The 288358-nt window shown below is 38.7% G+C and overlaps 3 protein-coding genes across 9 annotated transcripts; all 3 read right to left on the bottom strand.

Annotated features, from left to right (window-relative positions):
* Window positions 1-97248: 97248 nt before the first annotated feature.
* CTXN3 (cortexin 3) lies at window positions 97249-97586 on the bottom strand. The gene has a single exon (XM_005240372.3). The coding sequence runs from the start codon at window positions 97540-97542 to the stop codon at window positions 97249-97251; it is 294 nt and encodes a 97-aa protein (XP_005240429.1). The 5' UTR covers window positions 97543-97586.
* Window positions 97587-136444: 38858 nt separating this feature from the next.
* On the bottom strand, window positions 136445-167260 carry PRRC1 (proline rich coiled-coil 1). 6 transcript variants are annotated; one of them, XM_055791014.1, is made up of 10 exons: window positions 162280-164316; window positions 161762-162237; window positions 159990-160106; window positions 155812-156198; window positions 154376-154533; window positions 150395-150497; window positions 145672-145835; window positions 144422-144525; window positions 141725-141827; window positions 136445-138119 (listed from the first exon to the last, which is right to left on the bottom strand). In XM_055791014.1, the coding sequence occupies exons 3-10, from the start codon at window positions 160084-160086 to the stop codon at window positions 137910-137912; spliced, it is 1326 nt and encodes a 441-aa protein (XP_055646989.1). In that variant the 5' UTR covers window positions 160087-160106; window positions 161762-162237; window positions 162280-164316; the 3' UTR covers window positions 136445-137909. The 6 variants fall into 6 exon arrangements, with proteins under 6 accessions (XP_055646989.1, XP_055646991.1, XP_055646990.1 ...); XM_055791016.1 differs by lacking the exons at window positions 161762-162237; window positions 162280-164316 and adding an exon at window positions 167108-167260; XM_055791015.1 differs by lacking the exons at window positions 161762-162237; window positions 162280-164316 and adding an exon at window positions 166996-167123.
* A 3701-nt stretch (window positions 167261-170961) lies between these two features.
* MEGF10 (multiple EGF like domains 10) lies at window positions 170962-280890 on the bottom strand. Of its 2 annotated transcripts, none has more exons than XM_055791541.1 (25): window positions 280787-280890; window positions 255157-255288; window positions 252272-252373; window positions 250774-250874; window positions 242057-242149; window positions 227691-227937; window positions 226955-227075; window positions 224928-225064; window positions 221285-221497; window positions 215189-215363; window positions 214224-214344; window positions 211750-211913; window positions 208343-208445; window positions 198450-198596; window positions 195531-195665; window positions 195034-195162; window positions 191945-192073; window positions 190044-190172; window positions 187350-187478; window positions 186640-186876; window positions 185156-185283; window positions 184863-184986; window positions 179057-179101; window positions 176384-176590; window positions 170962-175436 (listed from the first exon to the last, which is right to left on the bottom strand). In XM_055791541.1, exons 2-25 carry the CDS (start codon window positions 255270-255272, stop codon window positions 175276-175278), a joined length of 3393 nt encoding a protein of 1130 aa, XP_055647516.1. In that variant the 5' UTR covers window positions 255273-255288; window positions 280787-280890; the 3' UTR covers window positions 170962-175275. The 2 variants fall into 2 exon arrangements, with proteins under 2 accessions (XP_055647516.1, XP_005240427.2); XM_005240370.3 differs by lacking the exon at window positions 280787-280890 and adding an exon at window positions 275889-275955.
* Between the last annotated feature and the right edge of the window lie 7468 nt (window positions 280891-288358).

The raw sequence follows: 288358 nt of genomic DNA, 5'->3' as shown, positions 1-288358 counted from the left end.
CCTGCTCTATAAACTTTCCCATTGACTGCCACGTTGGTCAGAACCGTTTTCCTCAGTGCTTCTGAGCTCAGTAAACAACCTAGTCATAACTCCAGCAAATGTTACTGCTTCTCAAGGCCAAGGCTAAGGTAACCTTAAAAAAAATGCAACCCAGGGTTCTTGGAGCAAATATTAATAAAATATCAGGAGGAAGTCTGCGTTCTGTTTTCTGATAAGCTAATGTTTTCCATCAAAAATGTACTTGTTACCTTTTTCCCCATCTGTTCCTAAAGTTTAGGAAGAAAAGCGCCTGCTTTAGAAAATTATCACCATTAAAGAAAACATTCAAGCACCTGTTTAAATGCTACTAAAATCAATAGGAAATAGATACATGTCTTCCTAAGTCACACTTCATAATGACTGTCTTACAGGCAAAAATTTGCCCTTCCCTGGGGCTTGTCTTTGTTCAAAAACCAATTAACATATGGCAGACCTAAACGCCCCTAGGGCTCTTGTCTCAGGCCTGCTCAAACTACACCAAGGTTCTTCTTCTCACCTTTTTACTCATATCTCCTTTATATTTGGATCGGGTGAGGCCTCATCAATTTTTTTCAGGCAGGAAAACACATTTAACCCTTTCACAGCGTTGTCAGTGCCTCAAAATTGGGTGACTGGCTCAGCTAATCACTGACAGCTTTTGCCATCCAAAATAAGCACTGAATTTCAGATATGAACTGAAAACTTACAATTAGGGTAATATGACCACCTCTTCTTTAGTGTCTGTACTTCACAACTTCGTTTAAGTTGGTCCTAAACCCTATAGTGAGCCCAGCGCTTGGGAGATAAGATTTCTGAGTTCATGTTGTTTCATTACAGTCCACAAATATAAGTTTAAAGCTCAGACTGCTTACGCTGTGATTCTTTTTAGGTCATTGTCCTACCAAAACAGAAGCCTATGTTGAGGCTTCTTTAGTTAGATGTCTGTTTAATTAAAACAAACCCAATGCAATTCACATGTTTATTTCATTGTCTATTTTAGTGCTGAGATATTGAAACTTGGATAGACAATTCTTTCGGTCTATTTGGACTGAAAAAACCCATAATTTTTCTCATAATCAGCTTATTTCTTCTATAAAAGAAACTTGTTTTTTTCATGTAATAAAGGAAATAATTTGGGTTGACTATCTCTGGCAATCTTATAGGGGTTTTATGCATTGTTGCTGGTATGTACCAGATACCAGAGATTAATATGCATGATTCTGTCAGCTTTCCCCTTATTATTTGGTATGGTTATAACAGGCCAAGAACCACATCGTTGTAAACAGGTACAACTTTAACTACTTCAGTTACGACCTAGTTTAGCTTAAAAGAGTTATGACTATCAGTCTATTCTTCACCAAACTGAGCAGGGAGATGCCCAGACACCTAAATCACATGCAAAGTCCTACAGTTCTTCTATTTAAATCAGTAAAAATGTTAAGATTTTCACGTGGCACTTGTAGATCTAAAATGTCCTAGCACAAAAATTCTTGATTCCCTGCTTAGATGATAAACAGAATTGAGGAATTTCTACCAATTTCCTCTTGTTCCAATTTTACACTCAAGATTATCTCCTTTCCTCTTTCTTTCCAATAGAATGCTTCATTACCTTGCAATAATAAGTTTTATTACAATTTATTATAGTGCAAGTTAAAGCAGGCTTTAATACTATTTTCCTTTTTTTATCTTCTCTGAAAGAGAACTCAGTTTCAAGTGATGGTATAATCTACCTAGTGAAGATAAACCTTTTTTCTGATTATATATTTACATTGTTCAGAATATCTTCTAGGTTTGAATAGAATATGCAAAGGAATAGCAGATCTTTGGAAATGAAAGCCAACCTGAACATGAACTATTTCAAAGGATACAGCTAATTTAAAACTCAAATAAGAGAATGGTAACTTCATTTCCTATTCTTTTTGGGAAAATGGAAACAGACATGAAAAAACTGTCTTTCCTGCTTCAGCTGAACAAAGGAAATCCTGGAAATCTTACAGGTTGCTATCTTTATCAAGTTTCTAACTCAGCTCTCAAATGTTTGAACGTTTTTCAACTAAGACTCCAAATTTCTGCAATACCTACCCAAATTATGGACTTTAGACCTCTGCGAAGCAGCTACATTCTAGTTCCTTTTCAGCATCAAAAAATAAAGACAATAAATACAATTAATCATAATTTTGGATTTCTTGAATAGAGTATTTCAAAGCCCCAGGTTACTTCCCTGGAGCTTACAGTAGTAAGCACTTGGACACTTTTTGGATTTTTGAAACTTTTTTTCACTAATAAATATGGAGAGGGTTTTTTTGGTTTTGTTTTGTTTTTTTTTCTTCAAATCAAATAAATTTTTGAAAGGAGGAGGCTTTGTCTTCTGTCTTCGAGATTCAGAACCATATTTCCAGCTGAAGAAAACAGCTCTCTTCCCTACTACTTATCCCACCTTCTGTTGGGAGCCAATAGCCAAGCCTTGGAGTTCAGCACTTTTACCTTTCTTCAGGGCTTGAGAATTACTGCTTTGCAGGACTAGATCAGATGACTCAAAAGCTGCCATTAGTCCCTCTGTCCCTCTGTAAAAGCATCACTATAAATTAAGCAAAAAGAATTGCTGCCCTGTGCAAAAAAAATACTCTAATGAAGATTCACCATTTTTTTACCATGGTAACAGTTCTTTTCCAGATCACATTTTACTGTGCTACCATACTATCCAGCTCCTTGATTGATAAGAGTGCAGTTTAATTCAGGAGTAGGAGGCAACTGGCTAAATTGGCAGCATTTCAGACACATTCCCTAAGGTCTTAGTCCCTAACTCTTTTTCTGTGCCAGGAGTGTCTGTAAGACAGTTATCACAGCTGGGGCAGATGGAGTTTGATACAACCCACGCGTTTCCTCTGGGAGAGTGCTTACAAAAATAGGAAAAACAAGAACAAGCAATCAAGTTTCCTTTACAAAAAAAAAAAAAAAAAAAAAAAAAAAAAAAAAGCAAACAAACAACAAAAAGCAGACCTATAACTTTTATTCTACTTTAAGAGAATCTAAAGAAGAGCAAGCTCAAGAATCTTGTGTGTCATTGTCCCCTCTCTTGTTCTCCAAGTTCAATTGCAGTTGAGTGGATAGTATTGTAACAGCATAACTATTACTTTGGAGATTTTTGAGCTAGTGTGGAGAATTTCTGCCTTAAAACAGCTATAAGACAAAACAGATTGCCTCAGCAAAAAGCAAATTGTTGGGGGTGGGGGGTGGGGCAGGGGAGAGGAGGAGGAGGAGGGTGGGATGTTGCAGCGGAGAAGGTCACAGCACCATCCAGCAGTCTAGTTCAGGGGCTGAGGGAACCATTCTGTTTGCCTATATTAGTAGTCTATTCAAAACCCCCACCATTCTGAGCTGAACAGTCTGTCTCCACAAACGTGAATTTTCTGTCCAGAAAAATATCTACATAATATATCAAAAAACTAAGAGCTGAGGATTTTCTTCCTGAACTTGTTAAAAGTACACCCTGTACTTGAGAGGAAGCCATTTCTAACACCATTCAATTCTTTAGAAGTCCCAAGAAAAAATTCAGCAAACAAAAATTGGACTGAGTATCTTCAAGGGGATATAATGCCACTTCTGGGTTTTATTTTGGCTATATAACATACTAAAATCTGTCATTCAGAAGGGAAACCTATATTGCCCTTCAGAACCAGTCACTGAACAGAAATTAAATAGCAGAGGTAGGAGAAATACAAATATTCTAAAATTCAAGGACTACATCAGTGTGGCTAAAGAGCAGTTCTTGAATACTACACGCAGGAAAGAACTCAAGACTGCAGTTTCAAATCTGGAGAAAGGCTTGTGTGCCTACAAGTTTGACTATTTTTTCTAACTGTACTAACTAGCTGATCTAATAAAAGATACTACCTTACCTAGAAATTTTGCTCTGCCTCATATTTTTACAGCATCATGGCTGAAATAGCTGTATTACTAAATAGATGTTATTCAAACCAAATGTTTCATTTGTGTCAAAAAAGAGTTCTCTTTCCTCTCTAATGAAGAAAAATCCATTAGTGCAAACTAACACCACAAACATGCATTTGCAATAAACACATCTGTATTTGAGGGTAAACATAAATCTCCTGCCTTGATTTCTTCCTTTTTTTTCCTCCAGTCTCTGTGGCTACATTAAAGTTACATGAAAAACCCCTTGTAGGGACCTTCTGAAATTCTCCTGATTCTGTCCAAGCAGCAGTGCTGAGAAGAGGAAAAGTGCCTGTGGATTACTGATACTGTTCTTGTCAGATTTGCCAATCTTCTGCAGATCCAAATAGTAAAAAAATGACAGGCTGCCCAACATAGCTAATGCTTTACTGATGCTAGAGCAGTACTGCAAAAATTGAAGGAAAACCACAATGAATGCAGATTCTAAATCATGAAGATTTCATAGGTTTTTACATTATCTAAGAACAAACTGTAATGAAGGCAGAAGAAATGGTAGGTATAAACAGACAAGGAGGCACTCAGCTGTCTCCTTGTCACAGCTGAGGTCACAAGCTCAAAAAAAGTGGCAGGAGCAGCAGGTGCTTCTGAAAATCTTCCTGGCGCATTGCCACTGTCACATGTTTGCTGGATCATGCTGTATGAATCAATAAAACAGCTCTCCCAGTTCATAAGGGACGCAAGTGTTCTGTTGAAATAACCTGTACCAGCCAGAAATGGTTTTCTTTTGAGACTTGGAGGACTTGACCTAAGACACAGAGGAGATAGCTGCAATATTCCCAGTGATTTCATGAGCTGGATAAACTGTGGGAAAGAAGTGCACAGAGGAAATGTCACCCAATCGCCTGCCTGGGAATCTGCTCTCCCAGGCACTATGATTGTCACTGACCTTCACAAGGGCAAGCAACAAACTGAGTTTTCATACATCTATTTTCAGTTGATCTGTTTTCCGTCAATTTACTTCTCTGGAGGGCAAACCTCTTGTGAAACAATAAAAGCAAAACATGGGAGAGACGCTCAGAGCAGAAAGGGATTAGCGAAAGAATCACATATATGAAAAACTGTATTCACGTAACTGTAAAAAAAGTAGGTCTGCGTTCTGAAGCTAGTTGGGAAAGTAGACAGCTACAAATGACTCTCAGCTGTAAGCTTGCAGGCTACCAATGAACAAACGTGACAGAGAAGTTGTCTGCCTGTTTTTTCTCCCTATCTGTGCAATCAGATCATAATGAAATTGCTATAAGAGGAGAACTGCTAAGAAGACAGGTTCCATATAAAGAGCAAATCACCTGGGAAAAGTCAGAACCTAAATAATGGGGATGCAGATTCTGCTGCCTGGGGCACAGTTTCTTGTGTTGCCATATCAAGAGCCAGTTGGGTTCTGCTTTTGCCGGGTGAATCTATGTATAAATTGGAGTTCATAGTTCATTGGAATCACTTTCTGTTGTCACTGTAGTTGGATGCTTTACTTTAAGTTCTCTCCTAATAGAATGGGGCAATATTAATTAATATAAAATTATTATATACAATAATAGTTTTCAGGGAAGAAAAAAAAAAGAAGGCAGAACCAATATAATGTTAGCTCTCAAAAAAAAAAAAGGATTTGTGTTTCTGGTAGAGAAAGAGCCCTGTCTATGGTTTGTAAGTATCAGTGAAAATTTGAGATTCTTTTTAAATGTGTGTATTACATTGTCAAAATATTATATATATTTTTATTTTGTATATATAAATTCTCAGACTGCACCCTACAGTATAGTAGCTAATAAAGTATAGCACCAAGTTACTGGCAGACATTTACAAAGATTTTCTTGACTCTGATAATTCCAATACTGAATGAAGAATTTAGATTTTTAATCAATGTCTTTCATGCCATTTTACCAGGCAACCCAGGTAAAGAATCTAAAATAATAATCAGTTTCCCGCATAAATGTCTGTATATAGAAAGTGGCCCCTGTTGGCAAAAAAGGTGAATTAATCTGTTGTAGAGTTATTCTGTACAGCATGCTGTTACAGCACATTATTTTTTGCCACATGAATATACAGAAATCCTGCTGACACCTATAGCTTTTTGTGAAGGTAATGACAACACATATTTTCAGTCAAATAGTTAATATAATACTCAGAAAAAACACCTCTTTGCATCGTAAAAGATAAACAGATAAGCAGGAATAAATTCAATTATTAATGTCTGTTTACAGACTCATTGATAACATCTGTTCTGCAAAAATATGTTTACCTATACTAAACAATATTTCAGTCTAATCAGGTTTTATTCCAGCCTTTCTAGCTGTTTATTCCCTAGTTCAGATGTTGGTCATCTTTTAGTGACATCATACTGAGATGCTGCCAAAACAACTGCCATGTCATATAAACAGAACTTCAGTCACAAAAATGGCAAAAAGGACAATAAGTTTCTAAATACCAAAAGTTTCAAGAAAATTTCCAACAATGTATCTCCAACGATTGACATTAGGTTATTATAAAATTTCATATTTTAAAAATCTCTCTGAAGTAAATTTGGTGGTTTTCCCATTACCATGTGCTGGACAAGTTCTGCTCTCAGCTGCATCAAGATAATCCTCTTGAAGTCAATGTCATTGCAGCACTGTAAAGCTAGGATGAGATTAGTGTGGGCTGCCTTAGTATTTTTGACTGAGTATGACAGACCTTCTTTGCTTTGCTTTGTTCCTTTTCTTTTTAAAAACTCATCTTCAAATTTTTTTAAGCTTATTTTGCCCCAGGATTTATTTCAATTTGAACAGTCTGAGCTGATAAAAAAAAAAAAAAAAAAAAAAAAAAGCAAACAAACAGAGCTTGTCTCCTTTTGAAAGTTATTCAGGCACCAGGGGCTAGGTCTTGATTAATGCTCTCTTTTGAAATCATTGTTATCTAAGCTCTTATACAATTTGTTTTGGAATTTTCCTTGTTTTCAAAGGTAGTGTTGAAAGCTTAATGAAGTTAACACAAAGAACTACTGTAATGAGGTAAGATTGTGTCCATACCAACAAAAGGGGTAAAAATGAATTATTTCATATGCTTCCAGTGATCACCAGTGTCAAAGGAATATATGAACATAGAAAGATTGATTCAGTTGCCTAAACACAGGCATCTAGTGACATTTGAGATGCCCTAGGATTTCCCACATGGCATTCATATGCAAATCCAAAAAGTCATGAGTCTTCCTTATTTTCTTGGGGTATCATATCTGACAGGCCTGTGTAAACTCTCCAGTGTCTGAAATTAAACCAGAGAGTTTTGCTAAGGCAATTGAATCAAGCCCTAAGTATCTGTGTAGTCTGTCACTTAGTCATTGCCACAAAAAAATTAGCTTTACACTTTGTTGATAAAGGACACACCTATTAAATGCTTTAAACATATTTTGGAAAATCTGCTCAATAGGAGTTTTACATAGTCTGTAAAGCATGAAAGTAAGAATAGTGGAGTCCCAGCACTTTTATGCCACATGCTTTGTTCTCTTGGCTGGCAAATTATAGTGCATTCTCATGCGGACAAACACAACCATGGTGTGGAACCTCAGTGAACCACGTAAAAGCCAGAAGTCCAAATCATCTGCTGCATAATTAGATTCAGCCCCTGTGATATTTGCAAAGTTGCTCCTGTTTCATGTCATGGTGAATGGGTTGGTAGTGAATTAATCTGGGTTTTAATGCAATTGCTGAATGTAGGTATTACAGGCTTTGGTTCCATCAACATGTGCAAGATTAGAGCACAGCCATATCATAAAGTGCTTCCCAACCGTGTGTAGTGTAGAATGTTTATAAATTGAAGTGAAATATTCTGAACAATTCATTTAATACTGTGAAATATATTTTTTTGTTCTACATGTATCATCTAATGCTTACTTTACTCTTGCTATAGCATTTGTTGTGAATATTAGGAATGCATTTTGCCCTACTCTTTCAGAATGAAAGGGTTTCCAAGTGATCTGTTTCCTTTGATTTTGTAAGAAAGCCTCTTTTGAGACAATCTTTGCAATACATCAACAAAACAGTGTCTCTTCTTTAGCTGTCACTAATAGAAAGGCTTCAACCATTTAATATGGATAGCAGATCTGTTAATGTTCAGCAAACTTTGTCACCTTGTCCAAGCCACTGTGACAAGCACAGTTTCTTTTTAGCTTATTTTCTGGTTATGGTTGCCTTGTGCATAGCCATCTTCCTCTCACTTCAGCTGCTGACACCCTCCATATTACCTTGCAAGTGCTGGCATACTCCTCATTGCTTTGTGCACCAGCTAGCCTATCCTTGAAGGCACTCCACCTCCAAGTCGGCCATTCCATTCCTGTCTTTTGGCTGCAAAGATGACCAGCTCTCAGAGCTCCAGTTCTACTTTGGCAACCTTTTGTCATTGTGTCCTGATGTACAATGATGTCTTCCACTACCAAGAATTATTAGTGACATTCAACATGGCTTTTAGTGGGGTCCTTTATGGACAGTTCATAATCTAAATGTAAGCTCCTTTCTATAGTTGGTTTATTTTATTCTTAATGTTACTTAAAATTAGATCTTTCTGTGCTACTGTTACTACGATTATATTGGTCTGTAGGGGTTTGCTTTCCATCATAGAGCCTTTAGTTTCTTTAGCTACAGAATAGTAAGGTCAGTTTCCTGCTTGAGTTGTGCCAGTGAAACTATGTTCTTACTTTTTTGGCACATTGCAGTTTCTTTAAAAAGTAAGAAAGACATGAACTGAACACTAAAGTGACAAGATGGAAAAGCACACACATCCATGTTTATAGGGCATCAGGTGAGATACAACACTGATCTTCAGAGATGAAGAAAGCCTTGGACAAAATCTGCACAGTTTCAAGGCCTGCCAGATATCTTACATATACCTTATAAATAAATATATTTTTATATATGTAGTAAAAGCACTGCTATTTTAAAATTTTTCATTGTAATTCACATTCATCCTGCTATATTAATGAGATTGACATCACTAATTTTTATTCCATAGACCTTTGTTCCTTCTGGTAATTATTAACAAAATTCTTAAGAATAAGGTCTTGAATGGTTTTCAGTGGTGATTCACCTTTTGTCAAAGATGTGTTTTTGTCATACGTGGAAACAAACTGGTTGCTTTGAATGATGTAAAACTGGCTTCTGAACTATGAAATTGATTCTTTATATCAAATTGCTGCATTCTGAAAATAAAAATCTTTCTAAAAGGACTTTTGGTATATATATATAACATTGTCTAGTCATGTACATCAACAACAAATGTATTCAACAGAAACATGGTGGCTTTAGCACCTCTCAACAGCATGAGTTTTTCTAGGAAAAAGTCCATAATATTAATACTACAGCAGTAAGATTTCATTTAAACGCTATAGGTCAGCAAATGTAGAAGTGAATGTTTCCTACTACTTGGAAATATACCGAGACAGTCTTTAATTACAGGATTGCATGCGGATGCAAGCCATTCTATGTTTTTAACATGGACATGTACATAACCTCTCCAGTAGGGTGCTCCACTTCATATTTGCCCAAATGAACAATTCACAACTCACCAAAACTGTTATTCATGAGTGAAAAACAATTTCAATCCATCATCACTTCTGACAAATCAGAAACAAGTTTTGTAAAACCTCCATGAATTCTCACTGAATCTAAGTCTCACTGTTATGATGCACATAGTTAGGCAATATTGATGACTCTTACCACTAGTGCCCCAGCAATAATCAGAACAGAACAGAAGCCAAAAAGTTACTGTCTAAATTTGGAAAAGCACACTGGCTTCATGCCCAGAATAAAACACTCCCAATTTCTGCTTTTACTTGTATGTATGGAATCACCAGATAATCAGGAAATCCGTAGGTGGAAAATGGGAAATGTTCTTCATCTGAATTGAAGGGGAATTCCACTGTGGAAAAATCATATCAGTTATCAACAGGACTACATAGAGTATGTAAAAATAACATTTTTTAAAAATAGATTTAAACTGGGAAAGTTTAAATAAAGGGCAGAAACACGACAAGCAGGTGATTCTTAGCTGTCAGTTAAATTTGAACTTAATATGGTAGTATGGTAGAATTTTTAGCTGCTTTATAAATCCCATATAATACAGCCTCAGGCAGCAATATCAGAGAACATTACACCTGGAGAGGAATGCTGAATTCCAGTCAAGGACTGGACTTGTCTCATTTTGCTCATCAAATACAAATTCCTGGTCTTCCTTCTTCACATACCTTTAACGCTGTTTTAAATTTTGCTGCTGTTTCCTTCAGTCCCCTGTAGACTTTGTATACTGATTAGTTTTCCTCTAAAATGTCATTTGGGGGCTTCTATCCCAGGCGTGCATTTATAGCACCTTTTCCTCCCCTGCCCCTGAGTCTTCTGGCTGGTCGTCTGTCTTGAATTATTTTGTATTATACTTGGGATGATTCCGGCCCCAGACCTGCATGGCTGGCAATTCCTTATTTTTTTTTCACTGCAGGCTCACTGATAGCAGGCAAGCAAAGAAAACCAATAATTCTATACAAGCCAATTCCTCTATGTGATTTATGATTTCTGATTTCTTTTATCAAACACCTAGGTCTCTATGTAGGTACCATAATCGAGTTAAGAGTATAGCCTTTAAAATTCAGAATTATCCTTTTCTATTATTAGTCATCAAAACAAGCTTAAATCCTGTGCACCTTTTTGGTAGAATATCTTGCAGAAATAGATGCTTGAAGAAGCAAATTCTATCACATTTTCTCCAAATCATTCTACGAATGGGGCAGATGTTATTTTTTTATAGAAAATTGCTCCTGTTCTATTCCCAGAAACAGTGGGTCTACTACAGAAATCTTCCTGATCCTTCAAGTTTGGGAGTCTCGGTTAGAGAGCTGCTCTGTAACAGCCTAGCTCCAAGAAGCAGGCTTAGTGCATAAGTATAAATGAGATTTCCTGATCTAGAAAGTACTACAGAAGAAGTAATTTTTAGAACTTGTAATGCCTTGGAGCAACCTAGAAAATAAAAAAGACCCTGGAGTTGGTGGTATTTTACATGGGTTCAAGGAAATTCAATTGGAGTGTCCAGTTGATGGATGATCTGAAATGCAGAAATATGACTACAACTTCTCTATGATTAACAGTACACAAAGTAGTAAAAAACAGGGACACAGCCATGCAGAATTTCTATTTGATGAATGGCCTATCAGACCTGCATTTAAAGTTAGTAAAATAAACTCTTGTGCTCATCAAAAAGCTGAAGTAGAATGTAGCACAAATACTGCAGACGTAAAATTCATGTTCAGTTCTTTTTTTTTGACTCTTCCTGTAAACACAGGAGGAATATAGCCAGTAGTTCTAAACATTATGTTGCTAGGTGCGCTTAAAATTAATTATCTATGTTACTGTGGTCCAAACTAGAGTTAGTAATAAGCGGACTCTATTTAATGAACAGCTTGAAAGCTATTCTCCCTGGCATCGCCTGGGGAGGTAAATGAAGAAAATGTGTAGTTTCACAGCTTCGCCTTTAAAAAGGGGGCTGTTATTTCACAAAAAACCCTAAAAGGAGGTTGTTAGTGAATAATGGAATAAAATACAACAAAATCCTAAACATTGTAATTATAATACACAATAAAATATTTTAGATATAATTCATATACCAAACATATATTATGATAAATACCAGTTTCTTTTTGACTAGCTAAATTATATTTTCATATGACGCTCTTTGCTACGTAAGTGAAGTACTTTATGGTCAGTACTTATTAATCAACTCTTCTTGTTACTGGCTGTTGACAAAACCAATTCTGAACAAAGCTGAGCCTATTTATCATAATGAATTGCACATATAGAATATGTAAGCTGGAAAAAAAATAGACAACGATTGGGTCTTGAGAAATACCTAATGTATCTTTCATTAGTTACAAAATGTCTGGTGTTACAGGCCTTCTTTCAGTACTCAGTTTCCAGGCAGTCATGCTTTGATACAGGAATATATGTGTTTAAATTCTGTACAACAATTCACAACTGTTCTTTTTGTGTTTTGGTTTTGGGTTGTTTGGTTTTTTTTGGTTTTTTTTTTTAAGGAATGAATAGGAAATAATCTTATCAGGAGAAAAATGTGGTATTCTAAATTAAATTTTGTCCAGTATATAATTTCTAAATTAAAGGCCCTTTCTAGAATCTGAGCTTGCTGAATGAAATTGAAATTCCTGTAAGTGTAGCTATGCTAATATCATCACTAGAACTGACAAGAATCTCAAATTCATTCAGCCCATGTGAAATTTATGTAAAGGAATGCATCAAAGGATATTTAAAATTATGATGCACTTGAGTTAACATTTGCAAGACAATCACATCTTGACAGCTTTTATTGTATCTATTTACAATTACTTCTGTATGAACTTCTTAAAATTTTCGTTGGCTGATTATAAAATGGCTGTGCTAAGATCCATATTAGTCTCTAGGAAAAGTATTAAACCAAATGGGCCTAGAATTTGAAAGAAAAATGCCATAGGAAATGTTATTTCTGCAAAGTTACATCTAATTGATCTCAATTTTACAATCCAGCTCTATTTTGCTGGAAGATCTGCAAAATCTTATTGTTAAAAATGTGTTAAATACAATGAAGAAAAGCTGCCTGGGATAGTCGGAATTAAATCAAATGCTAAAAATTATTAGATACTTAAAATGGTACCCTCACCTTTAATAGTGACTAGTGCAGAGTGATTCTTTGTTTATTTGTTTATTTATTTATTTTTACAGGTGACTAGTGAATTAGCTGAATTTGCTTATTAGGGCTCCTTCTACCATTTTCAGCGGAAAATCTTCCTTCACTCTTTTAAGCTTTAAATAACTGTCATACATGTCATAAAATGCAATTTTGCATTTAATAACATAGGAATGCATTCCTTTTAACATGATGACCTCTGAATGTAATTTATTTATAAAAATACTTTGTCATGCAAGCTTAATATATCTCACAGGCTGAAGTGAGACTCAGGTGGCTTTTCAGCTTAGCAGTGCTCATAGCTAGCTCAGTCATCTCCAGAAATAAGGGATGGCCTCCTTTCAACAGGGCTCATACAATGCAGCCTGGTCAGGGATTCACTAACCCACCCTGAGATGAGTTACGTGTAGCAGTTATGTCACAAAACAGCACTACATTATACTGTATTAAAGGTAAACTATATTCTTGAAATGCCAATGCTATGCTACAACCTGGCACTTCAGCCCTTTCCGAAGTTGTGTGATTGGATTATCCCTGTTCCTTTCCTCTTCCCATACACTGGGCCACAATTCTGAATGTTACATGTCTCATGTCAGAAAAAAAAGAAATTTATCTGCATGCACTTATTTTGAAAAATCTTAACAAGGACACATTAAAAATCAAGTATCTTAGCTCAGCAAGTGCTCTGCTTATGGGTTGCCAATGTTGGAAGAAAAGCCTCCCACCTGTACTCACATTATTTAATAAAATCAAAGATTCAGAATATATTCATAGCACATTTCATATTTCAAAAATGCAATAATTAAATTAGTGTTGACTAAACTCTGGACTGTTTTGGACAGAAGACTATGAAGAAGCAGCATTGCTACGTATTCACTATGTAAACTACAGGGATATAGTAGTGTCAATAATTTGCTTAGCTATTTCATTCTACAGTTGCAACAAGGTGTACTAGCCATAGTTCTTTCATTTGTTTCCCAAACTGCTTGAACATGTGGAACTCAAAAGGAACACTAGTCTAGAAAAGCAACATATAATACTATGTTGTTCAAACTGATGAAATGCCTTCATCTATACTTCTAAATGAAACTTACTTCTGTAAATGTGTACCATTTCAATCTGAAAAACTTCTCACATCAAATTCTAAAATCTGTCTTTTACCTATTACTATTGTACAACACACCAAAGCACTCAGAACAATAGCTAGAATTGTAAACTCTTGTTATTCAGCAACGTCTTATGCAATTCACCTTTATAACTTCCTGCCACTTGCATTTAACCTTTGATTTCACCACTGGAATATTTTCTGTAATAGTAGCCAAAGCAAACATCACAAGTACAGTTGAGTCCTTTCCCATATCAGCTTAAGTTTCATTCACAGAAACACACAAGGGTTTTGTTTTCTCTTTTTTTTTTTTTTTTTTTAAATAAAGTTTGCTTCCACTTGGCTATCAAGACCTGTCATAGGTATTATATTAAGCATGCCAAAAAGATGAAGCCTTAGCTAAGAACAGTATTATTTCTTTCACCTGTTTTGTGGATTAAACCCTCAAAACTAATCATATTCTTAAATATTCAAAGCCAGTTTCTGACAAATTAAGTCTTTTTGTGGGTTATTCTCAAAGGGCCAGCACTGTTTCAGACTCGAAATAAGAAAATTAGGCCAAACCCCAATCCCTACATTTTTAGCCTGATGACCCACAACCAATAAGGGGGCTTTCCCTCATTTGTTAAAAGGGGGTCTTAGAGTACTACAAATTTTAAAGTTAGGTTGGTCTATTTTTGAAAATTACAGGAATCAAATATGTAAATGTCCTTTTTAATATTTTAAAGTCTAATTTAAAATGTTGATGTTCTTCAGCTATATGAGGTTTTACCCAAATATAAGCTGTCATCCAAAGGAAGATGCAATTTACTGGAAACTGGGTGCATCAAATCCTTATTTAGTGGTATAAGTTTCTGTGGTAAATCAACATCAAACCAGATTATAGGTAGCAAAAGCCTACTTGTAGAGAGTGTGCATATGAGAGAGAATTGGGAGCTCTTTCATTGTGCAAACTACAGAATTACTGTGAGGTCATTTTGTATTTCTACCTGAGAAGAAATTTTCTTGGCTTCCTTTGTTCTTTTTACATTCAAAGAGGTTTGCTATGACAAGGAAATCCTATAGAATAGTTCACAATTATTTCATTAGAACTTGTCCCTGTGCTATTCAAGAAATTTCCCAACTAAGTCTTGTTCACTCTTCCACCTCACTCTTTATGTAACTTCTGTGCCAGAGGTATTGTTTAGATGCACTAGAAAAATTACGGTAGAATGTAAAGATTTCCAGAACACTGGAGTTGTACACTGACTTTGTAGGACTTTTTGTGAGGAAAAAAAAAAAACAAAGAAACAAAAAAAGAATAGCTATTGCTGTTAACACTGTGAAGATGATTCAGAACGCGTATTTCAATTAATATCTAATTAACATAGGATATTAATTACTGTGTTGTTTAAGTGAGGTAGACTTTATATAAGAGTGTCGGATGAAAAAGAAATAACATAAGCAGAAAAGTCATATGTGTTAAAACTGTCACATTAAAAACAAGTATCTGTTCAATGTTTTCCTCTTCACTGAGAATTATATTACATGCTAGAAATTCTACTTGCCTTTTACATAGTAAGTAAAAATTTAAAGTGAAACATATGGGAACGGTGTGGGAAATATCTAGTCCATTCAAATTCCTGCTTTGACTGCTTTGTTTTAATTTTTTCATTGTTCGTTTTAAAGTGTTTTAGAGTAGTTAAGAAATTATTCAAAGAAGCTTGAATTCAAAATGCCTGCTGTTAATCTAAATTGAAAAAGGTTAAAAAAAAATATAATTTTACCTCAACGGTAATGCTATTAGTTTTCAGGTAAAACCCAAACCTAAAACCTAAACCATGTACCCTGCTTTCTATTTGTCTTGTCCTTGTAAGTTATCTGATGAGTTTGGTTAGTTTCTAATGTAAGTAAGGTACGCAAAAGTGAGCAAGAATGAAGAACAGCACTGTATATTTACATACGCAATTTGATTCAAGAGTATGTTTGAGTATACTGTATTTTTGTAACTATTTTATTAGGTAAGAATTTAGCACAATAGGAAACATAACTATAGCTCAAAAATGCAAACATTTTTATTGATAGTCCCATTTGTTTTCCAAAGTCAGTGTTCCATTCAGAAAAAGTCTTTTCTGAGACTTCTGAAGGTATACTTAACAAAAGCAAAAAAGACCCTCTGATAAGCAGGGGGAAGAAAGATACAATTTCTTTTTAATCCATCCCGAGGAGTGTAAAAAGATAACATCATGTCTAGCAGCTCTTGAGCCCTTTCTTCTCTTTTCCACCATTACTCTCTATCTGTGGCACCTGCTGACTCAGTCAGCCTTCAGAATCACTGCCAGCATAACAGTGTACAAAACAATAAAGAAAAATACACGGGAACACTGGCTTGGCTGCTGGCTGCCCAACACATTAAATACAAAAAGAGCAGCAATTTTGTGTTCACCCTGCAAAAGCCCATCTCACTAAAAGAAGACATTTCTTTTTCTCTCACAGGCACACATTTTTGGCTCAAACATCAACCATGCAAAATAAAATGGTATACATATGTCAAAGTTGAAGTTTTTATGATACACAAAAAATGTGAAAGATTCTTTCCCATCCCCCTTTTCTGAGAGGGCAAATCTGTTAATTTTCTCTTCCATAACAGTGCTATGAAGTCATGACTTTACTTTCCTACAAAATCAGAAGCTTGTTGGAGGAACTGCCATTCAGTACAGTAATTACAGCAGAAGAGCTATCTGTTTAGAAATTTCTTTGCGTACAACACTATCAAGTTTTGAAGCATGACAGGAAGCTGCCAGGCCTTGATACAGTAGAAAAAGTAAACAGGACTGGACTGAAGACTCATTTTGGAAGTTTCAGAACTACCAAAAAAGTAGGCTGAGTAGCAGCATTACAGAGGCAAGCAGCTATGAAGTGGAGTAGGAATTAGCTGAATGCACAGATGGAAAGACCCAGTTTAGACAAGTAATATTCAGTGCTTTGAAACCTGTTCCAGTCATGACACCCACATGGGAAACTCAATACTTAGAGAGACCCTCTGTACTGGGGGAAACTGTGAGAGAGTCCTCATCAAGTATGGAGCTCTAGTTTCAGCCCATTATAATATTGCCTTTCTTCCATCTCTTCAGTAAAAACCAAACCAAACCAAACCAAACCAAACCAAACCAAACCAAACCAAACCAAACCAAACCAAACAAAACAAAACAAAACAAAACAAAACCAAACAAAACCAGGAAAATGTAGTATTTCTGAAGCAAAAAAACTCCTACAGCATGAACATTGAACCATGTGTGATATTCCATGAGGCGAAAACACAGCAGCTATGACACATGGTTTGGGGACACTGTAACAGCTGTCTTCACTTTTGCATTGAAGACAAATAACCCAGAAATGTGTCCATGTGTTCAGACCTGCATAAGCCCGTCAAAAGGGGACTAGTGATAGAAATGTGTGTTCCTTTAAGTTCTTAAGTATGGCCAAATCTTGAAATCAGCAGTTTATTAATCCAAACTGCTTTTGCTTGATTAGTGCATGTATGATTTTAGACAGATTTGTAACCACGTGAAATGAATGAGAGCACGCTTAAACATGTGTCATGGCTTAACCCCAGCGGGCAACTAAGCACCACACAGCTGTTCACTCACTCCCCTCTCTGTGGGATGGCGGAGAGAATTGGAAAGGTGAAAAAGAAAACTCATGGGTTGAGCTAAAAACAGTTTAATAATTAAAAAAGAAATAATAATAACAATTACAATAGTAATAATAAATTGTAAGGAAAAGGGGCGTGGGTGGGTTGTGATGACCCAAAACCAAAAAGAGAGAAAAATAAACCCCAAGAAAGACAAGTAACACAGATCAAAGCAGTCGCTCACCACCAACAGACTGATGCCTAGGCAGTCCCCGAGCAGCAGCTCCCCCACCAACCTCCCCCCAGGTTTCATTGCTGAGCATGACATCATATGGTATGGCATATCCCCTTGGCCAGTTGGGGTCAGCTGTCCCGGCTGTGTCCCCTCCCAGGTTCCTGTGCACCCCCAGCCCGCTCGCTGGTGGGGTGGGGCGAGGGGCAGAAAAGGCCCTGACTCTGTGTAAGCGCTGCTCAGCAGTGACTGAACATCCCTGTGTTAGCAGCACGTTTCCAGCACAAATCCAAAACATAGCCCCATACCAGCTTCTATGAAGAAAATTAACTCTGCCCCAGGCAAAACCAGCACAATATGTATACATAGTTGAATCAAGGTGAAAGAAAAAACACAAGTTTAGTTCCAGTCATCAGCACAACCTTCTTTCATTATACAAAATGAGCTGTTTCAACTTGACTAATTGCTTCTTTACTCTGAATTGTAAAGGACTGGTCTGTAAAGTGTCCATTCCAAGAACTTATTGCCAGTTCAGCAGAGTCTAGGTTGGATGATCCTTTGAGTACTTTGACAGACCATTGACTCAGACCAAGGGTCTTTCCTATACAATGTTGGAAGGCCTTTCAGCAGGCATCTTGCTTAAAGCTGGAACACAGTGTGGACTAAGACATTTGTGTTGCAATGGTTAGGGGTCTCTTTGGCCAGTGGCACTTATAAGTATGTGTTTTCTCAGAAATTAATCTCATTTTCCCACTTTACTGATACAATACAAAAAGCTGTTTGCACAGGAAGTTATTAGGTTAATTTAATGCAGTCTTAGAACAGCTGTTTTGTTTGCAGAAGTAAAGAAGGAGAGAGAATGAAGAAGCAAACTGAAGGGTGAACCATGCAGCATATTGAACTTGGCATCAGCTTTAGATGTTTCCCCATGGAGAAAATATACACTTTTGGAGAAACCAATTTGTCTGGGCAACCATTAAGCACTAATTGGGTGGGAATGTAACTGATAGCAAAATTTGTACAAAACCAGGTAATATCTAATATGGAAATACTCAATACCTTTTGCAAATAGTCGTACAGTTAACATTTCTTCTTTTTCTGACAATTTATCTACTGTGCTGCAATGTTAACTAATTTGGGACACTTCTACAACTCTTTACATATAGGAAAATTCCTACTGATTCATTATGGAAATATGTATGCCCCAAAAGGTAGTGAATGAGAATCAAGACCTCCATAGTGTAGCACTGAGCTGCTCTTTTCTTTTGTGATTTAAACAGAGTCTACAAATAGCAAAGAACACTTATTACCACCTTAGCAAAATTTTTTGGATGTTACTTTAAAGTATCTAATATGCAAGTCAATCATTCCAGGTCCTAACTGTGGCATCATGACAAGTTTCACTTTTAAAGCCTGTCATGCTGATGAGAGGGTTAGTGTTTCTTTCTGAGAGATAGGTAGCCCTTCATCAGTAGCCTCATAATGGCTTGGGTAGCATTCTGTGTACTACTTGAGGGGTATGAATGTAGCACAAGTTACCTGAAACCCTCTTAGAGGGGTCATCATGTCAAAAACTCCAACTGTTAAGATAGAAGGACAAGTATGCATGAGGTATGTACAGTCTGGGGCTTGAGGGTTGAATCTGTTAGACAACAAAGAACCATTGAACCTCTTTGCTGAACAAAATATTACCAAATAATTGAGTGAATGTTAAAGAGTCAGGGGAAATAAGCAGAACCAATTTACCTACGGTTTAATCTATAATTATTGCTTGTTGTTTATATATATTTTGTAGCAGTAAGAAGGAAAGGAAATTACTATAAATTTATCTCTTCTGTACATAACAAACTGTGACCAACCTCAGAGTTGTGGGGTTTTTGTTTCCCTTTTTCACTCAAACTGCCCCATACTCACAGCCATTGCTAGAACACCACATTTACCACAAAGTATATGAAGACCCTCTATGAGTATACAAAGGCACAATTAAATTAATGTATAGGTTAAAAACATCTAGTGCCTTTTCAGCTGAAAAGAGAAACTAACCTGAAAAGGTCAGGTCATTGACAAAGATTGTTGCATATTTGTGTACATTCCTGTTCTAATGAAAGATTTGATCTACTTCTGCTTGTCTGGGTCCAGCATGGGAAGTAACAAGTCAGGCAGTGTTGATGATACCTTGCAGTCAAACAAGTTCTTCTAGCCCCACCTAATTCTTTTGCAGCGATTACATTTTCAGGAGCAGAAGGGTTATATATCAATTGTCTTTGTAACCCTTTGCCATCTACATGCTCTTCTAAAATTGGTTAAGGCTCAAAGAATGAAAGTCTAGTCCCTCATCAGAATGATAAATACAAACTAAACTACTGTGCTGAATTCACATCTAAGGTAGCCTGCCTGTGACACTCAGACTTTACTGTTAATATGGCTAATTAAAAACTGTCATTTCATTTGGCTTTGTTTTGATGTGATAGGTCTTAATATACAGTATGATACAGAGTAGTGGGAGGACTACAATGTTCTATTGTGGCAAAGAACCATCTTATAATGGTCTGGGATTAGCAGGAAAACATAAAGCATTATTAATCTTATTTAACAAACCCCTTAAGCATGTAAGTATGGAACAACTTCCTCAAACCTTCCATAAGGGCACTACTGTCTCCACATTTAATTCCACTTTAATCAGACTGTGTTACAGTGAATTGAGCAGAGGGTACAGAAACTACCATTGTACCCATTTCCTTCACAATGTTTTTGCACATTCCTTTAATAGTGACTATTCCCATAAGTTTGAATCTTTTCCATCATACTAAGCACTGCTGCAGATAAGGACACGTAACAATTTGTGACATGGAATAAGTCTGATGTCACAACACAAGACAAGAAGGGCTTTGATCTGATATATTTCTGATTTCTTTGAGACTAAATAACTTCTTGTTTCTAACAGGAGCAGAAGAAAACAGAAAGACATTCAAACGCAAGAGTGCTGGTAGCTTATTGGTTACTTTTCTGGAATGGATGGGTGATGAACTTTCCTTCTTCCTTTAAATTAGCAGATCAGAAGTAATTACCACAACACAATCCAGTAAAGCACTTTAGCATGTGTAGTACTTTAAGAATGTAAATAATTTAATTTGATGGAACTTGCATTCTTCAGATGACATAAATGCGTAAGCACTTTGATGGAGTAAAGAAGATGTTGGTTCTTTGTTGTGTTGACAAAAAAAGTTATGATTGTCTCAAACAGTAAAAATGCTAACCTCGCACTTTAGTCAACAATGGAAAAGTCATGGCAGTCTTGTACTTAAACTACATACCAGAAGATAATTTATAAGTTGAATAGACATACTTGTGCTTCCAGTAGAAGGTTTCAATCTAAGTAATATTTAATATAACACTATTAAAAAACCCTGCTCAAGATCCCATACATTTTTAACTGTGATACAAAGTCATGTTCAAAGTCTACTTAATCCTTGTTTGTTGGGAATAGAAAACAAAAAATCTTTAGCAAACAATTCCCAAAGTTATGGTCCTCTATGCTGAAAAGGGATAATAAAAAAAATCCAGTATATAATATTCATACAATAGAACTTACAGAAGAAAGTTGGCCTAACCAGGCCTATCAAGAAAAAATGGGAGCATAAAAGGGGAGAAGAATCCTGGTGTCCAGGATTCAATAACTGGGCAAATTTAAAAAAAGAAAATAGTCACTGCTAATGATCTCTTCCTGGTGGCAAATCATCTCCCAGTGAAATCCGCAGAAGAGTCTTAATGATTTCAAAGGATCAAGATCTTTCCTAAAATCTTACAGATTTTTTACATGTGCTGTTACACTACTTCATCAATTCAGGCTGGCTTCTATGGTTTTGTTGCTGTTAATTTGTTCCAGACATTCTGTCAATACTGTTGAGTATCTGCCAAGGAGAAGCTTTACAGGAAAAGCAATGCTGGGGTCAGACTTAGGAAGAAAGAATGAAGGTCAGATATCATAGCAACACTGCAAGAACCTGACTGAGAGGTAGGATCATGCAGCAAAGCACCCTTGCTACCACCAGGAAGCAGTTGCCCACACACACACTATGCATATTAACTAACTCAAATGACATATTAGCTCTGACTTTTCTTGCTACAATTTGGAATAATTACTTGCACCCACAAAGTTAACTTTGAGAACTCAGAATCCCCTTATGTTTAGTGATACAAATATAAATATTTTTTAGCTGCCCTTACAGTTAGTAATTAACTGTGGTTGGCTTGATTTCATTATTATTTTGGGGGGGTGGGGGTGGGTATAAAAAAGGATCAAGCAGGCTATTCAAAAGTAATAACCTGTAAAGGTCACAAGTACTTCACCATGCTGTTCTGCAGTCTTCTCCCTATCACATGCCACTTAGTTCAGGCTTTTCATTGCAAAGTCTGGCTTGCCCCTGCCATAGGTGAAGTTCCCAAATTTACATACATAAATATATATCCTATATGCAGTCCCAGAGAAGTAGACTTAATAGTGCAGGCATCGCTATATCTGCAGAGACTAATTTTGTTTCAAATTATGTGGCAACTATAGGTGTCCAACTGTTCTCTTCCACCATCTTCCTTCCTTACACTGACAGAATCAAACAGTGGTTAAAACTGTTGCTTGATAAAGATTTCCTACTATTCACTTTGTTCACTGTTTGCTCAGCTGTGGTGCTGGTTAACGATAACAATAGTCATTGTAATCTGTGGTTCAGTGAGAGGCTATGGGAATAAAGTTTTCATTCCATTGATACTGTCAGAGATCCTGCCCTTTTGGCTTTCCACTGTCAAATAAAAATCTCATATCCAGGTAAAGTGGCATTGCAGACCGGGCTAACTGGTCTCACTGGCTGTATAATACAGTACTAAGACTCTGCTTTCACTCAGCCAAATATGCAGTAATGATGCAGGACAGATCATTCTGAGCAACGGATTTTCAGTGACTTCCCACAGTTTCCCTCTCTTCAACAAAGCAAAACTTCTCTGACCAGTATTTGCAAAAGAATTGTAAAAGAATCATCTTAGTAAAGCATGGGCATCTATACCGTATGTTGCAGACATCATAGTGATGTAAATGCATTACAGAAAACGATATAATCTGATAACTCACGTTTGGCTTTTGTGTAATTTACAGCTATGCAAAATTTTCCAGAGCGGTAGCTGTCTGGAGTAACTCTGAAGCCTTCAAATTTTCATAGTTCAGTGCCTCAAGCACCCGCTCCCTAGTAGACATATTATTGCAGTGCTTAAGATGCATTTGCAATACTGTGTCAAATGATGAAGGGCTGAGGGCTGGGGAAAGCTGTGTGCTACACAGCCCCTCCAGACTGTTAACAAAAGTGTTGTTTTAAATTAAATGTCAGCAGTGTTACAAGTATGCGTAATATGAGTGTTTTACAATAGCATGCCTCTACCTTCAAGGAACACAGAAATGGCTTGGCAACACCCTGACAGCCAAACCAGACTCTTTGGAATTTCCTTGTTACAGCATCGTAGCTCTTCATATTTAACAAGTAATGGGGTACAGTTCCACATCTGAAAATAGAATTTCTTAAGTAAACCCTAGCATAAAAGGGGATGTGTGAGACACAAGGGTAGTACACATCCAAAACCTGAAACCAGAAAGCCTAATGCTAAATTGTATCCCATACTTCTTTCTCCTACAAGCTTACTACAAGCTGAAACTTTGCTTTTCCTCCCAAAGAGGTACTTCTATGGCAGGAATACTGCTACATGAGCAATCTTCTGTAAAAAGTTTGTGGAGGTAAGGCTGTAGTTTTTGGCCCAACATAGTTAGTCCAGTTCCAACATTTGAAGTGGATATTGTGTTGTATATAATGTTGAAATTGCCTAGCTACATCAAGGTAAAAGTGGCAATGCTTTATCTCTAGAAAAATTACAGTGGATTTTAGTAATTTATATAAAATATGTCATCATAAGAACATTTGCTAAAAATATGCTGATCAATTACATAGGCTTCCCTTCTAGTAGAAGCATGTATATTTTGGAGGCAAGACAGGATTTATATATTTTGATAGTATTTGCATGTATTGTCAGTCCAACAGAAAGTGGCCTGGTGCACTATAAATGTCTATTTGTCTCATACACTTAATGACCAGTGGCAATAGAAAAGTATTAATTATATGCAGCACTCCACATGCTTAATCAAATCATCTCATGAGCACTTCTGCATGACTGTTTTTTTATGGCAAGACAGGGTATTAGCACTGTACTAATTAAACCAGATGACTTCAATGATTTAAAAAAACCCTCAAACTTGCCTGGAGAAATGAGCAAAGAACCAGAAATAAACACTAATTTACTAATTGCACAATAGTCTGCCATACAAACCTTACCAAGCAATAGCAAATGTAAGGCTCACTTCAGTTCTGCATAACAGCCCTTTGCAGACACCATTTAAGAGAAAATGGGTGCCTCGGTCTCTCCCAGCATGGCCTAATGATAAAAAAAGATAGAAGGTAAGAAAGAGCTGCACTGTAGACCAAAGCAATTTGAAAAAAAAAAATAATTAAGAGCTTTTCAGTAAGGAAGATAATTGTCTGGATCTTTTACCAAGGAATATGCCAGTATTTTTCTTTGTGTTTTTCATGCTTAACAATATAGCTGCTTCATGCCTGACAGGAAATGATGGATGGAAGGATAATCCCACACATATAAACTTCATTGCAGGATGCATTCATTCCCTATCTTGTCAGATTTGTGTTTTGGAGGTAATTTGTTTGCTTTACTTTTGTTCTAAATGTGTTTAAAGTGAAGTAAGAAAAGCATAAAGTGGTTATTGAGTTTTCTCTCCCTCAAGTATGGCTTTTGAGAGTAAAGCAACAGCTCTGACTGCCACCTTCTGAGTGCTCCTGATGAGAGCAGGCTGATAATTAAAGCAGTTTGAAAACCCAGTTTGAATATCCACATTGGTCTTTATTCTTCTTATTACCATCATAGCACATTGAAGCAACAGTTTTTAACCTTGGTGATGGCTATGGTACTAGAAAAATCTAGAACCAATATCACTTACTACTCTCTACTTGAATTACAGAAGTAAAATTTACAAATTTCATCTGTACAAAAAGTCTTTTTCAGGGTGGCTGGTCCAACCTAAATTAGTTTTTATCTGAGAAAAGCTTGTATTTGCATTCTTTACATACAATCCTGCATTCAGCACCCTCCAAACTTATACTAAGACACACAACATAATGCAAAAGCCAGCCTTCTAACTGGCACAGTTTCAATGGCCCTCTGTTCTAAGAGAAGCATTCCCCTTCTTCCCATGTAGTCCACTGCACAATATTTACTTCCTGCTGGGCAGGTTTCCTTTGGCTGCCACTGAATCCAGTTTATAAATTAATGTTCAAAATTTCAGGCCATTTCCTGACTTTCTGAGGAACTTCTCCTTGGATACTGGTGAGATAGGCAATTCTGTCCATCAGGGCTTCCAGCATTAGGTGTTAAAAACCTTGTCTGCTCCATAAAGTTACAAGATCAGCAGTGGGTTACTTGCACTAGCCACACCCTTTAAAAAAGAGCAAAGGTTCTTTCAAACTTTTTTTAGAAGTGCATAAATACTGTATATGCAAAGCATTACAGTGTGAAAACAAATCTAAAATCTATTGTACATAAATGTGCTAAAAGAAACAAAAGGATGTGGTTTTCATTTTTGAAATAAAAACAAATGGCAATGATTTCAGATACTGCTACATGAATTAGGGACTAAAAGTCCCCTTCCTTGCCACCAATCCAGAAGAAATACAAAGCAGCACAGGAGAGAAACTTAACCTTCATAGAAGAGGGGTTGAGTACAGCAGGTTGCTAAAAGCCTGAGATCTGCATTTTATTAGCATATAAATTTTCACATGCATTGCTAATAAATTTAATGCATGCAAAACAGATTGTTATTTATAGAGTCATGAAACAGTATCCAGGTCTCTAGAGATCATACAGAAAAGTGAGAAGGACTTCTGGATGCAGAGACTTGTTTCTCTGAAAGTTGATTCTGGAAGCCTAAGCTTAACACCTGACAGGATGGAAATGATGGAGCAGCAGCAACAGTGGAGTTTAGGGCTTTTTGAAACAGATAAAAGTCATGTTTGCTAATCTGGAAGTTTGCTGAAACAAAAATGCTTTGTTTTAGTTTGACATTCTGTCTCTGCATGAGTTTCTACATTGCTTCCGACAAAAATTAGTTTGAATGCTATATTTTCATATTCTTCTCTTTTATGGGCAATATCCGTGATCTGCCTTTTCTATAATGTGGCACACAATGATAGTTAAGCCAAAAAGGCATTGCAGTGTACCACGAGAGCAATAGCCACACAGAAAATCCATTTGGGGAATTTTTCAGAAGACAGTTTTGATACCATTCTGCTCCAGACCAGCACAACTCTGGGAATCCTATTACAGTTCTTATTGAACATTCAGTGAAAACTGTGAAGTTCATTTCCTTGTAAGACAGAAATGGAATTTGCCTTCAGGACCTCAAAGGAATTTCAGATGTGACAAAAGATCATACAGGCACAATCTACAAGCATATCAAAATGTCATTCTTCTCAGTCAGAACATCTTTCTGTCTCTGAAGTGAGAAATTTTGTGAAAAATGTCTTACCTTTACATCTCAGAATGGAATACTTTCATTAATCTTCTGGATGAATACCCAATGGAAATGAAAGGAGGTAGCTACCTGCCTTTCAGGAGGAAAACAGACGACCATTACAGTTTATATTAAAAATTCCTGCCGTGAAGACTTAAATGCCTTTCATTTAGGGTTTTCTATATGATAGAATTAAAAAAACGTGTGCTACAATTATATTATACAACGTATTCAATGGCTTGGCCTTATCAACCCATAAGTTTAGTTTAAAATTTCTGCAATATTTGTTGATTTCATTGAAGTAGTCATGCATGTTACAGAATAGTTCAGTGTGTGTACAACGGTACAGAAAGAGAAACTAAATATGGAATATAACGGAAATAAAAATTCATTATTTTTAGCTGGTGTGCTGCCATATAGTCAGTCAGTTTGCCCTCTGTCTTGATACTAAATTTTAGCTAACAAAAACATTGTAACTGTAGATTACAAAAGAATTTAATTTTCCAATTCTAACTTCCTGTATATTAAAAAAAATTAATAGCTAGACTTTTATTGCAATTATGATAATATGATAACTACAGATATGCATCATTCTACACCCTAAGACAAAAAATGCAAACTCAAAATTATTATCAAAATGCAGAGGCTAAGATATAAGGTGTTCAAATGGCAGAATAAGTGCTAGATTTTTATATTTGGGTGCCTCAAATGAAGAAACTAAAATCTACTGCTCAGCACCAAAACATATGCTGTAATTTTAAGTGTCATATATTTGAGGCTGCCATTTGGTTTAAGGGGTTTGTTTTTATCTTTTACTAGCAAGATCCAAAGTTACACTCTTAAAAATTTTTAAGGACTCAGTGAACTTTGATTCTGTGAAATTAAGTGTGAAAATTCTCCCATCTTTTTGAAGGAGGGAACAATAAGTTTGAAGTATTTCTAGTTTTCTACCTAGGGATTGCCAAATACAGGTGAAGGCTAGGGCAGTGAAAAATAAAACAGTATACCCTGTTAAGGCAGAAAATCTTTAGAGAATATAGATGAGATAAAAACATGTGGGAAAAAAGTCCCAGGCCTTTCATACAGTGCCATTGCACTGTGTACACAACACACAATCTTTGAACACTTATACAGTAAGGAAAGCCGTAAGTGTTTATGGTCACGATTAAACTTCAAAGTGTGTTTTGTACCAAACACTTTAATGCCTGAGATCGTTTGAAATATGCCAGTCTTTTATAGACAGAGTTGATTCCCCGAGTCATTATACTGATAGCATGACAGGTTGTGGTGGCTAGATAAGGCTTCAGCTTTTGTAGAACTTCCTTTGCAATTCAGGGGCATTACAAGGAGTATTTAAACCAAGAAGAAATGTCAGTTTTGGACCAAATGCAACTTTCACTACATTTGGTACCCGCTCAGTCTGCAATGACATTGTCATGTAAATTGCTCAGTGCTGAGAGGCTTCCTGTACCTTCCCCTGCTGAGAGCTCATGACAACAGAGAAGTATCCCACAATAAAGTGGTAAAGAGTTACAGATAGTTCATACTCTGATGAAGAAAAGGAGTATGTCCTGATGACATGGGACACTGTTCAGCACATTAATAAATAATCTGAGTAAACCAGTGATACTGAAGTGACAAAGTTTTTTCTTCAAACTATGGTTATTCAGGACAGTAAAAATAAGCTATAAGGAAGTAGAGAAGGAAAAAGGTGACTGGGCAATAAAATAGCAGAGGAAATTTGATGTAGAATAAAAGCAAAGTGAGTAATGGGAAAAAAATAATCCTAAATTTACATGTACAGTAAGTGACTGCAAGTTGAGTAATAACAGTCAGGATTGGGATTTTAAGTTCATGATAGTTTATCTGTTTCTGTGAAAACATTATGTCAGTTCTTGGTAATAGAACAACAAAGCAAGGGACAGGACAGAAAATCTCACTGTTTTAACAAATATAATGCAGTACCTAATGTTTGAATATTGTGTGCATTTTTTATGATTTTAAGATGTTACTCACCTGAAAAGGATGAACCAAATTAGTATTAGAGCCAAAGCTTATGGAGAAATGGGCAAAAGAATGACCAAAGGTATGCAATAGTTTTCTGATGTAGATACCTCAGCTTGGAAAACAAATGACTGAGGAGGCATACAATTAAGGACTACAAATCCATGCATTAAACATAAAAAGCAAATAAAGGATAATTATTTACTGTCTTTCATAATACAAGAGTGAATATATATTAAATACGATTATTAAATACTTCATTAAAAAGAAGCAGGTGGATTTTTTAGATAGCATACAGTTAAGCTGTGGAATTTATTGCCACAGGATATTGTACATCTCCCTCTAAAAAAATTAGTCTATAAGAGATTAGACAAATTGACAGGAAATATCTATCAAGGACTATTAAATGGAAAGATAGCACCTTTTATGGTGCATCTGAACCAATGACACCTGAACTGGCTATGGCTGCTAGCTTGGAAATAAAGAGAAGTGTGTACAAAATGCCTTTATACTGTTGTGACTACTGAGCACAGAACATGGGGTAGATGAACCTGTGATAGGCTAGAGTGCAGCCATCTTTTGTCCTACCAGAGTGATGACAATCCCCTGGAGGATACAGTGACTTCCATACAGCTTTGCAATGTGGCAGACCACAAATGTCCAAGCTCAGCGAGAGATCAGCTAAATTAACAGAGCAATGAAAACATAGCCCCTGAGAATTTGATGAAAGCTTCATCTGAGAGCTCTCTCTAGACCAGCTATAAAGTAACTGCTTACACATACAAGGTCAGCTGAGAACTTTAATAACAAGACAACAGTGTTATAAAGTGCATGTTATATAACACTGTTGTTTGATTTTTTTTTTAATTTATTATAGATAGCCAAAAGATAATGTCAACAGAATGGATGATGGTTCCAGAGGCTAACTAAATGCTATTATTGTCCTATAATGCCATGAAACAATGCTATACTGCTTTTAAGAAAACTGCCACTGCTATCCTCCGGCAACATGAAAGCAAAAGCTTTCCTAATCTGTTTTGAAATGTCACAAAAAACTCACTATAATTTGAGCCAAACCAGTGACTTTTAATCCCAGAGACAACTCTGGTATGTTTTTTAAGGGTGACATTACCATAGCACTAAAGACATTAGCCATAACTTTTTAAGTTTCTACTATGTCTAAGTGAGCAAGTAATTTGGTGCAACAGGAGTTCAGCTGTAACTCAAAGGTGTTGCTGCTGAGACCTCCCACATCAACATGTGGTCAAGCTCCCCAAACTTTAGACTAAATTTACTCTACCCCTCTGAACTTAACATTCACATTGCACACATAGCCCAAAGCTGCACAAAGTTCCACAGCTGTTGCTTTGCATCTGTATGTCTCAGTTAGAGGCTGGGGTGCATCTTGAGCACAGCTTACAGTTTAGGTCCCTCTGAAAAGAATCCAGGGATTATGCGTATTAGAGCCACTCATGAAACAGACCTATGTGTAGTGTAGATGGGTACATCTAGGGGATTCTCTTTATTGCTGCTCCACTGTTTACACTATGGCCCCAAACCTAAATTCTAATTCTGATAGTCATTCTTCTGCTATCAGCGTTGCTGCTGGCAGCAATCAAGGTACAGTCTGTAATACAGAATATTTTTTAACTGCTCATTAAAATCAGTTAAGAAATTGTACTGGTTAAGAATCACAGAACTGTAGATGTTGGAACTTGTCCAGGACTGTATCTAGATGGTTACTGAATATCTCTAAGGATGGAAACTCCACAACATCGCTGGGCAACCTATTCCAGTCTTTGGTCACCCTCAGAGTAAAAAAGTGTTTCCAAATGTTCAAATGGAACCTTCTGTGTTTCACTTGGTGCCCATTGCCTCTGGTCCTGTCACTGGGCACCACTGGAATGAACCTGGCTCTGTCTTCTTTGCACCCTAACTTCAGTTATTTATATACATTAATAGGAATACCCCGAGTCTTCTCTTCTCCAGGCTAAACAGCCACAGATTGCTTAGCCTTTCCTCATATGTGAGTTACTCCTGTCCTTTAATTACCCTTGTGACCCTTTTTTGGACTCTCCTCAATATGTCCATGTCTCTCTTGTACTGGGGATCCCAGAACTCGATGCAGCACTCCAGGTGTGGCCTCACCAGAGCTGAATAAAGGGGAAGGATCAGCTCCCTTAACCTGAGGGCAGTACTTTGTTTAATGCAACTAAGGATACCGTTCTTCTTTGCAGCAGGGGCACATTGCTTGCCCATGTTCAATCTGGTGTCCACCAGGACTCCAGACCCTTTTCTGTCAAGCTGCTTTCCAGTTGGGCCCCCCCAGCATATGTTGGTGCATGGGATGTTCTCCAGGTGCAGGACTTTGCACTTCTCTTTGTTGACATTCATGAGCTTTCTGTCAGCTGATTTCTCCATCCTGTCAAGGCCCTTCTGGGTGGCAGCGTGACCTTCAGACACATCAACCACTTCTCTTACTTTGATGTGATATATAAACTTGCTGAGGATACACTCTTCCCCATCATCCAGCTTGTTAAGGAGGATGCCAAGCAGGCCTGGACCCAGTATTGACCCCTGGGGTATACTGCTAGTTACTGGCCTACAACGAGACTTTGTGCTGCTGACCACCACCCTCTGGGCCCAGTCATTCAGCCAGCTTTCCATTCACCTCATCACCAGCTCATCCAGCCTGTACGTCAATAGATTGTCTATGGGAATCTTATGGGGGACAGCATTAAAAGCTTTAATGAAGTCTTCTCCCCTCATCTACCAGACCAGTCACTTCATCATACAATTTTATCAAGTTGGTCAAGCAGGACTTCCCCTTTCTGAGTTTGGCCAGGACCTACTTTTCATCCACACAGGACTTCTGACATTTTTGCCTGACTTTTTATTTGTTGGGATGGAGTTCTCTTAAGATTGGATGAGTTAATCCTTGAACATTAACCAGCTTTCTTGGGTTCTTCTTCCTTCTAGGGCCTTATCCCACACGGTCTCTTCCAAGCAGATCTCTAAAGAGGATGAAGTGTACTCTCCTGAAGTCCAGGGTTGTGATATTGTTTTTTGTCCTACTCACTCCCTCCTCTCTGAGCCCTGAACTCTACCATCATATAGACACTTCAGCCAAGGCTGCCTTTGATCTTCACAGCCCCAACAAGCCTCTCCTTGCTGGTGAGTATGAGGTCCAGCAGAGCACGTCTCTTTTTTGGGTCCTTAATTACTTGGAGGAGGAAGTTATCATCAATGCACTCCAGGAACCTCCTCATTTGCTTATGTCCTGCTGTATTATCCCTCCAGCAGATATGTGGGTTGTTGAAGTCCCCATGAGGACCAGGGCCTGTGAATGTGAGGCTGTTGCTATCCATCTGTAGAGGGCCTCATCCACTTCTTTCTGGCTGGGTGGCCTATAGCAGAAACTATACTGTCACCTTTGCTTGTCTTCTCTTAAATCCTAACCCATAAACTCTGCACCAGCTCCTTTTCCATACCCACGCAGAATCCCATAAACTCCAGGTGTACACTCACATAAAGGTCAAATCTCCCTTCCCTTCCCTTCCTGTACTTCCTAAAGAGCCTGTATCCCTCCACTGCAATACTCCAGTCATGGGGGCCATCCACAATGCCTCCACGACCGCAACAAGATCATAGCCCCGCAACTGCATGCAGATCTCTAACTCATCATGTTAATTCCCCATACCACATGGAGATAAACAGTTAAAGAATTGCAGTGATTTACAGTTTCAGTTTTCTGACACCAAGGAATTTAATGTATTAAAAGGAAACATACTTTTTAGCATTTATATCCATTAGAAATTCAAAACATAAAACTATATTATTCTTAACAACTGTATACCTATAATCAGATATTCTGCTACATATTACAGGTGGAATACTTGACTATATCAAGTATTGATGGGGTTAAGTATTGTCTAATGGACGTATTCAAACACAGATTCAAATGTGGCAGGAAATAGAAACAAGAATATAACAGGAATGAATGACAGTCAAAAATTTTTTCTTGAGTTCTCATATGAACAACTACTACAACATATGGAACCAAAGAAAAAAGCGCTAGTGCTTTGGAACCTATCATATAAAACTGTGTAATGATTGAAGATGGTGTAGTAAATCAAAGACAGCACAAAGAAAGTATGAATGAGAATCTACTTGTTAAGATTTGGGCATTTCATTAGTTTTAAGTCACATATGTAAAAAACTTTGTCAAAGCAGGAAAACAGGATGTATGCTCATGACCTTATCATTAGAACACTTACAGAGCAATTAACATTTCCAGAATAAGCAATATTTCAAGGAAAGTAAATTTGTATTAAGACTATTTTAAAAGTCCAGCTTCTTTCTGCTATATATATTTTGTCAGTGGGGAAGCTGAAAAAACATCACACTGAATTACACGTATCATGCTGTTGCGTAAAACATACAGCAATGACCTAATGATACAAATGATGGCAGGGAGGAGGAAGTGCGCAAGTCTGACTTTTTCCTTGTTGGGAGAATATGCTTGGACATTACTAAGGAGATCATCCTCTAAAGGTGGCATTGGCCCTGCTAGTTTGGCAACCTAAACCCCCCAGCCCCAATCCACGTTTTGAGTGTAGTATTTTCTCTGTGCAAAGCAAACTTAATAACACATGTGAAAAATACTCCCAGACAAGTAATGAAGATAATGAAATTGCTGTGATATAAGGAAGTCCAATAGCTTCAGCCTACAGTTTCAGAAATATCTGCAACACTCAATGGTTTGCACTTTCAGATGCAAGCTGTTAAGGTTGTTTTCAGACCAAGAAGGGAGTAACAGCACATAGTATGATTATTGCCACCCTTTTATTGTACATAATCTTCCTTGTTGTGAAATTTCCAGTACTCCTGTGTGATCTATCTGGTGAGTATCTGTGAGGAAGGGGTTCCTTCTATATGTGTGTAAGATGTATGTGCTTCTTGGTCTTTGTTCTTTTCTTTTTCTTCTTTTTTTTTTTTTTTTTTTTTTTTTTTAACTCAATATAGTTATGAAAAGCCACTTTGCTTCCTGAGGATTTAGCTGTAACTTAGAGGCAAGGAAGACAGGGTTTGGTTTTGTGGGGCTTTTGCGGTTTTTTTTCCTCCTGAACTGCCAACTGCTCATGCATAAAACTCAGAATATTTGAAAATAGGACTACAGATGACCCTAGCTATTTTTTTCTATACATTTCTTCTTGTTTTCAGCTTTGGAGACAATTCTGCGTTGCTCAGGGGAAAGATATTTACTAAGTAGTATTAAAGCCTAAAATGATACCCAAAATTCGTGGATGAAAATGGGGCTATAAATAGGTGTCCCTGCAGAAAAGCAAAAAAAAGGACTTCATGTACCAAATTCCAGTCTTTTCCACACCATATGACTCTTCAGTTATTAGACTGATTTCTGTGGCATTCCTCCAAGCTTAACATGATGTAGCCTGAGCAGGCTTCACCTCACAGTAATTAGCTGGTTTTCTTCAAATGTCATATTCCAGTGAATGTAGTCAGTTGAATATACAATTTTTCCCCCAATTCTTTTACGCCAGTTTTGAGAAATATATGACCTATGAAATCTACAGTGTTATAGTTTTCCAATAGGGCATGTTTGAAAGACTTTGCACTGTTAGATTTAATATCCCATGTCCTCCTGACATATTGAACTTGCATTTGTTGAAAGCTAAGGAGTGATGATGGGCCAGAAACTTAATGACAACATAACATCTCTTGAGATTTCTTCCAATCTCATGTCATACTACATTTCTCGCTATTAGAAAGTTGTGTTAAAAAAAAAAGGAAATGAAGAAAGGACAAAATGTTGGAGGAAATACTTTTCTAACCACTGAAATGCTTTTAATGACATGGAAAAAAATTCTATCTCCTTCACAGGCAAAGGTTGATGTAGTAAACAAACATTTCTTTCTCACACTCTCTCATGTGCATATGATTTTGTATGTGTAGTCCTAGTCATGACACCAGTTAATGGAAGTCATGTTCCTGTACCTTTTCTCAGACTCTTCAACTGCCATGATTAAGCCAGTTCTCTAAAGTTTCCTTTTTGCTGTAATCTAATGAACAGTACTTCTTTCTTTGCTCACAGTGAGAAGCATGTTTGTTTTCTAGTTTTGTTACACTCCTGAAAAGAGAGTACACTGCCTATTATTATTCTGCAGGTAGCAAGATATATTTTATATCAGGCTTTAAAGAAATTGGTTTTCATTTTTACCTTATTCCTTAACAAAACCAGAACTTAAACTGAAAAGGCTTTATGTTGCTCTGAATTTAAGGACTGTTTTTTAGGAAATAACGTCCAAGTTAAACTTTAATTGTCTACCTCAGTTGATAACAAGCTGTCCCCATATTTTGACTAAGATTCAGTATACTGTTGAGTTTTCAGTATAAAGGGCGTGATCTTGTTCTTGTTAATGTCAGCAGTAATGACTGGTGACAATGTCAGTAATGATCGGTGTCAATGAAAACAAGCTCTGATTCTGCAGCAAGCAGTAGTTTTAGCAAAGTGTCATTTATTCATAGTTATGTCAAAAAAGGTCTACTTTAGTTATAGTAGCTTTAATGACCAATTTTTTCATATTTATATGAACATTATTAGGTAATAAATGTTCATATGTTTCAGTATATAAAGAGATTGAAAGAACTCAAAATTTCATGAGAAGAGTTTGAAGATCATGTGAATTTCCTTCAAACTCTTCTCACAAAATTTTGAGTTCTTTCAATCTCTTTATATACGGAAAAGACAAAAACGGTACTTGCTTCTTGCTAAGTGATGACTGATGTCTGTACATGTTTCAGATCAGAATTAAATTTTACGCTTGACATGGCACTCTACAATTAAATGAATACAAACTATTTCTTGAATATCATAGTTTTATGATGTTCAAGAACATTTTGCACTGTGTGTAGGTTTCACTATGAGAATGACTTTACACTTTAAAAGATCCCTAGAGATTTTTTAATACTATTCCAGTTTTACAGATGGATAAACTGAAGTCAGAGTTGCTAAAACTATACAAATAATAGGCAACAGAGCAAGAACCAGAGCATACTTGTCTTAATTGCCAGACTTCTCTTCAAACTAGAAAGAAAGATGCAAAAAGAGGAGGCTAAAAATTATAAGTGATTACAAAAAGGCGGAAAATTATCTGAATGAGATGAGGAGTAACAGCACTATTGACTTGCTAGATTTTATTGTATGCAGAACCAGAAATCAACGTGTTTAGTGAATGAGTTTATCAATCAGACAGAAAAATCCATTGTGATATGTCTTGACTGTTAGTGGTGCTGACATCTCAGATGAACCTTATAGGGTAATTAGCTAAGGATAAATTAATCTGTTCTCAAATGTGGTCTGCTGATCTTTCCCAGATTGTGAGTCCTGCTTGAAAGTATGGTTTCTTTTTTTTTTTCTTAGTGTTAAATTTAGTCTTCCTTGGAACTTCAGTAAATATTTGCATCTGCAGCTATGAAATACTACTTTAACATTTTAGAAGTATTTTTCTGAGTGAAAAAGCTGCATGCTTTGGATTAATGTCAGACCGTTTTCCAGTCAATACTGGATCTTTAGATTCATTGTGGAAATGTTCTGCAGGAAGTATCACATAGCTAGTCTCATGGAAGACAAATATTTAGTTTTTGCAATACTGTCCTTAAACGAACACATGTAGCTTAGGCAAAAAGGATTTGGCACAAATCTCTTTATTTTACTTTAGCTACCACAGATGAGGTTTGTTCACAGTTACTGAGGTTTTTAAAACTTGAGGTCTTGGTTCTTTTAAGCTATCTTGAAACATAACTTACTTTCTGGCATAGATTACTGTTTCAAAGATTCTGCCTTAATAGTAACTATTTCCAATACTCTTTGTGACACTTGATTTTATAGCTCTGTCTTATTACAACTGGCAGGCTAAAAGTATAATTGATATATTAAGTTTCTGCAAAGAATTTTTTAAAAGGAGAGAAAAAATGGAGAACTGCGTTCAGGATACTTATTTTTTTTAAAAATCCATTTAAATCACTCCTCATTACTCCAAACAGGAAATAAGGCTGTTCTGTACAAAGAGCTAATATAATTGGCACCCTCTTTGCCCACATATACCTTCATTAAAAATTCAGTTTATTTGAATTGCTAAACATTTGAATTGAATTGACTCCCCCCCCTCCCCAATGCTATTGTGCATCTCATAAAAACCTGATTTTCAAGTAAGTTCTCCTGCACACTGTTTTACAGCCATTGGAGATAGGAGTAATTCACACCTTGCAGAGAATATGCTAATTGCTTGCACCTACACAGTGTCACTGGGCATCTATTTGAAGTTAAATATGGCAGCAATTGTTTTAGTGGGTTGTAAAAGCAGCTCTCCCATTACCTCACAAAACTTGCTGTCAGATGAGGTATAAGCACAGATCCTTCTGCTCATCTGCAGGGGTGAGAGTTTGTGCAGCTGCAAAAGGATCCGTTCCCAGTGCTCTGCTGTCTGCTGTCTGTACTGAACAAAACAACCACAAACAACTATAATTTTCTCCATGTTAAGCATCCCTTGCTTGGGTTCCCATATGCTATTTTTTTCAGCTTAACCTTAGGCTTGGCTTTGTGTTTGTTAATTTTTATTCAGATCATCCTAGTACAGATTTTGGCCTAGAGATGCTGCTGTTGGTGATGAGCAGGATGCCTGTCCTCACTGATACTCCTCACACGAAGGTGTCAAACTTTTTAAATATGTTCTTGGGTATTCATGTAAATTTCCACCATTTGTCACAGGATGGTAACTCCACACAATTCCTAAATATGGCCTTCTTTATTTAAAGGAGAACATGCTGTACACATAACCGGTTGATTGATGGCAGATTTAGTGTTGATTAGAGGACGCTGGCTTTCGCTGTAGCCTTTTGTACCTTGGGATGATTCCTATTTTCAGCCAAGGCCAAACTGAGGAGGAAGGCGCCAGGCCCTGGCCCCATGCCGGAGTGCCCCACCTCCCCTGTGGGGGAGCACCCACCTGCCCCACCCCACACGCAGGCTGGTGAACAGAAACAGAAGTAAAAGAACTGTAAACAGACTCTCTCACTATGCCTTTGGGGTCATGTCCTTTCCTCCTGGCTGGCTCCACTCAGCCCAGCAATTCAGGGGGTGGATGGGTTGTGGCAGATTCAGTGCTGCCACAGCCAGGTGCCCACGGCCACCTTCTCTCCCATCTGGGGTGCCTGGCAGTATACACGCTTCCTCCTCTTTCCCATGGGCTGGCAAGCTTGGCTGTCCCTGAGGATTCACTCCACACTTCGTCATTTACTCACATAGCTCCCCTCCACCTGCCACCACCTTCCAGAAGGTTCCCCTGTGGAGGGTCAGCCCCAGCCTTTGTTGGGAGCCTCCCATCCTTCCCAGCAAGGACAAACGGAGCCTGTGGCCCCTTCTGCTGCCAAATCGCACCCTTGCATAGGAACACAACATGCTGCACACAACAAACAAATAAAATAAAACAGATACTGCCTTTCACAGCTGGTAACTCCTGTGGAAACTGCAGCACCAAGGGAATGACAGCAATGCTGAGATGAGGGAAGCATCCAGCAGGAGCAAATGTCCCCAGCTCTTCCCTGCTGACCCAACTGCCATGGCATGCAGTGGTGGCTCCATGGTGGTGATTTGCAAGGAGCTGTTTGGAGGAAGGCATGTCTGGGCACTGAGACGTCCATCTCTGAGAACGCTACAGCAACTTCAGTCACCTTCAGTGTCAGCTGCCTGTAAAATCTGTCAGAGCATCTTTGTGAGATTCACAAGACCATGCCGGCTTTCTGGCCTCATGTCAGGCAGGGCTTTGTCCTGCATCTCATGTGCAGGTGGGCTGGGTTACCTGGCAGGAAGCCGGAGGCCAGAGCAAACGTGCCACCACCAGCTCTGGCATTGCCACAGGAAGGCTGGCACCCCACCCTGTGACCTTAGGTGGGGGAGGAGCCCTCACACTGTCTGGAGGAGAGGGGAGATCTGAGAGAGGTCCTGCACATGCTCATTTGGCTTTTTAAAAATTTCCACTGTTTGCTCCTTTGGAAACTTTCTGGGTTTGCAGCTCAAGTCCTGAGATGTGTAACTGCTTTTGCTGTAAGATGGGTGTTGCAGGTTTTCTGTTCCCCTGAGCAACGTGCAGAAATCAGATATCATGTTTTCATGAAAACTGAATATTAAATGAAAACTGGTTTGTACTAGAGAATTTCAGGTTTGGTAGCTAAGCTTGCCACTAGCGGTGTGACTGACTGCATGACCACTCAGTGCTTCAGATTCTTAGGCTTTTTATTAACAGTTTCCCATAGTACATTAACAGCTCCCTAGTAAGGCACGTGGTCAAGCTGTGTCAGCTGCAAGAGTGGTTTTCTCTGAAGTCTGCAAGTTTGTTCTGACAGCCCATTTTGATTAATGGCAGCCCAGTGTCACTGAACACAGCAGGGCCAGAAAAGGCAACATGCTCCTTTGGCTCAGATTTGACTGATGAACCAGAAAAAGCTGCAGTGAATGTGATTTTCCTTTTACATGGGGCTTGCAATAAAAACTGGTTTGGTGCATATAAACTAACAGCAGGAGGTTGGACAGTTAATAAAACTTTCACATCAGAGGAGGGATGGGGAGAGAAAACAAGAGCACAGCCTTGGGTTTCTTAGCCTGCACAGTCAGTACCGAGCTACTTTCATATATCACTCCAGATACATGAACTGGGATATTAAGCATGATCAACAAGGACATCACAAATGTGGCATAGGATATTCTACTACAAGGCTTGTGAGATATTAAATATATATATATATATATAATGGTTACATATATTTAGGCATTTTGTTCATTTAGGAATATTTCTGTTTTTAACAAATAAAATCATTATAGGGCCACAGGATAAGAGGCTAATAAGATAATTCAGGATGGGAGGAAGCTTCAGAGGTCTCTGGTCCAATATGCTGCTCACAGCCATGGTCAGACCAGGTTGTTCAGGGTTTCATCCAGCTTGGAAACATAACCCACTGAGGAGGGAGGGAACTGGAACAATCCCCCAGGGCAACCTGTGCTGCTGCTTGCCTGGTCTTCTGAGGAAGGGCATTCTTAGAGCTAACCTTCACCTTCCTTGTCCTTCACCCTCCCACAATGCCCCACTAAGAAATTCCCGGCTCTGTTTCTCCAATAGCCTCTCACAGGCACCCAAGGTTTCATTTACGTGCCCCCCAAGCCAGCCCTTCCCCAGGATGAATCAGCTCCAGTCCCTCAGCTTCTATTCACAGGACAAGTGCTCCAGCCTCAGTGTCCTCTGCCAAACTTGCTGCAGTTTGTTTATGCCTTCCCCATACTGGGGGCTCAAAAAACACAGTATCTCAGTGTGGTCTAATGAGGGCTGAATAGACAAGGAGTGTCCTCCATTAATTGACTGGCCATGTTCTTGTTCATACAACCAGCACACTGCTGGCTCATGCTCAACTTGCTGTCTGCCCAGACCCCCACGGCCTTTCCATCAAAGCTGCTCCCCAGTCTGACAGTCCCCAACCTGTATGCAAGGGGTTATTCAGTCCCAGGTTGGGACTGTGCATCTGTTCTTGCTAAATTTTGTGGTGTTTCTGTCAGCCCATTCCTCCAGCTTGTTTAGGTCTCTCTAGGTGGTGGCCCTGCCCTTGAGTATTGATGAGCAACCCCAATTTGATGTCATCTAATTATAAGTTATAATAATCCATTTAATTCTTAAATTGTCCTTTTCATTTTTCAAAACATTCATGGGCAAAACAAACTTCAGAGGGGTTGATTTCTACAGATTTTTTTTTTTTAAAGAAATTTTGATTTGTCTGTTAGTGGGACAAACCAAGAAGAACTTGGTTTAGAGCTATTGAAAAACTGACAAAATTGAGCTGCCCTTGTTGTAAGAGGATTTTAGCCACATTTAATAAAGTTTAATACTTAAAGAGTTTATTTGCCTCCTGGAATTGAGTTTTAATTCACAAAAACTCATCCACCATTTTGGATTAAATTTCCATGTTTCCTTAGCTTAAAATCAATCTCTGTGCTATAAGAAGGCAAGCATATCAATGTCATCTCTATTCAAAAAGTTTCTGAATGGAGAATAATTGGAATAATTTACCTGCAAACAATTAAAAAAATTCTATTTTTTAGCTCATGAAACATTAAGTTACTCAGAAATGAGAGACAGAGAGTGCTTTCTCATAGCTGCATTTTTCATTTAATTTTGAAGGTGTTACTACAGGCTAATGTGATAAACTGTAAAATATTTATTAGCCCCTGTGATCTGCAGAGTGATATAGGACTGTGGATGTCCTCAGGTACTGAAGAAGGACCAAATCATTAAAGAACAAAGAAGAACATTAGTGTATCAAGTTTTCTTTTATTTCATAAACCAGTTTTGATCATTTTCTTCACTTGTTGGCAGACAAAAATGTGATCTGTACTGTCTTTAAAGTCAGATAAAAAAAAGGCTCCAGACAAGTCTGGGGGATGTTACACCACAGGGAGGGAGCAGGTGACTTTTGAGACAAATACAAGCCTCAGCTAAACTACACAGATTTCATAAACCCTGTCCAGGGTTGAGTTACACTAGTAACTGCCTGTGCTTTTGGCAGTGTAACTAATAAAAGAATTTTTAAAATACCGGCTGAACCCCTGCATAGAACAGGTATTTCCAGACACAGAAGTATGTAAAGTCGGTCAAACTCATTTAGGTTTTACATTTAATTTAGGAAAATAGCAAAAACTCATTTATTTCCCTTACTCCCCCTTGCCTTCCTCCCCACTTCCTTTCCTCAGCAAGCTGCTTTTATTTCCTATGGGGTTTAGATTAAAATGCTTTGATATAAAAAAGATAAAAGTACAATCTGATCAAAAGCTGTAATGCTAGGCGTGGTTTCCATTAATTCTGCTCATAACCAAATATTGGCTGTGTTTTGGCTAGGGCTTAAACAAGCCAGACAGTCATTGCGGAAATCATTTTAGTAGCTTCTAGCCTTTGAGTTATGCCTTTGATAAGCATAATAAAATTTTTAGTCATTCCAGCTGGATGTCCACATCAGATATCCCAAATGTCAGGATCTAGAACCCAATGTTTCAAGACATTGTGAAGACAAGATCTTCTGTATATCTCCACCAGGATTATTTTCAAATAAAAGTCCTTTTTATTATAGTATATGTTATTTGTTTTATGTTAAATAAAAGGCTTTGGCTGCCTGTTAACTTTTCATTTTAACTTTCCCACAGCTCTCTTTGCTAAATGTTTTTTTTCATGGTAGTATCTTCACAGAATCACAAAAGCACAGAATGGTCAGGGTTGGAAGGGACATCTAGAGATCATCTAGTTGAATCCCCTGCTAAAGTGGGTTCACCTAGAGAAGGTTGCACAGGATTGCATCGACGCTGGTTTCGAATATGTCCTAGAAGGAGACTCCACAACCTCTCTGGTCAGCCTGTTCCAGTGCTTTGTCACCCTTAAAGTTAAGAAAATTTTCTTCATTTTCAGAAGGAACTTAGTGTGTTTCAGTCTGTGCCTGTTGCCCCTTGTCCTGTCACTGAAAAAAAGCCTGGCCCCATTCTCTTTATTTACACCTGCCCTGAAGATATTTGTATGCATTGATAAGATCCCCTCAGTCTTGTCTTCTCCAGGCTACACAGGCCCAGCTCTCTCAGCCTTTCCTCACAAGGGAGATGCTCCATCCCCTCATCATCTTCACAGCCCTCTGCTGGACCCTCTGCAGCAGCTCCCTGTCTCTCTTGACCTGGGGAGCCCAGCACTGGGCACAGCACTCCTGATGTGGCCTCACCAGGGCAGAGTGGAGGATAACCTCTCTTGACCTGCTGGTTGTGCTTTTCCTAACGCACCCCAGGACTCCACTGGCCTTCTTGGCCACATGGACATACTGCTGGCCCATGGGCAACTTGCTGTCCACCAGCACTGCCAGGTCCTTCTCTGCAGAGCTGCCTTCCAGCAGGTCACCTCCTAGCCTGTAGTGGTACATGGGGTTGTTCCTCCCTAAATGCGGGACATTACACTTGTCTTTGTTGAACTTCATGAAGTTCCTCTTTACCCAGCTCTCTGTCCTGTCCAGGTCTCACTGAATGGCAGTGCAGCCTTTTGGTGTGTCAGCCACTCCCAGGTTTATATCATCCACAAACTTGCTGAGGATATACTCTGTCCCTTCATCCAGGTCATTGATGAATAAGTTGAACAAGACTGGATCCACTACTGACCTCCTGGGAACACCGCTAGCTGCAGGCCCCCATCTGGACTCTGCACTGCTGATCTGAGCTCTGCCGTTCAGCCAGTTCTCAATCCATCTCACTGTCCACCCACCCAACCCATGCTGCCTGAGCTTACCTATGAGGATGTTATGGGAGACAGTGTGAAAAGCCTTGCTGAAGTCAAGGTAGACAACATCCAGGGCTCTCTCCTCTTCTACCCAGCCAGTCGTTCCATCATAGAAGGCTATTAGATTCATCAGGCATGACTTCCCCTTGGTGAATCCATGTTGACTAGTCCTGATAACCACCTTTTCCTCTATGTGCTTAGACATGCATCCAGGACATCACCCTTCCAAGGATGGAGATGAGGCTGACCAGCCTGTAGTTTCCTGGGTCCTCCTCCTTGTCCTTTTTGAAGACTGGAGTGACACTGGCTTTCCTCCAGTCCTTAGGCACCTCTGCTGTTCTCCATGACATTTCAAAGATGATAGAGAGTAGCTTAGTACTCTTCTGTGTTTGAAATGTTATCTTTTATGAATGGAAATCTCTATAGGGTTCTAATTATGGAAAAAAATTTTGGCAAAGTATTTTTTAATGGTGACTGTGGCAAATTTACATGATATCCTCCAGCATACTGCCAATGCTCAAAAGCATTAATATTGCCAGTAGAAGAAGGTTCAATGATACAGATCTTTATCATACATTATGTCTACTTTGTATCAGCCTAACCATAGAAACATTCCTCCAGTGTGTAGCTGATTACTGTATAAACCTGCATACTCTTCCTGAAATACTGTATGTGGGTTTTTTGCAGGTTATAAAATACTAGATATCCTCATCCTGTATCTTCTTATTGTAGGTATTAAAATTAACAGTATTTCTGTGTCTTCTGCTATCACCCTAGTTTTGAAATCTGAGCACTAGATTATTCTCACTTAACTTGTGCCATATGAGCAGTTACCACCTGGTTTAAAAATCAGATTCTGTCTCTGTAATCAGCAATGCCAGTTCCTAGACACTAAAAGAACAAGATGAACAGACTTGTGTTTCCATCTATACCTTTCCATTGACTGGAGATGGAGCCTACATAGTTAATATGGACTTTCATATCTACCTTTCAGGCAACTAAAGTTAGGAGTTAGCTGAGTTTGTATTAATCAGTTTTTCAGGAGAATAGTCAGTTTTATAATCTAGAAAATATGTATTCAGATTTCTTTTTTTCTTAAAATTCATAAACCTTGTTTTATATAATCAGCTTTTATTTATTTATTTATTTTATAGGCTACTAAAGAAGTTTGACTTACTTGCTAAAACTCATCTGTATGAATCAGGTAGGTGCCTGTATGATTTTTTTTTTTTTTTTTTGGTCATTCCACTCTGACTCACATGTCTGTGGCTTGCATTTCAGTCCAAATTTAGGCCATGTGTATGTGTTAACACATCTGGAGTGCAATACCCTAAAAATAGTTGTGTGTGATGGAAGTTAGCCAGTAGAAGTAAAAAAGTGGTATTTATGTGGAAATTGATGCTAAATCACCATTTATTAAGCGTTATAGAATGTTATGCTTTAGATCATCTTTCAGACCAACAAAAACCTAAGGTCCTTATTATTTGTGGACATTTAAGGTCTCACTGTTGCTGGTTTTCAGCACTGTTAGGTATGTGTACATAAGTCCTAGTGTTCTGGCTTCATCCTATCTCATTCTACCAGCTAAAATTACCCTACTAGTTCTATTAGCATGTTTCAGTTGCTATCATGTAGCATACATGAACCTGAGATTAGGCAACAGCTGCCTGCAGACAGTGAAGTAACAATTAATTCTTGCAGGTGTTATAAGGATGGATTGGAATTTTATAATTCTGTCTTTACTGCAGCCTTTTACTTAAAATGATCTGCGTCAGCCTAGCCACCATGCCCCGAGGTCTAGGTCAGACCTCAAATTACCTTTCCTGAATATTGATAACAAAAGAGAGTTGCTGTGAAAATGTGCAGACACTGCAATCACAAAACCTGATTTTCCTCCCAACCCTTCCATAAGCTTGTCCAAGTACATGCTCCCAAACACATATTCCTCCCTTATTGCTGTACTGTGACCCACTGTGCCTTGCCAGCAGAGACCTGGACTTCATACAGGACTTCAACATTTTCAGTCCCATCTCCAGCTGTCAGTTTCTCTGCTTGCACTGTTCTCTCTGGTGTTAAGTAAAACAGAACACATATTTCATCCTCAATAAAAAGTGATTCATCTGTTTTTTCACATCTAAAGGAGGATTGTATCAGAGTCTAGGTTCAGCACTGGCCTGATATGAGGGCTTTAATCTCTCACAGTGAAACTCTAACCTGTACAGTGCTGTGTCAGAGTAGTAGGAACTGGTAACAGGATCAAGCAAACCAGCTGGCAATGCACAGAGGTGACAAAAAGGCCAAGGATAACAGTAAGGGTTCAGGTGCCACCATACAGGTGTGCCTTTTCCTGACAGTCTGTCAATGTGCACACCTTCAAACGTTTGTTACACATCTTCAGTCAAGAAGAGGTTTTCCCTTGCCTCTCCTTGTAACACAGGAATCTCTTTCACAGTCGGTACCAGAAAGACCAAGCAGACAGAGGTCCGTTAATAGCAGTCATTTGGCAGAGGCACTCAGATAATTGCCGCCTAAAATTTTAACAGCTGTCAGTTTTTTTAGGGAAGAAAGATCCCCATGGTAAGCATCCAAAAGAACATGGTTGCACCAGATTTTCAGTCAAAATACAGGCTGAGGGTCAGCTTTAGCCTTTTGTTTAATGGTCTCCAGCCAGGCACCTTTCAGCAAGAAGAGAAAGAAAACAGCTGTTTAGGCATGCCTTCCTGTATCTACCTCTTGCCACCCTCTGTACTGGAGAAGCAAGACCCCATTGCTCTTGTGGTTCCCAGCCAAACTGACCTGGGCCATGGGGCACTGGCATTTCACAGCAGGGGTTCAGATACCTTTGGTTATTGAGAGCAGAGCCATTCTGCTCTAGACCATTTGTTTCTTTAATCTCTTGATTTGGCAGGCAGGCTAGTCCATCATCTGCAGAAATGTGTGGAATAATACAATGATTTATTGTTTTAGAAATCCTGAGATAAGCTGCTTGTTCTACTGATCATAGCTGAAGACAGGCCAATGTGTACATGGGGCATGACACCAGCTTACTCATATTTATGTGTAGTTTTATTGCTGTATGTTGAATTGCTACATATAGACTAACTGGCAGCCATTTTACCTAGGATTAGTTTCCAATGAAGGCACAGCCTACAAATCTCTTTGAAAAGTTTCAGATGGGAGATGACATAAATTATTTATCTGACCCTGAAAATCCATGGGAAAAGAGAAAGAAACACAAACTATATTGTGTGTTGAAGGCACAAGCGTATCTGTGTGCACCATTCACACCACCAAAAGCATGACATTTAACACTAAGCAAAGCCATCAGTTATGTAATTAGTTAGCAGAGGCAAACATCCTGCCTGGAAAAACAAGAACAAAAGCTGATTTGTTATATCTTTGCCATTCTCTTTAAGCCAATATGCTGCTCCAAATACAGCACTGCTGTACCAGTGTTCGCGTTCCTTCCTCAGTAACAAAGCTGAAGTCGTGCTGCAGAACAATTCTTTTGTAGTGACATCAGATACAAATGGCCTCAGAAGTAATGTATTTGTTTGAAGAAAGTCCCAGTTACTAAAATTAGCTGTATAACTGCATTTATCATAAGAGATTACTGTGTCAGTGATGCCATGCTGCTCCCTTGGAGACTTACATAACAGGGTTTTCTATCACTAATAATTCTGATTTTGGGATTCTCTGATCATCTGGGTATAACACAAAACTTAAGCCTGCGTTCAGGCAGAATTAACTGGATATAGAGATAGAAAGTTCCAATTACTTACATTAGCTGGGTGACTACATTTATTATGAGAGATTACTGTGTCAGTGATGCTATACTGGTCCCCACGGGACTTACCTAATAGGTTTCTCTGTCACTAATAATTATGATTTTGTGATCCTGTGATCAGCTGGGTATGACAGAAAACTTAAGCACATGTTCATGCAGAACTAGCTGTAGAGAAGGAATTTCACTTTGCTCTACAGAAATAGTATTTATGCACTTTCACATATAAACACTGCTGCTAAGACTACCTTACTTCAAACAAACTTAGCCTCATTAGATCCAGTGTTCTATTTAAACACTAAAACACAATAGGCAGTGCATATTTGGGCAATCATTGCATGCATCGAATGATGTTTAACCACCCATCAAGTACAATAATCCCCTAGAAATGCACCAGCTGAAATACTGTATTGCTTTTATAGGCCTAAACTCACAAAGAAATAGAGAAAAAAACAGTCGAAATGGGCACTGGCCTAAATAAGGTACCATCACAGCCAAACACAAATCTTTGTTTATATCAAGAATTCTGGAGCTATTACGCAATCTGAAGTGTCCAAGGAATCCTCAGCAATCTCCCTAGTGAGGGTTAGTTCAGCAGGATAGGAACATGGCACTATGTGTTAGGCTTTCAGCACTTAATTAAAAATCTGGTTGGTCTGTATTTACAGGGATTCCATAATCAGCTGGGAAGATTTGTGACAGAGATTTACAGTTGCTGGTGTCTAGGAGACATAGTCTGGTTGAAATGCGGAGATAAACTTGTCCTTGTTATAGTTATCTTTATTTTCTTAAAAACTAAAACTATATCATGAATTCAGATCAGCAAAAGAGGAGAGAGGAGTGATTCTACTCAAGTGTTAATGTGAACCTGACCTTGAACTTCATCTTTGTTGCGATGACACAGAGAAGAGTCAACATAATTCAGAGGAAAAAATCATAACATAACTCATAAATTAGACAGTTCTCAAGTTATTAGTGAATGTGCACTTTCCTCCTTTCTTTGTGCTTGCATTCATTTGTATTAGCAATAAACTGAAACTTTTCCAAGGATATAGTCTTCTGTTGAAGGAAACACAGTAGACAAGCAGAACTGGATAAACATGGGTTAGAGGTATAGTACTGATAATATATGCATATGTGGGCATACTGATAACCTTTAATGAATTACATACATTTGCACTTGTCGATATCACTGTGTTGTATCTGTTACCCTGTACCAGGGTCTTGGATAAGTCTTCAGGAGTCTGATGCATACACAGGCATACCAAATTAATGATAAAATCAGAGATAAGGAAGATTCCATTGCTACTTCTTTCAGTGTTCATCTTGTCTGTTTGACAGCGTTCAAAGGCCAAAAGAAAACAAACCTTCTTGGATACTTTCTGAGGCTCTTAAGAACAGCAGAATTTCTTGAAACTTGAACAGTCTGCTCAGGTCCGTTAAAGACAGAAGTTGGAGACAAAGTAGATTACAGAAACCTATGGTGTTTAGTCATTCTGAAGGAAGATAAGATTGGTAAGAACTTTTTCTTCATACTCTTTTTATTCTCTTGCCTCAACTAGTGGTGAATTATTAGTGACATGTTTTACAAAAAAGAAACTTTTATCTGGATATTGTCATAAACTTTAATGTTAACTAAGAGTGAATGGACTGCAAATGTATTAATTAACAAATACTGCTCAGTCAGTACCAGATGTCTAATAGCATCATGTATTTTATTTACAACTTCTACTATATATTTGGCAGAGTTTTATGAGTAGAAAACCCCAGAACGATTTCAGGACTAGGATGTGGTTTATTCCAAGTTTCCTTCTTCCTAGTAAAATGGACTCCCAAAGAGGTATTCCCTTTGTTTTTCTTCTCAGGTTGTCCATCAAGATTTGGCTCCAGCTACTTTTCTCACTAAAGTGCTTTTAAGTAGGAAATGTCTCAAGAGGCAATGCTGCACTCTATGCTAGATTCATATACAAATAATGTAAGGAAGTTATGGGGTAGTGCTATAACAGGGAGGCAAGCTGTATGGATGAGTAATGGAGAGGAGAAAAATATAGAGGGGTTTAAAAGATGCTTTCAATATAGTATTGTATACCACCTCCACCACCCCCACCTCACCCCAATTTCAGAATCATTTGGGTTGGAAGGGACCTTCAAAGATTGTCTAGTCTAACCCCCCAATATGAATAAAACCTGGTTAACCAGATTATAGCAAGTTTTCTTAGGTAATAGGCATGCTGTCGAAGACCTTTCTTTCAACAATTTTTTTTGAGGAATTACACATGTGTGTGTGTGTATTAGCAGCCTAGAAAATGGATATTACAAATCTTCAGAAAGTAAAAAGTACCAGTTAAGTTAAAAAAAATACCAGTTAAGTTAAAAAAGTATAAGTTAAACCTCAGATTGCCTGTTGTTTCTAAGATAATTGTCCTGCTTCTGGTTGTCTGTCTTTTATGTGATAGCCTTTTCTCTTCTATTACTTAGCAATCCAAAAAGTAAGTCTTTGTGGCAAGAAGGCCACTCAAAAGCACATCAGCAAGAAAGCAAAATACTCTCCTTTAGTGTAACTTAAGTCTGAGTTTAGAGAAAAAGCACATGGGTTATAAACCTCATAGACTGTCATATAGTACTTATTCTTTACATTCATTTCCTGCTCAGTGGAAAAACAGGACACTTGCTTAAAATCCTCAAGAGCTCTTCTCTCACCACTTGTATGGTGACTCACACAGATTTTACTATCTAATTACGGCTCTGCAAAGATCCCAGTTGCAGCTGGGCCTATTTTCCCTGTTCACGTGAGCCGTTTTAGAGAGCCCAAGGGTAACACTGGATATAACTCTTCAGATCAGTAAGTAATTTCTGATCTGAATTACACTAACAAAACTGAGATCAGAATTTGGGGCTATGTAATGTCTCTACAGTGGTGTAAAATTAATGTGAGGAGAATCAAGGTCATTGATATCAACAGAGATTCTCCTCAGAGTAAAGCCATGAGGACTGACCATGCGAATCTTGTGACACAATGTTCCAGGAAGCAGCCTTTGTTTGCACACACTGTGGCTCTCATTTATTAATATGCTAGGCCAACAACGCCTATTGTCTCTTTCCATATCAGAATGTTGTCACATGAGCAGTTCAAGTGACACCAAGGATTGCAAGGTGAAGACAAGTGGCTCTATCTGGCTCCAACTGGAAATGTTTTATATTTGAATACATTAATACTCAACAAATATCTTTTCAGATTAAATCACTCACAGATCTTTTTTAAAATTAAAAACCACCCAAACAACTATGTCAAACTATACGTTTACCCACCTAAACAAAGGAATGTTTTATTATGAAAATGCAGGCACAATATCTATATTTAAATAAAATATTTAACCACATGATCTGTGTATCTGAAATTAGGTTACAGGTTATTACAATAAAATTCAAGAAACGGCCACTTTGTTCCTGTGCCACTCAGAAATTTTAAGCATAGAAATACAGTTTTTGTAAGGAGTGTTTTACTGCTGTTTGAAAGAATCATCTTTTTTGTCCCCTTCTCACTAGTATAGCTTAGTCTTAGAAAATAAACAGCCTATGAAACACTTAACCTTATTTATGAGTCTTATTATGTATGATTTCATCCGAGTTTTTTCACTCTATAAACTAGAACAATCCTTTCTTTTTTGCCTTACAATTGCTGCTTTCTCCCCATATTTTAAGTGAATCAGTTTTGCATAACTGCATCTTTTATTCCATTCAAGAGAAGAGATAAGGACTCTTGTAAATGGTATCAGGCTAACTTGACATTAATACAGCCAAGTCTTCAGCTAGTGTTGTAGTGCAAGGAGTAACTTGGCTCCTATACACGTCATGATGGAATAAATGAAGAATAACAAAAAGGAGGCAATGAAAAACAGAGGAATTATATCTAAATTGTATCTGAAATTATCTAAACCCTTAACATGCAGACAATACTGAGGAGGTACTCTGTCCTGGGAAAGATAGGAGCAAGTACGTAGAAGGTATTTTCAGAAATGCCAAACTGCATTCCCTTTTACAAAAAAATTATTAAACACATAGACTCCAATCACTAAAAACTCCCCAGACATGGATTTCAGTAGGAGTTATACATCAATTTTTATTTTTTTTTTATCTAATCCTTGAAAGCCTAAACCGTATTTTCTGTACTAAAGGTTCAAAAAGTATCTTACTTTTTAAAAATGGAATGCAATGGAATGGAATAGCTATGTAAAACATTAAAATGCCACTGAGAATTTTGACATCCCTTATGCTTGCCTTTTAAATCTAGGGTCCCTGTGTTTTTGGCAGGAATGTGCAGAACTTCCCAAACATCCAGTGTCACCAGACTGTGGGATCTAAACCTCAGTGAGAAAGAGAGACAGGACAGAGGAGAATATGGAAGTTCTTTTTCAACCCTTTATGCAAATTAGAGCAAATTCTGTTAGGTGCTGAAATGTAGCCCATCAATAAGAACACTTGCTCTATAAGAATAATACCTTGCTTCATATACACAGATATTCTTGAGAAGGTTGAGGCACCCACCTACTTTTGAGAGCTGAGAGCTTTTGTCAGTATTTCCCAAAGCTGAATATAAGCAACCTTCGACTCTACTGACTTCTTTGAACCCCATTCTAAAGTGAAGACACCTTCCTGCACCTGTTGTAGATGTTTATATATCTAGTTCAGTAAGATAATTCCTTTAGACACAGGTTCCACAAATGCTAGAAATGCCATTGCCCAGGAAGTTCTAGGTGTATCTACCTCCTACTGACCTTAAAGCATTTAAAAATTGTACTGTTTGGATTCTCAGACATTCAAAAATCTTTACAAGTCTGGCCTTACATTCCTTTGTTGCTTAAGGTACTTCTAACCATTGTATTTCTAGCTTTGCTGTACCATTTAGATAACATTGTATAACATATGGATCCAGAAAAGATCTCTTAAATGCCAAAGGCATTTAGCATTAACCTGATTTGAAAACCTTAGGACAATGGTCTCCCTTTCCTTTTCACGACTTGGGGCTCTATGGAGACAGAGAAAGGGAAGGCACAGAGCCAGGAAATAGCTTATCCAAGTACTTTAAGTCTTTCATAAATCAACAGTATTACCATTGGAGAATGAAGCCAAGAGAAGAATGATGCCAGCATCACTAAATTGCAGCCACTGTGCCTCCTCCTTGTGGAGGAGGGTAGTGTTACTGCATGGCGAATAATGCAGCTTAGAAGAAATAGAAAACAGAATTACAGCTTCTTGTGGATGCTCTGCAATGTACATCCTTCTGGGTGAAAGGAGACTCTACAGCTTCACTACACATATGAAGAACTGGTTTCTAAGAGTCTGCCCATGATTCTGCTGAACTAAGCAGCACGTTTATCATTGCCTTCTCAGGAATTCAGGATCAGTACTTGAATTTTTTATATACCAAATGCCTGCCAACTTATGTCTTAGAAGCTGCTACTGTCAAAAACCACGAAGAGCAGTGGAATAAAATTCCAGAGATTCTTGTTGCACAAGCAACTACCATATTGTATAATAGTTATGCAACAGGCACATCCCTGTTGAAAGGCCATGTTCCTTTAGATTCCCATCACGTGCTGTTGAACTCTTTGTGAGAACTGGCTCAATGGGCTTTGGATCATGTCCTTGCAGCTAAAATCATTCTGCAGTGACAGACAAGATAGCTGGCAAGGAAGAACAGTGGCACCCAGTGGTGATTTGCTTTTTCTTTTCAAAATATATTCTCTTGAAAGACTTCTTCCTTAGCTTTTTGAGCAGATGACCCTATATAATATACAGCCTAGCTTACACAAAGAATATACAGACATCTATACCTCTATCATACAACAGTATACCTACACACAGATGCTGTAATTCATAAAGTAAAAGGTGGGTTTTATAATTATAAAGTAATGATAATGATTTAAAAGGAAACAAACAACCAAATTAATGCTACTTAGGAAAAAAAATCACTTCATGTAAAATGCTTAAGGTGACTCTACTTGATTGATGGTAATGCCATCTCTGCAGCAGTTAAAGAAACTCTGTCCTAATTAAACATTAAAAATTAATAGAAGTTGAATATTTAAGTGCAGTAGGTATCCTTTATCTTTCACCTTATTAAAATAAATGTGGTGAACATTCTTTCACTTGTTCTATAAGAATGACAGCTTTCATTTCTGCTTTTCTTTTTTCTCTCAAACTTTACAATTTTGTAGAGTTTTTTGAAAGAAGGATACAGCTTCTTGTTACAGTGTGATTCTTGTTTCATAAAAATCCTCTTTGGCGCTGATTCATACTCCAGGTTATTAATTATTCAATCCAAAGTATATTTATTTGCTAGACATTTAGAAAATGGCGCAGATTGTTCTTTGGTCTCAGCTACTATATCCAAGCCAAACGTCTCTTGAATGTTACCTAGTTTCTTACTACTTCTACCTCGCGTACTGCAGGAGGTACTGGGTTGTCTACACTTTTGCCTATGTGGCCATCACATTAATGCTGCATCTATACTATTATCTTAAATGTAGTCAGGGTTTTAATACGATGCTAAGACAAACTGGCAAGAGAAGGCTTCTAAATGCAGTTGAATTCTTTGGTCTCCAAAACACAGGGGCTGCAAGCAAAGCACTCACTTGGAATGATCCTTAGTCCTTGCTAGTTCCTGAAGATCAGATAGGAATTACTAAAAAGACTAAAGTGTCTCAGGCTACAACTTACAGTCATTATAGCAAGCTATCTGCATGGACAGTTCAGAGCTAATGCCTCAGAATGTTCTCAGATTTTGCTTTATTTTTTAACATACAGATATCCTGTAAAACTGCTATAAAGACCTCAAGGTTTCTGAGGTCTAAGGCAGTCCTGTCATGCTTGAACAGGCTTTTCAGGGATGCGGGATAAAAGTGGGGCCTGAGGTCTGAAAGAAATGAGAAGTCCTGGAGCAGAAGACTTCAGACTGATGGAAAGTCAGGAAAAAAATTGTTTGGCCCTTGATTAAGAGAGAAAGCTGTAAGTAAATGGATCAAGAAGCAAATGTATATAATATTTAATTTTAATTTTGTGTTTTGTCATAGTTGCAGCCCTTTGTTTAAAAACAGCCATGGGAAATAAATTGGAGATGATATTGTTGAAATAGAGCATTTTTGGGGAAACTAACTACTCTGTCAGTGGGATTACTTAACATCACTAGTACATTGCAGCCTTGGGCTTCTTGGTTCCGTGGTGGACTTGGCAGTCCTGGGTTAATGGCTGGACTTGAAGATCTTCAAGGTCTTTTCCAACTTAAATGATTCTATTGTCACAAAAATCATAACCAGGAAAACTCTCTAAACCAAATGACAGTTTAGAAAACTGACATCGGCTTATTGCAGCACTGGGTGCATGGGGAAATTTTCCTCCTAACATGCACACCAAGCTACTTAAGGGTACACATTATACGCAATAAAGTGTTTGCATATTCCTAGTACATTACATATTCATTATCATTTACACACAGGATTGCTTACAAGTTTCTTGCTTCTAATGCAAATTAGTATGCATCCTCAGATAGCACTACTAAAGTTCTTTATTAACTACGCACACTCCCCAAGCCAGGTTTTGCTATCTTTTGTGGGGGCTATTTGAGTCAGAGGTCACAATCTCCCACTACAACAATTACCTTTGTTCTACTTTCAACTAATTTTCTGTTGATGTATGTGGATTGCCAACACCTTATCAGCCTGTCTCCTCTTGCAGCCAGAAGTTCCTCACTTGAAGGCTTCTTTCTTAGATAATGTTGTTCTTTTCATGATCTGTTTTCTCGCATCCTTCATCCTCACATCTTCACATCCTCACAGCCTTCGGCTGAATCCTTTAATTAGAAGTCCCTTCATTCATCAGTTTTGACAACCCTAGAGGGTCAGTTTGACCTAAACTTTGTGCAGATAAGTGTTTAACATGTAGCTAAACACTAAATCAGAGTTTAGCACTAAATCAGAGTTCAATAATTTGGGAGTTTAGACAACACTCTGATTCTATGATTCATTCTGTAAGACCAAAACCATGGAAGAAGAAAAGCAGCTGCCTGGTCTGGACACATGACAGCCCATAGCACTGGGTCAGATGCAGCTTCTTTGATCCTTTGCCATCCAGCAAGATAAATAATGGAGCCTGGGATTTGATACTCACATTTTGGAACAGTGGCATTACTAGAATAGGAGAAGGGGAGCAAACTGCTGTTCAACTAGTTTGTATAATCAAGAATTCAGAGGGCACACTTCCTTTAGGAAAAGGGATAGCACACTATTGTATATTTTTTTCTTTTCTTTTATAAAGTTAGTAATGTAAAAGATTTGATTATTTTTGAATGAGGGTTTGTAGTTGATCGACCACCAAAACAGCCTTTCAATTTTTCAGCATTTTCAGAAGGGAAGATTCAGCTGCTGTTTTTTAGAAACCCTTCATTGAAAAATTTCAGGCCCTATTGAATAATTCTTCACTGAATAAGTAGACCAGTAGCAGATTAGTAGACCTAAGTTACTTGATTTCTTTGGAAAAGTCATATGAACTTGACATCAGATGTGGCTGTTATTTTGGTTACATGTTAGCAGGCAAAGCAAACCTTTCTAAACTATTAAACCGTTGAAACATTTTCTGCCTTATATGTCAAGTCCTGCTATGTTCTGCAGCACAGACCATGCATATTATTAGTTCAGCAAGACATTGCTTATTTGAAATGTTAGGCTTGTTTTCTAAACAGTAGCACATAAGGAAAATATCAGATTTGAGTAAGAAGTGCTATGTCACATATGTATTTGCAATCACAGTCATATAAGACCTGTCTTTTTACTCAGATAGTACTGCAAATATGCACAATGTTTGCTACTTCACTGTTCAGAATACCAAATGTTAGGTAATTGTGGTGACAGCTTGTAAGAAAGCAGTGCTGTTGACCCCAATTACTACAATCTGATTAAGAAGCAAACAAAATGAAACTCACCCACAGTCTAAAATTTGTAATCTCCTGTCAGTGTAAATTAACAGATGCCAGCAGTTCTGGGAAAGGCTGCTGTAAAGTATTTATGTCCAACCCAGCAAATCTCCATTTATGTCCAGCCCGGCAAATCTCTCCTCTGAAGTTAACATCAAAATTGTTTTCCTAACACTGGTTTGATAGATTGGGATTTCTTGTGTCTTAATAACGTACTGCTTTCAAAAGCACAAGGGTGTCCAAACACTATATGACAAAGGTAAACATGGCAATCTGGAAGGTTTTACAATAGACTCTATTTCTGAAAAGACAACCTTGAAAGTAAGGTTCCTGAAAATTTATGCTAACCTAAAAGACCTTAATAGAAAAATGAGAATGTTCCTCTAGTTCTCTCAGGCAGTCTCACAGTCAGTAATGCGTTGGGAGTCTCACTATACTCAGACAGAATTCCAGTTTCTAGGAAAGCCAGGAGCTGCTTTTCTTCCATTGAGACTGGGGAGAACTGCCACATCTAGCTTTAGCTGTCTCCCCTACATCTGCTAAATGCAAACAAATCAGCACTACTATCAAGGACTCACAGTGAAAGGCACCAGTCCTAGACAGAATCAGTTTCCAAGCCAAGGCCAATGTCAGACCCATGAACAGAAAAACTCATCTGGCCAAAAACATATCTAAAGAACCCTAGCTACCAGTTTGCCACATGTCAGTATCTGAAGTTTCTTTCTTCAATGAAGCTAAAGTTTTAGATACTGGATTTTTTTAAAATCTTCAAAATGCCTCCTGGATATAATTACTGTGTATGAGCCCACATCTTTTTCCTAGAAATAACTAAGGTATACTCATAGAATATATTTCTGAAGGAATATAAACAACACGGAAGTTTTTGAAATAGTTACAACTCTAAATATCACAGAACTATCTTCTGTGAACACATGCAATCATTTTCTATTATTTGCTGTTTTATTACTAACTATATTGTGTAAAAGTTGATTTTCTTACATTTAGATAAATGTAAGGGTTATGCATTAAAAATAACTCAGTAATATGCAGGAGACATTTGAAATGAGAATTTCATAGCTCACTAGAGGATAGAATCATGGAATTATAGAATGTTTTGCATTGGAAGGGACCTTCAAAGATCTGTTCCAACCCCACTGCCCTGGCAAGAGACAACTTCCACTAGACCAGGTTACTCAAAGCTCCATCTAACTTGACCTCGACACTTTCAGGGCTGGGGCACCTACATCTTCTCTGGACAACCTGTTTGGTGTCTCACCATCCTTATCATAAAAAATGTCCTCCTTATGCCTGGTCTAAATCTACTCTCTTTCAACTTAAAACCATTGTCCCTTGTTCTCTTTACTACAGACCTTGGTAAAAAGTCCTTCTCCATCTTTCTCATAAGCCTTCTTTATATACTGAAAGGCCACAATAAGAACTCCCTAGAGCCTTCTCTTCTCCAGGATGAGCAACTGCAATTGTCTTAGCCTTTTTTTCCTGTCTTTCACAGGAAAGAGATATTCCAGCCCTCAACAGGAATACACAATATCCATTAACTTCATTTTTCTTTAAAATTAAGATAAACCAAAAGACTGATGTTTTCACAGCTAAATTTTTGAATATGAATATGAATAAATTGCCTCAGTTTTTTAAGTATATATATTAATAAAATCAAAGAATAAACTTTTCAAAGTTTAAATTCACCAACTAGCTAGCAATATGTTCTCACTGACTCAAACGTCAGTTTAGAGTTCGAAACATCCAAATTTTAAAATGTTCAGGTCAAGCCCTTAATTATTCAGATCTCTCATTCATCAAATATATTTAACAAATACAGGACATATATCTTTCTATCAGTGCTGGACAGAAGTAATACTCCAGAGCTGGCAAATCAACAAAGCTGTATTTGAAAAGATGTACATAAGCCAAACAAAAAACATAGAAAGCTTTAAAACTACTGAAAACACTCCCTAATAGACCTTACATCACTAAAGGATTTCAAGACTATCAGTGCCATGCAGACTGGCCAGCTGAAAGTTCATAACAGTGAAAGTCTTTTTAGTCCTTTTAAGACAGCACTTATGCTGAAAAGAAGCATTTCTGATTCTCTCTATGGCAATCAGGCTAGACTTAGGTCAGTAGTATAGTACTTAGAATTTAATGACTATGGTGCATACCATTAGAACAAAGAGTGAATTAAATGAAATATGGATATACAAACCTGAAGTAAACTCACAGTCAGCAATGTTTTAATCTGTAGTGGCAAAATAAGGCATAGGCTGAAAGCCCCAGAGCACAGTACTGATCAAAATGCTTGAAAGAGATTAGAACGGACTAATCTGCATTAGCAGAAAGATAAAACAGATCTTTCACTGACTGCAGATCTGTCAGCAGTGGGTGATTACTGAGAGAATTTGATTAAACTTTAAATCCATCCTTATTTAAATTTTTCCAAGTTCTGCTTTATGCAGTTTGTGTTCCTTGACACTGTTTCATGGTACAGTCAGGGGAGCAGAGTCTGAAGTAAAAACAAGAAAAGGAAGCCTGTGAACACGTTCCACCTTATTTTGGGTAATTGCCAAATAACTCTTTAAGCTCCATAATTTTGTTTTAAATTTCCGCCTTGAAAACCTGTCTGCAGTGAAACCATTCTTGGATAATAATGAGAAGAATTGTTGAGTGCTAAAATTACAGATCATTCTGTGGCCTCAGGTAGAATGATTTGGAGAAAAGTATTTCTCAGTATGAAGTCTAACATTTCTGTTTGGGCATGAGAAGAATCTAGTGAATAACTTTTCATTCCATTTTGTAGCGACCACACAGAAATGCTGTCATGGACCCCACACATCAGTAGCTATGCTGTCAAGATTTTGCCATGTATCTCCCAATTTTGGTGCTGAAGAAGATCTTGTAAGTGGAAAACTTCACCAGACAATCAAATTCAAGTTCAATAAAAGAGCCCAGTTTGGTTCTGTACTTTTCAGTGTGTCTCTGCTTGGAGTACTTCAGTTTCTTTGTAAGGAAAATTTCATATTTTCAGTCCTGGTCTTCAAAGCTGCTATGTCCAGCAGAAACAGGAATGCTACTGACACCAGTACTTTGGGCAAAGCAGACAAGAAAGTGGAATGTACTTTCACATGAAAGAAATTTTATAGATCTGGGCATCAGCTGAGTTGGAAGGAATTCAGCTGCCTTTGAAGGACACATAGACAAACTCCATGCTTCAGTGAAGAAACCATGTGCAGAGTGGAACAAATTTAATCTCATTGCAGGTTTATGGACAAAATCAAAGGATTCACAGGATTCAAATTAAATTGTTGGGTATAATATTTTCCCAACATTGTTGTCCTCCTACTCATATTTTACACACAGCCGGGATAGTTAACTCTGTATGGAGAAATATACTTCAATGTTATCAGAGGGCAAATATCATTATCATATATGTAAAAAATTACAAAGAGTGAGATTACTCATGCTTGGTAGGACACAGTGAAGGAGAGATGGATTAGATCATATAAAAAAAAAAGAGGAAAAAATAGAAAGTATGCATTCATAAGGCGTAAGATAATTTGGAAAAATTATGACCCATGTACAGAAGAAAAGAAAGAACTAGAAATCAACCAGAAACAAAGAACCAGAACTGTCTTGTCTGTACTGTGGCAAAGAGGGCTTTCATTGGGAGTGAGAACTCTCATTTCAAACAAAAAGTTAGGGATCCTCAGATCTCCTCCATTAACCCATGTAACTTTCTCAGCAAATAAACTAAAAGTCCTTTGTATCATTCCTCATTATTCTTCCTCTTTGGAGTTCTCCACTACTGTCTCACTCACCCTCCCTTGTCCCCACTCCAAAAGCTTACTCATACTGCTATCTTGTCTACCATATTAACTGTTATCTACAGTGCACTTAAAGGCTCTTTTCCCTGCTACAAGCCCTTAAACAGAAAAAAAAGCAAGTTTTTTTGACAATTCCATGGTTTGGCTGATAAAGATGTTGACAGAATATGCTTAAAACTCTCGATGCTGGTACTTTAAATTTTTGAAGCTGTTCAACTTAATATTACAAAGTAGTTTAATAAAGTAACAAGTGCTGTATAATATAGAGATGGAACATGTTGCATTAATATAACTGCATTGTTAATGAAGAACAATTCACTATTGACAGTGTTTCTGTTAAGATTTAGACATATATTGTCTTGGGACTGTTGCTAAATTTCTTACTAATAATAAAGTAGATTTTTTTTTGATAAAATCTGTGTGTCAAACAAGAGTTCTCTTTATACAGCCAAATAGAAAATTTCTATATTTGGAAACTAGGGACATTAACTACTGTTATATCATGCAGAATTATACCCTCAGAAGAAAAGGACAAAAGAAGTGTGGTATAAAGATGATTATACTGGTAGTATTTATTTTTCAGACAGATACTCTGATAATAAGATATTCAGATAAAGATCTTTTCCTATCTTGCTACTTATGTTCACTCTAAGAATCTTATTTCTAGTGGCAATGGTAGATATCTTAAACTGGACATTCTACCTATGCAAGGCATTGCCAGAAGAAAGCATTGTAACCCTTCACATCTTTCATGTAGCAATACCATTAATACATAGGAGATGTGTTCTTTTCTTAAGTAACACTTAACATCTTTACTCGCATTTTGTTTGTAATCCACAACAGCCTACAAATTCTTTCCTACAGCACTCCTACCTGGGCAGTTCTTTTTTGGGTTGCAAGGGTGCTTCCTAAGTATAATATTGTACGTTATGTGTATGCAGCTCATCTTTTATGAATTTCACCTATCTGAATTTAGAGTAATTTGTCATCAATCTCTGACTTACTTACACTGTGCTTGTGAGTCCACATAGCTCATTGTTGCTCATAGATTATAAGTCATAACTCTGTTATTACAGCATTTAGTAACACTGTGAGCAAGACCTGGAAAAGTCCAGATTGTCTTCCAATTGACCAGACTGTCCCCAGATCTTCTATATACCCCCAAAAACCTGAGATGTCCCCGGTCTGACAGAAAATTATTAAAATTTTGCTTAAGTGCTGTTTTACAATCAGGTGTAGTTCTGTCTTTTTGTAATTTCATGAACCCTTATCTCCTCAGTTTATCAGGAAAATGTCACACAGAACTGTTAAAAGTCTTACAGAAATCAAGTCAGACTTTCTCCCATCCTTTTTGGTAGATATGCTGCCTAGCAAGCACGGGATATGATTTTTTTTTCTGTGATACAAGGAAGCTTTCTATCTTTTATATCTTTATTATTCCCTAAATGCTTGCAAACTGATCTATATCTTTCCAGGATATTTCTGGATAACTAAGCTCATGGGCTTGTAAATCTCAAGAAAATTCCCCCTGTCTCATAAGGTACTGTTTGCCCTTCTTCAAGGGCAAACTTCAAGATACTGGAATATCTCTCTGTCTTTCCTGGGTTGTCTGTAACAGTCTTGAATGTCTCATCTAGTTCTTTAAATTTCCTGACATGTATTTTGTGTCATCCTTTCTTTTTGCTTTTTTCTCATCTTACTCTTTTTTTTGTGTAATTCCACTGAAAATTATACAAACATCCACCTTTTTTCTGGTCTATGTTTTAAAAGACACATCACGAATTATTATGTCTTTATCAGATAAATTGTATTTGGACAACTATGAATAATATGTTAGACTACATTTAATAGTATATCAGATACCTTCTAATAAATATTATGGTATTGACAAATGCTTAAAAGCAGAAATGTAAAAAAAAAAATGCTATAAAAGGACAGTGGCCAACTTCTGTCCCATATCTAATCTGGCAGAACATGTTCCCCAACCCCATACTTGCCCTTTTCTTTTCTCAGGTCACTCAGATGCTCACAGGCAGCCAGAATCAGGACTTAGACATATTTCTGACATATTAATCCCTGCTCCTGTCTTTCCCAGTCATAGAATTCTTCCATTGCTCTCATTGCACAACCAAAATGCAGGCAGCTAGTAAGATATCAGCCTACACAAACGCATCAAGAATCTAGTTCAGAGGATCATATGACAGGGACATGTTTCGTCATGTCTTTGTGTATGCTTGCATTTTGGTCTAACAATGGGAACAAGTACCTTATTTTTAGAGCAGATCCACCTCTTTCAAGCATCTCATAAAAAAAGTGTCCAAAGCAGGAGGAAAACAAAAATTTTAATATTTATTCAGATGATGGAATTAAAAATACCTTCTTCATTAAATCCCTCTTTCCTCTGCTACTATTCTTAAATGATTAAGAGTTTGGCTGGAACTAGAAAATCAAGTCATTACTTTCTGAGAAAATGTTCCTGGCAAACTAAACTGCAAATGAACAGCTAATGTAATGTGAGATAATGAAGTTTTATACTTACTTATTATTCCACTTGCACATTTTTTCCATATTTGCAAGTCAGATATATATGACATTCCTTAAAAAATCCGATGAGTTGGAAGTTAGCTTTGCTTCACAGAAACTAATGACTCTTTGTAACTTTTAGAAAACATGATAGGATTATATTTTGATAAGTAGTATGAACTATGAAGGAGGAAGTTTGACCTGATCTAGAAGTACTGGAATATCCTTAAGTAGATACAGACTTCAACTGTAGTACATAGCTGTGTCAACTGCAAAGAAACACAACTGATGGATATTCTTTAAAATGTAAACAATCCATTCCTTCTGCATATGCCAACAGGGACAACAAAAGAAATATCTTTCAAACATCAAAAATCTGTCTGCACACCCCTGTACACAGAAGAAATTCTTTAGTAGCTGAAACTCAGTGATTTAGGGGTGGACTAATTTCCTGTATTTGCCATGTTTGGGACTCTTGTACTGTAATTCCACCAGTTCAATTCACTAAAATTTAAGCTGAGCAAGTGTCTAGGTACAGCCTGCTGTATGGCAGGTCTACACAAGAAATAATATTACTGTACTACCACCTAGACAAAAAGGAGGATGCACCTATGGTGACTCTGTAGCCTCAAGCCTCTGCCACTATGTGATGTACTTGAGCATGATGGAACAGTAACATAGTTTTGAAAACCCGTATGTTCTAAGCTGTGTGCAAGTATTTAACACATTACCTTGCATAACATTAAACACAAAACTAGCTGTTTACAGCATCCGTCACACTGTGCCTGCAATGGTGAGTTTCTGAGTATTTTTGTCAGAGAATTTAAAGCAGGACAAAAAAATTTGCATTCTCCAGTAGTATACAAAAATAGCATTCAGACTGAATGACAAAGGAGAAATAGTTTATAACAGCCCTGGTTCAAAGCCAATAAATTTAAGTGAAATGCTTTATTTACCTTCCACAGGCTTTGAATGAATTCTGCTAGTCCTCTAGACAAATAAAGTTTATTTTTCTTGGTTGCCTGGTTTTATTTAGCATCTCTATCTAAGAAGGATTTTTTCCACTGGTTTTACAATCCCTTTTTAAGATGCAAACTAAATTATTTTGCTTAGATTTCCTAGATTTAGCTAGATTTCAATTTTATTGACGTGACTGTATTACTCTCGACTTCAGTTTCTAAAACACACTAGAGTTTAGCATTGTTGACTGAAATAATATAGTTAAGGGCATTTTTATAATTAGTTATAGCAAAGATTCATAACTAATTAGGGCAAAGATCAGATCTCTTTTAATATCTTAGTTTTATGGGGAAAAGAGTATTTCATTTACTCAATGTGTTATTTTAGTATCATTTACGGAAGCAATGTTTATATTATATTAACATACCCAGAACTTCACTGTAAAAGCTTAACTTGCACTGTTAAATTATTTGTTGATTTATTCTTTTTGCATGGTAGATTATGCTACGTTTGAACTTCATATCTGTAAAAATGTTCCTTAGTTAAAAGAACAGCATGAAATAAAGCATATCCAACATAACTTTTTTTTTTTTTTTTAACGTCAAGATTTCAAAGCAATAGTGAATAAGCAGGTAGTTTACAGGGAAAGATATACAAGAGAAAGAAGAATAATACAAGGAAAGAAAATCAAAGAAACCAAAGTTTACAATCAGATATAGCAATTTTTCCCCCCTTCATTCCTGATGAGAGACAGTTGACCTGACAGAAAGTTCATCCTACTTTAATTATGGAAAGTAATTGGGGCTTATATCTTCAGGTGTCCAGAAAAGTAGGGCAATGAGCTAGCACTCTTGCATTTCTGTTGACACTTTTAAACAACTCTCATTGCAAAAGGGTTTAGATTTCCCTCCATTCTTTTTCATGTGTGTTTATTTTCATTGACCTTCAAACAGTTAACCTGAACTACATAAACACAACATTTTCTGTATATGCACTAATCTCGGAACTTGCTGGGGCATTTCTCTGAAGATTATTTTTTTACAGGAATTTTCTCCCTTTTCTTGAATTTCAGGCTTCAAAGTAAATTTTATTGTCCAAACTGCAAACTCAAGTGTTATAATGAAAACAGTGAGTGAAAATACTTGAAAATAAATTCAAAATTCAACAGAAAATAGAGTAAATCCCAGAAAAGCTATACACATTTTTTTTTCTGTCAAAAAAAGCCTTCTCCTGTTCAGGGTTACACACATAATTCTGGTGCCATGGAGTGAAGTGTGAGATGTACCACATATTCACTAACATCTAGATAAAACTAGACACCACTTTATTGGTGTGCTACATTTGATTTTAAGTAGGTAATGGGAATCAGATATTTTGCCCTTAATAAAGACTTTTACTGCCTTTGTAGTGTGTCAAATCATTAGTGTACTCTGGGCCAGTATTTCCTCTGATAAGCGGCATGGAATAGAGCAAAACTACAGAAAATGCAGTGATGGAAGACCACACAAGTGGACCACACAAAATTGGGAGAGTCAGGAAACATGGGGGAAAGAATCTGAAAGCCATTCTGAAATGTTGTGTCACAACTGATTACTAGTATCTCTACTGGTAAAACAAAGAAAACCTTTGAAAACCAGCCACTTCACAAAACAAACAAACAAAAAAAAATCAAAATTTCTACACCAACCCAGTCCTGGGTTATGTATGGCAGTTACAGCAGGTATGCTGGGCCTGACACTTGACTGTATCTGGTGATTAAATGCAGAAGGCAAAGACATGTCTTGATGAAAACCAAGGTATTTTATGCTCCCACGTTTCCTTCCTCTCTCAATAAAAAGTAAATTTTGCACAAGGAGTTCCAACCACCAAGCATGTGTCTTTGACACTATGTGAAGTAGAATGTAGGGGTTATAAAGAGTAGAAATAAGAAAATGCTGGTCTTCAACACATACAGATTCTACATGTAGCAAAGAGCAAAATAGAAGTTCTTCCACTGATCTAAATGACACATTATAGGCCAAAAGCTGATTAAAACAGGACATTACAATCTAAGCAAAATTAAAGGTAAGAATTTTAGCTATGCAATCAGTTCTGTTCTTTGGGACTCGGTAGAGCTATGTCAGCTCTACAGCAGCAAGTAGCTAGCTCTAAAACATTACTAACATACTAATAGCTAGATTTCCCATAACCTCCAGGGGTCTGGTTGTCACAAAGCTGTCCAATTTGACTTTTTCCCATGAGAACGATTTGTTTCTGTAGATTGTTTACAAGGCAGAACATTATTTCAGACAGGAACATGGAGGATGTGAGCAATAACTGTCCTTAAAAGAAAGTGTTCACTTTCAAATTGTGAGAAAGCACAGAAGATATGCCAGAAGGTGGTTCTTAAATAAGTTACAGGCTGTGAAGTGTGAAGTAAGACAAGTGACTTTTCAGAAGTCTCAAATGTCATATACTGCACATATGTCCTGTTATTTTTGTCTCCTTCACACTAATTGCTGTAGAATGATCACTGGCCTTGACTTTTATTATCCATGTCAGAGAAGGGCAGACTGATTCATAAGGACAAAGATGTTTTGCCAGTACTACATGGTTTTAAGTGAGGGAACTTGCCTTTACAAGTTGAATACCAATTCCGTTGCTTATATTAGTGAACAGAGCACGAGGCCCAGAAATGCAGCAAATCTGTTTATCCATCCCATGAGATCCCTTTGCTTAAAGAGAAGTTGGTTTAGTATGCTAGGCAAGTTAAATGTATTTGAAGAAATTTTTGGCTGATATACACAATTTTTACTGGCTATCAAAATTTGCTCATACTGTTCTCTGAAATGTCCATGGTTTTATAAAATCTCAAGTATTACCAGAGCAAATGTACCAACTATTACAAACTTCGATTTAGCATATGACCTTCCAGTGTAAAAGTTTAAGACTACCTATTACATCTACCTGCAATAGCCAATTGACTATTCAAGAACAAAATTCAGCTTAAGCCCTTTGGAAATTTATGAAAATATTTCACCTTTATGTAATATACACTTCCAAAATATGAAGCAATCCTACCGATCTCTGTTCAGCCCTGAAAAACTCAATTATTGTAGCAGCAGGTTAGGATGAATCTTTCCACAGTACAACTCCTCCACGTCTCCAGATTGGTTGTCTTAGCTAATATCAAAATGATTCAGTTTAGGTCAAATGAGAGGTATAACCACTTACTGCCATTATACGCTAAGCAGCATTCACAGTCCAAAGAAAGAGTCTCTAGCAAGATTTTCCCCTTCGTTCAGTAGCCTGATCACTCCAGGTATCTAGTACTCTATTTCCTAATTATGAATCATTAGAAAGGTCATATATCAGATTAAAAGGTGGTGAGTGGTCGCACACTGAGATGATATTCATGTACATTTCGTATTCATCTACAGTGAATGAGCTGAACTTGTCTATGCATGAAGCAGTAACAAGTGTTAAAGGAATTATTAAGTTCTCAGATCTAAAATTTCAGGCTCAGATAAAGACTTAAAATATCCCAAATTAATCAAAGGGTCAATTGAATCATAAAGGCCTCTACAATTTGTCTTCATGGTCTAATTATCCTGCAGAGTATAGGTCTTCACTGTCCAGTGAATCAGAAAAGCTGAAGCTTTCAGAGGGGCTATGGGTTTGAAGACTTATTTTGGAATTATTCTCAAGATTTTTCCTCCCTTAGCTTTAGAGGTCTTCCTTGGACATTTTTTTTAGTGCTTTAGTGGGCTACTGGGGAAAAATACCCTGAAACTTTGGAGGATTTTTCCTCTGTTCATGGACTGTGGGAAGATCTGAAGACAATAGAATGGTACTGGCATGAGTGCGTGAAATATTGTTTCCCATGGTTTTCTGGGTGTACAAGGACCATGCAGCTTTAGAATACCCTTTAAGCATACACATTACTGCATCCCATGGGTGTTTGTTAGCAGTTCACTACTCCAGCAGTGACTCGCATGTTTTAACTTACTTCCTTTTTCAAGCACAAATCTTATCAATCTATAATCTAATCATTACAAAAATAATGGTTTTGTTGATTTATTCTGTCTTAATGAAGCACTCCCTGACTGAGAATTTCTAAAGACTATAATCTTACAAAAGCTATGCTGTAGATTGCCTGTGGCTTACTTAAGACATTTTGTTGTTGTGGTGGTGGCAGAAAATTAAATGCAGCACCAGTTCAGAAAGGAGCAGAACAACGACACTGCTCACAGAAAGTCAGCAGGGTCCTAAGATGCTGATTTTCGTTTTGGTTTTTGTTTGTGTTATTTTAGTAGTGACTTTACAGTGTTGCTAATTTAAACAAGACATTGGAAAATTTGTTGAACACTACTCAATCTTAGGAGTATTCAGAATTTTTCCTTTGATATGTACCCTCCTCTACTTATTTCCCCCAACAGAATTACTGCAAGAATGATGCTTTCATTGGAAAAAGAGCTTTGTTGAATTCTTCTTAGGCTCCAATAGGAAAGCTAAAACATGTTTTCTTTCAGATTTTCTTGAAACAATTCAATATATTTCTCTATTAATCCTGAATTTGCACAAATGTATACTTGAACTGCTTTAGTACGTTGTGTTATTTTCCTGTAAGACCTGGCCAAATAACACCCTGAAGCCTGAGCAGAAGTAAAATGATTGTTTAAGTTTTGGGTTGGTTGCATCTTAATACACAGATTGAATTCAAATTAATTTGAACTGAAAAAATAAAAAATTGACTAATAGAATCACAGGGAAAGATAGGGACTTGAGAAGCTTTTTACTTTATCCCTGCTCCTAAGCAGGATTATACCTAAACTATTCTTAAACATATGTGTAAATTGAAATTAGTGGGAAATTTTTGCTGGAGGTGTACTTTTTTAAAAAAAAAACTTTTCAAGTTATCACAATTCCTTGAGCTTTCTGAATTAAGCTCTTAGCAGTTTAGGAGTACTTTTTCTGCTTGTCTGAGTCAAAGGAACTGTGTAGGATACAGGGATTTTCTTGTTTGCAAGCTATTGGCTAAATGTACAGCCCCATCAAAGTAATGCTGAGGGCGACAAGAATTTTCTCAGGCAATCTTGATGCAGGTGAGCAGGTAATTTGCAAAGATTCCACACTAGAAAGAATAGCAACTGATTCTCCCTATTTCACTTCCACATTAAATTACAGTTTTCTTTCAGGTAGTCAGCATTAGTTTATTACCAAGTCACTTTAAGCTAACATTTTTACTTTTTGTATGTGGTCAATGCAGAGTATGCCTCCTCTCTTCTAAATGTGTGTTGTTGTTTTTTTTTAAAAACCACATCTTTATAATATTGTGTATATGCACTTGTCTGGTATGAAGCATTTTCAGGTTATTATCCCTTTTAATTTATACATGGAGTATCTACAACAGTTTAAATGAAACAATGGTTTCAGAAAACTGAAAGACAATAGAAAACAAAGCAGAAAACAAATACATCCAAGTAAAACCTAAATCATCCCTAATCCTCAAACTCTTTACTGATCCTCAAACTCTCTTCTGTCACCAAAATGTCCTTAGCACTCATCTAAAAGTAAATTCCCAGTACTGGATCTATCCATAACTTGCAGTCTGCAAGGAAGATGGCAGACCAGGTTTAGCCACAATTTTCTCTTTCAAAAACAGGAGAGCAGTGAGCTCTTGGAAACGTCTTGTAGACATTTCATTCCTTGACCCAAGAGATGTAAACATTTTTTTCTCTCAGAAGCATACACCCTATATTATGGAAAACCTTCTATAAAGAAAGAGGTACTAAGAAAATTACTTGCAAGCTACTTAAGCTACTGCAAAAGACCTCTATGAAAATAGAAGGTATATTGCATGTGAAGGGCTTCTTTTTAGCTAGGTATCACTCCACACGGAGGGATGGATGGACAGGAGAAGGAGTCCGTTTGCTTGTAAATAGCAAGATCTATTTAAGACCCATAACACAGATGTCTCTTCTTCTCCTCAAATAGACTTGGCAGATGTTGTAGTAGCCTATGCAGTGAAAATAATTCTCTTCCCTTCTCAGGTTAAAGAGGTGAAATTTCACAATGTCTTGTCATACTAAATATAATGTATTGAAAAGCTGCAAGAATTGGCAAAGATGTACTTACCTGAATTGTACTTAAAATTAATATGGGGCTGAACTACAGAATCTTAAAGAATTTTGGTCACCTAGTATTTCCCCTGAAATCTAGATAACTATAAAGCCCATCAAAGCTTCTAAAACAACAACTCTACAAACCTGGAACTAGATTTTCCAAATATTTACCTTTCTGTTTATGTTTTGGAATAAATGACCAGATTTTTCAAAAGAGAGCGGTATCTGTCATTTAGTCACTACATTGGGTTGTGTAAAGAAACTGAGTAAGACCTGGACTTCAGGAAGCCTACTGGAAGTTCTAGGCAAAGATTTTATTTGCAATAAAAAAATTAAACCATGTTGGGGGAAGGGTTGCTTGGGAGAGGAGGAGGTTTCATCTTTGTAGCTGCCAATGACAGCACAGTACAAAGTGTGCTATTTAGCTGCCAGAGCAAGTGGAAGGGACATGGCATGATGATTGGTCATTATTCTTTCCACCTCCAGGCAGCCCCTGAAATTCCTATTTAACTGACCTGGCATGCCACAGCTAAGATGAAAATATGCTTTTACAGAGTGTAAATAAGCACAGAAATAGAGAAATACAGAGTTCCTTTCGTCAGCAACTGAATCACAAATAAACCTAAACAATAGTCTCTTTGAAATTTGGCTAATGCCTGAACAGAAAAGGAGGAATGCAAGACCAAAAAATCCACCCACAGTCTCAACAAACTAATAATTAAAATCACACTTGTTTACCATTCCAAGTTGGTTAATGTTTTTGTGTTGCTTACCCCCACAGACTCCCACGTATTCTATTGTAAAAACTGCTCGTTACACAGTTGAATCTTAATTTAGATGGACTTGGTTCTACTTCCTTTGAAATCAGTATGAAAATTTCCATTGCTTTCAGTGAGGGCACAATTTATCCCTAAACCTGGGCTATGTTTTTTAAAATATAGTTTATATGTGTCAATATATATATTTATGCCCAAACACATAGCCATATTCCACTGGGTTTTTTCCAATCCAAACACATTTTAAAACTGACCCTTAAGCTAATACTACAGGAGCTCAGATATATATTGCATTTGGTGGTGCATAGTGTAAACATGACTGAGGTTGTCCACTGGAGTGTCTGAGAAATACTTAATTTCTCAGAAGATACTGAAATATATAAAAACATTCTAATCTTCCTCCCCAAGTTCTTTCTCCTCTCTGAATTAACAAGTTCATATTAACTGCAATTAAACCTTAGACTAAGAAGTTACCTTTTCAGATATGTTTCTAAACAAGATATGCTGTGTAATTACCGTGTAATTATTTTATAACTACTCACAAAAATAAATAAAAAACCCCAAACCTTCTGCTGAATGTCAGTTCTGGGATCATTAATTAAAAAAAAAAGAAGTGATTGAATTAAAACTGTTTATGAAATAGATACATCCCCATTTTCCAGAAAACCTGTAATGTAAATGAAGGTTCGTACTACAAAAGTTGTTTTCCTAGTGAATTACTGTTTCTTGATTTTACCCTGGTACAAGCAGCTTGTGAAATTCAGAAAAATAAAATGCCTCCATCTATTAAAAGAAAGATCAGGAGCCTATTATAACTCTGCCTCTGCTGACCCAAATTTCAGGGATTTAGAGCTGGAATCCATTCGTACAGGTATAAACCTGAAAGCAGCATCTGTTGGGTGGTGAATGATCCTCTGAAAAATGGCTTATTTCTTATCTACAAGGGCAGAGCCTTCCACATGCACCAGAAAGGCAAGACAAGCTGGAAGTCTGACAGTTAGATGGATCTAATTGGAGTATTATAAAACAACCAAACTGGAAAGAAGTAGCACACTCCAAAATTAGCCAAAAAGACTGCCAGAAACTGAAGAATCATTTACTGAAATCACAATTGCCTGATATTATACCAGTGAGTACAGAGCTGCAGGCAAACAGCTAAAAATCTTACATTTTCTGCTTGAAATGAACATCTACCTGTAGTTGTAAGCAACATGTGATTCACAATGATCCAGGTGGGATTGGTATGTGGCCTGTTGATACTGAGAGCACCTTAGTACACCCATTTTAATACCACCATTAAAAAAGAGTCTTATGTAACATTCACAGCAAAACAAAACAGAAGTTGAAGTGATCAAGCCAGAAAAGCTGTATTTTTGTTTTTCCATTTGTTATCTTAAAATGCTCTTCTGTATCGCTTGCAATAGAGATTTTTATTTCTATTTCTATATTTTACTATCACTATGAAAATAATTTCCTTTCCTAGTTGAAATTCATTTACCAAATCTGTGAATTGGAATTTTACATAGAAACCATTTTAATGAGTTTTTTCTTGTCTTCTGTAAAACATAAGACCCATATGATTTGAGGTTTTGAAAGGATAATTATAAATAATCTTTCATTTTCTTCATATACATTTTAATAATAAATCTTTTATGTCCCAGAATAGTGCCGTTATAGCCACAGAAGTCTTCCACCAGTGAAGTTAATGAGAAACATTATAACATGTTTGATGGGTTTTGGATAAAGCTCTCAGTTAGGTGACCAACCTCATGTCCTATTTCTAGAAACATGAGGTATTTAATGGAATTAAATCAATGGTCTTTGGCTCTCTCACAACTTCAAACCAAAAAATTCATTGAAAATTTCTGTTTTATTCAAATGATATCCTGAATATGTGAAACAGCTGGATTCTTTGAAAAATAATTTCATTCATGCTCGTATCCTCATAGTGTGTCAATTCTCCATGGAATTAAAGCTCATCAACAGTTTAACAGAAACCGATTTTATATACAACACGTTATGTGCACCTTACAGGTGTCTAAAATAACCCTTTCTCTCTCAGGTCTTGTGTAACAAGAAACTAAAAGGATGTCCTTTTATATCATAACCCCATTTTCTCTACCAGATGTTATGGACAGCAGCACAATACATGCACAATGCCTTGTTAGAATGCCAGCTACATTAAGAGAAACCTTCTGCAAATGACAGGAGGTGATGCATCATCACTTCACTCTTTAACGTTTTATAATCACCTTCTCTTGCTCTGTGGCCTGTGCTTTGCTTTTGGTGTCTGTGCTGTTAGTGTCATGGTGACCTTACAGCTATACCCTGTCCCCACTGGAACTGCAGCTCCCATGGGCTGTCACATGTAACTTCAACCAGACACATCTAGCTAACAAGCCACCCTTGCTTTCAACATCACTGCCCTTTTAGAGTCTTAGGGAAATTTTCTATCTCCAAAAGCCACCTAAGGAGAGCCAGCAACTGTCACACAGACAAAGCAGGGCTCAGGCTCTTAATTAAACATTTAGCAAGAAAACTGTCTTGCACTGCTCTGGTAGCCTCAATATTTTGTACAGAAAAATACATTATTTCCATGTCTACTGTTTATTATCCTAATCAAAGTGGCTTTTGGAGGTGAACAGTCTGCTTCATTTCTCTTCTCGGGATAGTGTAATGTTTACACTCATTGCAAATTGTCCACAATGGGTGGTAAGATTTTAAAAGAAGCATGCTAATACTAGGCAACTTGCATGAATCTTTGCCCCATGAGTCTGGGCAGAAACTACCTCCCATCTGTTCACAAGCAGGAAGGAATCAGTTCAGGCTATGGCTTTCAATCTACCAGATGTCTCAGCTCCTCTCCATCTCTCATGCATTGCAAAGGACAAGATAACAACAGCTAGGCCAATTGAAAAGGTATTTTTGTTTCAGCTGCATAATAAAAGACAACTTCTGTTCTATATGATGGAACTGAATTAAAAAGTTGAGCAGAAACTATGTATTACAAGAGGCATAATACCTCTGTGGAGCAAGTCCTGCAGAAAATTATTAGGAGAAAACGTATGATGGGTCAGAAATACAGGTCCAAACAGGCACCCTGAAAGTCAGGCAGATGACAATTGCCAAACTGACTTCAAAACAGAATTTATTTAAGATTTAACACATGGGAAAAGTATGCCAGAATTGATTGTTTCCCCACAGGAGATACTAAGGGAACATCAGTTTTCATGAAGAAAAATATTTCTTCAGAAATGTTTTGAGCTTTCATAACAATGAGAAGAACTGTCATGACTCAACCCACACTCACTCATAGATGGCAAAGATGGTGAAGACATTCAGCTTCAGTATTACATTGTTTTGCTTTCAGTGACAGCATACTTAGGATTAAATATTTAATGACTACAGCCTCATTTTGGTTGATTAGAGCCATATGTCTTTCTATTTGATTCCGTTACTGGTCTGCAGCATATGAATTCTCAAAATATCTTAGAATGAGAAAGCAATATAACTTTTTCCAAAACAGAAAATTTTTCATCACAAGAATCAGTTCTTTCATACTAATAATGTAGATATGTTAATTTTGTATAGCACTGGGGGGCATTTTTGTATATTTTCTGCTTTGAAAAGCCTCTTCTTAACATTCATAAGTATCTCAAACCTGTGTTTCCTGAGGACATTTTTTAAAATTGTGTGGCTACAGTCTAAGAAACCTGCAGTCCTAAATCTTACCTATCCCTCAGGTTGCTTATTCCCCCATTTCTGGGACAAATTATAAGCAAAAAATCTACCCTAACAAAAGAAAAATTTTTAGTTGCTTTTGAGGAAAAGACATATTACTGGGTGCCACAGTGGCCTTATGAAAGGAGTAAACTCTTAGGGCAAAGCATTTTTGTTGAGCTACCTACCATGCCTGTGTTAAATGTGACACAATTAACTGCTAAAGCAAAAACTTAGCATTAGCGTTGCAATAGAGGACTAGGGCACAGTGCCAAGGTTTGCTGTAAGTAACTGGAGATTCACAGTCAACTTTCAACAAAACAATGACTACATGGAAATCAAATTTGGAGAGGAATGTCTTTCTGTACAATTAAATTTGATCACAAGCTGTAAATTCAAAGCTTTTGTTTGCAAAGACATGTACATATCTATCATTGTGGATCCATTTAGTTTAAAATTCTATGTGTGGTATCACAATCTTCCAAATCCCCAGAAAACTCGACTGATTTCCATATTTCATGTTATTGGTAAAAGTAGAGTTTATTGAAAAGTCAAGTAAGATTTCACACTGTAGAGGAGTGATAAGTACCTAACATTCTGAAATTGATTATACTTTGCAAAAACCTCAGGTTTCAAAATAAAATATGGCTGATCAACACTGATATTGCCAACAAAGGTAAATTGTGAGATAATAAACTGCCCTTCCACACTGTCATATCTTCTGTCAAGAATCTAAAGTGACAGCATGTGAAAAGACTATTTGACAAAGTACTTTTTTGGACATTTAATAAATAAACAAACAGACTGACAAATTCCATAGCTTTGAAGTTAAACAAGGTTATAGCAGTAAGAGTGCATAAAGCTTCTGTTCTTTAAAGGGGGGGTGGGGCATGCATCCAATAACATGGATTCAAAATGCACAGAGAATTAATGTGGGTTCATTCACTCATTATCAAGTCAGTAACATCATTCAATATCTTCCGATAAGTCAAAATCACTGTCTAATCTTTTTGATGTTCAACAAGATGTAGCTATAAACTTAGTTGTCCTGCTTGCAACAGAAGACTTTAGTATGTCCTCATGCTCTGCTGAAGTGAGGCAGTAACTTACCAAAATCTCATTAGAGACCATTAAGCCACAACTTTTCTACTTCAGACTGCAAGCTCAGATTGCCCTTAGAATGTTTTTCATGTCTACTTATGACACCTGAGCACCGCTGAACATCTTTTGAAAAAAAAAAAACCTCAGACTGTAAGTCCTCAGCAGTAGTATTGTTTCTCCCCACTGAATGTAGTGATGAAATCTTCTATCAGCTCAACATACTAGAATCCAGTTCTCATGGGCTTCTTTGGTGAGAAATTATTTGTATTTTCACAGTGCAGCAGCAGCTACAGAAGTCAGAGCTTTCAATATTTGTTAGGCCTTCTTTCCTTTAGCACCTTTTATGCTGTATTGTGTTGGTCCAAGCTTGTCTTTGAGTTTTGACCACAATGGTGTATGTTTACTGTCATACCAAATGATCTTTAGATACCATATAGCTTTAATGCCACAATATGGAAGAGCGGTGGGATTTTGCTTTAGGAATGTCCTCTTACAACAGTTTAGTGGTCTCCCGCTCAGCTGATTACCATGCTGGCTATGTGTGCTCCAAAATAGGTACCAAATGCCCAAAGCAACATCCGCTATTCACAGTCCTTTTATCAATCTCTATTAAGAGAATGGTATCTGAACAACACACTGATATGCTCTTTCACTTATAAGGGAGATGGGAAGAAAGCCACCTGACAACAACTAATAATGATCCCAGCTGTGACACAAGATGGTTATCTGTGATATGCTGGCACCATCTGTGGATGACACAAGACAAGGAGGTAAACTCTAAGCCCAAAGTTGTAACTATAAATGGCATTTTGAGCCTACGAACATCCTTCAAGATTCTTTAGAGTCTCTGAAGTCTCCATAAACCCTATTATATTACAGCTTATAAAAGTATTTATTTCAAACCTTGCAGTGACTGAATCACTAGAGTAAACACTGCTGCAAAGCTACAGCAATACCACGAGACCTGCATTGTTTTGCTTGCTCGGAGTAAACAGAATATTTCATAGACTGCTGAGAGGGGATGAAAACTTTCAAATTCTGCTTACACGCCTGTTACACTCTACAACATAAGTCAAGACACATGCAGAATTTGTCTCAAGAAACCAAATCTAAAATGATACGGGAAAATCCAAAAAACATTTTTATGAGTGTAAATATGGCAGAAGTAAGTAAATGGTCTTCTTTGGAGGCTGTACTTTTAGTATTCCAAAAGCAGAAAAATAAGTCAAAAGGATTGGGACCAGGTGCTGGTGAGGGCATCATGAGTAGCTGCCAGCTCAGTTCCTCTGAGAGGAGATGCCACCCTGAGACATAAGCACGGCTGTGAACAATGAATCTGTTCTAAATCTCTGCAGTTTTAAGTCCAGAACATTAAGCAAGTCATTAAATCTCAGACTGTTCTGTCTCAAGAATGATACCTATACTCATCCAGTTTTGTCTGCCAACAAGTGTTCTTTAGAGTTGTAAACCCTTGAGGTTTTTTCTGATAAATGAATTAAATTTACATCTATGGACTTTCTCTTAGTTTGCACTGTTACAGGTGAGATAAGAATCAGGACTGAAGAACTTTCTAACTCACTTGTAACAGTGAAGTGAAGCTAAGTGCACAAATCTGCTTTCAAAGAAAGCAAAGCAATGATTAGATGCTATAGCATCAGATTGGAAATTTGTCCTTGGCACATGCCCTGAAACAGTGAGATTGTCATTATGAGCACTGGCAACAAGAGTTGGACTAGCTGTGAACTACTGTCTTTTTCTTCCTTAAAGAGGAAAAGCTCTAGGAAATAGACTAGGATGTCAGTACTGCTGGTAGCCCAAAGTCCCTAGGCCATCTATAAACTTAGTACAATATGCTGCTGTAGTCAATGATGGTTCCAGATGGAATTCTGACCTTCATCAGTTTTACTGTAGAGGTATCAATGGGTTATGTAAAAATCTGTGTTGAAGTCACAACATGTAAACTCAGAAGCGTGATTGCATGAATTCAGTGAGGCATGAATTTTGGGGCAGAGTACACTGGGAGTCCTGCAGCTTTCTCTCTTTTTGTAGAACCAGAACTGCATAGTTCTTCAAACATGCCAGCCAAGGGAACTTTCTGAGTCCTTATGTCAGCTGTAAACAACTGCAAAAGGAGTGAGAGGGGACAGAAACTCAATTTGAGTTCTTTCTGGCAGCCAGAATGCGAACAGCTTTTCAACATACTCTTAAGTAGAGGAAGGTGTTAGAAACTGTGAGCTCTACCCACAACAGCTGTAAGGCTGATACAAAGCCTCTATTTTTTTGCTTCTCCTCCCCTATGATTCAGAGGGAGAGTGCATGTTTTCTCAAAGAACCTAGAAAAGAAAGGACAATTGCTAGGATTTCTGTCATGAGTGGAGCTTGGTGTTTCCTAAGAATCCACCTTCCCACCACTGTTGCCTGTATTCTTACTAAGAAGTTTGGAGGCTCCAGCTGAGATCAGATAGGCTGTTCATAATTTACCGAGATCAAGTGGCCAAAAGGACTCCAAACTGAGATTCAAAGCTCTCTTAGCAGCCAACAGCCAAGTTTGAGCTGAAACCTGCAAAGTCATCTGTAACTATTGTTACACACAGAGGACTGGCTTCAACAGAGGTGTCTTTCAGACAGCAGAACTAAACAGGTCTTAATTTCTTCTCCTTTTTACTTGCACCACAGCAATTTCAACTATTAGCTCTTCTATTGCCCATCAGCATTTTCTGTTTCTTTTTTTCTCCACCCAGCTCACTTCCACAGGTGCAAAAGGCAGTAAGTGTTGGTTGATCTACATTATGTACGTACTTGTAATTAATCTTCTTAGCTTACTGTTTGACCACATAGGAAAGAAGTTAATGTGATGTTATATAGGATACCCTAATTAGTTCCCTTTTCTCTTTTCTACCTTCTGTTTCTGTGTAAACTTGCCTGCAAGATTGTTAGTCCCATTCTCAATTTCACTGAAAATTTAAAACTGATTTTAAAAATCAAGGGAAACAGAAAACATAATTGCTGAAGCTTGGTTTCTTAGCTTAGATTTCTACAATAGTCAGATGTGTTCAGCTAAAACTTAATAATTCTCCAAATGGCAAGGAGTAATTCTGATTGTGAAACCTTGATTAAGCAATGTGTTAGCTCAGCAGACAACTTTTTTTTTCTGCATCTCTGTCTAAAGAGAGATTTCTGGCAAGTAAGTGTGCTGAACATGGTATTTTTCCATGTCTTCATAGCGAATTCTAAGAATACAACATTGCCTTGTTTCCCACCCTTTCCCACCCCTTTTTGGTTGACTTTTCAGGGGTTTTGTCTGCATTTTAAGAAACTAATGTTTCATTGTCTTACACATTATTAAGCTCTGTCATATTGTTCTCCCTAATTAACAGTTTCTCCCTCCAGCTTCAAGGCAACCAGACTGGAGTTTATTTTTAAAGCAGAGGTCTGAGTAACAGAGATGTGTGAAACCTGAGCAAGTTATATAATTTACCTGAACAGTTAGTGTCTGGATCAGCATTTCTTTCAGACAGGTTGCCTTCCTGACTTGCCTAAAACACAGGAATCCCAAGGTTCCTAACAAACAGACTTCTTACTGCAGTTGAAGCAAATCTACAATCTTAGCTAAAAATAATTAGCATTTTTATCCAGATTATAGGTAAAGAAGCACAGCTATTTAATTGTCTGTTTTGAAAGCTGATTTTCCTAAATTATGATAAAGGAACTATGGCAATAAAACTATTGAAGCCTAGTGATACAAAAGAAGAAACTTGTTATTTTGCTTACTAAGGACAAAAGCAACAACACCTCCTTCCTTTTTTTGTAATTATATCATTATGTGACAAACTTTTCAACATCAGGTTTAAAGTAGCTAAAACACGACGACTTACAACAGCAAAACTTCTTTTTTGCAGTGGGCAGGCATTTATCTTATGCTTTCACAACATTAATATTAGTGCCTTTTCAACTTTAGAAAACAATTTTGGTAGAGTAATTTTGCCAGTGGGTGAAGTTTTACATATGAACAAAGTTCAAGTAAAAATATTAGAAGTGCCAAGTGACTGATAGCAGCTACAAAAATTTAGTACAGCACTCTTCATTGCTTAATAATACAACTATCGTTCAGATACAGCTTTAGAGGTTCATTGCTCTTCTGTATAACTTTGTTCTTCCATATAACATTGCTCTTCCACTAGCAAGTATATTTATGAAAACTATAAACACACCTTTTCAAAGCACCAACAGATGACCTACAGATATGCAGTCATCTGTTGTGTGATATATGGGCAGTCAGTGAACCACCCGCTGAGAAGGTTAAAAAAAATCTCCTAAAAATTATGCTGATGTCAACAGGTAAAAAGCCCAGGAAGAATAGTTTTACAGTCAAGCATGGCTGCTTTTAGAAAGTAAAAAAATGAAAGGCTTAGAAAATGATGTGGCCTGTTAGACTAGCTCATATATACAGAAACCTTCTAATATAAAACTGGTACTTATTGTTTGCGAACAGAGCAGGGATTTAAAACTGTTTGACCATTCATACCCCACCCTTGGAAATAATTATTCAAATTCTCTAGAGAAGCATCTTAACATGATTTACGATTAGTTACTTACTGGCAAGGTAGTTTGGCTCTTCATTTCAGTTTTGTGCTTTGTAATAGAGGAAGGTCAGTAGTTACTTATTGCACATATAGCCTCACTCACACCAGTTTTGCCCATCTATATGGCAAAATAAGTAAACTTGGAACTCTGAGATGTAGAGTAAGCCACACTAAGATTGAAACAATTCTGTCTGTTAGACAACTGTACTGCTTTCAAGCTGCAACAGAATTCTATTATTAAGCATACGTGTATATATATGTGCCAAGAATTCTGCTTGTTCTTGATGGCTGTAGACAGAAGTAACATTTTCCCCTTTAGCTTTATCTATTCAAGGTTCACTTAACTTAGTAAGAACTGCAGGAAAAGGATGGTCTGGTAAGTTTTATGTAGAGATTCGATGATAGAGGTAATACCCAGAAAAAGGCCCATATACAGCATATTCCTTTGACCAACATGAAGAACACTCACTGCTAAAAATGGTTAGATAACTGCTACTAACAGTTCATTAATTCGAATTAAGTATGTGGAGGGAAAGATACGTTTTGTTTTAAAATACTGTTTGTGTTCATTTATTTCATCCTGTTGTATGTTCTGCCATCTTTATTAATTTTCCTTGGTTAAAGTTCTCTTTAGCTGACTTTCAACATTGCCCAGTGGAACATACATGTGATATCTCTATCTATTTGTTTTTAACATCCTTTTGAAAAAAAAAGGATGCCCTGTTAAATCCTTTCCCCCTCAGTTTACAATCTGAGGAAGATACGAAAAGGAAGGATTGTTTATGTAGATAAGGACTCAATGTTAAAAGAGTAGAAAATTTCCACAAATACTTTAAACACAAACAGGAAAGTTTATAGTAATTATAATAAAAGCTAAAAAGCAGCTGAAGAAAGTTGTCTGAAGATAAGCAACAAGACAGTACCTGAAGGAGAGGAGTCAGAACAGAAGAACTATTTAGCAAGAAGAAAAAAAATCAGAGAAGTTGTAATACACAAGCTAAGAGAAAAGTACATTTAAACTGGACCAGAGAAGAGCATAGAAATCAGTGCTGAACAGGATCAAGTAAAAACCTCAGCAGATACTTCTAAGTAACAGTCATAGTGGAAGCACCATAAATGATATATAACAAGATTGCCTGCTACTAAGCATGGCCAGAATAACATTGTTCTGAACTAAGCTTGAAAGTTGCAAGCAAAGAGAAAGGAAAAATATTAATTAAAATTAATTTTAAAAGCTGGAAAGCTAATCACTTGTGAAGAAAATTATGAGGATAAGCAAAAATGGAGACTGCAGACAGGTAAAAGAAGAAAATAGCATGGGGCACTACCCATGCACATCACAATTCTACCTCTAAAAAACCTAGGTTTTGCACCACTGTCTAAGGATAATTTTCACTGAATAATCTAGTTAGCAAATGTTCACAGCTCAGTGGGGTATCAGCCACTCTTCTTCCCCATGTAAGTTCTTTCCTGTGAGGTTTATTACTGTGCCCACTGCATCATAGTTATGTGCTCCAACAAAGATCTCTTTAAATCATCACCTACAGAAACTGTCTAGCTTTTTGGTAATTTGAGACCAGCTATTGCGAAAAATGGAGCATCCTTGTAAAACAGAGAATACTCCTCACATAGAGGAAACAAAGATTCATTGCAGACAAGGAGGAAGAACAATAGACTCACTGTTGAAGAAAGGCATAAATAATTGAGAACGTCTGCAAAGAGACTAAATTCTCAGAGAAACTGGATTTTAGCCACTTGTAAATTGTGAGGCACACAGAAGTAGGAGGCAAACAAACCTGAAATGTTTAGGCAAAGGAACAGCCAAGTACTAGTCCCAGTCAGGCAGTCAGCATGTTAGCCCTAGAGGTAGATAAAGCACAGCAGACATTTTGTATGAGTTTGTTACAGCAGGCTACAGTCTTGTTTGACTGCATGACCTCAGAGTGTGTGTGTATGTACATATATACACACACATGCATGCACACACAGATGTGTACATAAAATCAGGCACACTCCAGCATCTGTACATGAGTATAGGACACTGTTTGTGGTCTCCAGCCAGATGAACCCCAAAATGCTCTACCTAGAGAAACATACCCCACACCATCTATACATTCAGTTTGGTATGTACCTTGATACACTTAGTGTTGACAGCTCCCTAACCTCATGCAAACCCTGACATACCTCAAGGTCCCACAGACCCTTTCTTCCAAGAGCTGCACCTTGACCAGTCTCTAACACAAGACACCATCGGCTGGGACTTTCATCACCCTGAAGCTGCAGCAAAACTGAGACTGTCATTTCTTCTGCAGTCTACACCACTTTTGATGATGCTATGAAAAAAAAAAAAAAAAAAAGTTCAAACAACCATAGAGTAGTTCTGCATTTCTCAGGAAGATTCCCACACACACACCACAAACAGAAAGTATCCCAAAACAACAGTTTTTTCTCATTAGCTGCCTACTTTGAGTGGACAATCCCATGTCCATAAGCACTTTCCTCTTTCCTTCTTGTGAATCCCTATATGGGATGAAGGAGGAGGGGAAAAAATAAAAGAAAAAAAAGCGGGGGGGGGGGGGGGGGGGGGGTGGGCAGGAGGATCAGTCAATGCCATCTCCAGGTGATGTAATCATCCTGTCTGTGGGCCACTCAGCTTGACAGGGTAAGACATTTATTCTGCTTTATCAATGTAAACTCAGCGGGCAGAGAGCTGACAGGCTGTCCCCTGGAGGACTTGCAGATCCTGACAACTGACCTCTACCATAAGCAGGAGTCTCTCTCACTCCATTCTACCATATGCCTTGTCACAAAGCTCACAACCCTGAAGAGATTCACAGAAAAGTAGTTGAAGTGACTATTTTTTCCACCACAATATCTCAGAACACCAGAGATTTCAGTTTACATTCAGGTAGAAGCCTGTGTCACCCATTCTGCCTTGTCTCTTACCAGGGCTAAAGCAGCTCTGCTAAGAATCAAGTATATCTGCAGCTGACCCAGCTGAAAAACCACAACGCTGCAAGTCAGAGACTTCAGTCAGCCAGGGCCTTTTGCTGCAGCACAGGTGAGCCCCATTACTCTTATGCCCTCTAGTCTACACACCACCTTCTTATTCCCTTCTCGGAGGTGTCCTTACAAACCCTCACCACTGCATAGCAACACCAGGAGCCCTAAGGAACATTATTCAGTGTCAACCAGTCAGCCAGTTGGTCCCTCCCATCAACACATCTCCACTCTTCTGCCCCTTCCTCCCACCTGTATTTTACCCTGAAGCTGAACAGGGTTTCTCGTTAGAAACCCATCATGCCAGCTGAGCATGTCTTCTAACACTTTTCTGACCAGATGCTGCCAAGCTGTACTGTTTCAGATGAAAGGTTAAGCAGTGATGAAAATGTCCTTACTGCTGTGATAGCAAAGTTTTTGGGTGGCATCTATGGAGAACTCCAAGTCGGACCTTTTCCTTAAGATAAGTCTTTAATAAAAGATGCTTAACAGCCTCTTTTATTAAAGAACTCTTTTATTAAATAGCTTAACAGGTATCAGAACACAGGCACTCTTGTGCAACTTCCCCTGTCACATTCTCAACCATCACCTACTGCAAACAGCTGGGCTGCGCCAGCAGGTGCTACCATAAAGGCAACACTCACAACACCCATTTCAGATAACTTTTTGTGGTTTGAGAAACATCTAGCAGCTTCACTGATTTACATTTAAAAAGCCAGTATATATCCTAAAGAGTTCTTCATTTGCTTAAACTCTTCTGTTACACAAAAACAGGAAACAATGGCTCCTCCCCTGAAAGGATACATTCAAAGAAACAGGAAACAATCTTTGTTCTTTCTAAAATGGACAGTTTTACATAAAGTGGTACAAGATCTCTGTTGCTTCAGCACCATGCAGTTTTTGGTAAACATCAGAAATAGCCAGTACCACTGCAGATGCCGACCTTCCATTTTGCAAGAGCAGGTGGAGCTTAAAATGGTGGTCAGGCACTGACAGATCTCTGTTAATGAAAAGTAAATGGTTTGCAATGATGGGGTTGATCTCTCAGTATAACCACATGGCTTCCTGTGGTTTCTTTGTGTTGAGGAATACTTTCTTTTACTTCACCTTTTTTTTTGTGTGTGTGTGTGTGTACATGTCAGGTTTGGCTCCATTGCACACCTCTGTAAGCATTTGTAAGATTGATTTCCCTTTTCTTTCCATCTGGCTATGTTTCCCTGTCTTTCTGTTGCATTTTTTCTGACCATAATGACGTGGTCTTTTTGGATTCTGTCTATCACTTTCCAAGATGTTGTAGTCATACTTGTTAGAGACAAACTACTCACTCCAGTGTGTCATCCTGTTCATGCTCATGTTCCCAGTACACTTGCGGGAATTGCTAGTATTGCTTTGTGGATCATGAGTGGAGCATTTGTTCTGTTCACCTTACCTTGCATGACAGATTTACTTGCCTTCAGAAGGGACCGTGCCAGGGAATTAACCCTTTTCCTAAAAGCAACACTGTGCAAAGGGCTGTTCCTCCCCAGGGAGATCCAGTATACTCCATCCACTCAAGGAGTGACCTGTGGCAACACTGTGCTTGCTGCTTGTTAACTTCTGCACTCAGCAAACGTATGGTTTCAAATTAATCAGCCTGCTGTCAGCACTTAGAAGTCTGTTTCACACCCTGTCATGCATCTGTACCAGAGCCTAACTGGTCAGCATCTCATTGTTTAATATAAATGCATGTTTCTGAAGTGTTGCAAACATGATTATCGTAACTGTTCAGGAGGGACTACTCTAATTGACTCACTGAATTCAGACACCTTTACCATCAGTGCATGAGTAGTACTGCCAGGAAGGGCTGGCAAGCCAATCTGCATGAGCCAAAGACTTTTTCCTACATGCCTTTCACACCCAGACTACTGCCAAGAGTAATTTAGGTCATAGTTACCCTAGCAAATAATCACACTAGTTTACACTTTGTCTAATGTCTAATATGTCTAATTTTCTTGTTTTGTTTTGGTTTGGTTTTTTTTCTCTAATTCATTATTGCAGCCTTTAAGGGAATGATAAATGGAGCCAAATGTAGTGTTTTTATTGAAATCATTGTACTGCTGATGTAACCATTTGGGTTTGAATATGGAATCTTCTGCTCAGGAAAGACTGAACTTTAGTTATTCTCATAAATGTCAATGACTGGCAAAGAAATTTTATCTAAATGTATTAAATGTCTCATATTTACAGTCCAGATGCACCATCATTGATTTTACATTTTGTAAGGAGAGGCTGAAAACCAAGGAGAACACAAAGAAAAATCTAATAATAGCATATACACAACATATCCCTGGGCAATGTACCCACCTGTGGCAGCAGGTGCCTGCTGCCTTGTCCCTTAGGTCACAGTTCCCCTCTAAGGATTTGATTTTATCTTATCCTCAGTTTAACTTACAAAGACAATAAAGAGTCTGGTGTGAACTCAGGTTACAGTAAATGAATGTTCAAAGACATTGCTGAAGCAAATGCACAGAAGCTATTTTCCACAGCAGAGTGCTGTGCTGCTTTCTCCAAAGGTCAGCACCAGGAGCAACACGCCTGCTCTTCCCTCCTGCCTGCCCTGCTCTCCTGTCATCTCAGTAATTCTAACCTGCTCCTGCAAGTCTTTTCTCCCACTCTTCAGGCCATGTTTTCAAGCTTGTCCTTTCACTGGCAGTGAGCATGCTGAGGAGCACTACTCTACCAGCAGCCATGAGCCTCCTGGGCCTGGTCCAGGCTTGGCATGTTTGATTCACCACTTCACTGTGGCATTTCCTTGGCATGGGAGGATTAAGCAGTCATATGGGCTCCAGCCACTTTCCTCATAGTCTCAAGAAGAAGGTGTGTACCTGGCAGTGAGGTGCAGCTGACACAGTATTGCTCACACTTTTCCAGCTACCTCTGGCAGACAAAATTGTTCCTTGGGGCTGTATAGGGCTGTAGAGAAACTGAGGCAGTATAGCTGCACTTCTGTGCACCAAAGGAGACACCAGCTGGTTCCCACTATTAGCAAGATGCAAGGGAAGTCTTAAATCACTGGTATTTTCTGTCTTGGGTCCAGCCCAAACTGTGGTAAGCACAAAACAGGGGGCTGGAAAAGTATGTAACAAAACACTGTTGTAGAAAAGCAAAGAGGTGCTAGCACAATTATATATCTTACACTATTTCTAGTTCCAAAGGATAAAAGTAGAGTTGCTAAAAAATCCCATACTTGGGAACTTTATTGCATATTTAGCAAGAAGAGGGAAGCTGCTCTCAGGGAAAGAAAAAAGGGAGTCAGTCATGAAATAACAGAGTCACAGAGCAGCCTTGACATTTACACCATGAAGTGAGCAGCTCCTCACAAGTCAACTGGGAGATCTCAGAGTATAGTTGCAGCAGGCTTACATCTGTTATGAGCATGTATTTAGTTTTTCAAAGTCTGTCCCATTCCCAAATACAGTCCCACAATGAAAATAATTTGTAAACATCACCCAGTTTTGAAATCCAGCACTGTGAGGATTGAAAATTGGGCAACTTACCAAATTTACAGGCTTGTGCTTATATTTTCTGATTCTTACCCAGTTTTCTAAGGATAGACATTAACTACATTAAAAATAAAAAATTGAGGTCTTTGTCCATTTCCATTTCAAGTTTACATTATCTAATTATAATTTATATATCTAACACACCCAGAAACATATGTTGCAGATGTGAAATATTATCACTATAATGTGAAGGGGAAATACATAAACTAATTGACAACATCATTTGAAGTAGTTAAATGGATATAGGTACACCAGGGGTTTGTTATTTTTTTTTATTAAAAATTAAATTTGCTTTCCAAGTTATCATCAATGTCAAAAGACCTGTATTATTTGTAACTTTTTAAAAGCAGGGAAAAGTAAATTACTGGGTATAGAAAATAAGTGAAAGTAGCTGCCTGAACACTACTAATAATGCCATTAGCAAAAGTTTAATAGTCAAAGGAAAATTATAGTAAGGACTTCAAGGACTGCAATATGTCTGCAAATTTCTTGTAATGCTCAAAACTAATCACATCTTCACTGGGGGAAAAAAGCACTTTAGTAGTGACTATTTCACTTCAGTTTTTAAGACCTCAGACACAGAAATCAAATCAATGTTCATTCAAGTACTCACAAAATATGATGGATATTCCCTTGTCTATAGTGTGCAAGTACCTGCTTTTGGAATATTATTAGGGATTGTCGATACAGTGTGAAAAAAAGGTCTGTTTTTTCCATCATCTAGGCAACCTCCTGTCCCAAATTGCCTTTGACCAATTTTGGTTTAGTCTTATTATAAGTCTTCTATAAATTCATTTACAAACTATCATCAAATGGACTCATCTAATGCAGTGCCTGCTTTATGGCAAAGGAGCAGATTTTATCCTGCTGCCAGATAAGCCCATCAACACAAACCCCAGGGCTAGCTGAATACTATCCCTCATGTTCAGGCTATGACCAGCATGTCTGAGCCACCTGAAGTGGTTAATTGTGGCTGATACTATAGAATACTTGTGAATGCCCCATACAGTTTCCAGACAGAGTTATTACAGTAGAAATTGTTTAGCTTGAAATTAATTGTATACTGCACTTCAGCACAGCCAAACAGATATGACAAACAAGGGTGATGTTTCAGAATATTGTTAAGAAAAGCAAGCTGTACTCTGAACTGAATTGCTTATGGTGTGTTAGACAAGAACAGGAATAATTTCCACAAATGATTAGTTTTTTCTGAATAATTTTTACTGGCAAAGTGAAAGATACAAATTAATATCCTGAAATGGGTTCCACTGCATTTGGAATAATCCCATTAATTTAAAATAAAATAGAAATATCTGTTTTTAAAATTATAGTTTATCTTCTGCTTCTATCAAATTTAGTATTACAGACTTGATAAGTCTCTGCAGTCTTAGGTCAGATAAAAGCAATTGGTTCACTTTTTCCAAATTAGAGCATTGTGTCAAATGCCCCTATAATTCTCTGTGATCTGTCAGATTGTATTGTTCCCTGCCCCTTTATACCTCTGTAATGTCCACTGTGTGTAGGGCACAAGAGTCGGTATTTTTCTCTGTCTTTTTCACTTGTACATGCATGTCAGAAGAAGTTTTCATTTGTCTCCCTGAATATTTTTTTTCCTGATTCATGCTGCTTCGATACGTTCTGCTTTAAGTTGGCACTTTGTACCACATTGGTATCAGACTCTGGTAGATCTATGTCCAAATGCATAGATGATTTATATAGAGCTGCTAAAAACAAGCAATCAAATAAACGCTTCTTTACAGTTACAATGTGCAAAAGAACTTGCTTGATCTGATATTGAAAGTTGAAGATGGGATTTTTTGCTTTAACTATAAGGCTTAACTGTTTCCAATTTCTACAAAACCTTGATTTTAATTACCATGTTCCCAATTGTTGCTGCAGGCCAGCAGCTCGTACTGCCCTCGATTCTATCATTGGGCACAGAAGGATATTTGTGAAGTCCAGTTTTGGTTTATTGTACAAAATTCAAAGGAACAGATGTATGAACAAATAGAACAGAGTATCAGTGCTGCCACTTCTGCAATTACCCTGATAGAAAACACACTGACAGTTGGACCGTAAAAAAGCTCTTCTGCATTGTAAACATTTTGTCACTACGAAGAGCAGCCCTTGAAGACTTTTTAGAAGACAGGCAATCCTATCTGAAAGAAACATGGTACCCTTTTGGATGCCCTCTTAGCTTTTGTATGTGCTGACTTTGAGGTCTGTAATTCCCGGCATGTCCAGCTCTGCTCCTGAACCCAGAGCAAGCAGGGGTCAGCTGGCAGGATGTGCATTTTGTTTGCTAGCTAGCTATCTCATGGTAAGTGCTCGCACCTCTGCACTCCTGGATGGGAGTTCAACCTCTAAAACTATAATTTGCATTCAGTGCAATACAGCCTGAAGCTGAAGACACTCAGCCTTAGACAGGCAGAACTGATCTTACATGAACATTCTTTACCCATAATGTAACTGTACCAGTGAAAATCAGATGTAGTCCTTTATTAAGCAAAGTCAAAATACAGATCTCACACACTTGTCTTGATTTTGGAACTTGAACTTAATGCAAGTTGTCCAGGGGTCTATATCGATAATAGCAATTAACAAAATAAACTTAAAATTACTTCACCAGTCCATAGCTCATGAGCAGGCTGCCCTCTCTTAGCAGCTTCTGCTCTGCAGTGCATTTGCTTAACTGATTGATCTTCCTGTGTCATGATTCTACAGAGATGAAATTTTCTTTTCCGAGGAGAGCTTGCAGATTTCAAAATTCCTTTCCCAGAGAAATAATGGATTTTCACAACTAATGAGGGAGAAATTGAGTCCTAACTGAGACATGTCCCATCAGCCCTATTCTCCAACTTGGGAATGATTTGAGAAATACACACCTCTTCCTTTTCCCCTCCTAGCCCACATTTTTGAAAGAAAAATAGCAGAAAATGACAGATTTTCAATAAAATATTTATATATCGTCTTGTTTTCTCTGGAAAAAAAAATTAATTTTGTAGATCTGTAGAGCAAAAAAATTAATTCTCTTGAAGCTGAGGTAATGTGGACCTAGCCTCATTCAGATCTTTCTAGAAAATCTCTTATTCAGACTATAGATGGTAGCTGTACTTCTTCATATACAACAGAAAGGCACTTTCCCTTGGTGCATATAATCTAAACAGTATAAGTGAAGTGGAAGTGCTGAAAGCCCAAATCCTGTACATAGAAAATAAAACCAGAAAACCTATCCAAACAATTTCTGGTATATCCAGCATTTGAAATAAGTGTTTGACAGGGTGGGGAAAACAGCTTTATGATTACTTTTAGGTGGATTTGCATTTCAGCAGCAATAATGATTTGTCATATTCCTTGCTCTGAAAATTTAGCTCCTGAAATGAAAAGGTACGTAGCAACACTCATAAAATCATTGCATGGGAGGCTCTCCTGTTCTGTTGTGGAAAAGATGAGTTCTGCCATCATTTGCTGCATAATACCTTGGCATTTGATAACTTTAATGTTGTTTACGACAAAATGGTCTAAGCGTGTTACAAAGACTATAGGAAGAGGTAATGAACTATATTAGTGTAAGTAATACAGATACTCACGTTACTTGAAAGGATTTACCGAACAGCTTTATGGAGATATATTAAACTGCAGACCAGTCCTCCTCCCTTTTTCAGCTACAAATCCTAAGACAAGAAGTATCCTTGCATGCCCAAGTGGCCATTGAAATTGATTTCAGAAAAGGGTTTTTTTCTGTTGTTGAATTTCTTTCTGGGATTTTTTGAATGGGTAGGGACTGCAAGGAATATTTGGAAGGGGCTATGAATAAAAAGGAAATAGACTTATTTTTCTATTGCGATTACTAAATCATCAAATAAGTCCTGCTGTATTTGTCCACAAAGAGAAAATAAGGAAAACTGGATCACCTGTAATTGTCTCTCTGGATTTTTAATTTGAAGACTTACAGATGAAAATAATAATTAAAAAAGTAAAAAATCCACCTACTATTTAATCTTGCCCGTGTGAAACAAAATCCCCAGAAAATAACCTCCATGACAGCAGAATTCAGGCAGCTGAGCTTCCAATTTGATCCTTGCATTGCGAGCAAATGCATTTGGAATTACTGAACGGTGTTGCTGTGAGGAAAACAACATAAGCCGGCAGTGTGCCCTTGTGGCGAAGGCAGCCAAACACACCCTGGGCTGCACGGCTGAGGGCGCAGCCGGGTCCGGGGCACTGCTGTCTCTCCGTTCTGCACTAGGGACACCGCGTCTGGTCAACTGTGTCCAGTCTGGGGCTCCCCAGGCATGGCCATACTGGATCAAGTCCAGTGGAGTCCAAGCTGATCAGAGGGCTGGAGCACTTCATGTGTGAGGAAAGGCTGAAGGAGCAAGTTTGTTCAGCCTGGAGGAGGGAAAGCTCAAGTGACACCTTACTGCTGCCTAGACCTGACCCCGCTGCAGGGTGCAGAGAAGATGGAGCTGCACAGTAGAAGGGCGAGAGGCAATGTGCACAAGTTTCAGCATGGGAAATTGCAACAGGATGGTTTTTGTTACCTGAGAATGACCAAATAGTGGAACAGGTTACCCAGAGAAGCTGTGGGATCTCCATCTCTGGAGGTATTCAAAGCCCAGCTGGACACAGCCCTGAGCAGCCTCATATAACCAGAACTCCCCTTGACCTTTTTAACCTTCATGATTCTGTGACTCTGTGTGTTTATCAACAATTTGTGCTAATGCTGCTACTAATGTGTATATATATATATAAAAAAAATCCTTTCTTGGCCTCTGGTGTTGATGTGTCCTTTGCACGTTAGCGTTAACTCCATACTTCTCAGACAATGCTTTTGTTCTATAAAGAGAATGAATGAGTCTTCTCCAGGTTTTCTTTGTTGTTTGTTTTTTACATCATGACAGCCATTCAAATATACAGCTATCATGTAGAAGAAGCATAGGGATTTTTTACTTTGAGAGTTAAATGTACTATGATAAGTGCTACAGTCCAGAGCGATGTGGATGTTTGTGAGGTTTATCCCATTTAATTGTAAACTTTTTGACTTGGTTATCAGTATCAAGTGTACACAAAGTGCTTAGCAAGTGCTGCTGAATCTGTTATCCAGGATCTGTTCAGTGCTGAGCCAAAAGATTTTTTTAGTGCTGTGGCTGGTCTACTAGCCATATTTAGGCTTGTTACTTCAGAGTTCAGTTTTGTTCCCCTATACAAACTACAAGCACAATAATCATACTATTTCTGTCTCTGTAATGCAAATATAGATATAAACTCCCAATGAAGAGTAGAGGAGTGATGTCAAGTAGACATACTGTACTGAGATAGCAGCTATTGTGCTTGTTTGTATTAGGATTTTACGCTGTTCACGATCTTCTTAGAAAAACATGCTCTATAAATGATGTTATAGCAGTGACTGCTTCAGGCAATACTGTCACATGTTTAGTTGCATGTAATTAACCATGTCTTTCTTTGTGTAAATGCACTGGATTCTTTTCTGCATTTATGCAATCAGAAAATTTGAGGTTTTATAAAAAAGAGTTTGAAAAGATCAAGAAGCATTTCAAAGCATGTAAGCTGATTTCAGCCTGCTGAAGTGAAGGGAGTACTTGTATACCTGAGATGATAATTTTTTGCAGTTGTGAATAATTATTTTCTAAACCCATTGGAGAGTTCCTAGTATTGAGATACCATTCTATATGGTATTTCTACATTATCTATTTGTTTTAGGCAAGAACTTTCTCTGTCTATGCCTTATCTCCAGGATATACTTAGCAAAATGTGATTTTGTTTATTATTTTGGTCTCTGCTGCTATGTAACCAGAAACACATGAACTAACCAGTACTTACCATCAACCACATTCCACAAAGCTAACAGTCCCTCAAACCTTTGATTTTAATTATTGCGTATAAAAGCATTCTTCTACTTTAATAACACCCATTTTCTATACAGGCTAGAGAGAAGCTTCAGAAAAGTTGCAAACATTGTATCATATGGTAACATCATGCTGTGTTACGCTAATTGGTAGTGAGATATGTAGGGCCAACATATTACAGTACTTCAGGGAAAGAAACTACATTTTTGTACACAAGCCAGTCACGTTACCTTCTGAAGTTAACAATAATGAATGGAAGTGATTGGCAAAAGCTACAACGACTAAAAATAGTAATCCTGACCAGGTAGGTCATGGGGATATGGAAGAGTCAGATAAAAACCACAATTGTTCAACCATTTTAAAGTTCTGATTGATTGCTGCGATTCTTTCATTGTATATTTTGTTACCTTGCCCACTTGCAGCATGCCTTCTTGCTTGATGCACCTGGAAGTCACCTTTTCTGAGAGAAGTAAAGCTTTGGCAATGAGCAGACAGGCATTTTGTTTGGAATCCCAAACAAAATGAAGAACTACAGGGAAAAAAACCTAAGGCAGAAAAATCTGAAATTACAAGGTAGGAAGAGAAAAAGAGGATCTTATGCCAATTATTTTTAAGAAAGAGAAGCAACAATGTGTAATGCATTCTCCTGGCACCAAGAAATCCAGATGGTAAACAGAAGTGACATCTCATTTTGCACAACTGCCATATACACAGTAATGTTTTATGGCCACTCCTTTCTGATTATCAAACTCTTTGCACTCCGCTGTTTGCCATAAAAGACAAAATACAGAAAGTATCAGCAAGATTTATTTATTTTTTTTAACAGCTGGTTAAACTTTACAAAAGTGAGATATTTTCCATCTATCCAAATTGATTAGAAAGCACTAGTAAACATCTAGTAAAGATATTCCAGTAACCTCAAATCATGATTGTATAGGAAACAGGGCAATTTTCAAGTTACTGCCAAAAACTATCCAAAGCATAAACAACTGAAAAAAAGCAAAATAAAAAGCCAAACAAACAAACATCTCAACCAGTTGTAAAGCCTAACAAAAAATAGAGTGATAGAATAGAAATGGTGCTATCAATGGTAACTTTAATGCCTGCCTTATGAGACTGGCCCCTTAATGAGCAGTCAAACACCACGAATGCATATATGTTTTCTCACATTAGAAAGGCTGTGAAAGCATAATGTCACCATAGTAATGTTATGGCATTTATAGGACCTGTTAAGGCTTGACAGCTAATGGTGTTGCTCCTAAAAACTGGTTGATTACAAAAATAATGGAATGCACATGTATTAAATGTCAATACAGCACTACCAATTCTTTGATGCAGATGTATGTATTTAGAAATGTGGAGCTCAATTCTTAGTTACACTAATGTAAATCTAAAGTAACGCAGCTGAAGGCAATTACACCAAGCCAAAGCCATAGGGCATCAACTCTTAAGAATGTGACCCTCCAGCTACAAAAACTTCATATATATGCTTCTTTTTCTCTTGCAAGGATATTGTGACTAATGTCACAAGATTGAAGACCTTTAGGTATACTTCGAAATATGGAGTCTGAAATGATCACCAGCATCAGCCATAGAATTTCAAAGATGAGGTGCTGGAATAATGTATGAGTCTTTCTCCTATCTCAGACCGGGGGTTATTGAACATGCTTTAGTCTAAAGTGTAATCCCTAAATGTTCTGCTTCTGGCCTCTGTAATTTTTTTCCTCATATGGAACAATCAAAAATCTGATTATTTTTTTTTTGCCTTGACTTCATTGTGTGTAAAGCAGTTGTCTGCTTAGATGTAATTTTCAGTATCACTTTTCTGTATTTAAAACTCTAATACCACATGTAAGATGCAAACATTAAATAATGCAGATAAAATTAAAGAATCTTACTGAAAATCAAATCCATAAGATGGAAGTATGGTCTAGATCAGGTACTGGTTGTTAAGTTGCTGGGACAGCAGCACTGCACCAGATCCCCCAGCTCCCTTGGAGATCTTGCACTGGTCTAAGTAACAGGTTAGGCACAGCTGCTGCACCACTGGTTTTCCCAGAGTAAAAAACAAGAGCTCATACAAAGCAGAATAAATTGTGACAGGACTTACTATGTTTCACAGTTATATCAGAAGTGAAGGATGCATTTTCTACAGTGACTTCAGCGTGGGACAGAAGCCTTCATAGATCCTGCCTTAACACTGATAATAAGACTTTGTCACCTCTGTCTTGAAAAAGACTTTTCACTCATTGCTGCTCCTTCTAGACAATGAATATAACAATTCAGACACCTAAGGGCATGGTGGGGATTAGTTAGTTAGTGTGCCAAGAAGGAAGAAAGAAAAATTGATGTCGTGTCAGCTGCTTTTACAGTGACATTGACAAAAGCACAGGAGCCATGGCAGCCTCACATACCAATACTGCAGAAATGACACCAAATCTATGTGTTAAAAAGAAGTCCAAAACTTTGTTGTGGAAATCCAGAAGCACTGAAAGCAGTATGTGAGATGTGGGAACCAATAGCTTTATTTTCATGCAAACTACATCATTTTATGTTTCACAGATTAAGCATATTTCAATAAACCAGGATGGAAAAAAAAAGGAGATTTTGTGTTGGAGAAAATTCAGGTCATGGCCAGAGACCCAGTCATGATGTAGATCAATGGTTTTCAGCTTTTTTCCTGCAGCTCTTGGGGGTCTGTGGGCTGCTCCTCAGTGGCCATTGACATGGGGAAGTTTGTCGATCCTTGCACCAGAGTATAAGTTCCTACCAAATAGACTACAGATCAGAACAGAGGCTGCAACTCCTAAGCTAGACTCCAAACCTGCCAATTCACTGTGTACCAATCTCATTAGGTGCACAGGGCCAGAGAGCCACACATCAGGTACCTCCAGGTCTTCTTCTAGGGGCATGTGTGGCAAAAGCTGGCTAAACTATGCTTCACAGATTACTTTGTCAAAATCAGGCATTACACATTTGCTCACAGTACATAGCAGGCAGAACATAGCAGCAGAAGTACACAGCAGTACATAGCAGCAGAAGTAAAAAGAAGTTTGTATTCATATTTCCTCTTATTTACACAAAATTCTTTTGTTGGAAAATTTAATTTGAAGTCCATTCAATTCTATAAACCCCATGTCTGGTTGCAAAGAAGTTTGTCCTGCTGTCAGCTGCATCAATCAGTTGATGGGCTTTTTTTCTTTCCCAGTAAGCACAGCTGTACTGCTGTATCCCAGCTTCACCTACCTTTGAAAGAGAGCTCATATTCTAAAAAGAGTTTTTAAAGATTGCACAGGCTTTTCTACAGAAACTGATATAATAAACAAAAGCCTATACAAGAGTGATGCAGAGCTGCTAAGCTGCCTAAGCATGACTGCATTACGACACAGACTCTCCCTTTGCAGTCTCATTAATATTTCAGGTAATTTCACAGTGAATACATATTCTTGTGAGGCATAGTGATGTGCCAGAGGGTACTTTGTGGACTGGAATACTACTCTGTCCATTCAAAGTCTAGTCTGGTTTCTCCTGGCAAAGGAAAAGTGAGCTATCACGTAACTCAATTGCCAGCACGTCTTCAGAAAACTTCTGTTAGACTTTGAGAGTGCGAAGGAAAAATTCTCTGACGCAGTGGGGGAACTGGTGTGTTTCCTATCTTTGCTGTAGTTGATTTAGCAATATCCACAGACAGGCTGACTTAAAAGTGACTGCCCAGCAATATTAAATTCCCCTTAACGGACTGGCTTATCCCAAAGGTTTACAAAAATATCTCTTGGAATTCTTGCAAACATACCAGAGATGCTGGCTGGCTAAGTTTCCAAAATAGTCCCCAGTTAGCAGCTTTCAAACTCCACACAAGAATCAAATTGCCTCACTCGAACACTGTGCTACATTCCCTTGACCAGAGTCATCACCTCCCTCTTTAGGTGCAATTATGAGGAAAAGTCGTTTTCTTTCAAAAGAAAATAAATTTAGAGAGCCTTCAAACAAACAGACCCTGTCACAGGAGAGAAATCCCAGGCCAGAAGGAGAAGCACTGTTTACTGCTGCCTCATAAATATTGACAACGTTGCTTTATACAGCACTGGTGCAACAGGAACATTTCTAATGTGCCACGCTGTCACTGACTCTGGGAAATTATCTGAAAGTCTGAGTTTGCTTTGATCCCCGTGTCCTGGCACTGAGGCATATGTAGCTAAAGCCAGTACCTCATGGCACCTGGAGAACACAGTCGTGTTCCAGTCCCCTTCTCCCCTCTCCATCTCGAAGGTTACCACCCCTGCACCAGGCTGTGCTCGTATTTCAGCAGAGGCAGGTCACAGCCTGGCTTCTCTCCGTGAACCCTCCAGGGAGCTGCCTTTGGGGCTCCGGCTGCCCTCCTCTGACCCGTCAGCCATCGTGCTGAGCCGCCCCCCCTTCCACTGCCTCCGCCACAAATAGCTGCAACCTTTAGCTGATGGACAGGACAAGCAGCAAAAGGGAAATAAATAGCTCTGAGTGCTGCAGCTAGGGTCAGAGCCTCCGCTCCGATGAGTCAGCACAGCCACAGCTGTACCAGCTACGGGGCCGGCTTTGTTTCTCCATTTATAGGCTGCAAGCCAAAGCACAAAGGAAAACTTCCCAACTGCTTGTCATTGTTATAGTACAAGTAAAATAGCTAAATCTAGACCTTTGTCTGGAAACAGGCTGCATGCACCTCCCCTTCCCCACTCCTCAAAATGTTTAAGCCTGGCAGCACCAGGACATTTTTCAAAACTCTTCTGTGTGCAGGAGCATGGCCTTTTCCCTCTTGGCAGCATGTCAAATGTTGTTACCACTATAGTATTTCAATGCTGCTAAACAATGCTTGCAAACATCCACTTGGACTTCAAGCAGTTCTGCTAAATTTTATGCAGTCTTTTAAATCTTTCTCTCCCTGATAATGATGCAGATAGGTTTTTGTTTACATTGACTTCTAGGAATGGCTTTTCATTATGCAAATATGTTCAAAGACATTTATAGGTCACGAGAGTGGTGGTTATTTATTGATTCTTAGCACCAATATTTCAGTTGTCCAATTAGGAAACAAAAACAATGCAGTGTGACCTACGTACCAAATAAACAGGCTGAGTGAATACTGGTAATGCAGGATTTGAAATACATGCAAGGCTGAAATATATTTGCATAAGCTGTTGTAAGAGCAATGCAGAAACCTATCTTAATAGAAATCCGTTTTGGTACAAAAAGACAAAGATGGGCCAAAATCACCACATATTGTATTCACAACAAAGATTACAGTCAGTAAGTTTTTAGCATTAAGTAGCTTAATCACTGCTTAATGCTAAGAAACCATCTCATTGAAAAGCTGGGGAGACATGGAGGAATTTTTTTCTCCTGACACTTTCTAGCTTTTCCAATCTTATCTATGGTATGGGAAACTTCGTCAATTGTCTTGAGAGCATGGGAGATAGAGTAAGAGGAGTCTTGTGGAGCTTGAAAATCTAATTTACAACATACAGGTCATAAAACCACATTTTTACCTCATTTGTAAGACACCTTCTTCCACAACTCTTGTAATGATAAAAAAGGCTACACAAGAGAAAATTTGCTTTAGTGACTTTTAGCTGGTTATAAGAAATCACATACACTACATACTGTTCTAATGCATCTGAAGAAAAGTTCTGCTAATGCAACCTTTTTCTTTTTCCAGTGAGGAGATTCACTAATTTACTTTCAAAAGTTTGCATTGTTTTGGTATTTAAGTAAAATTAAGTTCATTGTATGCATATTTGTATGTTGCAATTCCTACAATATTTGAAAAAAACAGAAACAAAATAGTCATTCCAGGGTTTTTCTTTCTCTGTCAGAGTGCTAAACAAGCCTCCATAATTGTCAGTCTCTATGCAAGAGCATAGTCAAACTGGCCTTTCTCCAGTCCATCAAGTCCATCAGCCCAGGTTGAGGTTGGCATACTCTGGTAGGGGTCAAGGAGAATTCGGAAGCAGCGAACAATGAGGATTCCCAATAAAATAAATAATAAAATCACAAAGGCAAATGTTGTTTTCTGTTCCAGGGTCATGCTAGAATTTGATGTCATGTTCTCTGATGGCAGCAAAGTGGCAGCGAGTATCCCTCCATCCATCATCCCAGGAAGCTGAAATGAATAATCCCACAGTTGCCTTCTTTTCATCATCAGTTTGGTGAGGTCAAAGCAGAAACCATTTAGATGCTCTTTGCTATCTGTAGGGCAAGGGGGAAGCAATGTTAACTGTGAACAGCCCCTTTGTTTGTTTGCTTCAATACAACTTTCTCGTAACAGAGAAAAAAGAGATGGAAAAGAACATGACAATGGGCCTACTTGCCTTTGCATCATATATGAGAGCTGTAAGAAATCTTTTACCACTCTGTTGGCAGTGCAGAATCCAGATACTGGTACGAAATGTCACTAGACCCTAAACTGGCAGTAACCACTCCCTACCTACCATATAATTTTGACTGGGGTAGAACATTTCTTTCCTGCAAGGGAGAAAATGAGATGTTCAATCACACTGCTCCAGTGCGTGGTGCACAGAAATGGCAAATTGCATGTCTTCCTGCAGGACAGACAAATGGCAGTTGATGGTATTTTAGGTTGGGGGAGAGGAGTTTGAAAAACAAATGTAATTATGGTTTTACACGTAATAACCAAAAATGTTTCGAGGTGGGATGGACCAGGATCTGCTGCAGGCCAATAAAATCCCTCTGTTCCCATGGCGGAAAGCAGCAACGATTCAGTGCCTGTAACTTCAGCATTTATGAATGAAAGGCATAAATAATTGGTGTTTGAAATTACAGAAGATGTAGGAAGGCAGCCTGAAGTAAGTCAAGTAGTAATTTAGCTCAAGGGCAGATGTTTCCTCTTCTTACTTAAAATTAGAGTCAGGGTTACAAACACAGCAAGAAAACGTTTTTTATGTCACCAGCTCTGCCATATCAAGAGAATTGCCAGGATCTGGGACTGAAGGTGGCTGTTTCTGGACGGCAGAGCATGTGCTGTGCTGCCACGTACCCCCCGCGTCGGCTCCCTCCGCAGTTTGTCCGGGTGCCTGCTTAGCATTGCTTCCCTCGCCCTTGCACGCTGGATCTTCCTTCCAGTGGGAGGGAAGCACTGCTGGATGCCACAGCTTAGGCCTGGACACTGGCAGCACTGAAATAAGGCTTCAAAACTGATTGAAGGACAATGCTGTCTCAACTGAACATGTGCTAATGGTAAGAGGAAGGAATGGAAACAAAAGAACACAATGCGGTACGTAGCATGCGCAGGTGAAACTTGCACATGACTATAGCCACTCCATCACTCGATTTGAGCCAGTAATGATTTATAAGCATGCCTCAGTGACAGTAGTGTAAGTATAAATGGATTAGGAAAGCACATGAAATATTGCCAGGGTTATCCTAAAAACTGTACTTTAAACAAAATAGAGAAAGTATTAAAGGAATAAATATATTGGAACTGTATGGTTATTACTGCCTGATTTAATTTATAATGAAAAAGATATAAAGATCAAAAATGCTAACTTCCAGTCTTTTAAAAGTGTGCCTCAGCTACTAGCCTATAGAAAATGCAGAAGAATGTCTAATAGAGAGAGCTAAAACTTGAGAAACATAAAGCTGACAGATTTTTTATTTTTTTTTTTTTTTGGGGGGGTGGTGTGGTCAGGGGTGATACCTGGTGAAGGAAATAATGAATTCTGGTGATAAATAATCTTGTTATAAAAAAGAAGAAATGTATAAACTGAGACAGTTTATCTATGTATAAATTACAGCATACTTAAATACATACATATTTATAAATGTATAAACTGTACAGTGAAGGCCCTTCTAAAAGGCCTCTAATATTCTGACTTCAGAAAGCTCTTCAGCACATGCACTATGTCACAGGTTTTAATGTTATTTAAGCACATACCCTCAGCTACAAACATATTTACACACGTAACAGTCTTTCCTAAAACTGCAATCACACCATACAGTAACTATGCTTGCTTTTATAGATCAGAGTGTTTTACAAAATGCTTTCCTGATATTTTTCTAGGAATTGTCTGAATACGGTTAGCAGCTGTGGGAGAAAATGCAGAAGATGGAAAATCTATGACTGTCAGGAAAGATCATTTAGATACGCTGGTTTTAAATGTCAGACTTAGAATTGACAAAGGACTCTGTATACAGTAACTTCGCACTGTTGAAGAAACTCCATTTTAGAAAAATAGGTATAAGCAGTGACTTTGTGATAAGCAAAGGCAGTTCATTATTTTCCTTTTGGGATCAGAGTAGACACCTAAGTGGGTAATATAGAGAAGAGTTAGATGTTAATTTTCATAACTGTGAGCACTACTGACTGATTTTAGGAACAGGTAAGATGTCTGATTATTTTACAGTTAGCAGCTTTCCACACTCAGAATCCTAATTTTTATGGTATAGATTATATGGCATAAAATACTAAGACTATTGCAAAGCGGAATGTATTTCCAAGGCTTTAGGCTTCCAGACAGCTTTCTGAGTGTGCTCATTACACTGAATGATTGCAAGCATTTTGGGGCAGGCAGTTTGTCTCTACAGAAAGGCACAGTATCTAGCATAACCACATGCTTTGCCCTCTTTGGACCACTTCTTCTACAAGCTAAAACTCAAATGAGATCATTAACCATTTCCTTTGTGAAAAAAATTATGTTTAACTATCCGCACTGATACAAGCACATGGGTACTTGAAAGGAGAAGGTAACTAGATAAAGACATTGAGTATATCTATAGACACAAGTAATTAGCCTTGGAAGCACCTTGGTCACAGCAATGTGGGCTTGCACACTCTTGGCCTCAGGTCATTCACCTGGAACAACTGGTGTAAGGGAGTCCTCGAACCCCACATCTTTCTCCCTACCTGTCACTTTCTGTTGTGTTAGCAGAGCTCTGCTGGCACCGGGCACCTGAGTCTCTTTCCAACTGGAGACATTCCTTTCCTAGGAGACTATACAGACTGTACATGACAACATACCCTTAAACTGAATTTTATTGCATGAGAGCCTCTGCACTCCTTCTAAGAGTTCCTCCAGCCTGCTTGAACTCCATCCTGCCTTGGTGGTACTGATCAAAGGCTGACAGGGAGGACAGGAGACAGGAAGAGGGTAGGGTGCTAAGGATCTGCAAAGGGAGGCAAAAAGGCCCTTCCCCATGCATGAGGGATATTCTGCTTGAAGATCCACCTCTAATGCAGATCCCAAAAGGCAACAAAGGAAAGCATGAATGTGATGCACAACATAGGTATCCCCATTTCAGCATAAAGGTATCCATGCAACCAAACCAAATAAATAAAAAATACAGATCATTACAAGGGAGGTGGTAGGAACCAGGTAATAATAATAATGACAAAACCCGAATATTGCGGGTTTTTCCAGTTTGTTCCATCACTAAGACCAAAGCTACATTATAGCATGTGTGGAAAAGCCTCATGGTTGTGTAAAAATTTGTTAATTAACGAAGATTCCTCTAGGTGCAGACCTGCTTCTTCCCCTCCCCCCCCCCCCCCATCTCAGATAAAATCATAACTGATAGAACAAATAGATTATCTTTCACTGACGTGACTAGCCTGGATTATTTTTTTTTAATGTAGAGGTTCCCCCTTCAATTAATTTCTGTAATAGGTTCCTGGCAGATGTGTCAAATCCTTTGTCTAATGAGTACACAGTTGCATATCACTCTATCAACATCAGGTTGTCATTATAATTTCTCCTTGCCAGTGTGCACACATCTATTAGGAAGTTCAATTGTAGCTCTCCCTGCAGTGGTGTTTATGGTCTGAGATACAAAATTTATAAAGAAATAAAGAAACAGGGTAAAACTTGCCTATCATAAGTGGCATTAAACTGACAGGTTAGTCATTGGCACATCCTAAGCCTTAAAAGCCTTCATATAGTGTCAGGTGCCCACCTGCAGCCCAGTAGCTGAACTATAAGCATAGAGCCTGGTCAAATGTCACCAAAAGGTAACTCTTCTGGTCAAGCCACTAAAATTTTGGAAGTTAAAATGTCATGGGATTAATTGGTTGATACAGCTATCTACACATTTGTATGAAAGGTACAAGTTCTAGGGACTCTGAACAGTTAAACATGTTCAAAGCACCTTTGATCAGTCTTTCTCTGGTTTCAGCATTTCATTTGTTTTGAAGTTGAGTTTAATTGAAAATTGCTGTGCATTAAAAGGATTTCCTTAAAGTTCACAGTTTAAGGCTTCTCACTTGGACAACAGGATTAACAGAAAGAATGGCTTTAAGATCTGCACCTCTAGGAACAACGTATTTACAGTTAAATTTTCCTTTGTTCTGTTGTTGAAACTGCCCCCTCTTTATTACCACATACAACATAAATGCATTTTGTAACAAGTCCCATATGCTTACATTCTTACCATGAAGGACTTGTATGTTGTTGAGGAGTCACAGCCAAAGAGACTGTAGGAAATCACATGCCAGTTTGCCAAGTTGCATCTTACTTCTATCAGTTTTGCCAGATTCTGTATCCTACCTCTTCATAAGCTTGTGTATCATCTCATCCATGTAGCTGTAACATGGCACAAATACTCAGACACACAGAAGCTCTGGACCCAACCTTCAGCTGCTGTAAATTCTTCCAATAAATTGGAGGGACACAGAGATTAGCATTGCTGGCCCTTCATCTCTCAAAATACTGAAGAACTGGTAACTCCAGAGACTATTGAACACATCCAGACTGAACTCTGACAAAATCTATGTTTGCATGGGTTTAAAGCAAATATTTTAGTTAAAAACTTTAACGAAAAAACACCATGTAGAGTGGCAGCATCTGTTTATTGCTATTTCTTGACAAATGGTTCACTGCACAATGTTCTGTGTAAACCACATAAAACAAACGCCTCTGAAACAATCAAGTTCAAAGGATGAATCTGACCAGCAGAAAAACCTTTGAGTCACAGGGGCCTGCAGCCTTGCTGCTAGACACAAGGCTAAACTCCCTGCTACTGCACCTAGCTCTAAGGTTCTTCTGACTTAATTACCATCTTGCCTTTGGCCCTGCAAAATTTGATTGATAAAAGTTACAATTAAGCAATAAACACATCAAAATATTAAACATCAAGACATTTAAACACAGAAAATATCCTCTCTGGTTTTAGTCAACAGCCAGGGACTTTATTTTGCCCTTCTTGTTCACTCAAGATTTACTGGCCTAATCTGTAAGGTCCTGTAGCTTCACAACGTACGCCTGACATGCAGGGTATCCTATATTAGTGAAGTAATTGGTTTTCCATTATGAAATATCCCATGGAATGTAACAAGCACACAGCTGTGCCAAGACCATGTGCACGATTTTCCTATACCACCCATACTAGTTTTACTGATTACTCACTTCCTTAGCTACAAAAACACACAGCAAGTTTCTTCAGGCTCAAACATCTGTACACAAACTATTAGAGCAAAGATATTTCCATACACTCACAGCTCAGTTGCTGTGATTGGCATTTTAAATCTACCTTTAATAAAAAAACTTAATTACAAAAAGTACCAGGCTAACAAATTAAATTAATGTGTTCTTTTCTCTTGTAGACAAATGTGTCTTGCATCCCTTCACACTGTTTTCTGTACTATTTGTTTGTTGCACAGTCTAAATCAATACATCAACAATATTCTTTTCACCTATATATTATCCTTTTCTTCTTACAAATTTGATATCAAGATGACATTGCCTCTCCCTTGCAGGCACATACCCTCATCATCTCTCAACAGCTTTTATGGATAGGTCTTTATGGGTAAAAAGATCTCCTTGGTGTGCCATTCAGTTGTTGACATTGTTACAGCAAGGTGATGAGGTTAATTTTTGGCAATAAAACAATGCTAGAGAAGGATCTGTCCTTTTTTCTGTGGACCCTCTCCATGCACCTCACTTTTGTTTAATGCACCGTGGAATGTTTAAAAAACAAGCTCATATTTAACATGTTAATGCATATACATAATAATTTGAATTCCTCTACATGAGCTGTGTGAGGATGATTTATATACAAAAAAGATTGAAGTTATTCTAAAAGCTTGAATTACTCACTGCATTTGCTAAAGTAATTGCTAGCTTTACAAGATACTACTTGTGAAGATCTGAAGGTATGAAACTGTGAAACATCAATATATTTACACCATCCAGGAACCTGTGCAATGGTTTGAAATATGCACCCAACAGAGTATTTTCCTTCCTCTGTATACACTCTTCTTTTAAAAAGACGGTGTACAGATACACATGCATCAGTATTGCAACCCTTCTTCACAGTGAATATCTTAAAAATATGGTAGTAATAACCAAAAATGCTAAAGCTTTTAAAGCAAATAATACAGCTAATATCCTTATAGGCTGGATCCTACATGAATCAGCAAGTTGAAAATTTGTTGTCTTAACAGTCATAAATCTTTACCAAAAAATATATGCAGCTCAAAATGATAAGAAATCAATTTTATACTCCCTTTCTGGCATCAGTAAAAGGTGAACTGTAATTTACTTTCCAGAATAAGCAGGAAATACACAGCAATATAATCAGTATACATTCATTTAATCATTGTTACTTTAAAGTCTAATGTCACTATTGCTGACCTGCTACATAGGACATAATAGACAGTATTAGCCAGGCATATATAATATGAAGTTTATAACTTTATTAAATAAATGAAGAAAATTAGACAATCGATGTCTGTGAAACAAATACCTTCGTCCAGTCGACAGGGAACCTGACCCATTTCCCACTGCAGCAGTTACAGGTAGTTACAAGTATCTTTAGTTTTCATTCTTCTGCACTTTTCTTGTATTTCTAAGCGTAAAGCATCAGGGACTGCCAAGGAACCAGTGAATACCCAGGTTCAAAAGCTGCCTTTTGAAGGTTCAGAATTTTACACAAAAACCCACAAACTCTAATGAGAATCCTATTTGTGTGTTAGAAGCAATTAGCTGACAATAGTGTCATTTTTTTAAAGTAAGGCTGTAATTTCAGTTCTACCTCAGCAACTCTTTAATGGATTCTGCTTGGCTGAGTACAGCGGTCGCCTCACAGCCTGTCTGAAACCACCTTCAGCAGAACATTAACATTCAAAAGGTGTACCAAAAAAAACCCCACAGGGTTTCCCACACCTTTGCAAAATCAGACCTGTGATTTGCTAGTGCTTTTCCCTTCTTCTCTATTGATTGTTGTCAGTAATGTCTTTTTAATGCCAATTAACACTCCTTTTATCAATCAATCTTAATATTGATTACAATTTGTAATCTTCAGCCAAATACCTCGATCCCTTACACTTCTTAAAATGTAGTGGATTGTATCAATGCCAATGGTGTACTTCCTTTAGATAATAAATGGACTTTGCAATGGGAGAGGACTGCTTAACGTCTGTACATATATCTAGGGATTTTTGCCCTGGGAGTTGTACTTCTTCCCACGTACTAAAGCTGCCCTTGATATTGTTGCTTTTTATTTTGAGAGAAAATATCTAACTGAAGTGAGAAAGCTTCTTTTTCCCATGAGAAAAATTAAGTCAGTTTTAGAATGTTGTTCAGACTGATTGAAAAATGTAAGGGTTTTTTTTTGCTGAGATTTTCTACTTAAAAGCAAGCAGACACACACACACATACACACAACACAGACCCCAAAACATTTTAGGGTGACAGAATGTCTTTTGATTTTTGACAGGGAACATCAGTTTTTACATATCCCATATTTTCACGGACCAATAAAAGAATATGGGATATTATTCTCCTTTCATATTTCCTTCAGGCTTCTGGTATGGACAATAGGTTTGAAGCTCACAGTAATGATCTTCATTTCTTTGCCCCTTGAGGATTTTCCCTTGGAAGCATCCTTTATTTTAAAACAACCAGCCACATTGTGGTTGCCAGGGTCAATGCTGTGGAGCATGGGACCGTGGTTCTGTGCATGTAACGGGACCAAATACGCTTGCAGAGATGATCCAAAGCTGCCACACAGATCACCACAATGCAGACATGGTCATTTTGTGGACAACCAGAGACATCCATGCACCCTGGGAGTGGTCTGTTTTAAACCCACTTACAGTCTGGCTCAGGGGTCCTCACACTTTTTAACCAGGGGGCCGGCGCGGATGCAGTGGCAGGCAGCCATCTGCGGCTGCTTGGTTTCCCCCCCAACCCCCGGGGGGGGGGGCGGGGGTGTCTGTAAATACCGGGGGCCGGATTGAGGACCCTAGGGGGCCATATCCGGCCCGTGGGCCATAGTTTGAGGACCCCTGGTCTGGCTTTTCATGCTTTATACAACTATAAACAAAGATAAAAGCATCTTCTCTTGCTGTCACATAATAACCTCCATGCAGGGCTCCATCAGCATCTTGTTCTTTGCAAGGTAAGCAGGTAAGAAGGGCTATCCAGGGACCTAGGCTTGACACACACAAATATTCTGTGTGAGGGTGACTATTATTTCAGTTGCTAACATGTTGCTTTTTAGTAGTTATACAAGTATACACCTCAGTATAAACCATGTGGGGAGTCTGCCATATGAATGTATTATGCTCACATCAGGGGATACCTCTGTCTTTGCAGGAAAACATTTCAGGAAGAGTTTTTCAGCTCCTTGTTCTCCACTGCACAGTTGGGCACAGGTCAGTCTGACGCTGTGATCTGCACCCTCTGAACCCCTCAGGATCTATTCTTCTAGATGAGTTTTTAAAAGGGTGTCCTAAGGCCCCATCCTATGCTTCCCTTAGTCTCATCAGCATCTCTTATTCTATGACTTTAAAGAGACAATTTATAATTTCTCTTTTTAATTCTTTGGGGATTTTCCAGTTTCTGAGCTTGAACTTCACACAGCTAGGCTTTATCCACCCCATTGCTACAGCAAGGAACTTCTGGAAGATAATTGACAAGGTTTGGTAACTCCTCCTTGTCTGGAAGATTCATGACAAGACTTGACAAAAGAGGCTGAATTACATTCCCAGAAGATTTCTTGCATAGGTATTTCATCATATCAGACAAAAGCTTTATATTTTGCATTTAAGTACTCTCAGATCACATGAATCCTTACAGACTTGTAGCACAATTCTGCAGTACCATCACTCTTGTGATCTAGACAAGCTGGTGTGCTTTGTGTCATGTACCTTTCTGTTGTGAAGAAACTTCATCACGTAATTCCCTTTAAACAATTCTCATTGTGATACAAGTTGTCATCCACTCAGCTCCAAGAAACTGAGCAAGTCTGCAAGAAAAGGAGGAATTATTAATTTCTTACAGGAAGACAGATCGTATGAGTATGAATCTGTAATCCAGCAATGAGGGAACTCCCACAGAATGAGAAGTTTGCTCGTACCACTCCATATGCATTTTATATTAAGTAGCCATTGGATTAAAACAAAACAAAACAAAACAAAACAGAAACAATCCTGGGAGTCACCTGGTTAATGTATAAAAGCTGAACGCTGCTGCCACGCCATGTGAGTTGGACCCCAGAGGAAGCTATGTGGTGCTTTTGCTAGGATCTGGTCCCAACAAGGTTAGAGCAGGAACCAAAAATTAAGTAGAAAAGCTCTGGGATGTCTCTGACCAAGTCAATCAGAGAGATAAGACAAGAGGACAGCATAGTGAATTCAAGTAGTTATCAGCCAGGGAGTGTTTCGGATCTCAGTTTCAGAGTTAGGTTCCTGTAGTCCCCTTAATGCTGCTTTAGGTATCTAAAGATTTTGGGTGTTATGCTTGGGTTTAACAGGAGCTATAAGGTCAGTTCCTGTAGAGCTTGCAATAAGGGCATCATATCCTGGCTTCCAAACCCAGAGACTGCAAACTCCTAGATTTTTATTTGATTTGAAAATAGTATGCTTCACATATGCCTTTGAATGGAAATAATGTAGAATTCTGAAATAAATATCAGAAATACATTGGTATTTCAGGTAATTTCCTGCAGCACTAGTAATGGCATTTGCATCCCCAGCTATTTAATAAGAAAGTTCCTTTAGTGCACTTCAAAGAAAGTTTTTCTGAGCCAATATCATTAAGATATTTTCCATTATGTGCTTTGCTATAAAGTTGTGTTTTACTCTTAACAACCTTCTGAAAAAGGAGACTTGAAGATAATTATATTTAATATTTAAATGTGCTTCAGTTCCAAAATCAATATCCATTTCAAGAAGTGTAAATAAAGGCAGCCTTTCAGGAAACAACCACATTTTGATTAAAAGCCATAAATGCAATCCTGAGACATTCACGGCAACTCAAGAGACACTCCTGCCAACATTTTAGTGTGCTTCTATTTTTGTCTGCTCACAGATCTGTTACTTACTTTTGAGAGGCAGAGGAGGGAGCCCTGAAGTGCTGCTTCTCACCTGTTGTACAAACAGTGACATGCCACATACTCAGTAGCAGGTGTCCCATTTGCAAGTCCTCCACCACCATACGTACAAAGAGGAGAAAGGACCATGCAAACTTGCTTTTTCTGCAGAGGCTGCTCTCCCAGATGTTTTTACTGAGCCCCCTATCCCTCCTAGCCAATGCCAAGACCCTACTTTCTGTATTGGGATGGTGGAGATAAAGGAAGGAGAAAGATTTTGGCTGATTCACAGCATGCACAGCTCAGCCCAGCCTTTCTCTTCTTCCCTGGGAAAGGGGGGTAGGGCAGGTGTGTTTGGCCCACAGGTCACCAGTTCAGTTGCTTAACATACTGGATCTTTCTTTTCCCCTGCATATGGCTTTAATTGCTACTAACATCTGGAGGCATCCTTCTCCGTGATGTGCATTTGGCTGGAAGTATGAGCCAGTTCCAGCAGGTGCTGTGAACAATCTGACTGCAGGCACAGAGTCGGATCAGGCATCTCTTGGAGAACACAGAGGTTCCCATCCCCACTTTATCTCCCGGGCCCTGCAGTGCTACCACTAGCACTCTCTCTCAAAAAAAGACATTTTGCAAAATAAACCCAGTTGCTATATTTCTGCCCACTCTGAGTCAACTGCGCTTTGTTTTCAGGGTAACTCCATTGCTTTTCTCATTTTGTGCATGCCCGGGGAAGTTTTCTTTGGCAGGCACGTGAAGCTGTATGAATAACCTCCTTAGCATAGGTCATTCAAAATAACAACATAGTTTAGACATTTTCTGAGGGTAGTAGGCAAGCAACATGACTCCTAACTTCTTATTTGTAAAACTACCTGGAGTTTGCTCACAAGACCTGCCATGGCAAAACCTGTTTCCCTGCCTTGTCTATTCAGCACACTTTTACACTGGAATTTAATCTCTGTGATCCATATATTAGCCAGCGTTTTCTATAGCAATTGCTTGAGCTCTCCCACATAAGTTCAGTTTGGCACATCAAAAATATTTTTGTGGGACCAAGTAAAACTGAACACAATAAAAATGTGGAGCGTTTCTAAAGGGCGTCTCAGCCTGGGTGGCAAATATCTACAATTGCCAGGGCAAAATGGGAAGGATAAAATGTTGGAGGTAGTAAAATATAAGGAAAAGTCATATTAGAACTGATACTTACTTTCAAGGTTGTGTAGCTTTGCTGATCTCCTGTCCTAACATAAATGTTTATCTCATGTTTGCATCTACTGCTGTAATCTTTAGCATCAACCAGTGTGTGAAACAGTGAGCCTGGAATCCTGGCTTGGCCAAAGAAAGCCATGAGAGATCTAGTTTTTCATTCAGTGTAAGTACCATGCACATACTGATGATCAACGTTGACACGTTTATACAATCCTAATCTACAGACACTTCTGAAATCTGGCTAAGAACAAGGTGAAAACGGCAAACGTTTGGGCAGGGAGGAAGGTTGTATCTGAAAAAGGGAGGGGGAAAAGGGAACAGGGATTAACTTTGGAGTGACAGCACCTTCTTTGGAGGTATCTAAAGCATCACTATGATATAGATAGCTTGAAATCAAGCTCTCACTTTCCTATTTGTATGCTTCTTTCATGCAACTGTGCCCTGTGGTGCCCATTTCATCTTCCTAAGCATCTCCATTATGGTTTTGACACAGAAGCTGGCAAACCCTGTCCTGCTTCAAAATACTACAAAATGAAAATCGAGTCACTCACCTCTGAGTGCTTTGAAGGCTGGCACGAATGGGGGTCAGCCACTGCAGAGTGCAGTGTGATACCTATAAAGTGCCATATGCCATCATCTTAAACCAGAGATGGTATTCAGTGCACTAACTCATGGCTCCCTAGTTCCTCAGAGGCTGTGTTTGCAATCTACGTCACACTAATATTGACTTATTTTTACTTCATTTGCATTCTTTAGTGTACACTGGAGCAATACCAAAAAAGAGCAAAATCCCTAACATCATTTACATAACTCATCACGAAAGCCAAGCTTTTAAAGTTAATTTACTTCCTTTGCATTTTTCTCTACTTCCCAATTTTGTCTTAATGCAGCCGAGAAGTGACACCTAACATAGCATGACAGCACTTCTGCTGCCAAAACATAAAGGTTTGCAAAAACTTCTCTTCCTATAGTTGATTTATGCAGGCAGCTGTGCAAAATTCAGATGGTGTCTGCACGTAAAAGACTAGTAGGTATTTTGTGATTGGCAGCTCCGGAAAAACATTGATTTAAACTTATACCTTATATATAAAAGTTTACATATGGTTCTATCTTTAATCCATAGGCTTATTAGTCATTAAACAAGCTATGTGCAATTTTACTGTGAAAATGCTGATTAAGAGATTGGATTAAGATGCCATCCAAAAGACATCACTGGATTAAATAAGAATTGTGATTTGGTATAATGCAGTTCAGTAATGTCAGTCAAGGCACATTTTATGTCTAAATCTTTAAAAAAAACCCAGCAGAGTAACATCACTTATTGTTTAAAAAATTATAAATGCTACTTAACATTTCCATTCCCACATTAGCTAGCTTGCCTTAAAACTAACCTCAGCATAACATAAAGACCTTTGAAATAATGAGTATGAAAAGACATGTGAGAGCTTAATGAGCAGGATGCTGGGTTTCTTGCGGTTTGATTTTGTCCTGATTTTCAATAACTTTGCAGAACTGAGAGCTCTGCTGAGAAGCGAGACAGGATTGTCTCAGCAGAGAGGCTGAGTGTACCAGTGATATAACGGTTGACCTTTAGAGCAATTTGGGATGATGAGTATGTTTTTCTCTTACAAGAATCCTCCTTCCTTTACAAAAGCTGCCCCTTTTCACAGTGATGTCATCCTTTGAGAGTGTGTCATGAAAGGAAGAGGTAGATCTCTTAAATAAACCCAAACAGTTAAAATTTCTATACAATGTGCTACAGAATTCCAGTCAAGGAAGCTGGTAACGCCCAAGTCATTCTTATCCACTCTTTTGATTATATTAGGACCTTAAAGGAATGAAAGTCATCCTGCTGGCTAACCCAGAAATGCCAAAGTTGACTGTTTTTTGAGTAACAAACACAGAAGTTCCATAATGAATATTTTACACACCCAGTAGTGCAACAAGTCAGAGTGTCAAAATGGAACTTACTTCCCCACAGCTAAATGCTATCATTGATATAATGTTATACACAAATACTATGTATTTGCACCAGAAAACAACAGAATATATTAACAGGTAATCTAAGTAAATGTTCATAAAAGCTGTTACTTAATGTAAGAGAATACTTCTTGCGCAAAGGCTGAAAACAATATATTTCACATGTGGGAATAATGATTCCATGTCACTAAAGATTAGTTATGCAATTCCCTTTTCAAAATACCGTAATAACTAGCATATCATAATGCTACCTTTTACTGTCCTGTCTCACAGTATTTATAATACTCCATAAATAAAATTAGTCTTCTTAATTAAAGTTAAAAGCATGTGAGCCCATATAAAGAGACATACAGACAGACAATACAGATATTTAACCTTGCAGTTAATTTACATTCACGATACAGTCACATTTTTCATGACTGAGGCAACCGATTTAATTCTAATTTAAAATCTGGTAAAAAATGAAATTAGTTTCCTTTGAAAGGCCCTTAACACATTAATTAAAATTAACCTGAAGGATTCAGGTACAAAGGAAGCATGCTCCTGAACTGTGACAAGCAAGGGAAATGTATGCCAAGTCCTCAAGTGTACATTGGAAAAGATATTTCAAAAGCATGAAAGCTTTCCTATGTACTACTATATTTTTTCCTGTCAACAAATCTGTCATTTACTAACAGAAATACACCTAAAAATTTATAACCTTAAATCAGATTATAACTGCTAATACAACAATAAACCCCATTGACATTCCTGTTTTTAAAAGCTTTATTTCAAAAATCAACAATGAACTCAAATGATGCTATTCTTTCAGCCTTTTTCTTTTGCTTCAAAGCAGTTATGAAAAATTACTAAAATCATGAACAGAATCTAATCTATTGTAGACGGCTTTTGGACAGGCAGCAGTGAAAGGAAGTTAAGCCTCCTCTTGTCCACTTCCTCCTGCAATGTCTCACTTGGTGCTTTCTTCCACTGCAGCCACCAGGCACGAGGAACTGATGACCTTTTCTCCTGGGAAAATCTGTAGCCAGCCATTTATCTTGCAACTTCTTGCTTCAAGAGAGACTTTTGACACTGCAGCAAAGTCAGCGTATAAGCTACTCCCCAAAAGAGGCAAACTCTCCACCACCCCACCTTCCAGCCCTTAGGGTTGCCAGCATTCCTTTTGCATCAGACACAGCTGTTATGCAACTACAGCATAAATCAGGTTCGGAAAATTCATATGGGGAATAAAAAACGAAACAAAAAAAAAAAAGTCCTCATCAGATCAGTTAGCATCTCAAGACAGATGGGCACAGAGGGAAGAACCTGAAGACAGAGGAGCAGCCTCTTTCATCAGCAGCGTATTATTAGATTGGCTTAGCTGCAGCTTGAAACTGCATCCTAAGCCTTCCTGCCAATCTGGGGAGGAAAATGTGCAGTCACTCTCCTTAGAGATGGACAAAGGAAGAGATTAAAACAGATGGCAGGATCCACGAGTGTGCCACACCTGTGGTTATCTCCAGGACCAGCTACGCAGTAGGACTGTAATAGATCCAGGGTGAAAGGGAGCTGATGATAGACCAGGGTGATTTCAGCAGCTCACAGTTAGGCTGCGTGTGTGAAGAGGGCTGAAAAGCAGCTGTGGAAGGAGATAGGGAAAGAAGGCTGAAGAGGAAGGAGATTTGAAGGACAGTTAATTGCAAAACCATGGTTTCAGTTAAGCACACGTGAGAGCAAGAGAAGAGTCTAATGACTGTAAGGAAGGGACAGGAGTCTTACATGTATCGAAATACTGGGGAAGAAGCCACAAGAAAGCCCCAGCTAACAGGATGTGTGCATATATGCAAACACAGATGTATATTAAGGTTTTCAGGTTGTAATCATGGCATAAACCAAAGACATTTCTGTTAAAGGAGCAGAATCCTTATGGCAAACTGCAAGACTCCCAGACATCCATACCCATACTTCTCAACACGCTTTGTACACCCCCTGTCAGCACCAGCAGTCACATTGCCAGCTGTGAAGTGACCTGGCCCTGGTGGAGCTGTCTATGTTTGCTATCATGCAGAATAAGAAGATGGAAACTCACCTTTTCCTAGAGGCTCCATTTTCCTTATGTTCTTACTGTAAGGTCACAAGTACAAAACTGAGGGGAAAGATCCAGTGCCACAGTTTTTGGAGGTGCCTCCTCCATCACATACCAGCAGAGTGAAAAATGGGATTGTGGTGTTTTAAAATTTATTATGATATGCTAAATCTAAATCCCCAGAAGGTTGCTTAATACATTTAAAAAAAAATAAGAGGAGCATCCAAAGGTCTTCCTCATGCTCTCTATCCTTCTTAAATTACTTGCAATAAGAAATGTAAAAAATTTCATCTTGAAATAACAAAGATATTTTTTACATTGAGAACAATACCTCACAGAAACAACATTCCCAGGGATGTGGTGGAGTCCCCATTGCAGGAGGTTTTAAAGATGTGATTGGACAGGATAATCTCATCAATGGTCCCTTTCCTACAGAAGGCTGGGCCAGATGAGCTTTTGAGGTCCCTTTCAGCCTGGGCTATTCTGTGATTCTATGATTCACTTGATACAACTGATATGTTATAGATTTTTTAAAAAAAAGGTAAAAAGAGAGGGGCAACAAGCAATGTTCTGGGAGATCTCATTACTCATCATACAGCTGCAAAAATGTCCACAGTATTTTTAAAATCTTTTCAATACACTTAAATTGTTCTGATTAGTCTTAACCACTGCATGATAAAGTATTTTGAAAGCCAACTTCCAGCACCTTGACCTTCATCCTTGTAAAAGGCAGAGTGCAGGAAAGTACTGGGGCAATTTCTAACTGAAGCTTCCCGCAACGAACACCGAAAATGATACCAGAAGCGTGTTTCATTGCCCTCATTAGCAAAGCCTCCATAATGCACAAGCTTTTATCAAAAAAGCTTTCTGATTACCTTAGACCTTTGTAGTCCTTAAGTATTTCCAGATGATAAAACCACATTTAATGAATTGCATTTAAACCTAAGATAAAATAATATTGAAACAATTGTGAGACTTCTGGAAGAAGCTGGCTTAACAGAACTGGAGACTGTAAGCTTTTGTGTCTCAGGCTTTGCAGTGGTATCACAGTATCTGTCTCATGCTGCCTATTGAAGTGACTTTGATCTGGTTTGGTGGGACATCAGATGGGGATGAAAAAGGGTAATATTGTTTCAATAACTCTTGTTCTCTCCTTTATTGCCAGCAAACAGCAAGACATATGATATATTCTGCAAAATCCTCATGCACCTTCAAACAAGAGATCTTCGGGTTTTTATTTAATGCCTTTGCAGCACTGACACTGCAGGTGACCTTACAGTGGTATTTGAGATTTCTCAGGGAAAGCTCTGAGGAAGCCAGTACAGTTACTGCACTGGTTGCACTTCCCCTGAACTAAGACTCTCTGCTTTTTAGCAAGGCAATGCCCTTACACCATGAAATACAACCTTGCTTTGCCATGGCTGCAATAACCATAAATATTAGAAACAGCTGCAAGATCATCTGTTTCTGTAGCTTATCCTGCCATGCTGCTTGCCTAATTGTCTTTCATTTCAGTGAAATCTAACTGCTTACACAAATACTTTCTCTTTGCTTTAAATTTAACATTTTTAAATTCCACCCAATTCCTTATCACAATTGCCAGAGCATATTATGACATTCTCTTTAATTGTTTTTCAATTCCAGTTCAGGAAAAACCTGCTGTGCAGGTTTCTTGGTAGACGAACTATTTTTTTTGCACATGTTCTTGTCAAAATGTTACAGAGTGAAGGCCTCTTCAGTAAGAAGGGAAGGAGAATCTATTTTGACAGATATTTATAATGAGAAACTCTAAGATTGTGTATAAATAAATCAAATGTCCCTGAATTTACTTTTATTTCAGGAGAACTTGGTTTCCTGCAGGGAATTCTGATCCATCAGAAACTGTATTTTCTAGTGAAATTAATTTCTCTGAAAATTTTCAAAAAAGCTTTCACGCTTTTTCACTAAAAATACCAAAACGACATCTTCTGTAAAACACAAAAATAGGGATGCAAATGTCATTGTCCCATTCACAGCCTATTCCTGTAATTACAAACAAATCTCGAAACTGATGTCTTTTCAGCCCTCTTATTTGAAACCAGCATGAGATTCTCCTAAGGCAGAACGAATTACACTAACAAAAACGCTAACACCAATTACACAAATTATTCTGGCAGATGTTTGTGTAACATTCAATGAAGAATGCTGCTTCTCATCCTCCTCCTTCGTTTTGTGAGCCAGTTGGATCCTGAGCATCTGGATCCTGCTTGCCCTGCTAATTTCTGCGTTTTGATGGCTAGAACTTTCATTTTTCTATAAGTGGAACCTGAAGTTCTCACATGGTGACATGCCAGTAGGAACTGAGCTTTAAGTAAAAGATCGAATAGCCATAATTAAATTGCTGGATTTGGCAGCGCTGTCTTAGCTTGCTACGAAGGAAAAGCAGGTGAGTTTTTGAGTAGCTGGAGGCTCTCAAGTGGTGTTCTGACTCACACAGAGAGAAACCACATGACGTTATTTCGAGAGCTTCTCTTTGCACCTTAATCTAATTTGGCAGTCCTGGGGCTCAGCTGCTTTTCAGAAGAGCAGTATCATAAATCACTGTCATTGCTGTCCCTGTCCACCAAGAAACACAGACACTGTCTTACACCACTTCTTCAGAGACGTTTATTTGAAAGTGCTCTGAAATCCACATCAGATGTCCTATATAGTACAAATACAAGCTTCACACAAATATTTAAATAAGAACTGTGTACTACTTAGTATAAATCACTGAATCTGTGCCTCACTGACTGTAAGATGTAATTCTAATGCTCCAATGAGAAAGGCTGTGTTTTTTCTGCTAAGATATCTGCTGGGTATCTGTGGATATGTTCTCTGTTTTCCCAGTGTCCTTATGACCAGAAGTCATAAATATACTTTTGGATTCACCCAATATGGTTTTGAAAATGTACTTCCAGAAGAGTACTATCTTTACAGAACATGTCATAGTTTCTTGGGAGTTAGGGACAAAAACCAGTAAGGACTGCTAAGGCATCACAAGCCAAAGAGGTAAATGGACACAGATCCTGCAGGGCGTAGGTCAACCTTAAGCAAGTACTTGATAAAACTGCTTTTCCATATAAGCATGTTGAAACTCATAGGCTCAGGTGTGACCTCAAATATAGTTGGAGAGAACAGTAAACTAGATATGGGCTTGAAGATGTGATGAAGAAAATGATGAAACTTAACTACAGATGCATCCTCTCATCTGCAGACAACTGTTGTTTCAGTGCACGGCAATAACAGAGAAAATAACTTTTGAGAGAAAACAGATCACAAAGCCAAAGAAAAGTAAAAGAACAAGCAAAGCCAGGAAACAGGTTTGCTGCTCATCTAAGACAGTAGCAGCAACTGACAGATAGCTATGCAACAAGGGAGAAAAGAAAGGAAGCAAATCTTGACAAAACAGAGATTAGGGCTCAAGAAAAGGGAACTGGGCAGACAAAGGCTCAAGAGAGATCTCAACACAGAATGGCTTTCTGAAAAATGATGTTGAAGCCCCAGTGCTGCCCCAGTGCTGCCCCAGTGCTAGGGAAGAATGTGTCAAACACAAGTGTGTTGTGGAGGATGGACAAAGAAGATTCAGGTTATCTCCAAGGGAAGTCATTCTCTGCTTGGAGGAAAACAACAAAAGCAGGGCAACAGAACAAAGGTCAACAGGTTGCTCTGTGTTTGGATTCCTGAGAGGTGGATAGTATTAAGCTTTATCTTCTCAATGGATGAATTCTACCTGACTCCTTAAGTCACTTAAACTAAGCTGATGGATCTGAAAGAAGAACAATCTAAATTTATTTCCTGTTTTCAGCTTATGCCCTTTCCAAAGGCAAGTTTAAGTACAATGGCCTTTTGGTGGCATAACGTTTGATGAAGAATAAACCTGGATACTAGCCCTAGGAATAACTGAGCATGATAGAACTAGTAGCATTTCTTCTCCAGTCCATATACGAGAGACAGTAAGAACACAAAAATCTGAAATACACTTATAAAATAAAACTAATAGGAGAGGCAGAGCACAAAGATATTTGTGAAGAGAGAATATGATGTCCTAATAAGAAGTGAGAAAACTTGATGACACAAGTAGCTGAAATGGGATTCAATTGTAGAACAGAGACCCCTGCTATGCACACAGGGACAAATAAAAAACTTCTTGTTGGAAGCTGAGAATTGGCTAAGAAGTGAAAGGAAAGACCTGGGAGTAGGTATCTGATTACAGAATGAGTACAAGCACTCCAGATAATTACTTAAAGCATTTAAATTAGGTAGTCAGTGTCCCTGTATATGGTTATCCATCTCTAGAGATCACAGATGAGCCTCTGAGTCCCACAAGCCCTTTTTGGTTACGGGTGAGCCCAACATCAAAAGATAGTTCAGATGCTTACTTGAACAATAAAATCAACCAGTTAAATCTTCCTGATATCTGTGGGGGGAAATGTTAAACAAGCTATCAGAAAAGGCTATGCAATAAGTCATGTTGGTTGCTATATTGATTTTTCATTGTTTGCTACTTCCTCAGAAAGTCCATGTAGCTCTGGAAAAACACCAGATGACTGGAGGAAAACATTGTTCTAATTTAATATAGAAATGTAAACAGAACTTTAGCATTAGGAAAGAGCCAACCTCTCTAGATCCCACAGTCGCATCTGCATCATAACCTGATTAGTCTCATTACTCTAGTTTTACCTATGAAATTGGTTGAAATTCAGATTGTCATAATTTTAATATGTTGAAAGCAAGCTAACATAAAATTTAAGATGAGATGCTGATTAGTGCATCTGAATTTTATACTCATTATTGTAATCAATGAATGAGAGATCAAAAATTCTGCAATGTGAACATGTTAAATATAGATATTTGGGGTTAGATATATTGGTTCTTTTTGTTTTAAGATTCTGTTAGAACTACTTAATCTTCATATTTCTCTATTTCAAATTATTGGAGTACTATTACTTCCTTATTTAGCATTTCTTACCAGTACTTATATGAAGCCACATTACCAATTTCTAATGACAAACTGAAGAAATGTGCTAAAGGGGGTAGGATGACTTCTTCATAAAATGGTTTCTGGGCTGAAAGTGTATGTGACAAGGCATACACAGATTTCTTAGTATAGATACATAACCAGCAGCAGAGTGAATCATTTAACTCATAGCACAAAATTCTGCTGGAATAGAAAATTTATAGCAAAATTAATCTCTCTTCATGTATTTTGATTACTTTTATTTTGGAATATTGCTGTGAAGTGTATTTTTCTCCCAAAACTTGCCTCTGTAGTGGATTTCAGACTCTGGTTTTTGTGCCTATTCAAGACAACATGAAAAACTGACTGGGGTAGAATGTGACACCCATCCTCCCTGCAGGTCCCCTCCACTGTATGCCACCAGGGACACATGAATAGATTTATAAATAATAACAAACCCTCCAGTTTGGCATGTAATGAAATTGTGTGTGTTGGGCATGGTGCTCCCTCTGGAGAGATCCCTTCTCAATGCATGATCACTGGCATTTTTCCCATAAGGATGGTGTTAGGAATAGGGTTTCCTCACAACCACTCAGGGATCAGGCAGCCTCCCAGCATTTGTCTGGAATGGACAAGAGCCACGTGTTTCCTTACTGGCTGTGCTTGGATCCAGGTGTTTCCTCTTGTTCAATGACTGTATTGTGACTGTTTGTTAACCATAACTTATATTTCCACGGCAATGACAGGATGGGAGTAAATGCCACAGATAGCGTCTGAAATGCTCATTTTTATGCTGCTTCCCAAGAGTCCCAGCCCACACTGAAGGAAGTGGAAGTTTTGTATCAAAGTGTACATTCCTGAGCAGGAATAGGCATGGCATTAATAGCAACAGAAAATAACCTGAAATTTACTTTTTGATTAACAGAGAAATAATTTGCCTAGGCTGATGACTAAGCTCTTAATAACATTACCAGATACATCTAGTTAAGTGAAATGAATGGACTATCTGTAAGCTAAATGCACACTCTATCTAGCTAAATGTCTTTGCAAACAGCCACAACACTGAGATACTAAATAGACCTGCCTTTTCCTATACATATTCCCTGAAAATACTGAAAGCTGATGGTATTTTCTTCTCCATCTAGTTCAAAATCTAAGGAAAAAAAAGTGTTGTATAAGAGAGGGATGAGGTTTGCAAATTTTTTGCATATTATTTGACTGGCAGAAGAACTGAACCTAGCGAGGCTGATATTGTCACAGCAGTTTGGAGTCAGAGTTGGAAAAAAGAGAAGTGATACCTATAAATATAGTTAGTGGAAGAAATGGGCATGACTTTTATGTGCTAAAGCCTCTATTTAAGACCTTCCACTAAGTAAGCATTATTTCCAGTATTTTCTCCAGAAGTCTGAAACAGTGGGCTAAATACTCAGTTGTCATAGATTAGCTATACTTCCCTAATTTTATAGGCATTTAAATTACCTAAAGATCTACAAGGTGGCACTTGGGAGTGCGTTAAATCTGAGATACAGAGAACTATTAAAACCAGCTGGTTTTCATTAATCTCTTTAATTTAAAAAATACCTGTCTACTGCTGTTGATCCAGTGTATTTTGATTTCTTTGGAAATACATGCTACAAAATCCCCTCCAAAATAAACAAAACAAAAAAAAATCCAAGGCGGTAAAAAGAAGCAAAAACTTCTTTGAGGCCTTGAAAAGCGCTAAATGTTTCAATTAAAGAAACATCTACAGAAAAAGATTCCCTCACAGAAGGAAGGATAAGAGAATTGGAGACATATCTTCCCTGCTAATGGGAAGTTATAACATCTTGGGGGTATGATCTGTTTGATTTTTTAATCATTTTTTTGGTTTGTTTAGCTATAAAGCAAAACCGACTAAAAGCCAGTTCTACCTGTAAGACCCCCACAGCCAGATTAAAACTATCTGCCCCAACACTTTCAAGTATTTCTGTGTCTCTTTCGACCAAAACTCACCCTCTGAGCGTTTCCAAACAATTTAAGAGAAATATTTATTAAATAGGATTTTACTACATTCCCCTCAAAAGGTAAAAGTACTTTGTACAAGTAGTTGACCTTGGTTCCAAGGCACAGGAGAGGGCATAGATAACTGGGCTGTCTTCAAGGTATTGTCTCAGGACCGACACATCCAGCAGGAAACAATTTTTGAAACACATCAGTCTTAGGCAGAAGTTACTGCACTGCTAACATTGAAAGAAGCTAAATGTACTTTTTTGTTACTGTTACTAAGCTCTTTTGTTCAGATTCATGACTGACTGGAAGATCTCAGGTTTTTAAAGCATGGTTAACATTTATTTGTCACATCGCAGACAGCTTATCTCCCTACAGCCAGTTAATGCAAGTAATTTACTCCTCACAGAACTAGACCCTGACTTCCAGTGCCGTCATCTGGACGCATGAACCATTACCATCTGGATGCCCAGAAGCATTGAGAACCATTTGCCCAAAGGCCCAGTGCTTTTGTTCTGCAGACACAGAGATCCTCAGGAAGGATATTTGTGTATGGCAGATCTCCCAGATTTATCCTTACCACCAGCCAAGACCTAAGGTCAAAGCAGTACATTTACTTTAAAACTTCTATTTGCAATAATGAAACCAACTTTGGGGGAAGAAAAAATTTACATTAATAAGATGCCTGGCCAATAAGATCTTCCTTGGCTATTAAGATCATCCTTGACACTAGAGACCTGTTCAGCTAGCTGCTACATCTTCACCCCTAGGCTGAAGTATAACAACCCCTTCTTAAATGAAGATGGAGTCTCTTTTGCTCTGTGTGACATGGTGTGAAAGCATCAGCCTCTAGACTTTACTGCGTACTACACTTTTCAGTGGTTTTCCTCAAGGACAAGGCTACAAACTGCCTCCTCAAGAAGGAAAAAAAATAGATCTTTCATTAGTATATAAATATACACACACATATATATATGCACACGTACATCAACATGCACACAAAAAAAAGGGGTTAACTTTCAGAGAGAATTTGAGGGGGTGTTGGTCTTATTGTGGCCACCAGCCTTTTTGACTTTTCTGAGCCAGGATTTCAGCCTATGTGGGCTCCAGAGTGATGGTGGCCTAAAGAAATATCCATGTGAAGAAGCAGAAATAAAAGAGTAAAATAGTTTGTGCCCACTTGCAAATTGTCAGAAGTTTTAAGTTTTGAATGTTCAGGTGAAGGGGCTAGAAAAACAGTGACAGTTAAGTGTCCTATGAGCAAATGTCAGGTACTGCTATGGACTGACTACATTTTGGCCCTTGTGTGTCCTGTCAGAGAACACACGCATTTGGCTTTTGCATAGCAAGTCTTCTAAGGAGATGAAAATTCAAACAAGCAGCATACCAGTATTTCTTTAAAGCAGATCCACGATGGGTTTTCTTGTCAGAACGCATTATTGAGAACAGCAACAATGCATTAACTATATTCAAGCTGACAGCCTGTGGTCTGCCTAATTACTATGGCTGAAACATTCAATTTGAAAATATAAACCAAAGATGATGGTTATGTTTCATCAAGTGTCAAATGCACAGAAAGTAACCACAATTTGCCAGTGACTTTGGCAAGAGTTCTTTTAATTAACTAGATAATTAATTAGCATCAAATCCATATTTTGAGAAAAATGAAATCTCAAGATTCCTGCTGCAAAGCTTTCTGCTCCCTGAACACATACGGCCACTTTGTGGAACGTGCACAGAAACAAGCAGAAAAGAAGTAACTCTATGTTTGTCTTACTATATGTCTCCTCAGATATGGAAGCATTAACTATCTCTCGTGTCAGAAGTAATCATGTAAACAGGTTATCATCCCATTTAGCAGCATCTTAATCAAACCAGTGGGACACTTCAAGGATCAGTCTTTCTTGCAGTGCCAAAACACTGTTTGTATGTCCACGCTAGTCTGATTTAACAGAGGAAAAGTACAGCAAAGTCAGCTCTTCTTCCCATCTGCAGAAACCTTCCTTCTTCTGGAGCCCAAGGCACTATGAAAGGTTCTGTGTTACAGTTTAGAACTGTGCTTACAGTGCAATCCCTTCCACACAGCTCTCATAGTCTAAGAGGAAAAAATAGGTAAAGCATTCAGATTAGAAGGTTGATTTCCCCTCTTTACACATACATATTTTATATACTATAAGCAATCTGTGAAATATTTAATAATTATTACACATACACATGATCATATATATGTATATGTGTGTGTGTATATACAAAGTAACAGAAACAATCAGATTTCTTGATGCGATCACAATTCCTGCTCTGTTTTGCCTAAGCTCCTACAGGTTGGGCAGCTATAGCTTCTTCATTTGGTGGGGCAGTTTAAACCAGGCCAGTAACTACCAGGTACCCAGTGTTGTGTCAGTGAACAGATCAGGTGGATTCTTTGTTAAAAGAGGCATCAGTAAACTGGTCTTTCAGCAACATTTGTATTACAAATGAGGAGAATCAAGGAAGAGGCTCAAGCACATCCCTACAGCATGTTTAACTCCTAGCACACTCACAGGCATTGCTGGCTTACGCCATACTGTGCGCTGCCTCATGATGCCTGGCACATGAGGGCCAAAACAAAAAGGTGTTTTTGATGTGACCGCTCTGTGGCCAGGAAAGCCTTGAAATGTTATTTTAGGGCTGAGCTTGACAAATGAACAGGCTTGTGTGGTATGACCAGAGAGGAAGGGAACTGACAGCTGCCATGCCACCCTCAGGCTACACAGTCCCATGTTGCAACAAACCGACGGCAATGCTCATCACACCAGCATCCCAGAGAGGGATGCCTGACTAGTTGTCCTGCTGTCTGTCATCTGTCCTCCTGCCTCTGCCTCCCTCTTTCCCACAGCTGTTCTGTGGGTTTGAGTCTACACACGCAAACAGGAGGTGTGTTACCAAACTTCAGTGGCTGTAAGAGTAGGCAATATATACTTTTCCTCTTCTTCTCCTAGTCTGTCCCTGAGCCGGTTTCTCACATCCAAGGTCACTTGACCCCTTTTCATGCCCTCCCTCAGCCCTTTCACATTTCTTTCTTCCACTACTAAGTCTCTTGTCAAGTCACCAAACTCAGACCGCTTGCCTGTGCTTAGTATCAGCCCTGCATATATCCCAATTTTTTTGTATACTATGCTTTATTTATCCTGATACATCCTGAATGCCTGCCAATACCTTTTAGCAGTCCTGTCTGATGGATATATTTCCATAAATATTTATTTTAGTGATAATTTACTAGGCCTGGACATCATTTCCCCCTGCTTACTGCCCAAGTAACTGACAGTACAAGACAAGTCTGTAATGACTGCAATTTTGGCTGGTTTAGGGAACTGGCACTGCTGAAAATCAAGGTCTGGATTTGCTGTACAACAGATGGGCTCAAATTATTCCCCTCCACAATAAAACTGAATAGAGCAGGATTGCCTCCTGGAGTTCATCCTCCAAAATCTCACTGAAAACGGGAACCGTTTCTTTCCTTGATCCTCCTTTAACAAGGCTACTTTCCAGTCCACCACTGAATCTCCATCCATAGTGCAACCCTGCAGGAATCTGAAATCCAAGAGGAATGAGGCACAACCTAGGGCACAGGTTTTGGGGTGCAGATTTCTTCTTTTACTTAAGTTGCTTTTTTGCTATCTCATCAGACAAGCATGAGAAGGCATGAATGGAAAGCACCAGGCTATTTGGTATGCAGTGATAAAACCCAAATATTTCAGGTGTGGGCAACTTGATACTAGCAGGCAAAAGGGTGAACATGAGAAAAAAAAACCCAGGAAGAAGCTAGGAGGCATTTTCATAAGAAAGGAGAGAAATAAATGGCACTACACCAGAGTTTGTGGTCACGCAGATAGAGATATTGCTCTATGGAGTGTGGTAAAGTTGAAGAAAGCAAGTACCTATTAGCTTCTTAGTCACTCATGAATAAGAACTAGAATATAGGCTGGATGAATATTTGATTTCTAGTTTTTAAGAAACTTATGAAGAAATACTTGAAAACCCATTTTCTTATTCAACCTCTAGAGAGTCTTAAGAGGATTTTGTTAACAGCTCTCTTGCAACATAAGATCACAATAGCCATGCCAGGTCAGGTCAAAGATCCCTCTAGCTAAACATCTTATTTCTGACACTGGTCAAGAGCAGGCTCTTAGAAAAAATGAAAGAATCGCTCAGCACACAGTGATGCGTCTCGTGCTACAGCCTCCTGTTTTCTAGCAGATGTAATTTAGAGATACAGTTGTATCGGCACCTTTGTGATTAATGGCATTTTGTGCTTCTCCGTTACTCTTTTTTGAACACATTTACACTTTTGGACTTAGCAGGATTCAGTTCACAAAAGGGTATTTGCTTTGACTGCAGCTGACATATACTACAGTATGTACAGCTGTTAGTTCTGCTGGCTGCTTAGTGGAGCTGTAACTTGACAGCAAAACAAAACCACAATTTGACCCTTTCTACCACCTTACTTTTCAAGAATGATACAAAATAAGTCAGAAAATATCATAAACATAAGCAGAAAAACTGATTTTTGGTAATTGAAATAATGACTATGGTTCAAAAGCCATCCAGCCAAAGATTTACATGCAACTGCTCTGGAAGTCCTCAGGTTTTACCTTCTGGCTCATTTGGCAGGCTTGAAGCATGGGAGACAAACACTAACAGGAAACGTGTGAACATAGTAGAAACTTTCCAAAAATAATGTTTTGAAATCAAAGACGTGTTTTAGACTAGAACCTCACACTGTCTCCTGTGCATACTCTGCTGTGGTGACCATTGCATGAACAACACTGTTCCCCTTTTCATGAAATCAGTACTCCTTAGCTGCATGTCCCGCTCTCAGCGTTCCTGGCTATATACGAAGACTTCCTCAAGTGCACAACAAAAAAAAAAATCACACAGGAAAACATCAGGTCAACCTGAAGCTGTAAGCCTCTGTCTGTGACTGTCAGATCAGCCTTTCTCGCTGGCGCTGTTGTACACTGGCACTAGATGCTGAAGGCAAAAGTAGAGGGCTGAAAGAGCACGGAGCTTTGACTGACATTTTGAGTTGTTCTTGAAAGACTAAGGGTAGGCTGAAACAGTGTCAAAGACTGGAGCAATCCACAGGTCCCTAACAGCATCCAGGGGGAGGAAGACAGGCCCACCATGGTGTCATGGTTGAACCCCAGCCAGCAACCAAGCCTCACACAGCCACTCGCTCACGCCCTGCTCACCCAGAGGGGTGGGGAGGAGAATCGGAAAGCAATGTAAAATTCGAGGGTTGAGATAAGAACAACTTAATAATTTAAACAGAATAGAAAGGTAAGAATAACAACAATAATTATTATTATTATTATTATTATTATTATTATCATAATGGAAAGGTGGGGAAAAGGATAAAATACGAAGGAAAAGGGAGAAAGGAAAACAAGTGATGCACAGTACAGCTGCTCACCACCTGCTGACCAATGCCCAGCCAGCAACGATCCCTCCAGCTAACCCTCTGAGTTTATATACCAAGCACGACGCCCCATGGTATGGAATACCCCTTTGGCTAGTTCGGGCCAGCTGTCCTGGCTGTGTCCCCTCCCAGCTTCCTGTGCCACCCCCCCACCCCCCCTCCAGCCCTCTCACTGGCAGGGACCAAGTAACTGAGAAGTCCTTGACTTAGTATAAACATCACCCAGCAACAACCAAAACCATCAGTGTGCTGTCAATGTCGTTCTCACATCAGATCCAAAACACAGCACTGCACTGGCTACTAGGAAGAAAGTTAACTCCATCCCAGCCAAAACCAGGACACAGAGCAGCAGGACTTCCCCGAAAATGGAAGAAAGCCAATTAAACTAGGTGAAGAGAATTAAAGAAATGGAGGTGAGCTAAGGGAACGTCAGTGAATCAGACTAGGTTGAGGAGAAGTTAACAGCAAGATAAACTTGTTCGGCTGAAATAATACAAATTGGGAAACTACAGAAGCACAATTATTTTTTCCTTGTGCTCTGCTGCTTGTTGAAGATGTTTTCATACAGGTAACAAGAGTTTGAAACTAAATAAAACACAGAACCATAGAAGTGTCCTGGTTAAAAGAAAAAACAACAGAACCAACCCTGAAAAACAACAAAACCAGCAGTGCTGCATTCTGAGACAGAACAACTAGTGCGAGAAAGTTAGGAGTCACAAAGACTGCATTCACATAATAGTCATATGTATCACATGCCTCACGTAATCTTTATTTTGAAGCTTTCATCAGCTGTGTTTGCAAAATAAAATCAACATCCACCCAGAAGAAGCCATTATAAAACCTTCTGCCCTTGGCTTTGGCTGGAGCAGACCATGGCAGGTTTATGCAAGCATTCATGTTCAGCAGAGACACACCAGGTACATGCAGCTGCACTGGCTGAAAACCCCGACACAGGGGTCTGGCACCTCTTGTGTTTTCCCTTGCTTTCTTAGAATTGGTTTTCCTGGAGTGGATAATTACAGGCCTGATTTCGGAGTAGATCATCTCCCCTTCATACAGAAGGAAATACACAGTAAGGGATTACACTTCCAAAATTTAAAATGCCGAATGCTTTCAGCCCAGTTACACAGCATGGGCAACCCCGAAAATTCATACAGAAGCCCAGCACCAAGGCTGTCATATGAATAGTGCTAAATGCATGCAAAGAAGGAAGGAAGTGAACACAAGCATTTGCTCCATGGGAACCTGCCATTACCAAAACACGCACAGTCAAACTGAAAGGGATTGCTGTTGCATGTACAGTGATCTGGCTTGCTCAGCAAACAGCCCCACATCCCATTAGAGGAATGTCAAACATTTGGATTCTTTCAGTGGTAACCTCTCACGAACATTACATCTTCACTGAACAAAGTAAGAGATAAAAAAATAAAATCTCTAATGTGTTCGGGTACTTGAACACAACGGGATGACTGTAAAATACATGGACAGAAACACTTCTCTTTTGCAAGCAACAGTCACTTTGTAGTGATACCTTTTATGTAGATACCTACGTAAAGTGTGCAAAACCATGTAGTGTTTGTGTTTGCTTACGGATGACTGTTAGGTTTTCTGCCTCTGAGTGTTTTCCTAACAGTGCCTGTGGCACTGCACCATTACATTCTTTATTGAGAATTTTTTTCCCCACTGTACAAACCTAAGTAAATAAAAAAATAAGCACTGAACCTATATTATTTTAAGAGTTTTATTCATACTAAGATATGAGGAATTTGCCAGAATTTCCTCTACAAGTAGGAATTTTCTGAGTAGATGCTTTGAAAGGCTTCAAACTTCAGCAAAAATATGCCTTGCTTTTATAAACTAAATTTAAAGGTAATTAGGCAATTCCACAGTTAGAAGGATGCTGTGTTGGCAGAGGCAGGATGTTCTGCTCAACTTCATCCTGAAAACATGTGTCAACACTGACTGGAGAGATCGTCTCTCACAAAACAGTGTCTATTCAGCTCTTCTTTTTAATGCCAGATGAGTTCAGCTAGCACTAACTAGAAGGGTGGTTTTGATCACAGCCAATGAGTAGCCAGATTCGTTTCTGAGGCTACAGCATAGTGGGCAGCATCTGAACTCTCTTCATTTCTGTGGGAAAATCACCTTGAGGAGGGGGAGAATTAGAGAAAATTGGGTCCTACTAGAAGTGTAGTATTACAGAAAGCTGTTCTAGGGTAGAATACAGCTATCGCCTTCAGGATGGTTGGCATGCACAGAGTCTACATCCCCACGGCTCCCTGAGCAGCACACCCTGCCAGCTCAGCACCTGCTGATGGGAATGACGGAGGCTGGAGCGGAGTGGAGACCCCGTGGCCGGGCTCTGCTGTGCTCCTGCAGGAATGGGAACTGGATGGCACCACACAGCTGATAAACTACACAGCAGTTGTCACATGAAGAATCCATAAGATGTCTGTTGCTGAGCCAAACATTCTGGAGAAGTTACTTTCCTCAGATGAAATAATGTCATTGCAATACTAACGCACACCTCCATCCCAAAGTTACATGAACAAGTCAGTCAAATCACCCTCCGATCCAGCGGGACTGTTCGGTGAAGGGTCTCTGTAATGGGACGCTGACAGACCGGTCGGGTACAAGGGTCTCAGCTTTCCTGGGGTGCTGATAGACAGACCAAACACCCAGGGTTGAGGGAATCTACACACACACGCATGCACCCCCTTCCATGTGACAATTTCCTAAAACGGTAAGACATTTGCAAATTTACGTTCCTGTAGTTTCAATCAAGTTTTTTATCTGTGGATTCAAACCCATTTTGTTTTGGTTTTGCCAAAAAGTCAGAATAAACTGCAAAGAGAGCATCTTCTTCCATTCAATTAATTGTATGGGAGCAATGGTTTGGAATTATCCAGTTCTGCAGAACTCTGAAAAAGTACCTTATGACCTGTTGACTTCAAATGAAACCAGATCAAAATCATGAAAACATGGGGCTACCTCTTCAATCTGCATGAACTGCTGTTTCCACTTACATTGATAAAACAACACTGATTTAAGCTAGCGAAGGACCGAGAGTTTGGCTAAATTCAGTCATGTTTCATTCAACAGAAATGGGACAGAGAGGTGGGCTTCCGCATCAAGAAAACAGAGAACAAATTGTAGGTAATATAAATACGCTGCAGTGAGAAGTAACTAAGATTAGCAAAGAAAATCAAATAGATCACTCAAAAATGTTAGAGGTCTTTCATGGGCAAAATGACAAAACCTTCCCTTTCATACTAGGAGGAACTTTACTACTAGAAATGAACCTAAAAATAGGTAGCACTGTTTCTGTTCCTTTTGCACAAAACTGTGTGCATTCACACACATGACTTTATGCAAGGATTGTATGGACTTTGCTAATACTGCTTCATGTGTGTCAGATAACAGCTAGTCTTCATTCTGTTTCAGTGTACCAACCTAATCTGTAAATGCATATGTTCAACCATTTCCATCCCAGTATCAGATAGTCCTTCAAGAATAAGTAAGAAAAGCAAAGTTGCTCATGCGGTGGCTTCCGAAGTTATTTTGGATAGTTAACAGTGGCAAGATACGATACAGCGGCACATACCATCATTGAGTGACTGGATTTCGCACCAGCTCTGATCCACATACTTCTACCCACCTTTACTTCACACTCTGAGTCCCCAAAATACAGTCTGAATGCCTCAACCTTATCATTTTACTGTATACCATCTTAAATTAGGTTTATATCCCTCCGTGCCTCCTCAGCTTCGTGCTACACACTTCGTCATGGGATAGGTCTTCCATAGCTTGCTATGGCAAAAGTACTTTTCCCACCACAGGTAGACTCCTATACAGCTGATGGGAACTAGAAACAAGGTCTGAAATCCACCTGAAGTCAGCCATGGCATCTGCAGGCATCAGGCTTTTGTTTCTTGCCTGCACTTACGAACTCAGAAAGCAAGAAGAAATTGGGAGCTCACTCCCAAATTTACAGTGGTTCAAAGTTGCTCACTTAGTAATTTGGCTATCACTGGTGGTAAGAGAACCCACCCTCATAGATTCATGGGATTTGTAGCACTTCAAAAAAATGAAACCAAATACTTCCTCCCTAGTCATAATTTTCTTAGCTTTTTTATGAATCTAAACCCAAATTTTGTATCTCTGGTATTACTGAGTTGCAATGTCCAAGAAAATAAGCTCTGCAGATCCAAAGGACTGCATCTACATAGGACAGAGAGAGTTATAAAACTTACATTGTCATGCTTACAACCTTTAAGTAGTGGGATATGCATTTTTATAAATAAACTGCAATCTACAGATGAAAAAAAACCACGTAATAGTGTGATTATTGATTACAGTAGATTCCATTACATTAAAAACAAATATTCTCCTGTCCTTTCCTCTTCAGAGACAAGTTCGTTGATTTTGGTTGGGTTTGAATACATTTTATCAAAACCCAAACTGCAGTATCTGCCTTGCATAGTGTATAAATACACTTCTTCATCCCACAGCAACATCTCAAGTATACTGCTGACTGCAGGATAACTATCTGACCAGTCCGGAATGACTTTCTACACCTGTTGCTCTACAAGATAGTGTTTTTTTACCTCTTGTTGGATGGCATAGCTATTTCAGAATCCCACTACCGGTCCAAATACTCTTTCTTACACAAAATACAACTTCCTGCACTTTTCCAAGAACTTATGGAACGATCATCACTTACTTGCAATAGATGTTCCTGCAACTAGAAGAATTAGATCATGAAAATGATTCTTAAGTACTACCCATTCATGTGTGGTCTATTCTAAAAGCAGATAGAACAAGTCTCCTGTTTGATACTCGAGGGAAAAATAAACCAGGGTGCTCCTCACTGCAGTTTAGCACCGTTCTTCTCACAGCCTATCCCAAGTTGGTAAATACAGGCAGTCAAGAGAGTTTAATTAAGCCTGTACCTCTTATCTACTCATTTTCTCAGCAGAAGACATAATTACTCCATTTTTAGCATAAAAACAGGGCAACAGCTATATTCTTTTGTTCCTGAGATGAAGAAACACCCAAGTTCCCTCTAGTATCCTGTTAGTGTTTGCTTCCATTAGGAAATAGTCCTATAACATTCAGAGCAGAATTGACTCAACTGCACAAGATGTAAGGCATGAACATACACATAAACTATAAGCCTTTTCAAGTGAAAACCTTGAGAAGTTTTGATGAAATACAAGAGAAAAGTGAGAGGCATTTGACTCAGTGGTGCAATGCATTGTTCACAAGAAAGCGACTGCATGAGTTAATTTCAAGTTTGATCTTTAGCAAATACATGCTGTTTGCACTGAACTGGCAAAAACAGATTAAAAGAAGTTTGAAAGTCGCGATGCATAATTTCTAGCACCAGATCTTAAAAAAATTAATACAATTCACACTCACTCCTGTTGCAGAATATGCTTTTACAGGAAGCATGTTTTTGTGATTAATACCACAAAACCCTGACATAACACAGAAGTGTCTGTAATTTTGTACTAATGAAAGCCAACATAACCTTGGAACTTACACTCTCTCCTCTACTGTATGAGGTACTTCCCTATTTTATAGGGAAGTCCATGGCTACATTCACTCATGCTTGAAGAATGCGAAGACAGTTGGAAATCACCTTCTCAACACAAAATATTTTAAAATTGCCTGTAACCTTTTTAAAGCTGTATCTGTTTTGATTCTAGTACATGAAAAATCACTGCAGTAGCTCAGGAGCAGCAGCTGAGTGTTTTGGATCTGTTATTCCTCTGCAGCACTGTGTATTCACAATTTAATTGCCAGGTCACAGCCTGGCTGCTTTACAAGTTCAATTGGCTGGAATATCTAAAGCTTTTGACAGAATTCTGCACAATAAGACTATAAATCAAACCAATTGGCATTTTTTCCTTTTAGGAACTGTAGCTCTATACACCATTACTTTTATGCAAATAGTTTTTCCTTAATTGTATAACTGTGGATGGAACAGAGCCATGAAGTCAAAGCCAAATGGCTCCAAGATGCAGGATGTCAAAATGTGAGTCCTTGGTAAATTAGACATACTTAATTGTTGAAGCTAGAATCCACATTGAAAAATTAACCAAGTTCAAAGCTATTTTATTCTGGTTTTCAAGTCTGTTAACAACTTTTGATGGGATACAGAATGTTCTCATTTGCTACTCATTCCAGCGTCTGCTAACAGTAGAAAATTAAGAAAGTTGCTTTTTTAAAAAAAATTTGCTCGGTCAAAAATTATTAAATGAAATTCTAAACTAGACCCACAAAGTTCTATCTTTCAGAGTGAAACTGTTCAGTGATAAACTCATGTTCCATCTGCAAAATTTACGTTACATCATACTGTTATGAAAAAAGGCTACTTTTACAAATATCCTTAAGAATTTTTATTAAAATTCTCGTTTTCACACATTTATACTTACAGAAGTTCTTCAAAAACCTGCCACTTGAAAAACTAAAAAACCTACCCTAAGCTGCATGCAAGGTTAAACATCAAAGGCGACTTGTAAACTTATTAAACACAGATACTGAATCACTATTATGTTAAGGGTCTCTACTGCAAGACGTGTGTATGTTTTGGTGCTCTTCTAAAGCTGGCCAAAACCAGCAGTAGCAAACATACCCAGGTTATTCCATGTTCCCACCTGATTTTTCAATGACCCTCTACTATCTCCTGCATCCAGGGCATCGAATAAAAGATAATTAAGCTGCTGTACCTTTTCCTCCACTACCCACTAGACATTCCTACTTCTCTGATACTCCCCTGATCACTTTCATATCCTTTCATATTAAATTCTTTTGTCCTTTTCTGCCATGGCTCACTATCTTACCCAAAGTGAACAGGTGTCTAAAAAAAAAAGACTAGTACTGGCAGGCATTTCTAAAAACCTTTTCTTAAAGGAAAACATTCTGGAAAGTGTATGAGCAGTCATCAAGGCTGTTTTGCCTCTAATTTTGGATAAAGATGTTCCAACAAACTATATTTGCTGTCTCAGCAGGCCCCATGTGCCCCATCCTTTCATCACAGATGTTTATGGCAAATTTTGAGAGGGGTAGCTGGATGAAGCTTATCAGATTAGTTTCAACAAATGTGTGGGGAATCTATAACCAGGATTTTTCTAACAGAGCCAGCATGCTGTTCTGAATGGTGCCGTGATAAGAAACTGAGGTCAGGCCCAGAGCAGTAACATTTCAAGTCATCCTAGGTACAGCCAAAACAGAGCGTAAGAGCAGCCCCACGTAACTTCAGCTGACTGAGTAGAGAGAGCTTATTCTGTTAGGCAATCTGCAGGGGCAGAAACCTCCACCAACAAAACTGTAACATCTTAACCCACTACAGCTGCCTGTATAGTCAGTATCTGATTAAGGGGTAAGAGATGGGATAACCGTATACCAAGGCAAGAGGTTGTTCAGGCTGCTGACTCTGCACATGAAGTCCAGCAAAATGTTTCATCTGAGCAAAGCAGTTTTTGCACTTAAATTTTCAGACCTTCTATACCAATAACCTAGTCGCGCCTTCCTTCAAAATCCTTATTTCTGACATGATACCTACAATTCATCTATCTAACCCCACAGAGAAGGCATGCCAGTGTATTTGTTTTAAACATTAAAGAGTTGAAAAGAGTAATAGTTACTTGCTCTTATTCATGGCTGTTGTATCTTCAGTGAAATCAAATCAATTGCAACTGGACTGAATTTGACCCTGGCATGTATTTGCACCTTACATCTCATTTTAACCTTTGTTGTTCTATGCTATGTATCCTTAGGGCAGGGCACTTGGATCTCTGTTGGATAACTTTTAAGCAGGCCACAGGTATTTTGAAAAAATACGGAGTATCCTTTTTCTGTACAGAATGGATATACTAACCATGGGATAGTGGGAGTACTGGGAAAAAAAAAACAACCCTATGTCTAAACATTTCATTCTCATCTGAACACTCATTTTTGAACCAGACAGGCGGGCAAACAGTGCTTGCAGCAAGCCTCTGAGAATCCTCCTTTCTCAGTTCTGGCCTCCCAGCTTCCTAGTCATGCAGTCTGGTCCAATGTTCACCATTCACTCATTCCGCTTCCGGGAACCTCTCAGCCCATTTCAGTTTTCAGCCTCATCACTGCATGGGAGTATTTGCAGGGATACTTCTTAGCTGAGCCATCCTTTTATATTTTCTGCTTATTTTCTTTAAACGTTATACTTTCATGGAGGGTTACTTGTGAAGCTGGACCAAATGGACAGAAGACATTTATTTAAAAAAACATATCAGAATTTCCTACTACCCAAAACTCCTGCTACAAATGGGAAAGCTTGATAGTGGCCACTAGGAGTAACTGGTCACAGAAAGTGTGTGACACAGAACATCTTTTTCAGAATGGCTGTTGCCATAGCAGGTTTACTCCCCTTCAAGTAAACCAATTAGAATAAAAAAGCTGAAAAAACACCTTCAGCTTCTCTGTGATTTACTAAAATGTCACTTGCAGAAACCAACAAAAATTCTTTCACTGACTCTTAGAGTTGGTATTACATACATATAATAAAGGAATTTCAGAGGGTTCTACACTCACCAGCAGGTGCTAGCTCTCACTTCTTTACAGTGCTTTCTTAAGTCCTGAAACTATTGTTCAGCCTCAGAATAAAAATCCAGTATCCTTCCTACATATAAAACCCTTGTGTGCTGATTTTTCTGAAGCTCCATCTCTTACTAGCCTAGATCTTAAGTTCAACCTGAATTTCTCACAGCTCTGTTAAACACTACTTTTACCTCTGCTAAATACTACTTTGAATAATAGCTAAAATCCTCCCAATGTGCAATGCACAAGTGAGTTAAAAGTCACTACCTTAACGTGTATAAAACACTGCACTTGAACACTTAGCGTAAGGAGCTGCACAAAAGCAGCAAGGACTGCCGCTTAGGGTACCAGGCAACAGCAGAGCTAATGAGCCATCTTCAACATCTTAAAGACTCTGTCTCAGTTTAAAGATCATGTAGATCTGCTTCCATTTAACGCAAGCTGAAGAGTTTAGCTGCATCTAACTGAAACACACCTTAAAATAAGTAGTGTAATGGACATATTTTAACGTGCATGCAGGCATGTAAAGGTTTTTAATCAGGACATCTTTGTCAGTCATGAAATAGCGATTAGGCAGTGCCTGAGAAGCAGTGCTGCAATCACCTGTCACAGTCTGGCCCCAAGGAACTGAACTGACCATGTGCTGGCAGTGAATGAAATTACCGTACCATTAGAAAGAAGTGCGGCAATAACAATCAATGCACCACCACCACAGCAGTGTGCGCTTTTCACTACATTTTGGCTTACCTGCAGATGCAGACCATCTCTTGCAGTCTGGCCTTCTGCTCCCTGCTGACTACGGTGCAGCAAGGCAAGCGTTTCAACAGAAGCTGGTCAGGCCAAATTATATTCTTTTCACAATGTTATTTATCAACATGATCTCCTTGCTGAGGCAAGTACATCCAAAATGTCGTAACAGTACTGAACAAGCCCATGGTCATGGAAAAATTGTTTTAGTACCACTTGCTACAAAAGATACAGTAAACAAAACAATTAGAACAGCAATTACAAATGTGGAATAAATATACCACAATTAACATAGCTAGTCTTCCTTTCTGGATGTATCCCCAGGATGATTTTCAGCAGTCCTCTATATCCTCCATCTTCAAATGTGGGAGCTTTTCCAGAGCTTTTGTTTATGACACCCATATTTGAGCAAACTTACCCATTCACAAAGCAGAAGAAATGGCTTCTGCAGCTGTATCTACACTGATGACTAGCAGTTTAGAACTGTCTTTACATGTCCAAATGTTTCCTGCTATCTGTTTTTCTAAGTTTGTTTCAATATAAATCCAACACAGGATGCCAGTTGAGTTTCCTCGCCTATTATAGCCCACAACACAATCCAGCAGATGGTAAAAAGCTGAATGTTAACTTCCTCCAGGATTCATAGAATGGTTTGGGTTGGAAGGGGCTCTAAAGATGATTTAGTTACAACCCTCCGGCCAGAGGTAGGGACACCTTCCACTAGACCAATGGAAATCATCCATGCCAACTGCAACTCAGACCCTAAAAAGGGTCTTCACTCAGACATGGAGTAATTTCAAATTTTGTTAGCTTTCCAGAGCATACTGCAGACATTTTTCCTTTCCTTGGCTTCTCAAGGAAGAAGCTGAGCTCCTGGCTTTTATGTGAGGATGTTATTTTTTATACATAAACAAGCAATGCTCAGTAAAAGGAGGGAACTCATCAAAAGTTATCAAGTTGAGCCATGTTAGTGCTTGGGTGAACAGTCAAAACTACATAAGACCTTCACTGAGCCAGAGAATCTGAATGGAGAAAGACCAATTCACTTGACCACATCATACCCCAGCACTCAACCATGAGGAGGAAAGCGTACGGACAGAAGATCAGGTGAGGCAGCTGCTCTCATTTTGGCATAAAGCAAGCATTTTTCTACATGAGAATAGAGACCTAAAAATTCTCTAAGGCAGGCCATGGCAGCTTTGGAGTATGCCACATTGGCACTCCTCATGAAATAGCTGGAATGCTGGGCCAGTGTCAACACAATGAACCTCGTGCTGCAAAATGAGAAGCTCCTTCTGCCTCTACTCTTTCCACCTCTGAGAAACAGTGAAGGCCAGGAAAGGAAGAAAGAAAATAGAAATTCCTCTCCAGTTTTAATTGTAACTCATGCTGGGACACAAACCTACTGATGATTTCATGTCCTCTTCTTTTACATCATGGTGGATGCTGTAAGCAGGGGATAAAAGGGAAGCATTCAACATATATACACTGCAAACCGAAATTACAATAAAAGCAAAGATGCCTTTACTTGATAATGTAAATGTACTTTACAATGATAAAGGAAAGTCCCCATATCATCCTTCAGTTTATGACACAAAGAAGTGATCCCAGAAACAGACCTCAAGACCACAAGAGTCAGGTTATGTTTGTTTCGTTTTTTTCCCATGCAAGACAGGCATTTAATTTGCCAAATTTGTAATCTGGCCGTGAAAATGTAATTTCAATAACAGATGTTCGTCAGCTATATTAAAAAAAAAAACCTTTACATTAGATATAGTCCTCCATGAAAAACATTTATTCAACTAATTTACAGAGTAAGCCAATTAAGGCAAAATATATTACTTGGAAATGGGCTTTCACTGGGTACAAATATGAGCTGGCTTAACAGTATATTGCATATAAAAATTCCTTTGAAAGCATCTAAGAAAGGTAAAAGCACAGCAATATAAGCTGAAAAACTGCTTCTTTAAGGCAAACAAAAAGTATTTGTTTATTCTTCATTTCTTAAAAAAAGGATTATTACCAAAATATGTTCTTCACAACTACTTCCGTATTTCTAAATAAAGATGTAAGATTGTGTGAGTATGGATAGAGGGTATTTATAGGCATGAAAAAATCAGACACCACTGAAGACTTATATGAAAAGCAATGAGCTCATGACATCAAAAAGGCATTTAACACTTAAAAATGTTTAGAAATCTCAGGATAGCAAAGCAAGTGATACACATTGCACCATTTTCCACATCAAATTGCTGACAACCATAACTTGACAGAAAAAAATTATAGAATTCCATATAAAGTTTTTTGACAGAAAAAAATTAAAGAATTCCATGAAGTTTGGAATCAGTGGAGTAAATTATGCTGTTGAAATTACTGAGATAATTTCATGGGTATGTGGTATGTGATCTAAAACCCATTGAAGCTACTCAAAATTTGTCTGGTGTTTTACCTGGACATGAATTTCACTACTGTTACGTAAGAATACAGATGCAGCATGGAAAATGAGATTTCAGAATTATTTAGCAACAACTTTAACTAATGGAGCATGGATTTGTGCTCTTCTTCAGCAGCTCACTGTTATGTATTGTAAAAGTTACTCAGCATCACTTCTGAGAACTTTATATATACCGACATCAAACCTATGATGTGTTTAGGTATCACCTAAGCACAGGCCCCAAGAAAACATCTAATACAGAAAGCAGTCTCTCTGGATAGAAATGCATGTATAACATAGAAGTTATGCAGTCAGCATGTTTATATTACTAATAGAATTGAAATAGCTGAACAATTAACTTCTTCTTTGAAAAAGTATGCTAACTAAAATATCCCCACAAATGCCTAGTATGCAGTCAGCATGTTTATATTACTAATAGAATTGGAATAGCTGAACAATTAACCCCTTCTTTGAAAAAGTATGCTAACTAAAATATCCCCACAAATGCCTAGTAAGATGTCAAATAACAGCACATTCCACTTTACAAACTGTAATGCTATTTGTCCCAGTTGTAAATACGTCTTTGTTCTGATTTCCTGTTTTGTGAATCATATGGGAAATCATATAGTAATTAAAAACTGCAACTGCTCATTTCCACTATTGGAAATCACTTTCGCTTCTTAAAAAGCTTTACAGTTAGATTACAGATCTGTGCTGTATCCACTAAGATTCAGAGTATGTAGCTTTCACTTCAATTCTAGAATCAAAACCAGTACTGCTTAGCGTCACGGATCAGCCTTCTTTCAAATGGTCCTGGGTGGTAAGTGTTGTTTGTACATTCCTGCTAGAGCCTTAGCTGCACTGTAGATCATCTGCCGACGGGACATGCCAGTGAATACCATGTGCCAATCAGTCCTGTTGACGTTCAGTATATTCCTCTCAAGCACTTCACCCACGGTCACCAACAGGCCCGACCATCTCAGATTGTAGTCCTGAGGAGTGAGACTCTTAGCCTGTGTAACATTGTGAGAAGTGATTATTGAAAGAGTTTGAAATGAGTAGTTTTCTTTCTGTCTTCACCATTACTAACTTTCGTACGTAAACATCTTACAACAGTAGGACTACACAGGAAATTAAGAGTATTAGAATCCAAATTTCAGACTGTCCCATAATTTGCCTAGCCAATTATACTTTTTGTATTTATTTGCATGTACCATGATCCAAATAACACCTGCACAGTATAAAACTAAAATATTATGCTTAAGAGAGTAAAGACATTCTGCCATTACCAGGAAGTAGTTTTCTCTTTTAAAGTAGCCAACAGACAGAATCAATAATGATACATATTTATACAATGACTCTTACCCTCCAAAGGTTTTAAAAATCATGAAAATGTCCCTCTGAAGCAGTGAAGCAGCCAAATACAGGAAGATAGCTCAGCCTGGCAGAAACAGAGGCCTGAGCTATTTACGTGGGATCACAGAGGGACTGCATACTGCAGTTGGAAGCTGAAGGAAAAAGTGCAGGAAGTATCACTGCATTTATCTGATCTGGCGTTCATCCTAGGCAACCACCTCTGGACAATGTGGTATACAGTGAAGGGAAGACTGTTCTTAGTTCTCAGTTCTTTATAGCATTGCACATTGGTTTTAACTCTTCATACAGATTTTAATTTGACAAATATTGGAGTTAGTCTACTTCCATTGCATGTACGGCGGATCAAAGTTCATTAGTATGTTCCAGCCTTCCTAAAACTACTGTCTTGCAACAATAACATAAATAAATGTGTTTAGAATATGCAGTCTGCTCCAATATTAAACTAACTTGTTATTATCAAGAGGTACATAAAAAGGCAGATTTCTTAAGCAAAGGAACAGGAAATTTTCCTTATTAGTCAGAACATGTTGGCAGCAAAAGCAACTAAGAGTACAGTTAGTTGCAAGCAGGGACTGAATATCTGCTTATGATATCTCATGATCCACAATTGCATGTAACTTCATAAATCACTTGTTATTTTTACTGCTGAAAACCAGTAAACTTCAAATAAAATTTAAAAAAACCAACCAACAACCTTGCAGTAGCTTCCCTTTATGTTTACAATTTCTGGCTCAGCAATAAATGAGGTGACACCTGGTCTCTCAACAGAAAAAGGTTCTCAGAACAAGCCCTCAAATCCACCTTTTCACCTCCTCAAATCAAGCTGTATTTAGCTACAAATAGCCAAGAGTCTCATATTATGTGCTCAGAAAATCCATGCCATTGGTAAAGACATTAACAAAAGAATTATCTATTCTATACAGTTTTACCACGATTTCCACTACACAGAACAACAAAACACATAGCTAGCAAGAATTTTGAGAAGCATAATTGTTTTTAATGTTGCCTCTATTAAATAGTTAGTACTATGAATAACAAATAACATCACCTGTCCAAAACGTATTTCTTTTCTGTTCTCAGTCTGAAATACAACTATATAATTGCTGGGTTTTTTCCTGCCATAATCTAGATTTTGCTTAAAGGTATTGGATAGGATATATACAAACACGTATTTCTTGCACACCCCTGAGAGAAATCCACCTTGATTCTAAAACAGACACAACAGGAACAAAGATAACAACTGGCATGTACACAATCAAGAGCCCAGTAATTCACCACCACACATTTTGTGTAAGTTAACTGAAATATGTAATAACAAGACTAGGAAAAAATTAACTGTCTGCTGTTGATGATAAGAACAGTTTTCTTTAAACAGGAGAGTAGAATTTGACCTCACTCAATTTAAAGGTTTACAGTTCCACAATCTCTGCTATACGCCAAGCTATGCAGTAAATGGGTTGCATAAAAGTTAAGAATTTTTTCTATTACAAGGTAAACACTACCTCTCAAAGTTACAAAGTATGCTTACTCAAGATAAAAAAAAATCAAAAAGTTAAGCTATTCACTGTGGTTTTTAAATGATGAAATAGAGAATTCTGTGAAACAAAAATTGAAGATACCTGTTGTACTTTATGTTTTTTAAAAAAAAATTTACTTCATATCAATGCTCCATAGAGAATGTGACAATTATTTAAGTAGTAACCTCACATTGCTCTGCCTGTTTTCATAGCATCCTAGAATGGTTTGGGTTGGAAGGGACCTTTAAAGATCATCTAATCAATGAAGTTGTATCTGCTTAGTATTTTTTTCCTGCAGCTTCACGTCTTTCTCCAATCTTTTTGAAAAGTATTCTGGAAAACTTCAGAAAGACAGAGCAATATTCCTCCTTTGTCATCATCAGCTTTTCAAAATGGTAAGAACTCTGAAAAATAAGAACTAAAACCAATCCCACAAACACTCACTCTATTGGAATTGGTACTATAAAAAAAAAAAATCAAAACAAAACAACTAAACAGTTACTATTTGTTTTCTCAAAACAACTCCTTGAGGGTCAAACCCCAAACAGTTTTGTTTTGAAATTCTTCATGGAAACGCTTATTTACAATGACTTTTCAGACCAGAGTTAACTAATACGTGACTCATATCTGCTGTCAGGCAACAAGCAGTGACTGGAGTTTAGAGTAATTCCTAGTGTGTGAGCAAAGAAATGTAAACAATCTTATGAAAAACTTCTATTGGTGATATTTAAGAACTGCACACTACTGTGTTATTTTCAATGGGATGAACTATGATATTTTCAAGATTTAAATCTTTCCTTTTCAGAAATTTTACACTCTTGTCAGAATAGCACAGTCAGAAGAATATCAGCCTTGCCTTTTAAGTTCATGGCGGAATTAAGTCCAAGCACAGATCTGAAGAAGGGGTACCCTTTATTTATTTACTTATTAGGAATGAGTTTTTAGAATACTAATCAGTACAGTATGCTGCCTGATTGCTGGTAATCAACAACTTTATAAGCTTTATTAAAAACTGAGTGGTTAAGATCTCAATTTATAAACTTGTGCCTAAATTAAGTGTAACTTGACTGAATTGCTAACACACACACATGCACACATACACGCTTCATCATTACATAGTTTTGTTGGCATTAGATGAAACTACAATACATATGTATAGCAAGTTAAGGAAAGGAAACCAAGCCTTCAGATGGGTAAGAATGCTTACTGCACTTCCTTGGTGCAATGTTTAGTGCACTACTTAAGCTGCAAAGAACTCCTTCTACACCTGAGGAAGAATAACTATTCTTACTTCATCCATGTCAAGATTCATGAGGGTTAATTTTGAGTCACTGAAGCACACTGATGACAATATTTCAATGATTAAAGTTTTACTTCCTTTTTAGGCGAGCACGTCTTTGTGATTAGTTTCTTCTGGGTTAGTATTTCCTCTTGGTTAATTTCTTCTTGGAATATTTCTTCCTCATTAATAGAAAAGTAAAACTAGTATTTCCAAGTGCCATGTACTATAGAGTAAGACTCATGGATCAAGAATTGCTTTGCCACAAATGCCTGAATATTTTTACGTAACACATAAACATGAATCAAAACTAGTTTTTATCCTCATTTCATAAATTAAAACATTCAAGTGGAGCAATTGTCATTAAAAACTGACATCACAAATGAAATTAAAACCTAAGTCTTATGTCTCAACTGCTAATCCAGTAAGAAAACAGAAAACTCACCTGCTGAACATATTGTAAAGGCACTGGTGTTGCTTGAGTAAAAGCTTCGAGATGAATTCCATGAATTGGATCCTCAATAATCAGACATCCAATGTCAAACCACCTGCAATGACATGACTTTTGAGTACTGAGTATCGCTCAATTAAAAACAACATGTTAGCAGTTGAATTATGACCATTTTACAAACCCTACTAGCAGATATAATAATAATGTAATAATAAATTTCATTACTGTTCTAGGTCAAGTAAAAATCGAGTATCGTGTTATATATATATAAAATTATAGTCCACGTGTATGCATGTAAATAAACAATATACATAAAAATATGTAAAATACATGAAACTTACAGATCAAAGAAACAAAGAAAGCTGGTGGGGTTGGCACGTGTGCAGATACATTCTCTTGACCCTATTTATTATGCTACAGCTCCCATTCAACCTTTGAAAGAATGTTCCTCTTTCCCTAACAATTAAAAAAAATAACCTATGCCTCACTCATGCTCTATATTGAGAAGACTTTTGGGTATGTCTAATTCTGTTAGAATATTTTAAATTATTTATTCAGAGAAACACTACTGCGCATTTCAGAAGAGTGCCTGCTGTAGCAGACAGAGTAAAGGCTACTGAAGCAGTACCCAAAATGACTCCCCATCTAGCTTGCAAGAACATTAAATCATTTCTCCCTATCAACAAACTAGTAACACTGACATGATGCAAATAAAACCAAGGGCAATGCATCATCACCACCTCACTGTATTCAATTTCTGTTACAGTTTTACAGTTGAGCTGCCACAGGAGAAACATACTCCAGGGAAAGCATAAACACAAAAGCCAAGGCCAAGAACTGTAAAAGATTTTAAAAGGAAAACATTATTTTAGTTGTTGTTTCAGATGTCGTATATATGTGTCTACATATAAATTGTATTTTATTCTTTAAAGCATGGGAAGCAGGGTGGTTGTTATAAAAAAATGCAAGACTTCAGTTTCAAGGAACAACTGGCTGGGCCACATAAGCATGTTAAAGAGTTCAGTGGAGCAAGACAGGAAGAAATAATTTCACTTGCATCATCTTCATAGCAGGGAACAGAGCACTGCTATGTTCTGTAGTACAGGACTACCTCACTTGCACTTATGGAAGACTGTTAAAGTTTCATGGTTAAATGTAACTTGCTTCTAATTAATAAAAGAGTCAGAGTCTAACGGATAAAATATACATAAAAGAGTTTGCAACCTTTTCAGCAAATGGTATTCAGGACATGCAATTGGAAGGGGAAGTAATATCCTTAAGCTGTCTGATGGACAACCGAGTTGGTTCAGCTAAACAGTGTCTGATGCTAAGTATTAGTTGCAGAGCTCTTAGTATTGGTGGGTGGTTACTTGGAAAGTCCTCTCCTTTGGACAGGCAACAATGCATCCCCCATATTAGAACTGTAACACCATAATGGTCACTTCAGAAAAGTAAGTAATCAGTTACTAGCACCATGACCTATCATTTCATTGCAGAAAAAAACAAGGGCCAAAAATAGTTTTCTGTAACAAATGTTTTCTAATTTCTACTTAAATGTTTTCTGTAACACCACAAGTTTTCAATGCAAGGAGGCTGTCAATGTTGCCTACTGGATAAAAATTAAAGCATGCATTAAGTTATTATTTGGTTCTACTCTAATATGGAAGATTAAGACATTCTTGAGGCCTGTAATGTGTGGACAGAAGAGCTAGCATTCCTTTCCATAACACTGGTCCTGGGTGAGCTCTTTCATGTCAAGTACTTTAAGCAACATTTTCAAATTTAGGAATGAGTAAATGCAAAGGACAAGAACAGCAATTACTGTGAAAAAGAAATCTCATTGTCATAGTTTGACCTTTATGGAAATAGAAAAAAACATCTAAATCAGATAAATGAACACTAAACAAAAATTGAAGCATTTCTGAAGTCTATTTACTTTAGAAAATTCACCAAACCATCTTCCACTAAAGGATACTAAATGTAGCTTTAAAAATGGAGCAAGAGTAGAGGATGTGTCAAAAAAATAAATCAGTCCATCACATGAACAAAAATGCAAACATTAGGGAAAAAAAATGAGTTTGCATTAAGAAAAACGTAACATTGTCCTTAATGTTTTGGAACCTAATTATAAAGCTACTTCAAGAACTGTCTGTCAAAATGCATGTTACAAAATGAAGTTGTAATGTATTTGAGAACACCATTGCTATGTCTGTGCAGTGCAAATTAAAAGTAGCAAGTACATTCTTGGTGAAAGGAAAATGAATAATACATTATCTGATAAAACTGTATTACTATAAATACCAGAACATCTCCCAATATACTTTCTGAACTGAATACAATTTCAGAGAAAGAGAAGAGAGAGTGCGCACACAAGTGTGAGCAAACTGCTAGCCAAATTCCAACTTTTACAGCTTCTTAATTTGGTTATTTCAGTATAACTTCATTGTGGTTTTATCCTGTGAATCTTGAAAAACTTGACAAGAATTTTGTATATTAAAGTCTCAAGATGTCTGGACAAACAGCTGAACATCATCACCAAAATCAAGTCTGCCAAAGCAAAATGGAAAATACTCTCTCCTTTCTTCTGCTCAGTGATACTGCCAGCAACTTCTTAGTGGCCCCTCTGAGTCAACAAAGAATATTCCTGTTTGGTTTTTTTTCCCCTCCCAGGCATATATTCAAAGTTCTCACTTGTCAGGAAGCAATTCCTCAATGAAGCTTTCTACTGATACAGCAGGCTGTTTTTCATGTATTACTCCTGTCCGACGCAAGCTGTCTATCCTTTCTTGGGCTCCCTAAACAGTAACATAAGCTGTTAGACAACATTCTCTTAGAATGACAACATATTACAATGCTTACAGAAGAATGTGAAACGAACTCCAAAATATACTTTTCATGTTAATCAGAAAATATAAAAGATGTTTTTAAATTACTCTTATTTCAGCGTTAGAAAAACAAAAAAAGCAAGAAAAACCATAATGGAATCCCAAACTAACAAAAACTATGGTTAAATGAATCAAATATTTTTAGCTTGTTAGCTTTCTATGAAAGAAACCTAGATTAGCATGCAAAGAATTCCTAACCTGTAACTGTACCAAGTTTCATTATTACTTAAAGCATCAGTGTATTTTTCTGTTACTCACACCGGCATTTTTGCCACTTAAGATTTGTTGCATTTAGATCCTTTAAGAGCTTTGGACCAACTTTTAAGATCAAAGGAGAAAATCTTTGCTTTGGCACCTATCCAACTAAAATGTAGGAGTCATTCACTCCAAACCTGTTATCTCTCTGAAGTTGTAATAGAAATACTACTACTACTACACTGCAGTAGCTAAACTTGTAAATGTAAGGTTTGCTTACATTTAAGGAACAGAACACTAAATAATTGTTTTCAGGGGTTTTAGTTATTGACCAAGGTGGCGGCTACACCTAGATACACCTGATGAACATACACATTTTTAATTGCAAAGCTGCACAGCGAATTCTTACTTTTTAAACATAACACAGACCTGTTCAGGAAGATCCCTGACAATCATTATCAAACTGTCTTTAATCTACAGAATTAATGGGGAGACAATTCAGTCTCAAAGAGTCTCTTAATTTCTAACATTCTCAACATGGCATGCTACTAATAGACTAAGAAGAAATGCCTGATATACTCTGCAATTATAGTAATATCACAATGTATGCTAGATGTGATGGTAATCTATGACAGTATAAGAAAATTTACATAAATGTTCTTCATTCATTATGAATGCGTTTGCTAAAAAACCCAAAAACTATTTCAAAAAGCTGCTTTAAACTTACCTAATGATCCAGATGGCAATTAAGAAAAAAAAAAATTACCTTCCCTTTATGGAAAATCAGATCACTCCGGGTGAATGTTTCCACACTCTCTCTTTGCACTGGAGGTACCTTAGTACTGTTATGTATCAACTTACTTTTAAACCTGCAGCATAGCCCACAGGTTGGGGCGCGATGTTAGATTGTGCAGCCTCTCCAGTAACAACAGCCATTCCAAAGACTTCTTGAAAGGCATCTCGGATTGCTGCGACTTTTACCTCCTTATTGGAAGTAACAACTATGTCCAGTTCTCCCCCAGTTTCTGCAAAATACATACAAATAAATATATCTGCACATGTATTTTTCCTCATTCTCATTATAAGCTAGTTCAAATACATTCTACATCTTAAAAGTATGCTTCAGATGGTCTTCTTTTTCTCGTGCACTGTACCAAAGTTCTTTTGTGAAGCAGAAGTAACTTAAGTTAGCAAGTAAAAGTTAGATGATCAGCTAAATGGTTCACGGATGAAAGACGGATAACAGGAACTGACAGTTGTTCAGCACTTGAAAAAAAGCAAACCACTTATTTATGGTGACAATTCATGGGTGCAGGCGAATAACACAGACATCTGTTTCTAAGGATGTTCTGGTATTCTGGGAAGTGGTAAGGAACGTTGGTGTGACACAGAAACTCCTCCTTATGAGAGGGACCAAGAACACAGATGCAGTCCATAAACCCCAGTGAACAGCTGTCAAATTACATGAGCTTTAAATGAAAGGATCGCATTACTTTCTAGATGTCCACGGACTGTGAATTTCAGTGTAATTTTATTTTTATTGCTTGTCTGCCTCCCTACAGCTTTACTTTGGTTTTTTAGATATTAAATATCTATGGAACCAAAAAGTATTTTTGTACATTTCCATATGGCAGTATCTCTATAAAGAATGATGAGTCTCCACTAAGCTTTTTTAGAATAAAACAGAACAGTTAATTAATTAAAAGAAATCTAAAACTACTACAAAAGATTGATGAGCTTAATTATATCTCACATCTGCTTTTATCACAGCTGGATCATTTTTATTGTCAGAATTTATGCAAAAAACCCTCATCAAACTTGCCCCTGCTGTGACAAGCTTTCTTACAAACAGCTTAAGCTTTTTTCAAAAATGGAATATGACATTTGAGAAAGCTGCATAAGTAAATTGCATCAGCAAGTGTAAAGGACAAATTAATGGACATGTCCACAAACAGGCACTACAAGCAATAGGTACGGTACATGCCTCTTGCCACCCTTAGGCCAGTGGCTGTGGATGATGGAGGAGCACAAGGAGAAAGCACTACAGAAGTCAGGAGATCTACTGTCATTTACCATACAGCACCTCCTACCGCTTCTGCTGAAGACAGAATATTAGGCTAGATGAACCACTGGCACTAGAGCATCTCTTCTATGACTAAAAACTGACAGAGTTGGGAATGTCCAGCCTAGAGAAGAACAGGCTCAGGGGAATCTTACTGATGTGTACAAATACCTGAAGGGAGGCTGCAGAGGATAGAGCCAGATTCTTTCCAGTGGTGCCCAGTGACAGGACCAGAGGAACAGGCACAAACTGAAATACAGGAGGTTCCATAAGAGAATCTGGAAAAAATTTTTTTATTGTGAGGGTGACAGAGCACTGGCACAGGTAGCCCAGAGAGGTGGTTGAGTCTCCATCCTTGGAGATACTAAAAAGCTGCTTTGACACAGCCCTAGGCAACTGGCTCTAGGTGGCCTCACTGAAGGAGGGGGATTGGACAAGATGACCTTCAGAGGTCCCTTCCAACCCACGCCACATGATTTTGTGAACCAGAAAGGCATTTATTAGGACAACAGTAGCAAACTAGTGAAGAAACAGCCTTTTTAGCCTGTCATTTCCCAAGCCAACTGACTGTAGAAAAATGTTAAGCTACCTCTTAAAATTAAAAAGTCCAGTGGTTTTGCTTCTAAACACTAACACTCCACTAATTACAGATGCTGACAAAATCAGTATTTATCCTGATGTAACAAAAATTCCTCCATTGATAATGATAAGTCTGAAGCTTAAATTTCAAAAGAAAAAACGTTTATTATTTTGCTTGTATTACTTAGCAGACCTCAGTTACAGGAAACATCATCCTTTTATGAAGACTCACCAGAGACAGACTAGAAGAGTAGTAAAACAATCTATTTGGGATTTAGGCTATTTTGTAGCTTCTTATTTATTAATTGCTTTACTAAATGGAAATGGGTGTATACTGAACTTTAGGCAATTGTTTTAAACACTGGGTAACAACCGGGCTAAAAAAATTATTGAGAGTATCTTTTTTCATTGATTCTTTCTTGATAGAAATCAAGTTAACATAAGTAAACAAGTGCTGAAAACTGACTGCAGGTTTTTGCTTAAGTTAGCCTTGTTTGAATGCCCAGGGCCAGAAAAACCATTAAAGAGATTTTTAATGCAACTGAAAAGTAACCTGTAACATACCTAGTAAATTACTGCATGGGCACTTAAGAATGGTAACTGTGCCCCATGCTTGTGTACTGCAAGAGCAGGATACAGATTATGTTCTTTTGTATTAAGGATTATCATGTATCAAAAGCTTATCTTTGTTCATTACAGATACTACAGAGGGGAAACAAAGATATTACATGCATTAAAAGAAAAAATTTCTGACAAGATCTGTCACACGCTATGGTAATAGTAAAACCTAAAATACAAGAAATTAGATATACCCTGGTAAATTCAGAGCACTGTCACATTAAGTTAAGCTCTGGCACTCGAACATGGAATTGCATTGTATCTTGTGTAGTATAAACTTAAATGACAGTTCCCCATACAATTCAAGATTCCCTGCTGCCTTGCGTTACAAAAGCATTGATGATTATGCTTAATAAGGTGACCATTTTCCTGTGCAGACAAGAATTTTCTATTCCAGGTGCCTGCCTCAGATGACATCTTCACAATATGCTAATGAAAACGGTTCAGCTCTTTTCAAGAAAGAGATTACAGAAATACATTTTCTCACATGACCAAAAAAAAAAAAATCAACCACCTCATCCAGAAGTTTTGGTAATTGCAGGCTTTGCTGTGAGGAATCTGAAAAGTGTCTGGAATTGCAGCAGTGGAGATAGAGAGAGCAGAGAGAAGTGGGGCCACTTGTTGAGGATGTGGCTTTTGTTGATCCCAGAAAACATTTCTAGAAGGAGGTGAATACTAAGTTTACAAATCTCTGCCCTATTTTCACCATCTGCAACTACAAAACAAATGCAATATATTAACAGCCAAGATGTATATAGATACTTCCCCTTTTAACATAACTTTAGAGAACTTTGAGATAAACACTGAATTTTCTTACACTAATTGAACCTTACATTTTATTAGAATTACTTCCTCCTCTAGGTAATGTTCTCTCCAACGAATACCATGGCAAACTATCCAAACTGTTACTGGATACTGACAGATCCTATTTTAAAAAGGGACAGTCACGACTGCAATATAAACCTTAAATACAGCTCTCCAAATTGTGCATAATCAACATTTACTGAAGCTTTGCATTGCATCCTGCTACTCCTCTCAAATACTTTCTTAGCTGCTCGCTGGCCTTCTCACTGATTTCATATCCCACTATCTACTCACTGATCAGCTGCTGGAGTATCTTCCCTTAAATGTAAGAGAATTAACTACTAGTCAATAATTAGGTCAACTTCCCCTTTTATTCCACACACTGTCCACTGAATTAGTACAACAGTGCAGCAATGTGGTTAGCTGGATCACAGAATAGCTCCAGCTGAAAAACAGCCCAGAAAAACAAAATGCAAAAACGTTTTAATAGTTTCTCCTCAGCCTTACCAGTTTCCTGAATAGCTTCACCTACATTCAGACAAAGTGAAGTACTGGCACAACTAAGAAGGATGACTGCTTACCAGACTGCTGGAAGGAAAAAAGAAACTAACCAAAAAAACACCAAACAAATAACCTCCCCCTCCCCCCAAAAAAAAACCAAACCAAGCCATCACCTTAATTACATCTTTTGCTTCCCTATTTTAATGAAGTAGAAATCTCAGGTCAGTTATATGTGACATGCAATGTACTCTAGTAAAACAAAAAATGGTGAATACCACAATGCTTCTCCTTCCTATTAATTTTCAAGTTGTAATTGAAATGCTGTGCTCTTCTTTCCAGGTTCAATCCTCAGCAATACTTCAGACTTCAATAGCCCATTTTAGAAGTTTAATGTTACTACTAACTGATTCAGGAACTGCTTCAAGTTTGCCAAATTTCCTAAAAATAGTATAAATACTATTAGGCTAGAAAGGTGGAACAGCTGGAAGTCAGAAGAAAGCCTCAAAAGCTATGTAAATATCTCTGTCCTATGCCTCTCTGAGTATGTCTACCTTTTGGGTTGTTTTAACGTTAATGTCATGGCTTACACAATAGTATTTAAGCATGTGATCCAACAGAACACATAAAGTGTATTTTAAACTCAATTCTGTAAGGCTTAAATACAGACAGTGGGAGAAAACAGTACACAACTTAGAGATTATAGACAAGATCTCACCATCTTTTTTTTTTTTTTAATAATGTCCTCATATTTCACAATCTGAATTAAAGGGTATTACTATGCCACTATCTGAACTATAGCAAAATACAAAGTCAAATGAACCTCAAGACACACTAAAAAGTCATCCTACAGAGTAAGAGTTTGTTTCACTGGACAATACACTTCAGAAATCAGTACGGCGTTGTCAGTTTGAATTAACACACTGCAAATGCAAACTGTTAAAGTGTACAACTAGTGTGCCAATATATTAACCTCTCTAACATTTACATGTATTACTCTAATGGTTTGTCACAAATACTTACTGATATATGGAACCATGCCAGGATCCAGTGTTGTGATCATGGTCTCCACTGAATGTTTGGTTTTATCAAGAACAGACTTCACCATGGGATTCTCAGCTACACCCTAAATTTAAGCAAATAGATTTCCATGTTATCTTCTGGGGGTTTTTTCCCCTAGAGACTCAAAATGTTACAGTTAAAAAACAAACAAAACCCAAATATTAAGCTACTTTGTGTTTTTACCACATTTACACTTTGTAACACTTACTGTATCTCAGTCCTCAGCAAAAATGCTACAGGATATGACTACCTGTGCTTAACTTTTCAGTTACAATGAAGTTCAAATCTCATCTTTACCATCTTCAGCATTAACGCAGAAGCAACCCCACCAGTGATGATGGGCAACACACTTGATGTAGTCCTATTCTGGGACCAGAAGTATTTAGCAAAGTTGTAGATTCCCAATGCTAATTATAGGTATCATCAGACTAGGTAGCTAGATTTAGACAGTGATAATTCAAGCTGAAGAGTCTTTCTTTTCTAACATTCTTAAAGACAGTGGGATCTATTTTTGAAAGGCCCATTACTAACAAATGTTTCTAGTGCAACTGAGCTGAAAGTCCTCAGTTTATAAATAGATTCTAAACACTGCTGGAAAAATGTTCCACAACCTCCAGCCAAATCACAGGTGGAACTGCTAACAGACCTAAATGTTCATTAAATATAAACACAAACACTGTACTATGTCTTGCAAATAGTCTTAAAGAATGTATCTTGTCAAAATTTTGTTTACATTCAGATAAGATCACAGGGTAGAAGAGGAAAAATACCAGTGCTGAATCATTGAGAGACCAAGCACTGGAAACTATTTAAGAGAAACCTTCTTCAGTAAACAGACTGCTTTCAGTCTAATATTAAAACTGCACATGCTTGTATTTGTTCCACTAAATGACAAGCATTACACAGGACAGCACTGTTCACACACATTTTTCCAGACAGTTCTTACTTGCTACACCTACACAGTATTTCAGAGAACTGCAGAATCAGATTAGTTTTAATTATCTCAGAATCTCTTGCTCAGTAAAGCTTCTTTCCCACAAATCATAGAATGGTCTGGGTTGTAAGGGACTTCAAAGATCCTCCGGTTCCACCCCCCACTGCTATGGGCTGGGATACCTTCCACTAGATCAGGTTGCTCAGGGCCCCATCCAACCTTTGAATGCTTTCTATTTCTTCATAGCAAACTTAACAAATAAAAAAAAAACCAACCAAAAAAACCAAACCACACACAAAAAACCCCACAAATTCCACACCTCAATTCCTGGGATATTGTATGGCTACTAAAAAAGGATTATCTTATTCCATGCCTCACACTGAAATAATTCACTACTGGGTTCAGGTACTCTTCTCACCACTATGCAGAACACTAAGTCTGACTGTAGAATTCAGTAAGGAAAACAAAACAATTACAACTAAGCTTTTTCAAGCCAGAGACCACTGTACCTACTTGCTTCTTATGAATATAACACAAGACTTCTCTGAATGGTAGCATTCACCAAGTAATACATATACTCTTGTGACTAGTCATGCACCCACAGAATGCTATCAAGAACAGGAAAATTAATATTCCTCCCTCAGCTCTCTCACAATTTGAAGTTTGTCTATTGTTTTAACAAAAAATGAGTAAATGCTATGAGATCCTTAGAAAATTTTAAGTAGGCATTTCCAGTTCTAGCATCTCTCCAGTAATGCAAAGCCAAGCAGCACTTCTCCAATCAGCAGACTGGTTGCCTAACTAACATGAAGTCATTATCCATTTCCAGCAGATATTCAGGTTCCTAAGCAGCAAGAAGCTGCTGCTTCTACCTGTGTAAGATGCCTTTACTTTCATCAGCCCAGCACAAGCACGGAGAAATAATCCATAGTTATAAACCAATGAAAAACATGAAGTTATCACAACACTGTGAACCATAATGCACCTAAGTTTAGAATTTCTACCAAGTCAACTCTAAGTCAACAAAAACCTGAATTGCTCAAATGCAGAATCTTCCACGTCAGTAGAACACAAACACAAATCTTTTGAAAATTCAGCTCATGGCTGTCTTGCTCAAACAGTCGAATATGCAAGCTGTAAGGTGCAATGAATGCAATAGTATCCAACTTTGCCTCTCATGTATTACAAAGAAACTGACCTTGGAACTTCTATGAAACTCTCAGCCACCTTTGACATATCAAGGAACTGAAACAGTCTCATTCGATTCTAGACCATTAATATGCCAATTTTAGATTGTCACAACCTTGGATATTCTCTAGCTTGAAGGAAATTTGGAAGAAAGGTGCATGATTTCTCAGGAACACCAGTGGGAAAAGGGTAGTTCAAACTACTTCAAGAACAGAAATAAAGATAACAGCTGCAACTACTGTGTAAGCTTTTCAACAGGGACTCCAGGATGCACTTCTGTAATAAGTACCAGTTTATCTCCCAGATTCTGGCTGATTTTTAAATAACCCAGACTCTGATGTGTGCTTATAAACATCAGGAACTTGATGGCTTCAGTATTAATGAATGATTCCTCATCCTTCCACCTAGGAAATTCTCAAAAACAGGTCACTGAACACACAGAGCACATGTAATGCTTAATAGTTCAAACAAAATCTAGATTTTATTAATGAAGTCAATGACACAGACTTTCTCCATAAATAGAAAGAGGACACCTTTTGCATCTTACTGGTACAAAGGCAACAGTAATGTGCATGAGACCACCTTTAAAACTAATTTGCCATTATAAGCTCTGGTACTTCAAAGCAGCTACAGAATCATGTTACAAGAAAAATGTTCTCTTCTGGAACATTACTATCTACTGCAAATAGTAAAAGGAATAACATCTTCCGAGAGAAGAACAGTATTATCTGAAGGAAGAAGTGTTTGTATGATCATGAGAAGACATCTCTCTTTGAAAAGGGCAGAATGACAACTCTGCTCTCACGGTACCGATGGAGGATCCATCTTGCTCTTTAAGCCTGTATCACTGTCAAGATACATATCCCTGGAATAAGTGAGGGTTCAGTCTGTTGTGTCACATAAATATTTTTTCCCCAGCTTTTCACTTCAAAAGGACTTGAAAGTCCTTCTAAAACTCTGCAATCCCATTGGGACATCAAAATTACCAATTCTTTCTTCACACTTATAGTATGAGACAATACAGAAAATGTTACTCACGTAGCAACTTTCACAGCTCTGAAAAGGGTACAGGTTAATGAAATTCTGTTACTTGATGTTGCTGCTTATTTCCTCTGTATGATTAAATCACACCACAAGGAGCACCTGTTCTGCACTGTATACTCCATGCCTTCTAGCAGAATAGAAAAATCCTACAAAATATCTTACACACTACTTAGGCAAACTGTTCTTTGATTGAAGAAACATGTATTTGTCTCTTCTTGAAGAGACTTGTTTGTTATAGAACAGGTAGGATTTGCATCCCATAGAAATTAAACTTAGTTCATCTGGAAATGATAAAGAAATGGGATGTGCAAAGAATTCTGGTGAGGAAAAACAAGACTTTTTCTGCATCCAGTGGCTGTGAAGTAAAAATTAGCATTCAAGTCTTTAAGAGGTTCTAAAGCTTCAACTGATTTAAGAAGACGTGATAGAACCTGTTCGGTACGCATATCTTTCTATCACAAGCACTATTTGTTATAATAAATTAATTTTTTAATTTATATTACAATATTTATTTATAATATTATAAAATATAATATATTATAAATATTTTTAAAAAAATTAACCTAGACACCTGCATTAGTGTACTCTTCGCTCTCTATAAAGAGGAAGAGCAAAAGCATAGTTTCAGCAAACACCACTATTAAAAAGAGCCACCATGCACGAGGCTGGTGAAAAGAGGATTTATAGCAACGTGCATTTAAAAAATCAGATACTTCTTATTATAATAAGTAAAAAATGGTAATTCCTCATGAAGGGTAACAGAGAAAACCCCATACCTTTATAAAACCCCACAGTCCTCCAGCAGGTACTCCACCTTGGGCAGTAGATACTCTGGGGTCTTCATGCTCCTCAGGAAAAGTGATTGCTGAACCAGTCCCAGGAGCCAAAGGTGATGAGAAAGTTGCTTGTTGAGTAATAGGATCTGCCAAAACGCCTATTAAGAGGGAAAAATAAAACACAAGTGTTCATTTATTTTATTGTGTTTAATTTGTTATACTGTAACAACATGCAATTGTTTAACAGGAAAATGAGCAGGAAGAACAGAAGAATACTGGGCTGATTCACTTCACTTCTTGAAGACCCCAGAACAATTCTGCTTGTTAAAGGTTAGCAGATACAACCACTGTAAATGAGTTCACCAACATCTGCTAATAGAACCAGGACTGCCAGCACATTATGTATAAAATTAAACAATATTTTTTTTCTTAGCAGATTAGTTTAACAGTGGTGCTTTTTATTGCACTCAAATTTTCATAGTAAGCCCTCAGTAGAGGAAAAGGAGGAACGGGTGTTGCTCTTAAACAAAGAAATAGGAATGTTCTCATATATAATAAAAGAAAGAGAAGTAGGAAATTTTCTAACACTGAGTGCTGGAAATCAGTAGCAGCAGAAAAAGGAACAAGCAAATTAATAGCTTTAGATATTTTAAAGGAAAACAAAAGAAACTCAAACAGCAGAATAAGCTTGAGTCTTTGCCCCATCACACAAGCCTATTTTAACAGATTTTGCAACACTAGCCTTAATAGAGAGCTATTTTTATTTTACATTGTACAACTGATAGGCCTTTTTGGACATTTTCCTAATAGAGACTATTTAAGGGAGGTATCACCAATAATAGTAAAAGCCTGGACCAATTGCAGTTGAAGAGCCAAGTTTCCATTCCACTAGCAGAAAATTCCATCAGTTCAGCAACTGCAGCAATTGCTTGCATGGAAGGTATGTATTATTAGCTGTTCTAATGCAATTTAGTGGCTGGAAACAAAAAAATAGAAGCTGGTGTCATGTGATGAACAGCTTATTATAGATAGCTTTTCAGAACAAAAAAATGAAAATTATGAGACTACAGCCTAGAGATATCATATAATTCTGTGGAAATCCAATGGCTGAAGTTGACTCTCTGGTCTAAACAAAAGATAGACATATATATTCAGCCAGGCTCTCCTGTGCACGTTGAAAAATAAAGCTTCTCAAATTAATATTTTCTTTCAGCCTAAATGCCAGCAAAACTCTAACTAAAAAGCACTCTCCGTCTTAGACCAGGACTGTATTTTAAAGGCTACTCTCCCTTCTTCTGAGTGCAGCTACATTAATTAAATGTACCCAGAATAATAAAGCAGGTGAACTTGCAGGACTCCATCAGAGTGGTGGGAAGACACCCAGGAGATCCCTCATCCTGTCTCACAAACACAAAAGCATATAAACAAAAAGTTACCTGTGACTGGAGGTGCAGAGAACGATGGCATCAGCGGGCTCTGTGGTGCTCGACCAGCATGACCTCTGGTAATGTCATAGGTTGAAGACATGGAAAATCCTGAAATGGGGGGACCAGTGGGAGGTGCAGAAAGACCAGGGCCAGTAGTAGAGCTTAATGGAGGAGGTGCAGAGAACTGGGATATGGAGGTACAAAAAGCTGAAGGGACAACAGGAGGTGGGGCAGGAGTTAGAGGCGGTGCAATAGTAGAAACTGTTGCAGAAGGCACAGGTGGAAGAGAAGCTGAAGTCATCACAGGAGACGGAAGTGGAGACACTCCAGCTGGCAAAGATGGCGAGTATGCAGGAGATGATGACATGCTTGGTGTAGCAAGGGAACTGGACATAGCTAGGAAAAAAAAGAGGAAAAAATGAATTTAAAAAAACCTGAATCACAGATTCAGTTATGTAATTGTTCAAATATCTGACAAGTTTTGACCTGGTCAACTGTTTTAGTTCTGCTTGAGTTTGTATACAACAGCAACTGCATACAGTTTTTGGTAATAATATCTCATAAGCCACATTTTTTTTCTTTCATGATCTTATTTATAAGCTTAAAAAGATGTCAATATTTGACTACAGAATTTATAGCAGCTGAAGCCTGCCTCAGAAATTTCTAACTAGTACTGTTCTTTCTGAGTGACTGCTTAATCAATACAAATAATGATGATGCAGGAAGTGCCCATCTTTAAGAATAAAACCTACACACGTAACATCTGGGAAAGTGGGACTTACTTCAGAGGTATGGTTCTATGAGATGGACTGAGCACCAGGCTGTCCTCTCCTCCCTGTCATCCAGCCTCCTAGTCCTTCTGCTTCCTGTTTCAGTCTGGCCCTCTGCTGATCCTTAGATAAGCCAGTACTGCCCTCTAAGCCAAGTTTAGCTGGAAAAATTAGGCCAGAAAAACAGAAATTGCCATTTCTGATAGCAGTAAACTGTTGGATCAGCTCAAGCATCTCACTGACATCAGCCTAAACACCAAGGGCAGTCAAATGATATGCCAAGTTGCACAAATGCAGTGGTCTCCAAACTTTATCACGCACACCTATCAGTAAAAAAATTTTTGGGATGCACCCTGCCATGTAAATTTACTTATTTGTAATCTATTTAAATGTATCATTGTACTAGTGTGCTATGTATAAAACATACACAATAGAAATTTAAAAAGTATTAAAGATGAAAGGAAAAAATTAAAAATAACTTTATATTTATGAAAAGTATAAAAACTTTTCTGCTCCCACTGAAAACTGATTTATTAACATACTATTGAAATAAAAAAATACCATGTTAATAAGGGTCAACATAGTATATAATACAATTATTATTAATAACTTTTTAATATGAGCAATGTGATTAAAGAAGCCTCATTATTTTTTAAATCTTGGTTTAGCACCTCATGATACAGCAATTTTTGTATTTTGATTCTTGGCTTTAATGGCTGTCGTAGCTGGAAAAGATACCACACAAAGACACATAGATCCAAATGGAAGAAGTGCATTGTTGGCTGTGCTTAGTAAATCATGCTGTTTGTTTTCCATTCCTACACACCAATTACGCAAAGGTTCTTCTGGATATTCAGCTAGCAAATTTCAATCTTCCCTGATGTCAATCAATTGTTTTTGCAAACTAATCAGAAGATGTTGCACTTTGGAATTTTTAACAAATGGGTTCAAAAGCCACTGACACTCTTATGTCTAGAAGATTTTTATACAGGTCAGGAAATTCTCTTTGCAAGTTTATGTGTATAGACCTGACAGGTTTTATACGCAACATTTGCATTGTTTTCAGCAACAGGGTTGCATAACAATTGAAACATTTCCAAATACCAATTTTCAAAATGCTGTCTCAAAAGCATGACTTTCTTACAGTAACTACTTTTTCTATCAAGCCTTGTCAAAATGTCACCTTTACCTTAAAAGTGCAAATTATGTATGTGTATTTTTTTAAAAAAAACCTACTAGGTAGCACACTGCTGTCAACCTACCTGTCATCACAGAAAATGTCAGCAAGTCTGGGAGACTTGGCTTTTTGTAAAAGAAAAAAGTTCACGTCATCTTTTAAGTTCAACAGCTCTTTTTAATGCCTTGCCACAGAAAAACTAGCAAACATCTGTGCAATACAAAAAAGTCATGGTCACTCATTACAAAGTATTGTTAAAAAGAATCAACTATTTAATGACCATTTTTACAAAATCAACCACATTGATGACATCCTCTAGCACTCTGTGCACTTCTGGCTCCAGTTTCTTTGCTGCAATAGCTTGCCTATGAATAAGGCAGTGAATAAGTTTCATGTGTGGTGATCCCTCTGTAACCTCACTCCAGAATCCATTTTTATCCTAGTCAAAGCAACTGCTCCATCAGCAGTTACGCTTACACAGTTTTAATAAAAACATTGCTTTTATTAAAGAAATAATTTACTGTTGAGGATATAACTTCTCTGGCACATCCTCCTTTAGGATTTGAGCTTAAAGTGTTCTTTCTGTATTTTATTATTGAAACATAATTTGGTAAAAAAGTAAGCTGAAATGTTAGGAATATCTGTACTTTCAGGCGATTGTGTAGCAAACCTCCCACATTGTGTAATTTGTTTAATACTTGATTCTTCAAATCTTCAGCAATGTTTTTTATGCATCTTCCAACACTATTTGCTGATGAATGCATTTTAGTTTGTCACCATACTGTTATTCATGTATTATTTCTGACATCTTTGCCACATCATGAAGAATGAGAGTTTCGCCAATGCACATAGCTTTTTGTCTTCATTATTAGGTAAGAAATCTCCAAAGAGGCTTCTAAAGATTTATCATTAAGTTACTGATTTATTTATTTTTCTTAAGTACTGGAGTGAGTACTGTATCATTTGAAACATTACAAAAAAGGGTTGTAGAAGTTTATTTGCATGTTCTGCTTAGTTTTCAGATGTCTTGCTAATCATGGTGACTTTGTACTATCCTTAGCTAATACCTCAAGGCACAATATTCACTAGGGCAAGGTTCATAGTTAACAGCAGCAGACGTAAAGTTTATTTCAAAATGGACCTCTTGAAAATTCTGAATCTTTTTTTGGCCAACTTTTTGTCAGATCTGATTGTTAGCCATACTATGCAGTAAAAACAATGGCAAAGAGGTTGTACTAGAGTCAGAGAAGTGTCAGCTCTTCCATTTTCTTGTTGGTTGCTCATGCTCGCATTATCAGTAGTATTTTCAATCTGTGGTCTCTCTGCAGAAATCTTTTTTAAGTCAGTTTTCCATATTGGGGGGGGTTAGTTAAAACCAGATACCATAATCCATAAATCCACTTAAGCAGGCACACAAACTGCAAGGCACTGCAACATGATGAAAGTGATCAAACATGTGAAGATGTAATTGTCATCCCCTTTGCGTCACGGAACACTCATTCTTCCCTCAGGATGTGAATATCCAACTTAGGAACCAACTGAGTGAGTACACGGGTGTCAAGCAGTATATTAAATATTAGTAAAGCTTAGTTACTTTTTTATTTTTTAAAGGAAAGTAAATAAAAATGGAAGTTCTATTATTTTCTTCCCGCACCCCAATGGACTGCCTCGCACACCCCCTGGGGTAAGGACACTCCACTTTGGAGTCTACTGCACTAGTGTGACTCAAGATAACAACACCAGATATGTCAGAAAATTAAACATTTGGTATTTAAAATACGGTGTTCAGATTCTTGATAACATGTGTTCAGATACAGTGTTCAGGTAAAGTGCTTTAATTACCACCCACAATATTAAAAACCAAGTGATTATCCAGGTTTGCCACTATCCTTGACAAGAGTGTAAATTTATTTTGGTTCTGACCCCCTTCTATGCTGCTCATCTTAACTGCGCACTGCATTAGAAGGTATTATTTCTCTGGATCCACATCCTTAAAAAACCACAACTCCATTCACATGACTTCATAGAAAAGTTTCAAGAACAAAAAAAATTTAAAATACTCTGTGTGTCAGGTGCACATCAGATAAGCAGCACACTTCCATGATTAAGAAACAATTTAAATTCTTCCAATTAGCCTGGAGAAGAGCACTTAAATTATACTGATTGCAATGTTTTTGGACGAATCACTGTACTTCAAAAGACTTGACTAAATGTGACCAAGTTGCTGAGAAGTTCTGTACCTAATGAGACAGGTGTAGCAGTGGCAGCAGCAGCCTCTGCTGGGCTCAGTGGGGGCGTGCCAGGTGGAGTTGTCTCTATTCCACTCTCTTCCATCATTTTCCTTCAGCTACAAAAAGCTGTGAGAAAAAAAAACCCAGACACATGTATCTTGAGAAACAGGGGAGAGGATTTTAAGTTAGAATGTAAAGGCCACAACACAGTGATTTACATTCCTGAACAGAGCAGGTAATTCAAACTCTTGAAAAAAAGAAAAAAAATTGACTGATCTCAAGTACATAATTACCCAGTATGTCTCATTTCACCCAGTGTATACTCATTTCCTGTATCTTCCCTTTATTTTTAGTGCTGTGATTAACAGCTTAAACTCCAAGCCCCTTTCTAAAAAACCTTACTGTGCATGCCCAGTTACTGCTTCCAATGTATACTCATGGTACTTAGATGAGTAATAATAGAGACGTAATTATACATCACAAACCCCATATCCCATTGTAAGAAAAACTTAACTACAAGGTAGTATTTTGCTGTATTATTGAGCTGTAGTAACTCAAACAAGAACCTGTTATTTTCAGAGCTGATACACGACAGGATGTAAAACGTGGCAAGAGGCAAGACAGAGGACCAAACTCTCCCCTTTCTGGCTGGGAAGGTCCCCAACTACTCAAGAAGTTGTAGCTCTTTTGGGCTAAAGCACTTTAGCAGATCACTCCTGAGCACCACACCTGAGCACAAGCACCTTGCTAAACACCATGAACTGTGGCATAGCTGCCAATACCCCAGGAGTCCTGACTCTGTGACCTAAGCTCTAACCACGACCTTGTCTACCTTAAAGCAGAAGCATTTTGGGGTCAGCTAAATAAACCTCCAGAAAAGCCAGAAACCAGCTGAAATTCACTTCCAACATGAATAAAATTACTTTGGCTGAAGGCCAGATTATGTTTCAGATTATGTTCAAAGTATCTTTTAACAACTTTGAGTAAACCTTTAATATATACTAATTCTGGAAAAGTAAAGTTATATACTTATTTTAAAATCTTAAATAAAAGGGCTTAGGAGAAGAAAAGGAGAGGGGGGAAATCAAGACTCATGAACACCTTGAGATTTTTGTTCTTCACTGCAGAGGCAGCTAACTGGCTTCCTCCCAAGTCTGGTAAACTAGACAGCAACGATTTGTACCACTCCCTGAGGTAACAATTGTTAAAGAATTCTTAAGGAAATAAAAGTCCCATATAATGTAATCCTACGTATGAAAAATAGATGCATTTTCCACCACATCCATTACATCAGCAGCTACTGAGGATTCCCAGCTTATTCCCTTTCACAGCTTAGAGGAAAAGACTTAGATAATGTGTTGAGTAAAAATACCCAAGTGTAGATAACCAGAACTCCACTTACAAAAATACAGTGGGTTTCCTGTCTTTAAAAAACAAAACAAAACAAAATGCACCAAACCCCTCACTGTTGTTTTAAATGTATATACAACTCGTTAAGTTTGTATGGATGAAAAAATCATCAAACTGTTATCACCAAACTGAAAAATCTAGGAAGTAGGATGTCAATGTTATGTCTTGACAGGCTTACAAAGTCTCGAAAACAAATGAAAGTATCAAAAACACACAGAAGAAATTATAGTCCCTCTGACAAACCAGTAGATTTTGCATAAGTAATTCAAGATGAAGCATTTGAGCCCAGCCTCAGAAAGGAAGTAGATATGGTTTATGTGCAGCAGTCTTCATGAAACAGTTATGACAGAGGGATTTTAGGTTCTGAGTACCTCTTCAATTCATTTAAAAGCTTCTCTTCAGATGGGTCAGCAATTGCCTGGTGAGGAACTGACTGTCCTTGCAGAATGAGTACATCTCATCATCCCTTAGAAAGGAACTGCAGTCTTTCATCAGACTTCACTAAGCAGAAGAATTTGTAATAATAAGATTCTGTCTTTTAATCAAGCTACACACATTTACACTCCCCCTCATAGAAGTATTTCTGAAGTCACTCTTCTTCCAATTACACAATGCAAAATGAGAAAGAATATTCCTTTGTGCAACTAAAGTATTTGCTGACCAAAACCTCCCAGAAACATTTTATTTTATCATAGCTTTTTTTAATTTGCTGCTTGGTATCACCTAGTGCCATGATAAAAAACTGCTGAGATGTGCTTACTAAAAATAAATGCCATGGCCATGTAAAATGACTGAAAAAGTTCCACAGTGTAGCTTTTCAAAAACTCCGTACAAAGCTTTTTGAAAGCTTCACAGAGCTATTAAATTTGGGGAGGGGGAAGCAGGGGACATTCACAGAGCTATTAAAGTTGGGGAGGGGGAAGCAGGGGACAACCCCCAAAAAGCAACCTAACTGACATCTGGAAAGTTAGTAAATAGCAGAAATGTAAATAACTCTGTAGTTGCTTTTCCGTATTAACTTTACAATAAGAAAAGTGAATTAAGCATTAAATAGAAACAGCAACCCCAAACCTGCAAAAATTACCATTATAATTCAGCAGCTGACTCCAAAAAACACATGGAACTGTCTTAAAATTTGAATTTAAAAAAAAGCAAAAATCAGTAGTGTCGCATTTTCTCCTCTGACTTGTAAGCCTCTCTGGGAATGGCAACCATCTGCAAATCCCGCCTGGCCAGGAGATGGAAGCTTGAGAGACGAATCCTGCCAGTCACAGGGCTTATTTCCGTTCCCTTGAACTTTGTGGGTCCAGGTACGCACCCCTAGGCACCGCAAGCTGGATACCCTCAGAGTGATGCCCAGTCAGAAGCATACTGCTACCTCCCTTCTGTTCTGGCTTAAATTTTAATCCTTTGACCCTAAAACATCCCATACTCTTTCCCACATCATCCACTACAATAAGTAGAGGTTTTGCCACGAGCTGGGGAAAAGGAAGACTTCGCCCTTCCTTTTCTTGGAAGAGTAGACAACCTCCTCTGTTTCAAAATGCACAATCACAATTTCCCTTTCTGTCTACTCACCCCGATGCCAATTAGAAAACCCAGAAGCCTAAATGCTCCTATATTCTTTTCCCTTTAGCTTACCCATTCCTTCACACAACCATCAATCTCATTGTGAAGTCCTGATCTGGTAGAGACTAAGATGAAGCCTGCACAAATAACAGTTTTCTATACACTGAATTCTTAAGATAATAGTTAGTTTGCATGTACTGCATGAAAAAACATAGATAATTTTTTTTAAAAAATAAGGCTAAGGAGAAAGATAAGACATGAGAAGAGGGAATACACAAAGGGAAAGGAAAGCAAAGTACAACAGGTGTGACAGGAAGCTAATAGCTCATTGTATTGAAAGAATCCAGCACTACTTATAATAAAAACTGATCCTACAGGATGTATGGTTAACACTTTAATCTAAATGACCTACCTGAAACCAGTTATATGTAAGAAATATGAAATCACTGGGGTGAAACAAGAACATGGGGGAAAAAAAAACCTCAAGCAATCTAGAGACTTCAGTCCCCAACATTTCCAATGAGGGTTTCCAACTTCCCTTAGGGTAGTTGCAGGAAAAAAGTTCCCCAGTAAGACCAGTCTACAAATCCTAATGAAAGCTGGGTGTCAAACTGGACTGCCTTTTCAGTGATTCTTCACAGTCCAAGCCACAAACACATAATTTGCTGCTAACACCTAAAAATTCAGCCTAACTTCTTAAAGAGAGATTTTTGTGCATTCTTGCAAACTAGAACACTTTGTATTACTAAATTGAAGAGACAAAGGAGAAACCTAGACCGGCAAGAGAAACATATGCAATTAGGTGAAAATAACAGCAGTAGTGCCATCTAGTGATTTGTGATCGTGAATTTATTTCATAGATTTTGTAATTTTGCCACATTTAGCTACAATGAAACCTTTTTTTATGCTTACATGAAAGTAAAACAAAGGGATATGGAAAAGCAAAATACAGAAAAACACAGAAAAAACACATTCCCAATGATCAGTCAAGTCATCCTTAAACCAACCCCTTTAAGAAACAGAAGCACGAGTTTTGTGAGGCTTTCATCAATTATTAGTATTATTGAAGAGTATAGAAATGAAGTTAAACCCCCAGATTACAAAGAAAATATAGCATATCCTCAAGGTCTTTCCCTAGTTGACTGGTAACTATATTTTACTGATTTAATGATTAATTTCATCAATTAACCTAAAGCCGAATCTTATCCATTAACCTAATTCCCAAATGCAAGGCCTGTGTAAACTGAATGGAAAACCAGGCTAAAATTATAACTGACAATTTTAACAGGGTTCATGTTAAAAGCAGGAATGAAATAATTTTATTGAGAGACTGAAAGGCTGAATGGGCAAATTATTCATCTTTTGACTTAAGTTTAATAGGAACTAACTACCTTTGTGCCAGTATTTTGCAATAATCTTAATGACATAACTACACTTCAAAAGCATTCTTCAACTCATTACTCTAAAATATAAAAATTCACAGTTAATGATAAGATTACCTTAAAATGGAGATTAGCAAATTTCACATGGATAAAATCACATTATCTAGGAATTAGCCATATTTTCAGTCATCCTTAATTAACCCCTTCTTGTATTTCCGTAGGTGCTCCTACTAAGAAAAAAACCTCCACAACATACTTCAGAACCCTACAAGGCAAAACTATTCTCTAAACAGAGCCTAAAATGAAACAAAACCACAGCTGCAATACTAAATTCAAATGCTAGTAAACTTCTCATCTTTAATCTTAATAGGTGTAACTATTTCAAGTAAGTGTGTGGACCAGTAATGGTTATACACATTGTTAATGGCTAAGCACAAGTTGACAACTGTCTGGAATAAGGACCAGTCATTTATTTATTTACTTGAACAAATCAATTGTTTGGAGCTATTCCCAGTGCAACAACTTCTGGAAATAAAATGTTACATCCCAGGTTGCTGATAGACAGATTCACAGGCACATACTTCAATTCGACAGAAGTCAAAGAGAAAAAAAGCCCCCGAACGCAAAGATGCAAACAAGAGATTAAAAACATAACCACCAAGAAAAAAGAAAGAAAATGACAAATGAAAAACCTTCAGCTACTAAAGATGAAGTGAAGCTGACATCAATAAAAAAAAGATTAACACTTAAAAAAACCTAAAACAAAAACAGAGTTAACTGTCAGTATATTAAAGTTTCATCTGGAAAATTGCTCACATTGGCTTATTCCACTTTAGAAAGGGAGAGAACAAAGTCAGGGGAAAAAACTTCTTCCAGGCTCTGGTCTGTTAAATGCAGGTAGGTTCCAGAGGGCATATAAAGGTTCAGTGAAGGTAAAGGAAAGGCACAAGGGGATCATCAGTTTAATTACATTGTGTTATTAAATTACTTGTTCTGAAACACAAAGCCTTAGACAGGTAATCGGGAAAGGGAGAGGGATGGGGGGAAAGATAGCAAAACCCCTCTATACCCGTTTCATATTCATAGCATAAACACTGTTAATTGCACCACCAAGATCACTTTTTCACCCTTTAAAAAAAATTTACAAAGGTCTGTTTACCAAGCAGAATCCAGTACATCTCACACCTAATGCAGTACCCAGACAGCACGAAACACCAGGCATGCCAAGAAGGGGTTCACCTTGTATAAGACTACTGCAGATAATCATAGGCCATAGGTACCATAAAAAACTGGCAATCTGACTTTTCTAAAAACTTCCCAATCCCTGGGAATTGTTTCCCACATTCTTAGTGCCATTGCCAAGCCCTGGGATTTGGTCCAGACCATACACACCCTTACTACCAAATATTTAAGTATCACAGTGCTTACCTACCTCCACGGACCACGTACTTCCGTATCACTGATGAACACAGTCAGAGAACTACTGATCTAGTAGGCAATGTTACATATGACTACAGAAAACCATCAAAGAAACAGCTAAACAAAGCCACATACATTCTACCAATTTGCACCAATAGCTGTAACATGTGATGCAGCAGCTCCAGCAGTGTTTTTTCCCCAAAATAAATAATGCTTTTTTCAAGTGACAATAAAAATAAACAAATCACATAAATAGGGCATAAATCACTTCAACAATGCCTCCAGAGACATTATAATAACTAACAAACCTCCTGAAGCATCGCTTCTATCAGTAACTAACAGACCCTCAAGTGTGTGATTTCCACTGTCAATTGCACTAACTCAAGCTGAAACCACACGGGTTTACCCAGGCCAGCATTTCCAGACCTAGCTGCCAGGCTGGAACACAGAGCCTTGAGACACAGTGCCTGTCACAACATATGTGACCTAGCAAGGTACCAGGACCAGCCAACTGGAAGTTCTATGGAGTGCAGGTCCATGCGTGTGTTTGCAATGCCAGCAGCCACTGAGGCAGCAAGGAGTCCTGCTCACAACCCCACCTTACAAAAAGCCCCAAAACGTGTTCCTGTCAGCAGGGAGGACAGGAGCTGCTGCTGCTGCCCTAGAAGGACAGGATGGTTCAGAACAAGTGGAATGTGCCAGAGTGTCCACAGCAGGGTCAGGCCCCTGGCTGCTCTCCAGGACTGAACCCGAGGAGAGGCCGACAGTGCACCCCCAGGTATTCCACCCAAGGGGAAAGGCGCCCAGCCGGGAGTCTCAGGACGGCTCCCGGAGCTCAGGCCGAGGCCTCTACGCTCGCAAACACACGCAGCCGGGCCCGCAGAGCCCCGGCTCCGACGGGGCATAAAAACGGCGCGGCCTAGGCCGCAGGCCAACCGCAGCGCGGGCTCCCGGCACCCCCCGCCCCGGGAAACACCTCTGCGCGCCCCCACAAGTCTCCCGCGCTGCCCGCAGCTCCGCCGCCCTAGCCCCCGGACCTGCCCGAGCCGCTTCGGGCCCCAGCGGTACCCAACAGCCACAGCCGGCACCGGGAACGCGGGCACTCCGCCGCTGCGGTACAGCGCCGCTGTACAGCGCCGCGCCCAGCCCGGCCCGGCCCTCCGGCCGCTCCCTCCCCGCCGCCGGGGGCGACGGGAGCCACGAGTGCCCCTGCCTGGCACGACGCGCGGCCTCACCCAGCCCAGGCGCCAGAGCCCACCGCCTCCCTTCCCGCGGCCCACCCGGCCGTGACCGCTTCGCGGGGAAGCCGAAGCCCAGGCCCCGCCGGCGACGGATGGAGATACCGACCGGCTCCGCCGCGGACTACAGCTCTCAGCAGGCTTAGCGGCGGCGCGCAGGCGCTGCCCGGGCCCGCCCCGCGATGCCACGTCTCCCGCGGAGCTGCCGGGCGCGGAGCGTGTCCCAGCCCCGCCTGCGGCGCTCGCCCTGCACGGCGGGGCGGCTGCCGGGCGCGTACCTCCCGCTGCTCCGTCCGAAATGGCGTCGCGGGGCGAGGGACGGCCCTTCTGCCACGTCGGCGGGCGGCGGCGGGAGCGCAGAGCGGCCAGCGCGTGCTGCCGGGCGCCGAGGCGGGGGGCGCCGAGGCGGGGGGCGCCGAGGCGGGGGGCGCCGAGGCGGGGGGCGCCGAGGCGGGGGGCGCCGAGGCGGGGGGCGCCGAGGCGGGGGGCGCCGAGGCGGGGGGCGCCGAGGCGGGGGGCGCCGAGGCGGGGGGCGCCGAGGCGGGGGGCGCCGAGGCGGGGGGCGCGAACCGACACCCCCCACCCCCCGTGTTTGCGGGCTGTCGCACCCTCACACCTGCGCGAGTCACCTGCTGCACGGATGTGAGCGGCCCCTCTGCTGCCTTTCTTTGGCCACCGGGGAGAAAAAAATGATGTGACGGACTTAAGTTTTTACATCCTTAACAAGCCCTCGCACACCTTTTTCTGGATTTCTGATTGTGGGTATTTGAAGTACATTTTAGTTACAATCGCTTGTATTACATCCCATCCGTCACTCGGGGACGTTACATCACATCAGGCCATCCCCAGCCCAGCACGCGCCCAGGCAGCGCTGGCTGCCCCCTCCATCCCACCGCCTGCCCCCTCCATCCCACCGTCACCCATCCTGAGCTCGGCATCGGCGTTCCACGCCAGTCAGAAGGCCTCAGCCATGGCCTCCCCAGGGCCCTGCCTTACTACAACCCAGCAAAGCTGCACCCACAGCCTGCCCCGCACCCGCTAGGCGGGTGACCTTGTCCTAGCAGGATCTCAGATCACCTAGACGGGACTTTCCCTTTGTAAACCCATGCTGTGCGTGCCTGGCAAGGACATTGTCCTTGAAATGCCCGTCAGTAGCACCCAGTAGGATCTTCTCTGTAATTTTTCCAGGTACTAATATTCCAGCCTAATATTAGTACTTGGAACTAACTACAGTACCTGGAACTAATTAGCTCTACCCCAGGGAAAGGGGAAAAAGCAGCACAGGTGGGGATAGCAATGCCACCTGCACTGTCAGTAACACCGAGACTTCTTCTGCAGTTTTCAGGCCTTTTATTTTCTTTTACTGCCTGAGAATTAAAGTGCCAGGAGCCCTTGACAGCCGGCACGTGCCCCAGCTGCTGGCCCAGCCCTGGTTTTGGCAGCACCTGGGGCATCTTCTAGTGCTGCTAGTGGGGTGAGCTCTTCTTGGCTGGAGAAGAGGCCTTGGGGCTGCTGGCCCTCCTCTCAGGGGGTCTCCACAGCCCCTCCGGGGAGCATTCCCTGTCCCAGCTGGAAGTAGATGGACATGCTGCAGCCCCTTGGGGCTCCTCCTGGGGCTTTTCTTGCTCCCTGGGGATAGAAGCAGGGGCAGAGAGATAGCTGCCAGGACATCCACAGAGAGCAGCTGCTGAGGTTCTGGGGAGGTCCTTCATGTTGGGTCCTGCAGGGCTGTGGGAAGGGGCTGGGCCAGATGTGGGAGACCTTCCTGGGGAGGCACCAGGGTTGGGGGGCAGCTGCAGGGCCACCCTCCCACTGCCCAGCAGCATGGCTGTCCTCCAGGCCCAGCAGGTGGTGGGCCTCCTTGCTGCACTGTTGTATAGTGACATCAATAAGCTGGTGCACAAATGTCACCACATGGTTTTGGAGGTGGGATCCCAGCAGCTGGACCAGTAGATCTTCATCCAGCCTGAAGAGGACCAGGAGGAGTGTGACGAGGCCCTCCACTATGGCTACGCACCAGTGCTGGTTCCAAAAGATCAGTCCCAGCTCCAGAGGCATGCAGGTCAGAAGGGGCTGGAGGAGAGCTGGGTGGTCCCAGAAAAGGGAAGCCCAGATGCTGGGTTGGAGGCCACTGGGAAGAGTCCTGGGCACCATCCCCACAGGCTGTCACTCTGTTACCGCAGGTCTGCAGGCAGCTGGACAGCCAGGAGCTCCTTCTGCCTGGCGGCTGACGACTGATGACGCCACATGGGGTGTGATGGCATGCTCCTCAAAGTCATCCTCCACCCACACCAAGTGCAAGATGGAGAGGACCCTCCTCTTGCAGAGGGGGCATTCAGGCTTGGTCTCAGCCCACCGCAGGATGCACAGGTAGCAGAAGCGGTGGAGGCATGTCATCACATAGCTGGCCTCCTCCCAGCTGTCCAAGCAGATGGACAGCAGTTCTCCAGCTCCGCGGCCATGCTCTCCACATGCTGCGGTGGGCTGGGGGGAGCCGGGGATGGTGAGCAGCTCCCTCTCACTGGCGCTGCAGCAGCGGGTGTCACGCTAGAAAGGGAAGAGAGGCCACGGTCACTGGCTGGCCCGGGGAGGGGTGGAAGACATGCCCAGGCCCCCCCAGAAGGAAAGCCTCCCCGCTCCCCAGGGCGAGGTGTCCCCTGCCAGCTCACCTCTGCTGCTGCGAGCACCCCTCCTGGGTGCCCCGGCTGCCTGAACCTGGCAGGGCCGGGGGAAACCCTCCGATGGCTCTGGGGTTAGACATGGAGAGCTGCAATGCACAACTTCCCAAGCATGACACCAACACCAAAGGCCTTGCTTAATAATCCACGTGTCATGAACTCGGTCAGCTGGAGCATGGGCACAAGCCAGATGGGTGAGGCTCGGCCTGTGGATATTAAGCAGGGAAAGACACCTGGTCACAATGCATTGCTTGGTGATGCTGTAGCCCATGTCATGGAGTAAGTCATCCCTCGGTGGCATCAGACCAATTGCTCAGTGACATCAGAACCCATTGCTCAGAGATACCACAACGGGACATCCTTGCCTGCAGCGCTCACCCCAGCAGTGCCCCAAGACAAATGTCTGAGGTTTCTGCAATGCCAATGCCCCTCTGCAGCCCCCCACCTCTTGTCTTGTGCTTAGCATCAGTGTTTCATGCCAGTCACCGAGGCCTTGGCCATGTCTTCCCAGGGGCCTGTGATGTCACACTGGTCAAGGCAGACATCTGCAGGCACATATGGGAAGGGGGTTCACTTGGTGACACCTCCTGCCTCTCTGGGAGGCTGCAGGACAAAGTCCTACAGGCTTTCCTCACACCCCAGCACTGGGCTGGCCAGCCCTCTGGGCTCCCCTGATTCCGTTCATGGGGTGTCAAATGCAGCACATCACTCACATAAATTTTCTCCTAACTTTCTTTCCCATCCAAACCATTCTATGTTCTCCGACTTTATACTTAGATCTTAATGGCAAATCTCTCATCCTTGATGAGACTCTGATAGCGAAGAACAATCTCCCAGACCATCTCTCCGTAGCCAGTGGTTTAGATTCATTGTAGGGTGTCAGAGTTACAAAACAGAAACTCCAGTATGTTATCACCTTTTATGATGTTTGTACTTTTGTTACTGACTTTATGTTTAATCTAAGGCTATTATTCTCTAAAAAGAGGAAATGTGTTGCTTTTGGCAACTCAACACTCTACCTTTCTCAGAGTTAAAGCTTTACGCATTCAAGAGACAGGCTTGAAAGAACCACCAAGTTAACATTAGTAATGAACAGACAGTAATCACAGAAGTTCAGTTGTTCACAGTCAGCCTTGATTTTCCACAAAACTTCTCATGAACTACTTGCTTTTTAGAAGAGGGAAAATAAAATATTGCTTTGTGGTCCAGCATGGGCATGATATCACTTTTTTCTATTACCCATGTTATTCCAAGATCCATCCGAAACAAATGAAAAACAAAGGAAAAAAATTCAAAGCATTTCCCTTCTTTCATTAGAAACTTTTATTACATTAACCTACAGGTATGTGAAGTGAAATAAATGGTAGTGAAGGACAGAATGATGAACATCAGTCATCTTTGGAAAATAGATATATTTTCACAACCAAACACTTTTTGTTACAGCTAAGAAAAAAAGCCAAGCATATTTGATAGGTTTTCTTTAAAAATATATTACAGTTCAATCATATCAAAGTGAAGTCTTGTGGGCTAAAAAACTGAAGACAGAAGAGTTAGATTCAGTGCTCTAGCACTAGTATGAGTGTACCAAATTACAAGATATTCTGTATAGTAATTAATAAACATGCACCCATCTGTTTTCAGTCATTTAAACAACAATATATACAATCTTTAATATAAAGCATTTTTGTCAAAATTAGCTCTGTATTCTTCAGTTTGGACTTTAGAGCTTCAGTATAAGGATTATTATTTGGACATGTATCTAATAAAAAATTCAACTGTAGTCACAGTACTTGGAAAATACAATATATTTTAAATAACGCATTCCCCAGTTTTGATTTTATTTTGTTCTAATTTCACTTCAATATGGACTTGACTTTGCAGATTGTCTCAGCAGAAAGTATGAGTATAATGAAATCTTCTTTCCCCTGTAATCTGCATGCACTTCTCCAATTAAAATTTATGGGAATTCTATGGATATCAAGATAAGGACAAATTTTGTGTGTAACAATGTGTTGTGATTAAAAATCTTTGATACAGTAAAAAGCCTTGAGGTTTATTATGCTTCTAAATGACCAGAATTAATATATCTACATTATTGAAAACCTAAAGTTTATACTCACTACTTACTTTTAAATCAGCCGTTAATTTTGTGCAGTATTTTGCACTTTATTAAGCTGATAACAAGTTGCTAGGGAATAGCTATCTCCATTTTCAATGCTATGTTTCTCACTACCGTAACATGAATATATATAGAGAGGCAAGGCATCTCTTTCCATTTCTGTCTGTGGTGAAGCCAGTTCTCTCGAGTAGATGGTGTTTGCTGAGATTATTATATCAACTTACTCATTAAGTTCCCACCACAATACAGTATGCGTGTTCAGAAATATTTAAGTTCTCTAAAGAGCATACTGCAATCTACAAAAAGAGCTATGTGACAGTCACAAGGACTGAGCTGAGGGTCTATTAAATTGACAGCAGAGCGTACTCCAGAGCAAGCCTCCCTAGTCACGCAAGAGACAGCAGGATTATGAATGCAAGTCCCATGTGCTTTTTTACCTCTGGAATGATACACAGCTATCATTTAAGAATAATGCATTACCCCTGCAGGCAATCTGTTTTCTGAGTGTCTACCAACAACCATTCACTGAAGTAAATTCACAAGTTGTTTACTTGACCTATATGTATTGCAAATCCAGCTCAGATATATGCATACATTGCTTATGCTGACTACACAGCAGGGGTTTTACCCACATATAGAAAGGCAAACTTTGGTAATGTGTATATTTAGAACATACACAATAGGCAAAATTACCAGAAACTCATCTGTTTTCATGAATATTTGGCTGAATAGATCACTTGAGGATATGTGACATAGTCAAAATTTTTAAACAAATACAATTTAATCAGCTCTTCACTTTTTCATATAAAATCAGAACTGTTTGTATTATGAAGATTAATTTGTGTAGTGGTCTCCACATTTTACAGAGTAAGAAAATAAATTTTTGTGAGCTCACAATTGCTAAATACAGCATTTGCTATTCATGGCTTCAGAGAAGAAAGGTTTTATTTTAAAGTGTTTCACACAGTACAAACATGTATATACCAGTAGCTCTACATGTTACCTTTATGCATACAAACCCAATCGATACTTTGTCTTACAGAGGAATTAAATTGTAACTGGCTTTTGAAATCTTATAGTTAATTTCTGTACTTGCAAAATCCAAAGATAATAAAATTATTTATTCCAAGGATACACAAGCTATGCCCAGGGAATTGCAAAACAGACAGTGCTCATGGCCAGCGAGAACGAAGAATGTTATGGGGCACTTCATACAGGCATATACATTGTCAGGCCTGGGCACATTTGCAACGATGTCTTCAGATGCACATCTCTCATCTGTCATCACTTCAGTTACAACAAATAAAAGTAAACTGTATTTCCATTTCATCTCTGGGGCTCCTTTAAAAAAAAAATTGTAAAAAATTTGTAAAAATTTTTTTTCAGGTTTTCTTCCAGTTGAGCCTCTGTTGTATTTAGTATTCCAAAGGCAACAGGTTGCAACTGTGGCTGTCACAAGTTCATTCTTTGCCTCAGACTGTTTTGCAGTCCAGAAGTAAAGACAAAAACGGTCATGGCACTCCTTGTGCTAAGCAGGAGAGCACATGCACCAAACTCTTGACCTATTGACTGCTCTTCACATCATTATAGGATGTCACAGGTGTCATACGCCAAAATGTGACCTCAATACGGAAAGAAGAGAGGACTGGTGCTTCCCATTATATGCCATACAATGCAACTGCCTGTATCCTTTCTCCGTCCATTGGGGGTACAGCAACCCTCAGGACAAACTACTCACAAAAAGCTACAGGGTCACCTCCAGGACATGGTGGAAAAGCCTGCTGGGTGGGGTTATGTTATAAGCATGTTAGCAGGTAGCATCACTGACAGCAGCAGCAGCTGGAAGTGATGCTGCCACATCATTTTTAGGTTTCTAAAGGTAACTTTCCACTGAAAAGAGAATGTCCAGTTTTATATCAACCATTTTATTTTTAGGCTGATGTGTCTAGGGGACAATTTTGCTTCAATGGATGGATACTTTGGCAAATTTAATTTCCACCAAATTGTGCAGTTCATAACAGACTCCCCTTTGGAGGGACAGAAGGCAGCCTTGTGGAAAGATAGTCTCCACCCATACAGTCAATAGAATAAGCTAAACTTTAAAAAGGGACTGTTCTTTACTTTCTTCTATATTCGTGTTATTATCCTTGACAAAAACACATTGATTTGTCTTCCCTATTAATTCAGTTATGCTATTATGCTAACCACCTCTGACAGACACCAGTAAGCCATGAATTCTTGCTTTAATCCTCTTCCCTCTGCCCAGAGGTCCCTTTAACCAGACAAAGTAAGGCCAGTTCACAAAAATGCAAAAGAAATGGACACACAGTAGAATATTTTTGCAATTACAAGCTAGATCACTAGAAACACAGACACATAGCATAAAAATGGAGACAAGTTAATGAAGAATGAGGGTATATGTGTCACATTATTAGCAATGCAAAAGACCAGCTTAAGCATGTGTTTCCCTACATCAACTATAAAAAAGAAAAGGTGCCTTTTTAGCAAGTATGCACAGAGATTGCTTAGTTATTTCTAAAAAAAAAAAAATCAGAACAACTTACTATTTTTATCCTATATTACAGTCATTATTACTACCTGTTTATAAAATGTAAACCTTTCCTTGCAGTTAAGATTTACAGCAGTCATCACCTTTGTCCACTCCTTACATAATCAGTCCGTGGTGACAAAAATAAACAAACTGATTTAATGAAGTAATTACTGATATGTTATGGATTATTAGTTGTGTGTGGCAAAAACAGACATCAGAACTGCAAAATACAGAGTTGAACAGTAGCAAAAGATTTCTTGAAGATTGGTGCTGGTCTGGAGTACCAAGAGATCTTGAAACATCATATAATACTGATGTATGCAATGCTTTTACCTCCAAAATGATTCAAAAGTATACCCACCACCAGTAATGGACAAAAAAGCCTGTTGATGGATTTCCCAAACAATTGCAGCATTGTGCTTACTTATCCCCAGCAGATTTCTTAATACATCCTGACTAAAATGGAAGGTAAAATTTGGCAAGGCAGTTTTTCTTCTACAGAACTGGTGAATCAGATCACTTGTACTAGGTGGTATTTGGTAAATTGCACTGTCTTGGGAGTATTTCTACTCTGAAACATGAGAAATATGAAGTCTATATTTAAAGCCGGTGAAATCGGATGTTATCAAAACTGATCTTCAAACTAGTATTTTTAAGCCAGTATATTACAGTATAAATGTGTTGCATACATGTTTCTATAAAATTTACTGCCATGAAAAAAAGAATGATCAGGATCCCCAGAGTGTGGCATTTGTCCATCTGTCACTTTTATACACAATACAAACCTCATGTTGAGATTCTGTTTAATGTACAGCAGTTCTCTGCTGGACAGATTAGGAGCCAAATATGATGGTAAACTACAGAAAGGAGCACAATCATGCCACTTTGCCCCTTGAGAGTCCCACTGTGCTACACATCAGCTTTTGGGGTCATTCATTGCTGACCCCCTTCGCAGGGGATGTGGGGCTATCTCGAACTGGTAGCAAGTCATAATGACATGGAATATGGCTGTTTTTTGGAAGATCATAAGGATCCTGGCTGAAACGTCTGCTGCTGCTGAATGTTCCCTGGACAACACTCACCGTAGGTTCTGCGATAAAAGAGAGCACACACATTCAACACTACAAGTGGCAAACAAAAGGCAAACACTGTATTTCATTTCAATTTGTGTTACAAAATATCCTCTCCTTTCTGCTTGAAATAAAGATTCCTTTTAATGATGAGTCCTGAAATGCAGGTTAAAAGAAAAGGTTGATGTTGAGGGGGTTTGGCTTTATGGTGAGTTACACCTGTGGGCTCACAGCAGGGCCCTGCCACACTGACAGAAGTGGACCAGCATCTGTTCTTTGTGTGTGGACAAACAAACAAACAAACAAAAAAATCCCAAATTTGGGGCTTTCAATCAAGATTTTATAAAAATCCTTAGAAACACAATAGGAATATTGACGGATTTCAGAGGAATCTCTAACTGGGGACAGAATATCCTACAACATGTGAAATACACTTTATTCCAGAGTACAGAGACCATTAGGATAATTACCATTCCACAAGACCCCAAAGTTTCCTGTAACTATGGTAATGCAGTAACTAGATAGGGCCCACAGCAGTGAAATACTATGTTCCTATGTCTGTGGGTGAAGATGCTGCTTTTGCTGATCAGGGGGAGGAAACAGATCTTTTCTATCCCTCCCATACACTTACTCAAGCTGCATTCAGTACTTAAAAGCCAAATCTAGAGCTGAATTGTATTGCAATGAAATGCTAAGTTTATCTCATGCTGTTTAAAGAAAGGTTTTCAAGCCAGGAAAACGGAGAGGTTATAAAACAGGGCTGAAGGTATTTCAAACTCTGTTCTTGTGAATTACACCACTTGTCTCAAAAGAATGAGATTGTTGTTATAGCTTTTGAGTAGAAAATATCATCTGAATGCATTATCATTTTTTCAGTGGTTTTTCATGTGTTTTGCTTAAACTGATTAAAATAAAAATGGCCCTGTGCTCTCGACCTTCAACATCTAGAAGTATATTTTGTACTTGCCAACTTCATAAACATTCTTATTGGCTGAAGCAGAGCCGGCGATCTCAGCATATGGGGAGTCCCTGCGTGCTGGTGACTTCATTTCAACATATCCGCATTCTGAACTTTTTGGTACAAGAGCTGGTGGGTCTTTTATGGTAGCATATGGGTTCTCAGAACTACTTAATGAGCAATTACTTAAATTGTATTCTGAGTTCTTCACTATATCTGCAAAAAGAAAAACATATTACTTTGTCAAGCATGCTACTTACTATGAACATGGCTACTAATCAGGGCTTTCTTTAATTTTGAGTTCTAAAAAGTAACTCATAAATGAACATTTAAATGGAAACCAGTCATAACATATCAAAATAGTTATACAGCAATTAATGAAAGCACCTCTACTGCTATGCTCTTTTATGGGATTGATTTTGCCATCAGTGAACTCCTGTTTCAAAGTCTGAGAACCTTCAATTCTGGATAAAATAGTAGCTAGCATGAAATACAGCTAACATGTAGAATCAGTTTTTAATATGCACTTCAGAATACTTTTTGCCTTTCCAAGTGTTGAACTCAGGATGCTATTAAAATAAGTGATCTAAGACTGTTCCCAATAGCAATGTCTGGGCAGATGTAAGGTGACTTCCATGGATGGCCTGTTTGGTGCAAAGTCTGAGTAAGCAGCCATAATAAAAGAGTAACAAGCTTGTCTTAAGTTTCTGTAAGGTGCACATAGAAGAACTGAAATGGACAAATCAGGTGGCTTGTAATTTCAGGATTTAACTGAAGGATAGATAACTAGTTTAAGAGAAGATGCATTTTCTTATGCCGGGAAGAGATTTTGTGGTGTCTGTGTTACTTTGTTCCTGTGTTCTTTTGTGATATGCTGTGTTATTACAGCTTTAGAGCTGAGACTTTCTCAGTTGTTCCCAGCATAAGACTGACCGCGGTGAACATATCAGTGCTCACAACTTTGTGACTCCTTTAAGATATATAAATTGGGCTTCTCCTAATAATAGAATCATAGAATCATTTAGGTTGGAAAAGACCTTTAAGGTCATTGAGTCCACCTGTTAACCTAACACTGCCAAGTCCACCATGTCCCTAAGTGCCACATCTACACATATTTTAAATACCTCCAGGACTGTGACTCCCCCCACTTCCCTGGGTAGTCTGTTCCAACAACTCTTGGCAAAGAGATTTTTCCTAATACCCCATCTAAACCTCCCCTGGCACAACTTGAGGCCATTTTCTCTTGTCTTATTGCTTGTTACTTGGGAAAAGAGACTGACAGAGCACTGGAACAGGCTGCCCAGAGATGTTGTGGAGTCTCCTTCTCTGGAAACATTCAAAACCCATCTGGATGCAATTTTGTGCAACCTGCTTTAGGAGAACCTGCTTTAGCTGTGGGTTGAACTAGATGATCTCCAGAGGTCCCTTCTAACCTTGACCATTCTGTGAATCTGTCTCCCTACAACCTCCCTTCAGGTAGTTGCAGAGAGTGATAAGGCCTCCGTCAGCCTCCTTTTCTCCAGGCTAAACAACCACGGTTCCTTCAGCCACTCCTCGTAAGACTTGCTCTCTAGATTTTGCACCAGCTTTGCTACACTTCTTTGGATGCACTCCAGCACCTCCATGTCTTTCTTGTAGTCAGGGGCCCAAAACTGAGCACAGTATTCAAGGTGTGGCCTCATCAATGCGAAGTACAGAGGGATGATCACTTTTTGCTGGCCACACTGTTTCTATACAAGCCAGGATGTTACTGGCCTTCTTGGCCACCTGGGCACACTGCCAGCTCATATTTAACCAACTGTCAACAAACACCCCAGGTCCTTTTCCGCTGCACAGCCTTCCAGCCACTCTTCCCCAAGCCTGCAGTGTTGCATGGGGTTGTTGTGACCCAAAACCAGGGAATGTCAGGTATAATAAATCACTCCTTCAGCTTAATTGGTTTGCATTATACTCAAGGTGACAAACCAGCTGCTGTTGTATACATATTTAACTTATTATTCATATGGACTTAGCTACACTTTTTTCATTGTTTGGTTATCCAGGCATTCCAGTCACTGTTGGCATACCTTAATCATGTAACAGAAAGTGCCACATACCAGTATGGTCCAGTATGAAGTCTTACAAGAAAACTGTATAATTCAAAAGATCATAATATCACCACCACCCTACATTTCTGTAGCTTTTCATTCCTCTCTATGTATTAATATTTTGTTACCCTTTCCAAAGGCCTGTACTGAATGGGATGAAGCACTGCAAGCTTGTACTCATGCAGTCCTACATTGACCACATCAGTTGCAAGAAGATTTGGCTCTCTTCCAAAGCCTTTCATGAGAGGCAGCATACATCCTTACCTGGCTCACTAGGCTGAATTCAAGGCCATCCCCCTTGTGCTGTCTAGAATGGAGCCATTTTGTGACTCGAGCATTACAGAAACGTTTGATGTATGTGACACATAGGGGACTTAGAAATGCTTGGTTTGTTGGTTTGTTTTTTTAAAACCCTCCCCTCAAAAAAAGAAAAAAAAAAAAAAAGCAAGCAAACTTCATGCATCAATTCATTATCTAGGAATAATGTAGTCCAAAATTATTTTACATTGTCTTTACAAAGAAACCAAAGATAATTCAAAAGATTAAACTGAATGTCTATGTCACTTCCTCTAAATGCAACAGAAAATAACCTCACCTTTCAAGGACTTTCCCAAATATCCTCTATCAAGTCCAAAAGCACCTGGGAAAAATGATGTAAAAAAGAGTAGTTTTAAAGACAAAGAAAAGTGATTAGATAACAGCTTCTAAAGCTGGACTAATTTCTACCTCAGCAGAATAATTCTCTTACAAGCACTGTGAAAGCGCACAATATAGGGTTTCAGAACCATTGTTATTACTTGTTTGCACACTTTCAAACAGTAGCTCTATGAACAGGGAAGGTAGCTAAGGTCATAAGGGACCATTAAATTATCTAGCTTAACCTCACAGGCCACTACATCTTCCCCAGTCACTCTTGAATGAGCCTAAAAATGAATGTTTGATTAAAGCATATTTTTTGTCTGGGTAAACAGTATCTACCAGAAAGGCATCCCATCTTGACCTGAAAATCTCAGAGTATGCAAAGTTTACTCCAATTCTTGGTACTTTGCTTCCAAAGTTAATCACTCCCATTGTGTTGTCCATGGTTACTCTGTTCCAGTCCCTTGACCTGCAGGAATGGCCTTAAATATGTAGCATCTACATATTTAAGACTACAGCTTTGCAATCATCTGTTGGTAACAGATTTCGCTCAATATAAATGCCAATATGAACATCAGCAAGCAGCAATGCCTGACAACTGAATTCAGAGCTTTGATTGATATTATGGAGTGCTGGTTTTTAATCAGATTGTGTTGTGGTACTACGCTAGAAGCCTTACAGAAGCCTATCACTTTATCTATACATCTTTATAAACAAAATCCATAGTTTCCAAGAACAAAATTATGTTATTTGAGGAGATCTGAACAGGAAACTGCCAGAACCCCTGCCTCAACAAGTTCACCAGATGCACACCACTAAGCTTAAGCCAGAGAATTGATTCAGCAGGTGGAGGTCAGTTGGTAGGAAATAAATCAATTCCTGGTAGAACTGTGCCCTCAGCCCCACAACAGAATTTAATTGATTTAATAGATTGTGCAATGTTAAAACCACTGATTAGAGGATTCTGTCAATTCTTAAACCCTATCTAGCTGCAAAACAGGATGACATTAAAAAAATACTGACTATAATAAAAAACAAAGCAATAATACTCCTAAGTAGCTCCCTACATGGGTGGAATTAATGTAGGGCATTGTGAACTATAGTAGTGAAATGGGCTGGGACGATACACCAGCTGAAAAACAAAACCTGAAGTTATGGGGAGGAGATCACAAAGTAAGACCCTTGAAACAGGGGACAGAAACTAGATCAAAGGTAAGCAAATCTAAAAATCCGTGAACAGGAGGAATTAATTATGGAAGGATGCATTAGTCCCAGGCATTCCCTGATTCCAGGTCAGCCTACTAGCATTTTTTTGAGTCTGACTGAAACATTCCAGAAACAAGATAACGGTGAAAGGAAGGAGCATATTTTAACAGTCCCCAGAAAGCAGACAGCCCTTTCCTCCTTCTTAGCAAGGAATTGAAGGACATGAAGTGAAAAAAAAAAAAAAAAAAGTAATGTCTGGAAGGCAATTGGGCCTTTGGGCCTGCCTGTTTGGAAAGTGGAAACTTATCAGTGGATAAGTGATGATGGCCCATAGATTTTAATTCCAGTTGATCCTTAGAGACAGTTGGCAAAGCTTTTAATAGACACAGGAGCAAAAAATTCAGTTCTAACACACCAAAATGCCAAGAAGCCGGGCGCGTGATCTGGACAGCAAAGAGTTAAGATTACCAGTGTGAACAGCTTGTAATCCTCATACTGATCTGGAAACCAAAATTTTAATATGGACACGGCTAACAAACCTGTGATATTGTTTGAGATAATAGACTAAAACCACTTGTGTGTATTAAGGTGTTGATCTAAAATGCATGTGTTTGTATTATTAATTCGGAACTTCAGTTGTCATTTAACAAACAATAGTCCTAATACTATGTGTGAGTAGTTTTAGGTATATTTACAGTCCAAAGTTATCGTACCCAAATGAAACAAAGCTGTAGGCTGTGAGGTGAAGGATATAATTAGGGTAAGTTATGCTTTGGGTTAATATGCTTATGGATAATACTACACTTGGAATCAAAAGATACCCAGAGTAAAACCAGAACATCATCAGTCCAAGTCACCCATGGTTTTATAACTTAGTTCTAACCTTTACATAGGGATTTTCAGTTGCCTTCAATGAATCTATTATTCCTGCTTGTTTGCCTCTACCTAAATCTGTGGAAGACCCCCTTCCCATGGGTATTCTTCCCACAGACATAGCAGGGAGCTTGCTGAGGTTGTGGAATATAATGGATACCCTCCAAACAGTGAATCTTCATTCCTCTGAAAAAAAAGTGTTGCTGTGCAATTCAGCTAGACATTTGATTTCCCCACCATTAGTAGCACAAAGTGTACGTGTTTTGAAGAGGAAAATGTAACTTTCCCTGACATCATATCATATGGGCAACAACAGATTTGTGACCGTGGATACAAGTAACCAACAGCCTGAACTATAATCAACTTGTAACTACATCCTGTGTGTACAGTGGAATAAAAGGCAAGATTGTCCCAAACCAGATATCTGTAATTATAATTGTGCCTGGTTCGGGTTTGATGAGAATGGACCTCAGGGTTTTATTCTGTTTGACCTGGGATTCTCTTTTGTCTCAGTGTCAAATGAGTCAGTGTTTTGGTCTTGCCAAAATGTGATAAATTGTTCTACTTGGAACCAACATGATTGGGTTAAATACTATTGGATGCTTTACATCACCCTAAAAATAGACTGTCTGTGCTGGAATCACAGTATAACATATAAGGCAGTAAATGTAGACTTTGCAGTGATTGCTGTGTTACCCCTGGTGACACTCCAGATGGTTTGATCTGGGCCTGTAATGATGGTAATATGTATACCTCTTTATGGGCTGGGTGACCTGAACTCCAGTGTACCTTCAGCTTCCCAACATTGTGCTCCATGTGAAAAAGGACTAGTGTCCGACCCCACTGGGTGGTTCTCATGGAACAGATGAGAACAGAACTCAGAGGACATGTGGAGGGGTGGCAATACTCAGGAGCTGCCACCCGCATAACCTGGGGAATGGAAGGATCATGGGGATTTTGCTCTACTGAAGCCAGTTTTACAAGCTATGTCACAAATGGCTCTTTGGAATCACATGGCACTGGACTTTACGTTGTTACATCAAAATGGACTTTGTGGCTACCTAAACCTCCCCAGTACTGATTGCTGCATCTATATCCATGGTACACAGGACCTCAACATCCAACTAGAGAAGATATGACAGGTGGAGGAAGACACCTATGGACTTTGAGAATCAATGAGGAATAGCTGCCTTTCAAATGTGTTTCATTGGTTTGGGCTTGGTGTTACTAGTTGGATCCAAAGTTTAATACAATATGCTTTGATGTTTATTGTGATTATAATTATCATAACCATAGCAATATCTTGCATAAAATCAGCTATAATGAAAGCTGTTAACATTAAGATGATTCAACTTACTAATTATACACCTTTACTGGGAAAAGATGAAAACATGGGAGAGAGAGACAGACTCCTCAGTCTGTCTAAATCCACATTATATGGTGGTCCGCTTGGTGAGTTGTGACTAAAGTCCACAGGGTGGGATGTGGTGGTGTGCTCCCCACCTCCACCATCTTGACCTAACAATGAATGGCTGTATTCAGCTCGAAGTGGAGTGCGGAGTTTGACCTGAGCAGCAGCTCTATCCCACCAAACAGATAATGGATGCAGTCTGACAAGTAGGCTAACTGAGTGACACCCCAGGTAGGCAGGGACCTCACAGCCTGGTGTTGCTTCAGTGAAGACCAGGAAGACTCCTGCACATCTGTAACCATAAATCTGTGTCTGTACTGAATCCTTCCCACTCATGCACTGAGTCACTGGGCCCAACTGACCTTCCCGAACTGACACCTTGTTAAGGGCCAACTGGCACACCATCTTGACTTAGTCCCACCCTGCCATAAGTATAAAAACTGGCATTTTAGATATTTTATTTTTTTTTTTTTTGAGGATGAGGACTCTTAACTACGTGACAGATTGACATGCCTGGACCTCTCTCCTCACCAAGAAGAGATGCCTCTTTGGTAAGATTTGCACCACTGACTACGTCAAATGTTACTTGGGATAATATTACTAACAGAAGTGCTCTACTCTTAACTCAAGCTCTATTTTTGCAGCAAGTGTATTTACCAACAGCAATTCCACACTTCTTGTATCTGTCACTTTAATAAATCATCTATTTGTTCAACTTTGTGAAACTGTTTCAGTGAAAGTCTTTAATGGGACTCTGACAGGCAAATGTTGACTCTCAGTGAAAGTCCTTAAACTGGGCTCTAACATGCAAATATTAAGTCTGATGAGTGGCTGTACATATAATCCTTTAGACTTAAACACATCGACCAAGTCTGAGACTAGGATTGGATCTAGCTGCACCTAGAGTCCTCTCTGAGGAGTTCAGAAAGCAAGGGGACCCTTTCTGAACCTCATGGTTCAACAGAAGGGCTGTCTAAAGTCTGTCTCCCTCCCCATCCTAGACGTATAATCCTTTAGGCCAAAATACCAACCAAATCTAAGACTAGGATTGGATCTATCTGCACATAGACTCCTCCCTGAGAAGGTGTTTAGAAAGCATGGGGATCCTCTCTGAACCTCATGACTCAACAGGAGGGCTGTATCGTCATGCTCGTCCACTCATCAGACACCCCATCTTTATTTATTTGATCTCATGTCAGCTGTTCTGTTGTTTTTACCAAGACTAATGCCCAGGTCACCAGCTTAGAGTAACCCAAGTAATCTCATTTGATCTTCTAGAAAACAGACATAATACCAGAATTCATCCAGTCCTCTAGAATCTCTGTGTTACTCAAGATCTACTGCAGTGGGTTAACCACAGCCATTATCTTGCAGCAGTCTTAAGTGCTAGTACAAATGCTCTAAGAAAATGTAAAGTTAAACACTGACAATTTTGACTGAAAACCTTTCCTAAAATAGATCTGAGCCTGAATTGTGATTAGACCAAGACTGGGGATGAGCACAAAAAATTTAATACTGCATACTGTTGTTCCGATTCCCACAATCTGATCCTGATAAGGACCAGAAATGAAGGTAATTAATTAAATTATACTGGCACTAAAAGTCCCTTTTAAGGCTTCCACTGGTCAGAGATATGGTCAGTGCAATCCAATCTTTCTGGAATGCATGAGATTGGGAAAGGATGAAAAGACAGCAAAAGATAGCATAAAGCAGGATATGGCAACTCTCACCACTTCTCGGGAATTTTTCTTCCTAAGGACAGTGCTCTGTCTTTTGACAAACAGGAGGCTTAGTTAGGAAGATGCTCATAGAATTTACGTCTGAAACAGCTCAGATGAGAAACTACTTTCTAAAGCTTTGACTCTATTTGGTCAAGATTTAAAAAAAAAAAAAAAGGATATATGTAACCTCTCATTTCTTTAACAAAGATAGGTAATTTTGCCAAAGCAGACTGTTAGTGTACAATACCCATTATTTAATGAAACTATTTAATAAGCAAATATTTTAATAAAAATAATAGGAGTTATTTTGCATATCATGTCTGCACTGGGCATGAGACTGATTCACCATTCCTTACAAGGAGTCACATTTTTACCTCTAAGGATACTACCTTAAAGGAAGATCAAACCTATAATCCTGAACCTCACACACAGTCTGAGATGCCTGGCATTACCTTGAGCAAAGAACCAGGAAAACAACCCTGCCTTCCAGCCCACTGCAAGCACAACGAATCATACCCACATTCTCCTCCTCTGTTGTTTTTTTTCCTTACCAAGCTCATTGAGGTAGCCACCATGTTTCCAGTCTGCAGGCAGTGTTCCTGTGTAGTCCATGATGGTGCCTCGTTTTCCAGGTTCCACATTTTTAAGGTTCACAAATAGCTGATTGTTTTTTGCCTGTTTCAAAGAAAGACAGGTAATACAAATTAAAATCAATGGGAATTTGCTGAATTTCCATGTTATAATCAGGGAAAGCAAAAATAAACCAAATATGAAAAATTAGGGAAAAATGTAAAATAAACCAAAGGCTGGTTTACTCAGAAGCATCCAGATTTTTATGCTTTACCTTTGCCAGGGTCAGTCTGTCCATGTTGTTGACATGAGGGGGGGTAGTGCATTGAGTTAGAGTATGATAACTAGGGTTAGAGAAATAGTGACTGTTAGCATTTCCACCATTACCGTGAGGGATGGTTTCTGAAAAGAAGAAGAAAGGAAAATGAACAACTAAAAATAACGTGCCATTTCTTTCTTAAGACGTTTTTGGCAGTGCTGCACTGATTTCAGAATCTGAATTAGTTTCTTGAAAAAAAAATCTAAAAATCTTGGACTCACTGAAAGAAATTAGAGATACAGTGCAGAAACTGACTAGTCATGCTCTTGCTTTCAGCAAAGTGCGCTCACAAGTGTTACTTGCTAACTTCTCTTTCTGCTGCGATGTCTTGCTCTCTTTTGCCTCTGTAGTCATAGCATTGTCCTAATGATATACACTTTTACCATCGAGTTCACAGCAGTATTTTTTAGTGCTTCAAGAGCATCACCACCTTTGCTGACACATCTTCCTTGACTCTGAAAACTGTTTCTGCTGGCTGCTGCTTTCCTTAATACCTGTGTGCAAAAAACACAGTATTGCCTGAAGTTTCACGTACCCATTGCATCCCAACTCAAATTCACTTTCATAGGTCGAAAGCGCCTGCTTTGTTTCAGAAGCATTGCTCCTTCCCTTCATTTGTTTCAAACTTGAGCTACTCTGCAATCTGCCTGTCTACAGAATCTTGCCACAGCTAGTGTAAAATCCTGATTTTCTACAGCTATAGCAGTCTTTCGGTATTCAAGCTGTTGGCATTAAATTTAAAGTCTCGGTAGGAACCATATTTCACCACACTTTTCAATTCTGTTTAAAAACAGGCACAAAGGAATAGAAATGCCCATAGTTCTACTGTTTCATGCAGAAAAACATTTGAGGATGCAAAATGTTACGTAATAAAGTGAGGTATCTGGTCACTTGTTCCTTATAAGTAACACATTTTACCAGGGTAAGCCACCTTCACAGTTTCAAAAGCAGAGATTAAAAGACTATGATGCAGAACAAACTAAGCAGCTACAGATATAGGGGCAGCATCTTTCTGAACTCAGATAAACTGTCTCTGGTAGCTGAAAGGTAAGCACACAGGTCTACCATCACATCCCACTGGTCTCATGTCCCAGTTTACCAGCACCACTGTCAGTTTGATCTCAGGGGCTTCTTTCCTGTGAAAAGCAGTTGAAGGCACTATATTAGTCTTCTGCTTCCTAAAGAGGGCAATGCTTCCCTGCCTCTCTTTCCAGGAAGGCTTCCAAGGCAAAACTGTAGACACCCTTTTTGAAATCGAGTATGTCCTGTTCACAGCAGTCCTCGCTAATACAAAAAGGTGAAACATGCATATTCAAGCCCTGTTAGGGGCAGATCTGAACCCCTTCAGAGCTTAGCTAAAACAGCACAAAAAAAAAAAAAAAAAAAAAAAAAAAAAAAAGAAAGATAGAGAAAAAAACCCTGTTCTAAATATAGCTTACCTGAAATGGTATAATCTGCATTGATGACCCTCATAGCAGGGGTATAGGTCACTGCGGGCATATTTGTTTCTTTTCCTTTCTGCTTATGTCTGTAAATGATGAACAGCACTAGCAGGAAAAGCACAACCAGGACAAGAATGATGATGCCTGCTATAGCCCCTATCTGGTAAGAATCAGCAGGGATGGCAGTACTGGTACGGCTTAAACTGTTCAAGTTTCCCACTATAATTACACCAGCTGAAATACAAGAAGAAATGAAAATATGTGGCAGAAATTCAGAGACTTACGTGTCAAAGGCTGAAGAAAATATTTCACTTCTAAATCTTTCTCCTAATTTAACTCAATTTTTAATGCCAAAATGGAACTATGTCAGAAACCAGTGTGAAGACAATCCTAGCCTTAAGGAAAAGCACTCATCTTCTTCATAGAAAGAGATATTTTCATAGAGTTTAAAATGTAAAGAATATTCCCTACTCAAAAGCACAGAGCAGGTAAAACACACGCTCTTATCAGCAGGTTTGGACAGCACAGCACTAAAACATTTCATGCAACCTACATTCGAGTGCTTCGTTCCAATAACCTATCACTGAGGCATCTAATATTTACAAAATCTATAGAACATTTATAATTTAATAGCATGGACTATTTAAACACACATGCCTTATCAGATCGATTTAATTTACAATAATTTCATTGCATCTAGGGTTTACCTTGGTCACACCTAGCCCCTTTCCAGCCTGGGCTGCAGTAACATGTTCCCGTGATGTGATCACAGGTTGAGTTGTTCAGACAGTCACATATCTGCCGGCATCCATACCCATATGTACCTTGAGGACATTCTGCACAAAATAAGTGTGAATAAAAATCAGACATAGTCAATATTTCTTGAATCTTTTGGTGTTACAGATCTACAGCACCCTACGAGGTAGCATTTGTTTCTAACCCCATACGTTTCTGTACAGGGCCAGCAGATGGCAATGTGTTATTAGAGATAGACCTCTATGGAAAAGATTTTCTTAAGAGGGTATCTTATCTGTGTGTGTGTGTATATGTATGTATGTGTGTGCTTGTAGGAGCAGGAAAAGGAGAAGGAAAAGGAGAAGGAAATCGTAATCAGAAGTGATTTTCCTTTACCTGCAAAGTTGCTGCCACTAAGACAGTGAAATTAGGGGGAAAATCGAAACAACAAAGATTAAAAGCGTAGAAGACAGTGAAGAAATGGTCAAAATGTGAACAAAGTGCCAGTTCTACACAAGAATGTCAGCTCTAAACCACGTAATCGTATGAGTACAGCTAGACATGTGGACGGTGTTATGTCATATGACAGTTGTGCTGATGTAGTAAAAGAGCAAGAGATTAAGTGCCATAACAATGAGTCTTATATTCACCACTCATTTACATAAAAATAAAACTGGTCCTAGGCTGCTTATAGCATACTTTGATATGTAATCTATACATTAAGAAACTACTTACAGGAGACTAATGCTAAACTATGAAGAATTAGATAACTGGAAGAGTTTTGCATGATTTTTTCTCTCCCAGAATGGTTTGAATACAATAATTAATTACTGATCAAAGTGTCTCTTACATCATGTAATTAGCATGGTAAAGAATTATCCTACACTGATAAAAATTCTTTCTTTTATACTGCTGCCTCTGTTACTGGGTGGCTTGTTACATTATTGTTCTCATGGTTTGAGGAAGTGTGGCATTTCTTCACCTTCTGAGACTCAATTTTCTGATATCTCTCAGGAGTTTTATAACTATACTACCTTGGTTTTGTTGTTTGTTTGTGTTTTTTTAAGAATCTAACTCATCTTTAATGTATTCCTAATTTATAATAATTTGCAAGATAATGTAACACAATAGATGCCAGAGAAATGTTCTTGCAGTCTTGATAAATTGAGACTCAAGTGGAATTTCATGCTTATATACTTTCTCCTTTTGGTTACATTCAATAAAACAAGTTTATAACTACTGAAGTCAACGGCTGGGCAAAAACCATCACCCCATAATATATTTTGACATTTTGAAATCTCAGTTGGAATGACAAGTCACTTTTTAAAACTGACGTTCAATTCACTAATACCAAAACATTTGTTAAATATTACTAAATCATTATCAAATTATGGTATAAGATATAAATTCTATAAAACATAATCATAAAGTTAGATTTGCCAAAGTATTCAAAATTGTTTTTTGATATCATGACATCAAGAGAGGATCTTTAGAAGTTTATCTTTTCCCAAACATTATTGCTCTTTTGAAGTGAAACACTGAAATCATTGGAGTGGAATAAGAAACTATAAATAGGTAATAATTACATATTATCAGCTATTATTTCATTGAAATAAATATATTCCTCTAAACCATTCAGATTTTGTTGTAACTATATTTGTCTTAGAAAATAAAATCCACTTCCAAATTTTTAGTGGGTTTATTATTTTTTTAAAATTTTTATTATTTATTGATTAGCCTGAACATATTTCCTGTTGCAGCTGGGGTTAGACCCAATGCCGGGGAAATAAAGTGTCTGTAAGGATGGTAACCTCCCCTCCCTTTTGTTACAGTGCTGCCAGGTGTGGCACATGCTATCTTGGCTACTGCACAGCCCTTCAGATCCAGGTGCTGCTAAATCAGTTCCAGTTACAGGTAATTCATAGTGTCCTACACACATCAAAAGCAAAGGCCTTTGCATGACACAAGGATAGGTTTAAACCTTCACAGTAGTGCGCTGAATGGATTGCTTTGCACTGCACTATAATGGATGAGGTGTGGGAGCACCACTCTGTGATGTTAGCAAAAGCTGGACTGAGTTCTGTGCTTATGAGACAGATTATTCTTTCAATGTTATACAATGTTATACCACCACTGATGTCAGTGATGTTATTCTTGATTTTCTTGGATAAAGAATGATACACATATGAAAACAAAATTCCATTTAATATGTTTTTATAATGCAATTGTATTGTAAAACCAAATTGCAGAGATTAATTTTATCCACGAGGATTGATGTGGTACTTGTTATCTTTAGTTTCCTAACTATCAGTTTTAGTTGTGGTTTATGCTAATGATAGTTACTTGGATTAATTTGTCGCTTTTACATGTCTAAGTTGTTGGGGTTTTCTTTAGTTTTAAAAAAAACCCAGAACATAATACAAATGACTCTTATGTGTACTTATAAATTGAAGTAAACAGCCATCAGAATCATAATCAGTCTTAATAACTACTTCTGTGGGCTTTTATGTTTGGAAAAAGCCTAGGTCCAACTCCTGAAACTATTTTGGCATCAAAATTCCCACTGAAGCCGAAGTGCTGTATCACAACACTGGCCAAAACAACAGAGGGTCAGCTCAGGGTTTAGTATTTGCTATCAGGCACAAACAATTCCCATCCCTACTCACTCTGCTCACAGTGCTTCCCCATGAACCCTGTGCGGCAAGTGCACTGCCCACTGATGTGGTCACAGTCCGCTCCGTTCTGACACTGGCATACCAATGCACAGTCCTTCCCGTAAAAACCTAGGGGGCATCCTGCAATACAAGGAGGGAGAGGAGAAAACGAGTGAAACAACCACTCTAGAAATAAAATGCAAATATTCTGGTTAAGTATGTTACCGAGAAGTCATTTCTGTAGCCCTGCTACTCAACATGGCATTCTATAAACACAATAGATCCAAGACCTACCCTATTTCAAGTGGTTTAAAATACACATTAGGCAAATGCTACATGAAAAAGAGGTTGGGGAATTGTGCAGACAGCAGATGTTCAGAAGAATGCAGCAAGAGGTGCTCCTTGAAGAAATGGGTTTAAGAAGATATTTGAAGGAGAAGAAAGAGGGCAGTTTGTGAACCAGAGCAGGGAGTCTGTTCAGTGATTAATGAACCTTTGGACATATTTTCTGGACAGTTGATGTTGAAACATAAAATAAATAAAAATAAAAATAAAATCAAAACAAAAACAAAAAAACCAAACAAACCAAAAACCACCCCAAAACAAACCAAAACAAAAAGCCCAAACCATATTGTATCTCAGCTCCTCACAAAGATACCATTTCAGTATGAAGAAGACGTATCACTGCAAAGAGATCATTATTCACCAGCAGGAAGCAAAATAACCATGATAGCTGACAGCTGAATCAGTATAGTAAATGTCTTCCAGAGCTGCATCCATATGGCCTTATAATATACCTGTTATTTCCTGCCACTGACATTATTCAGTTGAAAAACAAGAGTTCTGTTTTTATGAAAAACTTGTATTTATACTCTGAATGCAAAACACAGTTAGCAGTCTTATTTTTCTTGAGTTCAAAGACAGTGATTGTGCCCAGATTACAAACAGTGGGGGTGCCTGGACTGAAGATAAACCAAACTGAAACTGTAATATAATAAAGATAAGAAGCCAACTTTATCAATATCTATCTAACAAATATTTATTTCTCAAACTTTGCATGAACTCTTACCCAGCATATAGTAAGTGCCATACACCTACACCCAGTCACTGTACAGCTTGTGCTTTTATTTTAATGAAAAGCTCCTGGAAAAAAACCATTATTAATACATTAATTACATGGGGAAAATTGCAAAATAAATTATAACATTACAGTCTAGTGAGGTGAAGTTTCTAAGTTCCAAATAAAATACCTTCTGTATCAGCATATGAATTGCAGCAAAGCTAAAGCTGTTGTTACAGTTGCCCCTGGGAGGCAGCAATTACAGATATGAGATGTACTGTACAATCACTTAGCAGTGACTCAGGGACTGTGCCTCAGTAGACCACAACCACAGCTAAGCTAGAAGCTATTCTCATGGCTTCAGTCAGCTCTGTGTTACCTGACAGTCTTGGTTGTTGGGTTCTTGCTGCTGGAATACTTCTTGGGGAGGTTTTGGAGAGAAATGTAATTAGATGCTACCATCATTCCACCCCGTGGGGAATGCCTGCAAAGCTGGCACCATCTACACTATGGACTACAGTCATAGCTGCCCATCTGCAGTGGTAACATCTGAATGTCAGTCATTCATTCTGCATGTGCACACGACACTCTATCCACAGGGATGCACAGCTCCAGCCAAAAGTTGTCTTCCTCTGAAGGATGGCTTAAGAGGAGCCCAAATGTAGTGGTAAGCACTCTGCCAGGTTTACACAGGGGCCTCCCCTGCAGCTATGGAGTTAATGTTCACAATCAAAAAAGGCAACTTCACAATCAAAAAATGTTCAGCAGCATCAGTGAATAAAGTATGAAAAAAACTGAAGGAAAATTCTGTCACAGATTTGTAGACCAAGAACGGATAACAAAAGTCACTTACTTTGTGTACAGTAAAGGCCAGTCCATCCTGGGGTACATTTGCACTCCCCATCATAGGCACTGCAGTAAGCTCCATTATGGCAGTTGCATGTATGGATGCAGTTTGGTCCCCAGTGGGAAGGTGGGCAAGCTAAAACAACCCAGAGCAATTAATTAACCACAAATGACAAAGATCCTTGATACCCATGAATAGAACTGCTTACATTCACATAGCAGCACTGCTTCATTTGGGGTTTGTTGCTTTTCTTTTGAACACATTTGTTGGGCTACTCCATTTTGAGCAAATAGCCACAGGTATTTTTCTTTAACTAAAAGATCATTTTACTCTAGATAAAGTTCTCGAAAAGATCCAATGTGTGAAAGAAACCAGTGATAATACTTGATACTGAGTAACTGGGACATTCACAGTAGCTTTCTCATAGAGAAGCCATGTAGGTTTCCTTTCCTAATTTATTTTTTAATCTGCAAACAGGTCAGTTGAGCACAGTCAAGGGATAAGCCTTCTAAGCCTCAAAACTGAAAGAGAACAGAGAAGGCTGAAACACATGCTATAGCCTACAGCTTTAGAACCAATACTAAGCTTACTTCTTTTACTTCCACTGTTAGATTCTACAAAATTGCCTATACATGGTGCATATAATCAGGACTATACCTTAATCAAGTTAAGTCAGTTGCTTCTGAAGGTCCATTAATCAATACAATATTTCTAAAAACCAAGTAATTATCTATAAAGTGGAGATTTTTTTCACTCACAATCATGTCAACATGTTATGAAATAGAACTGCTTTGAAAAATGTCATGCTGAATGAATTTGATATTATGTGCTGCCATTACAATAGTGAAGTGGTTCCAAAATGCTCATTAGTATTCAGAGACAGCAAAAGATAATTTTCTTCATGTCAGAATATCACTAAATGCAGAGGGGACTCTAAGAATAGCCCCTTTCTACTGATTAGGATTCACATCCTTAAGTTTTGTTTGTCTTTTTAGTAAAGAGATGCATAATTTAAAAATAGTTTTGTGGAAGTACAACACAAGTATTTCACAGGAGAGAAGAAACAGGTCAGACACAGAAGCCTTGGCTTTATTCCTGTGTAAGTTTAAGAAGGTTGATACCTCCTTGTTGTTGTGTACTGATTTGGTTGTCCAGAGACCTGTCTGAGAGCAATAAAAATTCTTGAATCCTTTAAATGTTTCCATAAAGATTCATCTATGTGTGAGCTGTATTTTTGCAAAGTGTTATCTTTGCCCAGATTGTACTTCATTAGGAAATATACTATGTTGTATTGAAAAAAAAGTATACCAAGTTTGTTGTTTCCACTTCAATTGTGTGTTATAATGATTTTTATTATTGTTTTGTATTTGAAATTAGTGGCCAACTAAGAAGGAACGTAAATTACATATAGATGAAAGGTTAGAAGTTTCAAAAAGGTCACTAGTTCCAAAAAGAAATTAATGGAATCATTATTTTCCATGTGAACGAAAGGCCTTTATACAAAGCAAATAAACTTCCTCTGTTACGGTTCATGAGCACAGCCTCAATAGACGCTTCCATTCATATTGCTGGCACCATTCTCTTGTTATTGATTCAGTGAGTAAGTCCCTCCTCCTCCTAAATACCCCTATTCTGCTACTCTCCCAAGTACCTACTTATTTTACCATAAAAACAGGGACCTTTGTTGCTACTGCCGTCCAGAGGAATAGGCCCAAGATTTATTTTGGTATCATATTGAATTGTGCATGCTAATCACTTCACAGAATTTAGCCAGCAAAGGGTTTTTTTCCAAATTGACCAGATGTCACATTGCACTGGTACAGAGCCAGCTAACCTGGACCAGTCAAACCATAAATGATATAAACCAATGAGGCATGTTATTAGGAAATGCACCTCCCTGGAAACCCCAGCACAATGTCTTTAAATTTCTGACATATCAAGGTCTGGTATAGCTTCTTTTATTCATAAAAATGGGTTGACTAAAATTTTGGCATGTATGTGTTTCAGACTGTGCAGATTCTGGTACCTTATGGAATTGGATATGCTGTTTGTGAGAATTTTGCTTCAGATATTTCTTTCCTGTCATTGGTAATTTGCATAGACCCAGCAAGGCATCTGGAGAAAGCCTTATTATTTACTAAAATAACTCTATGAAACATAATAAAATCAGGGCCTAGCCCTTCCCATTTTTAAGTCTGTAACAAAGTCTTCACTGAGTTTTTTGTACCAAAACAATACTCAGTGAGGTAGAATGACACTAAAAATGTGCATTGTGAAACATTTATAAAAGAAAAAAAGAGAAATATCCACCAAAAAGTTGTAAGCACTTAAAAAAAGTTATAGTGAAAAATTTCTTAACAAAATGTTCAAATGTTTAACAAGAATAAGGATGGTCTTGCAGCCAAAGCACTAACTTGCATCTGAGAAAATCTTGGCTTTGTTCTGAGCCTTGCCAGTTGCTCTCTATGCAATTGTAGTAAGAAAAAAATCCCCTGTATTTCAGCGCCTCAGCTCCTGATTTGTAAAATAATACCTTTGTTATTCATGACTGTCCTGAAGCCCTGGTACATTCACAACACTAGTGTGATAAAACTAAATAATTACACACAAGCAAACAACAGATCAAGAACCCTCTTTGCAATGCAAGATTCATCAACTCACAGACTTTTTCATGTTGGAAGAGACCTCTAGCATCACTTAGTTCAGCATCCTACTCAAAGGATCTTCAATGACAATAATTTCACAGCCTTTTCCAGGCTGGAGACTTCAGAGACACTCTGGACAGTTGCTATGCTTGACCACTTTCACAGTAATTTTATTTTTCTTTTCTCTAGTAAAAGTCACTCTTGCTGCAACCTGTGCGCATTGCCTCTTGTCTTTTCACAGTGCATTTCTGAAACAAGTCTGACCCAGCTTCTCTACAACTCCTCTTTGGACAGTGGAAGACTGGGAATTGATCCCTTCTAGGAACTCTTCATTACATACCATAAGGTCCTCATTTCTGACTTAATGTTTCTTTACCAAAAGGTAGAGAATTTAAATAGCTGAACCCTGATTAATGGTTGTAAAAATGAATAAAAAAAGTGGATACTTACGCTGAGAGCAGTCACTACCGATCCAGCCAGGGTAGCACTGACAGGATCTATCAATAGGATTACACGTTCCATTATTGGTGCAGGTGCATATTCCAATGCAGTTCTTGCCAAATCTGCCACTGGGACACACTAAGAACATATTGTCAGAATTAGAATTCCTTAGCAATCAGAAGAAGATTGTATTTTCTTTATTTCAAGAGAAAGCAACTGATGTTTGGATCAAGAAGCATATTGCTTAGTATAAAGTAAGGCATTATAAATTCTGGTAAGCCCATTATACACATTCATTATACAAATCATACAAATAAGAATACAGTGGGTTTCATACTTAAGGATCAGATGTTTAAGCAACTTAAACCTGCTTAAGATTCCTAATTTATAAACTGCACACACTAACCCTGAAATTATTTCTGATTTTATAGTTTCCAAGTGATGGAATGTAAATGATTACAGTGCTTGGTCTCTGGATCCCACAGAGTCTTTATTACAACTTGTACCTTCATTACAGAGGGCTCCTGTAAATCCAGGTAAACAGTCACATAAGCCGGTAATATGGTGGCAGGGACCACTACTGTGTACACATTGGGGGCACGTCTGGCTGCAGCGGTGTCCATAAAACCCAGGGGAACAAACTGGAATCAGAAAGAACAAACTGTCACTGCTTCCTGCACCTTCTATACAGCCGTGAACTACTCTTCAGTGCACTTGTTCCTGATGTTGAATTAGCTCTGTTTTCTTTCTTTTTTTTTTTTTTTTCTTCCAGTGGTGATTGTCATTATTAATACAATTCAATGCTTTACACTCATGAAAGGAGATCCGCTTGTTTTCCTCAAGGGTTTAATATATTCTGGTTAGTAATGACTTAGTTGACATTCTATTACTTGTGAGACCACACTGTACTTGGGTTATGTTTGAAATGCATATATACTTCATATATTATACATATTTGGCTATACATTATATGTCCTCTACAATATGAACATATTTTAAAGCATATTTGAAGAAAAGTAATTAAAAACCCCAGAGTGAATAGTTTTATCTGTGGATGAGTAATCTTAGACTTTGACTTCTTATGTGCTTCCCGACTTGGAATACAAATAGCCATTACTTCACAGACAAGAACGTAAATGTTTTCTAGTCATCCTTTTGTTTAGGTATTCACCGTACTCATTACATGATACAGACATCTATGCATCACCTAATATTTAGAGAACCTGAGACAAGAAATACAGAGTTGTCCACTTAATACTTATGCTAAAGTCCCTAGTTTCTTAGAAAAAAAAAGGGGGGGGGAATGCTGTAACATAAAATCTCTTGCTCTTTTGGCATTTATTTCCTGATACGTTAGAATATTAGGTAATGCACCAAGAGAAATACCTGTTGCACAGCAGCAATTAACACTGACAAAAACTAACTCGGAATCTTTTCAATATTTTAATTTCATTCAAGATTCAGACTTTTAATTACACGCTTGATACGAGTTATGTGGCCAAATCTCTAGAGAGATTAACTTTTCCAAGTGAAACAGTGCCAAAAGGTCTTCCTGTTTACTGAAAGGCACTTTCTGACTGGGATCCAAATTATTCGTGTGACCTTTGTCTTCCTGGCCTCCAGACTGTGCATCAGAGAGGGGCACTGAGAGCCACTGGACTGGAAGCCTCTTCTCCAGGTTATAGGCACAGTTCCAAAACATAGGGAACATTTTTACATGTAGTGTTACACTTAGTCTGCCTTTGGATTAACTGATTAACTGCAAGGCCTTTAGAGATGAGATAGTGAGAATAATTACTGCACTTAGTTAGAAATGCTTAAGGAACACTAATGCCATACTAATGTGGGATTTAGTAGTGCCATAGGCAATCACATTCTTCAGCTTGAAATCTTGCTGTTCCCAGACTGTTAGGACTTTGCCCTCCTCTGGTTCTCCTACCTTCTAGTAATCATTTCATGTCATCTCCTGCCTTTTAAGCCTCTTGGAGGATGTAGTAGCATCTCTGCTTGGCCCTACTCCACCTGCTTTTGTACCTGGCTTCTGGGACACTTCTGAAAACAGGGCTACCCTCCAAGGGCAGAGGACTCACATTTCTCTTCTCTGAACACCTTTCCCTCACAGCTTGAACAACTCAAGCTGAAGATGGCTAGACTGCTGGTGAACTCAGACAAATCTTCTTGGGAGGCTAGATATTTTGCACATCATCTTATTTTTGCCTCCCTGTTTCTGGTATGATTTGCCTCAGTTCATCTGTAACTCTTCTTGTGACATTTAACCTTTAGAGAGACAAATTTTTCAAATGCAGCTATGGCTACCTATGATATCTTCTACTGACTGTGAGGCCCTGTACTGGTTCTCTTCATGGAAGCTGGTATGGGGCTATGTTTCGGATTTGTGCTGGAAACGTGCTGCTAACACAGGGATGTTCAGTCACTGCTGAGCAGCGCTTACACAGAGTCAGGGCCTTTTCTGCCCCTCGCCCCACTCCACCAGCGAGCGGGCTGGGGGTGCACAGGAACCTGGGAGGGGACACAGCCGGGACAGCTGACCCCAACTGATAGTCCATACTGTATGACACCACAATCAGCATACACAGTTGGGGGAAGAAGAAGGAAGAGAGGGAGGGACATTCAGAGTGATAGTGTTTGTCTTCCCAAGTCACTGTTAGACGTGACGGAGCCCTGTTCTCCTGGAGATGGCTGAACACCTGCCTGCCGATGGAAGTGGTGAATGAATTCCTTGTTTTGTTTTGCTTGTGCATGTGGCTTTTGCTTTACTTATTAAGCTGTCTCCATCTCAACCCATGAGTTTTCTCACTTTTACCCTTCCACTTCTAACCCCATCCCACAGGAGGGGGAGCGAGCGAGTGGCCACATGGTGCTCAGTTGCCAGATGGGGCTGAACTACAACAGGCCTGATCCCACTAGCCACTCTTTGCTGCTTCAAAGTAAGTGCTAAAAAAGTAGTAATTAAGCCAATGATTGCTACCGGACAACAGGCAGCTAAGGATTCTAGCTTCTAAAACTCATGCATGTTTTATTTGCCTACCAAAATACGTATTACAAAATTCATGTTCATCAATCACATTTGGAAATGCTTTCCTTTAGAATGGAATCCCCTACTAAATTCATTTCTTAGAAAGTCACGTGCACAATAATGTCATGGCACAGACAGTGAAAAAATGTAAAGTTGTACCATGACAAGAAGAGCACTACTAGCTGGAAACATCTACTAATTCCAGATAACAACTCACTTCTGTATATTCACACATTTTGACAAAACGTTCAACCAAGGAGTGTTTCATAGTACTTCATACTACAATTAACAAAGCATCATGGTGTTAGATCATATGTATTCAACGATCAATCAATGATTCAATGCATTAAAAAATCAAGAGATTTTAAAGCATTTATCTTGTTCTTACTTCTCTGACAAGTGGTGCCTCTGTATCCTGGTGCACACTCACAGATTCCATCATCTGGAGAGCAGGATGCTCCATTTTTGCAGTAACAAGACAATGAGCAATTTGGACCCCACTGTCCCTCAGCACACACGCTGTCACAGTGGATGCCTGCAACATAAATAAACAAAACTGTCAGCCTTTGCAAAGAACTCTTATGCATAGTTAGGTTAAACCGTTGGTCCTCAGAGGTCCTCAGAGGACCCATTTTAAAACACAGCTCACAAAACCTGTTTATGAAAGTATCACTAATATCTGGAACATAGAACAAGAACATGGTAAACTTGCATCTCTGTTCCTGCCTTCCCCCCAAAACAGTGAATTTCTTTTGTATTCTAGTTTTAACGATATGTACATGAAGGCTGATCCTGAGCTCTGTAGTAGGGAAGCACTTCTGCAGATTTACATGGAAGATAAGAGCTCCATGGGATGCTACCTCCAGGCTTCCTGCCTGCCGATATTTTAAGATCTCCAAAGATGAATGCAAACCTCTCAATAGCATAAAGAGTTCCATAATTTTCCAAGTCCTTTACACATACAAAATTTTAAAAAGGTCTTTTATTCCTCTCACTTTCACTGCTGGTATCAATAGAGAGAACTGAAAGAAGAAATTAATTTAAATGCAGCAAAATAATGGCTTTTGCCTTCTCCATAACGGCTGTTTCAAAAGAGCAAAAGCTTATTTTCAAATTTTATGTTGGAGAAATGCATGACAAAAGGTATTGCAGAAACTTTTCCTTCTGAATGTAAAAATTCTTAAGGTCTGACATAATTTTCTGTAATAATGGGGCACAGGACATGGAATGATTTCTAATTAGTGGTGAGCTGATTACTGCTCAGTCTCATACCAAATGGAAAAATGTAGAGCACACAAAAGGTTTCCAAACACACCATGTGAGCATTCCAAAATGCTTAGCTGCAACAGTGTTAAGGATGCTGGTCAGTCAGTGCTTTGTCTAACCATTTTGGCATAAAATTGATTACAGAGGCCACAACCTGAACCCTGTGCATAAATCACAATACAAACCACTAATTTTAATCATCCAATCATGGGATGTTGTTTTTCTTTGCAATGCAGCAACATTAATTATAACTTTCCTGTTTGTTTTTTCCACTATCTGCTTTTAAATAGCATGCTGCATGTTAAATGCCAGCAGGCACCACTGTGGAACTCAGACCATATTGTGTCTACAGTACTTTGCATTAACAATTAAGTATTATGGTAGTGCCTCTACTGAATGAAGCCCTTTGCTACGGGAAAAATGGACTGAATCCAACCACAAGCATGTCTTGCTTTGTAAGTATTTCCAGCAAAATATGACACAGGCTTACTAGTTGCCAGAGTCCTAAAAAAGTAAAACAGTTTCACGTGTGACAAGAAAATAATCTTTTTAACTTTGAAGAACAAAACTTACTGTTCTTCACAATACTGAAAAATAATTACACTGTTTACTGATAGACCAGACTCAGAGGTGATTGACTCCTCAACCACCACAGCCTGTGCTTTGTAAATCTGTGTATATTCAAAGACTAACTCTCTAATCAGAGGAAAGGTAAAACTCCAGACTCTCACAATGTTTGTTTCTCTGCAAGACAATCAACAGATAGAATAATCAAATATGTTTCAGCAGACTGCACCAACTAATGCCAGCAAGAAAGAAAACACTTGTCTTTCAGAATCTAGATGCTAACTAGCAGCAGACAGTACATGGGAAAGCCCCAATTGTTCAATGATCATTGATTAATACTGACCTAAAACAAATTGTCAGAAAATGAAAGGCTTCTTATATTCTTACTTTTTCTTTATTGCCTGCATTGGCAATGTCATTCTCCTATCTTTATCTACATTTGAGAGGCAGTGTAGACTTGCTTCTCAGTAGCCTGGGTCAATTTTTTCATTAACTACCTATTTGTGGATAAATAGATAAAAGAGAGTGGTTTGATTTTGAGAGATGCTGATGTACATGAGCAGGATGAGACCATAGCATATTTTTTTTGAAACAAGACCACTTATTTCAGCTGCATAAGACTGCTCTGCTTGAGGTTCCCAAATTTGAGAACTCAGGTTTGTAAGTCTGTGAAAGCACAAGCAGACACATGCAGAGCATTTCAGCATTAAGCCTGACATTCTCTTCACATGTTATCTGTCATATCATACATAGCTTCATTCAGTGAACCCTGCTAGAGAAAAGACATGTTTCACGGAGTCTTAATGGGTTTCAGTGGTGTTCGGTACACAATGGTCACTATTAACAAGTCAGCGGTTGCCAAGAGTTACCATAGTGCATTATCTGAGATTATGTAGACCAGTGACATACAATAACACCAGGCTCAATTATATTATCTTGATCTGTGCACAGAGGATGCTTTATGACAGCATGGTGTCAAAGGGTGATACTGGGTACACTGGGATGTAAAAGACAAGGGGCCCTGTGCTGCATAGAGTCATGATACTTAAAAAAGCCAACAACTACCATTAAAAAAGGAAGAAGTTCCTCCAGTGCACATCAGGGAAAATGATCCATTAGGGTAACGGAAAAAATTAGCTTTTCTTTCCCACTTCCACCCCTTATGAGGAGGCAGTCAGGTGAAGAATATCCCTCTACTTAGCCAAGAAACAGCGTATCCTAAATACCACTGAATAATAATTATGACAATATATTGAGAGAGTGCTGAACATTACTTCTGTCTCACTGTAAAAGGAATTTTATTACATAGTCATTATTAATCATAAGCAAAACCAATTTCACTCCTTTGTGTGTCAAGAATGAATGTAGCAATGCAGAAACACTAATTTAATGATTTATTGCATCTCTACTTATAAAAGTAGTTTAAAGTCTCATTCACTCACTGTTAGGTAAGTTCACAAGGCACTTAAAAATGAGAAACTGAGTTTCACATCTTATAGCTGTAAAAATCAAATATGTTTATTTTTGAGAAAATTTAGAAATATTAAAATGACTAAAAAATAAAAAGACATTTTCAGACTGATGTTTCATATGAAATTTCAGCAAAGCAAGCTATTTTTTTGTAGAAAAACTAGAAATTAGTGAGGAAAAAGAAACATTTTTACTAGAACTTACAAAGCAAGATTAGGCTTAGCTTTTACAACAGTCGTATCAACAGTGTACTGGCTTACGATTGCCACAATTTCAAGTGAATATTAATCTTTTATGCAATAAAATTGTTTTTTGTAAGTTTTCACATTGATTTTGATACTGATAAGGATATCTGTGAGGAAATGTTTTCGCCAGAGCTATGGACAAAGAGCTCTTTGACGGCCTTCACAAGTTGCTAGGCAATAGCTGAATGGTCATGATAAACTTCAGCTAAGCTGCTCTGAAGAAATGCTCATGCATTTAATGCCCAGTGCTTTATGCTGGGGGCCTCACATCTAAATCAGCATTCCACCAGCATTTGTAATTGCATGAATGAAGTAAATAATTATTTAGAGATACCAGTGTTTCTGCCCATGCTAGCAGAGTGTTTAGATACTCCCTATGCTATACTTTTAAGTTGAGACTCCATGGTCCAGCCAAGTCAGATCAACAGAGAGCTAATTTGTTTTAGCACTCAAAGGGGAAAAAATCTACCAATTATTTCTTACAATCTTCCCAGGCAAATTTATTACTGGACTAAGTGCAATTTTCCATCTTAGGAGTCCATTAATCTGATTAAAAGTTATCAAAACTTTAAAAAAAAACTATTTTTTTCATATAGAATATGTATTTGCTATACAACCTATCTCCATGACTCATGGAACTTTCCAGTATAGTCTCATAGAATTAAAACCTCTTTGTATATTGGTATACTTCCTATATGTCAGAGCTAAATAGAGCATACAACAGCTTAAACCAGACAAGGATCAAGTCCTCAAAACTGGGGGAAATGTTGGTGTCATTAAAGCTAATGATACATTTCCATCATGGTCCAAGATCTCAGCCTTCATATTTGAGAGAAACAAACACTTGATCATTACTGTTCAAGGACGCTGAGACTCACTGTGAGAACTGCTTCCCTACTTCTCTGTCAAATGATGGATGAGCAGCCTAAAGAAAGGGGAGAAAGAGCACAGAGAAGAGGTGAAAACTTCATAGGCACTATTCAGAAGTACTCTTATTGTCTTTAAGGGAAGAGAAGTACGCTGCTCCCTAACTGAAGACATCCAGAAGACTCAAAGTAAGGAGCTAATTGAACGTATCAAAGATTTTTCTCTAGGAATTCAGACCGCTGCTTCTTCACTGCAGCAGCAGGAGAGTTTGTGCCCATGAGTTTTGGTAGGAAGCCAGCTGCAAAAGCTTGTCAAAAAAACCAGCCCTGTATCAGAATTTGAGGACAAAAATCAGCATCTGCAAATTTTAGTGGCAGGATCACTTTTGAGATATCCCTGGTATCCTTCTGAAGGCCATACTGTTGCTACATACTGTTATCCACTCCAGTGGTGCTCTGCTTTTCATTTACTTCTTTTAGGTAGCCACAAGAAAGTACTACTTCTCCTTTTCTTATCTTCTTGATAGGCAGAAAATAAATTTACTTAATCTACTGATTTAAAGTTCTTCTTCTAAAAGGGTGGTATATCTTCCACATAAAGGACCACCACAACACACAGGCAATAAAGATACAGACACAGTGAAGTCCAGACATAGGGGCAGGCCAAACCTCTTATTGAAGAATTCATCTTCCTAAGATTGGTAAGTAAATAATACTGCTTATCATGACACAGTGCCCACATATGATATCATTTTGCAGTACACTGCATATCCATCACAATGGGACCTTGTGCTTCAGGAGCCATGGGGAAATTGGACAAGGTGGAGGTAGCCCATGTTCTTGCAGGAGGTTCTCAGCTTGGGTGCATTGGCGTGCCAGCACCATGCACACCACTCCAGCAGCGGCTCGTTTCGCAGTCTTAAGATGAGGAAGATCATTGACAGTACTTTTATGCCTTTTTTCTTCTATGTAGCAGGGGGAAAATATACGCACACATTAAAAGCTAAGGAGCAAGGGAGAGTTCTAGTTGACACTTCCCAGGGGACCTGGTTATTTGCATCAGCAGGGCAGGTGTCAGATGACAGTTCTCCCTGTTATAATCCAGCAACAAATGTGCCTCTTAGAAATAATGTCAGGAGCACATGGAAAGACACAGCACTTCCTCACAGAAACAACACATCTGGTGATGGGCAATCTGACTAGTGTCAGCAGGTGTCCGGCACAGCAAAAAGTCACCAACACCCTATCTGCTGTAGCATATGGATGAATACTATGCATGCTGGTAAAATGTAGGCTGATATTACTGCATCTGTCTTTTCCAAAAACCAACGCTATTGTTTTGGTACAGATAGCAGACTAGTGGTATTTCATAATCCCTGGCACTGCATAACCTTTAAATTGATTTTAAAAATAACAAATGTTGTATCAGTATGACAGGACATTTCTTCACAAACAGAAAGGTCCAGCAGAACTGCACTCAAGAAAGCACAAAAGTGATGTGTTATCCTAACACCCACATTACCATAATACAGTAATAAACAAACTCTGAAGAAAAACCTCTGCCCTTTTTACAATGCTTTAATGTGAAATCTCAGTTTGCAAGAATATGAATTCTCTAATCTTTTAGGTAATTTGGAAAAATCGTATTTTGACAGCTGCTTGCAGAACAGATAAGATTAAGGGATGAAATGAACAGTTACTGTGGTGCTTGCTGGGTTGTGGTCACTGAAAAGAAGCAGTAGAGTTGGCTCTTTAATGGAAGTTAACAAACTTTTGGTATAAATCATTAGGAGAATTAATTATCATCACCTACTAGGAGAGTACATTTTCTGCACCTTTCTTCTGCTTTCTATTTTAATGGTTCTTACTTTTTTCCACCGTCTAGTTATTGCACTCCCTTCCAATGAAGAAAAGTTATTTATAAGATACAGTGAAAATGTCAAGGGATGAGAGCGTTTGGGGCAGACATCATCCTCTGCGTGGGCAGATGTTTCTCTTTTGTGCCATCCTGTCATGTGGCTCCTGGAACATGATGGAATGGTCAGATTGCCAGGAAAAAAACATCACCCTTAACTCTTGCTTTTCTATGCAGAATTAAGCTGCTGTATAGGGAGCACTTGGTGTACACTACAGAGCGGGTAGGATTTCTAACAGGAGTCCTATAAACAAAGTCACTTTTAAGATGAAAAATCTAAGTATAATCCTACGAAACAGAATTTAAATTAAAAAAAGAAAATATGAATTAAAACAGAACCTCATTAAAACCATTTTTAATTATTTTGTGACTTTTGTAACAGGTCATGACAATGCAATAGTTAATAACTGAACTTACATTTTCATTCATAACTAGGACTTACAGAGTAAAAGATAATACATTGGGCACGTTAAAAACAAAACAAAACAAAACCCCTACATTAAAACCCTAAACTATATAATATCTTATTGTTGACCCCATGTCAGCTGCAGCTGTATTTTGAGACTAAAACACAGTAGCATGTTAACCAGGCTGCCCTTCAGTACATGACAACAGCACTTGTGCCCACTTCAGCAGCTCATAGTTCCCTCACTACCCAAGGGAGCATGCACTGTACGGGGCCAGTGACACCACCACCCCCACCCCCCCGGCCAGCATGTTTCCTGTTCCCCAGCATTATGGTACAACTATGTCATCCAGCAAGGGAAAAATCTTCCACTCTTTATTTATTTCTGCAAAGTTATACGAACTACTCCCTCTGATGAAACTCCCTGGGGAACATGTAGACAACTGCTCTGTTCACAAGGCTGAGAAAAATACTACATTTAAAGTATTTGTCTGGAAACGTCAGATAAATTTGGGAGCATCAAAACATTTGGGGAACTTTACTTTGGATCCATCAATTTATTCTTGTTGGAAAAGAAAAAAAGACTCACAAGTTCACATTTTTAAGCTTCCTCGAATGTATTTACTTTTTAATACTACCCTCCCAATGGTTATTAAACAACTAAATCCTTCATTTGGGTTAGATAAGTATTAGACTGATCCAAAATAAATTGCTCCCTCTCTCTCTCTTTCTTTTTGGTAAGTAATACTAAGCACCAAGAACTAGTAAGTCTGATGGTTACTTCAACAAATTTAACAGAAAAAATCTAAGCTGTTCTAATATAATTTGTTGCATTTTAGTACCTTTGTATGTTTTCACAAATCCTCCATCTGCTTGTCCACCTATTATGCATGCAAATATGTATACAACCTCCCTTCTTAATCCTACAATCTAATGCTATCTCTGCAATGTAACATTACAGTACAGCTATTTGGGAACCTGCTTCTAAAGTATTCTTTCCATTTTTTTAATCATTCTAAATATAAGTATCTACACAAAGACCAGATTCCTCATAGGCATTGCTCTAACATGTGAAGTGTAGGAGGAGGATTTTTTCAGACACTGAGTATAAAGCAAACTATGCCATTTATGTTCTGTTGTGTGTCTGGACATCACCAACATGTTGAAACTAGTCTGTTACACACACTGTTGTAATGACATCATCCAGGGACAGATGCTCAATTTTATCTTTCTGGTGAAATCTTTTTCCTTTCCAAATATGAACATGAAATCAGATTTCACTAAAGGCAAAAATATTGTCTCCTTCTCAATACCTGAGCTCAAGCACAATCAAGCTTCATGCTGTTCTTGAAGGCTTTGTCATGTCCCAGGCTAGTTTTATCACACTGGCTATGTAATTTTTATAATCTGTCATGAAAAGTTGCTAGATCTTTAGTATGGCCTTTCAAAACTACCTATTTTAATCTGGTTTCATTCATTAATGTACTTTTGGTTTCTCATGATTTCCCTTGATTTTAGAAAACTCACAAGTTGTAGTTTGAGCAGTACATCTGGAACTTTTGAACGGCTCTACTCCCTACACCATGGTTGCTCAAGATCAGCACCTGTTCACATGTTTTTTTAATATGGCTATTTGCTTAATAAATTTAAAAATTTAAGAAATTGTATTTTGAGCAGATCCAAATATAAGTTTGACAAAGTGTGCCCAAACACACACATTCACAATTACCTGAAGCTACCTGAAAGTAAGAACAGTCATCAAAGGCCATTAACATCATAACAGCATAATCACAGATTAGTGTCTCACAAAACAGTAATAGATCGCATAATGCTAGTAGTATTTTTTCATAATTGGCTCAATTAATTTTTATTATTTTTCCACGCTTGTGGCAGTCATTTCCCAGAGGTATCTTAGTGGCTGATGGTAAGTCACACTGCAGCCTGGGGGAACAGAATGAAATCAGCAAACTCCTGGCTCAGCTAGGTGAGTGCTAGCTCTGGAAGCTTCCATCTTTCACACTGAAAAGATGACAGTAGGGAGACTCAGCAGTGAGAGGGGCTCACTCAAAGAACTTGGCAGAAGCCTAACATACGGACAATTTGCACAAATAATAAATGGCTTGGTCTTTCAAAGCAAAGCAGGAGCTCTTCCTGCCCATGTCTGTTATCCCCTACAGACTTCCACTTCCTATCTCTCAATAATCATAAAAGTCATGTTCAGAACAGAAAAGTAGAAAAAATACTAGGTAAGCTGTAAACAACTGCAACTAATCAACCTGAACTGCAGACATAGAGTATTACCTACTTTGAACAAAATGCCTGTGATCCATCTCCAGAGCTAGAAAATAAAAGCACATAAAAATCTAAGTTGGTGAAAAAACTCAGTAAAGACTGGATCTGGGGGAGTCACAAGCTCTACACAAACTTTTGTGAGCACAATGATTTGCTAAACTTGTCAAATAAATGACTTGCTGCAGATTGTCTGCTCACCTCCACCTACTTCATATGGAAGCACCAGAGAAAAAAAATTATATATAATACATCATGAACCTGTACAAGTCAATTAGGAAAAATACTAATTTATAAATGAGTGAATGGATAATAAATAATACTGTTATATCTGAAATCTCAAGAAAGAAATAATCCTTTCTTTTCACAACAGAAACATGCTTTGTTCATTAAAGGCATGTTTTTCATGCTAATTCTAATTATTAAATGGAAGGAGTCCATACAGACAGGCAACATGTAATCTGACCCTTGCAACACTACAGTACCACAGTGAGACACCAAGTCCAAAACACTCTGAGACGCAAACTTATAGTGCTAATTAAACAGTATTGAAGATGGAACAGTCTTCCCTACACTTAGAGCTTAGAAATCTACATGAGAACTAAAACTACATTCCAGAGATAAAAGATAGCTTGCCCTTTGTCATAGTTTTATCACGTTTTCAAAAAAACTTGTTTTCCATAAACAAGAGTGCAACAACAGTCAAACACAAAGTTTGATGAATAATTAAAAAGATATATTTCTTAAAACAAGATTGAAAATGCTGGAGAAATTTTGTGAAAAAAGTGCAACAATTTTCATACAGAAAAAAGTATGTGCAGATAAACTTATTTTCTTCAAAAGTTTGAGAAACTCAAATGGCAGCAGAGCTTCTGCATGACTTACCCTCTTTATGGCTGCCTAAGGCAAAGTTTTCTGAGTGCTTGGATGTGGTGCTTTACCTACCAAAGCTGCCAGCACAGCCTTGAATATTTACAGTTATTTGCCACTTTCACAAGGAATCGTATTATGGAGGCACCCAAGTTTTAAGATTTCCCCTTCTGTTCCCAGTTTTCTGCACATCCCATGCTTCACAAAGTTTCCACAGTTGTGACTCACAGAAGGGACACAGCAGCCACAGAACTGGACCTTTTCTCTTTCCAACCCCACATACTCTCCTCAACCCCACATGCTCTTCTAAGCACAAAACTGAAAGTCAACACCAAGTACCACCACAATGGAAACTCTCTTTGTCCTTCATGACGGTCTCTTTTGTACCTGACCATCCTGGTAGACAGCGACAGTAACCCGTGGTGGGATGACAACCGTCTGCGTGGCTGCAGTCACAGCGTTCAGCACAATCCATACCATATGTGCCGTCCTGTGGCAACAACAACAACAACAAAAAACAGCTATGAGATGACGACAACTGGGAGTTAAGAGGAGAACAAGTTCTGGTCAGTACTGCCTCAAAAAGCAACCACAGACCTCTTCTGAACCCATAATCTACTTTCTTAATATAAAACATCTCTGCATTTTGGGAGATCTTAGTCTCCTACATTTTCATCCTTTCATTTAAGAGGGGAAGATAAACAATTAATTATATTCTCTTGAAAAACCCCAGACTAATGGACCTGGGGACAGTGATTCAGAACACAGTAACATAGACTATCAGAGGCTACAAGGAAAGTGTTCATGTAGCAGCCCTCTAATTTCCTTTACAGCTGAATTCCTACTCCAGGACCTGGGGGTCCCTTGATGGGAAAGCAATTCAGTCTCCTTTCTACCTCAGACCCTGAGCTCTCTGAGCTCTCTGTGTATTGCTCAAAAAGGATAACACATAAAGCCACAAAAAGCTTTCTAAAAAAAAGCAGTAAAACATTGGATTAAAATATATCTTCAGTGGGAAGTTTACTGCACAACAATGCAAACTGCATAACTTTCTTTTGATTAAGTCCTTCCCTCTGCACTACAGCATACACTGTGTCAAAAGGGAAGCTCTTTGACTATGAGACAGTACACAAAACAAAATTATTTTTTGACTATGCAACTTTTTTGTTGCAAAGTGTCTCAAATGAGAGACTAAAATTACAAGTTGAACAACCCTCTTTGTGTATTCAGCTGTGCCAAAAAAGCACAGCTGATTTTCATGCAACTGCATCAAAACATTTGAATTTGCCTTTTCTGCTTCTTTCGTAGAAGGTGCCACATATATTTAGGGGTTATTCCATACAAAATCAATCTGAGAAACTAAAACATCTTTACAATTGCATTCTCAAAACAAGGCAAAGTACAACAGTAAATTGATCTGACAGAAAAAGTGTCAAAACCAAATTAAAAAACATGGAAAAAAGACAGTATAATCTAAGGTAATACTTCTGGGAAGTAGTAAAAAAAGGAAGAAGTAAAAAAAGTTTAAAAAACCACATCAGGTTTAAATCTCAATCATTTAAATTTGAGGCTAAAAATTTGTCTTAATCACATTAAAAATCAGAATGAAATCTATATGAAAATTCACCAGTTATTCTTCAATGTTTGTGCCTACATTTCTACTGAGTTCCACCGGATTTAGCTATTCAGTTCCATCTTTCAAGTCTCAAGTAGAACAAAATCTTACATTACTTGAGTATAAGGAGCCTTTTGCTTATCTCAAAAATACATTTTTATATCCAGAAAAAGAAAAGATTAAGTATTTCCTTTGCATATGATCAGATTTGGAAAGAGTAAATCCTCAAATATGTTGTGGAAAAGCGGTATTTTTAGTCTGCTGTGTATTTGGACAGAAGTTCAAATCGGTCAAATTGCAGTAACAATCCGGGCAGTGATATTAATTTTCTGAAACTATTGAAACAAACTGAAATACACTGGACACAACAACTGGACACTGGCAGGGAGTGGTGGAATCACCATCCCCGGGGGTATTTAAAAACCACGTAGATGTGGTGCTTTAGCAACAGGGTTTAGTGGTGGACTCAGCAGCCCTGTGTTAAAGGTTGGACTTGATGATCTTAAAGGTGTTTTCCAACCTAAATGATTCTATGATTTGAATTAGTTTTCTGTTTATTCTCCTGCTCTGGAATTTTGAGGCAGAATATGAATTTGAAATATGTAAATTTTATGGCCATCATTTGACACAGACAGAGAGAGAGAACAAGACAACGAGCGTGGGCATGCTAAATTATCTGATGTAGAAATACTAACACGCATTCTTTTGCTAAATTTGGAGCAGTGAAGGAAATGCCATGAAACTATAACTATCTTTTTTAATAAGTTAGTTTTAGAAGAGCTAATGGAGCTTGGAAGATCTCATCATCCTTCAGAAATAGACGCTAAGTGATAAACAAAGCTCCTTTAGAAAAATTTAGTCTTCTGATGGAGACGCGTTATTGGAAACACTGCATAAACGTGTGCAGATAGTACACTGATTAGCTTTCCAGAGTATTTAGGAATTTGCTTGCCACTTCACTGACTATATTAGCGTAAGCTATAACTCATCTTAAAACCAAAACTAACTCCCCAAAAATAACTTCTGAGTATTCTGAGAGCAGATCAACAGAACAAATTTTCATTCAAAACAGAGGTGTAGTTTCCAGTCTTACGTTGTAGTTCAGCTACTGCTATAATTTCATTGCTCAGCAGAGCTAGTCCAAACTGACAGAAGCTTGAACATGATATAGGAGGGGAATTTACAACCTTTATGTTCAGTTCAGGTGATTCCTTTACAATTATATTAAAACAACAACCTGCTATGCAGATAGTATTGCACAGTGAAAGTATTGTGGAGAGAAGGAAAATGGAGAGAAGTTTATTAAAAAAATTAAGTTTGTTAATAATTTTCCAGGAAGTTGAAGTCCATCATTTGAAAAAATGGACTCTGGAAAACCCCATTTTTCATATATTTCATTTTTTGCATATGAAAGGTAACTGAAACCGAAATTACATAATAAAACAAATCAGTTCTGAATTTTACCATGTTTAGAATTTTGAAATTATATATTGTTATGGTGTCCCCAAACTACAGATTACAAGGTGGAAATTAATTGATGAGGAGTGTGCCTTTGTCAACACAATGATTTCTAATTATGCAGTTCTCAAAGTCTGGGAGGCAGTGGAAGTCAAAACCCTGGCAGAAATACAAAGACTGTCATGGGACTGGGTAACAAGAGTGCCTTCTCATGTCTGACTGAGAACGAATGACAGTTCTTCATTCATACTGTACTATAGATACAAGATAATTTAATTTAAACTGTGTTGTTAGATATGGAATTTATTTTTGGCCCCTTTTTTCTTTCATCTTTTTTTTTTTTTAAAGTAATTTAACAGAAGCAGTTTGGATAGCATTTGATGCTGATAGACATGGAAAAAACAGATTCTGTGTTTTTCAACAAATTCTAAAGGATCTGCTGGAAAGTTTCAGGTCCACCCTTAAAAGTGTGAAAGCAGAAAAAGTGTTCTTATGGGCATTTTCATTTTGTGTAGTCATTTTCTGTGTTATCTGGTGTACTGCGCAGCAGAGTTCTTCCAGAAGAATTGTTGGTACATGTGTCTAATCTTGAACCCAGTCATATATAGGCTTGTGCAGTGCTCCTTAGGGACTTGTCCCCATGAAGTCAGAAGAATGACAGAAGCATCCACCTGCCCTATATTATCCTACAGTGCAAAAATCAGTGAAATTATTAAACTACCTGGCAAGGGAGTTCACATTTTTCTCCTCTCCAGCCTGGGGCACAGGTACAGGTTCCATCCAGAGCATTGCAAGCTCCTCCGTTAAGACACTGGCAAGTTAAGTTACAGCCAAGTCCCCAGGTACCACTGGGACAATTTATTGAGCAATCTACACCATGCCAACCTGCCAAAAATAAGAATTAAAGTAACAAATTAATCAGGTTTTTGTCCATTCCTAAGAACGTTTCACTCCGCCCAACATGTGGCCTCTCTTGGAGATGTGCAGTAGCAGGGTAACATTAACTACAGGCAAGTTATCAGCAGTTTCAGCTGCAGAATTGTCCAGGTTTGAACAAAGGTGCTCAAGGGCACCTTGTAACATCTGTGCACAGCACACGTTTTCAGATGGGTGCCAACACACAAAAGCAATTGATGGGAGATCTGGAATGAAAACAGAGACACCTTGAAATTTCACTGAGGAGCACTAAACTATACTGAACATTTTAAGGCATAGCCTGAAAAAAATTAGGAATATTTTCCCCAGACTTAAGCTGCTGCTTTCATAATATATGGTTTTAACAGAAATCTTCAACACACAAAAAAAGAGAAAACATGAAGAATTGCTCAAGTTGGATTTCTCCAAGGATATGTAAAAGACCTTTTAGATGATTTCTGTACTTCTCTCCAAATACAAAAAAGCATGAAATAGACAATGGTTCTAAAATGCAGCATTCATCACTGATGATGCCTGATAGCAATGATTCACAGACTGCACACTGGACAAACAGAAATGTACATAGATTTTAAAAACTGCAACCACCTATTGGATGCAAAAGAAACAGCATGAGACAGTCATACATTATCATCAGTAATGACACAAGCCAAGTTTCTAATTTTATACATTGTTTACAGTAAGTGAAGGGAAAAATAATTCCGCACTGAGCCTAATCAATAGACTATGCAAAACACATGTACTGAAATGAAGCTGCCTCGTGCCCTGGATTGGTAACTTCAAATTTAGGGGTCATTTCAGGAAAAAATGTTATACTACATTAGCTAGAAAACTAAGACAGTTTCTCCCAAATGTTGTTCCAAGATTTATAAATTTCCTTCATTACATTACAAGTATCAGGGTTGAGTTTAATTTCATTTGCTGTCCTTTTTCATCATAGCATGACTAAAACTGCACAATGCACAAGAAGATAGGATTATGCATGGTTTACAGAATATTTTTTCTTCTCACCACCTAGCTACTTAGCAGTAGCTACTTTGCTACTTCTAACAGAGTTAAATCAGCTCCATTATCTCTGGCAAGAGTAGAAGCTGGAAACTCTCCACATGTGCTACACAACTGGTTTAATTGTATCAGTCCCTGACAAATTTTGTGGCTGTTTATCTAGGTAACTAACACTCCTCCCCTTCTCAACCTTTGAGGATTTTTACCAGAACATTTTCAAATGGGGTGTCTATAACACGGGCTAGGCATGGGATTTGCTTGGGAGCATTCAGCAGCTTGCCCTTCCCTTCTCAGCAATCCAGCATCACAGCTGAGGGACACTGAACTTTAAATGCTGAAAAACAGAACAGATGTATTGCAAGAGAGCATCCTTAAGTAAAGTTTAGTAGCATATTTTGGGTAGAACAGGAATATCATGTAGGCCTGCAGACCTTTATATGGGAAAAGATACAAAGATCTCTTTCTGCTAGCAGAACCAGTGCTAGAGGACATCTGAGATACGGTTCTTCCAGGCAAAGGCATGTGCTACTGGGAAAGGCAGAGGTGGGCAGGTACATACAGTTTCTCTCAGAAGTGCACTGGCCATCAAAATTACTGTTGGGAGGAGAGAGCCAAGCAGAGGGGTCAGGGAATGTGAGTCCACCTGCACTAATACTGGGACATTCAGCAAGTTTCTTGTGGAAGAAGGGAACAGTAAAGGACGCAGGCTGGAAAGGGGGTTAGGCAATGTTTTGTCAGGGAATTGATGAGGAATAGAGCATTCAAATATAAATAATGCCAGTAGATACCAACATCAGTGCTAAACTGGCCGGAAGAAGTCTGTGATGATTAAAGGGGTGAGGGTGGCTGCCAGAGGTGGTGGCCACCCAGCCTGAGGGGAGACAGGGCTATGTACTTTGACTAGGAAGGCTGACATCAGATAAATTGCATACCAGTAGTCCTTCTAGCAGACCACGGCACTACCACAAGAGACAAGTGGTGGCCCATTTCAGGGTAAACACTAGTAATTCACCCAGCCACAGTACCCAGCCCACTGAGAACTGCCTCAAAGAAACAGGAACACAAGGTATGCACACTCTTATGTGAGCAGATGTTTTCCTCATTTTCACCTCCCAGAGCAGCAGAAGCATAAAGTATTTTGTGATACGGCCTTCAAGGTGGTCTGCTTTTTATTGTTTCTTTCTTCTTCTCTACTTCAAAAACAAAATTTCATTTTATGATTACAGAAAAAGAAAATTAATCTCAAGAGAAGCTTACCTGCTTTGCAAGTACAAGAACCATCCACTGGTGAACAGATGGCTTCATTTTTGCAGTTGCACATGGATGAACAGTTTACTCCGTATGTCCCCAGAAGACAAGGAGTACCACAAGCAGCACCCTGAATTATACAAAAATAGAGTCTAAAAACTCTTTGATGAGATTCAGACAATACAACTAATAAATGACCTACACTGACTCAGATACTACAAAAGCCAGAAAACATAGAGCCCATGACTGTCCTAGGTTGGCACTAAGCTATCCTGAATTTAAGGGAGAGGGAGTCCTTCATCCTTCTTAAAGTCTACAGTAATCACTGGTTTTCTATTAGTTGCTGTGAGAGCTCAGGTCACATACATAACAGCACTTGGTTAGATCAATGGACATATTTTCAGTAATAAAGAAGCCCTTTATGAAACCAAAACACAGTAAGACAGCAGGTTAATGGAAAATAATATGGATATGTAAAATATATTTAAGAATTATTTGACTGAAGTTTTCACAGTTATTATTCCTAGAAAAAGTCATACTGTAAAACGTTTTTTATGTTAGATTATCATCCAATGCACAGGTAACAGCAAATGTACGCAAAAGCTGCAGAATAATCTGCCCTGAAATGCAAAAACAAATGTCTTTGTCTAGAGTTTCTCCAGATGGAGCATGAGGAGTTGATGTACAAGATAATGACTGGAACTTATCATTCTTCCCTTTATTTACACCTCAACAGCACACACTCATCTTATAAGACACATCACTTTTCTTTCTTAAAATGGCTTCATTTCAGTACTAAGAACCAATCACAAATTTGGCCTTCTCAGGGTCTTGCAACACACCCAGTGATACCTAAATATCTTTGCTTCTCTTTTACCATGGTGGGGAAAGGACACTCTGCCATCTTGAAGAATTTTGCACTTAACTAAAGGCAGTGGAGTCAAAAAAGGACTGTGAAAGTAAGACTTATTTACCTTAAATCCAGGGGCACAGGTGCATTTTCCAGTCACACTATCGCAGTCAGCACCGTTTTGGCAGCTGCAGATCTGCTGACATGACTCACCATAGAATCCCGGGGAACATGTCTCATTGCAGTAGAGTCCAGACCAGCCGGGCTTGCAGGAGCATTCCCCAGACATAGGGTGACAGCTGCCAGGAGGGGATGAAAGGATAAATAACTCAGGACTAAACATGACATCGTTTGGTTTTTTTTCCCAGAGAACAAAATGCTGTTATAGATAGGTTGTATAAAAGATCTTGCATGCTATGTGTAGGGATGGTTATACTCCCCAGACCGCAAAGCAAAGGGTTCTGTATATGTATATACAAATGCATTCCAATTAAGACAAGAAATGTAACATCATATGACATATGATTCTATGATATAGGCATTTGGGGAGGACATGGAAAGAAAAGAAGAGGTATCAGTCTTCCATAGCTAGTTGAAAATAAACTATCTGAAACAAAGTTTTTACCATAAAATAGATATCCACGGTTACAAAGATTAAGGTGATGAAACCATTAAATTCCCCAAAATGTATTGTTAGGGTTGCACTCCAAGTATAATAGGATCATTTCCATAACAGTGCCCAAACTCAGCAGCATATTGTCTGAGAAATACGATGCTTTGGTAAAATAGCATGGCATAATAACACAGCACAAAATGGGTAGCATGCATGCTCTTTTCTTTAAATAGCTGGTTGAAAAGAGGATAACTGGCATCTTTCTGGGAATGAAACAAAATCATTTGCATTGGGCAGAAGTCAGATACACCATCATAGTGACCTTTTGCAGACTATCTCCCCTATGTTGGCCATACCTGGTGGCAGACCAGCTGTCTCTACCTGGAACAGCAGTTTCATTGAAGGGCCAGTCAGACAGCTGTTGCCTCAGAACAAATGGACATCATCAGCTGTGCAAAGATATATGTGCTGGAAAAGTGTACACAATGGGGTACTCTGTAGCACTCTGGCAGACAAAGCACTCACTTAATTCTCACCAAAGGAAAGCCTTAATATCCAAATCCAATATATTTACAATGGGAAGACTGTTTAAATATTTTTTTGCCACTGATTGAAGTTCATTTAAATGTGCTGGAAAAAAAATATGCCTTTGTCCAGGCACATTAAATGACCCATGACAAGAGCCTGATTTTGCAAGATTTGCTGACTCCTTGTGGGGGGGTATGTTTGAAACCGAGCATTTGAAACTTTGAAAAAATACGTACTGCATTTTTAGGTACCATAACATAAGTAATGACAATATTCTTTGAAAAAGTTGAAACACAACAAGGGAATGCAGTATTATTTGCAAATGCTCTTGGACTCACTGTTGTTAAACTTAGATTCTCCTGTTGCCAAACACAACCAATTGACAACACTCTGCTGATCAAGGAAAGTATGAATTACAAAGGTTCAAATGTTATTACGCATTCTGGTCTCTATATCTTATTGCATACAGTATGACATCATAAGAATTTGGGGGTCTTGTAGATATTAAAATCTCTTTAACAATATTAAGCTAGTTTACATAAAGTGAGAGGAAAGGTCTTTTCAACTAAATGATATATTCAGAAATGTTTCAAAACTCACGGTGTTCGTAGTCAATAGTCCTAGTTATTTGTTCAGTTATAAGCATACCTGCCACAAAATAAGCTGAAATAGAGCTATTGTCATATAGAGTACATGAAAATTATGAAAACACATGATGCAGCAACATAATCAGATTTGTTGCCTGTTCCTAACTTCCTGTAGGCACCCACTGGAATTTTGGATCAAATTCCCATGTTTCTTATCGGTGGAAGAATACAGGGTAGCAGATATTAAAAAATGTTTCAATCCACAACTGAATAGTCATTAGGATACGAATTAGAATATATTTACAACATAAAATTAGTAGTGCTGTCATTTTAAGACCTAAATCCCAGTGTTTTTGTTGTTGGATGTTTTTTTCCTTTCAGGGGAGGGGGAGAACACACGCATGAGCAAGCATTGGCTATGAAGCAGAAGCATTGATATTCTGTGCCCCCCAGTGAGTGTTACTAAGGCATACTTGCACATATATTGATTGACACCAAAATTAGTATTCCGTAATTTGTAATTAGATGTAGGAAGCTGGAGCACTTCTGAGGCTTTTTGATGGGTTCTCATGCAGTTAGCTTAATTAGCAATAAGATTTATATATTAAGATAGAGAAATAAGCAGGTGTTGAGAGATATTGCCAGTACATCTGCTTTTATTCCTGGTCTTTTGTTCACACTTTCTGGAAATACAACTATACTCTGTATTCTGTACAGACACCAAAAATATACTTGTGGGTAGTTGATACTACTTATTTGAAGGTCTTAAATGAGCTTAATGATTTTAATATGATTTAAAGAGGTGTTTCATGATCACAATATCCACAATAAATTTTGTAGCACCCTATACAATAAAAAATTTCCATGAAAAACTCTTGTATATGTATGTACAAATCCATTATAAAAATGCAAAATTGCAAGATGCCATCATCTTGACTTCAAAACTAAAACCATACTGTATGAACTAAGCTTGTATCACACCATAAAATTCCACTCAACCCTATATATGTATCTCAGAAAAAGTACAAGACAAAAGAAACCCCATTAGAGCTCACATCATGAGTAAACCCTAATTCCAGCCTTAACTATACCAAATCGGTTGGTGATACAGAATGACCCCAGCTGACCTCACCTACAGGTGTGAAGCAGTGGTGGATGATCACCAGAAAGAGCTTACAAAAACAAAACAAAACAAAACAAAACAAAAAACTAACAACAGGGACATCTCAGATTTAGCTTGGATATCAACCTGAAACCAGTGCACATGCTGTAACACAGGTCTGACAAATATCCTTTGTAAACCTCCTAGATAAATATGCAGCTACAGACTGCCCTCTTTACATTTTCTGAATGATCATCATGCGTCACTTGAGTAAAGGCATGACAAAATCCAGTCTAAAAGTTTAGGCTAGAAGAACATTCCTGTGCAAAATGAAGTGACAATGTTAATGAAGGCAGATTAAGGTCTGACAAGTTTTTGTAAACCCCACAGGCTGTGGATAGAAGTGGCAGGGACACATGGGTCTGCTCATATCAGCTCACAGCGCTGCTGTTGTACCACACTAAGGAAACATGTTTTATGTGGTCTTAGTCTTAGTCAGCTAGCACTCACTCTAGTTTTTTTCTTGACTACCAAATAAAAAGAGAAAAATTGAGTGTCACCTAGTCACAGAGAACAGAGGTCTGTGTCTGATTTCCACTCTAGCTCAAATCCTTTTATGTACATCAAAAGATATCATAGAGAAGAACCATTTGTGAAAATACTCTTGGCACAAGAGGGTTGTTACCTGCTGCTGTCCTCCGGACCCCTCAAAAAGATTAAAATCTCTCACGTATATCTATATCTAGCCCTTCACAAAGCATTCAATAAAGGCTGCTGATACAACTAAGAACAAGGATGGGCTTGCCTTTCAGCCCCAGGAGCTGCCATCAATCAATAGCAGCAGTGAAATCCCTGTAGATTAGCCTACCCAAAATGCAAATTACAATTTATTGCCAAAGCTGGTTTGATGCCATTTCCTCAATCAAAAAACAGTAATAGAAATATGTATACATTTTTAAACTAAGATATACCATGTTTTTTCGTATTTGAAGAAAATGGCTAGATACATACTTGTATACTGCAACTTATGTACACTTATTTTACAGCAATATTTTTTGGTGCTAAGTACTTTTTTAACTAAACTTTAGTTCATTTCCATATCTATGAATACTCAGAATGTTAAGTAATAACCTGGGGCTCTGAGCCTAGCAACAGCTCCTCCTCAAGGATATCTAAACTAGTGGTCATACCCAGATGAAAAATCTTTCATGTTACCAAGGCCCCTCAAAGTCCTAACAGAATTCTAGACCTACAGACGCATGAAGTGTATTTGAAGAAGGAACTGCACCCCCTTTTTCATGCCCTGGGATCACTGGTTGTTACATTGCTGCTAAATGGGTTAGTGCTATAAAGAACCTTTGGCTACAGCCAGCCCAAACAGCACTCGTGGTAGGGCAAGTAAGGAATAAGGCCCGGATGTGCTTAAAAAGTTGTCTTCTGGCTGACTGATATTTAGTGAGAGATGAAGACTGCCAGACACCACAGACTTCTCAAAAGATTCTTAAAAGTGTAAAGTGTCTGCAAGGAGCTTTGTCTTCTATACTATTAAACACACACCCTTTGATTTCTGTTATTTGGTGGTCTTAATGACTAGGAGGAAGGAACCTATATATGAAAAATACACTTGTGAAGTCATGAAAATCTTTGTTTAACTCATGGATCATTATGCCCTTGCAAATATGCTCCTGTACCTACAGGGCTGTTATAAGTGCCTTTTGATTTGTCATACAGATGGGGAAATGTTCAAAAAAAGACAAGGCATATGCTGCTGTTTACGTGAACATTTGTGATCTGATTTGACCACAAGCTGTCTTCCAGCGGCATAAATGAAGGAACAGCTGTTTGAACATGAATCAGAAGTAATCCCTGTAGTATCAGAAATACTATACAGTGTAATGCATTCCTGTCAAACAAGTCTGCAGACAAATTTTCAGGAAAGCAGCTAACCATAATTCTTAATACAATAGTATTCAGTCTACTACCATAATTTGAGAACTAGATAGGTCAGCATTATGGTGCCATTTATTCTTGAATGCATTGCTCAAAGAATGAATTGCTTGATTTTATGTTAAAAGCTCTTGTGTTTTTTCAAAACACATTTCAAGTAAATGGGATCAACAGAAGTGCAAGCACAGAACTGTAAAAACATATGAATGGAAAGGGAAAACAATTCAGTTTGCTGTCACATGGTTTGTCAATGAAAGGTATGTTGAACAACTCAGACAATCCCCAAAGTAATTTTTCACAGAGGCCTAAAAGAATAGTTATTTCCATGTATGTGCTTGAGTGCTTTAACATCACTGCTAAATTCTAACTAAAGGCTTTTGTTTTATTTATGTGGAAAAGTGCAACTTATATACAACATACAGCAGCATTCTATGTGACAATCAACAGTTTCCACAAATTTCTTCCAGAGCTGTTTTCAACAGCAATAATTTAGATTATGGTCACAAACCTTATCTAAGGTACTGTGATTAATAATGCATTTAAGTGAATGCACACTGAACAAAGTATTTAATCAAAAAACCCTGTGTTTTGTAACAAGAGAAAGCTGTCCAGAATTGTTCTACAAATATGTTGGCTTGCCTCGACTGACATCTGACATTCCTCCCTCACAGCTGAAAGTTTGTCTCCAAATAGCTAGATTTTTCATAACAATATGCTGAAACACTGCAAAATCCCCAAAGAGAAACAAAACTCAAAATATAGGAGTCATTATGCCTGAATAAGGAGAGATGGTAAAAGGTAAGCCAGTAGGAAAGCTATTTTCATTTGACTTCCAGGGATCAGATTTTACCTGCTTTCTAGAAAAAATCACTTGAGTAACAACAAAAAAAATATGTATTTCTGACACCCAGACTTATAATTGGTAAAGCTTCAAAAATTTTGTATTAAAATAGTCACCTACAGCAATTCTTATACACGTATACAGAAAGAGAGAGAGAAATGGACTCTACTTTCATGCCCTACTCCTAAGATTATACATCCATTGATTTTAATTCAGTTATTTCTCACTTACAGTACACCAGAATATGCAAGGGATGTATGACATATACTGATTTTATATGGTGAACAATACAATATTTATTCATGCAGTAAGTACAGACAAAGGTCACGCTTTGTCTTAACATTTATTTCAAGGGTCAGAGACCAAATAGAGTGGTGAATATTAAGATGAAATATAGCTGCAAGCACTAAACTGCAGACACTCCTTTGGGTGGCTATTTTCTTTCTTGATGTTTAGAGAACACCGAATACTCTTATAAGTCTTTAGTTGCTTCAGTTGGCATGCAAGTACTAGAGCACTCAGGAAATATTTATTTTAAGGGGTTTTTTTATTTCTATATTCTATATAGAAAAAGAAAACGGGCTAAAGAGTGCAAAGCCTACCTCCAGGTATTGGGCATGTGGCAGGGACATTTTTTATCACACTTGAGACCATAAATTCCTTCAGGGCAAAGCCTTGTTTCACAGTGCTCTCCAGTGTATCCCGGTTCACAGAGACAGGCACCACTAATATGGTAACATTTCCCACCATTCAAACACTTGCAGGTCTCAGCACACTGCACTCCGTAAGTGCCCACTGGACACTCATCTTGACATCTGTGAGAAATACAAACAAAAATTAGTTTTATTGCCCATAAACTACAACTTCTGGAGTTTTAAGGCAAATACTGTTTTATGAGGAATCTCTTACACTGGTCTAAAATGCCTCTTAAGTAGAGCAGGAATTTATGTAACTTCATATTTAAAAGTGCCTGTTTCTCTGGTTTCTTTTGCTACTCAGATAAACAGCTTAAAAACGTTGGCTCTGCAAAATCCTTTGGAAAAGGAAAAGGAAAAGGTCTCCCACCCCTCCAACAAAGAGGACAATACACAGAACATTGCAATTCACGTTCAGCAACCAGAACAAAACTAAACTCTCTTAAATCAGACCTGAAGTATGAAGGAATCAAGTATTTTGTCCCAAAAGCCATCCATCTGTAACTTTTTAACGTGATCTAGATTGTCCCCTTAGCAATAGTGTGAACAGCCAGCAGATGTGCCCCTGCAGATGCTCAGGCAGGAAGTTCACTGGCAATCACATTCAGCAGTTTCTGATGAGAGAATTTTCTGTATTTCCAAACACATGATATTTCCAGAATACCCTTCTTTGCAGAATTTTTTTCTAAATGTTTTTGGTTGGGTTTTTTTCTTTGTTGTTGGGTTTTTTATTAATTTTGCTCTTCAAAAATCCATAGGACATGGAAAAATCTTCAGGAACCCAAAACCCTTCTTTTCATCTGACTTTTCTAATAGATGAAAGTGAAAATTAGTGAAGACTTGAGTTTCACCAATATGGGAGAGTAGCAATGATTTTCCTTAAGGAAAATATATCCTAAGAGAGAGACTTCTTCATCAAACTTTTTCTCTCTCATTCACAGAACTTTTAGAAGCTGACTTCTCTAGCTAACATTGTTTTGAAGTTCAACATGTGACAGACATTATTAAGTATCAAACTGTATGTTCAGCTGTCCAGCCTGGTTACTAAAAGACAGTTTTCAATATCCTGCTTCTGAAACTTGCAACTCATTTACTAATGAGTTTCCAGGTAGCAATTTCATTTGGTAATGTATTTAATATATACAATATAAAATGAGTTCGCTATTTTCAGCTTTAACTTCTCGTGTATAACTGAATTGTTAAAATTCAGAATGCCAGTACTGCTACAGCATTACTAAAGGGTCCAGCACTAAGTGCAATTAAATTATTCGATTATGACAGACCTCTCAGCTCAACAGGTTCATGCCTCAGAGCAAAGGATGATAACATCTCATTGCCTATGTGTCAGGGAAAATTCCCACATTTTTCAGTATAAGCATCTATAAACTCTGAATTAGGTTGACAAAAAGACAAATCAGATAAATCTCAAAGCTTTAGGGTCAGAACATGTTGGAGTCCTGAGGTATGCTGTGAACTCAACAGGTGATATCAGGCACATAACATTCTCTGCAATTTGGCTGCCTCGAAGTTTCACCAAATTATAGATTGTATGAAAATATTACTTGATAAAATAGCACACTAATGATGTGTCAGTTTATAACCTGCTTATTTCCCCAGTCCTATAAAAGAATTTCCTTGGTGGTCTCTTTCCATTTTTCTTATACACTTGGGAGTTTTTGTGGCTTTTTTTTGTTGGTTTTGGTTTTTTTGTGGGTTTTTTTTTTTTTTGTATGATTAGTAGTTCATTACAGGAGAATTTCAAAGGCACGTGACACAAGGCACTGCAAAATGTAACAAAATTTGTCAGAACCCTCTGAGGTAAAATCAGTATACATGTTCATTTCATGCTTTTGCAGTATTTACCTCATTCTGATACTGTTATACAGAAGTTTCAAGGTATTCGTAACTCTGCCCTGACTGAAGCCAGCAATAAAATCTCCTTTCCTTCAGAGGTATAACATAATAATAGAGCTAATAACCCTGTCTAAATGTTTCCTAATGAAGTTATACAAATAAAGCTGAGAATAAACTTTCTCCAAATGACATTCAGGAATTCCAGACAAATTAGACAAAATTTAACCTTGCAATTTTTTACAGTTTTTTAATTGCATCTTCATCAGTTTCTGAAAGACCCTATTCCACTTCATCGTGAGGACAGATATCAATCAAAAAGTGTTAAGCAGAATTATAAATGTAGTTTAAACTAGATTCCCTTGTGTTAACTCAGATCATCTAGAAACTGTCAGATGCTCCAGGAGTCCTCTTTTTCTTGCTGACCGAGATGACCAAGTTCCAGGAGTCCACCACACCAAAAAACTCAGACAAATACTGTTAAGTTACACACAGAGGTAGAGAACAGCTTAGCACTTTTTAAAACCATCCTTTTGCTGCTGGTATGTACATGTTAGCTCAGCAAATGCCCACATATTTCTTGTCACAATTCCCTCCCTTGCCAGTCCACTGACATGAAATATGAACCAGATCTGCAACCTTGCTTCTGACCCATTCCTGCCCTTGAATTATCTTGAAAAAGAAAATAATTGCAATTATAGATTGTTTTGCAGGAAAATAGGGAGCTCAGACTTGCGACAGTGATCAAAATGCCTATAAGGCATCTCAGATTAAAGTCAGATTTAAATTCCAAGACAAAAAATTGAATTGCTTTTAGAAACACCAGTGCAGTGCATTGTATAGACTCATACAGATACTCCCTTGATTTCCCTGCTGACTTGTCTGTGTCTCTTTAAATGCATCTACCACCTTCTGCACTGTTTATTCACAGATGCAAATTTAATTTTGGCATCCAAGTAGCTCTGGACTAATTGTTTCTCTTCTTCATGAGGTTTTTTTCCCCCCTCATGTCTGGCACAGCTCTCTCCATGTCCTGTGAACACTTGCGTGGGAAGTGCATATGGTTATAATACCTACTATTGTTGGCAGAGATCCCCTGGACTGACCGCAGCGATTAAGCTGCTGCTGAGTTCAGCAAATGAGTCATGTGCTGTTTAAAATATATACAGGAAAACACTTCTTTCAACACTTTCTGCTGCCTTAAAAAATGGTGTCTTGCCACATTATCTTTCCAGTCTACCAAAGATGACTTTCTACAATCAAGTCAGAAAATCACGAAGTTTCACTTCTTCATTTGAATGAAATAATTTAGGAGACAGCTCTCCATCTTGCTCACTTTCAAGAGGAACCAAATGAGCTTCCCTTGCTACTATGATTGCCAAACATCTGCACAAAACCCAGCTTCCCTCCTCACTCCTTCACCATATCCCAAACTGCGTCATTCTGCAATCCACTGAAGTAAAGGCCCACCAGACACTGCCAGAGCATGAGCCACAGCAGGAAAATCCTGAAACCCAAGCAGTTCCTTCACAGGCACTTTTAACTTGTGACCCAGCATCAGCTAAGTGACACAGCAAACATTCCATAAGACACTCTTAATTGTATCACAGGTATTTCCATTCTACTTCCTACCAGCTTCTTAACTTTCTCTGTCACAGCATACCCCTTGCAGTCTGGCAAAAAAAAAAAATTTCCTTACCGTTCCCCCGTGTAACCTGGGCTGCAATGGCATTGACCTGTTGCTGAGTCACAAGTCCCTCCGTTGTGGCACTGGCACTCCTGGGAACAGTTTTTCCCATAACGACCCTCAGGACAAGGCTGACCACAGACCATGCCCTGTGTGTGCAGAAAAAAATCTTAATATTAGATTTGGTATCACAGTGTGAATGGACAAGGAATAAAGATTTGTAATGAAGGAAGATCAAGGAGATCTCATGCAGACGTCTGGTGCTGATCTTGGAAACGCCAGACTGTTCTCCAGCTTTAAACACAGAGTATGTTTCAGCACTGGAGGAATAATCTTCTAGGATTTCCATTTTGGAAGCCGAAGTTGATGAAAAATGCTATCTCTAAGTAACAGTGAAAACACTTAGACATTTAAGACTAATTGATGTCAAGCTTTTCTCAATTTATTTATCTGGAGTGGTATGTATCAAGACATCCGGAAATGCCCTCCAGTGAGTAGCAGTGTAGAAATCAGTAATTGCTCTAATGCCCCAATTATACTACTTTATGATAAGTTGTTTCTTTCTGATGAAAGGAAAAGCTGCTTGTAATTTCATTTAAAGCAGCACATCTTAAGAGCTTAGGTAGGATGTCTGCTTCCCTTCAGCGGGTTTTGAATTTCTGCACTGCTATTTAGATCCTTAGAATTAATTGCACCTGTGTAGTCAGGGAACCATCAGATCTTAAGACTTTTAAGAAGCCATTTCAAGAAAAACATATTTAAAGGCATTTCATCAGACAAAAGACATGCAAGTATTTCAGCGAACATAAGATACTGCAGAATTCATACCTGGCTACTTTAAACTTTCCTTACATGAAAAGCAAAAAACGTTATACTGTCACAATTGTGTTTTGCAGAATTGAAAAATCTAAAACTTAGGTTACGCTTAAGTTAACTTTAAGTTATGCTTAATAACTACTTGGAATGGAAAATTAGTCAAAGGGCTAAACGATAATTTGTTGGTTAAAACACACACTAGTATAAAATTGCTATCACTGCTTTATATGCTATCTCATTTTTCATTAGCTGTGTTTAGGCAGAGAAAGGGAGTCAGGAATTTATGCAAGCATTTTTATTCTATGACCAATAATTTCATTCTTCTAACACAAAGTGGAATAAGAAGTAGAAATGGCCATAATCCAAGTTAGGCAGTCAGGTGACTGGTGCTATTCAAATACACAGAGATGATAATTTTTAACTATGTTCTCTAGTTGGTAAAAAACTGACCTCTGCCACAGGTTATCCCAATATAATATCTCAATTACTGTCAGATAATTAAAGTTCAGTAAATGTGGATATTCACCCAAAATTGACATTTAAATAGAAAATATTATTAACAAATACTATTGATCAATATTATTTGCAAACGTATTTAAAGAAATTATTTGGGCCTTGATCACCTTCCACCTTCCAACTCCATTATTTGCCAACTCAGAGTCAGCAGCCTGGTAGCAGGGGAGGCTACTTGCAGCTCCGAGGTCAATTCTTCTTTCTCTACTCACTGACAAAAGGGTAGAAAGTCTAAAGATAATATCGAAGTTCTGATGTCCCACTTCCATCACCAACATTTAACACAGTATCTGAAGGTTTGGGGGTTTTGCCACACATCCTAAACATATGAAAACAGGCACCAAACCCACTGCTAAAATACATAATGGTGTCACCTCCTCATAGTATCAAATTGTATCTAGAAATGAATGACTTCTAGACAAGATATAAAGGATGTTGCCTTGTCACAGTATGATTCATGTTTTCTGCTTCCCAGAATCTGGTGTGGTTAAAAAGGCAGCACAGAACTGGAGGATTTTCTGTAATACGTGGTTTTTTTATTCAGACAGTATTTTATTCCAATCCCTGATGATGAAATATGTTTCTCATTACTCCTGACTACAGGCAAACTGCATTTGCTATCCTCATTTGCTACCCTTTTCTGATGCTGCCCAAAATCTACAAATATGGAAGTTTTAAGGGGTTGTGTAGATTTCAGAGAGTGTTTTTACCATCCATCCAGGCGGGCAGGCACACTCCCCAGTGACGTGGTGACAGACACCTCCATTCTGGCATGGGCACCTCTCCTCGCACTGTGACCCGTGCTTCCCGGGGGGACAAAGGTCCTCGCAGCTGGGGAGGTGGTGGTATACAACAGAGACAACCATTACTTTAGCATACGCTCCAGTCTCCAGCCACCTCTTTGTTTTTAATGCTATCATTAACGTTTCTAGCCAAAAGTATGAAACATAAAGCTGTCCAACATAAAGAGACACACACTGAATACTGTATAGCATCCACGCAACAAATCTAAGGAAACAGACCTAGCAATCTAGGAATTATTTCTTCTTAAAGATATTTCATTCTACACTGGTTGGTGCTCATCCATTATTATTGACAAAGCTCAAAATCTATTCTGGAATGACGAAGTCAAGTAGCTCCATGTTCCAATGCGGTTTTCCAAACTTGCAGCCAAACCATTTTCATGGTGGTCATGAAGAAGCTCCTGCTGCTACTTTTTGTGGCTTTCATTTAGCAGTCCAGATCGAGGGCTTTCTCTCAGCTACATGTCTGTGTATTGCAACACAGTTTGCCTAGCTGCTTCTTAGCCAGTAGCCCTGCTTCCCTGCATTACAGAGCAGCCAGACCAACAGCTTAGTGTTAAAAGTTAATCTAAACTTGGTTTCTCTTGTTAACACTGTTTAAAACTTGTATCTCTTTCCCATAAATAATATACCCACTGCTTACAAGGCACCAGTGTATCCAGGAGGACATCTGCACTCTCCAGTCACGTGGTCACAGGTGGCTCCATTTTGACACTGGCATTTCTGATGGCAATCATTTCCATATGTCCCCTGATCACAGCGTTCCTCGCAGCGCCAACCTTTGAAACCAGATGCACAGTGGCAGGCTCCAGTGATGGGGTTGCACAAGGCTCCGTTTTTGCACTGGCAGCGGCTGCTGCAGTGAGGTCCCCAGTGGTCACTGTCACATGCTGCAGGGGTAGAAGGAAAAATTTAGTGTTTTTGTAACTGCTCATGTTGCAGCACTGAAGATACTATGAGTCAACAAAAAAAAAAAAGGTTACAAAATTGAACTAGTTATATAGTACATCTTCAGTTCTCTTTGGTCCTCAAGGATCTTGTCAGGTAGACAGAATTTAATTTATGCATACAAATTAATTTCTTAAGCATAAAAGCAAACACTTTACAATGTGAGGCTCTGAAGTAAATGCAAGTTCTAGTCTCCATTTTCAAAACTCTTCATTATGACTCTCCATCATCAAATGACACTTATGGCTCCAGGGAGCTTCCATTTACACAGAGAAGTCTTGCTAAATTTAAAAAGTAAAAAAATACAGTCTAAATCCATAAACAACTGCCTGAATCCCACAGGGAAGTTGTAAGACTTACTCATTATAAGATCATGATTTCTTTCAAATCCAGAAATTCCTACTTGTTGAAATAATTGCAAATATTTCCTTGTCAATCTTGCAATATACTGACAGGGCAAAAGAAAATACAAGCAGCGTTTCACCAAGCAATAGAAATTAACACTTATATGGTTAAACTTCATCTGGATGTTACAAATGTGGTTATCCAATGTGTCTTCACGATCATTCAGATGCATCTTTTCTCATCTACCCCAATGCAGCCCATTAAAACCACCCAGAGGTTATTTCAGCATCAAAAGAAAAACCTTACTGTTAAGGAATACATTTTTCTTCAGTAAGAAACACAGCAGTTCTGTAAAAAGCCAGAAGATTAAGGTCACCTAGAGTTCAACAGGAATGTGCTAATCATATGGTCAAATGATCTGATTTTACTTTTATGTTCTGTTGGTAACAGCAGTACGACGGGAAGGCCTCAATTGCAGCAACTGGAAGCCCAGGATCTCCCCTTGAAGACTGACAACTATTGTTCTCCCAGTCTTTTCCTGGGGCGAAAAAAGCCAGGCAGAGAACAGGCACACTTTCCTAGACTAATGCCCAGTAATTCAAGAATCCTCCTCAGGGCAGGAATTATTCAACTATAGGAGCTGTTCACTCAGGCTACACAAATAAGAAGGGATTAGGGTCTTTTAAAGAACCTACTCCTTAAGATATTTTTTTTTCCAGGAGAGGTCACTAGAACATGCATCCATAATGGAGATATTGTGAGCTCCAACAGACAATAAAATACAGAGCACTGGGAAGTACCGTATGCATCCTAAACACCCAGCAATACCGTCAAACTGACGGAACAAATGTCCGTCTCCTTACTGGCCTTTCTTTTTGAAGATGTATGGGTTTTGTTCTGGAGTATACTACAACACACTGTTGTTTACAGCACACAGCATCTTACAAGTTGCCTTTCCCCATGATAACTCACATTTATTCTGAACTGCTATATGTTTATTTTCAACATTTCTGCATGGAATAGAAAGTGTAATCCTCATGCTTAACCAGTCCTCAAACTGTTGTCAGGAAACAAGCTATTTCAGGATATATATAAATATAAATGCATGTATGGGTAGTGAGACCTCTGAAACAGTCACATGTTCTATCACGGTTGCACAGACACTCTTACTTTCTGGGTTTTTTGCTTAACACATTAGTCTAGATTCAGACAACAGTCTTCCTCCTGCTCCTAGACAGAATAGACAACTTCAATTTCAGCTATTCATCATGGAGTAATTCAAAATAGTAATTGTAATGATGATGATGACGATGATGATATTAATTAAAAAAAACAAAACAAAACAAAACAACCAAAACCACCCTGCCCTGGTATGCCTGAGAAACAGAAGAATTCAGACTGATTGCCAGACTATGACTGTTTCAGTGCAGATACCCATCAAGGGTGAATGTGGCCTGACATGCTACAGATACAAAGACATGACAGGCAAAAGAAGACTTACAAGCTTGCATTCTTTCACCAGTCACTGGAAATGGGATATCTGGTACAGTGCAACAACTTGCAGGTAGCTGCTTGAAGGCCCAGTGTAATGAGTCTCAGAGCCACAGGGATCAGAAACATCTACTACCACACATCTGCCATTGCATCCAACACCCAGGCACTGAGACTGCCTTTCTAGAAACCACAACACTTGTGAAGCAGTGGAGGCCTTGTACTCCCTCTGCTCTTTTTACAATCCCATCCTCAGAATGTCTCCCTGGAACGCACCCCGCTGTCTCCCGCAGATCTACTGATGTCCAAGGTGAACATGCTGTGTCTGTGAACTTGAACCTTTCTTGACTATTTTACCATAAAAGCATGTACCACACAGTACATGATAATTTATTAGTTTCCTGGTGTGATCTTCTCTGTATGTTTTCAGGAAATCATTGAAATGAAAAGCATCATGTGGCTGCTAATAGGATTTCCAGTCTCACGACCATTCTCCTAGCAACACCCAGGTGGATAACAAATATTGACTATGCAATTTTTCACTACAGCATGATGGCGAAGCATTCCACCAGGACAACGGTGGTTCCACCATAGTATGACAGCACAATAGCCCTTTACGCAAGGTCTGTCACCAGCCTAGGATCCATCTGTGAGTTATAGGCAGAACTGCAGAGAAATTTGCAGGATTAATAACAATAAATATTAATTTTGAATGAGAGGGATAAATCACATTTTTTACCTCTGTGTCCCCTGACTAATAATCAATAATGTTCCCCATAGGAAATGAAAGTGTTTTGTCAGAAACTGGTGCTCAGTATACTATTAAAAAAGAAGAGTGCGAAGGGTAAAAATGTTTCCTATGGTGTGTTTGGTTTATTTTAAATTAGTTTTTGATACTAAATTTACCAGCTATTATATCAGACTGTTTCTGCTGCTTCCTAGTATTCAGACACTGAGAAAGCCGGGCTAGAAGTTGAACAGCTGCTAATCTGGTGGAATGGGATAGTCTTTGAGTTAATGACTACGGTCAGGTTACAGGCTGTCAGCTGGACTTTAATCAGAATAGCTGCTCTGACTGTCCTGACTGCAGCAAGGTCACAGGCACATGCACACAGGCAAACACTACAGGCACACACACAGAGAAGTGTCAGCTACTGGCTTCTGAACAGATTTGGCCTTGTAAATCATTGTCTCAACACAGGGTATATGCAAAAGGGAAGCAAATTACAGAGACAAGAGTCCCACGTTCAGAATGGGTTTGGTACAAGGACGATGCATCTCAGCCCAAGTAACTCCTGGAAACAGTCTGAATCCAACCCCGAAGAAATACAAAACCCAGTCAGTAAAGCACAGTTAATTTTCTCTAGATCCGTTCTGCCTTCACCTGATGCTGGGGCTGGGAGGAGGTGGGGGGTGGGGGTGGCGAATCAAAGTAAATGTTGAACAAACACTGTGGCCACATCTTCTTGCCATTTTTCTTTTTATACTTTCTGTTCACCTGGGAATATCCTTTTTGTCAGCGCAGTACATGCTGTACACATCACACAATGCCAGAAATACAGGACAGAGAACTTTTTTCTCCAAAGGTTACTCAATGAAAGCAAAAGTTTGCCTTTGGGAAGAAGGGCACTGCACTTTATAAACCCTCATTTCAAATGAGCAAGTATGGTATGAAACTCTAAGACAAGACAGGTCTACTACCATAAAGAAATGTTTGCTGAAAGTAAGTGCCAAACAACAACTTTAGAAACATAGAGAAACTCAAGCACTGAGCAGTGAAAAACATCCTTCAAAAAGAAATCGAAATATGTGATGCAAATTGCTAGCATTTTGAGACCTTTTGTAGCATCTTTTAAGATGTAAAGTTCTGTATTTCCTAGTATAACTTTAATGCACATTGTTGTTATGCTGGGCTAGATGTGGTTTTATGTACATGTTTCTGTGAGTGGCTGGTGATTTGCAAATTGGAATAGTGGGACACCTGACATTTTATAGCACAAGGTATGAATTTTTATAATAACCTGAAGCACATCTGAAAAATTTGGTAACTCTTTTATTGCCCCTTATAAACAAAGACATTTTTAACTAAATGTGGTTACATACTTGTAAGGCAGTTTTCTGCATTTTTTTTTACTGATTTTTTTAAAGGGCAACAAAAATAGAAGTGCAAATGAGTCTGAGTTTATTCTTGACAAACCCACCTTGATCACCTACAGTTCTGTACTTCTCTAAAGAATGGCCTATAATGAGAACAAAATAAGGCTATCAAATCAAGTCAAAGAACAGTTCAGAAGAAAAACCTCCTTAGAAAGTCTAACTTGCAACTATATTTTAAGTATGCTACAGTTTCCTTTATAACACAATATTCAAGGGAGACAATGTTTATTTGAATGCTTTTTTTAAGATCTTTCTTCTCTTTTTGTCTTTCTTTTTTTGATAATGAGAAGGTGAAAGTGAAGAACCACAGCAAAACTAAGATTTACTTTTCTTGCTATCATTTTTTGTAGCTGTCTTATACGCAGCACCAAGACAACGGAATGAGATTTTATTCTGGTTAACACATCTTCCTGCAACACACACTGCTGTGTGTTTCTGGAATTATGTACCACTATCACCAAACCAGAGGAGATTCTTACCGCAGCATTAGCCTTATGTATTTTTATGGCCTTTTAAAACAACTGAAAACAAAATTCCAGACATAGAGTGAATGATATCTCACTTGGAATGCAATATTGTGAAGTGCACATTTAAATAAGCAAACCGTGGCAAATATGCAGAATTTCTGCCTCACCATCTCCTCAGAACTCCCAACATAATTTTGTCAGATAGGTTCAAGGAGCCACAGCCTTCAGTAAGTGAAAGCTGATTTTCCTTGCTCCAGCATGTATAACAAACTGAAACTTTGTTTTCAACTGTTTTCAACTCTAACTTGCGCATCATCTGTGACTAACCTTTCATCCTTTCCAATTTGTCACATCAAGGACAAGTCTAAATCTGTTTGCCTTCCTTTGCATCCCTCCTTTGACTCTCATATCTCTATTGTCTTGTCCTTACTTTCACAGCCTTCATGGTCTATCCCTGACCTATAATTTCTCATTCAGTATCCAAATATCAACCTTCACATTTACATCACCAGTGGCATTAGCCCCTTTGTTGCATTTTCAGACTATCATCTTTCTTGTTTCTTGTCGAGTTGCTCTCCATACCCCAAGCCATAAAACTGCCATGATATCCTCCTTCACACCCCTACCTTATCATACCTCCTTCCTCTGAAGTCCACAGAAAGTTGATGTAGCAGGTGTGTTAAAACCTCTACCTGCATGGTCATTTATCAGTGTTTGCTTCTTTCCTCATTACCTACATGTTTCCAGCTTTGTGTTATCTCTTTTCTTTTCCTTCAACCACAGGTTCTCTAGGGCAGAGGCAACCTGTTCTGTATTTTTACTTGCAGAAGGAGTCCGCAAATCCCCAGCAGGGACAGCTGTGAGGTCCACCAAAAAGCAAGAATGATCTTCATCTACAACTAAAAGTAGATCAACTGCAACTTGCCCTGTTTATAAACTACTCGACTTTTGGAGCAGAGGATATAAATAAGAAAAGAGTAATATTTCTAGGTGGGCCCACAAGTGACCTACATTATCAGGGAATGACCACCACAAATAGCCAAGCATAGCCAGTGTAAGTAAAATAGGCCAATATTGAGAAACTTTGACTTATCCAAAGCAGTAGCCCACTGACAATTTTTTTTATTATAAATTGCCCTAAGGCTGTTCATCATTTAGTGTTTGGAAGAATTACTCTTCCCTCTGTTCTAGAAACAAGAAACATGCTTGTCCTGACATAAATATACATTAGTGGAACTAATAATTCAGGTATCTAACTGGCAGTAAGTAAAATCTGATTAATCATTGTAAGAATTTCACAACAAAACAATAATTTTTTATGAAGATGGCATTTAATTTTGCAGGTGAGAGAAGCCATTCACCTTAACTCTCTCGTGACCTTAGTAAGGAAGCACAACCAGGACAAGTCCTCCCATTTCTCCATCAACAACAGATGCCCATCTAACTTTCAAGTGTCAACAGAAGGGAAATTTAGCTTTAATCCATGTGTTATGTAGTCTTGTATATTGCATACCTGAAAATGTGTTTATTGTTTTGGCCAAAAAGAGTGCCATAATTACAATATGAAGGCTTGCAAAGACATGGCATACACCCCATTCCAGATTAAAATTTCGTCAGAAAACTGGATGTCCTTCTTTGACAGGAAAGAAGGTATATCATATACCATGACAACAGTCAAATAGGTCATATATTACATTAAGGCATCATATACCTTCAGTCTATACAAAACTAGACTTGGATAATCCCTCATGGATCCTCAGTTCCTCTTAACTGATAAGGACATGAAAAGTCATAGCCATGTAAATGCTACTCTTAAATATCTTCACTTCTGAGTGTGTTTGTGTTCTGAACAACATTCATTGATTAATTCACTAAGTAAAAACTATGATAAAAATACAAATGTTGTCACTAACCTAAATCCACATTGCCCTGACTGAAAAGTTTAGACAGTATTCTTGAAACTACTCTCTGCTATTATGATTTGTTTAGCTTCAGACGTAAATTGATGGCATGTGTTTCCTTTAGTACATACAGATAATAATTCTCCCAACTGGAATTTAATCCAAAAAAAAGTAAATTCTCACTGATCCTGAAAGTTATAAGTATTTAAGAGTGTTCAAAATTTGGCAAGATGCATTAAGACACTAGTGACATCAATCTGTATGTCAGCCTGGATTGCAAGACAGTAAATGTAGAACACAGCAAACAGAAATGTCAGAGATAAGTCAAAAAAGCCAGAAAACAAAGTCAGATATTCTGAAAAGTAGAATAAAAACATCCTATAGGAAACCTTTGAAGTTTTATTTAATATAAACATCAGTTTATTCTCCATATATTTTTTTATATGCTGTGTTCTACTCACCTCTGGATGTTATGAAAATACATGCACATGCCTATCAGAAATTTTTTTTTCCCTTTAGAGAATCATCCATAATTATATAAAATCTCAATGCCTTTTAGCAAAAGACTTCTTTTAACTACATCCCAGACACAGAAATGCATCGTAGTGGGTTTTTTCAGAACACATTTTCTATTAAATTTGGATTTTCTTTCAGCCTTTTGTTTCTATCTTTTTTCATTTGTTATACTGTAGGCTTTTTACCCTGTGGCATATTTCTCATTCTTACTTTTTGTTTTGTATAAGAAAGGATTTTTATTCAAAATGCTAAGCTTTAATTTAATTTAGCAATTTTTTATTATTATTTTTACTTTGTAAAAGCCTTTTGATCCGTGAAGTGGAAGAACAATGAAAATGTGTTTTTCAGATCCCATAAAAGACTGGAACTACATGCCTTTCACATGTCATAAATTTCAGAAGACTCTTTAAAGTGCTTTGGACATCAGAACAAGGTTGGATAATTGCTAAGGAAAACAAACACAGATGGTTCTTGGTGTTCATTTTATTGTGCTACTGAGATAAAACCTGTTAAAAATAATCCTTATTATAGGAAAAGTTACAAAATTATAGGAATATGATTGTGCTACATAAAATGGACTTTTGTCCACGATCCTGACTTTGTACAGATCTCCTTGTAAGATCATAAATTAGCCTTTCTCCTTTTTTGCAATGACTTGAAGGCCATCTTAATTTTTAAGCAACAAATGTTACCCTTCATATCCTTGAAAACTTGCTAAGTGAGCCACTAACAATACACAGCTCCACCAATATACAAGGCAGATTGAAATCAAACCAATACTAAAACCATGTTACTAGAAACACTGTAACTAGAAAAAAAAAAAATTACACAGATATTATTCAAGAAATCAACTTAGGTAAATTTCACAAATATACGGAGTTTCTGAAATGGTGAAAAGCAGAAATGAAAAGCATCTCTGATACAGAAAATGTTTGTGAATGAATAAAACTATCACCATTTACTGTAATGCCTTCCTTCAGTAAATCTCAACATAAGTAAATATAACTTTGTTTTGTAGAAAATATATTTTTGTTTCTGCTTTTGCTTAAAGATCGGAACTGTAAATACTTTATAGGGCAGGAAGTATATTAAATGTAAGAATACTTTAATTTCAATCACATCATTGTACTGGGCTCCAGAAAAGCACAGCTGCTACACAGCTCTGGGACTTTTGATACTACCTACCACAGTGACACTGTAGTGACTGTCAATAATGAAGGTGATGGCAACTTCCATTAATACCTGTTTCCCTATTTCCCTATATTGATTTAACTTGCTGATGGGTTGGTTTCTTGATACAATGATATTCAGCCTTGGTAGAGGAGAAAATAAAGAGTTCAGCTGGCAAAACTGAGAAGTCAGTTAGGGGAATTACAGAACTAATAATTACAGAAAAATCAAAGGTAGTGAAAAGCATGGCAAGACACATGTAATAAGAAAAGGTTAAGTTTAAGACTGTTAAATGACCTGCTGTCACTTTTGCTAACACAGGACCCATTTGCACATGTTGTTGGTTGGGAGCCAGAGCCAGGGTCAGTTCTGCATTACTTGAATGAGCTATTTCTCTACGTTTGCCATAAAAGCAAATAGCTCTCTGTCAGGACACTCTGCAGTTTCACTTGTGGGTTTAGCAGTTTCTTGGTTCTGGGAATCAAGCCTTTCTGATGCAAGCATGTGGTTATAACCAGAACCTATTTCTACAGCCTGTTGAATGGGTTGGAAAACTTAAGGACGAGCTAGCTCTTTAAGCATATCTTGCAAGCTCTGTTAGTCAGAAAGCTTTTAACAAACAAAATCCCAAAGCAATGCCTTGGTTAAAGCAGCTCAATTCAAGATTCACAAGCTGTGCCGTCAGAGTATACAAGATGCTCCCAGGCACCTTGCAAGCTTTACCTAGGGGGCTGTTTTGCCTGGGGTGAAAGTGTGTCTGTGGAAAACAGTCACACACCCACCGCTGCAGGGTTAATGGAAATTACAAGCTCCACTGAGAAACTGGCAGTGGTTGTGACTCACGTGAGTGTCTCACACAAACTATGCCAAGGGATCCAGTTTCTGCCATCTTCTGTATCTGCCAAGTCCCATGAAGAAAACAGTGAGATTTTCATGGGATTTGCAAACTTTACAAACACCCATGACAGTAAAGGAAATTTGACAGCAGCAGAACTACAGTACCTTAGAAGTTTCCTTAACAATTAAGTGCATTTAAAGGTAAGATGTTTCTCTAAGATGCCAGCTTTAAACACTCAGCTTAATGTATTAAGGAAAAAGCCAGTTCTTTTCTCATGCTTTATAAAACCCTGGAGCCAAATTACACCTTAGTGCCTCTTGCTCTACTCCCATGCTTTGACTACAGTCCCAATGAAACTGTTAATCACCAACAGAATCAAATTACAAATTAAAATCCAGTGATTCAAACAAACCTCAGATTATTTGAATACAGTAAAAACAGAAAATACCTATTCATATTTCCACAAACAATCCTAACATACTTGTCATAAACTAAAAACATGTCATTCCCTTTTTCCTTTACTGTTCAGGCTAGCTGGGGGCATCACAAAGGCTATAACCTTTGCAGACAAGTCAGTGTAATATTGATTTTGGCCTTCTGCCTCTGCTCCAGCTTATTCAGAAAGTGTCCTATTGATTTTGAAGGAATTATTTGTGGACTACTAGGCATGAGAAGAAAAACAAAGATAGTGTCCTGATTGCTCAGTGGGGCTCTGCGTTAGGCTGCATGTGTATCTTGCGCACACATTCAAAACTGACAATCAGATCCATCCATGTATTATGTATTACAGCAAATACCATTGCAAGAGTGTGAGCAGAAAACAGGCGGAAAACATAATCTACAAATTTAGAACACTGATCATCTCTCAACTATCACTACATATAGCAACTTTTACAGAAGACTGCTTTACACACAGCCTGTAGTAAAAATGCTCTTATAACATATAACAATCCAATCCGATACAAGTTTAAAAATATAAACAATAATCCAGTTTGGGAGGGAAAGGTTGTGTTGGTTAGTTTGTTTTTCAATAAAATCTATTTGTTTACAATTTTAATATGTAAACATACCTATCTTTATTACTGTCTCCTTTTTTCTAAATTTTGTCCTTGTGGCCAGCCCAGAACTGATCAATTTATACTTCCGAAGTTCACAAACACTTCTTCAAAGGGGTGCTGACAGCAATGCTGGTTGTGCTGATTCACTTACTCCAAGGGATAGTTCAACACATCTTCCATCTGCTCCTACGCCACTGACCTGACTACTGTTTTAGGTCAATAAATATTTATTAGAATAAGTTGTTTCACATGACTGTCATCTCTCCCGCTAGAATGGAAGTGTTCTGCAAATGAGTGATATCTCAGTCCAATTAGTATTTCTTTTCAGCTGTATGTATATTATCATCATCTCCCCCATCACTTCCCATTGAAATTCATGGCAAGCAAACACTGCCAAATACTGTAAATTTCCTTTAACTAAAAAGAAAAAGCCTAAAGAAAGAATACGTCTCACATAGCTCCCCAGGGAGGTATTATGTAATTAGCCAAATTCCAAGACCACCACTCTGGTTTTACTCACAGAAGAATACATCAAAGCCCATTTTCCTCTCAGGTGGGACGCAAAGCATTCAGAAAAGCAGAGGATGTGATGGAGAGGAGAGTTATGGGCTGCGCTAGAACTAAGCACTGAAAGAGGACAGCCTCGGTAGTCTAGTCAAATCCTCCTCTCTCCTCGCCCTGAACTGAAAGCAGCCACTGACCTAGGCTCTTAGGAACTGGGTATGACTCATCACAAAAAGGAGTTAATGGTTGGTACAAAAGGAAATGGGAGTCTCCCAAAAAGTTCAGTCCCTTAGAAAGGTTATTAAGTGATAGCGCACAGTGATATGCAAAGATACGGGAGGAAGCTTGCTGATTCAGCTTTTACTGCACCATGCATGCATTTAGTCCATGCAATCACTGTCATTTTTGGAGAGAACATTACAGCATTTAGGAAGCACTTCTCTACAATTACCACCCAGAAAGCCAGTGTCACATAGAAGCTGTGCCATATGGTTTAAATTATATATTTTTTTAAACACACTGGGTAAATATAACTGAGAAACAACAGATAAAATCAAGCTGGGGGTTGGCAGATGGACAGCTACTGCAACAGGACTAACTGTTCTCAGAGACTTACAGACAAAATTCCTTTGTAATGAGAATAATCAATCCTAACAGAGAAAGAATAGTACTTTGGAAGAAAAAGTTCAGTCCTGCAGTTTTACAAAAAGTTTACTGCTTAGGTAGAACAGTTGCTTCCAACATGTTTGTGTCCATGAAAATGAACAGATTACTAAATCTCGAAGTTTGCCTAATGTCTCACACTTTAAGAATAACCTCTCCCTTTCAGTCACATCATTTTATTTGGTCATCAGTAACCATTAAACCCATGAGTGTCTGCCTTATAAAAATCCTGGCCTGCCTTGTAATCATTGTTCTTTCTCCATTGTTCAGTTAGCTAGTTACATAATTAAAATGTTTATATGACACACATTATCACAGTATGGCAATTTGTGTATGTTTTTCTTGAATAAATAACTTGCCATATCAACAAAATTATTATTTTTTTTAAAAAGTATCTATTTTATCTCATCATACCTTGCTGCTACTAAAGCTAGTCAAGTTGGAGATCATGCAGGAAATACAGGTAAAGGCAAAATATGAAAATCTCCTACGCAGAGCAAGCAGCAATAAAAAGCATTGCCAGAAAGCCAAAACGCTATCACTTAGTGTCTTTCCAACACTACCCATTGCTCTTCAGTTTGATCTGCTCTCAGAAACACGGATAAGGAAAGCATGCACAGCTAGCAACAAACAGCAGCACTCAAACTCAGAAAGACAATCTGGTGAAAGCAACATCTTTCTTAAGTTTGCCCACACCAAATGGGATAAATTCCAAAACAAATGTCCCTGTAGCACACGCACAAAAATTTCTTCTTCCTCAGCCTACCTCCTTCTCCTAGGACTACACTAGTGATCCGAAACAAATTTCAGCATTTCCAGTTAGCTCTAACGTCACACAGAAACCTTTAGAGCATCAGCAACCTCTCCAGAGACCACATTGTTCAAAGGTACATGAACAAAGGCTCTTTAAGCTTTGGTCTGTTGTGTACACACACCAGAGAGTAGTTTTGCTGTTGAGGCTGCTGTAACAAGCAATCAAAGGCAACCAACTGAGGAAGAAACAGAGGAAAAGAGCTGCTCATATATTCAAAATGAATTATACCCGACAGGTAAGGGAAATGGACCCTGGAAAATCCTGTGAGAGGAAGGATTATTTCCAAAGGCAGATTTAGATGTTTCTCTCTCACCTGAAGTGCCCTTTCAGCAAGTTTTGAACTTGGAAATCTCAACAAATACCAGTATCTCCCAAATCTACATTGTTTAGTGATACATGTTTTTTTCTGCAGGTTTCAGTAGTTACAGAAGAGCTTGATACATAAGACTTTCAGAAAGAAAGATAACATTTTTTGACAATTCAGCACACTAGATTATGATCAGTACTACAGTAACAGTGCATTACTAACTCTTTCAGTTTTATGTCTTACACAAAACTTGGTGTTTCTTCAGAGCTGTTTATGAAAAGAATAACATGTAAGTATATACAAAGATATACAATAAATTTAATAGTTTCTAAATGGTTAAGTTCTTCCTCATGTAACTTATCATCAATTATTTTTAACTGTCTCTCAAATTTCATGAAATATGCTGCCTGAATCACTCCCAGATGAAGAGTCACTATAGCACCTTGTTTGCAAAAACCAGAACATCTCCCTATTTTTGTTAAGCAGAAGAAAATGAGGGTGAAAATACAGCCATATTAATTTTGTCCTGATCATGATCTAGGTTTTTCACAGTTGTTATTTTTATAGAAATCCCATACTAGGTAAACTAGCAACATAATTATCTTTGCAAGACATCAAGCTCTGGTTTATGAATTAGAATTTTATATGGTCTGTTAAATTTAAATTATAAGCATATTTTTTATTGTTGACTAAAATCTATTCCTTTCAAGGGGACAGTCACTAGTGGTGACCCACTTGTAACTTGATTGTAACAAAATATATGGTTGTAATGTCAGCCTAAGCATTAAATTTCCGAAGAACTTATAAAGGGGAACAGAAAGGTGGAATAAGTAACACATTATAATGAATAAAAAAATCATTAATTACTCTGAGAAACTCAATTTCAAGCAAAGGGAAGAAAAAATAATAATTCATGGTCTGCACAAATGACTACCTTTGACGGAGGAAGGGACAGTGCACAAACACGCCAGCCCTGCCACTGAGGGGTTTCTACCCTCTGTTCAGACCTTATTTACTTCTGCAGCCTGCAGCACCTGGTTTTACGCTCAGTCTAGAAAAGAGCAGTGACTAAAAAGGTCATGAAGTAGTATTATTTTACTGCTTCGCTTTGTGTTTCTGACATCTTGCTGTTCTTGCATCAAGTGTGTGATGGCCTTGATCTTTGTAATTTCTTTACTGAGCGTGGTCACCTGCTCTCTGGGTTGCATGTGACTGCACCCACACACACCAAGCAGGGAAGATGCCAATCTGCCCCTGTCTCCTGGCACACGTGTCCTCAACACTCCTCTCTTGCTCCCTTCATCTCCTGCAGGCACTCTTAGGGCAAACGGGAAGAGGAAGGAAGTTGGAGAAACTTATCTAGTACATGAAAGTAAAATGGAAACAGACTGAGCAGACAAGGGAGCAACTAATAATGCAAGAGGGGGAAAATGCAAGTGGGAAAAAGGACAAGTTAGCAGCAGAGTGAAAAAGGAGGACAGAGTTGTGAGGAAGGCTTTGCTTATAGCTTTTAAGCATGTCTTAGCACCATCATTCTTTGTGTATCAAGAAAATAAATTTTAAAATAGAGTTTTTTCTTATAGTTAAAACATAATTTTATCTATTTTACTCCAGACACTAAGTTCTGTATTATCTGCATGTTTCTGAGCACAAAATAGCTCATAACATTTAGTAGTTGCTACGGGGTAACACTGTTTGCAAGTTCAGGTCACACAAAGTAACCTGACCAGAAAGCAGGAGCTCAAGCACAGGATCAATGATCATCTGTCCAAAAGATAGGACAACACTGTAGAAAGAGCACAAGACAGGCAGAAGCAGGTGAAAACTCACCACTGGAGCAGTTGGGTCCTCCCCAGCCAGGCTCACACTGACAGGTGTTCGGAGCAATACAACGACCATGGACACATTTATCAGCACAATGAGCTGTCAGAGAAGGAAATAATAAAAGAATTAATGAACTCCTAGCACTAGCAAAAATATTCAAAACTTATTCCTCATTCAGATCTTCCATGTCTCAAACATCTTTTAAAAGCAAAACAAGCATGGGCGTATGAATGTTTGATGCTATCTCTTCAGAATAAAATTTCTTACTTCACTCTCTTCTATTTCTCCAAAGTTTGAAGGCTCCAGCTAAAACCAAGTTGGTGCTACTAAAATACTTAAGCATTTGATGAAAACTGTCCACATTTAATGGCAAAAGAGTCACACTATGATATAGGTTAGAAACACATCTTAACATGGTCCTGGCCAAGAGGTTCTAGGTGGCCCTGCCTGAGCAGGGAAGCTCGACTTCCACATGTCCTTTCCAACCTCAATCATCCTGTGATTCTCTGAAGAAAACTCTCATGCCAAGAAAAGGAGGCGAACTTCTGCACATATAAAAAGAGGGGTTCTCCTGCAACAGCATGGATAAAATACAATTTTCAACACATCAGTATTTTAATATTGATTTTTCTGAATGACTGCACAGTCCATATGAAGCACAACAAAACAGTGATGAAGACTAAGGTAAGGCATGAGATATAAACCCTATGAATCACTGCAACCTTTATTCTAAGTGCTAAGCAGAGCTGCTTGAAATTTTTCTCTACAAATTTTTGTTTTAGTATTTTTAAGCTTCTACTGTTAAGGCTTACTTTGAAACAGAGCTCTTATTTGAAACCTTTAAGAAAAGCTTGAAATAGCTTTGATATCCAGCACATTGATGTAGATGACTCAGAATACTATACATTGAAGAGGAAGAATCTGCAATCAGCAACCGTTTACTGGCATTATATTCACCACAAAATACCCTTAACTTTCAAAAATATATACACTGTAATATTTTCCTTCCAGTTTGAACAACAATAAAACTTAAAAAATGTGCACAGGATGGGAATTTTCTTTGTACCATTTCCAGAGGAATGACGACAGGAATCTGATCAGTGTACCAATGAATACAAGGCGAACAATGGGAAAAAGTTGGTGTTTATGTGAAGTTTAATGGGACTACATGTGAATCATTCTGGTTCTGAACAGACTGAAAATGCTCTACATTAATTAGGAAAAATACCTGCAAAATGTTATGGGTTTGTCCTAATTAAACATGATAAAGCATGTTGGCCATCTTTACATTTTGTGTGCCCAAGAAAAAGGAAAGGCACACTGGTATCAATCATGCATACTATTAATATTACTATCTTTGGTTATCTGGGATCCCAGCTATTAAATGCGTATTTTACAGCCTTTAACTTTCATTCTCAACTTTTATTTCTAATAAGCTACTTTTCAGATGTGCATTAAAATTATCTTCATTAGAAATCAACCAGGACACCGATTTTTAAACGGTACATGACACAAGGTACAAAGCTATTTCATTGTTCTCTATTTATTTATTATGAAAAGAATGACTTGAAATAATACATGACAATTTTCAGTTAGTCTTATAACTAGACATTAATTACTTGTATCTTTGAAGATTCTTGCCTAGTAAGTGCTTCCTTGGGCACTGAAGCTCTCCCTAAACCAAATGTGTGAAAAATCTTACCGGTAACCTGTAAGACAACAGATGGTAGCTGTACACATACACATCTCTGCATGTGCACATGTATGAATAACTTAGTCTGTACCAACATACTCAACCCAAATTCCTGAGCAATAAGGCTAAATACAATAAAGTGACATTCCACCACATACTCTGTGAGACAGGTGGAAAAAAAATAAAAATGTAAGAAAGGGGACCCACTGAAAGGTACAGAAGTTCTTTGAGCATCTCCTTGCACAGCCCCTCATGCCATGCTGAGCACATAGGTCCTTCCTATAATCCCTGCATAACAGCACGTGCTATGGCACTGTGCAAACAATCATCAATTACTTCCAATAGTTAAACAGAGTTATCTTAGAGCAAATGTAAACAGATGAAACTTTGGGTCAGAGCGTTCACAAAGCAGAGTCATCTCACAAATTAGAGCTGTGTTCCTTTCTTAGCCGCAATAGTATAAATCAACAGTAGCTTCTCTTCAGACACTGGTGTTTCAGTTTTCCAGTAGCAGAATGTAAATCAAACACAATTCTTAAAAACAGGCTACCACTACTAAATCTCTATGGAAGTCATCTATAGGTAGGAACGTCAGGGGTTTTGACAGGCAAAACTCTGCTGACTCGGACAAAGAAATATGGGATAAGGACCACTGAAGAAAGTTGTATAATATAAATATTGCTGCTTCTAAGTAAATTCAATTAAGATTATACATATATATATATATATACACGGCACACAAATACACAATTTTTTCCCAAAGCCAGGGTATATGTAATTCTTTACTTTGAAGAAGCTAAAGCCAAGAATATTCAAAAAACTGTTCAAGATATACAAAAGAATTAAAGATATCCAGTGTTTTATTTTTTAAAAAAAAAGTTTCTTCTCTTAGTTTTGTATGGAATTATTGGACATGAAATAAGAAAATACTTACATGCAAAAGCAGGTGAAAAAATTAACATGAAGTCTTTTTGATACTTAGCAGTGTAAAGAAGCACCAAAAAATTCACTGGCAGCAGCAAATCACAAAACTCTTATGTTCTTTTGTAAGGGAAAAATAAATTATCATATGAAAAGCAATCTCATCTTAGTCTTGTGTATTTCTTTTTACATCCTGTTTCCCCTTTTCTTCTGTGTCTTACTGTTTCCTTCAAAATTGTGTCTAAAACCTTGCCTTGTCCAACTTACAGGTCTGTTTCGGCATATCATATCCTTTCATTTTCTTAAGAAACAAAAGGCAGATTTGCTCTTTCTGATTATAGAGTATCAGCCTGCTTGAAGTATCTATAAAATATCTGCTGGAGTGTGGCAATTCCCTGTAGCAGCCCTTTCTGCACCACAGAAGGAGCTGCCCCAACCCCTGGACACAAGTCCACCAGGCTGCTTGAGCTCTGCTCCCAACACGTTTGTAGGCGCTGGTACTTCTGTAACCAGCTGAAGGAATATGCTCTGCTAAGGAAGCATAGCAAAGTGAATCACTGTGAAAAGGCATGTGCAACCCACCCAGACCACCACCAGCACTATTAAGCGATGTGAGGCAAGGGCTTGGCCAACAAGCTCGCAGACATGCCTTAGCACCACAGCTTTGCAAGGGGAGCTCATACCAGGGGGATTAAGCCATTCATGCTAGAGGCATAGAACATATAATACAGTTTTGGGTCAAGTTGCCACTTTCAAACACTGATGTGTCTCATACTGATATCAATGAAGAGAGGGAGAGAGTCCTCCAGCTCAAGAGAAGGTTGCAATCCAGATGTCTACTTATATGCTGATGGGCTCCAACATACTCCCCGCAGTGCAAATGCAGATTGCTCCTCCATTGTTATACCTTCTTAAAGTATTACAGCTGAGTGGAGTAATTCCTGTGTCCTCCACTTCCACTTCTGAACTAGTGTATATACCAACATTGTAAAACTTGAAATTTCTGAATGGCATTTTATGAATTTGCTCTCCATGATTAAGAAAGTGACGTGAAGTTATTTCATTATAAGTCACCATGGACAACACTTAGACAGCTGTGCATTGCATTATCTGATGTTAAAAGAAGATACAGAACTTCCAGTAACAAAATTTGAAAAAATGTATTTTTATCTTTAATGAAAGTTTATGCAAGCATTTGAGGATTTGTTACTTTTTCATTTTGAAAAGCCAGATCTAAATAAATAAACATGCACAAAGCTTGAAATGTTTTGTTTGTAATTATGCACATAAATAAATGATCAGGAGAATCAACTCTGGTTCTACAATTAGACGTCCACCTTTTGAACAAATTAATCACATCATCAAATGAGCAGATACCTGAAATTATACTTGACTTCATGAGATTTCATACCTGAAATCTATTAAATAAAATTCCTATCAATTTTACAAAAAAAAAAAAAAGACTTTGAAATCTTTCATTTCAGAATCACGCTAAAAATTGAACAAACTTTGTAAACCAAAGAAAATTAAATAGAAGATTGCACTTTTTTTTTATAAAAACTTTTCAGTCTGTAGCTCAGCCTACTATCTATATGGCCAATCTCCTAGGGATTGCCACTGATATTAGGAGATTAGTGACAGTAAATTATTTGGAGTAAATAAGAGACTAAGTCAATCACTCAAGCTGGTATGGGCATTTTAAGGCCAGGAGTAAGTTCCTTTACAGAACTTAACTGAATGGTTCTAGCTTTGTATCTGCCTATGAACTGCATTCAGATTATTTCAGAAAGTCCATCAGATCTAAACATTTAGTACATTCACTATAATTTTTAAGATCAAAAATAAATAATCACCTGAACTCCAGTTAGCCTACTCTTCTGCGAAGACAGTGCACAACAGTGAAGTCAGAAATTGGCACATTACTCATATCCTTTATAAACAGTAGTTGTATGAGGAGAGCACAAACCAGGGCGATACTGGAAGTACTAACAGATATCTTCATGTTTATAAAACAGTCCAAGTACTAACCCCATATAATGTTGGAATTAAAGTATAATTTCTTTTAACCATCTGAAGACAAATCCAAATGGCACAACTAATAAAACACAGAATGATTTTTCTGTTCAGTGTGACTAAACGTTGCTTGCCATAATAAACTCTATCTGCAAGAAAATATAACTGTACTGGCCAAAAGTTACACACAAAAAATGTGCTTATTATAATATTTATTTACATCATTCAAAACTTCCCAAGAGGTTCCCTGGAAAGCTTCCAAGGGCTGCAGATGGGGGCTGATTTCTAATGTCACTTTGTTGCTTACCAATAGTGATGTCAATGCAGCATCATTTCAACATACTCAGAAACACTGGTAAGAGAGGTATCCGAGTTGCTTAACAGACTTTTTTAAATTTATCATAGCTGTAATGGTGTGGTCTTTTCCATAAAGCTCTTAACAGATTATCTACTTCTAGTGTGATTGTCATCTTATCAGCAGCATTAGTAGAAAGAAGGGGATGCTAAAATTCTGTATGAGTTTGGACAGTTTACAGTACAATGGTTGTTTTTAATCTAGAGAAGAACAAACAGAACAAATATTTCCATACGAGGATGAAAAAGGCCTGTTTGTATATTTTCCATATATAGAGAGGACACATATATTCCAAATACATATTCCACATATACATATATATATATATGTATGTATGTATGTTTAGATACATAAACTGAATCCAAAGAAAACACAAAAGAGATTTTCTTCAAAAAGTTAAAACATAACACAAGTTTCACCTGTAGAAAGTTTTCAGGAACAAGTATGGAAATTAGAGTCACAATTCCACAGAAATCTTGTATCCTAAGATTAATTCAAATTAATCTGTTCAAACTGGACTCCAAAAGACTCAAAAAAAATCTCACTTAAATTTCAGCCAAGGCTTTTCTCTGGCTGTTGGTCATTCTTTTCCTTTGTAAATACAACATTTACAGACTTCAGCAACATGAGGCTGGCACATTTTTGCAATTCTTTTTGCACTGACAAATAATTCTCTTGCCACTGTAGACAGTGAAATGGCATTACCTCTAGTAAGTACTATCTCCAGAGGAAGAGTGACTGGTGAGAATTCACACTGTAGGTTCCTAATTATTTTTAAAAGGAAGTCACAAGATTTCAATTCATCACTATGTACTGAAGCGTTGAGTCATTCCAAAATCATCTACCATTAGAATTTTCTAATAGAGTTTTCTAAATTGAGAAGTCAAATGAGGTAACAAACAAACAAACTAAAAAAATATCAACAGCACCACAAATATTTTAGCCTTTCAGAAGCATTCTACACTCTCCACTAAGTAAAACATACACTGCATGGAAAATAAAACTACTCTAATGGAAAAGCTGTATGCATTGTGGAGCAGCAACTGTATAAAAGCAGATATCCACAACACTTCAAATGGCTTTGACTCTTTTGCATATAAAAAAGGGGGGAGGTGCATGTGTGTTTTCCAATGCAGTTGCCATTTTCTTGCAGAAAAAGATTTTGTGTTGGCTTTCTGCCAATGATATTTCTGCTATGATAACAGTCCTCCCCATATCACTATCTTACTATTTGATCTCAGCTGACTACATCACACTTGCTTTCCACGTTAAACTGGATGACTAGTATTATCGCAGTATATGCAGGCATCACCTCTTCTAGTACATACAAGTCCACTATGAAGAAAGCTGGTTGGAACGATGGACAGTATGAAGTACTTGCTGCCTTCTGTTAACTAATGGGCTCCCTCATTGCCCTGAATCCTCAGCTCCAACTGAAGATCATAAGGACTGAAGGTCTCTCTATGCCTTCCAGGGCCAACTATTACAGAATCAAATAAATGCAAGTTAGCTCCACTGAATGATCTTCACTTTTACATAATTTGAAGTCTCAGGGATTCCAAAGTTGCTTCAAAAGTCTCAGCAAATATGTTCCGAATATCAGCATTTGGCAACTTCTTATGTAATAACTAAAAAATTAGTACATCCAATGTGGTCTGAATGTACTAGATTCTGTAATTACTACATATACTATAGCTATGTAAAAGCTGTAGCCACGAGTCTCATCATCAGACCTCTCACTATCAAACTGTTATATACTTCAAGAAGTATACTAATTAATAAAAAAAATATGACATTCATATATGATGCATAATAACCAAATGTAGTTACAAATTGGTTCTTACAGGTCTAATGCATACACATTAAAAACAAAAAGGTTAAAAAAATTGCCAATCTGATCTCAGATAATCCATTTTTTTAAAGTTCTTTTTTTAAAAATATCATTTTGACCTTGCTTTTTCATGTGCATAAAACACTTTAAATCAAAGAGCATACTGCTGCATTTTCAAATTCCAGGAAGTGCTGTAAAAGAAAAATATAAATTAGGATAGCGTGAGATGTTATGACATTGACAGGGTATAATTTTCCAGGGATACAAATAAATCATGTTGGTCATTTTCAGTATGCACCTCACAACAAGCAGAGAAGCACAAATTAAGAAACTATTTTGCATTTGTATTGAAAAAATAAATTTAATGTACATACTGATCCTGATTTTCAGGCTCAGGGAAGACCAGAGAATTACCCACAGCACTGCCATCTCCTAAACTGGGTTGCAAAATCCAGTGGCTATGAAAAATCTCTTGTTATACATCATTCCAGAGAACATCTTCCTGGACAAGCTTTTCCATACCTTGATTGCTATGCTTCACCACTGTCATTATAGCCATAAGGCAGACAAAAAAGCAATGAGTATATCTCCGATTTTCTTATTCTCAGCTGTTAAAAAACCCACCAGGTAAAGCAGTGGACCTCAACAAGTCAGGCTGAAAGTGCGCTGTTAGAGAGCCAGCCTTTTGCACGCACCTCAGTCCAGGCCCTGCCCCAGGGCTGGTGGGCTCCCATTTGACTTGGGGACATGACACAGAGCTTCACGTGAGAGGAGCCAAAGCAGCTGTTGAAACAGCTCACACGCTGTAGCTTTCCCAAAAAGCTGGCTTTTCACTTTTTCCTCTTGGCAAGACTTGTCCGTTGGTTACCTGTTTGGAAACTGGGTGGCAAGCCCAAGCACAGCCGCTGCAGGCCAGAGGCCCCAGCCCCTCACCAGTCCGCTCTCACAGGGCCCAGCATTTCCAGAAAAAATCCAGCTATACTGCCTCAGTCCTTCTGACATTGTTCGATAAGGTTCTGCAGGTTTTTAAGATCTGGTTATTAGAAGAGCTGAAGCAAAACCAAGGAATGGTCAACACCACAAATTACATGAGAGATGAAAGATTGCCCCTGATGAGCCTAGTTTTTCAAGGAGATGAAAAGATGAAGAAATTTCATACCCTGACTTCTGAAAAACTTCACCGTTGCAGTCTGTGCTGCGCATGTGCATTCACAGGGACAAACAATTTGAAATACTATTGATTTCACTTTGCTTTTAGCCCTACACGTTTGCCCATCCCTAAGGATACGCTATCCTTCACCACCAGTTACCTGTCACAAGTTCCCTGCTGCCGGTCCTGCCAGCACCAGCAGACACTAGCTGCTCATCCCACTGCATGGCTTCAAACAACCCTGTGTTAAACTATCACACGCTTCCAGGGCTCTGGATTAACACCTCCTCTACATCCATTCTGCCTTTCTAACAGGCTCTTGAATGAATACCATTTTAAGAATCGGACCTTCCTAGGTCTGCACAAGGTTGTACACGACAAAGAAAGCGAGCTGAGCTAAGGCCACCACCAGGCTCTGGACACAGCTCTTCCCTCTTTAGACTTAGGAAGATGTGGAGAGACAGGAGCACGTGCCACACGAAAAGGCAGCGCTGCCGCCTTCAGTACACTTGTCCTGTGCACTTTCCATATGGTCATCAGTTAGTATCACACCAAGGCTGGTTACTTAAGACATCTAAAATCCAATTATCCTGCCATTTGCATATGCACAGCACCAACTGACTTCAACAAGAGCTGCATGTGCACCACTGATGAATAACCAAGTCCCCATAACTCAGCGTCCTCAAGTCCCCATCAAAGGGGAGTCAAACCAGCATTGTGAAAAACAAGGAATTTCAAAGCAAAAAGAAGCTAAACTTACGGACACACATTTCCCTGCTTTCATAAAATCCAGGGCAGCACTGGGATTTACGCCTGTACATTGTTTTTTCACCATGTCTGTAGGCAGTACGGTAACTGATCCTAAAGAAAAGAAGGAATGGCTGTTTACATACAATTCATGGTTCAGAAACAAAACAATATATATTCTTACACATTTTAAAAAAACATTCAGGTATCAGTAAGAAGAGAGAAAAAAGGCTCAGAGAGACCTTGATTTATCTGTTGTTGAGTTTAAGAGTCTTAGTGGTTCCCCAGCAAGCCTTATGTCCGTGGGTGGCCAGACAGCAGGAAAAAAAGTTAAGGATTTTGGCTACTTAATTAATATGCAAACCAGAGCATCACTGCCTTCTCCATTAGCATCCCCTATGGAGGCTAAAAGCTGAAAGTACAAATCAGTTTGCTGGATTATTACAGCTATTGGTTTCCAAGGGAAAGACTTCTGGGGACCATCCTCCCCTGAGCGAGTCAATTTTCTAGGGGCAGAGGTGTCATGAGAAAAGAAGTTCTGGCTAAGGCAGGAGATGAGAGGACTCAAAGGAGAGCTGGGGCCTCTGAGCAGTCAGCATCACCACATGCCCCCCTCCAGGGGGGCGGCTGCATTTTGCTGAATGAAGCCCTGCAGGGCTGTGGTGCACAGCACACAGAGAAATCAGCACATAAACCCATCAAGAACTGCAGAAAATATAGCCTCCTTCCGACAGGAGCAAGTAGTATTTACCAGAAGCAGGCTCTCCCACCGCTGTCTCCTCTCTGCTCCCCACTGTGTTCATAAATCTCCACCCCCAGCTCTCCTGGCTGCTGACCACATACTCCACCAAGCAGTACACACATCCCCACACCGCCTCAGACAGCATGAACTCCCAGCAGAGTACAGTTCATATATAAACGGTGTCATAGGTAGGCAAAGTATAATCTCTCTTTGAACTCAGTATCTGCTTTTTACATACTATCTGATCCGTCTCCTCCAGCTGCTCTGCCCCAGGGAGCCTTTCCCACTGCTGATGGCTCATACTTTATGAGCATATCCCTCTAAGGAAAATGCCTTTTACAACTATCATCAGCTTTTAATCATTCACCCCTTGCCTACTTTTTGCAAGCACAAGGAGTTTCCTTTAACAAACCTTTTTATTTTCCTTTCAAGCAGCACACTTTCCCCAGAACATAAGGTAGCAAGCAACAAGGGGTCTCTCATGACATTGCTTAACAAATACACCTTACAGGGTCTGGGGAACTTTTGCACTTTTTCCCAACCCATTTGTTTTCTATTAGCACTCCACAGGATGATACACCCCGATCTGATAATAAAACATACATGACATTGCTTGGACAAGCATTTTACAGTTGACACAGACCACGGCAGTTAGAGACTAGTTACTATAGCTAAAATATCCTACATATCATGCTTGATTTTGACAGACACAAAATCTGTACAAATATCTACAATTAACAGTTTGATAGTATTATCAATTATACATCACCTGTGTCGTGTGCACTTAAACCAGTTTAGGATGTCAGTACAACTAGTGTAGTAAATTTGATCAAAAGGATGCGGATATGACTCTTGCACTGTAACTGAGTAACTGAGGGGAGAAAGAGAGAGACAGCAGAAAGATTATCAAGCAAATCCTTTCTACTCCAGTCTGATTTAAGTCATTTACAGAGTCCTGGTCTAGAACATAATAAATATAACAAAATATTCATGTGTAACAAAAACACACAGGTAGTTCAGGTTTAAATAAATCATGAATCAGCTAACTTTATAAAATAGAAGATATCAATTGAAAGGCTTTCCTTCCACGAAGCAAAGAAAAATATGTATGTGGAGAGCCATCATGTCTCTACTGTCTAGCACATTTGATGAAATAGTACTACTAGACATTTAAATAAAAGTAATGTGAGACTAATTCAAGGAAAAAACCAAACACCTGTGTCTTAAATGAGCAGCAAATTGAAGTAGCGTGTAGTACATGTTCTCCCGTGGCAATAAACTTTTACTAACATCACTGGATAGCTGGAAAACTAATTAGGAGCCAGAAATATAGGTTTCTTCTGTTATCATACAAAATAGAAAAATCTCACCAGATTTCCTGAGGGAATTTCTTTTAAAAACTGTAGCTGTATCCATAGCAAAACATATTTATCAGTAGTGGAAAAGTTTGCTAGTGTACTTGGATACTAACTAGGTGTTAGCAGAGAAACAGACCTAAGTAATAATTACTGAAAAATTATATAACCATTATACCATAAAACACTGTCTATTCAGCAATCAGAAATGATAAAATATTAAAGTCCATACCTTATTTTGTTTACCAGCTAATTTTTAACAGAAAAACTTTTCTTTTTCCAGAAATGGTACACTGAAGTCCTACCGTTATTTTCTGCCAAATTATGAGCACAGTGTCCTAGAAATAAATTCACATTCTGAAGTCTGGGGCCTGCAGAAATGTCAGTGGGGCAAGAGGAACAGAGCCCTGATGCAAAAGGAAAAATATTGAATCCTAGAAAACTCTCCTGCAAGCTGTTTGTGCTTGCAGTCAGTCAGTCCTTGATTGCACAAGGGGCTAGAAAACAGAGACGCATGGCACATTAGTGCAGTGGACTAATTCCCAGGACCAGCCAAAACACTTACTAACTGCGTAGCCGGCTCAGTTTTCATTCACTTTCACTCACGTCCTTTTCAACCTCTTAGCACCTATTGCAGCGTAACAGCTACAATCTCCCCTTCTACTGTCATCACCTATACTGAGGGAACACACATCCAGACCCACTTACTCTGACCAGAACGTACTCTCTGCTTTTCCTACATCCATGTGAAGGCAAACAACCCTAATCCATCCAGCTGTCCGACTTGGTCCAACAAAACATCAGTGGGGTGCCAAGGCTTGCCCAAGGCTCTGCGCAATTTGTTCAAGGCAGGGCACACCCCACCCCTTCTTGCTGCGATTGCGGTTCATTTGTAAAGACCATTTTACTACCAGCTGGGGTAGATTATTTAAAGTATATAGCACTTCCAGTGACAACAGCAGTGAAGAGCTTGTAACTGGGGTTTTACTTTTTCATACCTGCATACCTTTGTCACCTACTCTGAGCAGAAGTGTGAATGTTTCGGTGAGTTTACTTGGGAGTTCCTCCCCATTTCTGAAACTCATCAGAAGGAAAAAAGTTCATGCAACAAAATGGGTACGCTTGCTAGATATATTTTTCTTTCTGTAGATCTTGACTAGCTTGTTTTAAAATATATTATGCAATGTAAATAGTTGGGGGGGGTGTCCCATTTTGCTTTTGCTACATTGTAGCTTCCCTCAAAACCACTTTTATCTATAAGAACAGTAAATAAATCATACAAAAATACAGAGCAATTTCCTGTAACATTGTGTCTGAAGACTGTAAACAGCTATTTGGTATGGTAACTACTTCATATACACATTGTTGTATCAGCCAAATTGTAGACAATGGTAGGTGCAGAGACTCCAAATGCTTCACATGAAGCTCAGATAACTTGCTGTGGAAAGTTCTTAAGTGATTTTTTTAGACGGAGGGAGGGAGAGAGAGAGAAAAACTTCACAAAAAAGTAAACAAAAACTTTCTTTGTAAAGACTGAGCCATACAACCACAAATAAATGTATAGTGTCTTAGCAGCACTCCCACAGATTAAAGATAAAACAGAGTTTACCTTAAATGCAGGAAATACTGATGTCCTCAAGTGAACAGTTAAGCCTGTCTTAAGGACTAGCTGATCAATTACTGGCGTAATAATAACAATGAGACCATAAGGCTTTGTTTCACTATTGTAACCTTTACACAAGAAAAGAAGCACTGCTAACCCTTGTGGCTCAAAGTCTCCTACTCACTGTGGCATTCTCCTTGCAATTAACATGAAATCGGGTGAACAAACAGACTGACTAAATTGATAAATTTCTGTATGTTATAAATTTCTGAACCTCATCAAGGAATTAAACAAATCTTAATTCAGATTCTGTGAATGTTGAATAGGAAAGAATCAGCATAATCAAATTTGGCCAAACTCCAATCTGGTTAATTATATTTTGCATATGTAAAAGATTTTCATTTAAATTGAAGAAAGCTATTTTTATTCACTTCTTGTACCCAGATGGTTGTGTAACATTACTGGTGCCACTGTAGAGGTTTTTGCATTCTAAACCCTACAGCAAAGACTGCATTTCAGTCCAGTATGAAAGAGCCTTTTATATATCCATGAACTTACCTTGCCCATGCAGTAATGCACTTTTTTTTCCTAGTTCATAACTAAAAGCTTTAAATAATTTAAAATGTGCCAAGTGAAATAAAACAAACTTATTACAATCAGAATTTGTGTCATGAGTTTTCCAGAAGAACATATTACCTTTCCCAGTGGCTACACACATTGGGATCTTCCAGATTCAAAGATAAAGCTGTCCCCATCCAATGGTACAGGAGTATGACAGGGAAGCCAAAAAAGGAGTTCAAATGAAGAACCATCTTTCCAAAAAAGTGTCTGTAAGAGAAAATATTTATAATATGTCAACAACAGTATACAAATTATAAACAAGCTAAAAGTATTGACCCATATATAATCTACGTATATGATACAAAGCAACAGTTACTTCAAGAAACACACATTGCTTGCCTAGCAGCAGCTGTACCCTGCCCATGTTGGAAGACGAACCCAAATCTAGTAGTTTCACATGAGTGGCAGGGCAGTCAGCTGATAAATAAACTACATTTTAGAGGCCCCGCTGTGCCATTAAAGTGCAGACAGCCAGGCTCAAACTCCACACCAAAACACAGACCCTCAACTTAAAATAAGGGCTGTCCTTTGCTCATGACCACAGGTTCAGCTGATGGCACACCATCAGAAATCCTACACATCACTTACTCACAGGAAGGGTTTCTGCTACTCCATTCATTGCCAGCAGCACTCCCAATCCCTGCAGCTTACACCAACTTCTTAAAAAAAAACAAATGCCGCTTCTTAAGCAGCATCTTTTGTAAAAAACTCTTCCCCAAAATTACACAGACTTCATTACTTAGCCTACCTAAGGATGCCTGAGCACACAGGACCCAGGCTAGCAAGGTGGGTGATGCTCAGGGTCTGTTTGGGAAAGGCTGCACACTAACACATGGGCACTACCTCAAGCTGGGTATCTCCATAAACTACCTTCTACCAGCACCCAGGCAGCACCACGTGGACAGATGCAAGTTAAAGGAAAAAAAAAAGTAAAATATGTTCTCCAAGACTCAGAGGGTGGGGGTTTTTTAAATTTAAATATATAAATGAAATTATATATGTCCGTGAATACTCCTTATCAATTCTTCAAGATGCTAAACAATGCTACTGGAAGGTGCAATGCAAGCTCAGGACTTGCAAAAAATTGTGTGCTGTCTTTACTCTACACAACTTTTAATTCTCAGGCAAACAGTTAATCAGGGGGAGGGTTTAAATGACTGCTTTACACTGATAACAGACAGCCTCACATGTTATCATGCATTGTTACTGATCTTTAAAGTTGAATTCCCAATATATATATTCCCAAAAATACCCCCTGCTCTGCCAGTCATACAATTTCCAAATAGAATAAAAATTCTGCTTATAAAAAAAGTTATTCTAATAACATAAAAATCTAAAAGATAATCCTAACACTTTGACTAGGTCAGTCTTTGTTTTCAAGCAAATGATTGTAATTTGCATAACAAAACACTTTTAATCCAACCTGCTATTAATCAAAAAATACCAGAATGAATGCTGGTAACCAGTACTTAGTGAACATTTGACGTTACGTCATTATTTTCACACTAACTTTAACACTATGTGGCTAGAGAGATTAAAAAAATAATAATCATTGAGTCCAATCTGTAGTATAATAAGAAAAGTTTCTAATGAATGTATTTGTTTTGAAATAATACAAATACTTTAACAATGTAAATTAATCAGAAATAGGGTGGTTTTTTTACTTTAAATATTACTGAACAGAATAAAGCAAACCACACCAATAAGTTTAAGAGAAACAAGTCCACTGAGCCATGAAAAAAGAAATTATTGCATAGTCTTATTTTACAATACCTTCTTAAGAAGTCAACATAAAAAGGCTCACAAAAACCCAAACTATTATATTTAAGATATCTGAGGATACAGAGATGATCCCACTTTGCTAAATCCCTCTGGAAAAATCAGAGCTGCTGAAAGACAGTTCATGGTCTGTAACTGTTTCTCTGCAATCACACTGCATAACAGAGCAGTCAATGTGCAGTTGTATAAAACGCAGTAAAAGCAGCTGTATATTCAGCTAATAATTTCAACAAAGTGGTGATTTCCCTCAGTGAAAATAGTCACTTTGATTATGCAGACTGTAAACTATATTTCCTTTTTTTTCTTTTATTCTCAACTTCAGTAACTTTCCTCTTGGATACATTTAACAAAATTTAAAATTAAAAAAAATAATTTGCATGAACCCCCTAGAGTAAAACTTGATTGCATTCCAGATCTTTTGCTTAATTATTAAGGAAAATCAAAACAGAAAATCAGTACAACTGATTAGCATTGCTAAAGTGTTTATATTAGCTATAAAAATGTATATGACTCACTTAACTCTTGCTGTCTACAGTTCACACTGAGATACCCTGTTCAGAGACTGACTTTTCATATTATATATTGCTTAAATTATCTCACCGAATAATACATCAGTATCTTCACCATCTACATGTACATAGTACCTGGGGTTTACATACTGAAAATGCTCATGTTGGAGAATGCCTTCTCTGCGAAAATTAGTAATTAGTAGATGATGAGAGAGCAACTCGTGCTGAAACAGAAAGCTCCTCCGGTCTCCTACAGCATATTGTATAATTTATGTTCCTGAGCCATAAATGGGAATTTTGCTGCCAGGCATTGAGCATTCTACTGTGAGTAGCCCTGTTGACCCCCTTAAAAAAGAACTTCAGACAGGCAAATGGTTGTTCCCAAAATGCTCTCCAGCAACACGTTTGCTTATATGGGGAGGGGGAAGGTGTTTCTGAAACTTCATACAGGCATTAGCAATACATGTTTTCCAGTCATTTTGAGGGTTAACCAGCATGTACAACTCTCTTGATGCTGACGAATTCTCTGACTTCACAACCCAACACACCACACGACAAATTTAACCTAGCCCATGGCATTTTACTGCCAGGTCTTTCTTCCACTAAAGTGCATGACAGAACATGTACATCTCAACAGAACACTAAAATCTTATGGCTCCTTAGCATTTGTTATGCTCTTTGAGGCAAAACCTTTTTTTAAAAAGTGTTTTTTTTAAAGATGACAAAGCTGCATCTTTACCCTCAACTGGCAGGACCTTCAAGGCAGGTCCTGTGCAATATGAGGTCTGTTTACCTCAGAGACATCTCTCTTCCCCTGGACTTTAATACAGTCCCATAGTTTAAAAAGGTTAACAGGAAAGCAATGCAGCTCCATGAAGCAACCACAGACTACTCTCTTAAATTTCTGTAATCTAATTAAGGAAATTTAACTCATTATACATGTATTATATCAAAGGAAGATATTAACGAACATCAATAATAGTAACATTTAAAAATTAATCTGATCATCCCACGGCATATTATAATTACTAACAAGCTCATTTTCAAATGGTGTAACAGGTGCACAGGTATCCCAAAAATATACTCCCATAATTTACAGGTACTCCCCTAACATACATTTTAATGTGAGCAGCTACACAAACTAAATTCATCTCGCTAGTACGTACATGAAAAAAACCTGCATATGCACCATATAAACACAGGTGGTTAACCATTACTACCCATCATCTGAGATTTGTAGGCACTTTTTCTGCCACTAACATGCTGATAGTTTTGCACACATTTTGCCTTGGTTTGGGTTTTTCTTCCTATAGAGTTCAGCATCCAAACCAGAGAAAGAATAGATAACAAAAAAAAAAAAAAAGGCAAACAAATGCTTCTCCTCTATGTAGAAAACTGAGACAAGATTACAAATTAATCTCTCAACTCCGCCAGAGCAGAGCCACAAGCAAAACTCAGGGCACACAGCTCGCCCTCAGATTTGTTGCAACAAAAGGTAAATAAATACAAGTGGAACTGGGAAAGCAGGGGAAGGTAAAACAATGCAAAACGTAAAAGAAGTGAAGGTTGCAAAGTCAAGGTTGTGAACAAGTATTTTTTTGGTCAGCAAAATCAAGTGCTGCTGATGAATTAAGCAGGATTAGAACTGCATGAGCAACAGAGAATAATACGATACAGTTGCTAACACGACACAATGGACCCAAGACCAAGGGAAATGCTGATGTAGCTTTCTCATTACCGTTGCAAAAGCATTTTTACCAATGCAACATAAAAAATGCAGCAGGAGCATGCTATTTAGTTAGAAGACGAACTTCAGAATAGTAAGAGACTTTCATACTCTGTTGGGGTATCTCTAAGGTTTTACAACACTTGTGTCTGCCTTTCTGCAGTGATACAGCACAGGTATGTTGAAGTGTTTTCTGGGCTGTAAATCCCATAGGCTGCTCTTAATTACAAAGCATTAACCTGCATATATACTGAATCCTATTTTAAAAAATCTTCATTCTGTCCATCACAGTTAAACTTTCAGACTGAACTAAACCACACAGTCATTACTGCAGGGTCCCTTGCTGGTGCCTCTGCCTCCACACTCTCCAGAGCATGACAAAGCCAGCACCCTGCTACCCACAACTGGAAATCACAGCTCCAGACAAGATAAAGACTTTTTCTAAAGATTTTCTGATGAAGAATTGTTTGGCCCTTCTCTTCCTGCGCAGTGTTTTTCATAACATTATACTCTCCTCACTCCTGAGGTTCAGCTCCAGCTGCTCTATCAAGGGCATAATTTGTTTATAAAATCATCTCTTGCACTACCAATGTCAGGCAAAGCAAAATCTGAACCTGACCTAATCTTGTCAATGATGATTAGTCCTGTGTTAACATCTCTGAGAAAAAACCTGATTGCTTTTATTGATTACATTAGAGAATTAATGGGTGAAGAGCAGAAGGCTTTTTTCCTTTGGAAATCAGTATATCAGTTTGATGCTGCATCACATGAAACCTCACTCATAAACAAGTATGAATTAATCTGAACAGAGGCATTATCACACAGGCCCTAGACTGGCTGAAGAAGTATAATCACAGCAAATGTAAATAAAGTAACTGGTCTTTTCTCAAATCCTTAAAATATTTCACTCCGAAGGCATCACCAGTTAGGGGAGTTCAGAACAACTGACACACAGACAATCTGGCAAGGCTGAGACTGACAGAAAATGCGTGGGATCTGGACAGCCAATACAACAGTTTGCTAAATGACAACCCAATAGTGACCTAAACTGAACGACCCTTTCACACCCCTCATGATCAGAGATTACAAGGGCCCTTGTTGATGCAGCTTAATCAAATCTGACCCTCTTAGATTCTGCTTCTTTACTTTTAAACCTCACTGCTCATCCAAACCTGTGCTAACAAACAGGTATGGCCTTAGCCATGCACTCATTGACAACGTGAACCTGCTGGATGAATTTGCTAAATATATGACCAGACATAAAATTTACTAACCCAATCACTGAGCCCTCCCTCAAAACCCTGTATTACCCTAGCACATAAAACGAAGAGCCCCTCCAGTTTTCCTCTTCACATGTTTGTTCTTCTGCAACCTTTTTCACTCCTGAAGTCCCTTTGGGGGTGGCAGCCCCTTATGCCCATTAAGACAAGTTCAGACCTACAAGCCAACACAGCCGCACCCCACGCTTCCCTTCTCACATGCTAGCGGGTCTTGGATGGAGAATCCCACGGAGTCACTCAAACACTAGTTACATCACAGACTCAAATTTGTGTTGGTATCTAAGATTCAGTGAAACAAACTGACACATCTCAAGACTCCAAAGGTGTTTAAGATGGACTAAGCACACAAAATGGAAAACCAACTAATTTAGACAGGTACCAGAAGAATAACCAAGTCAGAGGCTGACTGTGCTGCAACAAGTCTCCTTTATGGATACAGATATACTGATACTTTTTTCAAGTGTCATGTTATTAAGAAAACTAAATCACTAACAAATTGTCATTTTTCTTCAGTTAATAGATTATTTTTATTTTTCTCTCTCTCTTCAATTACCAGAGGTTTCTAGGAAAATTAGGTTTATGTAATCACAGTGTCTGTGTATGTGTTCTGGCCTCATGCTCAGTAACTTCTAAATGCATTGGTCATTTAAACTGGAGTTTGCAGAAGTGAAGAAGTCTTGAATTTTCAAATTCCAGAAAATCCACTGATACCTCACAAGTCTGGAGACCAGGCATTATTTACCCATAAGTCATGGAAATATCTGTTTTGAAAGCTATAGCATCACAATTCTTGAAGTAACATTATCACTTCACAGGCTGCACATCTGTACCATTCCTTCTAAATATAAGAGTAATAACACATGGTCTGATCTTAAGTTACAGAGAGCACCTGTTGAACGATTTTGGAGTACGTACCTCCTAATTAAATACAAGAACTTTCAGGTGGAAGCCTGGAGAGTTTGGGAGCTGTCACACTACACATTGCTTTTTAAGTGTCAAACAATCTCTTCGACTGCAATTACAAGGACAATTCCATTTCCGGAATGAAATAAGGTAATGATGAACATTGGAGGAAAAAGAAATCTTTAACTCTCAGTGAACATCTGGTTTACACTAGCAATGTCACCCTGTGCCACAGAGTGGACCCAGATGGCTGGCCCCTCCATAGCACTCATGCCACAGCATCATGCTGCAGTACAGACCCAAAAGCACAGGGCTGTTCCATCACCTGCATAAACTGGGTCCTTGAGGACTCCATATTTCCCTGCAAGTGACTCAGCAGTATCTTTGACAAGACTTGTTCTTACTGTAAAAGATCAGATGGGAGTTTCCCGAGGATCTTCTGGCCTTTTGAAAAGCAAGACTCTTCTTGGTGCACCAATTTCACTTACTACCATGTGAAACTCTCGCTGTATAGTGAGTGAGAGTTTCCGTAGCTGCAAGTTGGCAGGGATGACATACCCATTTATCAGTCCTCTTCTCCCTCAAATCAGTATTAAAAGGAGAGTGAAAGAAGGTTCAGTGGAAGTCAAATTTGCACACGGCAAGGAGGCACAGTAAAGACAAATGCCAGCATGCCAGATCCTTTGCAGATGGACTCATTATTATTCCTCAGGGGCAGGCTGCCAAACATCACAGGCATGGGGTCACTTCACTGTAGATGTCATTGTCCACTAAATCAGAGTACTGTTCACATTAAAAGATTTTTTTTTTCAGGCAGATAACAAGTATAGGTCTTGAACATGCAAACTGTTATCATTAAGGTTACCTACAGCACATGGTACTATACATTTAAAGATTATTCACATGGGAAGTCGACAGGATGAACTGTCAACAAAAATCTTTTGCTTAAATGTGCTGTCCAGTCATTTTCCACTCAAATGAAAAGTTACCAAATAAAGACAGTCAAAGCTGTCCAGAATCCAAACCAAAGCATCTGAAAAGCACACTTTCAGAACATGAAACAGCAGCTAGAACATAAACACTGATATACTTATTTTACACAAGATGTTTAAGTGAACCATACAAAACTATGTCAGGTAAGTATACTGGCTATATATTTCTGTCCAGGGTATTAGTAGGCAATAATTTATTGCTTTAACTTCAGGCTCTTATACCAAAAAAAATGGGAAAATTCCTCAAGATGCTTAATGCTCCTTTGCCCCAAGCCAAATAACGAAACCAGAGAAAGCAATGGACAGAGAAGCTCTATCTGAGATGAGGAAGGACAAACAAAAGGAAATTGTTTCTAGAAAGAATTTATAATAAACTGATTTTTGTAGGCACAGACAACTGAAAATCTTCACAGGGTGTGTCTGTACTGTTGATGGTAGTAGCATTGCCTGAGAGGTGTATTTTTGGGTAATGGCAACGTGCAGCTTGTCACCAGGGGACGACTTGGGATCAAGACTAGTTCCCCTGTCCACACATAGGGAAGGGCACCCAGGAGTTTGGTTTTAGAAAGGCCACCCTCAATCACCATCTCTTTCCGTTAAGCATGTGTAGATCTTTGGAGGTCGCCATTTCCCAGCTGACTGCCCATTTGCAGGCGAGCTATTGCAGCTGTTTGTTGGCTGCACCCTCCAGCCAGACCTTCAAGGTCTTCCTCCTCCCCTTCCAGCCCCTCTCCACAGCTGCAGACTGCCCCAGAGCTGGCCAGCTGCTCTCAGGGAAGCCATAGGCCACATTTTGTAAGAAAACAGTAGTGGGATGCAGAGACATGTGGGAGACAGGGGCTGCCTAGTGATGTCACCTGGCTGGGATGAGGCTGTTGACAAGGAGACCAGCAGCTTTCAGTCTGTACAAAGATGGTAACTATCAGCCCTGGGCATCTTTCCCAGGGTGGCTGTTGACAGTTAACAATGAAAGCAAATAACACATATTTTAAGACAGGCTACAGGGCTCGATACAAAAATCTTACCCACACAGACTTCTTCCCTGCCCTTTCCCTATTTTTATTCAAGTAATGTAACTTGTTAGTGGACCATCAGTCCATATATTAATCACAGGGCTGTTTTAATACTACAGGTGAAGGCTAGAAAGCTAAAAGTAAAAATGGCTGGATGTATGTGTTTAAGGAAAGTTGTTCCTCAAGTTAGATGTTAGCGGCGTGTAACAAAGCTCTGTTTAATACAGAATAACATGATAAATCTGTATCGAATTTTTAGCACAGCCCTTTAAACAGACAGCATCACTGAACATCTGATACTTCATTTTCTTCTAATTGGAATCTCAAGAAAGGATATTGTATTCATGGATACAACCGTGAAAACTTTGTGGTTGCTGACCAGATGCCTGGGACAATCCTGTGGTTGCCTAAACACAAATGCCCTGGTTCCACTTCTGCGGAAATTCTCATTCATGGTTTTACCCTCTTGACTGTAGTTTTTGTGACCCCTTTTCTCCTACTATCTCAACTACCAGCCTTCCAGACACTGTGTCACTTCCAGTTTATTGCCAGTGTATAAGGAAGTACAATTACAGGACTCAGGCAATTCCTTTAGCTTCCTGGCCAATTTAGGATCCATTTCAAGTGTGCACGCCTTTCTTTAAAAGTCTTCTGCTTTCTTGCTTTAGGCCTCTTCAAAGACAACCTCTGTTTCCTTCCTTCCCCCATTACATACACACTCTCTTTTTGCACATACATTTCCATCATACGTTAGATTCTTCCCTTTCCCAGACACAGCCTCTGTTATCACAGGCAAAATTCTTCAGTCTGCAGCTCCCGACACTTGTCACAGCCTTTCGCTGGACCTTTAAGCTACAAAAATCAGACATACAAATACCCAGATTTGTTTATACCTTCTAGTTGCTAACAAGCTGTTATAATTTGCGCACAAATTTGTTGGTAACACTGCTTCAGTACATTTATCTTTGTAAATCATCCAAGGAAATGCCATTTTGTATATAATGCTCTAGAGAAAATAGTTGTCCTTTCAGTCAGCTCCTGTTTTGATGATTTAGACTGAGCATTTCACTCCTGTAAATCCTTATAACAGAACTTTGTTAGATTTCAATTTTCAAATTATCTCCTTTTTAAAAAAAAAAAAAAGTTAATTAACTCTGATGCCATCTCATTTTAAAAGCTTCTGAACATTTCAGTGCATTACTCAACAGCTTTTCCACCTCCAGCAATCTAGTTCAAAGTATCTATGATTCATTGCACGAGCCTCCCACATCCCCACAAAGTAAATCCAAAACACTCTGGTAGAAGGATGGGGAACCCAGAAGTGTTTCCTTTGACATTTCATTCATTTACTACTTCCATCTTTTAGTTTGGTGTTTGCAAAGGTTAGAATGGATGTAGTACTCCTGCATTCTTTCCTCAATGGGGAAAATGGAAGATCACAATGCAAAACCAAAAGAGACTGGTTAATTCCAGATTTTTAACAAAACAACAATTAAAGGGACAAATCCTATTCCCATTAAAGTCAATGAGAATTCCGCCTTGAACAGCTTGCAGTGAGACTGCAATATAACCTGATGGAGGCCATCCTACAGGGTGAGCAACATCAAAGACTCTGGTTTTCACAGTAAAATGACTCAACAACATTGGAAGACCCTTTCAGTGCATCTTTTGAAGATGCTGCTAGCTGGAATAAATGGAAGGAGCTCTACAAACCATGTGCAACACCAGACCCATTTTCCCACCTACTCACTTAAATTCTCACCCATGTCCCTGCCTCTGTCTACCACAGTTAATTTACTGCTGCTGAAGGCCCTAACAAGATGCCAGCAAGTGATCATAGTGTGTCCATTTATACTAATGGCAGCTGTGTATCATTGCTACTGCCCCAGCAGAAATGGGACAAGACTTAAGTTTTATTCTACCTGTACACTTTTCACAATGCTTGCACACATAAGTAGTTATAGTAACGATACCTACACCTGTGAGTGTTCTCCCTGACCTTTACTTACTAGCTTGTTTGATTTGCACTGCTCCCTGGCATTACAGGGTGACAATTTGATCTCATTATCCCATCTGTGGCCTGTAATATGTACAGATGTAATATGAACAACAGGTTAAGAAGCAGCTGAATATTTACAACACACAAACTCAATCTTACATTCTTTTTTAAAAACATTACAAACTTAAAACCATGTTTGCAGTTGTATAGTTTTAGTGCCTAGTCTCTCTGTCAGCAGAGGAAAAAAAATATATTCCTAGGGAGAAATTCAGCTTGCCAGGTGCCAATGGTGTCTGCAGGTCTTCCCTCTTTCATGTGTGTGCATGCGCCCGCACACACCTGCACACTAGTGCACATATATACATGCAGGTAAAGGTACACAGACACAGAGAAAGTGAGTATGCTCCCAATAAATGCTTGAAGCTCTAAGACTAAAGCTGTGCTTTAGTAAATGAAAAAAAAAAAGAAATACAACTGCTACCAACACTCATGATGGGCAGTAAGAAAGCATGTTTTTTCCACCAATGACAAAGTAAACAACTCTGTATTTTATGCACAAAAACACTCTGATACTAAAACAGTAATTTCATATCAAAGTTTCCAGTTCTGATTTATGTCAGTTTCAGTTTTCCCTTACATAATTTTGAAGACATCTCAAATAATTACATTCTTAAATTAATTTATTTTAATGATGAATCAGACTGTCCTTTAAAAAGAATGCCTGGTGCATCATTAAAACAAACTAATGAAGGCAAATGCCTTTGAAACCCTAACAATCAAAAGACTTTTCTGGTTGCAATTAATATTTTTTCAAGATAATGTCTCTTATTAAAATATGTTAATTTACTTTGGCTACAGGTTATCTGAAACCTTCCTAAATGTCTGGGCTAATTCCAGCTGAAGGCAGTGTAATTTGAACCCAGAAGAATCAAGACCAAGTTTTTATTAACTTGAGCACAAGGCCCTAAATCCCTCAAAATGTTATCCTTCAGGACACATGTTGCCTTCTTTAAACCCATACCTCTTTGCAGTAAGGGTTGTAAAAGGACAACAGTAGCAGGAGCATATATCTGTCATTGCAAAAATGGTTTATTCATAGCACTGCCTGACAAAGCACTTCTAGTAACAAGGCACCCTATTCAGAGACCTGAGTTTTGTATGCCAAATTAAAAAAATAATAATCTCTATGATGGTGGGTTTAATGAGGTACTTTGTTACTTTCGCTAGTAAAAATTAAAAGAGAGAGACAGAATTCTTCAGTTTAATTGCCACATCTGTTATTAGGCACTTTACTGTGATTGACTGGAGTGTATGTGTCAGAGCCTGTGCCAGAAAACAGGCAAACTTTATAAGCAAACTTACAACTTACAGCTCAACTGGCATTAGCAGCATCTCTGTTACAATTTATGCTGCTACTCAGTTAAAACTAAGGAACGTTGGCCTTGGTTCACTTGTTCATTAAAAATAAAAAGTATTGCAAATTGTGCATGGGTGGTTTTTTTAAGGGAAATTAAAAGCATTCACTATTTTCAGAAGGTGTAAATGTGCCATCTCTCATTAACGGATGAGCCACATAAGCAACCCAGAGTTTGGAAACTGTTCAGGATGAAATTTCACATTCAGCAGTACATCTGCTGCCTTCCTGTGCTAGCAAACAACGAACCAGCCAAGAGGGCAGTGAAGAACAGCGCAGCATTTGCAGAGAGGCTGGACCATCACAGTGAGGGAGCTTCTGGAAGGGCAAAAACTGAATGGACGCTCTTCTGATCTGCATGGAAATCCGGGATGAAATGCAAACTCACTCATGAAACTGCTTGTTCTCTGTGAAATCCCGAACAGCCTAAGAGCCCAACACTGCCAGTGTCTGCCAGGTCACCTCACAGGCTGCAGCGGGGACACTCCAAGCAGCTCAGCAGGGTGCTTCGTGCACAGATAGCAAACCTGATTGCAGCTCCCTGGCAGGCAGTGCAAAGAAGTAGGGGAAAGCAAAGCCCATGTAAAAGGCAGAGATGAGAGGAGCAGTGATGACAGGAGGGAGCGCATCCTTCCTCCTGCCCAAGGTTACACGCTGGGTGGTACCGACAATTGATTTCTGAAGGCTGAAGACTCAGGTTCACAATCAAGACACCTGGTGAAAACTCCATGTTTGGGCTGACCAACAACTGCTATTACACCATTTTTACTACCAGCTGATCTTCTTTTGGCTCTAAAAACCAAGCTTTTAGTATCTACTAGTCCTGACATAGCAAAACAACTCTGATCTTACACACACTTTTTCCCTCAACTAACTGCTTCTTTCCAATTTCACACAGGCTTTCTACTAGGAGCACAGAAATGTATGTTGCTATTGTCAGCAGGGAAGATGGACAGGCCAGCTGCCATATTACTTAAAATTACTCCTTTTCATCCATTTTATCCAGTAAGGAGCAAGGGATTATTTGGCCTTCCCTAACAATATTCTGTGCTGCTCTAGAGTACAAAGACAGGCAAGAATGTGTAGGAGACCAACAAAAACTGTACTAATATCCATTGCATCCACTCCTGAAAGGCAGAAGGATGCCCCTGTGTTGAAAGCTAAAAAAGCTGTGTACCATGGGCTGGGGCAAGTGACAGGCGCTTCATCGGACCCAACCTATCAGCTGCCCAATGAACTAAGCCATGAATAAATCTTTCTTCTCTCTGGAGGGCAGGTTGGGACACTCTAATTCTCTCCCTCCAGGAAAGCAAGTGACCACTTTTTGTAAAGAGTCTACTCTGATGGGTGAGATGAGCCAGGGCAGATGCTCTCTGTCACTGTTTGGAGGTCTTTGTTGTGCTCTCAGGAGTCCAAGGTTGCTCCATGCTGCAAGGGGTTCCAGCAACCTTCATGTGGCTCTCTGTTTTTGTGGTTTCTTTCCCGTCATGTTTGCGAACGCTCCATCTCCCTCAGACTCTTTAATTTAGCAAAAGATAAGATTTGCTTACTTAAGCACACTTATTTTTAGGTGTATGTTATGTAATAATCTCACATTAGTATTTTTATCAACAACGCACTACAAGATCTAAAACACTTTCCAACATGAGAAGGTTTTTTACTCTTAAGACTACTCTTAACACTGTATGTGGAAAATATTTAGACTCCTATCTAAATGTTTTACCTCATTTCATAAAACAAATCAACAACAGAGCTGAAAACAGGATTTAGGTCTGCTAGTCTCCATTTTCATCATACCCTTAGGAACCATGCTGCCAGTTCAATATTTTGCCACAGTGGCAATAATCTGCACATTGTGCTTACAGTACTAACCATAGGTGCAGCGTCTGAATTGTGAAATACAGACTTTGGGGCCTTAAGACATTTACAAGAAATCACCACAGGCAATACAACAGAGAGAATTTTTAACAGATTTCAGTCACCTCTGAAAAGGCCAATGACTTCTTGTCTTTCTGGCTTTTTATTTATTTTTTTTTATTTTTTCCCCATTGGTATTCTTGTTGTAAACTGCAATTTTGAAAAACACACACATATGCCTAAAAGAAAACATCAGTGTTCTAAAACTTTGGTATTTTCCTGGAAATAGGCAATACAACAGAAAGCAGACTAACTTTTGGAAGTGTAGTGAGAAACTCCGACAAGGGAAGAAGAGGAAGCTTAAAGCAAATCCTAGGATGCAGTCTCCAGAGATGTTTCTGAATGTCACTAGCCATTTTTTGAGTGACTGCAATTGATTTCTACTTAATTCCAAAAACTTCCTACTGCAGACCAACAGGCAGAAACCTCAGACTTTTTTTACATCTTCTCTCATTGTTAGATGAGAAAGAGCATCTGTTCCCTCCATCCCAGCACTACTTCACCAAATCAGCCCAAGCAAAACAAAAATCTATTGTCTGAAGTTGATCCGCTGTCAAAATATAAATCAACTTGTAAAAGGGTGTGGTACACACAGTAAGGTTGACAGTCTGCAAAGACATGCACAAATTCTTCTGTATTTTAGTGGCACAGACCAGAACCCCAAATCACTGCACCCTTTGAGGTTCACTTACCATGAATGCATATCCTGGATGGTGTTACTCATACATAATGCAAATTGGCATGAACTAGTGTTCAGCAAGAAAGAATGGAGCATATCCTAGAAGTGCATTAAAGTTGCAGCAGAACAATATTGTTCCAGAGATGAGATTAAGTCCCCCAGTTCTCTGAAATGGGTTATGGAGATGGAAAAAATCTACCGACAGCAGTGGGGACACTTAAAGCAAGGAAGCATCTCCCTTGCTGTGTTTTTGTTTCATTTTTCAACAACTACTCACCCAATCTTCTCATTCAATAATTAAAAATGCACTCTTTTGTAGGTTCAGAGTCTAATCAACTTCCCCAGAACTAGTGAAATTTCTGTTCAGTACTATCTTCTGTCTTAAAGCCATGAAACCCTGTGGGATACCTGCATAGCAGAATTTGCAATATGTAATGCCTTTGATCCAAAACAACGTTAAAGCATAAAGAACACTAATATTGCTAAGCATTCTCAGCAGAGCCCATTACAGAGCTGGAAATTCAGCTAAAAGAAAATGTAATAATCTATTAGAGGCCAGTTCTAGCTTTTGGGGAAGCAGCTTTGGGATATCTGGATGACACAGATGTGCGTGTGTTCACAGATGCTACAATTCATTACCCAGGTGATGCACAAGGGATCTGTGTTCATGCGCCTCACCTCAGTTACTCTGAAAGTCCACTGGTCTCATTTGAGTTATTCCTGGATTACTCAATGCAAGTAAGAAAATCAGTCTCTCAGCCTCCCTTCTCACGTCTTGTGTTTTAAAATAAATGAAACTAGATAAAAATATTGGAAAAAAAAAAAAAGCAGCACATTCTTTGTATGTGGCTAAAATCTTAATGAAATCTACTCCTCAAATTAAAATATGCATTTCAACCTCACTGGCAGGTACCCTTCAGAAACAGCTGTTATTTACAATATCAGTTGTGGCAGGGAGGGAAGAAAAAAAAGATTAAAAGATCAAATTACTCTTCACTTCCAAACAAGCCCGGCCACAGCTGTACATCATCTTCCGAGCAACTGCTCTGCAAACACACAACAGGGCTTCTGTCTTCCCACAGGGTTTGCTCGGGTCACCCGCATGTGGCATGGATTAAAGCAGCACTAAAGCTCCATTACAGAGCAGGCGGAGGAGTTAGTTAAACGAACAAGTCTGCAGTGCCACTGGTAAACGTCCCGTGCAGCGCTCTGCCCCATGGTATCTCCGCCAGTGCCAGAAGGAGCCCACTCACAGCTCTCCCACGGTCTGTGGCTGGGGTGGAAAAAAGGACCCAAATGATTTTCTTTGCTTTTATGTTCTCACTGTCTAAACAGAAGGAAGTCGGAGGCAAGGAGAGAACTGTGTTAAGAGAAGGTTTTGTAAGCAAAAAGAGTATAGTGAAGCAGCAGCCTATGATTTCGGTGGTGATAGAGCAACAGAGTCAGGCAGTCTGTGCAAATTGTGATTTTTTTCTTTAGAAACACCATTGTCAAAACTGAGAACCTGAGGAAGGTGCAGTGCCCAGATCAAACACCTGAGTACGTGGCACAAAGACTCTCAGCACTGGCATGCCTCCTCAACCCACCGGAAAGGCAGAGCTCATCCCTCAGTGCTTGGGAGGGCTACAGCCAGAGGGCTGTAAACCCTGGCCGAGGTTTAAGACATCAGATCCCTGCGTGGTAAAGGAAGGAGACAGTTTAACCAGGACTGTTACACTTGGTAAACCACCAGCCTTCACACACCTCAGCAGACAAGCTTTTCATAAACATGACATGGAGAAACTGCAAAGCGTTACGTTTTTTTCTTTCCTATGGGTCATGCCAGGAAGACAACACCAGCGCAAAGCAGCAGCAGCTGTCCAGCCACAGGTGCCCAGACCTTCATCATGACAGGAAAAAAAAAAAAAAAAAAAAAATCAATTTCAAATCAACTGGCATTCCTCTGCATAAAAAGCAATCATGTGGTTAATCAGAATTCACAAAAATAAATAAATAAATAAAAACAGTAATAATGGTAATAGTGAACTGCAGCCAGTGAAACACTCCTTACCTAAAGAGTATCACAAACTCCCACGAAAGGGAAAACCAACACCACCCTGCAGGAATACTGGCACCAAACAGTATTCTGCCTCTTCCAAACCCTCCAACCAACATACAGCTAATGTGGACAGCTATTAATTACTTCTTAAGTACCTAAATTTGCTGTTTTGGCAAATGGCCTTTGTCTGGTAGAAGGTACTGTCAAGTAGCAGCAGAGGACATGCAGTTTCTGATGAAAGAACCACCGAGGGTTTATGGGCATTCACCTGCTCACTCACAAAGCATGGCAAGAACTCACAAAGCAGGTGAGTAACAATTCTGGATGCAGCATCACAAAATCAGGGGCAAACAGGAAAATGGTACAACTGGGCAAATGGGACTCCCATTTAGTAGTTCACTCTGCTTAGACTGAGGTGTCTGTTTATTCCTATTACAATTATTTAGATTTCCTATGAAAGCAAACACCGCTCTAGAGGCAACATAAAGACTTGCTGAATACAACTGATAAATCTCCTTCCTATCTTCCCATGAAATTGTTGAGGTGCTTAGATTCCTGAAAGTCTCCTAGTTGCATCATGAAAACCAAAATTTTGCAAGTTTCCAAGTTCCCATATTTTGATGTCACTGAATACAGTAATTTGAATACTTCTAATGCATCAGAAAATTCCACAACAATGGCAGGACCTGACAACATCACACAGGACTGCCACAGCTTACATCATGACAGAGAGCAATGCCTATACCAAACCGTATAGAGCAGGCAAGAATCATACAGCACCATCTCAGCATTAAGCGCCATGCATAATTTTTAAAATATATACTCAAATGTCCTTGTCTTTTGTGGTCTCATAACCAAACGTAGTACAGGTGGATGCGATTTGAATAGTAAAGCACTCCTGGGACATGAGCTCATTCACACAAATCCAAACATTAGTGTATGGAGCAATAATTTCCTGTTGCTGAGTTAAAAGGCCACATGAGAGATGGGATTTCAGATTCAGAGGTGCTGTTTGCTTTGCTGTCTTTAGGAGACGGACAATGTGCTGTTTCACATTACATGCACTTTCAGGACACTCATAGTGACATTATAATTGAAGAGATCCTTACGCACAAAGAAGTAATTATATGGATAATTAAAATCTACTGCTATCATAAGGCTGCGCAGTGGCCTACAAACATCCTTTAATGGCAGCACATACAGAGATCACAAGCATCATTTCTATAGAGCTTGCAAGAGAAAAGGAAACCCTAACTTCTGTGCAGTCTGGCACCCTCCTAACACAATTTTTAAAAATTGAGTACCGATCCTTTTCTTGAGGACTGGGGAAAAACAGCCCATCTAGCCCAGCTTTACCCTCAGCAAGCATTTATTCACCTGACTTAATTGGATCACTAATTTCTTACACCAACAGCTCATTCTCCCTCTGAGACCAGCTGGGCTGTATCCTCAGTATTTATTTCTATCAAAAAGATTTACTAAAACCTCTAAGGTACGCATTGGAGATAGAAGGTGGTCAGGCATCTAACTATGCCAGCCTTCCTGTCCACATCAAACACCTCCTGTTTTTTCACCAGGAGCAATGAGAGTCTTCATGCACGCTAAGGTTAAAGAAAGAACCAACAACCACCAAAAAACCATCCAAATGTCAGGCCAAAACTGGCTGGGATTTTTACTGACATGGCAAATTCAGACAAAATCATTAAGCTCTCTAGTTTTGACCCTCAACCACAAGCAACTTGGCATAAAAAAGAATTTGGCAGCCAAAGTGCCAAGTTCACAGAAAACCTGCAACAACTCCTGAGTCATGTTTTTGGAGGAGGGGGGTGAGCGTGAGGAAGGGCTGGCTGCTGGGGGCAGCCCTCAGCACATGCCGGATGCTTGGCCCTTCATTGGTGCAGGCACGAGTAACGAAATCATCAGCTCTTCAGGCACGTGTATTGTGCGTTTAAATAGAGCTACCAATATACCATGCTTCATCATTTATCATTTGCACCCCAAACACAAAATACAGCCTGACCCTCTTCGGATTAATTCTTGATGACACAAAACACTTAATATAGGCATAAGTAATTTTGGTGATCACCTCTCCCAAAGGTATAGACAAAAAACCCTCCAAAGAAAAGTCTAATGACAGAGAACTGAATAAATAAAAAAAATGAATTATTTAATACTACTCTGGCACCAGTTGCAAAAAATGATCTGTCCCTTTTTGCACTTCAAAAGTAAAATATTCACTCAGAAAGTGTAAAAAAAGTAGGAAAAATGTGTCAGTATAAACAAAACACAACTGAATATGAATATTAATTATGAAATAATTCTGTATTTTGTGTATTTTGTATATTTTTATTTTGAATTTCTGTATTCAGAAAGTATAACAGTGAGAGCAAAATTAAAAAAAAACACCTATGTCACATTAAAGAAATTGAACTCATGGTGCTTTCTTTTTATACCAGTATCAATATGCCAAAACACAGGCAAAGACTGCCCTGTAAATTACATGTTTCCCTTAAGTTTTTAGGAAGTTTAGGAGCAAATACGTTCAAAAGCAAATGCTAGTTTAATATGGTCCTCTATGTAAAAGGAAAAATGGAAGAAATGGGGGAAAAAAGCTGCTTACAGCAGTAGCTAGGGAATGAGGCCAAAATGCCTTTGCCAGGTGTGATCACCAGTGACTCCAGTCATCATTGGGTGCTATGTCCTGTGTGCTGGAGAAGACAATCCAGCCCTCAGGGCTGCAAAGGCGAAACAGTTGTTTTTAAACAAACACACTTCTAATTGAAGAGCTTTCCCCTCCAGCTGCTGTATCCTATTTTTTAAGTAGATTTACAATGGCTGATGAAAGTATGCTGCCTTTGAGGCCAAGACTGCCACAGCTGAAAAGCTGTCAGGGACATTTCTTCATGTATCAAGTGCCCTGATTCTTGCCAGTGGTCTTGAACCCTTTGAAGGGGGTTTGCAAGTAATCAAACAAATGCTTCCCACAAATACACATGAGCATTACTTGTGCCCAAGTTCCAGTGATCATAGTATGTGTCTGTTGACAGACCAGTGCGGTCCAAACTTTTGTAAACACTCTAGAGGAAACTAAAACTCAGTTATAAATGCTTGAAAGCACACTGTAGGAAGCAATCTTGTAGCACGGAGGAAAGGAACTGAAAGATCTACTTGGTCTGTTGACACACTCTGTCTTTTTCCCACCATGTCTGTCCTCAGTGCTGCGTTCCATGGTTTTTGCTGATTCCTGACAGCAACTTCTAAAAAACCCAAACAATTATGACATTTTGTACTTACAACTTAACTGGACCTTGGCACGCACACACTTATGTGTGTACACACACACACACACACACATCTTTTTCTTCTTCTTTAACATGCAAGTGCTTCCAGCGTATTCACATTCTCGGGGTGACCAAGCTTAGTGTGACTATTGGCTTTGGGAGGAATCTGATGCCAGCCAGCCGAGCATAATGGCCTCTTTGTCTGGCTGTCAGATGAACAGCGTTGTGTTACAATCATTGTCACCCTGGGCTTAAACTGCAAGGCATACTTTCACACAAAACATTCACTTTGGGGGCTCTTTTTAGCAGAGCCCTGTGATCGAAACTCTTTTGCTCCTCTTCAGTTAATCAGTTCAGCAACGCCGAAACTTCAAAAGTCAGGATTCAAAAGCTCTCATCCAAATCAACTGATTCTGAAACTTCTTTATGGCTCACATGAAGACAAGGCAAGTAACAGAAAATAGCCATCATCTAAATCACTCTGCATGAATCAACACCAAAATCAAGTGTTGAGCAACACGTTTAATAAAAAATAGACTGCCATAGTACAAGAGGTCTGAATGAAACCAACAATAGTTAGAACAGAAATAAATTTGATTTAGTTCACATTTGCAGTATGTGAGGCCAGAGGGACACCAGCATGGTAGCCGGATCTCCCTAAAAGCCAGTTTAGGAGAAGACAAGCACAGCATTGCAGCTGCAAATTCCTCACCTTTATTCAACAACCTGACCTTGCAGTTCCTGCCTGTGTCTACAATGCAAGACAGACACACCCTGTAGCTCTGAGCTTCAGATATGAATTATGAAGGTCAAAACTGCACATCAAAATGAGACTGCAGCACACAACTCCCTCCAGCACATGCTGGCTAACCATGGGAAACCCCAATGCATGGGTAGAGCCAGAGCTAGGGAGCTCTCAGACAGCTCCTGCACCCTGGGCTGGCACCGTGGCAGAGCTGCAGCACAACTGCAGAGTATAGATGGTCCACAGCACTGCCAGATCCACTGCAAACCATGAATAAGGATCTCATCGTGACATTACCTAAGCCCTTTGATAGGAGAGTATTTTGTTTCACATTAACAGCTGGGGACCGGAAGAATCCCAAGTCAAAGTTATCTCCACCTTGAATATTTTTATGTTTCACGTTAACAGCTGGGGACCAGAAGAATCCCAAGTCAAAGTTATCTCCACCTTGAATATTTTTATCCTGCGCTTCAGAAAAATGTCTGCAAGATAAAATCAAAACATTTCCACAAGACAAATATGAGTAACTTACCAAGTGACAATGCTATTACTTGCTGTGTAAATCCTTTAAGTTCACCAAGTGCCCCCAAAAAATCCTGAAAAATAGATAAACAAGACTCCTGTATAGGAGAAACTTCAAAAGATGCTGTGAACATGCTGAACCCCTTGAAACCCTGAACGGATGTCTTTTTTTTTTTTTATTAATAGAAATATTCTCGCAGGGTTAAGACCAAAGTATGCCAAGAATGACATCCTCCTGCCCTTACTGTCTCTCTTAACCATTTTGTGTTGCATCTATCTCTCATAGAGTTACTTATGGAATATAGCACTACTCACTTAGAAAAGGATCTACTCCTCAAGAAGGTAAGCACAACATGGCAAGAACTCACAGCATAATGCTTGCAATGTGCAGAAAACTTTACAAAGCCATGGCTTCTTTACAAAAGAAATGGGAATGTGCATGGAAAAACAAACTACCAGCTTGCTGTTTTCTTTCCCATTCATTTTCCTTTCCTTTGCAGTCCATCAAAGTAACATAACTTCTGCCAAACTCTGGTTTAGTATTCCACCCTGCCACTGCTCACAGATGTGTCAGTTGCCCTAAACACACATTATCACTGTCTTGATGATTTTAATTTCTTGGGCAGCCTTGACCAGCCCTCCTTCTCTACATCCTTCACCACTGCTTCGAGCACACTGTCCCAGACCAGCACTGCACAGGAGAAACACCACCAGGCTGGGTCAGGGCCCCCCAGTCTCATGCCTGGACAACTTCATCCAAACCACAAAACCCTACTGGTCTTCTCTTCCCCAGCCTGACAAACCCACCTTCTGCACTGCCTTAAGGTCATAACTTCTCCAAGCTTCTCCTTGCCTTTCATGGTCTCTTCACATACCCAGAATTTTTCATACTTAACAAGATGTTGATCCCTTCTTTGGCAGGGCCATGGTACCCACCTTCATTGGTGGTCTTTCAGAGAAATAGTTCCATACTGTCTCCTATTTGAAGACTCACCTTAAAAAAAACCCTAAAGGGATTAATGATAAACATTTTCATTTCCATGATTTTTGATGAATAATAATATGACTGTGGTTTGACAGCTGTTTTCATGAGTTCATTGTCCTTCCTTATTTCCTGTTGTCTTTTGTCATAAATTTTAGATTATAAAAGGCAAGATAATTTCTACTATTGTTTTGTGCTGTTCTACAGCTCCTGTGATGGTAGTGGTGGGACGCTAGAGCCATACAACCTACAGCTGTTAGTGCTAGTGTTTCTATTTTAAATATGGCACATTAACATGCAGTCTTTATATTCAAGTTTCTTTGCAAGAGTTAACTTGCATCTCTGCATGCTCAACAAAAATAATTTGTTAGGCTTAGAAGAGTGTTCTTTTACAGCAGCAGAAAAAAAAAGATTCAATTGCATTCCTGAGGTCACACAGCAACTTAATGTCAAAGTTAAAATTATGCTTTCTGCTTCCCAATCTGTATTTTTTTGTTGTCTTACACATCCAAAGAGCTCAGAATTAGCACCTTGTTGCCCACTATGTGCTAATTTCTCTGACAATCAGATACAAAACAGATAAAACATGAAGAGCTGGCTGTCTACATTTTAATGTAAACCTAATGTGCACATCCAAAGGCATGAACCACAAATCCTTACAAAAGCAAAACATCAATTAAAGACCAGACAGTTTGAATAGGTTAATTAACAAGAATGCTGACACAATCAATAAAACTATTCTAGTAAAGCAAATCCATCCCTCCACAGAATACTACTCCTATTTTTCTAAGAGACGGTTTTCAATGATACATACTCTTTTCATAAGAAAAACATTTGGAATATCAAGGTACAGATTCTTCTCATAGATGAAAAAATAACGCAGTTTTATCTAAGTTCATGCTATGCTAATTCTAGCTTCTGTTTCAAATCTTAAAAGGGGTATATGAGTACCAATTACTGGTAAACTTATCTCTTAATATTAAAAATCAGGGTCAAATTCCATTGCTGACTGAGAGTTGATAGCATAACTTCTATACAGTGAAATCTGGTGCCACTGGCATCATTCATCAAGGAAGACACTGCTTAGTGGGAATAAGGATGTAAGAACTTTGGCTGTAATTCCACTCCACATCTAAAAAGAGGTTTATAGTGGATCTTTACTGCTCCACACCGTGTTACATTAAAAAAAATTAATATACTGGATCACATCCATGTTACGGTATTGTTTATGAAGGAATCAATGTTTCTTAGCTTTGACTAAAACTGTAGCACATATGCAAAGAATCTGTTTATTTTTTTCCTTCCTAAAAGCCACTTACTTCCCCTAATGAGAAGAAGTAAAAATACCTAGCAGAGCAAAAGCTATGTAGAGACACCGTGCAAAACTCCTGCCAAATAATCTGAATATAAATTCAAGGGATTCTTACCAGCTGCAGTCAAAAGCCCACTCCAAACTCTGTTAGATGTTAATCACACTTAAGTATGTTAATGCACGGTTCCTGTGTTCTTTGCATAGATGAGTTAACTGCTTTTGTTACAGCATTTGCTTCTTTAGGTGTATGTCCCCATACAGTAGAACACATCCCTTTGTGGAAAACGTGGTTATGAGTCACTGAAGGACTGTTCACACCATCAAACTCCTCTGATCGCCTGCAGGGCAGGAACAGCTCATTTAACACTGTAACCACTGTATAGGTCCTCCTGGTGCCCAACCTACGAGGATGCAAGCCCACACCTCCAGCTGCCTTTAAAGTACTGGCAATTAGCTATGCACATTTTAGCTAGAGCAGCTAAATGGTAATATATATGGTATATAAAGGGCTATAGCATCATGCTATTGAGGCAAAGGCACTGCAGTTTCCACCTATTGGGGCTGTCTGGGGTGACCTGAAACTGGCATGGACAGCCCTGCCCCTAGTGCAGGCTAGAAGGCACCCTAGAACAGCGCAGGCTCTTGACCATTTCACCAGCTGGTACGCAAAACTGGGCAAGTCTGGTAAGTGATTTCCAGGGAAATTAAATAGACACAACCACCTTACTTCACACAAGTCCCTGAGCAGCCAGCAGCTGAGATTTTTTTTTGCAACGTGTGGATTGTAATAGTGAGCAAGACACAGAAACATCATTGCCAATCCAGTGAATTGCTCATCATAAAAGTCAGCAGAGACTTGTAACATCCCAGGCTCGCAACTGCTTCATCTTAGAAGCCAAACGCAAAGCCATGCCATCTCCACAGCACATTAACAATCAATACTGACACGATGCAACTGATCCTTCTCTTGTGGGAGTGATAAACATTTAAATTTGATTATATGACAAGGTCTCATGGTGATTACAATTGTCTGTCTAAGAAAAGTTAAATAAATTTTACTAGATAAAAGTCCCATGTTTTGATGCTGTGCAAGTGCATGAGTTATGTGAGCAAACAAGCAGAAACTTGGGCTTAAGTTATGTTGTTTATCCAGTTTATTAAAAATCTGGAGCACACCTGCCCAGCTGGCCTTTCTGACTTGAGAGGGAAAATAAAAATAGGCTTCCTAAGATCATTTCATTTGCTGGGCCATTGAGTAGCAACTGAAACTGATAATTTGGCCGCCCAGGCTGTTATTCTCCTAAATTTCATCTTCAGCCCAGACAGTTGCATGCCCCCCCCCTGCATTTAAAGAACGCACATACCTAATTACGTATGCTTTCCACCCGATATTGTGTTATTTGGCACAAATGCCATTTAGGGGTGTTGACAAGGGAACTGAAGCTTGAAGCCAGCTTTCAGTTTCAGTCTCACGTCAGACATGCTGCTCAGTCAAAGCATCTAAGACTTTTCAGCATAGGTCTGTAGCTTATCTACTGGTAAACAAATGCTGCTCTCCAAACTTCAGTTTTTCGACTTTGTTCTTTCAAGTTGCTGGATAGAAACATTTTTTGCTAAATAGTGTCATTGCGTTAATCTGCTTTCTAAACTGCTGCTGCCAAAGCTTAGTTACAAACCTGAGAAAGTATGCCATAAAACACCTTCAGTACTGATGGCATGTTTCAAACTGAAGTTTTAAACTCACTTGATAATTAGAAGTTGGTACTTGACAAAAACTTCAGAGCTGTGCATGATTCTGGGAAATACATGTCTGCTTTGAATACATTTAAGTACTCATAATTGGCAGCAACATCTAATTTGTAAGATTACCAAGAAGTCCCGCATTCCCAGCTCATTCTAGGAAAAACAGCTGCTTATTTTTTCCTAATTGATTGGGCCTGGATTTCCAGATCGAGCCTACTTGGCTGAAACGGAGAATAGGAAATATTTACACTGCTATGACTGTCGCCAAAAGAAAAATCTGTGCAGGATACCACACAACTAAGAATTTCTCTAGGCAGCTTCTTCTGAAAGACACACGCTGGAACGAAGTCGAGTTATTAAAGAGATGTGCATTTTCACGTGCAGGTCATTGCTTATTTACACGTACCCACAAACACCCCTCCACCTCGGCGCGTACGCTCGTCCCAGGCTCTGACCAGGGCTGCCAGCAGCTGTCCGCGGGAGCGCACGGCAGCCTGCCCGAAAAGATCCCCCGCGCAAATCCTCTGCTCTGCGGTGCGCCTGAACCGACCCGTCGCGGCGCCGCACCGCTAGCGCGGAGACGGAGCGATGCGGGACGCGGAGCACGGGAGGAGCCTGCCCTCAGCCCCCACGCCGCCCCACCGCCACGGCCACCCACCGGCGACAGCGCGGAGCAAGGCGCGGCGCCCGGCTGCTCTGCCACGGCGGCGGCACCGCCGAGCGGGCCGGCCCCCAGCGCTGCCCGAGGGGCGATGCCGCCTCGGCCCCCCCGCCCAAGGGCGCCGCCGCGCTGCTCCGCCGCACCCGCGCCCGGCACCGCGGCTTCCCGGCGCCGCACCTGCGGGGCGGGCCGGTCCCTGTCCCTGCCTACCTGTCCCGTAGGCGCCCGCCCCGTCCCACTGGGCGCCGGGTGCCGCCGGGTGCCGCCGCCGCTGCGCCGAGCGAGGGGCGGTGTGTGCGGCGGGGCCGGCGGGGCACAGCCCCTCCCCCGCCCGGGCCGCCCCCGCTCCCGCCCCCGCCCCAGCCCCCGGCCCCAGCCGCCGGCCCAGCCCCGCCGCCGGGGCGGGTAGCGTCCTGCAGCGGCGTTCGGTGGCCGCGGGCGGGGGGGCGGGCCGGGCCGGGCCGAGCCACTTACACGCTTCTCGGGCTGGTGTCGCCTGTGGGGCGCTCCTCGCCGCGAAGGCTGCCCCCCCCCCCGCTGCCCCCACCCCGAAATACCCTCCCTCCAGTCACTCGCACGCAAAGTGAAAGCCGCATGGGGGGCCCCAGAGGTCGTTTGTTCAGCCCGGTGGAGGATGGTACCTACCGAACGGGTGACAGAGCAATAAAATCGTGAAAGCTCCTTGGGTCCCGCGAGCTCGAGCTGCTCGGCTCCTCCGTCAGAAGACCCAAATCCTCACAAAAACAAACGTAATTTGCTGCCCTGCGGTACTGCTTGAGAGAGGAAGGACACCGTTACTTTTCCACTTCGGTATATATTTTTGCATAGTTAACTGGAGATACCTTCTACTCCCCAGATATTTCAGGTAAATCAGACCTGTGAGCCTGCTTCGTCGCTAAAGTTGCAGCATGGAGCACGGAAAAAGAAAATGTTCCGTGAAACCAAGCAACCGCGACATGTGTCTTTATACGCAAGAGACTGACAAATGTCGTCGTCATTCCCCCACTTTTTTAGCACAGCCTCTGCACAAAACACAAATGTTAGTACGTTTTAGACGTGAAAAGTAATCACAGATAATGAGGACAGTAGCTAATCTACCAAATCAGCTTTTCGAAGGGGAAGTCTCCCTGGCGTAACTGGTAAATATTTTTGCCTATAGATGGGATTTTGCTCTTTGCCCTTCACATACTGGGAAGTTATGCCGTTAAAGCATCTTTGCCTTACCGAAGAGCGGGCAGGTTTTACTGCTGGCGGTGGGCCAGGCCGGGGTGCTGAAGCAGCGCCCCGTTTGCGGGGCGGGGGGGGGAAGCCCCGGCCGGGCTGGGGGGTGCTCGGGCTGAGGCGGGATGTGCGGGAAAGCAGAGACACCTGCTGTTGCTGCAGGAGTACAGGTCTGAGAAACCCGTTCGAGTACAGTACGGCAGCTACACAGCTGTAACAGCTGTAAACCTGTCCGTGGATGATGTCTTCGATTTACCGAAAAATCGATAACCCAAATATTCTCGTGGCGTGTATTCCTAATCCTTGCACCTAACCTTGGTAGAACTGATGGCAGTTTTGCTCTGATCTCAAGCCTAAATGATTAAAAAGCACTAAGAAAAAGCATTAAGATGGCAAATGCAAACAAACAAAACAAAACATAATCGAGCTGATTCAAATTAAGTACCCTAATTACAGCCATCTATTTTTAGGCAATCAAGAGCAAAATGCTAATTGTCTGTACAAGGAGCTGATCTGACCAGCTGAAGATCACCACTGGTGTTTATATGCTTGTTGCTTAAATTTGGTTAGCTTCATAACTCCACTGTCCTATCTGTTTGCTCCTTCTCAATGCGTGTACGTTAAGACTCATCAGTGTTTTAGAACACTACAGTTTGTCCAAAGCAGTAAGTTTGTAATTTAGTTGCACATGATTGTTTCTCCAGTTTTGGTGTCAGAAAGATATATTCATTCTCACATCCCCAGTTAACACATCAAATGAAGTCATGCCAATTGTGTTACTCCTTTTTGACATCTCTTAGAACCTGAAGAACTTCCTGTGTCTTTTAATCATTTGCTCATCTGTAATCTATGCATATAAAAGTTAAATAGTAAAAAACATATATTTATATATCTTGTCCTCTTCTGCACTGAGAACCACATTCTTCTGTGAATTTTCTTTAAGGGAGGTTGTGGAAGAATAAGTAAGTAAATAAGTAAATACTTTATAAGAATATGCTCATTTGAAGATAACTTCCTATGTACTACACTTGTCATGGTACATATACCAGGTAGAAAATGAACAACCATAGCATAAAATGATGCAGACATGTTCTACCAATTAACTGGGTCACTTTTGACAAGAAGCTCGTTCTTTTGTTTGTTGGTTGTTTTGGGTTTTTTTGGCAAGGGAGTGGTGCCTCTCTTCAAGCTGAACTTTTCAAAGTACTCTGAAGCCAATAACCCTGTCTTACTATCAAGATAAGAATTAGTTTAGAGATGTGCAAGATGAACAAATCAGGGCCAAAGCCAAAACTATTTGCTTTAGAAGCCAGTTTCCACATCCCTCCTCAGTCTGAACATCCACACTATTTCCCAGTTGCTTGAAACATTGTTCTCACTGATAACAAATGGAGAACAACAGTACAGTTTGTTTCCACTGTCCTAAACTGATCTTCTTAATCAGACAAAGTTGGAAAGTTGAAATTGTTGTTCAGTGAATATGCTCAAAACCCATCTGAAATACAATGGCAACTGTCTTTCTATAAAAATTTGTGAACCTGCAGAGGATTATACTAAAACCTAGTGATCCCTAAAACTCAAACATCAAGTTAAACTAGTCATCGATGCAAAGGGCTATTAAGCTGTCTTGGGATGGGGTAACGTAGCCTCTAAAGATGTTTGTCCATCACTACTGACTAGCCATGACTTAGATATGTTAACTTTTACACTGCAACAGCTGACATGAAATGAAAGCCACCCTGTGTTGCGTACTCAGAGAGCTGACATGAAATGAAAGCCACCCTGTGTTGCGTACTCAGAGATGTGCTAGGCAGCGTATCCAGATTGTTGACCAGAAGCACACACAAAGCTACAAAGCCTTTCTGTGAAGAAGTTTCTATCAAGAAGTCAAGATTCTCAACAATTGATTGCAGCAATCAAGAAGTAATTCCTGTTCTGAGTGGAGGAGAGAGCTACTTATCTTGAATACCACGAGATAATAAAAATCTCTGACTTGTTAATGAAACCCAAATAGTCTTAAATAATCTGAGGACTACAGGGCAAAGAATGAGACATTATGTTGGCACTCTGCTGTTACCACTTATGCTCTTCAATTAAGCCAATAAGGCTTCATTTCAAAACACTACATGTTTTAAAATATGTATATGGTTCACATGATTTCTATGCAAGCACTATTATTTCTCCACACAAGTAACACCTTAAAATAAGTATTAGCCAGTCTCACCCTCTGACTCCCTAAGAAAAATTAATTGTATGATGATGTCTTTGATCTGGTTTCTCTTTGTATATGGAAAACCTCGAAAATATTGTGTGGAACATCTGGATTCTAGACAAGAGGAGAAATCACAGGGGAGATTGTCTTTGACCATATCAGCATCTCAAGGCTTTTGAGCACACCCACAACATTATGAGTACACATAAGTGACACTAGGTAGTAGCAAACCTTCAAAACAAAGAGCCTAGTTCCAGAAGAGGAAAGGTATTGAAAACTGTCTATTAAGAAAAAGAGTGAAATAAGCATAAAATATGCACAGAAACTGTTATCTACAGTTATACAATATTTTCCACTTCTGTTTACTGCTATGCCAGCCAAATATTATCTGAGAAAAAAAAAAAACTGTATAGGAAAATACGTAACATGACTGATTCAGCTGATACACAGAAACACAATTGCATTAGAACACAGAACTTTTACTCACAGTCCAGACTGTGTCTACAGTTTGACAGCTGTCAGGATTTCTGGATGATATATTCCTTCTCAGAAAATGAAGAATGAAGGAGAGAAGTGGCATGACTGTGAGTTACAACTGGTTTCATCATTCTTAACTTCGAAGAGACAGGATCACAAAGTAACCTGCTGCATTCCCTGAGTACCTCGTGCATATGCTGTTTATAAGGGGAGGAGTGCTGTCTGCTTTCAAACTATAATTGTAGGGAAAAGGAAAAGAGAAAAAAGGGGATCACTGAAATCAGGATGACTGTTCTTATTCGTGCTTTGGCCTTCAGAAGGCTACGGTGAAATGAAGGGGTGATCGTAGGCTGGCCCTAGGCTTGAAAGTAAAACGTTCTGGGGAGTGGAGACAGGAAACTGGAGAACAAAAAGGGGTGAAGCATTAGGGGTTGGGGAAGAAAGGATGAAAGTGAGGGAAAAATACAAAGATAGTAAGGAAAAAAGTCCAAAATAAAACACAGAATGAGGAAGGAGAAAGGCAAAAGCAAGATAATATGAAATAAATAATGCAAGAATGGTTTTTGAATTGTCAGGAACTTCAAAGACGTCCCTCCTGCATTTCAAGACAGGCAATATTTTTAACAATTCCTCATCACTTTGTAAGAAAAGTATTTTGGCCCTAGTTCTGGTCATTAGCACAAGTGGTAATGCTGCTATGGAATGTGATAATGATGTGATATCAGAGAGAAACAGGACAATTTCAACATCACTGACTCTTCATTTCTTTTTGGTGTAGATTTTGGGACATATTACAACAGGTTTTCAAATAAATCTGTAAATGATAAAGATGATGAAAACCTAAGTATGAAAATGAAACTGTCTATGTCTTGAAGACATAGGTAAAAAAGGCAGGCAATCAGTATTGGAATTCCTAAGTTTTCTTTCGTGTAAGAGTTAAAATACATTTTATGTTTACCTTTGAAAACAATTTTTCTTCACTTTACAGTAGTGACCAGGAACACTATCAGGTGGAAAAAAATACCTCCTGTGGCCAGCAGACAACTAGGTAACATTTCAGGCACAAGAAAATATGTACAGCAGACCCAAGCAGTCTTGTAAGATCATCTCAGCAAAACTAATTAAACTTATACTTAATAAAAATACACTTAAGGTATAACTTACAGTATTGGCTTTTGGAGAAGTACAGCATTCCCTGTGTACAAAAGTTACCTTTACATTGCAGTGTTCCTCTTTAGAAAAATACTAGTGTTGCTTTGCTTGAGTAATGTAATAGGAAAATGCAGAATTGTTCACCTTACTGCCAATAAAAGGGCAAGTAAAAATAGCTTAAATATAGTTCTCCAAAATTACTCTTTAGTCTTTTACAACACTATATACTTAAAAATTCTCAACTTCTTGCAAGCATTACTTCAGTAAATGTTGAGGTACTTATACTTCTCATATATACACTGGTAAACTGAGGCTCAGACTGGCTGACTGACAGAGCTTAAAACTGAGCTTAAAAGTTTTGAATCGTGGTTCCCTACTTGCCAGTATCAAATGATGACTCTAAAGTGCTCCAAATGTAACCTTTGTCCCCAGAACTCAGAATAAGTTAGTCTTATGATCTAAAATCTCAGTATGAAGTAAGTTCCCTTGCGTTTCTTGGTAAACCTGTAATTTTTACACAGTGATGAAAAGGACAGCTGTAACATCATCTTCAGTCTTATCAACAGGCATACACTCTCTGTTAAAGAACAGCCTAATGACAATGCTTTTTCTTTTCCAAAATAAGATTTTGTTCTGTAACTTTCTAGCATGCAAAGATCATAATGCCACAGGGAGGTATTATACTCCATTCAGAAGCAACAGCATCATGTACATTAACAGACCACTGAGCAGAAATGAATATAATAGATTATCATAACTGCAGAAAATAAAAGACTTAATTTTTCATTTCATAGTTTCTCAGTATCACCTCTTAAAAACAGGTTTTCCCCCCTATTACAAATAAATGTTGGTGCTTTGAAAAACAACCCAAAATCTTGGATTGCATAGGCTCTGATAAACCTGCCACTTCAAATTCTTGAAGTTTGCCAATAAAGTCTTCAAATTTAATTTCTGGGAAAATGCTTGCTCTTCTGCAACGATAATTGCAGGTTTTCAGCCTGATAGATTACACATGAGTGAAAAAGAATATATGTAAAGGTCAACCATATCAAGACACCACTCTAACCCAATAAAGTAATTTTCATTTACATGGTGACAATAGAGGAACCTTTGCTCTCTGTACTTAGAATCATAGAATCATTTAGGTTGGAAAAGGCACTTAAAATCATCAAGTCCAACTGCATAGAAATAATTAAGTGTTGTCTGCCGAATTACAAAACAGGGATCTTTTTAATGTGAGGCAAATGTGGTAGCCACTACATTACAGAAACAGTCCTTAGGTACTTGCTCTCGTATTCTGGGAGAAGCGCCTATAGTCAAAAGTCATGGCACACAATTTTATTTGCTCAATGTTTAGTGTAAAACTGTAATTTCTCCTGTTTAAATATTAGATCCTGTGTGTATAAATGCCACATATTAGTGTATTTGTTTGAAGTGACAGAAATAAGCTCTATAATTTTCAGAAAGTTTGCTCATATGGCTCTTTAATGGTGTTTTCAATATAGATTAAGAAGTTAGTGTTGCCATACATGCATTTAGACCCCACAGTAAGAAAAAAGAAAAACACTCACATAAATGAAGAGCCTTATGTGAAGTTAGATCTGATTTATATAAGTAACATTTAAACACTTACGTTTGTTGCACTACATAAAGGCAAATGGTTTTCTTGAACCCACAAGAAGATATAGTGCTTCTGTAGCAGGTTTTAGGATCTTATGAGAACATAAAAATAATTTTTCCAGTTCATTATGACCCCTTGATAATGTAGACTTCACTTGCATATGGAAGAAAAAGAAACTGAGGTTTGGTGTCAGAGGTATTCATGTAAAAATCTTGACATACAACTTCGCTATAAAAACCCTGAGGTTGATATGTTAAGTAATTTAACATTAAAGAGAACTTAGAAAAGAGATAAATGAGGCAAACCCATATGTAAATTGGCTTTTAACAATTTCTTCACTTTATGCTCTTTTTTAAAATCTAATTTGTTTTACAGAAAACTAAAAACAAAATAATAAATTACACCCTTATAGACAAATTCATCCTCAGAATTTGGAGCAAAAAATGAAGATGTCCAGAGCCTCATAAAACTAAGCACACTCTAAATCAATTACACCTCTTATATGCAGTGAACAGAAGAAAAGTATCGCTCAATTATGCCCACAGTCTCTGGAGTGTTATGCGCTGCCTGGTGCTGAATGCTGCCCTACAAGCTTGTGTTGGGAATTGTCAGAGAAGCCTCATATGTTTAGCTCAGAGTTTAAATACAACAGATTCTGTAGCACTTTTTTGTAGTCACTCTTTTTTAAAAAGAGTGGAGGGTTTAAGTAACCATCCTTAAAGATTTAGTGCTTTTTTATTTACTTTTTAAATAAAACTATGTTTGGGGATTACTTCTTTTGCATTGCAAACTTAGCTTAAACAGCTTCTTAGTTTTCCTCACTAGGGGGATGTTCTTCAAAGTTAATGCAGGCTGTATTAGCAGCTACCTTTTCTGGCAAATTTGGGAATTTGAAAGGCTGGAAAAGCCTGCCAGGCTAGAAAAACAAAAGTGGGAAATACTACTACATTCCTTCCAATGTAGTGCAGTAGCCTGAAATTCCATTAGATGCTGCTGGGTATTTCCTACCAGCACTTTGCTTCACCTCAAGTCCTGAAGGCTTATTTCATTATGGAGTTGTGAATTGCCAATTTTTTAGCATGGTGGATATCTAGAAGTG

This window comes from Falco peregrinus, chromosome Z (assembly GCF_023634155.1).
Source record: "Falco peregrinus isolate bFalPer1 chromosome Z, bFalPer1.pri, whole genome shotgun sequence".
NCBI classification, from domain to species: Eukaryota; Metazoa; Chordata; class Aves; order Falconiformes; family Falconidae; genus Falco; species Falco peregrinus.
The sequence above is the reverse complement of the archived record's forward strand: the minus strand, read 5'-3'. Positions and strand labels throughout refer to the sequence as shown.

Coding starts and splice junctions, on each gene's coding strand:
- CTXN3 (XM_005240372.3), bottom strand. CDS start 97,542: ATGATGAAAAGAAGGCAACTGTGGGATTATTCATTTCAGCTTCCTGGG.
- PRRC1 (XM_055791016.1), bottom strand. CDS start 160,086: ATGATGGAAGAGAGTGGAATAGAGACAACTCCACCTGGCACGCCCCCA. Junction 145,836..150,394: donor TGGCATGGTTCCATATATCA/GTAAGTATTTGT, acceptor TGTATTTTGCAG/AAACTGGGGGAGAACTGGAC. Junction 138,120..141,724: donor CTTTACAATATGTTCAGCAG/GTGAGTTTTCTG, acceptor AATGTTACACAG/GCTAAGAGTCTCACTCCTCA.
- MEGF10 (XM_055791541.1), bottom strand. CDS start 255,272: ATGGTTCTTCATTTGAACTCCTTTTTTGGCTTCCCTGTCATACTCCTG. Junction 227,076..227,690: donor CCTGGATACACTGGTGCCTT/GTAAGCAGTGGG, acceptor CCACCTCCCCAG/CTGCGAGGACCTTTGTCCCC. Junction 195,163..195,530: donor AGGAGCCCTCTGTAATGAAG/GTACAAGTTGTA, acceptor ATATGTTCTTAG/TGTGTCCCAGTGGCAGATTT.